Source organism: Carassius gibelio, chromosome A8 (assembly GCF_023724105.1).
Source record: "Carassius gibelio isolate Cgi1373 ecotype wild population from Czech Republic chromosome A8, carGib1.2-hapl.c, whole genome shotgun sequence".
In the NCBI taxonomy this organism is placed as follows: domain Eukaryota; kingdom Metazoa; phylum Chordata; class Actinopteri; order Cypriniformes; family Cyprinidae; genus Carassius; species Carassius gibelio.
This window is the reverse complement of record NC_068378.1, coordinates 6,261,783-6,550,140: the sequence shown is the minus strand read 5'-3', so window position 1 is coordinate 6,550,140 and position 288,358 is coordinate 6,261,783. Positions and strand designations below refer to the sequence as shown.

Genomic DNA, 288,358 nt, shown 5'->3' with positions numbered 1-288,358 from the left:
GGTCTTTTCTATGACATTCTAATTTATAGAGATGCACCTGTACATTTAGTTATGGATTTGGATTTAAATTCAAACATTCTCAAAGATAAGATAAAGGTTTAGATTTATTTAATGATAAATCTATTTGAGTGTTCAGTGTACTAATGATAAGAAATGACTGACAACATGGGCACTATTTTCTCTAATACATTAGAAACTGTTGCCCCCATCAAATTGAAAAAGGTTAGAGAAAAACGTACTGTGCCATGGTATAACACTAGTACTCACTCTCTCAAGAAAGAAACTCGTAGTCTTGAATGCAAATGAAGAAAAACCAACTTGGAAGTTTTTAGAATTGCATGGAAAAACAGTGTGTCCAGCTATAGACAGGCTCTAAAAACTGCTAGGGCAGAGCATATACACAAACTAATAGAAAATAACCAAAACAATCCAAGGTTTTTATTTAGCACAGTGGCTAAATTAACAAATTACCAGACACCACCTGATTCAAATATAGTTAAATAGTAATGACTTTATGAATTTCTTCACTGATAAAATAGATAACATTATAAATACAATAGTGAATGTAGATTCTACAGCGTCTAACACTTCAGTTTCATCCATCGCACCTAAAGATAAACTGCAGTGCTTTACAACTATAGGACAGGAAGGGCTAAATAAACTTATCACTGTATCTAAACCAACAATATGTTTATTAGATCCTGTACTAAATTACTGAAAGAGTTGTTACCTCTAGCCGAAGAACCCCTTCTCAATATCATTAACTCGTCGTTATCTTTAAGTCATGTTCCAAAACCATTCAAGCTGGCGGTTATCAAGCCTCTTATTAAGAAACCAAAACTAGATCCTAGTGTACTGGCAAATTATAGGCCTATTTCAAATCTTCCATTTATGTCTAAAATCAAATTATGTCTAAGATCAAGACTCCATCTCATTTCTAGTCTTACTTGATCTTAGTGCTGTGTTCGACACCATAGATCATGACATACTCATAGAGAGATTACAAAACTATACAGGTATTCAAGGGCAGGCTCTAAGATGGTTTAGATCCTACCTGTTCGATCGCTACCATTTTGTTTACTTAAATGGGCAGTCATCTCATTTATCATCAGTAAAATATGGAGTGCCACAAGGATCCGTCCTAGGTCACCTTCTATTTTCAATATACATGTTGCCCCTTGGTAATATTATTAGAAAATACGGAATTAGCTTCCACTGTTATGCTGATGATACTATATATCTCAACAAGATCAGATGAAACTTCTCAATTATCTAAGCTAACAGAGTGTGTTAAAAATTTAAAAGATTGGATGACAAATAATTTTATCCACACTGTAAAACCTGACAAGTAAACTTAACTCAAACCGTTTGAGTAAACAGATTGCCTTGATTTAAACCCTGTAAGTTTTAAAACTTTGCATTCAAATAATTAAGTGATTAACTAAGTGCTGATTGAGAATTAGTGATGAACAGCTGCTGCTAACAAACAGAATCACTGAAGAAAAGAGAAACACAAGAACTACTACAACTGACTTCAGACACAGACTTAGATGAAATCAACTGAAATAAAATACATGAAATCTCTCAAGATCTGATTAAACAACCCCACAAACAGCATCACCAGCTCCACTTATTAATAACCAGACTGACTTTATTTCTGTCAGACGTCTACAGAAGATCTTATTGAGAATGAACTAAGGTTTAGATGTTGATTTATTGTTTCATTTGAAGTAACCATGTTAGAGATCAGTGTTTGCTTTAGTTGTGCTCTTGACCCTTGACTTCTGTCTTAGTCTTTTCTCTGGCTGTTATAACCGTGTGTTTCTAAAACACATTTGTTGTAACTCAAAAGCCCAGAAGAAAGGCCATCAGGTGTTAACCTGTACCTAGATGTAGGTTGTTATACTTTATATTGGTGATGATAATCATCAATTATTGAACTGCTTGGAGTCTAATCTCTGATGAAATCGGTGTTGTGTAATTTGATTGGTTATAGTAAAAGTGATTCTAAGAGACAGTGCTTCTGTAATAATCAGTTAATACAAAGACTTTCCAAACAGTGTGGTCTTCTACGGTGTCAAGCAGTCACACACAGACATCAATAATCAGAATATGAACCTCAACAATGGTGACCATAAAAAAAAAAAAAAATGCTGCAGAGCATGCTGGGAGCCATGGATTAGTTTTGTACTACAATAGTACCCAGCATGCATTGCAGCATGTTTTTTTGTCACCATTGTTGAGGTTCATATTCTGATTATTGATGTCTGTGTTTGACCAACTACTGGGATGGAATACAAATGTATGTGTACAAAATGTTTATGAAGTCATTTTTATATTAACTGATTATCACAGACTCTTAGGGTCACTTGTATTAGATCCACTTCTACTAATTACACATTTGTTTCCTCAGAGATTAGACTCTGTACAGATCAATATTTGTGAATAATAATGAATAATTATCATCACCTATATGAAGTATAACAACCTACACCTAGGTACAGGTTAACACCTGATGGCATTTCTTCTGGGCTTTTGAGTTACAACAAATGTGTTTTAGAAACACACGGTTATAACAACCAGAGAAAAGATTAAGACAGAAATCAAGGGTCAAGAGCCCAACTAAAGCAAACACTGATCTCTAACATGGTTACTTCAAATGAAACAATAAATCAACATCTAAACCTTAGTTCATTCTCAATAAGATCTTCTGTAGACGTCTGACAGAAATAAAGCCAGTCTGGTTATTAATAAGTGGAGCTGGTGATGCTGTTTGTGGGGTTGTTTAATCAGATCTTGAGAGATTTCATGTATTTTATTTCAGTTGATTTCATCTAAGTCTGTGTCTGAAGTCAGTTGTAGTAGTTCTTGTGTTTCTCTTTTCTTCAGTGATTCTGTTTGTTAACAGCAGCTGTTCATCACTAATTCTCAATCAGCACTTAGCTAATCGCTTAATCACTTAATTGCAATATATATCTTCTTTCAGTGAACTCAACTGAATTAAGTTCAGAGTACTCATTACTGTTAGTTTTTTCAACTTAAATGGTTTAAGGCAATCAGTTTCCTCAAACGGTTTGAGTTAACATAACTTGTCAGGTTTGAGTGAGGCTGTGTCTGAAGTCAGCTGTTGTTCCTTTCTCTCTTTTCTTCAGTAATTATGTTTGTTAACAGCAGGTGTTCATCACTAAAGCTCAATTAATCACTTAATCACTTAATTGCAATGTATATCTTCTTTCAGGGAACTCAACTGAATTAAGTTCAGAGTACTCATAACTGTTAGTTTTTTCAACTTAAATGGTTTAAGGCAATCGGTTTCCTCAAACGGTTTGAGTTAACATAACTTAAGGATATCTGTTTACTCAAACCGTTTGAGTTAAGTTTACTTGTCAGGTATTACAGTCAAGGCAATCGGTTTACTCAAACGATTTGAGTTAAGTTAACTTGTCGGGTTTTACAGTGCAATTAAATTCGGATAAGACAGAGATATTAATTATTGGACCAAAAAACTCTACACAGAATCTTATAGATTACAATCTGCAACTAGACGGATGTACTGTTACTTCCTCTACAGTCAGAAATCTGGGTGTTATACTAGACAGCAATTTGTCTTTTGAAAATCATATTTCCAATGTTACAAAAACTGCATTCTTCCATCTTAGAAACATTGCCAAGCTACGAAACATGTTATCTGTTTCTGATGCAGAAAAGCTAGTTCATGCATTCATGTCCTCTAGACTGGACTATTGTAATGCACTTCTAGGTGGTTGTCCTGCTTCTTCTATAAACAAGCTACAGGTAGTCCAAAATGCAGTCCTTACCAGGTCAAGAAAATATGATCATATTACCCCAATTTTACAGTCTCTGCACTGGCTACCTATTAAGTTCCGTATCAGTTACAAATTATCATTACTTACCTATAAGGCCCTAAATGGTATAGCTCCTGCGTACCTTACTAGCCTTCTACCACGCTACAACCCATCACGCACCCTAAGGTCACAAAACACTGGACTTTTTGTAGTTCCTAGGATAGCAAAGTCCACTACAGGGGATAGAGCTTTTTCACATTTGGCTCCCAAACTCTAGAATACTTCCTGATAATGTTCGGGGTTCAGACACACTCTCTCTGTTTAAATCTAGATTAAAAATGCATCTCTTTTGCCAAGCATTCGAATAATGTAACTCTTAAATTGTGAGTGTAGTTGTATCAGATCAAATGTGCATTTTTATTCATTAGCTTGGGTTAAACTAATTTTACTTTGTTGGATCAGCAGCTATGCCAATGATGTCTCTATTTTGTTTCTATGTTTCTGATTTACATCCCATGGTAACTAGGATTTACACAAGTTCCAGTATGGATCCAAAACACCTGAGAAGAGATGATGCTGACCCTCAGAGGACCTCAGATGATGTATAATAATGTTCATCGTCTAGCTGACTACGTCTTGTATTAATTTTTTCAAACTGACAGTCACCACCATAAGCTACTACTAAATATTGTAGAAACATAATTTTCTGTAAAGTTGCTTTGTAACGATTGTATTGTAAGAAGCGCTATACAAATAAACTTGAATTGAATTGAAACTTGAATATTTATTATACTGTAAGACCGCGGCGGAGCATAACGTTTGTTCTGAACGTTGAGTAATTAAATACATCGGTATGGCGGTATATTAAAAATTAATATCATAAACGAAAATATACACTGGTTTTCGGTATGAACTGGTATACCGCCCAGCACTAGCATTTAGTATAAATTTGAAACATATTTCCAAAAGAAAACCAATTAGAGCTCTATCAAAAAGTTGTAACATGTCTCTAGAACAGACATAAGTCAAAATAAATAACTAAGTAAAGATGTAAAAAAAATGTATAAACATATGGCAAAAAAATAATAATAATAAAAAAAATTAAATAAAACTTCTCCGGGGATTTTCTTTTCTTTTTTGCCATGCATTGGTCATAGAGCTCACTATGGCGGTGCCTCAGTTGTTATATTTTTTGCCCAATATATTTATTGCCCAAGGTTCACACGTACTCCGTCTGCAGTGCGTATACAGTAAGTTATGTGTATGCGGTTCAAAACCAGCAATGAGAGCGCATTATTGTAACCCGAAAGCAAATTAAAATAATGCGCGAGCACAAATCTATCCGCAAGATATTAAATCTTTTAGCAACTTTCTATTTATAACCTTTCTGTTCTCATCTGTTACTGCGTGCAGTGTGAACGTTCTGATCCGTTAACATGGTTTAAAAAAAAGGCTACGCATCACAGACAGAGTGTGTGAACCTGGAGTTAGGCATATGCCCAGTCTGTTCTGTTCTCACTCTCCATTTAGGCGCTCTTCATTCTGATTGGTTCGGATAGCATACTGTTGGAGATCAGGCCGCGGAAAATCATGCTATAAAGTGATTTAGAAATTGCGCACACTCAAATCACGAATTCATTACGATTTTGATTAATCGCACAGCCCTACTCACAAGCACTTTTTTTGTTCAGTTAAATGTAAGAGCTGCTGTACAGTACCCGGCGCCTAGTACTTTTTTTTTAGTACCACCTCGGTTGAGGTTCTAAGTGAACCATACCTTTACCAATATGTGACTTGTAGACTCTGCTTTTCACGGATTGGCCGGAAAGAATCGTCACTGAACTTGCGACACAAACACAACAAAACCGATATATTTAAATCACAGCCAGCGAAGGACTGAACGTAACTGTTTTGAATGAGTTCACCTTTTTTAACAAACAAAAAGTGGCTGTATCATCATTTGTTGAGTAGATCGTGACAGTGTGTGCATGCAGACGAGGACGGAGCGAGTGCGGGCTTGGCTAGATTTGGAGGTTATTGCTCACGTCTCATTCAGCACAAATCCAACTGTTTCCATATTTGCAATGGTTTGAAAGTTAAATTATTATTTCTAATGTAAACTACTAGAATGTAAGATTAATCCTTATCAAGTAAAAATGTCCAGAGCTTATCATCTAGAGGTTGACCGATATATCGGGCCGATATTTGTCATTTTTTAATATATCGATATCCGTGTTTAGTAGCGCCGATTTAAAGTCAGGCACGTCGGCGGGCAGCCCCGTGTTATTGGTGCGGTGGAAAGTGCTGCTGCTGCTGCGCATGTGAAGCACCCCAAGCCAAAACTTTTGAAAGATTCAACAACAGTCCTGGGAGAAAAAAGGTAGTCAGAGAATTTCACTCTGTAAATGGGATGGAGAAGTTGGCAGCTCTAACAAACACTGCAGCGTGACGTTACCAAAGTAAATTGTCTCTGACGTGACCCACTCAAAGACAGCAGCAGCTGTCCTGGAGCTGCCCAGAACGGTGAATGACATTTGTTCGGAAGCATGGTTTGATGCAGACAATAACCAGTTTTCCATTCAACTCATTTGTGTTTAGGAATGTCAATAATCAATAATTTCCATGATCGATCGTCGTTTAAATCAATGATCAATTAATAGCCTTAAAGGTCCCATAACATTGATTATTTCCTTTTCTTTAAATGCTTTTTAATGTTTCCTTAGGTGTACTTATATTGTTAGTATGATTTTTAGATTTAAAATTTAGAAATAAAAAAGCATTTTTATATCCTGATATTAGCCCTCTGGCTTGAATGCTCTGTTTGAAGGGGCGTGTCTGCTTTGAGACTCCGAGTAAACCACAACTGAATCAAAATGCGTATTACATGTGGAACCCCTCTCAAATATATATATGGGCACCTATCAGCGTCGCCCTGGCAATGAGGGAGATTCACCTGCACGCAATCACAGCGGGCTGATCGGTCCCAGCTGAAGCGGATGAGGAGAGGACTATAAACGCTGCGGCTGAAGGTGACACAAGGAAGAGAGGATCTTCAGATGACTGAAACTAACGTTGTGTCTCTTGTCCCTCTAGAAACCTGAGGATCGACCAGCCCGCCACCCGAGCACCGGACACCAAGTTCCCTTGCACTCAGCCGGCCGGCAAACAGGATCACGTGGCACCGAGGACGAGCACTGGACACTACAGGATTCAGCACTACACAGAGCACCCTTCAATAAATACACCCTCCGGGGCTTCACTTTGCACTAAACCCTGTTGTGTGATTCTTCAGCCCGTTACACTGGTGGAGAATGCGGGCAGCTTACTGAAGGATCACCGACTCACCAAGTTGTTTTTTTCCCCCCTCTGCTTCCTCGTCAGGCGGTGACTCCCTCTCCAGCTATGGAAGAGCTTCTCAAGCACCTGATGGAAGTAAGCCTTCGCCAGCAGCAGATCGTCGAGCAAATGGCCGCCCGCCAAGGCGAAACGGAGCGTGAAGTCGCCGCTCTCTGCTTCACGGCCGCTCAGCGGGCCCCGCTGCCGGACCCGCGCACTCAAGCCACCCAGCTCCTGCCGAAGATGACCGTCCACGACGACATAGAGCATTATCTGGGTATGTTTGAATCCATCGCCGCACGAGAGGACTGGCCCCGTGAAGATTGGGCGTGGATACTGGCACCGTTGCTGGCCGGGGAACCCCAACAGGCCTACTTTTCCATGCCAGCCCACCAAAAGGAATCCTATGATGAACTACGGAAGGAAATTCTGGCGCGTGTGGGTTTGTCCCCCATCGCCGCGGCACAATTGTTCCGAGCCTGGGAGTATAATAGTCGGTTGCCAGCCCGCGCCCAAGCTGCCGAACTCAACCGCCTCGCCCATCACTGGTTGCTTGCCGGGAGCCCCAGCGCCGCCCAAGTGGCCGAACGTGTCGTCGTGGACCGGTATTTGTGGAGCACCCCAGACCGAGGTTACCATTAACGGCCGACCATATACAGCCCTGTTGGACTCTGGAAGTGCGGTGAGCCTGGTCCAGTCCTCCCTGTTTCCCCAGCGGATGGGAACCAAAGCGCGCCTCTTCATTATCTGGACACCCAGAACGTGCCCACCCGACGAGTAACACTCTCCACGAGGGCTGGCACCTGGCCATTGGAAGTGGGCGTAGTCAGGGACCTGCCCGTGCCCGTGCTGTTGGGGAGAGACTGGCCAGGCTTCGACCAACTGCTCACCAAAGTCACCCGGCCTGCCAGCCCTGCCTGGAACCGCCAGAAGAGGAAGAACAACAGCCGGGGTCCTCGACAGCACCCTGTCCTCCTGGCTTCGGACAGCGCCCGAGATGGTGAGTCCCCCCCCCCCCCCAAAGTGCTAACCTTTTCTATGATGTGTTCCAGCAGGTACGGGGTGGGGGAAGTTTTATGAAGGAGCAGCTCGGGGACGACCGGCTGAAGCACTGCTGGAAGCAGGTGAGAGTGGTTGAGGGAAAAGAGGTCCAACCACCACCACACCCAACCCCACACTTCGTGGTTCAGAACGGCCTGCTGTACTGTGTCGCACAGTGGAGAGGGGAGGAGGTCAAGCTGTTGGTAGTCCCACGCACGAAGACACAGACGATCATCGAGCTCGCCCATTCCCATCCTATGGCGGGCCACCTGGGGGCGCAAAACACCACTCACCGAGTCCGGGACTGGTTCCATTGGCCCGGCATGGAGGCGGAGATCAAGCGGTTTTGTCAGGCGTGTCCGGACTGTCAACGGACCTCCCCCCAAACTCCTCCCCCAGCTCCGCTAATCCCGCTGCCCATCATTGAGGTGCCCTTTGAGCGGATAGGAATGGACCTCGTAGGGCCGCTGCCGAAGTCCGCCCGGGGACACGAACACATCCTCATCATCGTGGATTATGCGACCCGGTACCCCGAAGCCATTCCACTGCACAAAGCCACGTCCAAGGCCATCGCCCAGGAGCTCTTCCTGCTGTGCAGCCGGGTCGGCATACCCCAGGAGATACTGACCGACCAGGGCACCCCCTTCATGTCCCGGATGATGGCTGACCCCTGCCACCTCCTAAAGGTCAAGCAGCTTCGGACCACCGTGTACCACCCGCAGACCGATGGGCTGGTCGAGAGGTTCAACAAAACCTTGAAACAGATGCTCCGCCGCGTGACTGCGGACGACCGACGGGATTGGGATCAAATGCTGCCGTACGTCCTCTTTGGCATCCGGGAAGTCCCCCAGGCCTCCACTGGATTCACACCATTCGAGCTCCTGTTTGGGCGGCAGCCCCGTGGCCTGCTCGATGTCGCCCGAGAGGCCTGGGAGCAGCAGCCGACCGCCCATCGAACCACGATCGAGCACGTGAGGGAGATGAGGAAGAGGATCGACCGCGTCATGCCCCGCGTCTGGGAGCACCTGGCGGCCTCCCAAGAAGCTCAACGTCGACGATACTACCGGGCGGCCCAACCACGGGAATTCCAGCGAGGGGATTACGTTCTAGTCCTCGTCCCCACAGCGGCATGTAAATTCCTCGCCAAGTGGCAAGGCCCGTACATCGTCGCGGAGAAGGTGGGGCCCGTGATTTACAGAGTACGCCAGCCGGGGCGCCGGAAGGAAAGCCAACTGTACCACATCAATCTCCTGAAGCGCTGGGAGGGGACGAGGACTCAGCTTGCGGCCCTAGCTGCCTCCTCACCCGTGGTTGTTGACGTCAGCCCCCACCTGTCGGCCACCCAGAAGACAGAGCTTCAACATTTGGTCGGTCAGTTCTCCGATGTGTTCTCCCCACGGCCCGGGCGGACCAACCTACTGCAGCATGATGTCCGCACACCACAAGGGACCATTGTGCGGCAGCGGCCCTATCGAATTCCGGAGGCCCGGCGACACGCGGTCGAAGGGGAGGTACAAGAGATGCTGAAGCTAGGGGTCATCGAGCCCTCCCGCAGTCCCTGGTCCAGTCCCATAGTCATGGTCCCAAAACCGGAGGCACCCTCCAGTTCTGTAACGACTTCCGCTGCCTAAACGAGGTCTCCGAGTTCGACGGATACCAGATGCCCCGTGAGGATGAGCTGCTGGAGCGGCTGGGGAGAGCCCGGTTCATATCCACGCTCGATCTCACCAAGGGCTATAGGCAGGTACCGTTAACAGAGACCGCCAAACCAAAGACCGCCTTCTCCACCCCTACTGGCCACTGGCAGTACCGGGTTCTCCCCTTCGGGCTGCACGCGGCTCCGGCTACCTTCCAGAGGATGATGGACATTGTGCTGAGACCCCATCAAGCCTACGCTGCAGCCTACATTGACGATGTCGTCATCCACTCGGAGACCTGGGAGGACCATCTGGAGCGGCTCCGGGCAGGGCTCACCGCCAACCCCAAGAAATGCCACCTCGCCCTACCTGAAGCACAGTACCTCGGTTTCCAGGTGGGCCGGGGCCTAATCCGTCCGCAACAGGGAAAAGTGACAGCCATTCTCTCGGCCCCGAGGCCCTCCACCAAGAAACAGGTACGGGCCTTCTTGGGGTTGGCTGGGTATTATCGATGTTTTATACCCAACTTCTCCTCCCTAGCGACAGCCCTGACAGACCTCACTAAGAAGGGACAGCCGGAGAAGGTAAAGTGGGGAACCCCGGAAGAGGAGGCATTCAGAAGGATAAAGGCAGCGCTCACATCTGAGCCAGTGTTGCGCGCTCCCGACTTTAACTGTCCCTTCTTATTGCAGACGGACGCATCCGACACCGGGTTGGGAGCCGTCCTGTCCCAGGTGCAAGACGGTGAGGAGCACCCGGTGGTCTACATCAGCCGAAAGCTGTCCACCACCGAGCAACGATACGCGACAGTGGAGAAGGAGGCGCTGGCCGTCAAGTGGGCAGTCCTGGAACTGAAATATTACCTACTGGGACGGAGATTCACCCTCTTCACCGATCATGCCCCATTACAGTGGATGGCCCGGGCTAAGGACACCAATGCCCGGGTGACGCGGTGGTTCCTAGCGCTCCAGGACTTCCACTTTGACGTGCGACATCGAGCTGGAACCGCCAACGCCAATGCGGATGGACTCTCCCGCCTGTGGACAGCTTTCGTAGGTCTGTCAGGTACTCTTCCCCCCTCCAGCCCCCACCTCCCCCCTCGCCCGAGGAACCAGAGCGATGCTTGGGGGGGGGGAGTGTGAGCCGTGTCCTGGGCACCTATCAGCGTCGCCCTGGCAATGAGGGAGATTCACCTGCACGCAATCACAGCGGACTGATCGGTCCCAGCTGAAGCGGATGAGGAGAGGACTATAAACGCTGCGGCTGAAGGTGACACAAGGAAGAGAGGATCTTCAGATGACTGAAACTAACGTTGTGTCTCTTGTCCCTCTAGAAAGCTGCGGATCGACCAGCCCGCCACCCGAGCACCGGACACCAAGTTCCCTTGCACTCAGCCGGCCGGCAAACAGGATCACGTGGCACCGAGGACGAGCACTGGACACTACAGGATTCAGCACTATACAGAGCACCCTTCAATAAATACACCCTCCGGGGCTTCACTTTGCACTAAACCCTGTTGTGTGATTCTTCAGCCCGTTACAATATATATATATATATTTACTATTACAGCTGTTGAGATTAACTAATCGTGGATTTGTTGATTATATAATTATTTTTGCGATCTTTTCCCATCACATGAAAAGCTGCAGTGATGAGCATTGAGTAGACAAAAGCCCTATTCGGACGGGACTAGTTTTACAGGGGTCGTTAGAGAAATCTGCGTTTCACAGACGTACTTGGTGATTTTAATCCGTCCGAATCTGCCACGTCTGTGTTTTTCTCTAGTTTTACAGGGGTCGTTAGAGAAATCTGCGTTTCACAGACGTACTTGGTGATTTTAATCCGTCCGAATCTGCCACGTCTGTGTTTTTCTCACACAACCTCTGTGATAATTCCAGAGCAAATTACCTACCGTTTTTCAGCAAACTCAGTGATCCTCTGAGAAAACTAATCCCGTCTGAATGCGAATGTCTGTGATTGCCGGTGATATTTTATTTCCCAACGCGTTTCCTTGTGTGTTTTGGCCAACGTGATTACCGTAGATGCTCTTACTGCGTGGATGTTTGATATATTTGCTTAGCGCAAATAAATAATAATAAAAAAATAATACAAATAATAAAATCAAGAGCAAGATCGCGTAAACTGTTAATACCGGCTATTGTAATATCAGCATCAGGAAAGATTACTCACGTTCATTTATGTACTCAGTTACATAATGTTTTAATTACATTTAATAAAATAAATAAATAAATAGGAAAACAAGTTAAACTAAAGGAACCACACATTAACATGGTTTTGCTATACTAGCCATTTAGTATTAATTGTGTAATAATACTAAGGCAATCATTCTGAACGAATGCAATGCACGCATACAGAGCGCGTGATCTCTGTGACGCCCAGATGCACAAATCAGACCCTCACACCTCTGTAATAAACACGGAGATACTAGTCCCGTCCGAATTGGTACATGAAAATCACAGAGGTCAGGTGGTAAGAATCGAAACTCAAACGTAGTTTAGAAAACTAGTCCCGTCCGAATAGTGCTAAAGTCTGTTTATCGCGTGAATGCAGTGATCTCGTCATTATTGCAACACGTTTTCTCTCACAAAATGCTTTCACCACAACTAACAGCAAACACGTGAATGCACCACATGAAAACAGTAAGAGCTTCGTTGTGCAGTTTAGGCAAGTGTGCAGATATACTCGTGATGTGTGACAGCTCCGAAAAAAGTACTCACTGTTTGTGGCGGTGCTGTCGAATCCATATCATAAAAGTTAGTTTGTAACGCCTGTGCTGATATTGCGACTTAATTATATGTAAATATTTGGGCGGGCAAAGCACAGAAAGGGGAGGTAACATTTCTCCTTACAACGTCACAACGAGGAGATTCAAGATCAGCCCGGTTGAGCTTCAATTTTCTCAAAGGCAGAGAAAGATAGCAAAATCTCGATTTTCATGTTAATGCTGCAAAATGCGTCTTCAGCGGTATTAATATTATGTGCAAAAGCCACTTGGAAAAAAGCTTTCTCACCCGAATTAAAGGGGTTTTAGTCTGAATAAAATGCTAGTAGCAGGACTGTAAAATGAATAGATGTGATTTATGATCATTTGATAAAATGAAGAGAGCGCGCCATACGTTGGAGATCATTTTACATTTTACCGCTGAATGCACCTCTTTAAATGGTTTTGTGGTGCTCGTTGTTGTATTTTAAAACGCAACTGCAATGTTTTCAAATTACACTATAGTAGTGGAGCAACGGATCATCATTGATCCGTGATCCGTTCGGATCAATATCTTCGGTTCGGCACACGTGACCCGCAGATTGATTTGTGAAAAATCAAAAAAAAAAAACTGTGCATGTTCAGTCCACACTCAGTGGTCATTGGTCATTCTGGCTTCCCTGTCAGATATAAGGATGAAGGAAAGAGGTTAGAGTGAAAAGATTGTGCCAGATCTTTATGAACAGGAGAAGAAAAAAGTTGTGGATGAACTATCCCGAGCATCCTCAGTTGCGCTTACGACATACGGGTGGACGTCCAGGGGGACGGAGAGCTCTGTGACGATAACTGCTCATTTCATTACAGCAGACTGGAAGATGAGAAGTCCGTCTGTTATGTTAAAAAGAAGATATATGTGCACTTTAAGTTGATTTCATATATTTTAATTTAATGTTAATTTAAAAAAAAAACTTATGTTTATTTGTCTTGGCCTTTTTTTTTTTTTTTTGCTGATCCGAAAAATGATCCGAGGAGGACGAGCGAGCGCGGGTTTGACTAGATGTATTTGGAGGTTATTGCTCAGGTCTCGTTCTGCACATATCCAAATGTTTCCATATTCGCAATGTATCTGAATGTTAAACTATAATATTTTTTATTTTTTTTTATGTAAACTAGACGGAAAAGATCACCCTCTTCACATGAGCATGAGTGGACCGGTATAGCTACGGTCTATTTAAACTGACCAGTGTAACCTTTTAAATGTTTGGTTGACTGTACTTTATTTTAATAATGAACAGACTGTGATGTAAGTTTGAAATTAGAATGCACTTTAGATGTTCTGTGTCATTTATACCAAACACAAATGTTGCTGGTTAGTGTGTTTGCAACACTACTGTTATTTATTATATATATATATATATATATATATATATATATATATATATATATATATATATATATATATATATATATATATATATATATATATATATATATTTCAGTTTAATTGATTTTTATTTCTAACATTTTATTTATTTAAATGTATATTTAAGTTTACATTTATGTTCCAAAAAACTTGAAAAATTCTACTTGATTTTTATGTAAATGAATGACACACACACACACACACACACACACATATATATATATATATATATATATATATATATATATATATATATATATCCTGTTTTATATATTTAATACTTGGCCAGTTTATTGATTTGTTTCGTTAACTTTGGATAATTTTTTTTTATTTTAATACCGTGCAGTGCACAAAATTAAGATTCGAGAGATGGTTCAAGTCAGTGCTTAATAAATGATGATAAGTTTAGAAATATTGTGCATCCACTTATTATTAGTGTGACATTTTAGCATGCAAATGAAGGGGAAAACTTCAAGATATCGGCCCATAAAAATCGGCAGCACATATCGGCCATCTGCTGACCCTGACCTCTAAACATCGGCATCGGCTATAGAAAAACCCATATCGGTCGATCTAAAAATTTTTATCGTGATCTCGATATGATTGTTTATCGCCCAGTCCTACCCATGGCAATTAATATCAGTTTCAGTTGGATATCAACAAACAAAAGATATGAGATGCATTGTTTATTTTTAAGAGTTGATCATCCTTTTTGTTAAGATATGCATGATTATTTTCTAAAATTAGATCTGCTTTTACCATTATTTATCCCTGATTTCGGAGCAGACCATAAACACAAAACCAAATAAGAAACCTCATGATGGTTGTTCTCATGCATAAGTCCTCTCTCTTACACTGTGTCTCTGCTCTTCACAGGCCTGTAAAGAACCTGTCTTACGCAGGAAAGCTATGGATAAATGTGCTCGTAAGGTCTGCCATGCTCTGGCCAGCATCAATTGGGACATAAAGCTGACACATTGGCTTCATAGTACACTTGTTGAGTCTTTGAGTCTTGCTATGCTGGCCGCTTACGTTGATGTACTGCAGACACTCAAAAGCAAGGTAGGATGTCTTATTATCATATTACCATGGTATAGAATCCTTAGGAAGAGGTTACACTGTTTCTTATTCATCTCTTATGACATCTCCACATTTACCCTTTTAGGTACCATCCCTGATCGACAGGATGTTGCTGTCATCCTCTGTTTAAACAGGAGCGGCAGGAGCTGAGGCTCTTTCTCTTTCTCACTTTATTTTGTTCTTTTAATATAATTGTAAAAATGTCCCCTTTCAGGTCGTGGGTCATGTCTTTTTGCTGTAAAATATTTCGAAATATTATTTTGCTGGGTCATATGATGCGATTTCAGTTTTTCCTTTCTCTTTGGAGTGTCACAAGCTCTTGGTACATGAAGAAGATCTGTAAAGTCTCAAATCCAAAGAGATATTCTTTATAAAAGTTAAGATTCTGCGTCGCAAAAAGTCGCATTCAGTGTGAGAACACTGTAATATAAAAGTCTTTAACAGGAAATGTCTGCTATCCCCCTGATAGATGTCTTGATTACTGTCTGTATCTGATTTGCGTACACATCTTTATTTATTTTTTTCAGAGTAAACTTCCTGGATCCCCCCTGATCCTGATAGCTCCATCAGGACCAACAAATCCCACCTTCTCTACCTCTCGACGAATGAGATTCTGGCAGTCTCAGCTCTCCTGTCTAGGGAAGGTATGCAAAATCACAGGCAAACACAGCTGTCTGAAACACTTTGATTTTGTGTTCACCATCATAACTTCAGATCTAGGCTTGGTTTCATTGAGATTAACATCATTTGTAAATAAAATATTGTGTTAATGTTATCATTCTTGCATTCATAGTCCTGTCAGATTCTGATTGAGATAAAACTGATGGAGCATTTTGTGTCTGTTTGTTTTGGTAATTAAGGTAATTCCCATTAACGTTCATGTGGGCAGTGGAGCCAACATCGGAATCACGCAATGTGTAGAGCACATGATCGGCACAGTCAGAGGAAAAGTCATTGAGGTACAAAACCGCACCGCTCTAGCTAGCCAATGCCACTTTCACTTTAGAGAAAAATATATAAATCAGCAATGGGATTTTTCTGTATTTTCTGATCTCAGGTGTATGATGCATGTGAAAGGTACAGTATTGTTCAAAATAATAGCAGTACAATGTGACTAACCAGAATAATCAAGGTTTTTAGTATATTTTTTATTGCTACGTGGCAAACAAGTTACCAGTAGGTTCAGTAGATTGTCAGAAAACAAACAAGACCCAGCATTCATGATATGCACGCTCTTAAGGCTGTGCAATTGGGCAATTAGTTGAAAGGGGTGTGTTCAAAAAAATAGCAGTGTCTACCTTTGACTGTACAAACTCAAAACTATTTTGTACAAACATTTTTTTTTTCTGGGATTTAGCAATCCTGTGAATCACTAAACTAATATTTAGTTGTATGACCACAGTTTTTTAAAACTGCTTGACATCTGTGTGGCATGGAGTCAACCAACTTGTGGCACCTCTCAGCTGTTATTCCACTCCATGATTCTTTAACAACATTCCACAATTCATTCACATTTCTTGTTTTTGCTTCAGAAACAGCATTTTTGATATCACCCCACAAGTTCTCAATTGGATTAAGGTCTGGAGATTGGGCTGGCCACTCCATAACATTAATTTTGTTGGTTTGGAACCAAGACTTTGCCCGTTTACTAGTGTGTTTTGGGTCATTGTCTTGTTGAAACAACCATTTCAAGGGCATGTCCTCTTCAGCATAGGGCAACATGACCTCTTCAAGTATTTTAACATATGCAAACTGATCCATGATCCCTGGTATGCGATAAATAGGCCCAACACCATAGTAGGAGAAACATGCCCATATCATGATGCTTGCACCTCCATGCTTCACTGTCTTCACTGTGTACTGTGGCTTGAATTCAGAGTTTGGGGGTCGTCTCACAAACTGCCTGTGGCCCTTGGACCCAAAAAGAACAATTTTACTCTCATCAGTCCACAAAATGTTCCTCCATTTCTCTTTAGGCCAGTTGATGTGTTCTTTGGCAAATTGTAACCTCTTCTGCACATGCCTTTTTTTTAACAGAGGGACTTTGCGGGGGATTCTTGAAAATAGATTAGCTTCACACAGACGTCTTCTAACTGTCACAGTACTTACAGGTAACTCCAGACTGTCTTTGATCATCCTGGAGGTGATCATTGGCTGAGCCTTTGCCATTCTGGTTATTCTTCTATCCATTTTGATGGTTGTCTTCCGTTTTCTTCCACGTCTCTCTGGTTTTGCTCTCCATTTTAAGGCATTGGAGATCATTTTAGCTGAACAGCCTATCATTTTTTGCACCTCTTTATAGGTTTTCCCCTCTCTAATCAACTTTTTAATCAAAGTACGCTGTTCTTCTGAACAATGGGTCTCATTCATGAAACACGAGCAGAACGAATTTTTGTGTAAGTCGCGTGTAAAGTGGTTTTGGCGTAAATTTTCGGATTCATTAAAACGTTCGTATTTTCCAAATGTTAGTTGGTACGAAAGAAATCTACACCTGCTCCCAGCCACGCGTAAATAGTGCGTTTAACTTCTGAATGTTTTGCTCATTAATACGGCTGCATTTTAATTAACCTTAATCGGGTACATATTTACACAGCATTTTGAAAAAAAAAATATATATATATTAATTACATACGGTTTTTCTTTTAACTTTTATTATGAGAGCCAGTAATAGGATCTGTAATATGCTGCCAAACTTCCTTTTTTAGGACCTGATACGCCACTAGTACGCTTGAAAATAAAATGTGGCATTTTGAACGAACTTCTGATAATAAAACTTCAATTTCTGCAGATGAGAAATGTTTCTTTTTCAGTCGCTTTTGAGAAGACATGTTGAAATCCTTCGTTTGGTGTCATAATATGATGCTCATATATAGTTGTCAGTCGGATTTAATGGGCGGGATTTATGGTAATTGAGAGTGAGCGTGCACGCGCGTCCCATTTACGACTGATTGGAATTCATTAACACACATACACATTTCACTATCACATCTGACGTTTACGAAGTTTTTGTGAATCAGGAGAAGAGTCTTCGGGAAGTTATCTTTACGCGCAAATCACTCAGATATTTACTCGTATATTTACGAATGTTTCATGAATGAGACCCAATGTCTTGAACGACCCATTTTCCTCAGCTTTCAAATGCATGTTCAACAAGTGTTGGCTTCATCCTTAAATAGGGGCCACCTGATTCACACCTGTTTCTTCACAAAATTGATGACCTCAGTGATTGAATGCCACACTGCTATTTTTTTGAACACACCCCTTTCAACTAATTCAACTAATTGCCCAATTGCACAGCCTTAAGAGCGTGCATATCATGAATGCTGGGTCTCATTTGTTTTCTGAGAATCTACTGAACCTACTGGTAACTTGTTTGCCACGTAGCAATAAAAAAATATACGAAAAACCTTGATTATTCTGGTTAGTCACATTGTACTGCTATTATTTTGAACAATACTGTATATTGTATGAGGAAAATTGGCTGCGTTTTCAGTAGGGATGCATGATCATGATTTTTCATTGCCGATTCGAATACCGATTTTCGTTTTTCTTCTTTAAGCAACAAACAAGAAAGAAGAAAAGTGTGCATCAACAAGATGTTTATTTGGTATTTAATAGACCAAACTGGCTTTTGGCTATTGAAAACAATAACTGCAACCGTCTGAAATTAACAGCAGTAACTGTACAGTGATTAGCCTACATTGAATACAAACATAAATGGTACAGACATCAGCATTTAGCTTTTGTTTTTGAATTGGGTTGAAACTACAGAGAACTGGCCTTAAATTAAAAGATTAACTGTAACCAAGTGAAATTAAAGGCAATAACTGCATAGTTCTACAATCCATCAACACAGTCAATACACATTCAATACGATGTTTCTTAATCAGCACTCAGTATTTGTTTTAGTTTTTAAATTTGGTTTTAACTTAAAAAAAGGTCTTTACCAGTAAGACTAAATAAAAGTATGCTATATAAATCTATTATTCAGAAATGTTAAAATCAAATAATGTTGGTGTGAATAAAACAAAGATGCAAAGTGTTTTATTCATCCAATAAAAAAAAAAAAAAAAATTAGGGTAATGATTGATATTTATATATATTTTTTTTTAACTTGAGCCAATGAGAAATAAATGACTTATTGTCTCAAGTAAAAAAAAAATATAGATGTGAATCATTACCCTAAAAAAAAAATTATTGGATGAATGAAACACTTTTTTTTCAGTGTGCTACAGCAGGTGATTTTTAAATCAAATTAAGTCTATGTAATTTTAAGGTAAAATAAAAATAATTATCCTATCAGAACTGACGTTTACTTCTGGCTTTTCAAACGTGTATGCAAGTTCTAATTTACAGAAAAAAAATAAAAAATTCAGTTTTGTCACAGTTTAGTCCAAAGACCCAGTACTTCGATACCAAGTCGGTTCTAAAAAAAATTTAATGTCACGGTACTAGGTTTCTGTAAGTACCGGTGGTACCGAGGACCCGTCCAAACCCGGTTCTTGACACATACAGTGCTATGATTTCCGCGAAGCAGAAAACGCAGACAGAATCTCAAAATCCAGTCATGACAATGAAACTTACATTTTAAAATGGGCAGTCACGGAATTTGTCAAAGTTTGCATAAATTAATCAAATCAAATCTCCATATGGACCAGTATCTGTAAATTTTAAGCCCCAAAAGTTGGTTGAAATCTGAATCATGAATGTTCTGCGTGTCTCTGTGTGAATGAATGAATGGCAGAGATGTGTGGGTTTGTTTACTACATAGACTGAAGCACATGACGCTTGCAGTAATTTCAGCATCTGTCATCTCAGCATGAGAACATTTAGCAGATGCTTTAAATATTGCTTGCTGAAGTATATTGTTTGGACTGTGTTTGTCAGGATGTTGATGATCCGCTGTTGAACATGAAGACACCAGTGCTGTTTGTGGTCGGTCAGAACACACTTCAGTGCAGTCCTGAGACTATGGAGGAGTTCAGCGAGAAGATTCAGGCTGATAACAGCATGGTAGTTGTCGGAGTTGCAGATGACAACTTGAACACTTACAGAACGCACAGAAATGAAAAGGGTATGTATGGACTTATCTAACTCTGGGGGATACTGTGAATAAGCTAAAGTCCCAAAAAGTCGGAGTGTTCCTTTAATGGTTCAATTAAATTGTAGTAATTTAAAATAATGTCTAATTAACTGAAATAATAAAACTTGTACAATTTACTATGTATATATATGACAGCTAAGGAAAATCCCAAATTCAGTATCTCAGAAAATGTAAATGTTGTATTGAAGACCCCTGATGCTACACTCTCATCAGCTAATTAACTCAAAACACCTGAAAAGGCCTTTAAATCGTCTCTCAGTCTAGTTCTGTAGGCTACACAATCATGGGGAAGACTGCTGACTCGACAGTTCTCCAAAAGATGACCATTGACACCTTGCACAAGGACGGCAATACACAAAAGGTCATTGCAAAAAAGGCGGGCTGTTCACAGAGCTCTTTGTCCAAGCATGGCATGGCAAGAGAGGCATGAGTTTTAGCTGTCGCATTACTTGTGTCAAGCCACTCTTGATCAACAGACAACATCAGAGGTGTCTATCCTGGGCTAAAGACAAAAAGGACTGGACTTCTGCTGAGTGGTCCAAAGTTATGTTCTCTTATGAAAGTAAATTTTGCATTTCCTTTGGAAATCAGGGGCCCAGAGTCTGGAGGAAGAGAGGAGAGGCACAAAATCCACGTTTCTTGAGGTCCAGTGTAAATTTTCCACAGTCAGTGATGGTTTGGGGTGCCATTTCATCTGCTGGTGTTGGTCCACTGTGTTTTCTGAGGTCCAAGGTCAACATAGCCTTATACCAGGAAGTTTTAGAGCACTTCATGCTTCCTGCTGCTAACCAACTTTATGGAGATGTAGATTTCATTTTCCAACAGGACTTGGCCCCAGCACACAGTGCCAAAGCTTCCAGTACCTGGTGTAAGGACCATGGTATCCCTGTTCTTAATTGGCCAGCAAATTCGCCTTAACCCCATAGAAAATCTTTGGGATATTGTGAAGAGGAAGATGGGATATGCTGAACAATACACATGTTCTGTAAGATGTAAACACACTATATATTATGCATAGTTTTTTGTATATAGTGCTTTACAGTATATAGAGTGAGTGATTTGTCAAAAGCTAGTTAGCTAGTAGTGTCAAACATCTAGATTTCTTTCACTTGAATGCACAATATTTCCCATTTGCAGATTTGGTTCTGATCTTATTGGGTTTGCTGTGGTGGAAAAGTTAGCGAGAAGAGAAGGCAGCAGAGGATCGGAAAGGACAGTAAAGAGGAGTGGAGAGGAGAGTGGAGGATTGAACAGAAGAGAAGAGAGGAGAAAATGAGGAAAAAAGAGTGAAAGAGGACAGGGTTGGACTGAACAAGAGAGAAGAATAGTGGAGGAAAACAGAGGAGTGAATTGACCAGGAAAGAAGAGTGGAGTAGAGAGGTAGGGAGAGGAGTTGATTGAATCAGAGAGAAGAAGAGGGAAGATGAGAATAGTGGAGAGGAGTAGAAGAGGAGAAGAGTGGAGAGGAGAGAAGAGTGGAGAGAAGCAGAGAGGATTGGAGAGGAGAATAGAGAGTGAAGAGTATAGGAGTATAGGAACACCTATAAAGAGGTGCAAAAATGATAGGCTGTTCAGCTAAAATGATCTCCAATGCCTTAAAATGGAGAGCAAAACCAGAGAGACGTGGAAGAAAACGGAAGACAACCATCAAAATGGATAGAAGAATAACCAGAATGGCAAAGGCTCAGCCAATGATCACCTCCAGGATGATCAAAGACAGTCTGGAGTTACCTGTAAGTACTGTGACAGTTAGAAGACGTCTGTGTGAAGCTAATCTATTTTCAAGAATCCCCCGCAAAGTCCCTCTGTTAAAAAAAAGGCATGTGCAGAAGAGGTTACAATTTGCCAAAGAACACATCAACTGGCCTAAAGAGAAATGGAGGAACATTTTGTGGACTGATGAGAGTAAAATTGTTCTTTTTGGGTCCAAGGGCCACAGGCAGTTTGTGAGACGACCCCCAAACTCTGAATTCAAGCCACAGTACACAGTGAAGACAGTGAAGCATGGAGGTGCAAGCATCATGATATGGGCATGTTTCTCCTACTATGGTGTTGGGCCTATTTATCGCATACCAGGGATCATGGATCAGTTTGCATATGTTAAAATACTTGAAGAGGTCATGTTGCCCTATGCTGAAGAGGACATGCCCTTGAAATGGTTGTTTCAACAAGACAATGACCCAAAACACACTAGTAAACGGGCAAAGTCTTGGTTCCAAACCAACAAAATTAATGTTATGGAGTGGCCAGCCCAATCTCCAGACCTTAATCCAATTGAGAACTTGTGGGGTGATATCAAAAATGCTGTTTCTGAAGCAAAAACAAGAAATGTGAATGAATTGTGGAATGTTGTTAAAGAATCATGGAGTGGAATAACAGCTGAGAGGTGCCACAAGTTGGTTGACTCCATGCCACACAGATGTCAAGCAGTTTTAAAAAACTGTGGTCATACAACTAAATATTAGTTTAGTGATTCACAGGATTGCTAAATCCCAGAAAAAAAAAATGTTTGTACAAAATAGTTTTGAGTTTGTACAGTCAAAGGTAGACACTGCTATTTTTTTGAACACACCCCTTTCAACTAATTGCCCAATTGCACAGCCTTAAGAGCGTGCATATCATGAATGCTGGGTCTTGTTTGTTTTCTGACAATCTACTGAACCTACTGGTAACTTGTTTGCCACGTAGCAATAAAAAATATACTAAAAACCTTGATTATTCTGGTTAGTCACATTGTACTGCTATTATTTTGAACAATACTGTAGGAGAGAATAGTGGAGAGGGGAGAAGAGTGAAGCGGAGAGGATTAAACAAGATAGTAGAAGTGTGGAGGAGAAAGGAAAGGAGGATTGGGGAGAGGAGTGAACTGAACAGGAGAGGATAAGAGTGATGAGGAGATAACAGGAGAGCAGTGATGTGAATTGGAGAAGAATAAAGGATGGACCCTGAGTTCTCAACTAAGCAGCTGGAGAGAAATCTGCTCAGTACCAACTATATTGCTTGCATAATATGTCAGAAAACAGACTGTGACACTGGTCCTCTTCAGAAACTGACAAATCAAGGGGTACCCTTCCCTCCTATATGCTGTAACCAACAGAAAGGATGATGTCTCATGCAGACTTGACAATCAGCTGAAAGCTCAATGTGACTTTCTGGGGAGGAATCCTTTGTGGCACATACAATGTTGTGCGAAAAAAAAGTTTAATAGCAAGAAGGCACTTCATTTGAAGCAGAACTTAATCCTGAGCCAGACAACAGCAGGCCTAATAAAAAAAAACATGGATGTCAATGCCACAGCCCATCAAACACAAGGAAAGTGCTTCATTTGTGGAAGAGCACGCACAACCAGGAGGAATAGATCCCTCATTTTGATTGCCACTTATGACAGACAGAATGCAGTATGGGAAAAAGCAAACAAACTTAAAGATGAAGAGATAATACACAAGATTCATGGTCCTGATGGAAACAGGTGTGTTGATATGATTGCTGAGGACTTCCGATACCACAAGGAATGCATGACCAACTATCTGACAAAGCGTCTTTGTTCACAGGAAAAGACTAGTACTGCCATCACTCCATATGATGCTGCACTCAACCAACTCATAGCTTGGATAGATGAGCTCCTTTTCAAAGAGAATGCCATATTCTTCGTAACAGCTTTGAGGGATGAATTCCATAAATACTTGGAAAGCCATGGAGTTCACAATGTTACCACATATAGATGTCAATACTTGATTGCCCACCTTAGAAGGCACTATAAAGTAGGTGGCAATTGTAAAATAATGGTTGTGCCACAGAAAGGATGTTCTAGTCTGATTTGCTCAGCAGAAATTAATGTTAGCTGCATGCTCTCAAAGTTGAAGGAACTCAAGGAGAAAATTGAAGAGGCAGAGTATGAAGAAGAAAGTGATGATGAGTTGACACCATAGTCTCTTCCTACAACACTGCAGGAAGAGACTATGGAAGGAACTCCAGGACCAACGTAAGTGATAACAAATGCATCTCCAGAGTTAGGTGAGGATGGCCGTGTGAAAATCAGTCCTAAGCAGAAAGAACAAGTTCTCAACCTTGCCCAGGATGTCTGCCAAGCAGTTGTCAAGATTCCCAAATGCGTTGGGACAGCTTTGCACATCCTTAAGGAAACCAGAAGCAAGTCGACTGTGTCACTCTTATATAGATTTGGGAACAGCATAAGCTACAAAGAAGCACAGATTTATATTACAACAATGGCAATGGCAGTTATAGAGCAGACAACTAGGGATGGTGCCTTCAAACTAAAGAACCGGAAGGTTGGACGATTCACACAGTTTGCATTTGATAACCTTGACTTCCAAGAGTACACAAAGGATGGACGAACACTGCATGGCACAACACATATCATATTTCAGTACAAGAATCGAGATGAAGACCCCACACCAATGGTTAGTTTACCTCTACTGAAAACCCGGCAACCAGCCCTGGAATCTTCTCAGCCTTTTCAGACCAAGGAAAGCCACCTCAGTCTAAAAGATCGTCAAAAGAGTCACTGTCTGGTTGGAGTTGAAACAGATCCTAAGCTTCCTGTGTGTCTAGCAGAACCTCTTGACCACATGAGCATCCTCTGGCATTTAGTGCATAGCTGCCCTATTGTACTATTGGAGGACCTGAAACCAAGTTGTGCTGCTCCAACAAAGAGTTCATTCCAATCATTTCTCATCCCATATACCATCCCTGCAACTGTGATCAGCTATGGTCCCGTCTTCCCCAAGTCACCAACGAACCCAGATGTGGTTGAACAGTCTGTTCAGTACTGCATGGATGTGTCGAGAAAACATTTTCAAGAGTACACTGTAAAAAGTGTTTCCCTATATTTATTCAGTAAAATTGTGTCAAAATTTTACAAGCAATATTATTAATTAAATTTAAAACATTTTAATTAAGTAGAAATAATCATTAAAAATAAGTAGAATAACATGAAAAAATAAGTAAAATTTACATAAAAATATTGATTTCATTGGACAAAAAACAAACAAACAAAAAAACACTATGCTAAAGAATACTATGTTATGCATGCCTGGCCAGTAGTTGGCGATCATGAAACATTATATGCATGCACATGACATCAGCCTTTTTACAAATTAACATTTTTGTTGCTTACATAGATATGATACAGGCATCATGTTCAAAAGGCTGTGTCTTAAGGCCCCCCAAACAGAGTTATTGAAGACACCTAAAGTTCACAAACAGAATCAAAGGGTAAATTGTTGGTTACCATTACAGTGGTCAGTGTTTGCTTTAGTTGTGTACTTGACCCTTGATATTTTAATATTACATTTTGCATTGCTGTTGTAACTCAGTTATAACAGCTAGACAAACTAAGAATAAAGATGATCGGGTAGTGTTGGTCATGCTATTACATAATCTTTGTTCTTCCTGAATATCTGAACTCATTCAGAGTCTGATCTCTGAGACAAGATAACATTCATTATGGCAGCCCTGTGATTCAGCAAAAAAAATTTCAGTGTATACCAGAGTTTGAGAATTCTGTTTAAAACCGAGAAAGGGGAACTTTCTTTTGACACACAGTCACATCAAGAACCAGCGTATGAATCTCAAGAATGGTGACACACAGCATATTCAGACGAACTGTAAGAATCACAAAACAAGCTACTATAGAATTGTTGCTCATTATTTATTCATGCCGCAAAGCATGATGGGAGCCATAAAATGAGTTTTGATTGGTGGCACCCAGAATGCAGTGCAACATGCTTTTTGATGGTCACCATTGTTGAGGTCCTCAGGCTGATTCTTGATGTCTGTGTGTCTAAATGAAAACACTTTTCTTTTTATAATAAGGTTTTGATCAGAGGTGCTTCTAAGAATTTCTCTGACAATGCTGAAAACACCAGAGCTTATATTGTTCAATCAAAGGACATATGTTAGTGATAAGACACACCCAACTCAGACCAAATGATGATGTAAAAACAAATAACACCACCTGGTCGCATTTCCTTCATGGCTTATCTAGCTGCTGTATCACAACTATCAATCAAAGAAAATCTGTTTAAAATTTTAAGGGTCAAGAGTCCAACTAAAGCAAACACTGACCACTACAATGGTAAGCAAATTATTATTATTATTTTTTTCATTCAGTGATTCGGTTTGTGAACTTTAGGTGTCTTCAATACCTGTTTTGGGGGCATTACAACCTTTTGAACATGATGCCTTTATCATATCTATGTAAGCAACACAAATGTTAATTTGTAAAAAGGCTGATGTCATGTGCATGCATATAATGTTTCATGATCGCCAACTACTGGCCTGGCATGCATAACATAGTATTCTTTAGCATAGTGTTTTTTTGTTTGTTTGATTTTTGTCCAATGAAATCAATATTTTTATGTAAATTTTACTTAATTTTTTCATGTTATTCTACTCATTTTTAATGATTATTTCTACTTAATTAAAATGTGTTTAATTAATAATATTGCTTGTAAATTTTTGACACAATTTTACTGAATAAATATAGGGAAACACTTTTTACAGTGTATGCCATCATCACATGTGATCAAGCAATCTATGAAGTGTTTCTGAGTATGCAAAAGAAGAACAAAGGGAAGTATGCCAAATTTATCTTGCACATGGGTGGCTTCCATATTGCTCAGAATTTTCTTGGAGCCATTGGCCATTTGATGCAGTCCACTGGAATCGAAGACATCTTGTTCGAAGCTGATGTCTGGCTCCGTGGAACAGCAAACAAAATCATCAGTCGGAAAGACTACTATGCAAGGCTGCATGCCCACACTATGGTGTATGCAGCCATGTTTGCCCTACACTGTACATGGATATGGTGATGATTCTTATACAGTTCATCCATACTGAGCGTGCAGGTCTGTGGGAGGAACACCTGGCTGAAGTGGAAAAGATGTTACCATATCTTGTAGCTGCTGGCCACTACAAGTATGTATCTTGCCTGCCCCACTACCTAGAAGGTAGTGCTCGTGAAAAAGGACTGGAGGCACTGGCTGCAGCAAGAACAGACAGTGAGAAAGTAGCCCAAATTAAACTTTCAAAATTTGCAGCAAACCCAAAGAAGTCAATGTCCATGACATTAAAAGCCAAAAAGGTATATGACTAGGAGAGTGCAGTTGTGCGGAACCTGTACTTTGTTCAGGATTTACAGGAAGACAGGAAGGTGGCAGTGTTTGGCCATGAATGGACAAGTTGCCCACCCTACCTTTTTGAGCCAGATCTGTCCCTTGACCAAAGTTATGCAATGCGTAAAGGAAACAAGGCAGACTACCTGGCTGCAATCAAGACAGCCCTTGGCAGATCATGGGGTGAAGTGGACAAACTACCGTCTGACAAGCCTGTTGTAATGGTAGTAGATATCATGGCATTCATTCAACGTTACCAACATCTTGGGAAAGTGAAAGTGAAAGTGACATTCAGCCAAGTATGGTGACCCATACTCAGAATTTGTGCTCTGCATTTAACCCATCCGAAATGCACACACACAGAGCAGTGAACACACACACTCACTGTGAGCACACACCCGGAGCAGTGGGCAGCCATGGGCGCACGGGGAGCAGTTGGGGGTTCGATGCCTTGCTCAAGGGCACCTAAGTCGTGGTATTGAAGGTGGAGAGAGAACTGTACATGCACTACCCCCACCCACAATTCCGTCCGGTCCGAGACTCGAACTCACAACCCTTTGTTTGGGAGTCCAACACTCTAACCATTAGGCCACGACTTCCCCAGAGAGTGAGCAGCACCTTCCATGAACTGCAAGGAAAGTACTCGAGGCAGCTCCTTGGACTCCTCCCAGACAAGTGTGACTGCATCCACTTTGTTGGTGATAGATATGATGTCTCTCCTGCTGAAAGTGTGAAAGGTGAGGAACGAGAGAAGAGGATGAAGACCTGCCCCAACAAAATGTAGGAGTACAAGCCACATGATACTCTCCTTATACCTGAATGGAAAGGCTTCATTCACAATCCACTGAATAAAGCTAATCTGTTGAACTACATGGGGGAAGCATGGGCAGCTCAGAACAAGTCACTTCCTGCAGGATGCACACTTATTCTTGGAGGAATCTTTTGTGATCCTGGTCACACTGTCCTCTTGTCAGCAGATTGTCAGGTTGAGCTTCCATAACTTTGCTGTGAGAAACATGAGGAGGCAGATACCAGGATGTTTGCTCACTTTGCATAATCAGTACAAATTATACACCACAAACAGGCTGTAGTGGTAGCAACTGACACAGATGTGATCATGATGTGTATGTACTACATCACACACATGGATGGGCTGCAGGAGCTGTGGGTGAAGATGATGGATATCTTTCTACCCATTCATGCCATTACAGAAGTTCTGGTAGGAAAGTATGATGTTGCAGCATCAGATCTTACATCCCTTCTCCTCAGCACCTACATACGGATGTGACACAGTGAGATATCTGTACAGAAGAGGAAAAAGGCAGACTTACACAGCTGCTATTAAACACCTGACAGACCTTCTGGCACTGTGCAGGTACAGTGACCCTGAGGAAAGCCTGGATGTTCAGGAAGAGGTTATAACAGCAGCACGGCGATACATGGTGTCATTCTATGACAAGAGTGACTTTGGTGGTACCTTTAGATGCACTGCGAGCCCATCTCTTTGTGAGCTTCAAAGGAGATGTGCGTTGCCTTCCACCAACTGAAGACACCTCCCTATTACACCTTCGCAGAGCCCTTCATCAGTTGGCTGTGTGTAAGCGGGCACACATGGTTCAGCCAACCTACCCAGCTGCCACTGATTTTGGGAGACAACTTGTCAGTGGCAAATTGGTGGCAACCATGATGCTGAAAGAGGCAAAACCTTCTGAACTCAAACACAGCCAATACTGCCACTGCAAGAAAAGCATGTGTGCCCGAGGATGCTCCTGTGCAAGAGCCAATGTGAAGTGTGGCATTGCATGTCTCTGCACTGGGGACCCCAACAGATGTTCAAGGTTTGAACTTGGGCTTGAAGACAGGGACACGTAAGCAGGCAGCATGTGTGTGTGTCTCCTCAGTGGTGAGGGTGAAGGTCTGTCCCCAAATCAGTATCTGCAGTGTGCCACCCTCCTGATTGTCCAATCTCACAGGGACCTAGTTCATTAAGTTATGTTAAATTATTTTTCCGTTAAAGTTGTAATAGTTGTCTTCGGAGGCAATAAAAGAATGAAAGTCATTTTGCTGTATTATATTTCTTGTGTGACTCATTTCCATTGGGAGAACAGGGTCGTGTTGAAATTAAAATGATGCCTAGGCCATGATGCTTAATAATGTGGACATTAAAAAAACATGTTAAATATCCAGTATGTCTTTCGGAATTTTGTTTTCTGTTTTCTGTGTCTGTTTTGTTTGTTTTCTGTTTTTCTCAAACAGTATTCTGTTTGGTGAAAAGAATGACATGTTGACTAATGTCATAACTTGGGGGAATAGTTGATTGCCAATGAAGTTAAGATGAACATATTGGAAAAAGTGAGAAAACACCAATTTTTATTATTTTTTTTCATTAAACTGATGCAAAATAATTTAGAAATGTGTTATAAGAGTAATTTTTTCAGTGGATGTTGTCAGCACATGGGTTCTGTGTATCTGGAATGCATTTATTGACAGCGTACCAAACCCACTTCAGGATTTGAGATAAAAATATTTTTTTCAAATTTTTCTGATAAAAAATAAAGGGGGCATACACTAAAATGGCCACAATTTTTTTTCGCAGTATTTCCGGCAGGGCAGAGCCTCCAATTATTGGTTCTTAGGGTCAAAGTTAACAGAAAAAGAACACAAATAAAAAGTATGGCAGACCATGTCAGGTTCAACCCATTTTTGAGACTTTGGCTCCCAGACTATTAGCAATTTATTCTTTTAACATGTAATCAAATACAAATCTTTGATTTTTTTGGCAAAGTTCTGCAACACAGATTTACTCTTTGAATTAAAACACAAATGTCTTAGTATTCCTTAAGAAAGTAATGAGGAAGATGATTATTACATTATCATTTATTTTAATTGAAGTGTAAAGTTATACTTTTGATTTATTCATCCAGAATTTGCCAAACTCTATGGTATACTGTAAATTAATTTTTTAGGAATTCCGTGTTTATGCTTTTTCCACACCACGCCCCTAACATTTACCGCAAAGTAACATGCATAAAATCAATCAGAACATTTAGTTAATATAAAGAGGCAATGGATCATGTGAAGTAATTCAGACCTCTGCAATGATGTTTCCCTTTCAGGATATGTCCAGTGTCTGCAGTAGTCCTACAGCCAGCCCCAAACCCAAGATGGTTGGACTTTCCCCAGCTCAGAAATCCAGTCTCATTACTGCCACACAGCTGCTGAAGACACACATGCAGCGCTCAGGAACTGTGCTCACACATAAACAAGCGCAAGGTGTGTAAATGCACAGATTGAGCCCCAGGACCCTGGACGTGTATACACACAGGATGTGTATTACACAGGCTGTTTTTGCCTGGTGGGACATAAATGCACAAAATATATGACTGGCAACCAATTTTATGCATTACTGGTAACAAAACCGGTAGTAATGTGTCTCTCGTCCCGTGTCTAACTTCTGTTTTTGTTTTTGAATGCAAAAGTGTATCCTGTGTGTATCTGAGTCATGTTAAGCCTGACACTGAGCTATTCTGCTGATGCCTGTGCATGTTTAATGACAAGGGCTACACAGTTTACTGTTGAAAAGTTACATTAACCCTCTGGGATTTACAGTCACATCCTCCCTATATTGAGGAGAGTCTCAGATCCCATCAAGCAGTAATGTTGTATGTAATTCCTGTCTTTTCTATGACCTCTTCTTTCCTTCTTCACTCTCTCCATCTTTGTCTTCTGTTCGCTAAAGCTCAGTTTGCTGCTTTGATTAAACATAATATGCTGGTGAGGAAAAGCATTCCTCCTGGCAGCCCTTCATGTCTCTTTGGTGAGTTTATCTCCTTTCCTTCTTTATTCTGTCTTCCATCAGTCTCCCCCACTTATTTGTCCTTCTTTACTAAAGGTTTTCTGTCCTGTCTGTGTCACTTATGTCCCTTTTACTGTTTCACCAGCTTGTGTTTGCTAAAGGGACTAACAATAGTAAATGCATAATAAAAAAAAAAAACTCTAGTCTTAGTTTTTTGTTATTTTCTCTAATAGGTGCACAGTTTGGCTTTTGATGCTTAAGCACATTTTAAAATAGTATTTGATTTACGAATCACCTAGGCATATATTCTTTTTTAATTATAATTATTTTGGCCATTGGCCAAAATGTTATTTCTCTTTGGCTGATAAGAGTCAGAAGTAGGACCCAGCTCCTATTCTCTGAGTTCATTAATGTCTTTGTTTAACAGATCTGTCTAATAATTGAAAGGCATGCAATATAATACTTTTTTCATATAATGTCGCCATTCTTAAGTCTTTGAATATATAATAAATACTTGGTTTAATCTGTGCTGCGATTATATACTTACCTCTGTCATATTATGTCAAAATCACTGTGTGCTGTATGTAAAATAGACTTACCAGGTAACCTAGTACATTTATTCATATTTAAAACAATTCATATTTTTGTGAAATAATTAATAAAGTTCAAATACTGCTAAATATGTGTAAAACTTTAGTAGATGTATGATTTAAAAAAAAGTACCTGTATAAAAATAACCTGTATTGCACCTTCTGAACGCTGGGTGAGCTCAAGAGGTTGTTGGAGATAACTCTTTGTGTGTTTCAGTGCCGGTGCCCAGTGAGCAGGTGGAGGGTTTGGACCGAGACGACCTGAGGCTCCACCTCAAGAGAAGACAGACTCCCAGTCCCACTCCCACCAAAGCCTCCAAAATAGCCAACATCAAAGTCACCATCGTCTCCCACGGAGACGCGGCGGGAAATATGACAGGCTCCACTTCTCAAGAAGGTAATGAAAACATTCAGGCCTCATTCAGCCTACTGAGTCGCTGGTTAAACTATAAGTGGAATATTGATGCATTTAGGCGGAATGAAGATTTATGAAGTTTTCAGGCAGATCGATGACTTTGTTAATCTGATTTCTGAGTTGATTAAAGTTGGCAGTACATTTTAAATGGATTGATCACCCAAAAGTATTCATTGTCATCATTAACTGGGGAAAAAAAATACTGTGGAAGTCAATCAGATACACACAACGTGCTACAATTTATCTCCTTTATGAAAGAATGACTTGCCACTGTTTACAACTTACTAGTTGTAGTTTTCTTACTAAATAGTTTTCTATATTGATATTATGGAAATAAACAAACAAAACTTAAATGTAGAAACAGTCATAAATGACAATTAAAACGGCCAAAAACAGCAATATTGAGAATATATATATATATATATATATATATATATATATATATATATATATATATATATATATATATATATATATATATATATATATATATATATTGAGAAAAAATATTTAGAATTTTCAACACCATTTCTCAAGTCTTCAGTGTCACATGAACCTTCAGAAATCATAATAATATGCTGATTATAGACATTTCTGATTATTATTAATGTTGAAAACTTACTGACCCCAAACCTTTGAATGTTAGTGTACTTCAGTAAAATGATGTAATGAATAGTCCCACATAAAATTAAAGATGTCTTGGACTGTATCTTTTACACTTACATTGGTGTTTTCTGTGCAGGAAAGCCCCTCGGACTGACAGTGGGCCAAACTGTGTCTGGGGCCAAAGAGCTGTGTGAGCTTCTCAGTGCACAAAGGTATCTTTATCTTTTCACACCAGGTACACCTTAATGATGTTTACACCAGCATAAATCTTCGGCACAAAAATGTAGTCTGGTATTCACATGCGATTTGTCTGTTCAATCAAATCTTTGAGATTTTAGTTTTTGCAAAAACAACACCAAGTACTACTTTTCACTCTCAACATTCATGATGTGTGAACAGGCCTTTAATCTTGCAGTAACAACCAATGCTGATTGTATTCTTATAGGGCTGTGTGATAAATAGCGATTAACATTAAATCTCAGGTAGTCGACCTGTCTAGTGTGATTATAATAAAGCAAAGGCCGTGATAGTTTTATGCGTAGCTTGTCTGTGAAGCACAGCTCTTTGATCAGAAGGTAGTAGATCTGCTCCGTCTGAAATAACTACGAGTTTGACTCGCTTATAATGCGCATTTGAAAACACAACACTCATCAACAATAATCATTATAAATATACATTATCATGAAAATACCTGAGAGGTTTGAAGAACAGTGATAGAAATAGGCATTTCCTGGAACTACAGTACAGACCAAAAGTTTGGACACACCTTCTCATTCCAAGAGTTTTCTTTATTTTCATGACTATGAAAATTGTAGAGTCACACTGAAGGGCTAACATCAAGGGCTATTTGACCAAGAAGGAGAGTGATGGGGTGCTGTCCCAGATGACCTGGCCTCCACAGTCACCGGACCTGAACCCAATCGAGATGGTTTAGGGGTGAGCTGGACCGCAGACAGAAGGCAAAAGGGCCAACAAGTGCTAAGCATCTCTCGGGGAACTCCTTCAAGACTGTTGAAGACCATTTCAGGTGACTACCTCTTGAAGCTCATCAAGAGAATGCCAAGAGTGTGCAAAGCACTAATCAAAGCAAAAGGTGGCTACTTTGAAGAACCTAGAATATGACATATTTTTGGTTGTTTCACACTTTTTTGTTATGTATATAATTCCACGTGTTAATTCATAGTTTTGATGCCTTCAGTGTGACTCTACAATTTTCATAGTCATGAAAATAAAGAAAACTCTTTGAATGAGAAGGTGTGTCCAAACTTTTGTTCTGTACTGTATGTATTATGAGACTACTTCTGCGGGACAAGAGCCCCCTCTGGCTTTGAGATGCAGCAGCATTCAACCATACTTCACTGACAAGCTGTGCATAGAAAAATAGCAGCCAATCGTTTATTTCCGATTTATCGTGCAGCATATTGTGTAATGATGATCTTCATCAGCTACAGCATACATATTACCCAATTATAAGATTCATATCAAAGTTTTTATTTCAACATTTGCATGATTTATACAATGCCGTGCCGTGTTGGATCAGATAATGTGCCAGCACTTGCATAACTCCATGACACTGCATCTGCACTGTATTTTGTAAGTTTCCACTTATACATAGAACTTGTTTAGAAAAAGATTTTTCAGTAACACTTTATTTTATGGTGTCCTTTTTACACCTTACATGAACTTACTCTTGTAAAAACAATTAATTATAAATAATTGCCTGCAAATAACCCTAAGCCAAACCATAATCTTAACCCAAATATTAACCCATGTATTTATTTAAAATTACTCAGGACTTAAATGTATAATTAGACTGTAACAAGGACACTTCAAAATAACAGTTTTTTCTTGTTATATACAGTTTTATGCGAAAGTTTGGGAACCCCTTGCAAAATCTGTGAAAATGTGAATCATTTAAAAAAAATAAAAATAAGAGAGATCATACAAAATGAATTTTATTTTTTATTTAGTACTGATATACATTTAGATATTTTACATAAAAGATATTTACATATAGTTCACAAGACAAAGCAATAGCTGAAGTTAATAGAAGTTTGGGAACCCTTGGTTCTTAATACTGTGTGTGGTTATCTGGACGATCCACAAAGTTTTTTATTTCATTTTATTTTGTGTTGGTTGTTCATGAGTCCCTTGTTTGTTATGAACAGTTAAACTGAGCTCTGTTCTTCAGAAAATCTTCCATGTCCTGCAGATTCTTTAGTCTTCCAGCATCTTTTGAGTTGGGGTAAAAACTTTTTGAATTTGAAGATCAAGGTAAATTTTACTTAATTAGTCTCCCGGGGAGTCTCCGAAGGGCAGAACTAAAAATTTCAGCTATTGCTTTGTCTTGTGGACTATATGTAAACATTTGATGTACAATATCTTACTCAGTACAGTACTAAATAAAAAAATAACATGCATTTTGTATGATCTATTTTATTTTGTTAAAATTATTCACATTTTCACAGATTCTGCAAGGGGTTCCCAAACTTTTGCATTAAAACTGTAGCAGCAGTGTGTGTGTGTTGATGGTGGTTTGATTCTGAGCTGGTGTCCTGTGCTCCTTTAGGTCAGGAGGTTTGGCAGACATGTCTGGAGCTTTGGGTTCCAGTGAAGGGCCTTTTCACAGCCTGCAGGGGAGTTTGATTTCGGGTTCTTCCTCTCCTGTCCAGGCTCAGGCCCCCGCCACTGCGCAAGGTACCAGCATCATTACGTTCTGCAGACAGGGTCATCTAAAAACTCTGTTTAAAGGGTCATGAAACCCTAAAACACAGTCTTGAGATGCTAGCATACATGTACAGCTTGCAGCAGTGAAAACAACAATAGCACTCATTTTGTCTATTATTAATGGAAAAGTTATTATTTTATTTTCATTTTTTGGGGCAATTTCATTCTTTCAGTTTAAAAAGCAACTTTTTCATACCGCCAACTTTTTTCTCGGCTGCCGTGGCTGGAGAGTACAAATCTATGTCATCAGTCTTCTGAGCTTTTCTTTGTATCATTCATGAGTATGTATTCTTATGATCCACTATGCACAAGGTCTTATGAAATCTTATGAAAGCGCTTCTGCACTCTCAGGTAAACATGACACATTTAATATGTAACCACATGTGGAGCACGCATGAGAGCAGTTTTCTGCACTAAACAACTGTGAGTTTTAACAACACATGCTGCGTGGATTGCAGTTCATATCTGGACTTGAGCAAGCGTGTTTCAAGTTTGTGTGAATATATGCCATAATCTCTCGTGCTGTAAACATGAACCAGCACCGTGTATGCAAACAGGAACATGTCTTCTTCAAATGAAATATGTGCAAATAAGGGAACTGATATAGCCGTACATCTGAACATGATAGCAATGACACGGCAGATTATTGTGATACACAGCAAACAATGATATAGACCAAAAATTCAAAGAATCCTTTTTTGACTCTGTTTGTGTGTGTTTAGCTCCTTCTGCCAGTAGTCTGCTGCAGGGTCTCAGCCTCAGTCTGCAGGAGATCAACACTAAATCCCCCAGGCGTCCCCTCCACCACAAAGGTGCCGGCCCATCTCTAATATCTCTATAGCTTCCTTTATAATAAAGCTGATGTATAACCCCCACTGAGCCACTCCTGTCTGTGTGTGGTGATCTTCAGGTGTGTCAGGGGCAGGTGTTGAGCACACTAGTGCGGGCGCTGCCGGTCGTGTCGACGGGATTCGGGATGACCAAAACCACAGCCATCCACCATCTCCTCACCAACGGCGGCCTGGCCAAACTAGCCCATAGTCTGCCAGGACTGGCCCACGTCTCCAGCCAGAGCACGGGTACGTCCTCGTCGCCACTGATGACACAGCGATCCAAACAGAGGCGTCCGTGTTGAGTAGGGACTAGAGTAGCTGTAAGGTCAAAGGTCGAGTCAATGAGAAGCATCTAAACTGATAAACGCTCTGACAAATCAACAAACATCTAGCTGAGCATGTAAATATGTTCCATAAACTTTGTATTTTGTATTTTTTTTATGCATGTAAAGAGCTTTATTGTGTCATCTTCTACAATATCGGGTTTGTCAAGTTTGTCAGCTCGCCCTTGAGATCGACCTTCAAACTGTCCAGAGGCCCAGAATATATATATGGCAGTGCTGTAAAAATGATCAATCAATTCCCACAACAGCAGCTTCATTCATGCTTAACGTGACCAACTGTTTTTGTTGGATGAGGAGTCTGTAAATCATAAGGCTTGCTCTACTCACAAAGACATCCATTAAAGCCAAAACACCAAACCGTTTTTCCTACCTCCTTGTGTCATTATTGTTTTGCTTTCTGTTTTCATCTCCCAACTGCATGCAGTGTTCTTTGCAGAAGTTTAAATTATGTAAATATATTCCAAATAAATAACAAAACCCAAAAACTAATTCTGAATTATGAATCCATAGTTGTTTGGTCAAATGCAATTGTAAGTTTAGACTGTTTATAGTATGCTAATACCCTGCTTTTTTTTTTTTGTTAAGCAGTGTATACTTTGCAGCAAGCAGAATTCTGATCTGAACAGCCAGGGATGGGCAGTATTTCAGATATATGTATTTAAAATACGTATTTGAAATACAAAATACTATTTTGTATTTTGTATTTTAAAGCCTTTGGAAAAAATCAGATGTAATTTGTATTTCAGTATATTTAAGACGAGTATTTTAGTATTTTCAAAATACTCAAAATACTCTGAGCCAGTCAACCTCTTTATCAGGGTGCTGTTTTCATGCATCAACTAGTTCAGACCAGACACGCCCCCTCCCCCCCAACATTCATCCACGTGAGCCGCAGCTGTACAACCCAGCCTTGGATCGGCAACTTTTCTGGAAAAAGTGAGGATGTGCTACTTGTTGATTAAAGTAGCTTGTCAAATATGTTTGAATCATTAATGTTTACTGCATGTTAGGGATGGGTGATAGCATATGACCATATTCGTAGCGATGGTATAAATTGTGAATCGAAGGAACTTTTTCTAAATCTTTTACACAGGACTTTCCGCTTTCTCTTTAGCTTTGTGCAGTTGAAGCCTTGTTTATACTTTCGCAATTCGTATGGCTCTACGCCATGAACCTGCTTACTGCGTGCGCTCCTCAGTAAACCTACAAGGCTTTTATGCTTGACGTGCTCTCCATTGTATAATTCTGTGAAACGACAGAAGGCGACTCTGAGTAATTGTTCTCCAAACCACGAAAAAGCAGCGATAAGAGTTTGCCGAATAATTTGTCAAACATCTCTTATACTGTCTAAGTCAAACACTCGTCTCGTGAGAAGTTTGTGAATAAATGGATTTCTAAAGAGTTTGAAATTCAGTTTTTGCTGTGGTATCAAAACTGATATTGATAATTGTGAAACCATGCCATATATTGTTACTGTAAATTAAAATTAAGATTTTGGTCATATCCCCCATCGAAATTCCATCAACTAGTTTAACTGGGCGGGTTAGGTCAGCAATATTGGATGGCAGATACTTTAAGATTGTGAAACAAACAGAACTGGGCCACATTGGAACGCCAGTCTGTCATATTGGCTTTTAATGAATGTGATAAAACATAATAAAAGTTAGTTTTTGTAGTTTTTTTTTTTTTATTATTTTTTTTTTAGTTTTTTTATTTCTTACACTGCAGGGGAAGGAAAGAGGTATATAAAATTAAAACAAAAGTTTCTAAGCAGTTGCACACATCTAAATGCTTTTTGGCATTCAGAATAGGCCCAGATAGATTTCAGCCTAATAGGGATACCTGCACTGAATCTTCAATCTCACATGTATTTTGTGTATTTTCAAAATACAAAACACTGTATTTGTATTTAAATACATTTTTCCACACAGTATTTTGTATTTGTATTTTAAATAAATTTCCATGTATTTATGCCCATCTCTGTGAACAGCTAGTGATGTACCTGATTGACAAGATGTAAGACAATCTAACTAAATTATACTTAGATGGACAGCATTATTGTAGCATATATATATATATATATATATATATATATATATATATATATATATATATATATATATATATATATAGAATACTGGGTATTTTTAATGATTTTGGTGATCGTACCGTTGTATATAATAGTATTGCTTTTCATACACTCATTATGTAGAAAGATCGTTTGCGCCCCCAGCTGGCAGTTCATAACAATGCCGTCACATCCCACAGACATTTGTATGTGACATTTGATTTTTGTCTACAAAATCCATTATAAACAGTGTACGGTGTAAAAAGATGGTATACACTGTGGTACCATCTTTTAATCGAATGCTGAAATGTGATGGACTAAATGCTTTAAAATAATTAAATCAGCAGAGATGAGTTTTTATTAGATAAGACTTTCAATATTCGAGGAACTAAAACAAACAAACAAAGTTATTAACATTTTAGCATTTTTAATTATTATTAGGTCATTTTAAAAAGGTCATTATTAAGCTCTTGACTTTGGCTCTGTAATGTGAAGACTGATAGCAGGCGGTTACAATTAATGCTATAATGAGAACAAAGCAGAGGTGGACAAAGTACATTTACTTGATTACCGTACTTAAGTACACTTTTTAAGTATCTGTACTTAAGTATATTTTTTCTAGAAACTTATGACTTTAACTTCACTACATCTGAAAGACAAATAACTTTCTTTTCACTTCCCTTCATTTCTATCAAGGTCCTAGAAGTAGAAAGTCGTTACTATGTATAGCAGCATTGAAAGTCAGTGGGTGATTTTTTCTTCTTCTCTATAACGTGGCATTTATTTATTTATTTATATTCGAAAGCCTATCAGTGATCACTCTTGTAGGGTTATGTGAAGTGATTTCCCAGCACACTGACCATGTGCTAATGTAATATTTATTCACAACAGTTCCATAATAAGAAGTTAACACTGTGGTATATGTTAGACACAATATTGTCTGATTTTGCAATATTGTGTAATGACAATATTACATATAAAGCCACAGAAGAACTGTTGTGCATCTCTTAACAAACACAAATAGGTGTTTGATTTGAAGCAGCACCGCACAGACCGTTCTGTGTGTGATATCAAAGTACTCTTTTTGAATGCTTGTTTTGATATCAAATAAATCTTGCTGGTTGGCTTTCTTTTAAAGCAGTGTTGCTGTTGTAAAGTTATACAGCTACAGTTGTGTTGATGGGTTTTTAAGCAGGTTTGGACAATTTCACTGTCCACTCTGTTCAAGTGTGGATGAATGGTTACACGTAGATGTGCTGGGAAGGGTTTGTTAAGGGAAGGGTTTGTTAAATATTTATTTATTTTTGGTCATCTGGTTTCGTTTCTATAGGTTCTATGGGTTTTTAACATTCTAAAAGCTCATCATTCCAAAGATACTATAAGCTAGTCAAGTGTGTTCAGTAGGTGCAATGTTTTGTAAGTTGATTCAGAGCCAAAAGGGTTTGCAAATATTAGATACAACAATAATAAAACAGTGCATTCAGATAAAAAAAAAAAGTACTTTTAAAAGCAAGTACTCCTGTACTTTTACTCAAATAAAAAATGTCTCTACAACTTTCATTTGTAATGGAGTAATATTTGACCAGCAGTATCTGTACCTTAATTCGTCCACCTCTGGAAAAATGTTGGTAGGAAAGTTGTTGTGTTGATTGAGAAGCAATACAGTTCATAGTAATTGCTAAGTATAACACATTAATGTGGAACTGCACCACTAGGGGCTCTAGTGAGGAATTGTGTTTGTAATGTGAAGAAGAAGAATAAAGGTGGGAAAAAGTAAAAGGTAAAAACACCACAAATTGGCGACGAGAATGAGCGTTTCAGTGCCGAGCCCGCCCCCGTTTCTTCCAGTTAGTGGGGAGCCACCGATTCCATTTGAAACGTGGCAGAAAATCTTTCATAATTACATGATAGTCATCCAGGCAAACGGAGATGCATGGCCAGAGGCACGCAGACGAGGGGTCTTGCTGCATTGCTTGGGGACGGAAGGCCGGTGCCTGTTTTATACTCTGCCAGACCAAGGTACTACTTTTGATGAGGCAATGGCTGCACTGCAGAAACACTTTGTGCCTAAAGTTAACGTAGTTGCATGCCGCCACATGTTCAGACAACGTGTGCAAAGAGCAGATGAAACTGTTACGCAATACGTTGCCGCTTTAAGAGCGTTAGCAGCCCCATGTGCGTTCGGGGAAATGGAGAGTCAAATGCTCCATGATCAGTTGATCGCAAATGCGTCGTTGACTGCAGTAAAGGACAAATTGCTGTTAGAGGATGACCTCACTCTAGAGAAAGCGATTACAATTGCATGTCAAGTGGAAGCTGCAGTTAAAAATTCGTCATTGCTCTGTAATTCCACTGCTTCTGCAATGAAGTCAGTACAAGCAATAAGTATGGATACTAAGTATGGAAGAGGGGGAAAGGGCGCAGGTGCTCAGAGACAGATCAGAGGAGCGAAAACAAACAACGACTGGTCAGCAACAGTGACAATGCTTCAGATGTGGATCGGACAAACATCTGGCAAATGATAAAAACTGCCCTGCTGCTAAAGGGACATGCAGACACTGCCGGAAAAGAGGGCACTTTGCTAGACTGTGTAAAGCAGCAGTGAGTGAAGTAAGAGAGGTGGTAGTTCCAGACGTGACTGTGCTCTGTGTGGAAAACATAAAAAAATCTGTCACAGCCAATGATAAGATCACCTGTGAAGTGAATATTGAAGCACCAAGAGGTCATAGACATAAGTTACAACTGGTTGTAGATACGGGCGCATCAGTTTCTATACTTCCAGAAGATCTGTATAAGAAACACTTCTCACAATACACCCTGAGTAAGCCCGAAATTAAACTAGTCACTTATGCAAAAGAGAACCTACCAGTTATCGGCTGCTTATCAGCATTAGTGGGTGTCTCAGAAAATGACAATGAAGTTCCAGCTACTTTTTATGTAGTGATGGCTGAACCTGAACATTGTAAGGGGGGAAGTAAAGAACATGGAAAATGAAGGTGAAATCTCAGCTGCACCTCTCCACATGACTCAGCAGTTCACAAGTCACTTGGGATGTGTGAAAGGATTCATCCACAAAGTGCAAGTTAATTCAACAGTGACACCAGTACGTCAAAAATTGAGACGCTTGCCTCTCAGCATCCGTAAGGAGGTGTCCACCGAGCTTAATCGTCTCCTTACAGCGGGCGTGATTGAACCAGTTGATGCTTCAGAATGGGTTAGCCCGTTGGTTGTAGTACGTAAGCGTGATGGACACATTAGACTTTGTGTGGACCTCCGTGAACCCAATAAGAGTGTGATTATGGATTGCTACCCATTACCTCACATGGATGATTTATTTACAGAACTCGCAGGTGCTTCACATTACAGTCAAATTGATCTGAGCTCTGCTTACCACCAGCTGCCTCTCCATCCTGACAGTCGTAACCTGACAGCATTCATAACGCACAAAGGCCTTTTCCGTTTCACTCAGGTTCCCTTTGGACTAGCTTCAGCGCCATCAGCCTTCCAAAAAATGATGCAAACGGTCCTAAAAGAGTTGGAAGGGGTAAAGAATTACTTGGACGACATTATAGTGTATGGTAATTCTCAGGAGGCCCATGATAAGCACCTCCAAACTACGCTACTGTGGTTGAGCCACTGAGGCAGATGCTGATGCAAAAACGCCACTACAGTGGAGTAAAGAGACTGTTGAAAGCTTTGAAGTGCTTAAAAGAATGCTGCTGGAGAGCCCTGTTCTTTCTATTTATGATCCTTCCCTTCCCACATTCATTACTACAGATGCCTCTGATTATGGCCTTGGTGCTGTTCTGACACAGCTACATCTTGATGGTGCCGAACGTGTGGTAGCTTTTGCATACAGGACGCTATCAAGGTCTGAGAGAAAATATTCTACTGTGGAGAAGGAGGCACTTGCGTGTGTTTGAGCAGTAGAAAAGTGGAGAACGTATGTGTGGGGACATCGTTTCACTCTAAGAACTGATTATCAGGCCCTGACTACTCTTCTCTCCACAAAGGGCATGAATAGAGCAGGCATGAGGGTAGCTCGTTGGTCTGCTAGACTCATGTGCTTCCAGTATGATATACAGTACCGTCCAGGTAGTAAAAACTGTGTGGTGGATTGTCTGTCCCGTATGCCATTGAGCCACACAGACACCACTGTATCCACTGAACAGGATTTAATTTCTGAAATTGCAGAAATTCAGCCCTTTCTGACTGCGTTGCCACTAGTGGAATTTAAAGCTGAATGTGAGGACTGTCCTGAACTGTCTCAGTTACGTCAGACAATTCAGACAGGTTGGCCTAAACTGCAAAAGTCTGTCTCCAGTGATTTACGTCCGTACTTCCCAATCAGACATGAACTGGCTGTTGAATGTCCATTGATTTTCAGGGGGAATCGTTTGATTGTTCCTATTGCATTATGGGAACGCCTCATCCACCTGGCGCACGAGGGACATCAGGGGCTGGTTCGAATCAAACAGCGCCTGAGAGAGCTGTATTGGTGGCCGCGGTGGACGATCTTGTTCACACGATCCTGTCTGCATGTGTAATCTGCCAGGCCAGTGATAAATTGGCCAAAACATTTACAGCTCCAATGCAGCCAGTGGAGTTCCCAAAAGGCCCATTTCAACATGTTGCTATTGATATAGTAGGACCTTTCGAAAAGGGAGCTACTGATTGTAAGTTTGCAATAACACTGATTGACTATTATAGCAAATGGCCAGAAGTTGGTTTTGCTTCATCGGTATCAACAGAGACGGTTCTGAAATTTCTGGCCACTATCTTTGCTCGAGAAGGAAACCCCTGCACCATCACGACAGACAATGGGCCACAGTTCACTTCGTCTGAATTTGCTGATTTTGTGAAAACACGGAGAATAAAGCACATAAAGACCAGTGTTTATCATCCTCAGGCTAATGGGGCCATCGAACGGTTCAACAGGGTGCTTAAAGAGTGTCTTCAGGCAGCTGAAGTGGCGCATAAGCCCTGGAAATCTGCAGTCCTGACCATGTTGGAGAGCTATCGAGCGATACCCCATGCTACAACAGGTGAGACCCCTTTTCTGCTTTTGAGAGGTCGACCTATAAGAACAAAGTTGAATGTTCTTCCACCTGAGGGGATCCCTGATCAATTTGCTCAGGTTAGAGCTCGTGTGACACAAAGACAGAACAAAAGCAAACAATACACTGATCGTAAAAGAGGATCTAAATTCCTTAATATTGCGGTTGGAGATAAAGTGAGGGTGAGAAAGCCTTTTCATGTGAAAAAAGGAGAAGCCCAGTTTACTGATCCGTTGTCAGTAGAACAACAAACAGGTCCGAGTTCTTTCATCTTAAGTGATGGGAAAAGATGGAATTCAGCACGTCTTTCACTATGTCCAAAAGGAGAGGAAAACTCTGCACAGGATGAAATACTTGAAAGAGGCTGTACAATGGAGAACACTGTTCTGAGTTCGGATAGGGGCGTGAGACAGAGACGCCCACCTTTGTGGACTAAAGACTATTTGTTGGAGTAATGTGTCTGAAGAGAAAGAAATAAGTCAGACCAAGAAGATATGTAAAGGGTGTAGGCGGATCGCTGCCCTATTAAAAAAAAAAAAAAAAAAAAATGTGAATATACACTGAATCCTGAAATGTTTGAATAATTCCTTTTATGTTATTCTGTTATGTTAAGAGAAAAAGTGCTAGAATCATTCATTATGCTTCGTTGAAATGCCTATTTTAAATAGACTGTTGCTTGAATGTATAAGAGGTCATTTGAACATGCTTATTTGAGATAAGTTGTTGTTTGAGTAAAAACTTGAATAAGGTAACAATCTTAAGAGTAGTAATTCTGTTTGAGTAACGGGGGAGATGTTGTGTTGAGAAGCAATACAGTTCATAGTAATTGCTAAGTATAAGACATTAATGTGGAACTGCACCACTAGGGGCTCTAGTGAGGAATTGTGTTTGTAATGTGAAGAAGAAGAATAAAGGTGGGAATGTGAGTAGTACATCGCGTGCAGTGTGTTCTGTTAAAAGGTAAAAACACCACAAAAGTGGAGGGAACCTTCTTGTTAAAGGTGCCATTGAATGCATCTACATTTTTGTTGTTGTTGTTGTTGTTCTTTGATGTCCCCAGAAAATGTATGTGAGGTTTTATCTCAAAATACCCCATAGATAATTTGTTATTTATTTTGGACATTGCCACTTTTAGGGTGTGAGCCAAAATGCCCCGTTAATGTGTGTGCCTCCTTTAAATGAAAATGAGCTGGTGCTTCCACCTCCCTTTTCAGCAGAGATTCAAGAGCTAATGCTCATACTCTGACTGTGTTACTGAGCTCACGTTGCTTCCAAATGCAATTTTTAATTTTACATTTTTACTACATTCCTATTCAAGATCTTTCTGGTAGCACATGAAGGTGCATTAGTTCATTAGTGAAAACAGGCATAGACAATGGTAGATTTAGCAACATTAGCCTTACAGAGAGCCAAGAAACTCTTTTGGAAAACAAAAGCTTACTTTGTCTGCAGTCTGGACATTTGCGCACAAAGCATTGGTATCGAACCCTCTTTCAAAAGCAATCTTTGCACAACTCCAGTGCTGAACTGACCCTCATTTGTGAGGCAGTCTGGCATAAAACAATTAGCTCAAAGCATAGGACTTTTCAGTTTTTTTGTCCAGGACATTTTCTTTGAAAATGAAAGTTAACCACCGTGTCCTCAGTGGTCTATGGAGACTCCTATATTCATTGGCGCATCCCAACACATGACACTTTTAATGGCTCTTTGGGGCTGACATTGTACCTCCAGCAGCTACAGCAGGAGAACAGTAATGGTGGACCACAGCTTCTCACTCTGGGCTGTGTTCTCTCTAGAAAATGCTGGGTTATTTTTTCAGACCAAATGCTGGGTTGAGACCATTTGGTAGGACATTTGGTTGAAAATTGGTCTTGATCATAAACCCAGTGGAGCTGGGTTGGGAAATTCGGACGTGAAAGAGAGCACGCATGTCGCGTTAACGTCGGACAAGGCCAGTGCGAGAAGCCGCCATTTTCTCAGTGTGAAATAAGCAAGAAGCGAGTGAAAGACATTTTGGTAAGTAAAGATTCAAAATTTAAAGTTATCATTCATAGTTTATGACTGGAAGTATTTTGAGGTTTCATGGAAAGTGGAAATAAAAGAGCTTATATTGAAAAATACGTGGATGCAGTTTTCGCCTCAGAAATGGAGGCCTCTTTTACTGAACGGAAGAGGAATTTTTAATATAACGTCTGTGAGTGTCTTATGCCATATTTATATAAGATGTTACAATATCTGCACTTTTTGGGGAATTAATAGACGGTTATTAACCCATTTTCATGTTAATTTATTTATATATTACCTATTTTTCAAAGTAAAACTAAATGTAGTTATCTAAATGAAATAGCGTTATGTAAGCACAATGGACTAGCATAATTATTTTGAGGCTGTTGAAGTGGTAATTGTCAAGAGTAATGTTTTGCATGTAATATTTTTTTAGCTTGTTGAGCTTGTGTCTTCATTGTGCCCATGCCGGAGTTAACAAACGTTACACAGAAGCCTGCTGGTATGAGGAGGAGGTGGTTTTCTGGCAGCTTCTTTAGAAGAGAGAGAGAAAAACGGTTTTAATGCAAGTAAACGTCATAATTCCATCATGTTATAATTATAATTTTTTTTAACTAAGACCATAAGCATGTTTGTGTCAGGGACCAGGCAGACCCGGTCCCAGCCAATTATCAACGCTCACACTCCCCTGAGTACTAATCACCTGCACCTGATCTCCATCACCATGGCACTATATAACCCTCACCCATGCAACCAGTTCACCGTCAAGCCTTCAAAAGGAATCGACCTCACAATCTTGTCTCCAGCTTACCTCGTCTTCGAAGAATCACCAGCAGTAACGTATACTTACCTTTTGAGAAGCTGTTTCCACCCCATTAACGATCTGTGTAACTCTGAGGATTAGCGATCTCATCATTTCGCCCACAGCCATCGTGGACACCGGATCGGCCGGCAACTTCATCTCGGGGAAACTCGTCACAGCCCACAACCTCCGAAAGACCAGAACCCAGAAACAATACTCCATCTACTCAGTGACAGGCAAGATGATTAACCAAGGGTATGTGACCTCACAAATCGCACCCGTCACTCTCAGTGTGCAGAATACCCATCACGAGCCATTCACCCCATTTATTCTTGCGAATAGCCAGGCTGATATAATCTTAGGATGTCCGTGGCACCAACGTTGACCCGGCACCAACCGTCACTAGACTGGGCCACCGGAGAGATTCTAAGCTGGGGCTGCAATTGCATTAAATTAGATTGTGTACATTCTCCTAGTGACAAACCTGATTCCATGGTGATTAACTCCACATCTATTGAAAGCCCAAAGGGAAATTTATCTACCAGTGTCCCTTCATGCTATGCCTCCTTTGCAGATGTCTTCAATCCGATTGCAGCATCCAAGCTACCACCGCATCGACCTTGGGATTGCGCTATAGACCTCATACCTGGAGAGCCCATTCCTAAAAGCAGTATACACTCCCTGTCCATCCCAGAACATACGGATATGCATGAGTATGTTGAAGAGACCTTGAAACAGGGGTACATTAGACTATCTACCTCATCAGCTGCAGCCATCTTTTTCTTTGTCCCTAAGAAAGATGGTGGGTTACGACCTTGCATAGATTACAGGGCTTTAAACAAAATAACTGTGAAATTTAGCTACCCACTTCCCTTGATTCCATCTTCCCTAGAACAACTTTGTGACGCTCGTATTTTCACCAAGTTAGATCTCAGGAGTGCTTATAACCTGATCAGAATACGAGAGGGAGATGAATGGAAAACAGCATTCATCACCCCAGCTGGGCACTACGAATACTTGGTGATGCCACATGGTCTTGTTAACGCCCATTCTGTATTTCAGAGTTTCATAGATGAGGTCCTTCAAGAGTTCCTGAACCAGTTCGCCCTTGTTTACATCGACGACATACTCATTTACTCTCACAATGAAAAGGAACATCAGCAGCACGTCGCCCAAGTGCTCCATCGACTCCAAGAATTCTCCTTTTTTGTAAGAGCAGAGAAATGTGTCTTTCAACAGACCACTGTGGAGTTCCTAGGCTATCAGATCAGTACAAGAGGGGTAAAGATGGATGACCATAACACAGAAGCTATTACTTCCTGGCCTACTCCCAAGTCAGTAAAATAACTTCAAAGGTTCTTGGGCTTCGCAAACTTCTATCGTCGGTTCATAGTCCAATACAGAATGATCACCACCCCATTGACATCATTACTCAAATCTAAAACCAAGATACTCCAGTGGACTCCGGAAGCAGAACAAGCCTTCCAAGCACTAAAGACCGCCTTCACAAGGGCCCCTTTACTACAGCACCCAGATCCGGAAAATAAGTTCATTGTGGAAGTGGATTACGGGACTACGGGAGTGGGAGCCATCCTATCCAAATATTCTGAGCAAGCTGCAAAACCCATGCCTTGCGCTTTCTTTTCCAAGAAACTATCCTCCGCCGAAAGAAACTATGACATTGGCAATCGAGAGTTACTGGCAGTGAAGCTGACCCTCGAGGAATGGAGGCACTGGCTGGAGGGAGCCCGGCAGCCTTTCCTTGTACTCACGGATCACAAGAACCTCCAGTACCTAAAAGAAGCTAAAACACTCAACCCTCGCCAGGCTAGGTGGGCTCTATTCTTTACCCGGTTCCATTTCCAAATATCCTACCATCCTGGTTCCAAGAACACAAGAGCCGACACCTTATCCCGCATACACACTCTAGAGGAATTTCTGGAGGAGTCAGAAACCATCTTGCCCACCAAACTATTTGTTAACCTGATTCAGTGGGATCTCGACGAATTACTCCATGAACAAGCCTGAAACCAACCCATTCAGCCAATGTGTCCAGTAGGGAAAATTTACGTGTCGGAGGATCACTTAGTGAACGGGTCTGGAATCAAGCACACCGCCACCTTCAACAAGCTGTCAATGGGCATCAACGCTTCGCAGACGGTCGCCGTAAGGAAAACCCTACCTACCAGCCTGGCCAATTGGTATGGTTGTCCACCCGGGACATCCGGTTGCAACAACCCTGTAGGAATATAATCCCGAAGTACATTGGACCATTCCCAATTGAATGACAGATTAACCCCTTCACCTACGGACTCCAACTTCTTGCTCAGTACCGGATTCAACCTACCTTTCACATCTCCTTGTTGAAACACCATCACTTACCTGTTTCTGTTCAGACCCGGTCCCTCACGACGAACCCCCATTGCCACCCATCGATGCTGAACCCATCTACACAGTTAAGGAGATCCTGGACTGCCAGCGTCATGGAGGACGTTTAGAGTACTTGATAGACTGGGAAGATTACGGACCAGAAGAGAAGTGTTGGGTGCCTCGCCAAGACATTCTTGGCCTAAGTCTGCTCACAGCATCAAATACAATTTGTATTAACTTTTCACTTTACAAAAGTGAAAGAAAAACTGTAATAAATAAAATAATCCAATGTATGAATAGTGTACAACTCACAAATAATAATAATATAATTTATTTATAATAGCCTTATATAATATATATATATATATATAATAGCCTTATTTATATAAATGCAGAATAACATTAATAATTCATAGAAATAAATACACAATTAATTAATTAATATAACTAATATAAATTTAATATAATTTCATTATATGTTTTTGTTTATTATCCACATCCCATTCAATTTGCATAGCAGCAGTTGCAGTAAATTTGCATTGATGAATAAACAAAATCTACTTATGTCAAGGCTAATTAATCTTGAGCATTTTGATTTAAAAATATCATATATCCATACTTTGTTAGAAAGCTACTTGTTCAAAAAGGTAGCTTTAATTTAACATGTAAAATATGTGGATCCTATAAAACAGTTTAGAATAGCTTAATTAGTCCAGTGTTATTTTAGTATTAGTTATTTATTTTGCTATTTTAATCATGCATTAAATAATTATGTATGATTTTTTTGAGAATGTTTCTGGGTGTCATCAAATGACGTTTTGTCAATAACTTCTGTGAAGGGAGGGAGAGAGAGCTAGAGAGAGAGCTTTCCAGGGTGCAGACAGCAATCGCGGAGCACCATGGTGATTTAGAACGCCAACTGAATTTATTAGGAATCTACAGACGCAAATAGACTAAAGGTGTAGAAAAATAAAGACCTATATGTGTATTTTGGACTTTTTTTTCACCACAAGTCTGAAAGAAGACATGTTACTGAAGACAAAAAGCCCCAAATCTCAAAATTAACCAGTAAAAAAAACGATGTTTTTGAGTGTGTCTCACCCATAGACTTAAAAAAAAAGTCTCAAGTGTGGAGCGTTAGATAAACACTACACTATTTGTTTCGTCACCTCACTTGAGTGAAAAAAGTCGCTAATCGACTGCATGATTCAATAATGACTTTATTAGAATTGCTATTATAGTTTTTTTTAAACCATTGCTTTAAATTGCATTGTTGCCTATATCGGCGCGTAAACCTTTTTTACATTCAGCATCAGAGGAGCATAGTAAATATAATGATGAGCATCTTGGTCTGCTCTAGGAGATAGAATCGTCATCGAACCTGGTCTGTCTAACACCGAAAGACGTTAACGTTAGTACCAAACACTTCTTGCACTCCAACAACTCGCTAATCGAAAAACATAAGCTATTTAAAATAGGTGCTTTTTTCGTTGGAAAACAGCAGCTCGCTATTCTTGGTCCTCGTTGAGAAGCATCGCGACGCAATCATGAGTTATTTACTAAACTGAAAGATTATAATTTGAATTTGTGAGTGACAGACAAGTAGAAGGGTGGGGGCACACTGGGGGGCCAATCAGTTTTCAGGAGGGGCCAGTGCCCCCATGGCCCCTCCCCTGGCTACGCCACTGAACAGTTCACCTTCAAGCCTCCAACAGGAATCGACCTCAGAATCTTGTCTCCAGCTCACCTTGTCTTTGAAAAATCACCAGCAGTAACGTTCACTTACATTTTGAGAAGCTAACCTGTGTGTCTTTGTTCTCCTGTCTCCAGAACGCTTATGGCATTTTCTGTGATCTGAATTCTCCTATGAACCTCGATTACTCCTGAGTGCCCATGTGATTCTCTGAGCATTGATCTACCACAGCAAGAAGAGGAGACAAGGATTGATATTCATGTATTGTGTGGCTTTGACGTCTCGCCACTTAACGAACTCACCTGGCTTTCATAGAAACGAACTCCACAGAACCCACACCAGAAATTACCCTCAACTTACCTCTCACAAACCCTTATCTCAATAAAGACTTTATAAATGGTAAATGGACTGCATTTATATAGCGCTTTCAACAGACCACATGGCCATCCAAAGCGCTTTAGAATTTGCCTCACATTCACCCATTCACACACCGACTGCAGTGTCTGCCATTCAAGAGAGCAGCTGGGGTTAGGTGTCTTGCTCAAGGACACCTCAACACTTGGTCAGGTGGAGCCCGGGATCGAACCACCAACCTTCTCGTTTGTAGATAACCTACATGAACCACTGAGCCACTGCCACCCCATAAAGTGTTTATGTTGAATTCAACCACCTCTGTCTCCCGAGTACTATCCGGACAGTTTGTTTTTGTAGATGTTGAAAGCCAGAGACGAGATAACATTCTTTTGAGACTGATGTGAGTTATTTTTAGAAAATAAATGTTTCTGTTGTGTCCTGCCTGTTTACTTCACATTTTGTTGCAACAACAGTATGATTACATATTCATATTTTATTTAAACCATTGATGTCTGTGTTTTTCTTTATAGAACTTTAACTTTGGAGTTAAGGACACAGAAGCCTGCTTTTGTGAGGATTTTCTCAGCTTCTTTGGAAGACAGGGAAAGACAGTTTTAGGCTAGTAAACTTCATAATTCCATGTTATCATTTTTTTTTATACTAAGAGTCAAATAATGTTTGTTTTTGTAGATGTTGAAAGCCAGAGACATAGGAGAGCATCATTCTTTTGTGATTTATGTAAATTATTTTTAGAAAGTAAATGTTTCTGTTGTCTCCTGACTGTTTACTTGACATTTTGATGCAACAACAGTATGATTGCATGTTCATATTTCATGAAAAACATTGATGTCTGTGTTTTTCATTGCAGAACTAAAACCAACTTTGGAGTTGTCCGATTTGGAGAGTCATCATTCTTGGTTTTCCTTTCCTAAAGGAATAGTTCACACACACACACACACACACACAAAAAACATTACTTATTTGCCCTTATGTCATTTCAAACCTATAAGACTTTTGTCTGTCTTTAGAAAGCAAATGAATATATTTTTAATTTTCTCATAATTTTGTTAATGTCAATTTTCATGATCTCTTCAGCATAACTGATGTAGTCATGAAGAAGCTCCATCAGCACAGCATGTGATATCTTTTACATCATCCAGGGCAGCTCCTCCTTTAAAACCACTGCTGAGTTGGTTTGAGTTCTGCAATGAAAAACAGACATCAACGTTTTTCATGAAATATGAGCATGTAATCATACTGTTGTTGCATCAAAATGTGAAGTAAACAGCCAGGAGACAACAGAAACATTTATTTTCTAAAAATAAATCTCAAAAGAATGATGCTCTCCTATGTCTCTGGCTTTTAACATCTACAAAAACAAAAAACAAACATTCTTTTAGTCTTAGTAAAAAAAAACAACTGATAACATGAAATTCATCTCGGTTACGTATGTAACCTTAGTTCCCTGAATGGGGAACGAGATGCTGCGGTGACGTCACTGTATGGGAACACCCCTTGGTGTGACGAATGTCTGAAGCCCTGTACCATCCCGCCAATTTTTATTGACCAAATAGCGCTTGGCACCGCCCTGCGCACGCAGGTTTACGCGGCCTATGGGGTGAGCCTAAGATCCTCATCTGCAAACACAACGGGTTCCACAAAGTTTTTGCCAATTTATTGGACTCGAGTCGGGGAGAGTGAGCGAAGTGTGGAAAAATCCAATGAAGTTATCGCCTCAGCACAGCAGGGGTTGGAAGTGGGGACCAGTGTTTGGAATAACGGCGTTTAAAAGAACGGCGTTAGGTAACGACGTTATTTTTTCAGTAACGCGGTAATCTAACTAATTATTTTTCCCGTCGTTACAATGCCGTTAACGTTACTGAACGTTAAATGCGGTGCGTTACTATGCATTGATTTAATAAACTTTGCCATCTGAACGCACCCCTGGCTCATACAGCGAGTGAGCAGGTGGGTTAATGACGAGATAGGCGGTTGTAATTGGCTAAGGCAGAGTCATGTGTTTCATGGTAGCCAATCAGAGCCAGTGTTTTTACACACATGCCGGCACACGCGGCTGCGCCAGCGGCGCCAAACACACACACACACACACACACGCAACAGCTAGACTGTGATTCGCAGCAGCAGCAGAAATGGCAAATCAGGAGCAATCCGATGAAAAGTTGGCATTTTCAAGGTGGAGATATAAGCACTACTTCAAATTAATTGTGGTCAAAGGCAAGAACGTACATGTAATGTGTACATGTAATGTGTGAAACGCATCTACAAAGCTAGTGGCCAAAGACACTTTTCTTATAAAGATAATACTTGAAGTGCAGGATAAAACTCTTGCTATCTGTTGACGTGCAATAAATATAGAAAGTTATTTACCTGTCTGTTCTACTCATTTCAACTGACTTGTGAAAACTGCAAAAAAAAAAAAAAGTACAAATTCTCTGACATGTAGCAACTCTTTTTTTTTTTTTTTTTTTTTTTTTTACAGTAACGCAAATAGTTACTTTCCCTGGTAACGAGTTACTTTTATTATAGAGTAATTCAGTTACTAACTCAGTTACTTTTTGGAACAAGTAGTGAGTAACTATAACTAATTACTTTTTTACAAGTAACGTTCCCAACACTGGTGGGGACACACTACCAAGCACACTGCGCACCTTTCAAGAGTACCCCCTCCCCATGATAAACCTGTTACATGGCTCATTGCACTTTCGATGACTCATCGCGTCCGCAAATAGGAGTTGAACGATGCTCATTGTAGATGTTGCTGAGAACACGAGATGCTTTCCTAGGGTATGGAAAATTGGCTTTCCTGAAGGAAATGAAATCCGAGCGAAACACAGGTATACTACGTGTGCACACGCATAGGGCAGTGCCAACTGCTATTTGGCCACTAAAATTGTTGGATAGTACAGGGCTTCAGACATTTGTTACACCAAGGGGTGTTCCCATACAGTGACGTCACCGCAGCATTGAGGTGACCTATGAAAGGGAAATGAAGTTTACTTGCCTTAAACTGTCTTTTCCTGTCTATCAAATCAGCTGAGAAAATCGCCTCCTCCTCACACAAGCAGGCTTCTGTGTCCTTAACTCCAAAGTTAGTTTGATTTCTGCAAAGAAAAAAGCGACATCGATGGTTTAAATAAAATATGAACATTTAATCATACTGTTGTTGCATCAAAATGTGAAGTAAACAGGTAAGACAAAGCAGAAACATTTTATTTTCTAAAATTAACTCACATCAGTCTCAAAAGCATTGTTATCTTGTCTCTGACTTTCAACATCTAAAAAACAAACATTCTTGTCTTAGTAAAAAAAAAAAAAAATTATAACATGATGGAATTATGACGTTTACTTGCCTTAAAACCGTCTTTCCCTCTCTTCTGAAGAAGCTGAGAAAACCACCTCCTTCTCACACAAGCAGCTTCTGTGTAACGTTAGTTAAATCCCACGTGGGCACAATGAAGACACAAGCTCAACAAGTTTTTACAAATATTACATGCAAAACATTACTTTTGACAATTAACACTTCAACTTCTTTATTACATAACGCCGTTTCCTTTAGTAAACTAATGTACAATCAGTTTCAATGCGAAACATAAGATAACAAATTAACATGATTGTAACCGTAACCATAACCGTCTATTAAAACCTCAAAAAGTTCAGATATTGTAAAATCTTATGTAAATATGACATGAGACACTCGCGGACCTTATATTAAAAGTAAATTACCTCTTCGGTTCAGTAAAAGAGGCCCCCGTGTCCGTGTATTTTTAAATATAAAGTATTTTATTTCTGCTTTACATGAAACTGCAACATACTCCCGGACATAAACAATGAATGATAACTTTACATTTTGAATCTTTTCTTACCATAATGTCTTTCACTCACTTCTCGCTTCTTTCACGCTGAGAAAATGGTGGCTTTTTGCACTGGAGATGTCCGATCTTACCTTAACGTGCATGCTCTCCTTCAAGTCTGCGTTCCTAGTAAGAATGTGAAAAAAAGTGGTTTTAATATGAAAAAGATTTGTAGGTTTAATGCCTAGCTCGATGTTAGTTCATTTTAGCCTAGCAATGTAGTAATTTTAACCATAAGAAAGCACCCCAGCATGCTGTGTTAAACATAATAACCCAACTTGTTGGGTTAAAATAACCCAGAGCTGGGTTCCTCCCTTTCTGACTTAGAGTAGCGCCAAATAAATGGGCAATTTAGAGTATATATGCTAATAGGGCAGAGAGCGTCACAAAGGGGCGGGACTTTCCCCAAATATGACATCATAGTCTGGACCTGCTCATGTGGAGAAACAATTTATGATTTTTTGGGATTAAACAATGAGTGAGTGGATTTTTACCATCATAGGCTGGTTGCTTTTTACACACTTAGTGCAAATAAAGTATGAGTATTGAGACTTGAGATTCCAACTCCTCCCACTTTACATATCCCTAAACCTACATATCTGCACCCCCTGGATCAAATGGTTCAAATTACTTTTATACATGTTATTGTTACAAAATTTTGTTATACAACTCCTGTTACACGAGTACTTAGTGAAGTGAAAATACCAATGTCCTTTTACACATTTGTACCTACACAAACCATTCAGTGTACTTGCACTGTGGTTACACACACATATAGTTACTATGTAAGTACACAGGTATTAAGGACACAATATATAGTGGGACCCTATTACATCACCTAATAATTGTGCTTTTTTTTCACATTCTTACAGATGTTTACAACTAATCTGTATTTATAAGATTTAGGAAAAATATATATTTTTTTTTAGATTTAAGATATTTCATAGTACAAAATTCCCGTAGTGTGTGTGTGTGTGTGTGGTCCTGGCATGAACCCAAACATTTTTAGGTCCCTATGAGGAAAACGGCTTATAAATTACACATGTATTTATTTATTTCAATTGCATTATTTATTTGTTTTATTGAAAATGTTTTTTTTCTTAATGTGAAAGTGTTTTCTGTAAGCACTGTGTTTAGGGTTAGGGTATAGAAAATACAGTTTGTACAGTTTAAAATCATTATGTCTATGGAAAGTCCCCATGAAACATAGAGGTGCGTGTGTTGTCTGCAGGACTCAAAGTTCCCACCACTATCGGTTACACTGCGTGGGCAGCCCAGCAGGATTCCTGCTCTCAGCCACATGGTGACACCAGCGCCTGCTCACAGCACACCGGACAACCAGGTGTGTGACCCACCATCATACACACGCTGAAGCATGGCTGTCTGTTACTTCTCTCCATCTGCTCTCTGAGAACCAAAGCCAAATAGGACAGTAGGTCATTTCACCGTGCTTTGACTCACGCTTGACAAATTAGAGGAGCTCATCGGAGTCATTTAGGATTTCCATTAGCAATTTCCATAAAACAATTATTTATTTGTTTAGTTTCCTCGCTTCAGCGCTCTGCAGTGTGTTGTCTGTGCGTTGCTGTAGTAACCGTCTCATTGAGCATGCTGAGAGATGAGGTGTAATTATTTGCTTAATCACTCTGAAGAGCATAATTATATGCTTGTCATTTTTGTTTTGGATCAGCTTAGGTATTCATAATGGTTTAGTTTATTTAAGATTGCTTGTGAGTCATAAAAGTACTATAACTTGACTTTGTAATTTGAACTCAGTAAATTTTGTATAGATGTTTCACTTGGTATTTTAGCAGTATCACATGAATAATAGTCACTGCTGAATGAGTAAATTATAAATCAATAAATGTATATGCAATTTTGAGTGTGGCATGGTTGTTGATGCCAGACGGGCCGGTCTGAGTTTTTCACAATCTGCTCAGTTAATTGGATTTTCACGCACAACCATTTCTAGGGTTTACAAGGAATGGTGTGAAAAGGGAAACACATCCAGTATGCGGCAGTCCTGTGGGTGAAAATGCCTTGTTGATGCTAGAGGTCAGGGGAGAATGGGCAGACTGATTCAAGCTGATAGAAGAATAACTTTGACTGAAATAACCACTCGTTACAACCGAGGTATGCAGCAAAGCATTTGTGAAGCTACAACATGCACAACCTTGAGGTGGATGGGCTACAACAGCAGAAGACCCCACCGGGCACCACTCATCTTCACTACAAATAGGAAAAAGAGGCTACAATTTGCACGAGCTCTCCAAAATTGGACAGTTGAAGACTGGAAAAATGTTGCCTGGTCTGATGAGTCTTGATTTCTGTTGAGACACTCAGATGGTAGAGTCAGAATTTGGTGTAAAAAGAATGAGAACATGGATCCATCATGCCTTGTTACCACTGTGCAGGCTGCTGGTGGTGGTATGGTGTGGGGGATGTTTTCTTGGCACACTTTATGCCCCTTAGTGCCAATTGGGCATCGTTTAAATGATACGGCCTACCTGAGCATTGTTTCTGACCATTTCCATCCCTTTATGACCACCATGTACCCATCCTCTGATGGCTACTTCCAGCAGGATAATGCACCATGTCACAAAGCTTGAATCATTTCAAATTGGTTTCTTGAACATGACGAGTTCACTGTACTAAAATGGTCCCCACAGTCACCAGATCTCAACCCAATAGAGCATCTTTGGGATGTGGTGGAACGGGAGCTTCGTGCCCTGGATGTGCATCCCACAAATCTCCATCAACTGCAAGATGCTATCCTATCAACATGGGCCAACATGGGCCAACATTTCTAATCAATGTTGAATCAATGCCATGTAGAATTAAGGCAGTTCTGAAGGCGAAAGGAGGTCAAACACAAATATATATATTTGTGTCAAGGTCGTACAGGGTTCTTTTTCTGTGATCAATTTCCAGGACTTCAAAGACTTTCCAGGACATTTTTTATTTAATTACAGTCAGAATAAAAGACAAGATTCATGCTCTAAAGTAATTCCTCTCTCCAAGTCTTTAAAAACATAGTTTATGGCCATGACTTGACTTACTTTTAATATGATCTCTTAAGTCAAAACTCTTAAACAAACGAGTGGCATGAGTGTGTAAATAAATAAAAAACGTCTTTTGAAACCCCTTTTTTGTGCAGAACTACTCCCTTCCACCAAAGATTAAAATCTCAGTTTGACAGTTTAACATCTGAGCTCAAGATCTGTTACTAATTTGAAAACCTTACTTTAGACTAGTAATGAAAGAACGCTAAGTTGCTTCATTGAAAGCTTACTGTTTTACTGTATTAAAAGCTCTCTGTTTTATATGTATAGTATTTTGATAGAGATATTGACTGAGTGAGTGTGATTACCTGCATCTGATACAGCATGCATTCTTCAGCTCAATCTAATATTCACAATAAAACATTATTACAAGTTTGAATGTCCGCTGAGGAAAAGCAATATCTTTGTCATACTGTCCTTTCATCTTTTAGGTTGATTTTTGATGACTGTAAAGGGTGAATCTGCATGGGGTAAAAACCCCACGTTATTGATAAAATTACTTCAGCAAGTTAATACTTGTCCAAAACAATCAAAACAAAATCAAAGTTTGTACAATTTTCTGCTTATTAAAAAAAAAAAAGTTTTTTTTTGTTGTTCAATACATATGCTGCCATTTAAAATGTTAATATAAAACAATATTTTAAAATACAGAAACAAAATCATTTTAATAAGATTCAAAAATTATTTAAAGAGATCTAATAATAAATGAATATATATTCACAGTAGTAACAACAAATTATATTTTATTATATGATATGATTAATGTCATGTATTTAAAATATGATGGTTTCATTCTGAACTGAAACAATGAGGGTTGAGAAGCAAGGTTGGATCCATTTGCAGCTTTTTATTCAAATAAAGAGCACAGTCAGACAGGCAAAGGTCATACACCAGCAAACAGTGTCCAGAGGGCAAAGCAAGAGAATAATCCAACACAGGCAATAGATAAAGACAAGCAGCAAATGATCAGAGGCGAGATAAACAGACTAGGGTCAGAACAACAAGACTAGAAAACAGAACACAAGCACTTGGTATGGTAGCTAGGCTAATCAATACTGAGCTCCTGTATGTGAGTGAGTACAACCTTTATAGCGTTCGGGTTATTGGAAACAGGTGAGTGTGTAATCATTACATTTACATTTAGTCATTTATCAGATGGCACAATCAAGTGACATTCACTTGCAGAACGCACACTTCTAGTGGGAACATAAGTCAGAAGTAATGAATTTAGGTAAAGGGTTGCCGAGCCACTGGTGGTTTTGTATGCAAACATCAATGCCTTGAATTTAATGAGAGCACCTGTTCGTAGCCAGTGTAAACTGATAAACAGAGGTATGACGTGTAATCTTTTCGGCTCATTAAAAATTTTTCAGAGGGGATCTTGGGAAATGGGGTCCCTGGTGAATGTCTGAGTGGCTTATGTGCCAACCTCTGGTGGTGAGCAGGGAATGGATCTTGACAGAGACCTCCCCCAAGTAGCAGCTTCCAGACATGCCAAACAGTATAATCCAGGAGGGAGAGCTGAGGTGAAACAGGGAGGGATTGAGGACCAGGTCTATGTGCAGGAACAGAACCTAGTTCCTGAGGAAGAGACGGCGAATCAGGGAGTCAGGGCAGGGCTGAAGACCACCAGAGCAGAGCAGAAGAGAACCAGGGTGGAGCCGGCATAACTGAGGATCACCAGGGTGGAGCTGATGGCCACAATAGCAGAGCAGACGGGTCCGAAAATCCCCACAATGGAACAGAAGACCACCAGAGCAGAGAAGACCACCAAGGCGGATGATGAAACCAGGACTGAGACTAATTGAATTGAAACATAGGAATCAAACAGTTATGGCCCCAAAGACAGAGGCAGAAGGCATCGTGAGTTCATTGAAAAACTCCCTGGCTGTGATAGACAGAACTGAATGTTCATTAACAGCCTCCATAGCCGTGACAGGACAGGCAGAGAGTTCACATACAGCATCCATGGGCGGGTTAGAACCAGACAATGATTCACAGGCTGGGAGGATATTGCTGGGCGCCACCACTGTGCAGGGAGCTGAAGCAGATGTCCCCATATCGTGAGGTTCTGCAGCATTAGCTGCCACCCTTAGAGACTCGGCAGTGGTGTTTTTAACCCAGATACACAATAAAACTATTCCCATTATGGGGAGGGTTGCAGATGGGGGAATCAGTTTAAAAACTGGAGGGTTAGGGTGACTTGCTTTAGGGATACGAGCAGAGTGTGCAGACACCAGCTGTGCATCCCTCACACTGGATACCATACTGGGATACCAAAGGACTAACCCTTAAAGATCTGGGTGCAACAGAAAGGACATGAAATAATTCTGGAGGATCGGCTGTGATTAGACTAGACTCTGGGAAATCACTTGAGATGTGGCTTGCCTCAGGAAGAGCAACTGTGACTTGACTTATATCCGAAAGAGCAGCTGTGATTTAATGTGGCAATATCTGGTGGTGAGCAGGGAATGGATCATGGCATAAACATGTTGATTATCTCTAATATGGACACCCAACATAATATATATTTACCATCTGAATCTAAGCATGTCATATGTCAACAAATGGAAAAGTCAGCCATCTATTAATTATCATATTAATTACTGTGCACCTTTAGCCCCAACAGTAGAGGTGCGCTTTACCCCCAAAATACCATACTTTTACATATTATTTTGTTTTTTAAAACTGTTGCTTTAATTATCTTAAACAAAACTGAAAATCATAAAGAAGACTTTTGTCTCAAAATATATATGCATTCATTTTATCGATTCTCATTTTCTACTTAAATCTACAACATTTAAAAAAACGTCAAATATTAGATCAAGCAAACACAAAATCAACTTTGTGCTGATGCACGATCGCATCAAGGATCAGACAATAATACATGTGCATCATGAAAACCCAATGTTTTGAAAATTTCTGTGCCGTGTTTTTGTGTCGTCTAGTTATTTAGATGAAAATAATGTCAAAGGCGCCTTTTACCCCAGGGCGCATTTAACCCTGTAGTACCCTACTTAACTTTATATTTGAAACACATTTTAACATTTAATTCTTATTCTGACAGTGTTACATGATCAATATGAACTTTTAACTTTCAATTTAACTAAATGTAACTGCACAAACTATAGGCCACAATTTAAATTAGTTTATTGTGAGATAGCTCAAACATCTTTGTTTTTTCTGTCCTGTGTTAAGCATTGTTCTGGGCTGCGTTTCCCAAAAGTATCAATGGTTTATTTTGATTCTTTTGGGAAACTTAGCCCTGTTTAAATGTACTCTCTGCAGTGAGTGAACGCTCTCTGTGATTGATTGGTTCTGTCTTGCATCATGTGCATGTGTTCAGATGAGCAGAATTATTCACAATAACAGGCTATTCATCCAATTCAATACATATTGTGTACATTATTAGTTTTTTGTTAAAAAATCACTGATAAAAAAACACAACTTAGTATCAATATTTTTTTATTTTTTTATGTTAGTGTAGATACATCAATATCTATATAACGATAGTTTAGGAACGATAAAAACTGTTCACTTGTGAACAGTTAAATTCTCATTAAATACTAAATCCAGCAGCCAACTTGAATTGGCCTTTAGACTGATTTCTGAAGGATCATGTGACACTGAAAACTGGAGTAATGATGCTGAAAATTCAGCTTCACATCAAATTAAATTGAAATAATGTTTCACAATATTACTCTTTTCAATTTATTAAATTAAATCAAATGCAGTCTTATTGGGCATTAGTCACAAAAACAAACAGCAAGATGCAATGTTATGACGGTAGATCCTACAGCTTACAAACAGCAACCTATCCACTGTATGTAATATTCCTGTTAAAAGCATGGTAAACTATTTGAGAATCAAAATCTCTATTAATAATGCTGCAATGGTCAACTCAAATTTTAAACTCGTTTTGGAAAAAAATGCAAAAGAGGTACAATTCATGGTTGGAGAGATCTTTCTATTCAAGGAAGAATTTTATTAAGTAAGACAGAAAGTCTTTCGAGAGTAGCATACCTCCTTTCTTCACTTCACGCCTCAAATGCTCATAAATAGATAAAATACTCTTTAATTTCATCTGGAAAAACAAACCTCATAAAAAAGTGTCCTTGTTATTAAACTATCTGATGGTGGGCTAAATTATCTTAATTTTAGGATTTTCAACCAAATAAAAAAATAAAAATAATAATAATTGGCTTAAAAAAAAAAAAAAAAAATCAAACGAGTATTTTCAGTATTGTCAAACATCATTTATTTGAAAAACTTGGGGGATTAAATCATTTTGGCCAATTATGAATATATATATATATATATATATTTTTTTTTTTTTTTACAAAACCTTTTTTTTTTTTTATAGCAGGTGTTTTATATGGAACAATGGTAATATGACTCATAATAACAAGTCATTATGCTGAACCCAATATGTGGAAAATTGGGTTCAGCATAAAATTTATTTTAAACCATCTTATTTACAAGAATGGGCAATTATACAGGTGCATCTAAAAAATTTAATATCATGAAAAAGTTCTTTATTTTTGTTATTTAATTTAAAAAAGCTAACTTTCTTGTATCATAGATTCATTGAACACAAACTGAAATATTTAAAAAAAAGTCAATTTTTTGTTTTAATTCTGATGGTTATGACTTTGAAATTAAAAATTCAGTATTTCAAAAATTTTTATATTCAATTTTGAGCTTGATTAGTTGTATTAATTTTTTAGTATAAATACTGGGCACTTCTTGGGCTAGTTTAGAACATGCAACCACAATTATTGGAAAGACTTGACAGTTGTCCAGAGGACAATCATCTTCACCCTCCACAAGGGGGGTAAGTCACAGAAGGTCATTGCTGAAAGGGCTGGCTGTTCACAGAGTGCTGTATCAAAATATATTTATAGAAAGTTGACTGGAAGGAAAAAGTGTGGTAGGAAAAGGTGCACAAGCAACAGGGATGACCACAGTCTTGGGAAGATTGTCAGGAAAAGCAGATTGAAGAACTTGAGAGAGCTTCACAAGGCATGAACTGAAGCTGGAGTCAGCACATCAATAGTCACCACACTCAGACAGCTTGAAGAAAAGGGCTACAGCTGTCACATTACTAGAACCAAGCCACTCCTGAACCAGAAAAAAAAATATCAGAAGAATTTCACCTGGGGTAAGGAGAAAAAGAACTGGACTGTTGCTCAGTGTTCCACAGTCCTCTTTTCAGATGAAAGTAAATTTAGCATTTCATTTGCAAATCAGGGTCTGGAGTCTGGAGGAAGACTGGAGAGGCACAGAATCAAAAGTCCAGTGTGAAGTTTCTGAAGTCAGTGATGATTGGGGGAGCCGTGACATCTGCTGGTGTTGGTCCATTGTGTTTTATCAAGTCTAAAGTCAAAGCAGCCATCTACCAGGAGATTTTGGAGCACTTTATGCTTTCATCTGCTGACAAACTTTATGGAGATGCTGATTTCATTTTGTAGCAGGACTTTATCACCTACCCACAGTGCCAAAACCACTTCCAAGTGATTTGCTGACCATGATATTACTGTGCTTGATTGGCCAGCCAACTCACCAGACCTGAAACTCACAGAGAATCTATGGGGTATTGTGAAGAGGAAGATAAGTCACGTCTGAAAAACAATACAGAGGAGCTGAAGGCTGCTATCAAAGCAACCTGGGCTTCAATAACGCCTCAGCAGTGGCACAGGCTGATCGGCTCCATGCCACTCTGAATTGAAGCCGTAATTTGTGCAAAAGGAGCTCCAACCAAGTATATTTTGTATCTTTATTTAATATTTTTTTTAAAACAGTGCAGTTCTTTATCTTTTGTAATTTTGTAGTTCAAAACTTTCATATATTCTAAATTCATTGCACACAAACTGAAATATCAGAATTAAAACAAAAAGTTCTTGAAATGGTTATGACTTACAGCTATTACAAAAATCAGTACCTCAAAAAAATCTATAGAGATATATATATATAGTGGCGAGGTGAGGAACTACACGACAACCGATAGACAGAGAAAATACCCGAAGGGTGGATTTATTGAAAACTTTGTGCTCTGAGTGAAGACGATGCTCTCCGTAGTGCTCCAACTCCCTCGTGCTCTCTGTGCCTTGAGTGGTGGATCCCGTGCTGTGCTCTCCTGGTTGGGGCTGACGGTCACACGCTGCTCTCTATAACAGAGGAGGAAAGAGTTAGTGTCTGCGTCGGGAGACATTGCTCACCATACTGCTTTCCTTCCCGGCTTAAGTAGACGCCGCTTAACGAGCTGCAGGTGCGGCCGCTCAGCCCGTGACGAGCTAGTGCCGGTGATTCCACTGTGTTGCCAGGGCGACGCTGACGAGCGCTCGGGACACACGTCACACTCCCCCCCCTAAGCGTCGGCCTGCGCCTGCGGAACAATGGGGAGATATGGGGAGGGTGGGGAGTGGAGCCTGACAGACCTGCGAAAGCTGCCCCTATCCTGGAGAGGCCGTCTGCGTTTGCGTTGGCTGTCCCCGCCCGGTGTTGTACGGTGAAGTGGAAGTCCTGGAGCGCAAGGAACCACCGGGTCACCCTGGGATTGGTGTCCTTTGCGCGGGCCATCCACTGCAGTGGCGCATGATCTGTCAGCAGGGTGAACCGGTGGCCGAGGAGGTAATAGCGAAGCTCCAGGACTGCCCACTTGACAGCCAACGCTTCCTTCTCCACGGCGGCATACCGTTGTTCGGTCGGGGTCAGCTTCCGGCTAATATAGATCACCGGGTGTTCCTCGCCGTCCTGGACCTGGGAGAGAACGGCTCCCAACCCGGTGTCTGAGGCGTCGGTTTGCACCAGGAAGGGGCAGTTGAAATCGGGGGCTCGCAGGACTGGCTCCGTGGTGAGGGCTGACTTCACCTGCTGGAATGCCTCTTCCGCTTCTGGACTCCAGGTTACCTTCTCGGGTTGCCCCTTCCTGGTCAGATCTGTCAGGGAAGAGGCTAAGGAGGAGAAGTTAGGGATAAAACAACGGTAGTATCCCGCCAACCCCAAAAAGGCTCGTACCTGGGTCTTGGTAGTGGGCCGCGGTGCCGAGAGGATAGCTGTCACCTTCTTTTCCTGGGGGCGGATGAGGCCGCGACCCACGCAGAAGCCCAGGTACTTGGCTTCGGAGAGAGCCAGGTGACATTTCCGGGGGTTGGCGGTGAGCCCCGCCCGGCGGAGTTCCAGCAGCACCCTCCGGAGCCGCTCTAAATGCTCCCCCCAGGTCTCGGAATGGATGACCACGTCGATGTAGGCCGCGGCGTAGGCCATATGGGGCCTCAGCAGGACATCCATGAGCCTCTGGAAGGTGGCGGGGGCCGAAGGGAAGGACCCGGTACTGATAATCCACGATAACTAGGATGTGTTCATGCCCCCGGGCGGACTTCGGCAGCGGCCCCACCAGGTCCATCCCGATGCGCTCGAAGGGCACCTCTATGATAGGCAGCGGGATCAGCGGGCTGGGGGGAGGAGTATGTGGCGATGTCCGTTGGCACGATTCCACTGTGTTGCCAGGGTGACGCTGACAAGCGCTCGGGACACACGTCACAATATATACACATATATATATATATATATATATATATTATATATATATATATATATATATTACAGAATATGTTTTTGTTTTGTTTTTGTAAACAAAAAAGAATTTAACAAAGCAAATAAGGCATAATCATTTTAATTATTATCCCAGTGGCATAATAATTTTAAGAAAACATTTCTGATGTAAATATTAATAATACAAGCCTACAAAATCCTCCAACTTTTTTGTAAATGGTGTCTTCTTTTTTGACAAACGAAATGACAAACATTTTTATAAGAAACTCATTTAATGTCGGATCCAATCCTCCAGGTAAATAAAAATGGCTTAAACCTCATTGTATATCTTGGCACAGAATTTGGAAGTTACCATATAAATATGTAATTTCTAATAAAGTAAAATAAATACTTTACAAAATTATTCACAAGATGTTATCCGGTAAATTCAGCAGATATGTAGTTTGTAGTAAATGCACCTTTTGTAATATATCTGTTGAAGATATTAAACATTTATTTTTCTATTGCCCTTTTTCTATTTCATGTTGGGTTGACTTTAAAATAGACATAAAAAAAGAATAAAGAATAATGAGATCACAAAATAAGAAACTCCTTAAAACAATTACAATTCTAAAGCTTTTCAAATGTATGTAACTGCAAACATTATATGTTTGTATTCATTTTGTGTTTTTTTTGTTGTTGCTGTTGTTCTGTTTTGCATGCTTTGAGATATGCAAGATCACTTTTCACTTTTAGACGTCACTCATCCAGAGCACTGTATTATTTATAGTTATGGTTATGTGTTCAATTAGTATTTTATCTTGCAGTGACCAGAAACTCTGAAATGGACGATATGAAGCTGAAATGGCCAGAGGTGAACAGAGGAGAGCCTGAGCTTTATTTCTTCACAACCATAAAGAGCCTGAGACAAATGGCTCATTGTCAAAATACTGATAATAAATTAAAGATATTTAAAAGACAACATGAGTTTTTTTAATTGATTATTTTCCCCCTGACATTTTGTATGTCCTCTGTCTTTTAGATTAATTATGCATCAGTCTTTCCTCACGACATCAGGACAGCTGTCCTTCAAATAACCCTTATGATTATGCCAACAGGGATAATAATGTGTCTGCCTGATTAAGTCACAATCGTTTTGATAGCTGGCTGTTTTTATTGCCCCTAATGAGGGAAACTAGTGAAAGTGACAAGCATGAAACAGAATGGTCGACACTGATGAATGCAGCAGTTTGTGTCCTCAAAACATAAATGTCCACTTCTTATACATAAAAATAATAATCTGTTTAAATAAAAATTTTATGGCAGCCATATAATTTCATGTGTAAAAAACTTATTTGGTGATTGTAATAAAATCATAATGCCTAATATTATGCGGACAGTAAAATTAAATATAAACTGTTATTAAAATATTCTAGATTTTAGATGTATGATTTTTTTATGTTTTACTATTAATAAAAAATTCTGTGTAAAATAGTTCTGATTAATCTTATGTCTAAAACTGGAATAATAAAAATATCAAATTTGATAAATTTATTAAAACATAATATGTGAAGTAATTCTGATAAGGCAATATATATATATATGTATGACACAAAAATGGTTTGATCTAAAAAATTATGCAGTTCATACACAATCTGTCGGCCACAGATTAAGGGAGCTTTCCAGACATGACATTTCCACCTGAAGGATAAAGATTAAACTTGAGTAAATAAAATCTTGAGGGGCAAAAGTGAGCAATGTAAAAATCTTTCAGAACAGTGATAAAAAAGAATTCCCTTGATTTAACCTCTCGCTCACATCAAACAGGATATAAATACTTGACTATAATCACAAAAAAATATATCTGTTTATGTCAAGTTGGGTTACTGTCCAAACATTGACTCATATTGGGAAGTCTCAGAAAACACTTTGTTTACAATCACTGTGTCTTCTTTCCACATCCTTGAAGTCACTGACACTTCTATTGCTCATTGAAATCATGATGAAATGTTTTCAAGACCTTGCATTCACTTTGTAACCACTATTTTCCCAGAAATCAAGCCCTTGTGTCAATATCAACAATCAGGACAGGCACTCAAAGGTTAAGGCTGATTTATACTTCTGCGTCAAAACTACGCCAACACTATAGGTTGTGTATAGTACGTGCAGGCTGCGGCGTTGCTGATGTGCTCCTCTCCAAAAATGTCACAGCATGTCAAATCTACGCGGACTGCAAGCACTGTGATTGGTCTACTCCCTCCATATGTATTTGAGTTTTGTGTGTTTTGCAATATATTTTCGTGTTACAAAACAAAACAAAGTATCACTTTGTTGTCCGTGACAAACAGTTGTTCTGCCAAGGTACAAGTCCTTGTTTACATTGAAAGAAATGCCTTCTTCTTCTGTTCCGTTGTCGAATATTTTTTTGTTGATATTTATTTGCAGCTGTCACATCTGTTTCTCTGACAAACCGGTTCTTCTTCAGCTTTTGCCGTGCCCGTGGACACTGCAGACTAGCGGTTTGCAAGTGTACTGCAAGTGACACGGACAACGACGCAAAAGTATAACTGAAAACTGATGCACATCCTGCAGCATAGAGGCTATTTTGCCAAGTAAGATATGTGTCTGGATCAACATCTTCTGATGATCCTGGATCAACATTATTGTCCAAAAATACAGACCAATCCCTACCCCTAAACCTAACCCTACCCATAATTTATTCCTAAAATCAGAGGGAAATCATAGCTGATTAACGAGGGTGTGGAAGGACCTAATCCTGATCATAAGCCTGTTGAAAAGTTATATCTCAATTCTGATTGGTTGATTGGAATGTTGTTCCAGGATCAACAAGGATGAAATCACACTCGCCTATGGCTGACGCATAAGTATAAATCAGCCTTCAACTGGAGATGCTCACTACTGTAATGGCTGTGGAAAAATGTCATTTTATATATATATATATTTATATATATATATATATATATATATATATATATATATATATATATATATATATATATACACATTTTATGAAATAAAGTTTGTTGAAAACCAGCACACACATATGTGTTATGTTAGGTTAATTCGTTTATTTATTTATTTAATATTGAAAACAGATTAATGAGTACCCTCTTTGTTGTCTCTTTCTTTTTTTTCTTTTTTTTTTTTTCTTTTTTACATTCAGGGGTAGAAAATTATGCTGACCAGGAGGGAACATGTTCGGTTCACTTAGTTTTTTTCACTTAGGAGTTTATTTCATAAATAATGAGTATAAGTTGATTTCATTTTAGACACAAAACAGCATGTTTAATTTTACTCCAAGCAAAGACATGCAGTGTGGTGTTTCATTCCTGAATCAGTCCAAGTACTTGAATGAATTGTTTAAATGATGACTCAATGACTCATTCATCAACACAATTGTTTCATTTTGTCCCTTGCTGTCCTTCTTATTCATTTTATTTATTTAAGACATTTTTAAGATCTGAGGTAAATTATAATTTGTCACTGTCATTATAGCTACTAAAGTCATGCAAAAATAATATATTAAACTCCAATTTAGCAACTTTCATTGGACACTGATATTGATTAGATGACATTGATTTGTTGGCCAATGACGATGCAGATATAAAATCTGTTGTTGTGTGTATGGTAACAAACATTAAATAAAAAAAATAAAAAAAACAGAAATTTGCCTACATTGACTGAAAAATTGCTACATTTTGAAACATATGCTACATTGTTTTTTTCTGTGTATTAGAGACATACTAAGTTATAAAAACCATGACCTTGATGTTATGAGCATTTATGTCTATGTAAAGTATATAACAAGATGAACGATAAACAGGGAGTGGAAGACTTGGATAATCTTGGATAACTTGAAGTTCACTCTTCTTGACATGGAGTTAGACGCAGGAGGGATTTTCCTTTGAGTATCATTATGATTAATTTGTTTATAGAAAGGAAGTGACTAAAGACTTATTTCATTTTTTGGCATCTTTAACAGTAATATGATGGGAACATAATGTCTTCTGGGATCTCATGTGTCACTTCAATACAAACTGTGATTCAGTGTAGGTCTGATGTTAAGCTGCACAGCATCATTACATACATAATAAAGGAACAACTAGTACCCCAACGGTACGCAGGAGAGGGGATTTCCACCATTCCACTCCACAGAGTGTTATAATGGCTCTTAGGGTGAAAACAAATGGAATTCCCCTTTGATAGAAAGAAAAGAAGCAGACAGAAATGTAGTATGCCATATTTCACTACAAAATGGACATAGAGTTATATCCATTTATCTGGATTATTATGGTTTCTGTATTTTATTTAAACCTTCCATTTTATCAGCTGATGGAATCAGAATAAAGAATATTATTCCCAGAGATGAATACTAGACAAATGAACCATGTAATTATCTGTACAACAAAACAACAAAATTATTTATTGCGAAACATTCCAAGTAATGGAGAACAATGTTCATCTTTAACAAATGAAATCCCTTCTCAGTATAAAATGCTATTTTAGTTTGAATGTTGACTTGAGATGAATGTGTGTTGACCAGTGCAAACGTCTGAAGATTCAAAGATCAAGATAGATTTGCTTGAGAAGCAAAATGACATCAGAGGAATTATTTTTTATGAGAAATTGATCAAACCGTTTTGATTATGATTCAAACAAGAACAATGGGCACAGAAAAATACCTACCTACTCCACTGACAGATGTTTGTTGCAGTAAAGATTTTCAGGATGCAATTTGAGATTTAATTATTGAGGGATATATTTAAAATGAAAGTAGATGTCACAATCATGGACTTTGGGGGTGTATTCACACCAGGAAATTCCGCTAGTTCGCCTGCTTTGGTCTGGACCGGTGTGGTTCACTTTCACACTGCTCTTTTTGCAAGTGAACCAGACATTGTAAACAAAACCACACGTGTGCTGAGGTTATCCATTCATTGGACAGAAATACTCAATTGACGACTGTTGAATTCACACCTGCTCAAAAGATCCGCACCAAGGGGGAAACTAACTTGAGTTCAATTCAATTGAACCAATATATTCTTCCAAACTGTTTACCAATCACGTTTCACAATCGGCAAAGCAAACTGTGGTAAACGCCACTACCAACACGTGATGGCTAACTCGGAAAGCACAATGTTCCTTCATATTTTCCAGCATGATACCATAGAAAGTACAATGTTTGAGAAGTAGAAGGCAGGCAACATTTAAAACATTCCCATATATTAAAATATTTCCAATTATTCTAAAAAATATCATTTTCTTGCAGCCAGTGTGCCTCCTTCCCAGTGTAGGCCCCTGGGCTTCAGCCATTAATGCACCCTTGGGTGTATCCAAAACAAAATGAGCAGAGGGCAAACGTGGAACAACAAGGAGGTAAAGTGCCGTTTTTGGGCTCTCCGTGAGTTTGCAGTACAAGTACACACAACAATGAACGTGCTAAGTCCAGCAGACGGCATTAGATGTGTTTGACTTGAAGTAGTCCTGAGCAGACTGATCATTGAATGGATACTTTGATGTCATACACTGATCAGTTAGCGCAGCGCCACTTTAAGTTAAACACAGCTTTTGTTTGGGGTGTTTGGTGAGTTTGGTCGCAAAATATTCATCATTCAACCTGACCAATCAGGTTGTGAACGTATCACACTATGCCTTAATGCCTTAATTGTGAGCCTCAATACCGTGTGCAGAGTGCAAATGTACGGGGGAGCTCCTAAAGGGGTCTTTGCCATGTTTGTGGAGTGGGTGCTCGTCAGCAATGGAACTCACCAGCCCCAGTCCAGACCCAGAGCCCAGTGAACTATCATCCCGCTGTGCAGAGCGTTTGCTAGAGCCCATCTCAGATGGAGAGCCAAAGCCTGCTGAGATTGCCACAGAGGCATCATTGATCATCTGACCAGGTGCAAGAGCCGGCAACAATGCACTCGACGGTGGATGTAACCGTGGAGAGTGAGGGCACAGAGGAAAGCCCCACCCTCTGCTCCACCACTGAGGGTGAACTGAGGCAGGACTCAGGAGATTTAACTGACTTTGATTTAGAACTACCCAGTCTTCTGTCATCATCTGAAATATCGGTCTGTCCTGTTGCAGCCAAGGAGGTCATTTTCAAACTGTTTGTCTGTCCTAAACTATCTGTCTGTCCTGTCTCCACCATGGAGGTTGTCCCCTATTTCTGGAGCTCCCAGTGCTGGGAGTGGCCATCTGGAGTGTATGGGCAGCACACACCATCCCTGATCCCCTGGAATGCTTAAAACTCCTACCCAACCTCCCTCTCCCACCACCTCTTCATCCGTCCTCGCCACTGCCTCTGCTGTCCCGTTAGCCCCTCATCTCACTATCTGTGATGTGGGTTTGCCGCTGGTCTGCCAGTCTCCATCTGCATCATGGCTGGAGGATCCCTTATCTCAGCCTTGGCACATCAACCCATCAGTTCAACCATAACTCTTAGCTCCCTCCGGCTCCGCCTTGGTAAGTTATTGACCCACCTTCACCTCTGTTATCCACTCATCTGGCTGTGCTTGTCGATCCATCCCACCGGCTCCTTTGGGCTCTTCCCTAACTCCAGCTCCACCTTGGTCCTATGTCGCTCTTGCTCCACCATGGCCTTCCAGATCCCCACCTACGCCTCGGTCACCTGGGCCCAGCCTCTGCTCTGCCTTGGCCCTTTGGATCCCCCTGTCGCCCTGGTCCTATGGCTCTCTATCTCCACCCCAGTCTCCTCTCACACCTGCTCTACCACTGTCAGTTGGCCCCCTGGAGTCTTCAGCCCTTCATCCACCATGGATCCTCCCTCCATCATGCTATGGCATGAGGGGCGAGCATGATTTCGTCAAGTACAACATGTTCCTGGATCAACATCCTTGTTGATCCTGGAACAACATTCCAATCAACCAATCAGCATTTTCAGGAAATATCTGTTTTTAGGCTTACAATCAGGGTTAGTTGTTTCTACTCCCTTGTTAATTAGCTATCATTTCCCATTGATTTTAGAAATAAATTATGGGTAGGGTTAGGTTTAGAGGTAGGGATTGGGTTAAGTCAATAATTTTGGAAAATAATGTTGATCCAGGATCATAAAAAAATGTTGATCCGGGAACATGTCTTACTTGGCAAAATCACGACGACCGCACCTTCCAGAAGAGGGGAGTATTGTCATGATCATGGACTTTTAATTTGTTTTCTTCCCTCATGTTTCACTTGACCTAGTTTCTGTTGTTCTTTGATTAGTTCATTCAGTTCACCTCTGTTTGATTAGTTATCATCCTCACATGTCTGTCCCTCGTTATCTCACCCTACTTAAGTTCCACTTTCAGTGCAGTTAGCTTTCAGTTATTAGTTGTGTATCCTGCATGTGTTACCTGTGTTTTGTATAAAATGTTATTTGCATTACCTTCTTCTTCATGCACCTTCATACAGGTGCTGGTCATATAATTAGAATATAATCAAAAAGTTTAACTAATTCCATTCAAAAAATGAAACTTGTATATTATATTCATTCATTACACATAGACTGATATATTTCAAATGTTTATTTCTTTTAATTTTGATGATTATAACTGACTACTAAGGAAAATCCCAAATTCATTATCTCAGAAAATTAGAATATTGTGAAAAGATTCAATATTGAAGACACCTGGTGCCACGCTCCTGGTGCCACACCTCCAAAGGCCTTTAAACGGTCTCTCAGTCTAATTTTTTAGGCTACACAATCATGGGGAAGACTGCTGACTTGATAGTTGTCCAAAAGATGACCATTGACACCTTGCACAAGGAGGGCAAGACACAAAAGGAAGGTCATTGCAAAAGAGGCTGGCTGTTCACAGAGCTCTGTGTCCAAGCACATGAATAGAGAGGTGAAGGGAAGGAAAGGATATGGTAGAAAAAAAGTGTACAAGCAATAGGGATAACCGCACCCTGGAGAGGATTGTGAAACATAACTCATTCAAAAATGTGGGAGAGAGTCACAAAGAGTGGACTGCCGCTGGAGTCAGTGCTTCAAGAACCACTACGCACAGAAGTATGCAAGACATGGGTTTCAGCTGTCGCATTCCATTCAAGTTATGTTCTCTGATGAAAGCAAATTTTGCTAGATTTCTAAAATTCCTTTCTTTGTATTGGTCTTTAGTAATATTCTTATTTTCTGAGATACTGAATTTGGGATTTTCCTTAGTTGTCAGTTATAATCATCAAAGTTAAAAGAAATACATATTTAAAATATATCAGTCTGTGTGTAATGAATGAATATAATATACAAGTTTCACTTTTTGAATGCAATTAGTGAAATAAATCAACTTTTTGATCATATTCTAATTATATGACCAGCACCTGTATAATATTCAACATAAAAAAGCATAGATTTTCAAAACTGGTGTGTTAGTCACATAATAAGGTCATTTCTGAACAAAGAAAAGATCGTAAATGAAAAATCCTTAAAAATAAATGCTGATGAGCACTAATACATAAATGTCATTTTGTGGAGAGCCAGATTAAGTGAAACATACACAATAATATGGATATATTTAGTTTAACCATTAAAGTGTTTTTCTTGTAGATGGCTTGATGAATAAACAAGGAGAACATATACATAGAAAACGTAGAAAGTATTCCAAATGTAATTTTACACATTAAAATGTCCATTTAGGACAATAAGGTACACTTTATCTTGCCTTTATAGAAATTGAAAGGTACAAGCTATCACTGGGGCGATATGCTTTCAAAAGGTACACCTTTGTACTTTACTTACCATATTAGTACCTAAAGTGTACATATGCAGTATGCCTACCTAATAATAGGTAGGCATACTGAACAGTTTTAGTTAGATCATCTGCTTGGAATAAATTGGACTTAAGAACAAGGCATATATCCAACATATGTAATTTCAAGAAGACTCTAGAACAGATTATTATTAATAGTATTACACCAGTTAATTTGTGACTGTTATAGGTACTGACATTTTCAGATGTTGTATGTGTGTGAATGTGTATATGTGGATAAATGTATACATGTGGTTATGTTATATGTAAGTTATATTTATGTATGTTACATTTGTGTATTTTAACTGTAGGCCTACATACATTTCAGCACTTCCATGGGCCCCAGGAAGACTAGCAACCACATTGTGGAAGCTAATGGGGATCCAAATAAAAAAATAAGTACTTACAGTCAGTGCTTGAAGTGGGCCAGTACGGTGTTGGGTGTTCAAGCACTGCCTACTGTCTAAATATTAGTACCCACTCAGGGTACTACCTGACTGACAGCTTGCCCTTGTCAAAAAATCCTAAAGGATTCCAATAAGAAAACTGTACAGGATTCTAATTGGATTTTCTATCATATTTTGGAACCGTTCCTATAGGATTCTGATAGGAATAGTCTTGTAGGACAAGACATAAATATCCTGTAGGATCAGTCCTATAGGATTTTAATGGGATCCAGTTGGGTGACTGTTTATATGGGATTTTTTTTTTTTTATTCTAAAAAGGTACACTTTCCATTGTATTTGTTTTATGGACAAATAGTACTTGCAGGTTGCCTAAACTCACCCTGATGTAGACATTGTTTATTGTATGTTGCATGACCTTCAGTAACATTGTAAAAAACATGAGCGGTGATTTGTGCAGCATACAGCATTAGTACGAAAAATTTCTAAGGCCCTGATAATGGATTGATCACACACACACACACACACACACGCACACAATATGTAGCACTTGTGCTTCCAATGTAAATATACACTAAACCAGTTCTAGACCCAAAGGGAGGAACATATCTAGAGTGAGGAGGAACATATAAAGTGTATACAAGAGACCAGAAGTTGAATATAAAAATAACACTTTACTGTAACAATAATAATAATAGCAAATACAATCACATCACAACACAGAACAATAAAACATAAAAAATATGTAGAATTTGATATTGTAAATCAGTATAATACACCTCAAAGGGAATTTAAACTGTTCATTTAATGTAATAAAGTACTATTTCTGTGAAATGTAAAAACAGAGAAAAAAAAACGAAAAGAAAAATATTGTATCAAATATATTCCAAAGCAATCACTAATGCTCTGTCAATTGAACATATGCACGATTACTTCCTGGTTTTAGATAAGCCAGCTCAGTCATTTACAGTCAGTTGTACTGTGCTTTAAGGGGGAGCCCTTTTCTCAGCTTCTCTAATAAAATCTATTCACAATTTGAAGAAAATCTTTGTTTATCTAAGAGGATGAAACGTCCACATTTACCATTAAATTTTTTTAGTGTTAAATATTACGCAGGTAAATCTGCTAAATTGTTCTGGACTCATTGCTTCGATTGACAGTAATAACGGAAGACAAGCCAAATTCAAATTCATTATGTGATTTGAACTAAATTCAGATTAACAAAACTACAACGGTAACAAGTCTTTGTTAACTGAATATATTTAGCAGCTTTTACATTTAAAGATAAAATAAAAAAAAAATTATTTACTAAATTAAATCTGCAAATATAAAAAAATATTTAATGCATTATTTAATTGTTATACCATTAATAATTAACTTATTTAATTTGTAGTTAACTAGTTAATTATTTAAATAATTCTCCCTTATACACTGTTAGCGTTGGGACATTTTTTTATTTTTATTAAATGATATGAGACTTTTTGATTCCTGCACTTTCTATAATTTATACTTCAGTACAAAAAAAAGTACACAAATTTGGAGTCAAAATCTTTAAAGTGAATTTTACTGCACAGCTACAGAGTTGAGTGGGCAAATATTATAAGGGTTTAAAAAATGTTCATGACTAAGTAAGAAGGTAATCAGAGCATTGTGATGTCATTTGGGAGATAGCATCACTAATGTTAGCCTACACCTAAACCAGTGGTTCTCAAAGTGTGCTACAAGACCCTCTAGCTGAATCACCAATTTAATTATAAATTAATGTTAAAGCACAATACTTTTGAACTTAAATGCAAAAATAACTAAACTCAAATAAAGATTAAGTCCAACACAGTTTTTATTTAACTTTTAGGTACAACACATTTAAATTTAATCATTATTTCAGTTTTTTTTTTATTTACCTGTTTGTAAGCACACCTTTTTTGTAAGTTTTTTTTTCTGACAAGAATTAGGCAGGAGATGTTTCTGTACCTGTATAAACCACAACATTAAATCAGCTTTACCGGAAGTTTACGAGTATTGGCTTATCTTTATGCGGAAGTACCATGCATATGATCAACTGGTTACTAGGCAATGTAACAGGTCCTTCAGCTGACTAAGGCTCGACATCTATTCTCTTGTCATGCGTGTCTTCATGTACACACACATATCACGGGAGAACTGTCTCATGTCAAACTTTTTAACTGGAACATAAAACCTGACCTGCACAACAGAACATATTAATCCATCAATACAAATAACGTTAAAGCGCTACACAAAACTGTAAAGCACAATTCAAAACGCTCAAAATGGTGGCAGAACAGGCATTCTGTACTCGCTACTTCAGTGTTTTATACAATTACATTTTATTATAAATGGCATACATTAATATTTAATTAATATCAGTTGTTAAATTAGCTTTTGCTATGTAACGTTAATGGCAGACTGCTGTACTAATCAGCAGATACAGTAACTAACGTTAGATCAACAACTCACCAACAGATATAATTACTTCAACCAGAATGGTTAGTTTGGGATGCAGCTCATATAAGTATCATATACGAGTCTTTCAATAAACTTTTAACAAGTTAAACAACGTTAATCACTCGATTTCACAACTTCCTCCCTGACCGTTACCGTTCAAATTATGCACGCTACAGTGTCACGCGCACTACGTTCGGATTTCTTAAAGGGGAAGCGTCACGACAAAACCATTATAGATGTTTGTGTTTCTATGAATTCTTAGTCAAATGTAATACATTTTAACTTATTTGGATATTATATCATTTAAAATATTTGCCTTACTGTATTATGAATGAAAAAAATATATATTTGTGTATATGTAGGCTGCATTTTTATGGGTTACAAGTACACACACACACAGTGCTAATCTAAACTAAGTAAAGTTACTCTTAAAAAGTAATTGACAGAATCAAATAAGATCCTACAGGACAAAGTGAATTTCCATTAAAAAAAAATCACAATGTCCAATACAAATCAATAAAAGATTACATGAAAAAATTAAATCCCATTCAATTAAACACAATGTCCAATAAGATTCTAAACATCAAATAAAATCCTACAGGACAAAGTGAAATTCCATTAAAATCAATCAGAATGTCCAATTGGATTCTAAGAATCAAGTAAGATCCTACAGGACAAAGTGATATTCCATTAAAATCAATCAGAATGTCCAATAGGATTCTAAGAATCCAGTAAGATCCTACAGGACAAAGTGAAATTCCATTAAAATCAATCAGAATGTCCAATAGGATTCTAAGAATCCAGTAAGATCCTACAGGACAAAGTGAAATTCCATTAAAATTAATCAGAATGTCCAATAGGATTCTAAGAATCCAGTAAGATCCTACAGGACAAAGTGAAATTCCATTAAAATCAATCAGAATGTCCAATAGGATTCTAAGAATCCAGTAGGATCCAATAGGACAAAGTGAAATTCCAATAGGATTTTTTGACAAGGGTTGTGTCTTTTTATTCTGAGTACTACTATACAGAGAGAGAGAGAGAGAGAGAGAGAGCACAACACTCACAGACAACATACACAGAAATACACAGTCGACTTAGCATACACTAGTACACATCACACAGAAACAACAACACAGATCACAAAATATACATATACAGAGGCATGTCACAAACCAGTGGAAGAAGCACCAACAACTCTCTGCTACAAAGTTTGTAACCCATGTTGGCACACAGCCCAGCTGCACAAATCACTTCACCGCTATGAGAACACAATGTGAGCGTGTCTCTCTTTGAGTGTGTGTGTGTGTGTGTGTGTGTGGAGGCAGAGCTGCGATTTTAAACCCGCCCTCGAGTGGGATCTAATTTCCCCTAAAACCTCCCATTTTTTTCCTCCATCCCACCCACTGCCGATCATCTCTCTCCGGCTGTACCTCTATTCCTGCTCCACTAGCCCAATCATGGACCTCGCAGCGAGGTGTGCGTTCCTGTTCTCCAGCTTCGCCCTGCTCGCAGCGCTCGATCTGGACGCGATTGATCCCGGCTACTATGTGGAGACCAGCAGCCCGTCAGATGTGATCGACTACAAAGATCCCTGCAAAGCTGGTGAGCCCGAGAGACATTTATTTCCCTGCCTTGATCCGATGCAAGCTTCCGCGCAAGCCACGTAAGGCTGCTGTGATACTGTGCGAACTATAAACTGTAGATGACAGCGCAGAATAAACAGCGATCCGCCGCGTTAAACACCAACATACTTTGCGCTAACTGTTGACACCACAATTTCTTAAAGATTGCGCGGTGTTTTGACACCAGATTCGAAAATATTTACCTGGTGGTGTCTTCTTTTGCCAAATCACTAGTTTTTATTCGTTTTCTTTACGAAAAGTTTCGCGAAAGTTTGCATTGGCCAACGGTGCGACAAAGATAGAAATTGTTTTTTGAAGTGTAAACTGCAGTTAAAAGTAGCCTGTGTGCAAAACTTTTCATTGTGATTATCAGATTGGGTTGCTATAGCAATGCAGTTTTATTCCCTTGATAGCGTTTTCGATTTTGTTGCTGGAACATCCCCCTTTTGCCATGACTTAATTTTCCTGCACAGGGTCTTCTTCATCACAGAAGTTGCCCTATGAAGTAGGATGATGTAATTTATCACTGAGAGTTATTATTGAATACTTTATTTTAAATATGTGAAACTGGATTTATGGTTTTAAATGCGAAAACACTCTTGGCAAACCAATGAAATGAGTAGCCTAATAGTAAAAATCATGGTTGATATTATATTACACAATTTAAAATTGTCATATTGCACACAGTGTACATGCTACAATACTGCATGCATAGTATAGATGTATGCTGTTTGGAACATAACTAAAGTTATAAAAAAAGTGCTTTGCCTGATGTCCCCAATTTCATGGCTAGACCAGACTTGTATCATATACCTACATCTTCCGGAGGATTACTTTATCTTGACCTGAATTCATACCAATTATGTTGTATATAATCACAGTTTAGTAGCTCTAGGGAAGTAATTAATTATTTGGGTTCCAAGAGAAGCAGCGTCTAGTTTCACATTTCGTGTTTCAGGGCAAGCGCCCTTATTTTGTCGCTCGCCAAGAAGAGGTTATTGAGGTTCACAGCTGAAAATGGTTACTAAGCAGGAATGGTCCCAAATATGGCATGCCATCTAACTAATGCTTGAGATTGCTTAAAGTCGCATGCCTAAACTTTATATTTAAGAGATTTTAAAGTAGCCTACTTTCTCCAATCCCATGTTAATATACAAAGGCAGCTTGGTAGATTGATTACCGTAAAGAGTGTAAATACTGTGACTTTGTGGTGCTACCAAAACATTGCAGTATGTTTGAACATGCTGACCCTCAATGGAGAAAAAGTTATTGGGGCGGCATTATCTTTTTGTCCAACCAATGACAGACAAGGGCATTTTTTTGCCCTTTATTTTGCAATTCTATGATGCTAGAAATAGTTGTTAAAATTATTCTGCGTTATGTGATCAATAATACAAATTGGAATGACTTGAAAGTGAATAAATCTATAATTCATAGATTTGAAGTATCACTTGAAGAGATCATGTGTTAACTGATCTGCTATGAAATTGAGAAATAGAACTTGAATGCAGTTTCTAGGGTCAAAAGCACCCCAACAGAACCATAATCTTGAGCTTATGGTGGGATGTCCTTTATTTTGCCAGCTGCGGGTTGACATTTGATTGGTTTTTGCTCTGTTAAGTGGATGGATTTGAGTCCAAGTTTCTTGAAGCTCACTCAGAGGTCACTCCGGAGAAGTGTAAAATCGCAGGGATCTTCGTCTATATTAACTTGTCTGCTACTCCTCTCCACCTCCTTCCTAACTCCCTCTCTTTCATCTTCCTCTATTTTACTCTTTCAGGCCTGGGGTTTTTTTTCTATGTCTTCATTTGCAGCTGAATAGGGCCCTTGGCTGTTCATTTTTACAATTTCACCCCTCTGAGAGACAGACCTTCCTCTTAACAAGCGACTATAGGACAATAAAGCAGCCCACCAGCTGGAATTGGTATTCCAGGCAGATTAGGCTGGTTGACCTGCAAAGGCTCAGGGGGCGTCGATCTCATACTAGGATTAACTTCCTGGATTGTTCTGTCACTCTGTGACTCAGGCTCTCCAGCGGCGTTAAGCCAAAGCGATTTTGTTTTGGTTGGTGACTTCTAGCTATCACATTTTAAGCATCATTCCAGTTAGCTCCGCTTAGAGAAGTGGCCATGTTGGCTTTTACTACAAATTTGTGTTTGTATAAATGGTGCATGAATTTTCGTAAAAAGGAAGCAATGTATTTACACGAGTTGTTGTGAGTCAGAGTTCACTGGCCGTTATGACACGATACACTGATTATCCGCTCATTTACAGCTGTTTTTCTTCTGCTTAAAGAGTGAAATCGCTGTGTCACCACAATTTCCGAGAGAAAAAAACCCCCGGGTTGTTATGAGGTGACAGCACTGTAGTAAGTAATGCGCTAACCACTGTGGAAGTAATGCCCTAAATTTTTGTGCTGGTCAGGAAAGAGTATTTGCCGATCCTTCATTACCCCTAATACCTTTACTATGATGTCAATACCCATAGTGCCTTGCTCTCTGGCCGGACTGGACTATTGTAAATGTGTCTATAACTTTGGAGAATGTTAGACTTTCTAAGCCACATGTGCAGATACCCTTCATCCCTCTCTAGATCTGAGTGGCAGAAGTGGGACGGGGTCTGAGATTGGTTCTGGATGGGGCCCAAATGGCCCAGCTGTAGAGATTATGTGAGATGAGTTGACTGCCTGCACGAGAAAGGAGTGGTGTGAATAGATGTGGTAGAAGGATCATGCTGTCAAACAGTTGCACATAAAATTTGCTAGATATTGATATGTTTATTGAATTATCTTACAACAACTCTAGCAAATATTAATTACTTGTTTATAAATCTGTTTTTAAGGAAACTGTTGCATTGAATTGATTGCAGATATGTAAGTTTTTCCAAAATGAAAATCCACCACCTCTTTTCATACATCAGCTGTCCTGTAGAGGGCTATGCACAGTAATGTTGTTTTTATATTCGAGTCATAGTCATGGCAACCAATCCAATCATTTAGTCCGCTTAAACCCCACCCTTCATCTGCCTCCACTTTTGAGTGTAACACCCACATCTCAACACCAATCAACAATTAAAGCATAGAACCCACTCTACCCACCTTGGTCCCACCCTACATTTACATTTGTCTATAATCTGTTTCACTTAGATGCATGTCATTGAAAAGATCTGTCGCTACATCCATTTCATTGTGACTTTAACCATGGGTAACCTGTTAAATTTAGACATTTTCCTCACACATACCTACTTTTTTTTTTTTTTTTACCTATAACATTGGAATACAGTGCACGAGATGGACCTCTTTATTTGCTTTTTTTCTAGTTTTGGTCATTTTGAAGTACCATTGTGTGAAGGTTCTTCCAAATATCACATCATTGTCCACAGAATTATTAGAGGTTTAGATCATTAATGATATTTTGAGTGACTTTTTGCTGAACTATTCCTTTAGGAAAGGCAATAGGATGAATTTTGATTTCATGCTGACTTAAAATGAAAGAATTTAGTCTTCTGAAGAGAATTCTCTCATATGTGTAAGTGCTTAGTTCATAAACTCTATGAAATACACCGGACAACAAATATTCATAGAGGTTGCAAAGCTCTGGCTGCTGGCTTGCACTCAGCTGTAGTTCTCACATGGCAAATGTTGTTCCCCTTCTCTTTCCCCAGCATGGTTTTAATAAAGCACTCTTTGACCTGATTCCCTGTTGCACCACTCACCAAGAAATGTGGGGCTTGAATTCCTTCTTTTTGCGTCTTCAGAGTCTGTCTCATAGCTCGGCTTGGAAAACCACAAGCACAGGCCGTTCAGCTGGAGCTGCTGGCCAAGCACAGAGACTGTCATACATGCACAGCTGGTGACATCATACTCCTATGGTTCATTTTTCTTTTGGAGAGGACTGGTGGCTATTTAATGACTTTTCAAGTGATTCTGCATAATTCCTATCAATTTCACAGTCAGAATATGTTGGATAAATGAGTGAAAGTATTAGTTTTAGGTAAATCTGTGGAACAGAGTCTCTCACACCAAAGTGTGCTTTATGATTCTAGGACCCTGGATTGCATCAAAATTCTTCAGAGAGTTGTAATCTCATTAATTTAAGATGTTGTAATATTTTCAGTGCCAAAATGTTCTTTCCTATCCTATTGTATAATATGCACAACTAAAAGTAATCTACTGGTAAAATGCTTGTGGCTCTGTGTTATGAAAACATGTGCTGTTTGTTTGAGCATCCTGACCAGTCCGGCATAGCAACACAAGCTCAACCAATGGTGTGAAGTTGAGTGCGGGGCAGTTTATTTGGCCAACCAATAGGAGAACATGGGAGTATTTGTGGAAACTTGTTTGAAGACAGTCATTATTTATGCAGGTCTGTTTGGTGATGCTAGTGTTGTGTGAAACATGCTTGTTTAGATTTAGATCAAAGCAAAAACCAAGGTTATGGTGAGGCATTAACAATTGAAGTAGAAAAGACACAGAAATGTAAAACGTAATATTTTATAAAAAGCACCTACATTATTGTGTTATTCGAGCTGTGAAGTTGTTGTTGTACTTTTTACAACTGTTTCAGAGTCTTACATTTTCATGGCAGTAAAACTGGATAAAACGGGTTACTAAGTATGTTTTTTTTTCACACTAACTTAAAGTCAAGTGTGGAAAAACTTCATATTGTTTAAAATCTTGCGGCAACTATTAAAGCATTTTAACGTTTATTGATTGGCTACATTCACTTCTATTGTGAGTGCCTCACTATAACCCAGATTTCAAACAGAATTAAAAATAAAATTGGAAATGAATTGTCTTAATTAGTTTGAATCAACATTAATGCAAAAGTGCCATTTGATTTGTGCATTTGCTAAAAGATTTAAAGTGCTTTGTGACAACGATTTAAAACCCCCGCATTAAATCCCAATAAAAGCATTGGGTCTTAATTATGGCTTTTACAGGACAACGTGACAAATGTACTTGGCCTGATTGTAATGGAAAATCTCTCTCAGTATTATAGGAATCTCAGGAACTTGAATAGTGAAGTTGTCTGCTTAAAAATATAAGACTGTATTTCTAACCTAAAACCCTCCTGGGAACTTTCGGTGCATTAATCTAGATAAATTCTCCCATTTATGGAATTAAAAATAAATGAGAAGCAGTCACGCACAATTACCATGCACCTTTCCAACTGCAATGTCTTTTTCCTGAAGGAATTGGAGAGCTGCATTGCATAACATTTGTCTGTCGGCATTATTTACATAATCCAGCCTCAGGAGAACAAATGAAAAAGTTTGGTTTGTTAGATCTCATTTTCATAAGCTTCAAGATTCACCAAAACTCTCTTAGTGCTGTTGTTTTCTGGCTGCACTCATTGGTTCATTGAGCCCGTCTCTGCTGTTGTGCAATGGACGTTTATAATTGTAACCGTGCCAAAGGTCTACTCTCTTTACTCCCTCTCTTGCCCTCTGGGTGAGGATCACAGAAAATGAGGGCTTAATATAGGAGAGTGAGCTGAGGTGAGGTGAGTGTGCCTGCAGACTGTAGGTCATTCAGTGCATGCCAGCATGGCCTGGTCCTGTGGGTTTCTGCGTCTGTCTGCAAGCTGATGTGACTGTGGCACATTCAGACCTCTCTGGCAGCTAAACCGTGAACCATACATCACCCCGTTGCACGTTTGAACCCATTTCTGATGATTTTTAAATTGATTAAGTTTAGAACTGATTTGAGACCTGCACACATTTTAATAAGACTCCCAGCCATATGCAGCATTGTGGAAGCTACTTTGATATTGTTAAAGCTATAAGCTGATTTTAAAGATCATTTCTTCACCTCTAAAATTATCAAATGGAATTGCTAAAATAATATATCTAACACTACCCCTGTCTTTCATTGATTGGCCAACAGATAGTCCTGCCCCAAACTCACACAATTGGCTGAATCAGTGTTACTGTGGACAATCAAACAAGCAAAGTAATGTTTCAAAAAGCACACCAGGACCACCAAATTTTAATTTACTTTACTTTACTTTACTTTTTTTTGTTTTTTTTTGAGGAAATTAACTAAGGGTGCTTCGATCAGGATTTTTGAGGCCGATCACAGAAAGCAATATCTGCCGATCCCATCACCGATACCAATCTTTTTAAAGCCTTCTTTTTATCACGTAGAATTATTTATATTGATGATCCAATCAAAACTTAGCTTGTCATGCCAGACTTCTCACGGCAGGTACGTCATTAGCTTGAGATCGGTTTTATGAGATCGGCCTTTTTAGAGACCGCCGATCAATTGGAGCACCCCTAAAATTAACCTACAAATGACTTAATAGAGACAAGTTTGTTTCTTCATCAGAACAGATTGGGAGAAATGTAGCATCCCATCACTTGCTCCTCAGTGAATCATCTGCAGTGAATGGGTGCCGTCAGAATGAGAGTCCAAACAGCTGATAAAAACATCACAATAATCCACATCACTCCAGTCCATCCTTTCTTTGTCATCATTTCACATCAAAATCAAGACAAGACAACTTATTTACTGGCCAGAAACATTGGTTTGAAGTAAAAAATGTCTTAATGATGGATTGTTTCTTACAAACAGGCAGCCTTTCACTTCACAAGTCATTAACTGTTGGACTGGAGTGGTGCGGTGTGGATTACTTGTAGATTATTGTGATGCTTTAATCAGTTGTTTGGACTCTCATTCTGTCGGCACCCATTCACTGCAGAGGATCCATTGCTGAGCAAGCGATGCAATGCTACATTTCTCCAAATCTGTTCAAACGGATAAACAAACTCATCTACGTCTTGACCTGAGGGTGAGTAAATATTATCTATTGCTAGATAATATATTTGAAACAATTATCAGATTATATAATTTCATTTTAAAGACCTGAAAAATATTTATCTCCAATTATCTCAAAGTTATCTAAAACTTTAACAACTTAGCTATTCTAGGTTCAATACTAAACTAGAATAACAGCAAAAATGTCCACATTATCTATTACACACAGTATTATAACATAACACCCATGATTGGAAAAAAAACCTACTGGTAAAATGCAGTTTGTCTGAAAAACTGTTTTCTAAAACAAACTGTTCAAATCAAGCGATTGGATAAAATGATTCAGGCCTCCCAGCTGAGACGGAGAGGAATCTTCTAGAAGATGTGTTTGATTATTGCCTCTGTTTGCTCAGTTGTAAGGCTCTGCAATTTAATGTGATATACAGTGTGTGACAGGTTATAATCTTTGTCACGCTACTCTGCTGCTTGTTACTGGAAAAGCTGTACCAATTTAAAAACAGCTGAACTGCTGGAACAAATGTAGTTCACCAAAATACAAACATTCTGTCTTCATTTACTCATGATTATATCATTACGAACTTCTTCAACTTTCTTTCTTTCTTGGAACACAAAAGGAGATATTTAGGTAACTGTTCATTCATTTACCGTGATGTTTTCCATGTTCAATAAGGACAAAAAAAAACATAAAGAGTGTGTGTGTCACTACTTTTAGATGGTAAACCTCCAGCATTTAAGCCATGGGTGTTTCATACCCAACGGACTCAGACTGTCAGCCGAATGTTAGCACACAGCTTGAGTTTGTACATTTGACTCAGATAAGAGGAGGTCAAGAGAGGTAAGAAAAGCATGGAAAAATCATGTGGAGGAGGACATCTGGTTTTCATACGTCTGCCATTCTAAGAAGCTATATGTTTTGATACTGGTTTTCAAGTCAGGAAGTAACTTCCTGTTTCTTTTCTATTTTTCCTAGTATGCTGCTTTCTGCTCAATGAGTTATAACAATCTAAATCCATTGCCCGGCAGCAGAAACTCCTCTGCCAAGTACAGTGAGGTCCAAAAGTCTGTGTCCTCTAGTTGAAATGCTTTATTTGGAACAATTTTTTTTAAGGTTATAAGGAATACTAAATTATATTAACAGCAAAACTAAAATATTCATTTCATAACAGAAGCACTAAAGCTGCATGTGCCCCACACGTTTGTCTAAAACCAGATGATCGTGTTCTCCAGCATGATTTGATTATGATCCAAAAAGAGCATCTTGTGCTTCAGTGGAATCAAGAACATCTGACCGTCTGTACAAAGTCACATGATCAGTGTCCTAGAAACGGTGCACATCATTTTTCATTTTTTAATCTTAGAAAAATTGTATTGGTGATAAATGCTAATATAAATATTACTGATGTTGTCTTGGACCATTTGACATAATAATCAGCATCATTTTTAATATCTTGACAAACATAAATCTAATCAGATACACTCTTAAAAATAAAGGTTCTGAAGTTTAATTTAAAACAATTTTGAGTTATTTCAAGGTCCAGTTATCACTATTAACAAACCATTGACGATGACTTTTGCCTCAGTAAGCTTCTAATTTTCTGCTTATTCATAGTGAGTAAGATAGTTAAGGTATTGGGTTGGAATAGGGATGTAGAATATGATCATACAGAATATGAGCTTTGTAAGTGATAATAAACAGCCAATATGTTAATAAAAGGCATGCTATTAAGCAACTAGTTTATAGTAAGAACTGGTCCCAAAACATTGTGAAAGAGAATGTGAAAGAGAGAAACTTCAGTCTCTAGACGCTCTTCGCATAATTCACTAGTATGAGCCTGTTTGCCACCTCCGGTATCGCACTCCGTTTGTTCAAATAATGACACAGCAGGATCTAAAAAACAACATGATCCCTGTCGATGTCTTCAGCATGTGTGTGTATAGAGTGAGCGGGTGAGCATGTACGGATGTTTATATATGTGTGAAGAGTGCTCTGTGAGCCGTACTAATGTGAGCAGGCAGTGAGTAATGAAGTGATCTGGAGAGTAAGGCATGTGTTCCTCGGGGAAGTGTTTAACAGGCTTGAGAGTGTTTCGCTGATGTGGGTGTTATATGTGTGGTTAGAGCATTTCATTCTGTGTTTATTGGCACAGCGTCACAGGTCAACTTTTATTTTGGTTTCGGGCAAATTTTTAGCTTTGAGCCAGTGGTTTACACTAGAGAAATCTTCCCCCACATTTATGCTGTTATATGCAAACATTATAATACGCTACTGTTGACATTTACTGTAATGTGCCCTTCATTTCTAGTTTCTAGTATTAGGATCTGCCCAGTGCTGTACTGTAGAGTAAGTCATTAAAGGAATAGTTCACCCAAAAATGGCAATTTAGCATCACGTCACTTGCTCACCAATGGATCCTCTGCAGTGAATGGGTGCCGTCAGAATGGGAGTCCAAACACAATATGGATTAATCACAATAATCCACACCACTCCAGTCCATCAATTAACATCTTGTGAAAAGTGAGAAGTTGTGTTTTTAAAAAACACATCCATCATTAAGAAATGGCCTTGATGGCCCGAGGGTTAGAACTCTCAGCACATTTTCTTTTTTAGGTGAAATACTTTAACTACTATCTTAAGCACATTTGGCATGACAGTTCAGATGTTTATAAGTCTAGAAGTTTTTTATTTTTTTACATTTCAACTTGCAGTGCTGCAACACAAGCAGACATAAACATGTACCGCCAAAGTAAAGGGCATGCTGTCTGAATTTCAGTTCATTTATAATAATAAAGTATGTTTAACTACTATTTGAGAGCTGTGTTTTAAAATGCTGTTCTAAATGCAAAATGTGAGCTCAGTGCATCCATCAAGTGCATGTTTACATAGAACAACAATGGAATTGCTCAACATCATTAGCACTTTAGTAGGGTTTTAAGTTAAAGTAGTTAATAAGTTGCTAACCACATCGAATTTATTTGTAGCTTTATAGTGATAGTTTCAAAGTAGCTTCCCAACTAAATTAAATGTTTAAAAACATATTGCCCCTTAACTGCTTCAATGCAGTTAGCACGTTTTTGTTAACAACTGCTAGCATTTTTTACTTAAAGTAGCTAGCAACTGCAACTACTACTAGGTTACAGTTTCAGAGTAGCTTCCCCAATGGGTTCTAGTGGCTCCTGTCCATGAAGTCTGTCTACATTATCTGAAGGTTTCAGCTAATTAGCCTCACAAGAGCGTGCGCATTGTCTTCTATATAAAGATGAACCCTACGTGATGCATTACAGGGAACAATATGCTTTGTTGTTGGTGTGAAACAATCACAAAAACCTTGGGAGTCCTCTGCCCAATCATCTCGTTCACACCTAATTAGCCACAATAATGAGAATGCAAACTGACCATGAAAAGCGAGTGTTCGTTTGCTCACAATGCTAGCGACACATCTGCCACAGCTCTGAATAATTGATCCCGTCATTCTAGCAGTGACTTTGGAGAGTAAAAATATAGTGTGACCTTTCTCTGATAGCACACGTGCATCACAGAGAAGTCTATTTGACGTCTATCTCTATCTGCAAGATGTATTTTTAGTGTGTTTGCTCATCTGCATTTTGTCTATAGGGTTTTTTCAATTAAATGTTTAGAAGATGTTTTTAAGATTTAAATATATATGTAAAACTGATTTCTTAAAGAGGTTTTTTCAGATATTGGTACACAGCGGATGCTTTCCAGATGAAGCGATCTTTAACAGATGTCTTGCAGACAGATGTGTGCTATCTGGGTTGGCATGTATTTAAACTACAGTTCAGTCAACTCTAGGTGCTTTTTTACATGCATACGACTGTTTGTAGAGCACAAAGGCTTACTAAGGATTAAAAATGCAAATGTAATGAGTGATTAAGTGTTTGGATGGTTGGAGGAACCATTATTCACACATTCAGATCTCAGCTATAGCATATACAATGAAAAGGAAAATTTGGTCGTATACCTCTTGACATTAATTGCTCTTTCCGCTCATCGGGTGTCATTAATATTGGTGTGTAAAACAAGGACGGTCTGGCCGATGTTTGGATCAATAGCTCTTTGTGGACAGTAATTGGTTTGTTATGGTTAGACGGGCCGCAGCCACTGTTCTGACCCCCTGCTACAGCAACTGTTTCCATTTAACACAGAAATACATGCGTGTGTGTTTAATTGTGTACGTGCAGTCGCACAGAACCTACATGGTGAAAATACGTAAACCTTTTACAAATATTTACTCAAAAGAATCATAGATAATTGTTCTAATGTTCATAGATAATTTTTCTTTTTTCCACTGTATATCAGTGGAATGGGGGTGGTGTTAGTGCAGTGGATAAGACACATGGCTTTGGTGTGAGAGACCCGGGTTTGAATCCATTGTGAGACACCAAAGCCCCTTTCACACTGCCATTCCGGCAAATACACAGGTAAAGTGTTCCTGCAATTGTTCCCGGGTCACTAGATTTTGCACTTTTACACTGCCAGTGATGTCCCGGTATATGTGCATGCTTTCACACACAACCCTTGAAGATCCCGTAACGACACGTGACATCAGCGCGTGATGTGTAATGTATGAGTCGAAAACGCTAGGCACGTTATACTGTTATATGAAGCAAGCAAACGATATCTGCATCAGCGCGGAAAGCGAGGAACTAACTTATCTCTGCTTCATTACAGTTTGCACATATGTTTTCGTCGCGAACGTTGATCTTCCTTCAAAATAGCTGGTAAAAGAGTCGCGCGATAACACGCGTCATCACTTCGACACGGAATTAGATCTGGCTTTTGTTCACACAGCGCTCGTCCCGGGTCGAACCCCGCAATGTTACTATGTCCCCGACCCAGGTTCAATGCGGTAATCAATCCCGGGACGTGGTTGCTTTCACACAGAAGGCGACCCGGCAATGTTCCGGCAATATTGCTGGTCCGACGTGCAGTGTGAAAGGGGCTCAATGTGTCTGGAGCAAGACACTTAACCCCTAGTTGCTCCAGAGGCGTGTGACACTCTGACATATATAGCAATTGAAAGTTGCTTTGGATAAAAGTGTCAGCTAAATGAATAAATGAAAATGTAAATATCAGACACACAGTTTGCATGGTATGTTTTTTTTAGTAATTGGTATAGGTAGATATTGGGTACTGAGAAACATATCTAATAACTGAGTAAAATCCTATTTAACATGTAAAAGTTGCTTGTAGCTTGACTACATACAGTTTGAAAGTATCTTTCCACATTGTTTTTTTTTTAATTTTTATAAATTGTATAGTTAAATGTTTTATTTGACAGTGACAGTGACGTGACCCATACTCAGAATTTGTGCTCTGCATTTAACCCATCCAAAGTGCACACACACAGAGCAGTGAACACACACACACACTGTGAACACACACCCGGAGCAGTGGGCAGCCATTTTTTTTTTTTTTAGCTAACCACATTAAAGATGTTGTATGCTCAACTCCTGATTTAGATTTGTAAAATTTACTTGTAGCTGTTAGCTAGACTAGATGCAGTCAAAAGCTTTAATGTTGTGTGTGTGTGTGTGTCTATATATATATATATATATATATATATATATATATATATATATTCAGACACCTTCAACATTTCTCACATAATTACAGTTTTGCTATATATATCAAAAATTATATCTGGTGTCTGAATAATTTTTGGTTTGACTGTTAAAAGTACAAAGTAATTCAGTCAAGAGCAGTGAGTGATTTTTATTCTCATTTTCTTGGATTAACATTACAGCAGCCAGTCGCTAAATTAGGCGCTGTCACTTTAAGAGACGATGAACGCATCCAGTATAATTCACATCCCATTATTTTCCTCAACTGTTTACTTTCACTTAAGAAATAACTGACAGTTTTTTCGAGCATAATTTCCAAGGTGGATATTTTGACATATTTTGTATGTATTTGTCGGCACAAGAGCAAAAATCTTATATATATATACATAAAACATTTTTTTTTTTTTTATCTCACGAGACAGCGAAAATGTTTATGCAGTCCGGTTTGCAGATTTCCTGATACTAGTCAAGTCAAGTCACCTTCATTTATAAAGCGTTTTTAACAGTATAGATTGTAACTAAGCAACTGAACAGCATTAAATATGAAAATAGTGTGTCAATAAAGCAAAAAGGCAGTTCATCATTGAATTCAATGATGTCATCATCCAGCTCAGTTCAGTTTAAATAGGATCTGTACAATCAAGTCACTGGTAAATCACTTTTTAATACAGTGTCCCCAACCAGGCAAAGCTAGAGGCGACAGTGGCAAGGAACCAAAACTCAATCGGAGACAGATTGGAGAAAAAACAGCAGTTCAACTCCAGGCTGTAGCAAAGTCAGATTGTGCAGAAGAATCATCTGTTTCCTGTGGTCTTGTCCCAGTGGCCGTCTATGAGACAAGCTCTTGACTGTGGATCTGTCTCTGGAGCTCATCTACAGTAGTTGTCCTGGGGCCCATTTCAGAAAGGAGGTTAAGTGAAAACTCTGAGCATGTTAACCATGAAATGAGAGAAACTCTAGGTTTTCTGTTTCAGAATGGCAGGGTAAGTCAAGCCCGTTTCTGAAAGAGAGCTATCTTATACTCAGAGTCAGTTACCATGGTAACTTACTCTATGAACCTAACCTGGTCAGGAGCAGGTATTCTTCGATAAACCCAGAGTTTCTTTTGGTCTCCTCCCCCTCAGCTCCCCCAAAGCTGAATTTTCAGCATCATTACTCCTTCAGACTTCAGTCTCTCATGATCCTTCAGAAGTCATTCAAGAAACATGTCTGATTATTATCAGTGTTGAAAACAGTTCTGCTGCTTCATGTTTTTGTGGAAAACGTGGGGCTTTTTTTCAGGATTCTTTGATGGATAGGAAGTACAAAAGAGCCGAATTTATTTGAAATGTAATTTTATAATGATGTAGGCTACTGTGCTTTTTAAATCAGTCTTTACCCTCATTTTTATAACTTTTATTTAGTAAGGATGCTTTACTGACCCCAAATTTCTGAAAGGTAGACTGTTCTTTACAAAGTGACGGGCCGATTAAGAACGACTGAGCACGAAGAACGACCTGTTTGTTTTCCAAATGGCTGGCATCTCTTTGGTCATGTGCCTTCAGAAGTCAACGATCATTCCCACGGGCCGTCTGAGAGTCTAGCCGTCTGAAAGCAGTCACCTCCTTCTTTCGCACTTTCTTCATCCTCGGCCTCCCTCTGACAATCCCTGACCCCCGACACATAAAGCCCATTCCTAAGTCCGTGGCTGGAGTCTGGTCTGGGACACTGAATGTGATTAGGCCTTTCAAAAGCAGTGGCCACGTGGGCTTCTGTCACTTGATGTCCAAACTGCAGTGTCAAAAAATGTCAAGGTAAGCATTTGCTAAGAACAGCTGGAAATGTTTTTACAGGAGAGATGATTGAAAGGACTGTAGTGTTAACAAGATTCCATCGTCCCTGCGGTCCTAACACGAATGCTGAGCACCATCTGCGTCTGTCCAGAGAAGAAATGTGTTTGACTTACATGAAAAGAGATTTCCATTTCCTCCAGGGAATGTCAGTTTATTATTGAATTTGCACATATTGTAAATATTTCCTCGACACTCTAAATCAACAAAATTTCTCTGAAAGTTTGATTATCTAGATGAATCTCACTAGTCTAAATCTAGGTTATAATTCACCACAAAATCTAATAATAAAATATTTTAGAAATTAGGCCTATTTAGAACAGTTAATTATTTTTGAAAAACAACATTATGCTATCTAAAAATGTTACTTCTGCATTTTTATTTATTTATTATAGGTAGTCAAGTATTTAACTTAATTTTCACTAATATATAATCACCAAAAATATTTTTGTTGTAACTATTATTTCCACAGAAATTAATTTATTATTAATTTGAATACTTATAATATAACAACATAATTAATATAACATATTGTATTATATTTTATGGATGTTATATGGTATTAAAATAATATGATAAAATAATAGAATACAAAAAAAAAATATAATAATAATAAAATATATTTATAAAAGTAATAAAATAGTTGTAGCTTGAAGGAACATTCCACTTTTTTTAAGTAGGCTCATTTTCCAACTCCCTTAGAGTTAAACCATTGAGTTTTACTGCTTTCGAATCCATTCAGCTGATTTCCAGGTCTGGCAATAGTACTTTAGGCTTAGCTTAGCATAGATCATTGAATCTGATTAGACCGATAGCATCTTTCATATATGTATCTGCAAATCCATATTTGCAAAATAAGTTGACATGATAATAACAGTATGTTTTCACAGCGTTTTAAATCATGGCGTGTGAGGGTGTTTTCGTACGCGTTTGGCAAATCAATGTGTACTTACGACACAGGTAGTACTAGTTGTGCTGGTAAGATCCTGCTCCGGAGTAGGAGCTAATTTGGTTCTCGAAAAAGGCAGTGTGGTACTAAAATCGCACACAGTTCAGGTGGTGCGAAATCACCAAAAAGTGGGTAGAAGTGTCTACAGAAGTGTCAAGTTTTAAATAGGAAAATATAGAAACTCTTTGTTCATTTTTGAGCGAGATGCTAACAGTCTAATCAGATTCAATGATCTATGCTAAGCTAAGCTAAAATTGCTACCACCAGACCCAGAGATCAACTGTTTAACTCTAGGGGAGTTGTAAAAGGAGCTTAAAAAAATGGAGTGTCCCTTTAAGCATTTCTTTATATATATACTAGTTCATGGGCGACTACATTGTTTGACTACTTGATTTTACACCTACTGATGACATTAAGTGAAACTGGCATTGTGACCTGCCAAATAGCTGAGGTCTTAATGAATGTGAATAGTGCATTTACATTTGAGGAGGTGTGACACTAGTAGCCATGACAGGCATTCTCATGCACAACAGGCTTGTAGTCTAACGCACATCTGCATTACGACCCCCAGGCCAGACGCTCCCACTGTTCACCTCAAATATGCTGAAGGCCTGAAATCTCTGATATTGTGGGTGGTAACTTCAAGACTTGTCTAGACCTCACATGTGATCCCCTCGGGGCTTTGAATAGAAACCAAACTGTCTTTTGTTCATGAAAGTGCTGTTATGTTTGGAACCAAGGTGATCGTTCAGAGGAGCCAGGCATTGAAATATGCATGAGAGAAAGGGGTTTTAGCCAGCTGGACCACAATTACAAATCCTCTTTAAAGTATCAAATCAAGGCGTTTAAACCAAATCCATCTATGGGAGAGCTTCTGTTGTCCTCTTTTGATTGCTTTTGCTGGCGAGTGTGATTTCACCAAGTACAACATGTTTCCTGGATCAACATCGTTGTTGATCCTGGAACAACATTCCAATCAACCAATCAGAATTGAGATTTAACTTTTCATGAAATATCTGTTTTAGGCATACCCTTTATAATCAGGTATAATTTCCCACTGATTTTAGAAATAAATTAGGGTAGGGTTAGGTTTAGGGGTAGGGAATGGTTTTAGTCTATATTTTTGGACTATAATGTCGATCCAGGATCATCAAAAGATGTTGATCCAGGAACATGTCTTTGGCAAAATCAAATCGGCATTTAACACCACAGTTTTACAAGTTCACTTTTTTTTTTTTTTTTGCTGTCCATATACCAATATTGACTTGTAGCCTAACTGATTAACTAACAATCTGGTCAACATAAAGTTCTTTATTTGAAGCACAATTCTTCAAGAAAGGTAACTTACTGAAAAAGTGTTGCTGCATAAAGTGTTTCACTGAGTTGAAATTTAAACTTAAAACATCACACAGTGTCTTATGGACTATCCTCGATTGCAGTCACATGCCCCTCGGATGGCCATCTCCTGTAGTTTGGCCGTCTTGATCTTTGTCCTTGGCTAAACCAGCTGGCCACACTCTCTCTAGCAGCACAATCTTCCAGACTTGGCTCCTCTACACTGTTTCTGATCAGATCTTCACTGTGTCTGAATGAAGGATGCTCTAGTGTCTGATTTGAACAGCTAAACAGTCCCTAAACAGCTTAAAGGCTACTACTGTTTCAGCTATTAAAATAGATCAGTTTTGTATGTAATAGTAAAGTGATTATATTTTGTTTCGTTTTTTATTAAGTTAATTTAAAAAAACGTTTGGAGCTCTCTTGTTTGTTAAATATAAGTTTTCATTTTTTTTTATGACCAAGCGGTCAGCGGCAGACATTGAGCCTATGTTTGATCAATTAAGCCTTCTCGAATCATTACAACTTACCTAAAAATAATCAAGCATATAACAATGTTTAAACGTTAAACCCAGTTAAAGCTGCGGTAGGGAACTTTTGACGGTCTAGCGGTTAATAAACAGAACTGCTTGCGTCTTGCGCAAGAACATCGTAGCCAGAGCTACTTCTCTCTGTTTATGTCTATGAAGAATCACAAAGGTACTGGGTTACTCCGCCGCGGGACCCCCGAAGCAATCTGAAATAGTCCCAATATAAACACTTATTATAGGTGCACCCTAGTGATTCAGGACAAGCCAAAAACACGGTTTTGAAAATGGATTCATGGTGTACTCGCTTATTATATAAATTTTTCTACATTTTGAACACAAACAAAGTTATGCACTGCAGCTCTGATTGGTTGTTTCTTACCGGGAGCCGATGAATTTCTGCAAATGGCAATAAAAAAAGTTTGGGGTCAGCAACATGTTTTGTTTGAAAGAAATTAATACTTTCATTTAGCATTAAACTGATCAAAAGTGACAGTATTATTTCAAATAAATGGTGTTTCTTTGTATTATGGGAACAATGTATTTAATAAAATTATGAAGCAGTTTTCAACATTGATAGCAATAAGAAATGTTTTTCGAGTGTGAAATCAGCATATCAGAATGATTTCTGAAGGATCATGAGACTGAGACAAATTCAGATTTGATCACAGGAATAAATAACATTAGAAAACATATAATAGAAAATGGGTATTTGAAATTAAAATAACATAACAGTTTTTACTGTATTTTCTATCATATAAATGCAGCTTTGGTGAGCAGAAGATTCTTCTTTTAATAGCATTACAAAAACTTACAGACCCCTAACTTTTGAACAACAGTCTATTATATATGTGTGTGTGTATATATATATGTATGTGTGTGTGTGTGTGTGTGTGCGCACATTTGAATTTACATTATGCATCATTCACACCATTAGGTGTCAGTATAGTTCAAGATGATTGACATATCAGCTGGTGCAACATAAACAAAAATGACTGACTACACCTACGAAGGCCAAAACTAAAATGAAACTGACACATCCTGATGAAGTCCAGTAGTTTAAACCCTAAAAATTGTCAGGCGCGGGATTAAATTCTTTCTCATTGTCTTTTTTTAGGTTGAAACGTTAAATCAAGGGCATGCAGTGGCGTCTAAGGTTCTGCTGCAGCTGTTGAGCGTCTCTGTAATAAATGTGTCCAGCGGCAAACCCCAATCTGCCACCGCACTCCTTTATCCCACTTCATCAAATACATCCCATCTTTTCTCGTGCCATTTATAGATCCTCTTTATGGTGCATTCGCTGAAGTTCGTTAGTTCATAGCCATTGTGCTCCAGATTTGTAACGTGAAGCCTTTTAGGCCTCGTGTGATGAGATTCTTTCTCCGTCTAGGATAAGCTCTTTTTCATTTGGGTGCATAGAAAGCATGAGGAGGATTGGGATTTCATTGGGGAGGATTTTGAGCTAGAAAGACAGAGATGATTAAAACAGGAATCCCCCGAGGAAATGCAGATAAAATGTGTCGCCGAAACAACTGGACCGAGAAATGAAAGACGGGAGGCTGGGCTGGTGTTCGTGCACTTGTTCTCGCTAGTCTTGGAATCTGATGGAGCAGAATTGCACACTAGATTAAGGAGAGGATTGCATCTCTCAGGATCTCTAGGGGACTGCTGGCAGTGTGTTTGTGCCATGTGTCGCTGGCTCTGACACGGCTGCTGATGCTCAGGTTTGTGAGATCAGACACGGGCTGGTGGCCTAGCAACCATTTGTTTGGGTTTTCAGTTGTGGTAATGAAGGGGCTTTTACTTTTATGATTGTTTTGGGTTCCTTTATAAACCCTATGCACTTGAATACTCTTATCATTTGACATATATATATTCTCTGTATGGATCATATATCATATCTCTATACACAGTACAGTTCAAAAGTTTGGTTGACTTTTCTGATGATGTCTTTCATACTTTTCTGGACCTTGACACTGTTATTTACTTGGCAGTATATGGGACAGTCACAAGCCTCCCGGTTTTCATCCAAAATATCTGAAATAGTGTTCTGAAGACAAATTAAGCTTTCATGGGGTTGGAACGACATGGGGGTCAGTGATTAATGACTAAATGTTCATTTTGGGGATGGAGTATCCCTTTACTGCCACACTGTATAGCGTCATCAGTCGCTGTCAGCTCCTTCTCTTTCATGCGCACTCTTTTATCTGTGTGTTTGCAAGGGACTTCAGGGTCCTGGCATGTTTCTTCTGAGCTTGTCTGGTCTTGTCAGAGAGCATTTACAGCTTTGTTTTGGTCAGCATTAGAACGCAGCCTCATATAAACTCATTTACTGCAGTTAATCCCTTATAATAGACACTGAGAGTCATGGTCAAAAAAATATATTTTTTTAATTCATAGCATTTTCAAGTTTTTCGGTGAAATATTTCATATCATCGCAATTGTATAAGATATTGAGATTTTTTTTTTTCTCTCAGAGAATATAACTTAAGATTTGTTTATTTTTATTGAATGTATTCCTGCCTTATAATTCGTTTTAATTATATTTGAATTATATCCATTGAAACAAATATTTCTATATTAAAGTAATTGTACTTTTAGCAAAAGAAAAACATCTATTTGTCAGTAAGGTAAGATTTGAACCCTGCCATTTGACTTGTTTTCGTTTTTTTATTATTATTTTTTTTAAGTGAAATAGTTGGCATGAAAACATGTTTAGCATGATTTTAAAAAAGATACATTATAAATATAAATAAATATTTATTTATATTTATAATTATTTTAAGATCCTGTTCATAAGAGTTTTTTTCCCCCATGTAATAACACAGGTTATGCTGTCTATGGAGCTAGTGAGGAGAAAATAAATAAATAAATAACTTTAAGTAAGAAAGTATAATAAATTTAGTCAATACAAATAGTTTGAACCTGGTAGAATTTCCACTGTGTTCCCAAATGAAAGTGTTATTCATTTATTTATTCAGCATGTAAATGTGTTTGGCAGGAATTAAAATGGCAGGAATCTGTAAAAAAATAAAATAAAAATAAAATAAAAATAATAATAATACAAAAACCTAATAGTTAAAACTAACTAATTTCCTCATGACATAACAGGTTATGCTGTATGTTTATGAGAACATCGATCTAAGAAGATTTGGTCTGTTTTGCCTGTTTGGTTTGTTCATCCAGTTCAAATCATCCAATTTAGAAAAGTAAAAAAACAGTCCAGTTAATGCAACACTATTATGATATAATCAAACTATTCTTGTCGCAGCTGTTTTCTTTGAAACTTCATCGGCGTGTCTTCTCGTTGCCTGTGGTTGTCTATGGATGTGCTTTGAGAAGTAAAACCCTTTCATTTTTAGTTCTGTTTTTAGACAGAAGTTTGTCTGCAGACCTCGAGAGCTGCACGGACACTGATCTCCATCATATTAGAAGTCGTTCTAACCGCTAAGAGAATAGATTAGCATAATGCCTCTCTGTTGTTTGTGACATGTTGTTTTACACTCAGCTGCTCTAATGGTTTACACTAACACTGTTTTGTGAAGACACAACAAATGCATGTCATTTATTTCTCTGTGGATTTAAGGAAATTGAGTTGAGATGAGTGTCAGAGTGATAAAAGAAAGTTGCGCACAGTTGAATTTTAATGCGCTGTTATGTCAGAATTTATTTATTGTGGGAATTTTTTATTTTTATTTTTACTTTACATACTGCTGTTTATTTGTTATGCTGCTTTCTTCTTTATTCTATGTATTTTTTGTCGTTATCATTCATTGACTCATCAGTTTTGTAGCCTACACTGATTTTTTTTAATATGTAATATGTAGCTCCAAACGAATATCCCACAGGCTGTATTTACTATAAAAAATACAGTAAAAGCAGTAAGAATGTGAAATATTATTACAATTTAAAATAACTATTTGAATATACTGTATACTCAAATGTAATTTATTCCAGTGATCAAAGCTTTATATTTTTTGCTTAATAGTGTTACATGTGTGCCACCAATAAATAAAGTATCAAAATAGTCTGACACAACCCGGCGGCAGCAGACTGTTGCGCTAAAGAATAATTGGCTTGATTGTGCAGGTCTCTGCCCCACTGCCCCACTGCCTCAGGCTGGACGTCCCGTTTGATCCGGCTCGCTCTCTCACACACACACGCACACACGGGCACACACGCACACACGGGCACACACACACACACACACCTCTGTGCTCACTGCCTCCTGCAATAAATCTAGTAAACATGCTAATGTTCATTGGCTTTTAAAAAAACACTAGCCTCGGGCCTTACACACACACACACACACACACACACACACACACACACACTGCCACAGCACTGATCATATAGAAACAAATACCCTGTGTCACGAGTCTTGTAAAGTTTTTTTATTTTTTTTTCAAACCTAATTAAAAAAAGAATGTATGCTACTTTCCAGGTGTTGGGTAACTAAACAATGTCTAGCTTTTTCTTGCCCAAACAAGATACAGTACACAGACGTATTTGAATGACTGCGTTTATGACTAAGAAAGTTTTGGACTTTCAAGCCTGGATACGGCACATTATTGTTGATGTTTTAAAACTAATAACTTGTTTTTTGCCAAAAAATAAATAAAAAAATGGCTGTGAAAACATAGGGTATTTGGAGGAAATGAGAGTGTTTGTGATTATGGTTTTACGTTAGTAACAATAACTAGTATGGTTTTTGGCAGAAACATTTCCTTTTTTTTATTAATTATTTTTTTTTTAATAAAGGTTAGCCTAGCAGTCAGATTTTGTGCATGATGTGCACATGTGTGTTTGTTCTGAAAAAAAAAAAGAAAGAAATCTTGAGCATTTCTGGAAAAGCATATATATATATATATATATATATATATATATATATATATATATATATATATATATATATATATATATATATATATATATATATATATATATATATATATATATATATATATATATATATATATATATATATATATATATATATATATATATATATATATTTTTTTTTTTTTTTTTTTTTTTAAATATATTTTAATCATTAAAAAAATAAATACTTTTTTATATAATTGTTATATTAGAATTACTAAACTAATGTATTTCTTTCTTAATTGTATATATTTATAGCTTTATAAATATTCAACATTCCTAATATCCATCCATCCATCATCCATCTGTCATCCATCTATATTTTCCATCCATCCACAAACATTACAATTACTCAAACGCAATATTACTGTTTTTCTCAGAAACAGACTCCGGTTTGAAAGCATGTTAAAAGTGAACTCCAGGGATAACCAAAAAGAAATGTCACAAATGTGAAGAATATGCTTCCATTGAACTATAATTCATTTATTCATAGTTGCACACTCATGTTAAATAGCTGCCTTCAAAACTGACAACTCAGAGTGGCAAAGCTTCTAAAGATGCAATTAGTCCCTGACAAGCTAGTGAATCTCTACCAACACATCCATCCCCATGCAGGTCAGCAGTGTCCTGTTGTGTAGCTCATTAGAGGCGTGCAGTCGCTCACATAGCTTCCCAATTCTAATCAGCTTCCCTCTTTTGATGGATGATTTATTTATCATGGCACGAGTGATGACCCAAGCTATAAATGGCATCGCAGATGACCATTAAAAATTGATGAGGTGTCTATCAGCTCGCTGGACCCTGAAAGCTTGTTGTTTGAAGATACTGATAGATGTGCGCCCCTCTTTAAAAAACCTACACAAGGAATTAGACTTCACGCCATCCGCTACAAACCTCATGAATTAGCTTGTATAAACAAATGCACAAATAATGTAAATGATGTGAAAAGGCTTACAATTATTTTGAAGTACAAATTATTGAATTAATTTTAAGCAAGTAAATGCGGTATATATTTGATATAAATGCAGTAATATTGTGAAATTGTATTACAATTTTAAAATGTAATTTATTCCTTTGATTCAAAGCTGAATTTTCTTCACAGTCTATATCTGTATATATGTATATATATGTATAGGTATGTATGTATGTATGTATATATATTTATATATGTATATTTGTATATACATACATACATACATACATATAAATATATAATTTTTACAACAGGACAGCATTTATTTGAAATATAATTTTTGTAACATTATCTTTTTCCCCACTTTTGATCAGTTTAATGCTTGCTGAATGAACGTTTAAATTTCTAAATAAATAAATATTCTTACTGCCCCTTTAAATTGGTAGGGTATATGATGCATATGACACATTTTTGATTCATTTGTTTGTTTTAAAACCAATTTTCTGTTATTTCAAATTTCTGAAATGAATTGTTATATAACCATTGCATGAGAAATTAAAAGCACTCTCCTTTATGTTGGTTTCAGTTGCTTATCTCGGAGACATCGCGCTGGATGAGGAAGATATGCGCATGTTTAAAGTGGACCGCATTGTGAATTTAGCAGAGAGAACGGTCACAATTCTGAATCACACAGATACGGGTGAGTGTGAGTGCCTGCTTTATATCCACTTTGTGCCAGGCTTAATTGGCAGTCAGAAACTCAGGAGGAGAACTTGAAGCCATACATTTTTAAACCAACAGAGAAAAGCCTGTCGAGAAACAGTTGCACTTGCCACATTCCCAAACACAACAACACATTACAATTGGGATTTGACAAAATGAAAGCGAGTTTCCTCATAATTAGCCATTAGTTTCATGATATTTTCACCCCAGAATAAAGTAAAGTTTACAGAGGAGGGGAAAAACATGAGAAGATAAAGACACGGGAACAAGGGACAGAATTCAACGTCAGATAAGACAAGTCTGTTTTGCTATATATATAGTAGAGTCCAGTCTGTGTGTAGGAGTTAGCATTCAAAACAATAGAAAAAACATGCTGTGTTATAACAGAATATGAACAGATTTGAGTTAGTGGTTACCGTTGAGCTCAATAGATAATTTAAACTCTCATATATGTCAATGGCATATTCGTTGGCCACAAAAATGTATTTGGACTCTTTTGTATTTGGATCAAACATTTCATTTTAAAGAAATGATCCAGTTTTAAATAATAAAACAGTAGTTTAAAATGAACACAAATTATTCAGACTGATTCTGGTTGCCAGATGTTAGTGGAAAAGGCTCTTACAATTTTGGGTTATGTATTTAAATGTAAATGTAAGATGTAGAAGATGATGTGTAATCTCTCTTTCTCTGGAGCTTGTGATGATGAGGTTCCAGACTGACCGTTTTGGTTTCTCTTCATTTGGTGTTGGTAATGGTAGGTTCACTTAACAATGAGACGAATACAAACGATACGGCGTCCAATCGGGGAACCCATCGCAGGAAGAGGGCAGCGACGTCCAGACCTGAGAGGGTGTGGCCCGAGGGCGTCATTCCTTACGTCATCAGCGGGAACTTCAGCGGTAAGTCATGCACACATGCACAGCTGTTCATGTTTCAGTTTGAGCAGCATGTGATCGATTACATCTGTTTGGTTATTAAGTTGCATGATTATATATTGTTGAAAAAACATGTTTGTGGAAGAAATCACACATTCATGTGTCTGAAATCGGTCAGTCTAACCTCGTGTCACTCCATTTGTTTGACTTTGTGGAACTCAAAATAAGTTGTTTGTGGAACTCCGCTATAAATGAACTGCTTTACTTTTAAAGTAATACAAAGGTGAAAAGGTCTTGAATAAGGCAGCAAAAGGTGCATGACATTACTGGTGCAACTCTACACAACACTGCAGAATTTTTAAATATCTATTTAAATTATTATTCCCAATTCAGTCAAAACTATGTGAATGTGCAAATATAATATAAACTATAAATGTGCAAGTTTGATATGCTAAACCTTATGATCGTGGTTTTCCGGCATGATTCACATGATGAGAGTCACGTGTTGAGAGTCACATGATGAGTCACGTGATGAGAGTCAAATGATGAGTCACATGATGTCAATAGCTGCATCCCAAATGATGTACTACTATTCGCACTTATGCAGTATGTCTCAACTGTGTAGTGTGTAAAATATATAAGAGTTTATTTTGTCATTCATCATCAGTCTGATAGCCCCTCCCCCTCATGCTATATAAATAAGGTTTTGACAGTGTCTGACTTTCCACACCTTTTTGTTTTTTTTTTGTTAATTAAATGCATCATTCGGTATTTAAAGTGCACTTTTTTGTTTTTGAGTTTTCAGTGTGTGAACACACTACTCACAATATTTATACGACAAAACGACAATAAAAAGTGCATGAGTAAGCTAATTGGGACACAACTAATGTTTCAAAATTATTTAATTAGTGACCTACAATTAGTATAGTTTTATTTATTTATTTATTTGTTTGTTTTTTTGCCATTTTATTCATAGCTTTTCTTTGTTTTAAATGAATTCTAAAATGTTCTGTTTATTTTCTAGGTTTAAGTTAGATTTTGAATCTAAGTGATTTGAATACAAAACATTTTTTGGTTGACTTTGTGAAGAAAACCACAATATTATGATTTATATTATAATATTGTTATTTAACTTTTTCCCCACCAGCCTTAAAAAAAAAAAAAGTAGTTGCCAGTCACTACCTGCATTTTTGATCATTTTCACAAAAATGTTATGGCCTCCAGAAAATTCTTTTTGTATGAATATCTGAACATGAAATGCTTTTAAACATCAACAACAAAAATCACCATTGTTTTAGTCTTTATGCAGTCTTTTTTTTAATCAACTCTTGAATATGGTTAAGTTTCATAAAAAACAAAAAACAAAGCAATGTTTTGAGCAAAAAAACTGAGAAAATGATGATCAAAAGATAGATGGAGCTTTCATCAACGCCCTCAAAGCTTCACAGTCCTAAACCACTACCTGGATTGTCATTGAATTCAATAACGTAAGACAGTTTTGATTTATATGCTGTTTAATGTTTCATGATTGCATTATTTTACATATTCTTCTGCTTACATATGTATTACATACATTTATCAAAAGATGTTATAGCACCTCCTACAGTATAACAGTGGAAACGCGGAAAGTGTAAAAAATCCAGTCAATATCTGGGAAGTTTAGTCTGGTAAATAATGGCAGGGAAATAGTTAAAATAACTCATGCTGTGATTTAAAGGGGCAGTTGCATTTACTATTGTTTGGCAAATTGTTACAGGCTAAATTAAGTCGTTTTAAGATTTATCCACGCAACCGATTTAAGTTGGTCATGCAAATTTGCCGCAGTGACCATTAGAAAGTGGTTTATTTTCAAAGAGGCTTCTGTGCTTCAGACATCACTACAATACTGACAATAGACAAAGGTCAATTTGCCTGTTCAAAAATCACCAAAATATGTCACCAGTGCCTTTGGTCACCCTCTTGTGTGTGTGTGTGTGTGTGTGTGTGTGTGTGCTGTACAGGAAGCCAGAGAGCCATATTCAGACAGGCCATGAGACACTGGGAAAAACACACATGTGTGACATTCATCGAGAGAACAACAGAGGAGAGCTACATCGTCTTCACCTACCGGCCGTGTGGGTAAGTGTGTGTGTTAGCGGATCGCTTCACTGGGAGGTGTGTGTGTGTCCATGTCAGTGTGAGAGAGAGTTTCCACAGCAGGACGACCAAACCTTTGACTCTTCCAGGAAGGAATCAAGCTCATGTGGAGCCTGTGCTTTTCACTCTTTTCTTTCACTCTCTCCTCTTTCTTTTCGGTCTCGTCCTGATTTATCGCTCAAGTGGTTTTCCATCCGATCCGTTCCTCTGTTCCCCTTATCTGCTTTGTGTGCCAGCAGACGGATTTGTGTGTTTATGTGTGTGTAGGCTCTCGTGTCTTGACCGAGCGATTACTCTATGCTTTGCTGAGGAAATACCAGCCGTCTGTGTGACACTGTTCTCCACGGGACTGTCACCTGAACATGTGTGTTTTATCCGGACACAATGGCTCCCTGTAGATGCTTCAGTAGCGTGGCAGAAGTTCAGAGCCCAGCTTGATGGTCACATCTGTTGGAGACCAATCATACCCTGGGATGCCGTGTTGGCACGTCGGTTTTGCTGCTTCTGTCTGCTGGAAAGCAGGATTTATTTTGCTCTTTTGAAACGTGCGGTTGACGAACTTTCACCACTCGAAGCTCGTACACAGACCTCACAGAATATTTAGCGAAAGTTGTGCGGAAATCATCATGAATGACAATAAACGTCTGGCTTGGAATATCAACACATATTCAGCGTTCAGCATCTCGGCCTGTCGTGATGAATGATTATACAATATGTTTATTCACATGTATGATTGTACATATGTTGGTCATTTATAAAATTGTTTCCATATGAAAGTCTTAGAATGGAAAAAGTCTGTTAATTTGTGAGGTGCACAGAGAGGATGGAGGGTCATGAAAAACAAAGTGTTTTTTGGTGCAAGAAACCTTAATTGAGAGTATAATAGACCAAAAAAAAAAAGAGAATATGAACTCTTTTAATAACAGTTATGCTACAAACAGTTAAACTAAAACATCCACCTTGAAAAAATAAAATATTGTTTGAAGCGTATAGTCACACAATCTTTTACTTAAAAGTAAATTGTTATTATGGCATGGTAGAATACCCAGGAGGTGGGAAGATTATTGAAAATATTGCAGGTTTTTCTTCTTTATTTTCTTGAAGTCATAAAAAAAAGAGTAATTTTACTAAAGCTTGATGTCCTAATCTCCAGAAATAAACATGCTTAAACATAAACATAGAACAAAAAAATACCACTGATTCAATAGACAATAAACAAATGCCTAATGATTTTTTTTTAAGAAGAAATGTTAAGTGTCTCTAAATGTACCCAAATTCACTAAAATATGCTACAAAATTCTAAATAATATTAAAAATAAGTAGAATAGAATAGAATGAGCTTTTATTGGCAGGCATGTTTACAAGTACAAGGAATTCGTTTTCATGACAGAGGCTTCCACAGTGTAACAAAATGACAGTAAAAAAAATATGTGTGTGTGTGTGTGTATGTTTGTGTGTGTATATATATAGGAATTAAAATATACAAATTGACAATTGTATGTACAGGCACTGTTGGGAACGTTACTTTAAAAAAGTAATTAGTTATAGTTACTCACTACCTGTTCCAAAAAGTAACTGAGTTAGTAACTGAATTACTCTATAATAAAAGTAACTCGCTACCAGGGAAAGTAACTATTTGAGTTACTGTATAAAAAAAAATTGCTATATGTCAAAGAATTTGTATTTTTTGAGCAGCTTTAACAAGTCAGTTGTTAAATGTATAGAATAGACAGGTGTCCGTACATAACTTTCAATATTTATTGCACGTCAACAGACAGCAAGAGTTTTATCCTGCACTTCAAGTATTATATTTGTAAGAAAAGTGTTTTTGCCCACTAGCTTTGTAGATGCGTGTGTCGTTGTGAGATGCTTCATTAAATTAGAGTTGCTTACAACGGATGTCGACAAAGTCTTCGCTCCTGGACATAATATACACATTACATGCACATTCTTGCCTTTGACCACAATGAATTTGAAGTAGTGCTTATATTTGAAAGTGAAAATGCCAACTTTTTATCGGATTGCTCCTGACTCACCATCTCTGCTGCTGCTGCGAATCTGTTTAGCTGTTGCGTGTGTGTGTGAGGCGCCGCTGGCGCGTGTGCTGGCATGTGCGTAAAAACACTGGCTCTGATTGGCTACCATGAAACACATGACTCTGCCTTATAATCGCTGATCTCGTTATCAACCCACCTCCTCACTAACTGTGTGAGCCAGGGGTGCGTTCGGATTATACAGTTTATTCAATTAATGCATAGTAACGCACCGCATTTAACGTCCAGTAATGTTAACGGCTTATAACGACAGGAAAAGTAATTAATTAGATTACCCCGTTACTGAAAAAATATGTCGTTACCTGACGCCGTTCTTTTAAACGCCCTTATTCCAAACACTGTGTACAGGTATATTATATGCAAATTAGAATGTAGATGAAATATGTGTGTTAGATAAATAAGTGTATAAGTGTATAAATAGTGTGTGTTCCACATGTATTGTTAATTGTTCATAAGATGGATTGCCCGGGGAAGAAACTGTTCCTGTGTCTGGTCGTTCTGGTGCTCAGTGCTCTGTAGCGTCGACCAGATGGCAACAGTTCAAAGAGGGGGTGTGCTGGATGTGAGGGGTCCAGGCCCTTCTGCTCACTCTGGATAAGTACAGTTCTTGAATAGAAGAGAGGGTTGTACCAATGATTCTCTCAGCAGCCCGGACTACCCTCTGTAGTCTTCTGAGGTCCGATTTAGAAGCTGAGCTGAAGTGCAGAGGATGGATTCGATGATGGTGGAGTAGAACTTTATCAACAGCTACTGTGGCAGGTTAAACTTCCTCAGCTGGCGGAGGAAGTACAACCTCTGCTGGGCCTTTTTTACGATGGAGTCAATGTGATTGTCCCACTTCAGGTCCTGAGAGATAGTGGTGCCCAGGAACCTGAATGACTCCACTGCAGTCACAGTGCTGTTCATGATAGTGAGTGGGTAAAGTGCAGGGGGGTTTCTCCTGAAGTCCACAATCATGTCCACTGTTTTGAGCGTGTTCAGCTCCAGGTTGTAAAGACTGCACCAGACGGCCAGCTCCTTAACCTCCTGAAATACTAAAAGCTAAAAAAGAAATAAAAATATGTGTAAAACAATTTACTAAATTACTAAAACTTGAACTAAACTTAAAATGAAAATGAACGGAAACTAATTAAAATGATTACAGACTATTCTGTAATAGTATCTCAAAAGATAATTGATAAAAGATAACAATGCTACTGTCATAAAACAAAATCAATGTCATAAAACAATTAATGGACACAAAAGCAAATTATCAATATACAGTTAATACTGTAACAATCTTATAATGCACACTTTTATTATATTAATACAAGTTTAAACTAATTATATTACTTATACTACTACTATAGTAGAGAGCTGTGCCATTTATATTCTATTAGTCTAGATGTAATAATACTAAACTATCGGCTCTACACTGTCACACTTAAGTCTAGTGACTTTCACGAGAAACAAAGGCGATACCTGAAATGAAACGTCTATTAAAGAGCAATAAATAGCATCTGGCTTCTGAGCAATGAAAGTTTCCTTTGGGAAATTATCCAGAGCATATACAATATCTCATACTGCCCAAATTTATACGTGAGACGAATACAAAACTAAACCAATGATTTCCTTGTTTACAAACGGGAGAAAGAAAGTCAGAGAGAGAGACAAATGTAACAGACTGTCTGGTTTCTCACTGTTTGAGCAGACGTGTCGCTGCGGTCGGGCAGCGAGTGGAAACTTCTGAAAATACAGCGCTCTGCAGGCTTTGCCAGGCTTTTCAGTTGTGTGGAAGTACAGGGGGCCTTTATGTCCCACTGCAGGCTATGACGGGCACACAAACACTCAGTCTGTGTGTGGAGGTGATGAAACATTAGGATTTATTCCTCTTTACATGCAGCAGTAGTTGCCAATGGGTAAGCCATGCTCTGATGAGTCCCTCTGTGTGTGTGTGTGTGTGTGTGTGTGTTCAGGCGATTCCTGTTGTTCTGTGCAAAGTTCAAGGCAGAGTTTCTGAAGCGAGCCGCTGGCTGCCTCGTAATTAAAGCCTGATCTTCTGCTCCACACAGGCTGCACATGTGGGTTCGGATGTGTGCGCGGATCTCAGGCCAGCGAGCTCTCAGCAGTTTTCTCCCACATATCCCAGCGCTTTGAGAAAGGGATCGTTTGATTGTGTGTTTAGTGTGTTGGTGTGTGTCTTACCGCTGCGACTCCGCGCACAGACTCCTGTTTCTCTGTGGATTTTGCTGTGGATGTAGCTCTAAGCAAACTTGCAACACAGACGTGTTTCGTTTCAGATTGGGACTTCGCTTGCTTGTGCATTGTTGAGTAGAGAAAAAAGGCCAGTTTTTACATAAACATATTACTTGATACAAGAGAAGAACAGTGTTTGACTCAAGTTTAAAAAGGTTTGGGATAAAGAAAACAAAGCTATTTTTGAGTTAGGTTTTTCGTTGTTTTACAGGATTTAATTTTATTTTTGTTTGTGTGTGTGTGTGTGTGTGGAGAACATGCTTAATTTACATGAAAAATATAATGTATATAAATATAATGCAAAAATATGAATGGTCCCAAAAATTGGTTCAATAGTTAATTACATTTATAATCAAAATTTGTCCTTGTCTGTGACTTTAGAAATTCATGGTATAGCCTATAAAATAGTATTTGTAACAATGTTTTACCCTCTTTATTATATTAAATATTTTAAGCACATTGCAGTGTCATTTATAAAATGTATCCATATTTGTGTCTCTCTGTGTGCGTGTGTGTGTGTGTGTGTGTGTGTGTGTGTGTGTGTGTGTGTGAAATAAATAAATATAATTAAATAAATGCAAAATATCATTAGTCCTAAAAATATGTTTCATTTTCTTTATGATATATATATATATATATATAATTTCTTTTTTTTAATTTATCTTTTTAAGCGTTCATTAATAAAATAAATAAAAATAAATATGTATTAAATCAAATAATTAATTATACATGATTACTATGAGTACTATATAATTATAATGTAGCTAAAATGTTTTAAAATTAATTAAGGTTTTTGATGAATACATATGAATTAATATAATAAATATATAATCATTAATAACATGTGCAAATTATAATACATATTTCTGGGGTGAAATATAACCCAGACATTTCTTTGTGATATTTATCCAGTCATCTTAATACACAAAATACACATCTTGAAAACTATGACAAAAAATGACTGACAGATAATGACAGTGATTTCAACCACATATTTATTTTATTTTTTTCATATTTTTGTGGTCAGTGGAATGCTGAGATATTAATCAAGCGTTACTGGTAATATGAACTGTGCAGGTGCTGCTCGTATGTGGGCCGGAGAGGAGGGGGTCCACAGGCCATATCCATCGGAAAGAACTGTGATAAGTTTGGGATTGTGGTGCACGAGCTCGGTCACGTGATCGGATTCTGGCATGAGCACACGCGACCCGACAGAGACGATCATGTCAGCATCATACGGGACAACATCCAGCCAGGTAGGAAAACAACAGCAGCAAAATGTTACTCACAATGTGTGTGAAGTGATTTGATTCAAGATCCAGATACGATATCAAAGGTGTCTGCACAGATTAACATGACATGTATTACTAACTGAAAGCTCATGATACTGCATAGAAAAGTGAGATCAACAACAAGCATAAAATATCCTTTTGTGCCGTCTTCATGGAAGTAGCAGTTACCGCATTTGCTTGGAACGACACGGCCCACTTTATAAAACAAATTCTTGACTGCTGAGCTCAGCACCAATCCACCGCTGCACTCATTTCTGATCAATGCTGGGCAACATTTGCTACTTTCACCTTAAAACTCCTAACCCCTGACTCCCGGTTGCAACAGTGTGATTAAAATACATATTGACTCTTAAGACAATCATAAATGTGCTTTTGATAGCAAAATGTCACACCACATAGTTCATTATTTACTCACTCTCTTCCCAAACCTGTTTGCTTCAATATTCATGTCATGGAAGTATAACTTTAGAAGAATATTTCTGCAACTTTTGCAATATTACAACAGTTCACAGTGAACTAGAACCAGAGCTTCAGAAAGAATATTTAATCACTATGTTATCAGTGTTTAGTTAACTGAATTTCCCTCTGTCCTATAATGTGAGCGCAGGAATATAGCAAGATTTGCATGAGCTATTGTATTTAGCTTTATTGGTGTATTTTTGTCTTTTTTGAAGATTGACAGTTCCTAATCGCTATTATAACTAATGCTGTCAATTATATGGAAATAGCTGCATAACATTCTTTAAAAATGTCATTTTTTGTATCGCAGTAATTAATAATAATAATAACAACAACAGCACACAGATTTGAAACAGTGAAGGCTAATAACTAAAATGATTTTAACTTTTGACAGGAAAATATCACAGTAAATGGCATTTATTTTAACGAAACATACCACATGATAACTCGTTACTTAACGCCTTTATGTGTAATGCATTATAAAGCTATTCATAATCCAGGTTGTAATGCATTACAAAATCTTTTCCTAAATAATTGTACCCAAGGTAAAATTAATATTTGAAGGTTTGTTTGTCATGTGTTTTAATGCATAGTGCTTTTAGATGTGTAACGATGAATAAATGAGTATTATATTGTATTATATATGTGGTTACATGTATTGTATAAATCAGTATAAGGTGCATAAATAATGCATTAAAACTAATTTCATAATGCATTATATTTAAAGGCTTTAAGTGAAGTGTTACTGAACACACTGTCCTGTTTTATATGATACATACAACACAATGAAATCTTGTGCCACTTTACGATTCTGAAGCATTAGTTGATGGTGTTGATAGAGGATGTGATTCGCTGTGGTTCCTCTCAAAGAACTGATGTCATACATCCACAAAAAAATCACCAAACACCAGCTTATGAAAAGCCTTCAAGGTGAAACCCTAGCGTTTGTTTGCCAAAACCATTTGTTTTATGGTATTTTAGATCCAATGCAGCAAGGTTCATCCGTTTTAAGTGTGAATGAAGTGTCCAAATATTTGCGAGGCCCCTGTGCTTCTAGAAATATCTCAACCGTGGCATATTTTGACTTCCGACCAGCTGTGCCTCCAAGATCCGTCTAATGAAGAGCCCGACATTTTTCACACCTTTTAGGCAGCATTAATGAACAAGATATGCTGAAATAATGATTGTCGTTAGACGTCTGTACAAATGGAGCTCATTACAGACTCATTATATAGCACAGAATAATTCTCGGCAGAGAGGGAAGATTCATAAATAACATCTGCAAAATTCACTTATGAGAGACGCTATACAAATATTATTTGTATGTGTTTTGCCCTTTCTGTTAAGTTAAATATTTTGAAGCACATTATTGGGATGTCTTTCATAATAATAATTGCCAGCAAACAGGAAATGTGCTTGAGAGCTTGAGAGCTTCCATGAAAACCACCCAGGAATACTTGGGGAATTTTCCCAATGCATGCTGGGCACACAAAGCTCTGATTTACTGAACATACTCTCTGAGATAATGACAAATACGAAGTATGATAGTGACATAGTAATGAAATAACCCTCACAGTGATAATGTAGTGATTGATCTTTTGTCTGGGTGGGCTCTTACTGTTCAGATCACTTCCTGTCTGAGTCTCATTCTCGGTTTGGTCTCATAGGACAGGAGTACAACTTCCTGAAGATGGAGCCTGCTGATGTGGACTCACTCGGAGAGGGCTATGACTTCGACAGCATCATGCACTATGCAAGAAACACCTTTTCCAGGTAAGAACCTCAAAGTATTGTGTTATTTTTAATAATATCCTTCCTTATACCAAAATGTTAACCCTTTAGTTAAATCATATTTAATATAAATCACATACACACATACATGCTTACATAAAGACATATAGACAGATATCTCATCATGTATGTGTGTGTGTGTGTGTGTGTGTGTGTATATATATATACACGAAAGCCCTGTACCGAAACGGTCCGGTACGAATACCCGTACCGTTACACCCCTAATATATATATATTTATGAGATATATCCATATTTATTTAAAATATATAATTTAGTTCTGTCGAATGGTTAATTGTGATTATCATTATCACATTCATTTGACCGCACTAATATAATTTTTTTTTTTTATTTAATGATAAAAAAATATTATTAATTACACTATAATTAAGTAAATTATCACACTTAAAAAGTGTTACACTTTGATTTAAAAAAACATAATTAAATAAATTACATGAATTTATATCCATAGCGAATTATATATATTATATATACATTAAAAGTATATGCATAAATACATAAAATACATAATTATATAAAATATGAAATGAATGTAAACAATATAACACACTTAGCAAACAGTTTTTTTGACAGATGATAAAACAGACAAAAGTCTCACTGACTTGCATCAAAGGAAAAAAGAATAACAATAATTAAAAGAATAATTAATCAATCTTTTATTGTTTTCTTTTTTTCTTTTTTCTTTTTTTAAATAGGCCTTTATTTAGTTATTCTTATTCTAAACATGCTTGCTTATATTTCCTTATATTGAGCTTAATATAAATATAAATATGGGTTTTGAAGAAGTACCTTGCTATACAACAACAGTTCCTAGGGAACAAGATAAGGACTAGGACTAGACATGAGCTTCAAAGGAAGCAGAATCATCAGTGTTTAATCAGTTCGATTTCAGTTTTTTTCCAGTTTGTGAGATCAGAAGGCAAGAGCTGCGCAACAGTTCTTCAAAACATAAATATAAAAATAACATTACACAGGTTTGAAGCAACGAGGATGAATAAATAACAAAATGATTTTCATTTTTAGGCGAACTGTTCCTTTAAGAAAACACAGCTCTAATTGTTTCTAATTGCCTTCATTTACTCTTGTAATATTCATAATTCAAACAGCTCAGCTATTCATATGGTTTGATTGCTGCTCATTTTTGTAGAGGATTCCTCTTGGCAGTGTTTTATGCTGAGTGATGTTTTAATGGCGTAGTCTCTCCAGCACTTCTTCTCATTAGTCTCAGGGTGACCTCTGAATGAGGCATCAGCAGTTCTGCGGTGGGACGGCTATCTGAGCATCTCTCTCCACTTACACTCTTTCTGCTGAGCTTTCACAACGCCACTTTTGTGCTTCTCAGTGCCTGTCAGTTGTTCATAGAGCAGTCGGAGCCAGTCAGTTTCCCTGTGTGGAAAGGATCGGTTCAGAGATCATCTAGCTTCAGTTCTGTTTGATGAGCCGATCTCTCAATCTCAGATTCATTTAATTAACTTCTTGCTTCTCCTCATGCCTCTCGGCACTGGGTGGGCAGTAGGACAAAACCTTGTGGAAGGATTTTGGATCGGAATAACTGTATACACAAGTTTGCATTTGACAATAATTAAAATATTTTTTAAAGAAGTTTCTTCTGCTCGCTAGGCTGCATTTATTTGTATTATTTATTATAAAAAACTGTAAATATAGATGGATAACAGAAAAGATGAATACAGTTTCTGCTGAAAAGATGAAGCAGTTCTCTTTATGTATGACAGGAACAAATGAGCACTGATTTGGTGGGAAATGCTAGGCATTGATCTTAAGACATTAACTGAATTGTGATGTTGTTTATGTGGCATTTATTTGCCTAAAAGTCACTAAAGCCAGTTGTTTTATCATCATAAGTTTTTCATTCAGTGGATTGACTGACCTCTTTTCCATCATTAGTTGAACACAAGCTTGCACACACACTAAAACAATTCATTTCTGTTGATGACGTTTGTGTAACCACAGTGACTTATCCTGTCATTTACCAAAGTGTACTCTACTATCACCATGGCTCTAGAGTAGAGCAAGAAAATGCGCTAGCTTTATGCTAAACTCTGTTTGAGACACTTTCATTTAGTCTTTCTGCAACAACTTGGACATATTTTGATTAAATAGTGCAATTTTGGAGGGATGCGCCTCATAGGCTCCACAGCGCCCCCTAGTCCATAAACTCATATACCTATAAACTGAGCAGCAATTCTGTGGTCATTTGATTTTGGGTGTGGCCATGGGGCTCCTTAGCACCCTCTACAATTTCAAACTTTATATACGGTTGCCAAAGACTTTGTCTGATCGTAACGAAATTTCATAGGGACATTGCCATCTTCATGACAAATAAATTCCCTATTAACTGTTTTAGCTCTACCCAACAGGAAGTTGGCCATTTTGGTTGGTTTGAAAATGGCATGCTGTTGCTTTCGAAAAGACCCTTCTAGGGGATTCATGTAAATGGCACCAAATTTCAGCACAATCATGCCAAGTCACTGAAGATGTTAAATTGTAGAGGATTTTCTCGAACGGTGTTGCGAAGGTGATGCAATAAATAAGCATCAAAATCATGAAGCAGGAAGTGACCTTTATCTTCTGTGTGCATCATGTGATTTACTGCAAATTGGAAACACATGCTGATTTGTGTGCTTTTCACTTTGATGTGGATAGTGTGGGTAACAGTTGTAGTGCCACCGACTGGTGGAGGGAATAAAGAACTTTTAGCAATCTTTTTTCTAAATTATTTCAGATGTTTTCGTAATGACAACAACAAACTACTGATTCAAAATATTAATGGATTTTTGACAACACATTAAACACTAATATCCTTTTCATGTTTGATCATGTCTTTTGAGGTACTTGTCATGCTCCATGATCCTTTACACACCTTTATAAGAGTTATCTCTTTTAATGGCTTGGCAAAGGTTCATAGATGTTTGTGAACAGTGAACTCAATAGCGCCACCTAGAATATGGGCATATTCAGGGAAGTCTATTGGGCATACGTTTTCAGCTATGTTCACTAAGCTTTAAACATATATAGGTCTCATCAAGTCGGACAACTTTCACACCACAGACATTAGCTCCACCCAACAAGTCAGACATTTTTTACTTATAAACAGGCAGTGTCTCATATGTTCTACATTCATTGGGTCTCATTCATGAAACATTCGTAAATATACGAGTAAATATCTGAGTGATTTGCGCGTAAAGAGAACTTCCCGAAAACTCTTCTCCTGATTCACAAAAACTTCGTAAACGTCAGATGTGATAGTGAAATGTGTGTGTGTGTTAATGAATTCCAATCAGTCGTAAATGGGACGCGCGTGCACGCTCACTCTCAATTACCATAAATCCCTCCCATTAAATCCGACTGACAACTATATATGAGCATCATATTATGACACCAAACGAAGGATTTCAACATGTCTTCTCAAAAGCGACTGAAAAACAAACATTTCTCAGCTGCAGAAATTGAAGTTTTATTATCAGAAGTTCATTCAAAACGCCATTTAATTTTCAAGCGTACATAGTGGCGTATCAGGTCCTGAAAAAGGAAGTTTGGCAGCATATTACAGATCCTATTACTGGCTCTCATAATGTTATAAATTATGAGATATAATAAAAGTTAAGTGGCTGGGAGCAGGTGTAGATTTCTTTCATACCAACTATCATTTGGAAAATACGTTTTAATGAATCCGAAAATTTACGCCAAAACCACTTTACACGCGATTTACACAAAAATTCGTTCTGCTCGTGTTTCATGAATGAGACCCATTGTGTGTATCACATTAAACTACACCCAATTGTTTGGCCTTTTCGGCTGATCACATTGATGTAGCTGTTATGGGTCATGGAAGTTCAGTAGCACCACCAACTGAAAGAAGAAAGTCTTGTATTTTCAACAGTCTTGGAAAAAATTTATTTATGTTCATACAAACAGCAAAAACAGTTATACTGTATGGCAAACAAGAGCCGCACGAATAATCATTTGAGGATAACAGTTTAAACACCCATTCAGGCTCATTCTTAATTAACAAAGAGTCTGCAGACATGCAGACCCCTACACGTTTTTTTTTTTTTTTTTTACCAGAATGGTTTGCTTTCTCATATAACAAACTATAGCATGTGTTGAAGCAACATAAGAAATAAATATAGCTATGTGTTGTATAATCTAGTGTAGGGGTGTGTGTAGCCGTTGTTAGCTGACTAGCTGCGCAAATAAACGCTCATAATGAATGTGGATTTGCGCAGCTAGTCAGTTAACAACGGCTCCATGAAGTAACAGCTGCTCTATGTGAAATGACGCACCTGATGGAATTTACTGCTGATTAGAGAACCGGCTTTACTGACGAGATTCGCATTAATTATCGTACGATATTTGTCGCGCACCCCTAATCTAGTGTTAGCTGTAGACTGAGACGTCTTCGACTTGTTATCTCCATCTCCCTTTACAGGAACTTTTGGAGTGTCCTCAAAAGAATTTGCTGAAGGGACTAAAAAATTTTATTCTCATTTCATGTATTTATCAAAAGTTTTTCATGACTAGTTTTGACAACCTACAGCCAGCGTTCCCCAGAGCGAGCGTAACATGAGTCGAGGCACACGCAAACACACATCTATATAAGAACCATCTGTTTCCTCTCCTTTTGTTCTTATTGTCCTCCTCTGCTCTCTTCTATTCTCTTTTGGCGTACATATCGCCTTTTTCTTTTTTGGAACAAATTGCAGTTTATTCATGTAGGGTTCTAGGAAGAATAGAAATGTCTTCATAATACCGGAGTTGCAGTGTTGTGAGGGTGAGATTTATCTCTGTGTGTCTGTTTGAGTGTGGTTTTACTTTTGTCAAACTTAAGTTCATGCTCCAGTTTTTGCTCCAGTTTTTCTAGGTTATTAAGCAGAATATTTTACCTTATTTAGCATATTATTTATTAAAACAAGTGACATTTATAAATTTATTTATTGCTAAACTGTAATAATGCATTTATGAAAATATAATTGCAATTTAAAATCATTTTAATATGCTGATTTGTTATCTGTGTGTGTGTGTGTGTGTGTGTGTGTGTGTGTGTGTGTGTTTATTTATTTTTTTGGAATTTAAAAATTAAAAGGTAAGTTACATGGATTTATGCATCTTGACTTTGCCAGAAGGACATCAGAAAGCTAGCATCACCTTGAGAGAAGCTAACAATCTCTTCTTTCTGTGTTTGTCCACTGTCCTTTATTCCCATCGTCCCTGCTGTGTTTGAAGAGTACTCGTACTGTAAATCTCCGTGGGATTTCATGGCCTTCCCTCAGGTTTTTTCTCCCTAAACTTTTCTCCCCGAGAAGCGGGTGAGCCTCGTAGCTTTTTGTCTGGGGCATGTTTTCCGACCCCCTACTTTTGTCTCCTGGCACCCATTCCACCCACCCTGCTCACAGAACTTGTTCTTCATGAAATTGGTACTGGCAAGTTGAGCCAAAAGCAAATAAAGTGCTTGCAGTATGTCTTGAGTGTGAGATGACACCAGTGAGTGCTAATGCTAGCACTCACCCACACATCTACTGTTCAGCCCTTACTCGCAGACCCACAATAAGGCTAATGCTTACAAAAACATGCCTAGGTCACATTTCATCACAAAATCAAAAGATAAAAATATTATTTTAAATAAATCTAAATAAAATGAAGCTTATTGAAGAATATTAAGTTAATTTCCATTATAACATTTTTATGACATGATTATAATTCTTAATATTTATTATTATTAAACATAATATTTTTATGTTGACAGAAATAGATAAAAATCATCTTGGTTACATACGTAACCCTCGTTTCCTAATGGAGGAAATGGAGACGTTATGTTGAACGACATATGAGGTCTCTCTTTGGAGGCCAATCATCTCTGAGTTTAAGAGAAAACAGCTATGAAAATTGGCTAGTGGATTTTGCATGCTGAGCCACTTCTCGTGCCTACAGGTATTTAAGGTGACAGCATGCATCCACTCATTCAGGTTTTACGCTGTGGAGCCGAGAATGTGTCCCGGCAACAGCAAATGGTTCAAGGTTGTGGCATGGGGACATAACGTCTACATACCCTCCATCAGGTACGTAACAGAGACTTTCCCTATCTGTCGGTCACTACGAGCTATGTCGAACGACATATGGGGTCCATGAAAAACACCACAACCTGAACACTTGTCACAAACCTGTATTGCTGCAATTGTTGACAAGTCAAGGCTTGCCACAAAAGCTACACTAAGATCATAACCTTCCCAAAGCCCCGGCAGAATTCACTGACAATGGTACCAAACAGGGGCCAACGGTGAGTACATTGCTGCTGGAGAAGGCTTTTCCATCCACAAAAAAAAAGTTTAAAATATTTCCCATTTGTTCTTTCAGCCTGGCAGAAAAATGGGGAAACAAGCCTTAAGGAAAAAGTTTGCTATGGAGACCACATCCTATCCGAAGGGAGGTGACATGTGGAAATACTGATATGGACTGACCCATGGGGCAGTACTGCATATGGAATGGGTCTCTGAGGCAGGTCCTACCTTAGAGTAGAGATGGAACAACTGCCATCTCTCATCTCCTTCGGATGAGACGTTAAACCGAGGTCCTGACTCTCTGTGGTCATTAAAAATCCCTCTTTCGTAAAGAGTAGAGGTGTGACCTCGGCATCCTGGCTAAATTTGCCCATTGGCCTCCGACCATCATGGCCTCCTAACAATCCCCATATCTGCTGATTGGCTTCATCACTCCGTCTCCTCTCCATCAGTAAGCTGGTGTGTGGTGGGCGTTCTGGCATACTATGGCTGCCTTCGCATCATCCAGGTGGATGCTGCACACTGGTGGTGGATGAGGACATACCCCCTGACTATGTAAGAGCTTTGAGTGCCTAGAAAAGCGCTATATAAATGTAATGAATTATTATTATTAAGAGACTGACAGAGCAGGTCTGTCAAGGGAAGGCCGAGGTTTACAGAGAGGGAAATCTTACTGTGGAAGAATTCACATGTGGGATTACCCGTAGGGAATCAAGACAAATGGACACCTAGGCCAGTACAGGGGCTGACCGTGACTCCCGGCATGCTAACACTGGGCCTGGCGTTAGAGTGCTCCACTAAGTCTTACTGCCGAGGGTGCTGGAGGATGCTTGACCAGGATTCGCCAGCCAGGGAAATCTACTAAGAGGAGAAAGGCGCTCACATCCCCATGTGAGGGGGAATGGCGCGGCAAGCATGACACTGAGCCAGTCCTTCTGACCACTTACCTGTTACCCAAAACATTGGAAGAAATCAGCTCTACACGAATGTTGTAAAAACTCACAAAGGGTTTAGGTGTTGCCCAGCCTACAGCTTGACAGATGTCTGCCAGAGAGGTGCCGTGCGCCAACACCCAGGAGGAGGCAACACTCCGGAGCTGGAGGATGCAGGAGGGTGCTCAGGGCAACAAGCAGGCTGATGCATGGCCCACAACGGAACGGTGGCAGGATCACTACCGGGGCAAGATGTGCTGAATGGCCTCAATCTGCTTTTGAACTGGAGAGAATTGCTGGGCAAAGACGTCGACAGTGTTGCCAAACAGGCCAGCCTGAGAGATGGGAGAGTCAAGAAACCATACTTTGTCAGTGTCTCTCATCTCGGCCTGGTTAAGCCAGAGTTGGCACTCCTTGACCTCCAAAGCTGACTTTTGTTGCCCATGAGGCAAAGTTAGTCGCTGTATGCAGCTTCTGCATCAACCTTGGGTGGGAAATACCCACGTGCATTTGTTTTAGTTCATTTGCTTGTTCTACCTGCAGGATAGCCATGGCATGCAGGGCAGAGACAGTTTAGCCCATGGCATTGTAAGCTTTAGCAGCGATAGCCTCCGACAGCTTACATGCTTTAGACGGGAGACGCGGACAATTCCTCCGAATGGCGGCATTTTGCGGGCAAAAGTTCACTGCAACCGCTCTCTCCACCTGGGCAATGTATACATACCCCATGGCTGCCCTGCCATTGAGGGTAGTGAGGACAGAAGATGGAGATGTGTGGTTTCCACGACTTTGACACCTCTTCATGCACCTCTGGCAAGAAAGGAGCAGGAGCAGAACGCGGTCGTGAGCCACACTCTGTGCCGAGAAACCAATCATCGTCGATTTCACAACTTTGTAGATAGTTTATGTTCATGACACTGCCTGAAAGGTAATATTCGAAAAGGCGTAATAGAGGCACTTTAATGTCTTCCCTTCCCCCACAAAAAAACTAAATGTTGTAAAGCCAAAACTTAAATTTATAAGTGATGCACCAAAAAGTTGGCAATTGAAAAATAAATAAACAAATTAAAATAAATAAATAAATGTTTTTATATATATATATATATATATATATATATATATATATATATATATATATATATATATATATATATATATATATATATATATATATAACATTCACTTTTTTTTTTCATTCAATATCACCTTCAGATTCACAGATATTGTAGTATTTATCTTTTGATTAAAATGATGTTGTCTCTTGTAGCTTTAAGTGTCTTTGAGTTTGGTTTGAACCAGCAGATAGTACATATTTAAATCACAGCTCTGTTTATTTATTTGAAATGTGGGTTGCATTTCTCTGCTGATTTCTCTAATATTAAGGTTGTAATTGAGCTCTGGAAAGGCCATCCTTCCCTATTTGAACATGCCTGCTGTTGTCTGGAAGGTTCCCATGGGAACAAACAAATGAACAGACCCTCGCTGGCCACCACCAAGTGAAAAGCACGACGATAAACTAGCAAAGAGTGTCAAAGTACGAAAAGAAGGCAGAGAAAACAGACAGGATTTGATACTGAATCACTCTTTGTTGAATTGAGCAAATGTTTTTTCAGTCAGAGTTGGTAGGACTAGGGAACGTAATGTCATGGAAAGATCAAATCCCTTCCATATTTACTCACCATTTCTTTTGTTTAGAGCTTATTTACAGACACATGCTCTCATGATGTCATGACGTTTAAGGAAGCATCAGGCCTGGAGCATCCAATCCAATCCAATTGCTCCATGGGAGGTTGACAAGTAGAACATGAATTCAGGTCTTTTTTCGGCTGCTAGTTTAGTGGTCACTATCTTTCTCAGGTCTGCTGGATTTAGTGAAGTCGTCATTGTTTTTCTGTCAGTGCTGTAGAGTTATCAGACCATTTTGGGTTTTAATTATATTTGAGTCATCATCATCCGGACTACTGTTGATTGGTTTGATATGACACAGTTGTAGTCTTCCAGGGTTGGAAAAAAATGTATGATCATCTTCCTTAATCCACAATCAGAGGTGGTTCGGGGGTCTTGCAACAGATTTGTAACGTAGCAAGTAATCTGAAACAAAACAAGTAGTTTTGGAAATGTTTGTAAAAGGCCAAACATATACCTGAAACATTTGTGGTCACAGTCTCATTTGAGACATTACAATCATTGAATCAATTATTCAGTGAATGAATGAATCAATCAATCAATCAATCAATCAATCAATCAATCAAGCAATCAATGTTAGTAACCAAAGGAAACCACAAGTTCTGTATGCATGTTATAATGTCTTCACTTACACAGAAAACTGATTGGAGAATTTGTAATGCCAGAACATAAATTTTACGCTACAAAATTTTATTTTCATTTCCAATTTTTGACTAAATTAAAACTTTCGTTGCATATAAATTTTTTTGGGGCACCAAATTTTGTACTTTACAGTTTTGTATTCAATAACAAATGTGAGCATTATAAACAATGTCAAATCTCTATAAGACAACTGAACATGTCACAGGAAGTGCTTGTGTTGTTAAATTCCATATGCAGTGTTGAGTCTTGTGCATTTCTAGGTAATGAATTACTGTAAATCAATTACTATTATCTTTTTTTTTTTTTTTTAAGTTACCTTTAATGTAATTACAGTTACTTCTGGAGTAACTGAATTAAATACTGTGGTGAATGATGGACAATTCAGTATACAACAATAGTGGATTTAACATCAAAATATATAATGTTATTTTAATGTTAATTTACTTTGTATTTAATTTTCCTTGTATTGTTCAACTGGTCACTGTTGGTATGGGATTTAGAAAGTAATTACTGGTAAGCAATTCAATAAATTAATTAGTCAAGTAATCTAATTACACTCTTTCTTTTAGAGTAACTTACCCAAAACTGTCCTTATACACTGTAGTTGACTTATGTACATATGGATCAGATCTGTCTGTATTTTTGCCTTATAAAACACTGTCAGATTATGTAGTGCTGGATTTAAATAATACATGCTAATGCTGAATCTGAGGCATTCTTGCAGACCAATGTAAAGCTTTCAATATTGAGACTCAAGATTGTAGTGTTACAATGAAACAACAACAGGAAAACAGATAAGCCACAGGCTGCAACTTTCATTACTGCTTTCACGGATAACACGGCTTGGCTCGAATTTCCTTTGATTTGTTGTCTGCTCCACAGATGACTTTACAGCCTATCGAGTCCTAGCCATCACATTCTGTACTTCTGCTGAAACTTGCCACTGCAGTATTTTAAAGATACTGAGTTAATAGAGATAGCGTTTGAGTTAATACAAGTACCAATGAATCTTTGTGCAGGTGTGGAGAGTTTTGTTAGACACTCCTGGAAACAAGAGAAAGTGACTGGTTATTAACAGAACAAGAAAGATTAGATGTGTCTATTCATTTCGATTTAAGTGATTTTTATTAATTTTTTTTCCTGACAGAGGGATATTTTTGGACACCATTCTGCCACGATATGATGTGAATGGAGTTCGGCCGCCCATCGGTCAGAGGACCAGATTGAGTAAAGGAGACATCACACAGGCACGCAAACTTTACAAGTGTCCAAGTAAGAAAATTACAAATATAAACCGTATAGAATTACAAGTAGGCTTAACTGTCACATCATCTTCCTTGTGTATAAATAAGGAGAATCTCCTGTCAGACTTAACAAGAGTAAAAGAGGATGAAGATAGAAAATCTGGGTCATTGGAAACTGTAAACTCATCATGAAAACATGTCTTACTGCAAACTTCACAAGTATTTAGGTCTGGACAGCAAAATCATGCAAAAAAAAATAACATAAATCGAACAAACTATTTAAAAATAGAAGGTTACATTATAAACATACTTTTTATCATTAAATATAAAATTTGGATGATAAATTCTATATTATTAACTGTAACTACATTACAGTTAACAATAAATAGTATTAATTAGTAATTGATTGTTACTGTAAATTACAGAAAATAAATCTAAAGAAAAGTAGTTAAATTATAGTAATTAATCACTTAGTAATGCATTATTCCCATCTCTTTTTGTTGAACAAATACATTTTGAAGTAAACACTTCAAGTGAATTTGCCTTGTTAGAAGGATGTTTAGATTTTTATTTTTTTTTATTTTTTTTTTAATGGAAAGCAAGACAAAAATGCTCATACTCATAAAACAGTTTTAGTGTCATTCACTGGCATTTGCTCCCATTTCAGAGTTCTTTGGTGCGATTATGTTGAGATTACGCTGTCTGGAAATAATGTGGCATCCACAATTGATGTGGTGCCGTATATTGAGCTCAGGAGTAAACACTGGTCAAGCACAGGAAGTTTGTAATTTGTCTTCTTTCCCTGATAAAACAGAGGAGAGAACACTTGCTTTCTAGTATACAACAACTAAACACTGTACAAGGGGGTCAAGACATTTTCCATGTAAATTTGGAGATGTAGAGTTGTTCAAAAAGATAGTACCATAGAGTGAATGAGTTTAAACCTTCAAGCAATCACATGTCTAAACCAGCAGCAATTAAAAACTCTTCAAATATCTTACATTTGTTTTTGTTTTTTATAACATTTAAGGTTTTATAAAATTTATTTTGTGGTGTGTACTTTGATCAAGTGTAAATTCTAAGCATTTCAAATATTTACAACTTACAACTTACTCCTTTATGTTATGTTCTTACTCAGTCTTAAAACACTATACTTCAAAACCTTGATAGGCAGTTTTGTAATCAATAAAATTGGTAACACTGTAGTATAGGGTCCAATTCACACTAATAACTAGTTGCTTATTAGCATGTCTATTATTAACATATTGGCTGTTTATTAGTGCTTATAAAGTACATATAACGCGTGACATCCCTAATCCTACCCAATACCCTAAACTTAACAACTACCTTATAAACTATTAATAAGCAGCAAATAAGGAGTTAATTGAGGCAAAAGTCATAGTTAATGGTTAGTTAATAGTGAGAATTGGACCCTAAAATAAAGTGTGACCACAAAATGTATTCCAATTAGTTGTTTCTTTTTATAATAAACAAAAATATAAAGGCAAATAATACTCAGCCACTAAGGTATAAAATACAATAAGCACAGTTTCAATCAAAGGTTTAGTCCGCTTCTTGTCTCCAGCTTTTGGTTTCTTGTCTTGTCCTAGTCAGTGCCTCTGGTCAACGGGTGTACTGACAGTATCAGTAACCGAAGCAGAAATGTGCTCATCAGTGTTTTATACTCCTGTAGTCAAATCGATGTAAGCTGGAATTTTCCCCAAATTTCCAAAATCCTCCTTGATGCTGCATAGTCTCCTCATGTCCTTGAACTCCAGTAAATTTGACTAAGATGGCTAAAATTATTCAAGGTTCTAGCAACAGAACTACACACACATAAATACACATTCTTCTGTTTATTGGTAGTCGCCTGCTTCTCCTTCTCATGAGTACCACACATTGTGTGCCCACAGGAAACTAGGGTGGCCATAAGAAAGTATTGTATGCCCACGATAAAATATTGCATACCCACGAGAAAGTATTCTGTGTCCACAAGAAGCTATTGTGGTCACAAGAAGCTATTGGATGGTCACAAGAAACTGTTGCTTGCACACGAGAAACTTTTGCTTGCCCATGAGAAACTTTTGCTTGTCCACGAGAAACCTTTGCTTGCCAACGAGAAACTGTTGCGTGCCAACGAGAAACTTTTGCTTGCCCACGAGATACTGTTGCATGCCCAGAAGAAACCGTTGCGTGCCCACGATAAACTTTTGCATGCCCCACGAGAAACTATTGTGTGCCTACTAGAAACTATTGCATGCTCATGAGAAAGTATTGCGTGCCCACGAGAAACTTGCGTATACACAAAAAAACTACTGTGTGCTCAAAAGAAAGTGTTGCATGCTCACAAAAAACTTAAGTGTGAACAAAAGACTTGCAAATATGAGCATTTGCCGAGTTATGTTCAACCTGATTCCAGTTAATTTGTTTTTAGAACTGTGCATTATTAATATCTTGTTGTAATTTGTTTTGTTTTATCAAAGTATACACAAGAAGCTATTGTGTGGACACGAAAAACTGTTGCCTGCCCATAAGAAACTTTTGCATGCCCACTAGAAACTGTTGCATGTCCACGAGAAACTGTTGCATGTCCACGAGAAACTGTTGCATGTCCACGAGAAACTGTTGCATGTCCACGAGAAACTGTTGCATGCCAACGAGAAACTTTTGCGTGCCCACGAGAAACTGTTGCTTGCCAACGAGAAACTTTTGCGTGCCCACGAGAAACTGTTGCATGCCCACTAGAAACTGTTGCATGTCCATGAGAAACTTTTGCTTGCCCACAAGAAACTGTTGCGTGCCCACGAGAAACTGTTGCATGCCCACTAGAAACTGTTGCATGTCCACGAGAAACTTTTGCTTGCCAACGAGAAACTGTTGCGTGCCCACGGGAAACTGTTGCATGTCCACTAGAAACTGTTGCATGTCCACGAGAAACTGTTGCATGTCCACGAGAAACTGTTGCTTGCCAACGAGAAACTTTTGCGTGCCCACGAGAAACTGTTGCATGCCCACTAGAAACTGTTGCATGTCCACGAGAAACTTTTGCTTGCCCACAAGAAACTGTTGCGTGCCCACGAGAAACTGTTGCATGCCCACTAGAAACTGTTGCTTGCCCACAAGAAACTTTTGCTTGCCAACGAGAAACTGTTGCTTGCACACGAGAAACTGTTACTTGTCCACGAAAAACTTTTGCGTGCTCATGAGAAACGTTTGCTTGCCAATGAGGAAACTGTTGCGTGCCCACGAGAAACTGTTGCATGCCCATGAGAAAAGTTTGCTTGCCTATGAGAAACTTTTGGGTGCCCACGAGAAACGTTTGCTTGCCAATGAGAAAAGTTTGCTGTCCCAAGAGAAACTTTTGCGTGCCCACGAGAAACTGTAGCGTGTGCACGAGAAACTTTTGCTTGCCCACGAGAAACTATTTTGTGCCCACTAGAAACTATTGTGTGCCCACTAGAAACTATTGCATGCCCATGAGAAACTTGTGTATACACAAAAAAACTACTGTGTGCCCACGAGAAAGTATTGCATGCTCACAAAAAACTGAGCAAATATGAGTATTATCCATTACTTGCTACGTTTAATGAATATGTTAAGAAAGTGCTGGCATTTTTGCATTTAATGAGGCAATTCATTTAATGCAATATGCAGCCCAGTTTCATTTTATTTGCATGCTGAATATAAATCAAATAATTTAATAAAAAATATATAATAAACAAAACCGAAAACACAATATGGCTTAACATGATTATTTATCTTCAAAATGCTATGATTGAATGTTTTTTTTTTTTCTATTTCATTAAAACTATTAAAACATTAAAATTAAAATGAATTCAAAGTAAAACAGCAGCCTTGTTGTACTGGCTTGTGCAGTTCTCAATCATTGAATACTGTCATTTATGCTAAACTGATCGCAATGTTTATATTATGGCGTTCACATTTGTAATTTGTTGTAAATGGTTGCATGTGTGAATGCTTCATTGTTTTGAATGAGCACCTGTAAGCAGTAATTATTTTAGTTTAGTTTAGTTTACATTAGTTTTTATTTTATTTTATTTTATTTTAATTAGGGTAGTCTGGTCCTATGTATCTGATGTTATCTTTTGACTGTTTATTGTATCAATATTTTTTTATTTTGTGTGTGTGTGTTTTTATTTTTTTATTATAGATAATTACACTACATCAGACTAATGTTTCCTGTCTGTTTATTTATTTAGTATTTTTGTAATGAACAGAATAAAGTACTGTACCATCATCTGTTCATTATCACAAAATAACAAGCTGAAAGGATTATCATGATCCCAGCATAAAGCAGGCTGTACATTATCCATTACATGTTATGTTTTATAAATACAAAACTGCTGATATTTAATGAAGCAATGCTGCTTTGCCATGTATTTCCACAGTCACCACCAGAGCGTTTAATTACCCAACACATTTAATACAGTATGCTGCCTTTGAACTGTTTCATTAATTCAACGCAGTACCACATGAATGAAAACTCTTTTAGTTTGAATTTTGCTTCTTTTATTTTCTTCCCTTGCTCTTTGCTGTGAATATTAGGCAGTTGTGTAACATTAGAAGCAGATGCGCAAAAGGCACACACTGTGAAAGACAATCCAGACTTTTTTTATGGTCTTTTGTGTTTATGTTCTGTGTCACACAACAATGTTTTATGTCTCTGTGGACCATCGTGTAACTGATCGCATCTTGTTTATGATGATGAACCATTCACTTTTTAACTCTTCTTGAACACCAACAGCTCATGACCTTTCTTTCTGTCTGTCTTTCTTAGGATGTGGAGACAGTTTGCAGGAGAGCAGTGGGAACTTGTCTTCTCCTGGTTTTCCGAATGGTTATTCAGCCTATATGCACTGCATATGGAGAATCTCAGTCACACCTGGAGAAAAGGTGAAGACAGAGCAGCTTGGATGAATCAATCTGATTAGCTGTTTTGAGAGACTATTTAAGGACTATAAAATGTAATTTATTAAATTGTGATATTGTTCCCACATAGAGTTGGGAAGTCCAGTTAATTTTTGTCACTCAGTTTTTCCAGTTCTTTTCAATGAACCAGTTTTAAAAAACTGATTCACTGATTCTTTGAGTCATTACTGAAAACTGTTTAAAAAAATAATAAATAAAATAAATTACTATTATTTCACATACATTACCAAATTTCACAGTTTCAGATTAAAGTGAAAGAAACTGATATTGAAAATGTTTTACTCAGAAATTGCTAGTAAATTTCACAATTAAAAACAGTGTTGGGGGTAATGCATTAAAAGTAACGTGAGTTGCATAATCAGATTACTTTATGTAACAAGTAAAGTAACGCATTACTTTTAAATTTACAGCAAAATATCGGAGTGACCTTTTGTAATAACCTCTTATTAATTCCCCTTTTGGTGTGAAAGGGTCTTTACAGTTTCCAAAAATATAACTTTTATTATTATTAAAAAAACAAATTACCCAAATGACCAAAAGTAACACAAAATTAACATAACACAAGATTATACAATTTCTAAGTAATAACTAAGTAATAAAACGTTTTTTTTTTTTTTTTTTTTTCTGTAATTCATTACTTTCCATGAAAAGTAACTAAGTAATACAAATAGTTACATTTTTATAATACTGCAAATAACATGTTAAATTAAACATGACATTTTTGACGTAGAAAGACAAATTTGTATTCTCTTGTAAAAAACAAAATGCTCCAATAATATGTTTTACTTACAGGAAAACTATATATATATATAAATATATATATATATTCATACATACTTCTTAACAAATCTGAAAATAACATTTTCTTTTTGAATTACCAAGTAGATTGTCTAAAATGAGGATTTAAGAATTGAAATCTGGTTTGGAGTCATTGCATTTGCACAGTTATTAAAAGGATGCTCCTCCACAAAATAAAAATGTTGTCATTAATCACTTAACCCATGTAGTCCAAACTCGTAAAAGCTTTGTTCATCTTTGAACACAATTTAAGATATTTTGGATGAAAACCGAGAGGCTTTTCATTACACAGGCAAGGTCCAGAAAAGTATGAAAGACGTCATCAGAAATGTCCATCTGCCATCAGTGGTTCAACCGTAACATTATGAAGCGACGAAAATGCTTTTTGTACGTGAAGAAAACAAAAATAATGACTGTATTTAACCGTAGTGCCATTTTGGTGAATATCCGCTGGACGCAAGCAGCATACGCTCTTCTGTGTCAGCCACAGAGAGACACAGAGGAGACAAATTGTTGCATAAAGTCGTTATTTTTGTTTTCTTTGTGTACAAAAATATTCTCGTCGCTTGATGATTAATGACAACATTTTAATTTTGAGGATGAAGTAACCCTTTAAGACATTCACAGATTCCAACTTCACTCCAGTAACAATACTACATTTTCTTCCCTAAGATCATTCTGAACTTTACATCAATGGATTTATACCGGAGTCATCTGTGCTGGTATGATCATGTGGAGATCAGAGATGGATATTGGAGGAAAGCCCCATTGAAAGGTTTGAGATGAACACCTGACATTTCAGAAGAACAATGTGAACAAGTCAAGGTGAAGATGAATTAATTAATGTTGAATTATCTGCTTGTATCTCTGTATACAGGTCGATTTTGTGGGGATAAATTACCGGAGCCGATCATCTCTACTGACAGTCGCCTGTGGATTGAGTTTCGCAGCAGCAGCAACTGGGTGGGAAAGGGCTTCTCTGCTGTTTATGAAGGTACCAGCAAACAGCCAAATCAGCCATTATTAAATGTTTAAACATTTATAACCAAACATTTGTGTACATATAAGGTCAAACAATTGTGCCTTTAGCTAATTGGCATTTTAGATGAGCATTCATGTATTTAATATTTTGCAACTGCGACTTTGGCCTTGCATTTCTTATGTCGATAGAGCTGAAAGTAGTTATGAGCAAAATTAGCCCAAAACAACCAGCTATTTTCTGGCTACAGTCTTTAGCAAATACATACAAAATACAACAGAATACATTGTCAAATTCATTTGTAATGAGTGTTTTTCCCCACAGACCTAAATCCAACCGTAGTTGACCTATGAATTACTAAGAGTTTCCATTAGGGGAACACCTAACGTTATCTGTTTCCAGCAGTTTTCATTTGTGAAAGAGTAATTGTCATGCTTTACTCATGTTTGTGTTGTAATCTTTAATCTTGCAGCCATTTGCGGTGGGGAGGTGAAGAGAGACAATGGTCAAATTCAGTCTCCGAATTACCCAGATGACTACAGACCTAACAAAGTGTGCGTGTGGAAGATCACTGTGACTCAGGGTTACCATGTAGGCCTTACCTTCCAGTCTTTTGAGGTATGATTAAAACAGTTGTTATTACTGTGCTATAAGCATTTAATTAATTGCTTATGCACACTGTTATAACGTTTAAATAAATAATAATACATAATAAATTAATTACATTTTACTTTGTGTGAGAAAATGTTATATTCCCGAGGCTCAGTGGTAGAGCATTGCGTTAGCAGTGCAAAAGGTTGTGGGTTCAATTCCCAGGGAACACGTTAGGTAAAAAAATTAAATAAAATCGAAAGCCTGAATGCACTGTAAGTCGCTTTGTATAAATAAATACATTCTGTAAATATAATAATGTGTGCAGTTTGATTTAGAAAAACAGCTCACTTGAAATATCAACATGTGAGCAAGGGAAAAAAAATGATGTGGTCATGTTCAGGTACTTCAGAGCATGCATGTAAATCAAATGTAGTGAACATTGACTTTAATGGGATTGCTAAAATGTAAAAAGAAGCCCATTATATAATTTTAACATTCTTAAACCGAGTATACATAAACTGCTGAGTTTTTTTGTTCTTTTTTACATTTTTTTAATGTTGCTGGAAACATTTGTCTGGATGACTCTGATTTTGTTGAGTCATTGCATTGGCTCTGGGTTTGGTATAGATCGTCTCTAACCAGCTGGTGTAAATAAACCCAAAACTCCCCATGATCTATTTTATTTGGAAAGAAGGGATGTTGTAGAACTGTAAAAGTAAAGGGGAAAAACATTCAGCATTGTTTCCAGTTGATTTTTAGTTTTAAGTTGATGAAAGGGTTGGTTGCAGTCACAGCTGGTTGCTTTCAAATTTTAATGGCATATCTTGCATTGAAAGAAAATAAAACCATTCCAGGTCTTTCAGGTATAAATTTAGTTTTTCCATTTCCTTTTTTCTGCATTATCTTTCGCCTTTTTATTCCAAGATCGAGAGGCATGATAACTGTGCATACGACTACCTGGAGGTTCGAGATGGGAACTCAGAAAGCAGCCCACTGTTGGGCAGATTCTGTGGTTATGACAAACCTGACGATATTAAATCCAGTACCAACCAGCTCTGGATGAAATTTGTGTCTGATGGGTCTGTCAACAAAGCTGGATTTGCTGCTAATTTCTTCAAAGGTGAAGTGTACTATTTTGCTTTATGGCTGGTCTATTTGGTCTTTGAAAATTTCATAGGTGTGATGTTTGGCGAAATAGCTCCGAATTTTGTTATAGCTTGACATTTTCGAAATTCAGGAATGCACATAAAATATTTGACCAGTAACCAACATGATGAAAAAGTTAAAAAGGAAAGAAAAAGATTAGACCTGCTATTATGATTTCATAATATAGCCGATAATGCCAATGCTACAATATTAGCGCTAAATATCTCCTCAGATATTAGCATCGCTCCTTCAAGATACCGTAAATGATTAAGCTCTGATGTTCTTGTTGTTTGCAGAAATGGACGAGTGCTCCAGACCTGACAACGGTCGCTGTGAGCAGCGCTGTGTCAACACGCTCGGTAGTTACAAGTGCGCCTGTGACCCTGGGTATGAGCTGGCTGCGGACAAACGGAGCTGTGAGGGTCAGTATGTGAACAGTTCAGTGCTGGATACAGGCCAATGCCATATTTAAATGGTTTATGGCAGCATGGTAGCTCAAAAATAGGGCCTAATGTTCTAATATAAATTAATTTTTTCATAATAATTTTTTAAAGGTGTTTTACCCATATTTTTAAATATGCATTGGAAATTTACCAGTACATTTTCTGTATTTAGATAGATTTGTCTTACAGTACACAAACAAATAATGCTAACTCGGTGTATAGTGATAGTTTTAGGGCAAAGTTTTAAAGATCATAATTAATTCACAAAAATCTTCTTAAAAGGAGATAAGAATTTATTTGTTTTTGATAGAAACTAAAGTTAAAATCCTGAAAAAGTCCTAAGAATTTCTCAAACATTTTCCTAGGAGCGTTTTTTTTATTTATTTTTTTAAAGAGGTAAATGGCAGGCTTTTGTGTTTTCTGATCTGCAGAAGACTTGCTAATCATCTCAAAGGCCAAGATGTGCTGCATGCAGATTACCATAATAATCATATTCCTGATGAAAATTGTTATAATTATAAAATTAACAACAAGGTCCGTTTCATTATTGATCAGTGGTCTTCAGAGTATTTGTGCAGATTCCGAGTAATAGTAATAGGTATTATATGTAGGTAATGTTACGTTATTTTCTGTTTACCTTAAACTATTAAAGGTGAAGTGGAAATCTTTATGCCACTAATGTCAACACTCGGAATTAAAACAGTATGTAGATGTACAGTATGTGGAAAATAATGTTTTTTTTTAAAAAACCTTAACCACATAAACATATTTCATTACACCAAAAACACAAAATAATGTTATTTTTAGCAACATCATATGACCCCTTTAAATGCAACACTCCCCTTGTCTCCTTATTGGATAATCAAACAGATGCCCTGCCCTACATTCTCACCATTGGTTGATCCAGTGTCTATTCTCAAACAAACAGGAAGATAGTTTTATAATACTTTTTGAGGGAATCAACCTACAACGTTTAGGCTTAGTAATCAGAGATAAGTATTTTAACACATAAAATTTGCACTTTCCCTTTAAGAAACCTTTTTGAAGCAATAATTACTGAGTGCATGTTTTGAGCAGCCAGCAGCACTGACCTCATTCTGCCTCTAGTGGACAGTGTGTGCTACTGCATCCTCTTAATCACTACTCCTGCTTGCGCTGTTGACATACCGCCGACATCTGTTTTGTGCTATTGGCCTAGTGCTGCCAGCAAGTTAAGAGCACCTTCCTCACATTGACAGCAGGCCTGTCTGGCTTTCTTTACCCTCCTCCGCACGACACTTACAAAGTGCTGCTCTGTTCTCTGAGCAGCTGGAAATGATGCTGAAGGTTGGATCTGCTTATATCATTTTCTTCCCGAACAAAGCACTAAAATGCAGATTGGGTTAAGGTTCAAATCATTCTTATGTAAAGTGTTTTCTAACAACTAATGTCTCTTATTATATCGTCAGCTAATGTCTGGATACGTGAGGCAGTTGCTAGGACAGAACGTACCCTGTGGCTGCTATATTGAGCAAAAATCTGTTCAGACATGCACTGAGATGACTCAACGGCTCGATCATGACAGACTGGAGCAATCGGAAAATTATTCTCCATTAGATAAAAGAAAGATTGGCCCAGCACAGCCTCCTGGTCTATCATCAGCTAACATCATATCAGCAATAAATCCAACATTATCATAAAGACTGTGCCGCTCTTTCTCGCAGAACAGGCGATGCAGAGGGTTTATTGCACGCTGGTCCTGTGGGAATAGAGACTGATAGGGCTTAAATGTACACAAAGCTAAAACTTTAATGCAAAGGCTGTCCAAAGGCTTCTCAATGGCATGCTGGTAGCCATAGAAACATCTCTCCTCGAACCCATGTGTTTGATGGAAATGGCTGTAGGGCATCCGTTCTGTAATTTGGATCATACCGGACTAAAGTAAACTACTCCATCTTTCTGCTCATGTTTGATGAGATACAAAGCCTGGAGTTGTTCTCTTGTGTATTTTAATTAAAACAGTACCGTTCTTGTTATTTTATATGTAGCATGCGCCAGGTTTTGACAAATCACAAGCTGGTCAGCTTGATTAATTGAAAGCTTAAGAGTGCTGTGTAACCTAGACGTGTTGTGCATTAAATATGTAAGCATACTTTAAAAAAAAAAAAAAAATGTTTTCCCATATATTACACTCTTTTAGGGGCTGTGTTTTTTACACCAAAGTTATACCTGTATGGGTGCAAAAGCTTGGGACAGTATCCTCAAAGGGACACTTTTGAACCCAAAAGAGTGCATAATAGTACCATAAGAGGACAGATTACTAATGTAAGGGTATATATCACTACTCTAAAGTGCTAATATTCTCCTTATATGAGTAAAGAATGTACATGGGTACCCCCAAATTCCACAATTTATTAGTTTTTTTTTCTGACAGTGATAGTCAGGGACGGAATTATTCCTGAATAATCCAGGTTGTTTTTGCTAACTTTATTAGACATCTGTATGTAGATGAGCTCTGTTATGTTTGTATAATTGTTTTGCATGTGGGAAAAAAAGTGATAGCTCACTCAAAAATAAAACTTCTTTGATCATTTAAGGCCATTCCAAACCTGTAGGAGTTGAGAAATGTTTCAGTGTTGTTTTGCACATACTACGATAAAAAGTCAATAGGGTTTGATGTTGTTTAGACAGCAACATCCTTCATGACATCATATTTTGATGGTAAACTTTTGCAGAACTATCCCTTTAAATATATAAACATAGTGGTAGAGATCAGAGGGGAACATTTGTTGATGCACCGTGATTCTTTTTCAAAAGGTTCTTGAACGATCCACAAAGTCTCTAAATAAACACACGAGTGCCTTCAAATGAAGTTGTAAGCCAAGGATAAAAAGACTTTGTAAAGAAAACAACCAGACAATATTCTACATAATAAACACTGTGTATAAAGAGAATGTGAAGGGAATTTCACAACAAGCTTTCTTAAAAGGAAATTCACCCTATCTGTTTTCTAAATATATGTTGTTTGAGGTTATTGTTTATGATTCATCCATGCACAATTGCACATGATTTCTTTTTTTGACCTTGTACTGATCAAAATGTCATAAATTGATCTTCCGGTGAAAAATTACAGAACTTACTCTTGTGATTTGCTGTATCTTCTCTGATTGTTTAATCATTTAAAGCTTGTTTCTTTCTTACAATCGACTGCAAGCTCACATTCAGACCTGCCTCTTTCCAATCACATCCAATAGTTAGAAACAATAGATATTGTGTTCCAACATCACAGAAGAAAATATCTGTTGATTCTTCCTTTACATTTCTTTAACTTTACAAAGATTTGTGCCCATGGTTTGGGAATCAGATCATTTCAATAAATGTTGTGTGTGAAGTATTTCTCCAGATTGCATTAGTATAATTTGTCTTACGGTTCTTTTCTGTTGTCTTTTTCTCCAGCTGCCTGTGGTGGTTTCATCACCAAGCTGAATGGGTCCATCACCAGTCCAGGCTGGCCCAGAGAGTATCCACCCAACAAGAACTGCATCTGGCAGCTGGTGGCGCCTACGCAGTACCGCATCACGCTGCTCTTCGACGTCTTCGAGACGGAGGGGAACGATGTGAGCACTAGGTTTTTGCCTCAGCGTGGGGTGGGTTTGTCTGGTTCATTTCAGCTCGATTGGTGTGAATCACCACAAGGCTTTAGGGACTGACTTCTCCAATTTTCCTTCATGTTTTCTCACTTGTTCATTGTTTATAGCTTAGGGCAGTTTTGCCCGGTGCAGCTAACATGACGAATGCATTTATGATTTGTTTTCTTAAGATGAAGGGTAGTTTTTTGGTTTTATGCATGCTTATCACAAACACTCAGGTAGTTTATAACAAAACTGTTCTGTTAGAGAGTTGGCATCTGGCTCTCATTATGTTACATTTTACAGACTTTAATAGAAGCTGGTTTTATTGCTTTAATATAACAGCATCTCCTTAACATTAGTGCTAAATAATGATTTTGAGAAAGTGAAAAATGAGGTTGCTGGCTCAGGCCTGTTTTTTATTTTTACAATAGCTAAAAAAAAAAAGAGCTATATAAGCTAAATGTGTTTAAAGCAGCTGTGAGTGTTCCTGAACAGTTTATAGCTTCACGTTAATAGCGTACTATGTAATTGCTGGATAAGTTAAAGCTAGGAATGTTTTGGGTTCAGTGACATATTGCCAGTTACCACAGAAAGTTATTATGACCACAAAAAAGAATCAGTTTACAATAATGGACTTCCACTGAAAGTCTATAGGGCATGAACCTGCACAGAAATAACCTTTGCACAATATGTGAAAGGATACTAAAAACGAACATTATCTGCAAAGTGCTGTTTACATGGAGCAAACTCCATCCACAGGAGATACGTCGGTAACTTTTAACCAAATATTCCTCCACTTACAGTAGTTGGCCCACCATTAAAAGCATGATATGCATGCTTAAATAACACATTTTGTATGCAAGTGCTTCTTTTAATCTTTAAGCCGCCCAGGCCTGCTTTTAATCCCTCTTGAATGTCTTGCTCCATTGTAAGTATGTTACTGTGAATATGATTTGTGTTTGTTTTGTTGATATTGTCTGTGTTAATGCTGTCAGTAGAGCTTAACACGGATTGAACCTGAAACATTCCTTAAGTATACTGGCACTGGTTTAATAGAGGGAGGTGAGAATGGCCTTAGGTTTATTGATTGCCAAAAACAACATTTGTTCCAGATAACTAGTGTACAGCTTGTGAACTGTTATTGGCCAAAGATGTCAAGCACTAAAGTGTTGCGATCAAAATGGAAAGCTGGGATTATCAGTGGAGCATTTGGAGCATTTTTCTGAAACATAAATGAAGAATCCATCCAGTTTCTCACCAAAGCAAATGAGACAGTCTTTTCCCCTCTTTATTTTTGAGTCAAACGATTACATTTATCAGATGATTTGATCAAAAGTGACTAATAAAACTTGCTAAAGAGAAAGTAATGTCATTAGTATTTTTCCTTGCTGAAAAGAGCATCATATGCTGTGTTTTGGGAGAAGAAAGATGCTGAAAGATGCTGACCAGGTTGAAAGGTCTCTGTAGATGTTGACCCGTGACTCATGTCTGCTCTCTGCTGTGCAGGTGTGTAAGTATGACTTCGTTGAGGTGAGGAGTGGTCTGTCCGCCGACTCCAGACTGCACGGGAAATTCTGCGGAGCTGAGAAACCAGAGGCCATCACCTCTCAGTACAACAACATGCGCATTGAGTTTAAATCTGACAACACGGTCTCTAAAAAAGGCTTCAAGGCCCAGTTCTTCTCAGGTGAGTGTGTGCTTTGAAATGATACAAAAAAATGTAAACCAATTTTTATAACATATATAATTTGTATTATGTTATTTATTTTTTTGTCTTGTGCAATAAATGTTAACATATTTTATTTCATTTTTATTTACATGACTAAATAAAAAATAGCATGCATTTTGTATTCTCTCTCTTATTTCAAAATGACTCACATTTTTACATATTTTGCAAGGGGGTCACAAACTTTTAAGTGGCACTGTCTATATATTAAATCATCCTAGGGGACAATAAATAAATAAATAAAAAAGTGTGTTTGACTGACATCTGGTGTTTGGTTCTCACAGATAAAGACGAGTGCTCTAAGGAGAACGGCGGATGTCAGCATGAATGTGTGAACACCTTTGGCAGCTACAGTTGTCAGTGCAGAAGCGGCTTCGTTCTGCATGAGAACAAACATGACTGCAAGGAAGGTGAGGAACACATGCTTACAGTATATGTGAATATACTACACTGTTCCTTCAAAGCAGTAAGTCATGACAGGCCATGTAAACTCCCTTAAAACAAAAATAGCAAATATACCAATCCTCAAGTGATGAAATATGTCATTACCAAAGGGATAGTTCATCCAAAAATGACATTTTCTAAGCATTTTACCCTAATGTTGTTCTAAACCTGTATGACATTTCTCTTCTGTGAAATACAAAATGAGATATAATGAAGAATGTACATGCTGCTCTTTTCCATAATATGATAGTTCAAGGTGATCAAAGCTATTAAGATTCAAAAAAAAAAAATAAGCATAATAATTGATAATAGATGTGTGGTCATGGGTGTCCATATATACTCACCCGCCACTTTATTAGGTACACGTTCAATTTCTTGGTAACACAAATTGCTAATCATCATACGGCAGCAACTCAATGCATTTAGACATCTAGATGTGGTGAAGACAACTTGCTGAAGTTCAAAACGAGCATCAGAATGGAGAAGAAAGGGGATTTAAGTGACTTTGAACGTGGAATGGCTGTTGGTGCCAGACGGGCTGGTCTGAGGATTTCAAAAACTGCTGATCTACTGGGATTTTCACACACAACCATCTCTGGGATTTACAGAGAATGCTCCGAAAAAGAGCAAATATCCAGGGAGCAGCAGTTGCGTGGACCAAAATGCCTTGTTGATGTCAGAGGTCAGAGGAGAATGGGCAGACTGGTTAGAGATGATAGAAAGGCAACAGTAACTCAAATAACCACTCGTTACAACCAAGGTATGCAGAATACCATCTCTGAACCCAAAACACATCGAACCCTGAAGCAGATGGGATAAAGGATCAGAAGACCACACCAGTTAATGCTCCTGTCAGCTAAGAACCAGAAACAGAGGCTACGATTCACACAGGATCACCAAAATTGGACTATAGAAGATTGGAAAAATGTTGTTTGGTCTGATGAGTCTCGACTTCTGCTGTGACATTCAGATGGCAGGGTCAGAATTTGGTGCAAAGAACATGAAAGCATGGATCTATCCTGCCTTGTCTCAACTGTTCAGGCTGCTGATGTTGGTGTAATGGTGTGGGGGATATTTTCTTGCCAAACTTTGGGCCTCTTAGTAACAATTGAGCATCATTTAAACGCCACATCCTACCTGAGTAGTGTTGCTCACCATGTCCATCCCTTTATGACTACAGTGTACCCATCTTCTAATGGCTACTTCCAACAGGATAATGCACCATGCCACAAAGCTCAAATCATCTCAGACTGGTTTCTTGAACATGACAACAAGTTCACTTTACTCAAATGGCCTCCACAGTCACCAGATCTCAATCCAGTAGAGCATCTTTGGGATGTGGTGGAACAGGAGATTCCCATCATGTGCAGCCGACAAATCTGCAGCAACTGCGTGATGTTATCATGTCAATATGGACCAAAATCTCTAAGGAATGTCTCCAACACCTTGTTGAATCTGTGCCACGAAGAATGAAGGCAGTTCTGAAGGCAAAAGATGGTCCAACCCAGTACTAGCAAGGTGGACCTAATAAAGTGGCCAGTGAGTGTATATAATAAAAGACAATCTACCACCCTAGATTAGTTAGCCTATGTTAACAAAATTTCTCTGTAAATTGCTTTTAAGTTTTCCCAAATCTAGCAGAATTATGTGCTGTATGCCTGGAGTGTCGCTGTGTTTTCTGTCTAAGAAACTATTCATATTATTTTCCCTATTAATGCATGACTGCTCAGAAACCTTCACCATCGATTTCAGCTCACTGACACTAACTAGCGTCTGGATATTTTTAGAGGACTCGTTCCTCTTGCAGGCAGGAATAGAAAGAGAGTGGCAGTGATTGGGAGGAAAGAAAGAAAATGTTGTCTGAGAAGGTTAAAAAATGCATGGATCTGCGTGACAAAAACAGCACTGATTCTCGTCGTCTGGAGTTTGAACGTTGCTCATGTGATGAGCATAGGATGAGGCTGTTTGTGAGTGTATTCGAGTGTTAGATGTCACATTATCGGTATCTCTTACAGCCGGCTGCGATCACGTTGTGAACAGCGTGAGTGGGACCATCACCAGCCCTAACTGGCCAGATAAATACCCCAGCAAGAAGGCCTGCACCTGGGCCCTCTCCACCACCCCGGGACATCGGATCAAAATAGTATGTAATAGTACAACCTTTCTCCATCCTTATTTACCATGGTTGGGTAATGTACAGCCCAGACGGCCATTAGTTCAAAGAAATCCCAGAGTGAAGCAGGAGGACCTTGTGTCACCCTGAAACGGTTTATTTAGAAAGACCAAGTGACTGTACATCATTCACTTATTACATGTTACATTGGTATGAGACGTGAAACTAGCACAGATACTGTATGTAGGAAACTGGGTTGTTTGGCACATTTATACAAAATAGCATACATTTGACTCTAGAAGAGCAATGAATTAAAAATTGTGTACATGTTTGTGTACAAATATGTCTTTCTCAACAAATAGAATAGATAATCACTAGATTCGTCCTGATAGCACTATTGGTCTGTTTTGCCTCCAGGATTTAAAGGGGTAGTTCACCCAAAATGAAAATTCTGTCATCATTTACTCCTCTCAAGTCGTTCCAGACCTGTATGATTTCTTTCTCCTGTTGAGCACAAAAGATATTTTGAAGAATATTGATAAGCAAACAGTTGACGGTAGCCATTGACTCCCACAGTATTTCATAATATGGAAGTTAGTGGATATGTCCACTGTTTGGTTTGCTTACCAACATCCTTCAAAATGTCTTTTTGTGTGTGTGTGCTCAACAGAAGAAAGAAAACATACAGGTTTGGAACAAGTTAAGTGTGAGTAAATAAAATGCGAAAACAAGTTCTGTGTGAATGGCCCTTTAGTTTTTGCCTTCCACTTTGCTCCTTTTCCATTGTTTTTCTATCTGAACATCCATTGAATGGACATGTTTGATTTCAAGTTTTAAAAACATCTCTAGACATTCCACGTCACTCTGTCTCATGTTTTTAAACCCAAAAACACATTCATGATCGGCCACTTAGAAGATAGCTGTCCTATTTCATAAGAAGTCTTGTTTCCCTGTTCATTATAATGATATTCTGAGTGTCTGTATATGAACTGTATATTTCAGGCTTTTAATGAACTTGACATGGAGCCTCATCTGGAATGTGCTTATGACCACATTGAGATTTACGACGGTCGGGATGGGAAAGCACCAAGCCTCGGCCGCTACTGCGGCACCAAGAAACCTCAACCAATCATATCCACCAGCAACAAGATGTTCATCCGCTTCTTCTCTGATAACTCTGTGCAGAAGAAAGGCTTTGAGGCTTCCCATACTGCAGGTGAGCACATCCATCTGAATGAAATGTACAGTACCACTAAATACTGGAATTACATGTGGTCTCATATAATACAAACTAATAAATCAATGAGCTATAAGAGACCATGCAGTGCTCCACTTTGTGTTATTAACAACAGGTCATGGTAAAATCCCTGATGCACATGGTTCGAATGACTTATTGCTTTTAGAATATGACACCAAAGTTCAATAAATAATGACAATTATTATATCTGGAATGGTTTATGATGGTTATATAAACCAGTTCAGAAAAAAAAAAAAAAAAAAAAAAAATTATATTCAGGATATATTTAATATATAGCAGCGGCTATTTGCACTAAGTGTTAATCGCAAAAGAGGCTAAGGCTTAGTTGCACTAAGTGTAAATAGCAATTAGATGCTATTTAAATAATGTCAAAATAGCATATTTTCTTAGCGATAGATGCTATTTACACTGTTAAAATTTTACTAATTGCAAATAGGGGCAATTATCTGCAACTAAATATTGTAGTACATTGTAAAACAATATGTATTATTAACTTATTGAGTGTAATTTGAATTAAAATTAATCAATGGATGCCACCTTATTGGGACAATAAAGCCCTCCCCAAACCAATCCTAACCCTACCCGATACTTTATTTTCAACTCTTTGATGATATTCTTTTCTGATGGGATTTGAAATTTGAAAAAAGAGAAAAAAAGTTCTCCAGAAGGTGGATTCGATCCCAGGTCGATCGCGTCAAAATGAACATCACACATTTGACCATCTTTTGTGGTCTCGACTAGCCGAATCACACGTTGGTGGATGGAGCTAGTGTAAATAGCTTCAGCCAACAAGGCAGGCTATTTGCCCTTAGTGTAAATAGACACTCCGTTAATATATTCATACACTATATTTAAGAGATAGGCCTATACATTCTATATTTTACCTTATACCCAATACCTTATACCCAATTATGACTATTAGCCAATATTAGAGAACTGTGAGCATGTGGATGTCTTGTAAAATTGTAGAATCTTTTACCAAAATTTAGGGTGAACTAATATTTAAATCAGTTAAGTTTGTGAATCCCAAATGTATAGCATGTATTTTTAGCATAATATTGCAACAAAATTGCAAGTAAGCTACAGCAACTCTAATGTTTAAATCAATGAGTGCTATACTCAGTCACACTTCTGGCTACAAGAGACTATTGTAATTCACCTGAATTCACAGGTGAATTACTTTCTCACGTTTTCATTTTCTAATCTTCTCCAGAGTGCGGAGGCCGTCTGAAAGCAGAGGTGAAAACTAAAGACCTCTACTCTCATGCCCAGTTTGGTGATAATAACTACCCCGGGGCGTCAGACTGTCAGTGGGTGATCACAGCAGAGAAGGGCTACGGCGTGGAGCTCATCTTCCAGACCTTCGAGATCGAGGAGGAGGCCGACTGTGGCTATGATTACATGGAGCTGTTTGATGGGGCGGACACCAAATCACCCAGACTTGGCCGCTACTGTGGATCAGGGGTAAAGCACAGATTTAGATTTGCTGCATAAAATCATGCATTTCATGTTAAAAGTTGTTGTAAAGCTTGTTTTAAAAGTGATCGTTATAGCTATAGTTCACCGAAAAATGTTATTTAGTCATCAGTTATTCACCCTCATGTCATTTCAAACCCATAAGACATGCATCATCTTTGAAACCTAGATCGCAATATCATGAGAGATTTCTGTCCTTCCATTCAAAGTCAGTTCCACCAAAATGTTGACGCTCCAGATAGTTCATAAAGAGATCGTAAAAGTCATCCGTATGAATCAAGTGCATTAATCCAAGTTTTCTAAAGAAACAGTCACTTGATTTTTCAACAGATTTAATTTAAGATTTTATTCGCATATAAAAATGGATCACAGTAGAGAACATGCTTGAGTGACACATAAGAACAAACCTTGGGCTGTCAGTGTGTGCGTAAATTAGATCAGCTCTATAGGTCTCAGAACAGAATTATTACAGTTTCTTCAGTTCAATGAGAATGGCTGATGCAGAGTTTAGACAAGGTATATCAGAGGATATTCTAAAACTGCCAGTGGCATTGGACGCAACCTGCTTATTGACAGAGAGATTTGTTTAAACTGAACCAAGAGGATGTTAGACCGTGCACATTTTTCACAATCAAGTTTTGGTAGCTTGCCATTTAGAGCATGCTTTTAATCCAAAGCAACTGACAATTTTTCGAACAGCGGGGAATATGTCCCTCGAGCAACATGAGCTTAAGTGTGCTGCCACATTGGGCTGTCGCAGCCCAAAATAACCCATTTAAGCTTGGCCAGAAAAGAGCCACTGCACAATGGAAACCACTCTGAAACCATATCAAATGCTTTGAGGCTTAGGTTCTTATGTGAAGTCCTATAGGCACTTTTCACTGTCTACAAATAGGCAGCTACCTTCTAAAGCTTAATGTGTACATGGTTTTTGACGCAAACACTAGAGTATGCTTACAGTATGCACAATGTACATTTTATCATCAGCATAGTACAGAGATACTGGGTGGTGACACTTACCCAGCCTGTGTTTCATAATAATAATAAATAAAAAAACACATTAGACCAAACTCTAGTTTAAATGAATGCAAAGATACTTTTATTGGTCAGAGAATTAGCACGTACACTGGAAACTTTCCAGTGCGCATGTGGCTATTGCCTGTGTTTTTCACGTTATCAAATGTCCATAATATTTGTTTTCCAGTGTATATACTAAGCATTCGAATCAAAACAGAGGTGTACTCTGGAAACATCCAATAAAATAGCCCACAAAATATAAACTAGAGCTCATGGTTCCTAAGCATGTAATCATTTTGCTAAGCTAAACACTCTACTTTTGGGTAGCACAGATATCGGATGAATTAGTTCATTTTAATTACACAGAACTACTGTTATGCTTTTCAGTACTCAAACTATTGCTGTATATGTTTTGCTGTATTTAATTGTATTCAAATATAGATATTGGTAGAAGCTTAATTTTCATGCCTGATTTTTGGTACAGTTTTTGGTACTAAGTCACGTTGTGTTGACTATGTAGGTAGTACTTTAGAACTCTAAGGTGAGATACAATAGTTAAGTCTGGAATACACAACTTTTAAATTTCACAACTTAATGCACAACTTTCCATTCTAAAGGACCCATCCAGATGCCCTAATCCCTTTGTACAGTTTACCCTCTAGAGTAGGAGCTTTGAAGGGTGTAGGGGACCAAAAAGCCATTCTTCAGAACACTCCTCTACGTTGACTTGCAAAGTCAATTAAGGAGGTGCTGTTGTTGCACAGTCAACCTGCGTAAATGGGAATAATGGGAGCGTAGTGTCCTTTAGTTGTACCTTTTGTAATACTTCATTCTCAAGGGACCTTTGAAGTGACCAGTTCTGAGCACTTCAGTTCGAGAAATCCTTCATTATGGTGGCCATGATTGTTCAAGCTCTGTGTCCTTCAGATGCAATTTATCCCATCAGATTTACCCCATGAAGCACAGGTGTGATACCCTTGCTGACTGAGATGGTTGCAGAGAAAAACTGGGCATCATACTCTAAACAACAGTGGATAAGTCATTCTAAAGCAAAATTATGCAGAAACATGCACGTCATAGCTAGGAAGTGCATGACAAAATGAAAACAATGATGATGGCCGAACTTGAGTTCCAGCTTGTGGTCTTTCGGACTCCTGTTAACTCAGTGTCGACTCACTCTACACCAGGGGTGTCCAATCCTACTCCTGGAGGGCCACCGTCCTACAGATTTAAGCTCAACCCAGCTCCAACACACTTGCCTGGAAGTTTTAGCGAGTCTGAAAACCTTGATTAGATGGTTCAGGTGAGTTAAATTAAGGTTGGAGCTAAACTCTGCAGGACCCTCAAGGAACAGGTTTGGACCCCCCTGATCGAGACACTGAAGTGCACAAAAACAGTGGTTCCCAATCCTGGTCCTAGAGAACCCCCAATACTGTTCATTTAAGATGTCTCCCTATTCAAACACACCTGATTCAATTCATCAGCTCATTGGTGAAGATTCCAAGACCTCAAATGTGTGTGTCAGATAAGAGAGACACCAAAAACATGCAGTGTTGGGGGTTCTCCAGGACCAGGATTGGGAACCACTGCACTGAAATTTCAATCATTAGGATTGATGATGTTGGTTTGATGTGATGAAAGGGGATTAGTTCCATCCAATGTGCTCACATCTGCCTCCATCTTTGTGTTTTCAGCCTCCAGAAGAGATCTACTCCGCCGGTGACTCCATCGTCATCAAATTCCGCTCAGACGACACCATCAATAAGAAGGGCTTCCATGTGCGTTACACCAGCACCAAGTTTCAGGATACACTCCACTCCCGTAAGAAGTGACCTCTAGTGGCCGGGAGGGGCCGTGCAGGGCCTAGGGGGAAGCGAAAGGGCCCCAAGGGGAGGGCCCAGCCCATCGCTCAGAGCCCCCCGGCCGCCAAGAACACCCAGACTCAACGAACCAGCCGCAAGAACGCCAACGACACCTCAGTAGTTCACAGGGGTTCTGGCATCCCCTACTGACTGTGAGGAGTAAAGCCATTCCGCAGTAGACCTTGTTTTTACCTTTTTTTTATTATTACTTTCGGGGCAAGATGTGGAGGGGGGAGGGGGTGGAATGTATTCAGTTGCTGGATACCAGATATAGGGGTGAAATCAAATGTGGGAAGGGTGGGTGTAGCTGATCAGATACTGGAACCCCCTCCTTTTTTCACCTTTCATGAGCCGAGAGTGCATTGAAAAACACAAATACACTGAGGAATTCCTGCAGGAGAACCGAGCAGTCAACCAAACTCACCAAACCAGTCGTCTGTGCAACAGTGGGATAGAGGAAGTGAGAAATGAGTGAAGCAGGGGCATTGACGATGATGTCCCTCGCATGTTTTCCAACCTTGAAACGTAAGATTTACCGATACACTGTGGGGAAACAACTGTCTCTTTTTGACATTATTGCCATTGCTTGTTCATAAAGAGTCTCCTTGGCCATTGTGGGCCAGTTTCTTTGTCATTACTTGAGCAAATGACACTGTATGTCAAAGAGATGCATGTGGTACAGCTAGAAGGAAATGTGGACGTAATGGCACCAGCATTTGTAATTACTCGTTTTTTCTTGGCCAGTAATCCAGACGGTTCCCTGCCCGAAATTATCACTCTCTCTCGTTTTTCAGAATCATCAGAATCGTTATTCAGGTTTTACAGAATCAGTTATCATATTAAAAGACTAATAAACAAAATGTGGCCCATGTCTGATGGCTGTTAATTGCTTTTGCATAAAAACAGGATGATATTTAGTTTTCGTTAGTTTAAGCACACACGCTTTCAAGATTCTGTTAATTTACTGCTGTCCTCTTAACACTCACTCTGTGCTTCGCCAATCATGAACAAATTAGGCACAATCGCTTGAAAATTGGTGGGCGCTCTTGTGTCTGGTAATCCAACCGCTGTTTTTTAATCTTATTTTTCCTTTTTTCAGGCTCTTTCCTCACAGTACATGACCAACAGTTGCTTTCAAAATTAGCATCATCGTATGATAGCTGTTTGTGTGGACCATAGTCAGGATAGACATCATTAAAAAAATTTAATTAGACACGACCTATGAACTTAAAGATTTAGTTCAGTCAAAGAGTCTGTCATCATTTACTCCAAGACCTGACACCTATTGAACAAACCATAGTGTTGCATTTTAATTCAGATCAGATTACATATGGTTTCTACTCTGACTGTTGATCTGTTGTCTCTGCACCCAATACAATTATGAGTTAACAGCAGTCCTCCGGTGGCCTATTGCAAGATAAATGTTGCTCTTACACCGCTGACTATGGGGAAACTGTTATTTTTTTTTTACATTTTTAACAATAACGTACCTCACCATGTGGGAGAGTGTTGGGATGGTGCTATTTCAAATGAGCCCTGCGCCCCAGTCATTGCGGCCACTTGAAATCGCTCTTTCTCCATTGATGTGCAATGTCATTTGGGAAAAGAGGATGTTTGATGTCAAATCTGTGTGGAATAGTGCTGAATAGTGTGATCCCCAGGGTTGCTCGTTTGATCTGAAGTGTTTGCGCACTCCATTTCCTGGATCATCCCTGTGAAGTATGCAGTCTGCATTGCTGCTCCCTACCTCTCTCTCTCTCCTTCTGGCTCTTGCAGAACTCCTTCAAAGGCTGTTGACTCTGTCTCCTCTGTTTCAACTGCTCTTTTCATCATATGATATCATTTCACACCTGTTTGCCTTTGTGGATTTACCTAAAGCTCTTTTCAATCTCAGGTTCAGGATATCTGATTGTTGTTACCCACTGAATCATTTCAAGAAGCTAGATTTTAATTGTTGCAGGACTTGGTTACTGTTTGAAATCCAGGCAGGCAAATGACGAGGATTATGGTTTTTAGAGGACACATTTTGGGGTTTTAAAAGGTTTTAGACGTGTCTGCAATGCCTTCCATCTGAACCTTCAAGCCACATGTGCTGGGACCAAACAAGTTGCTTGATAAAAGTTCTTGCAAGCTTACCCTAATGCTCAAGATCAACTAACTTCTATCCTAGTTTTTCAAATGGATTTTATTTTGTGTGTCTAAGAGAACGTCTATACCCAATTTAGCATCTCTTTATTGAATATGCTACCTAGCATAGCTTTTTAGAGTAGTGGAGCACTTGTACATTTAGCTAATCAAAGCACATCCTCCTAAGCATTATTAATGTTTTTAATGCCCAGGTTATTTCTTGTTAGAAATAGTGTTATGTGGGCAAATGTGGAATTCAAATGATCTGTTTTAGCACATTTTTGAAATGTTACCTCAGCATAATAGTGTATGCTTGATTTATTCACCCTGACCGGCCTTCCCACGCAAGACTTGGTACATGTTTATGCATTTTATCATATGTATGTATGTAAATATGTATTAATGTATTCAAAGTACACTAAACCATAGATAACTTGATGAGAACTAAGGCTATGTGTAATTGCAGACAAAAAGATGCAATTTATTTATATTGTATAGCTAATTTTCACCTATGTATTGCACATAGTGTTAACAAGTGCATCTATTTCATAAAATGTTATTTTCATTTTGAAATGCTTCATGTCACATTTTGTCTTGTAGACTCAGGAATTATGGACTGACCATTTGATTAATTGAATTAAAGCTCAAATATACCAATTAAGTTTCAGTAATTAACACTATGTAAGAGCAAATGGAAGGAAAACACAAGGCTAAGTGCTCTATCTTGTAATTTTGAATGCTTTCAATAATTTTTTCCTGACATAACTGGTGTTTTTCAACTATAAGAAAAAGTACTACATGTTTTAAAAGCGTTCCATTATTTTTCCGACGGTTTCAAGGTCTTGAGCTCACATTGAGGATGTAGTTTGTCTCTCCTGCTCTTCTTGATGACTGTGGATTTCTAAATAAACCATATATCAGTATTGAATTTGCTATATAACAGATCATCAATTATGAATGCTCACCACAGTGCATTATTAATGCCTATCTACCGTTTCCAACATTAAATATTAAGCAGAATTGATGGGAAAGTCAAGTAAGTTAAGTTTTAAGTTGCTTAGAAAACTCTTACCAATGATAATGTGCACAATAAATAGTTCAAATGTAGTGGAAAACTATTATGGTGATTGTTGATTATAGTCTAAGTCTAAATCTTTGAGTTTTTGATTTTACTGTTGTAATGTGAATATGATATTTTACCTATGATATACCCATAAATAATCATGTTAGCTCAATCATGAGACATTTTTGGGTGAATCTTACTAAAACTGTCAAGAAATGCCAGGGACATATTTAACCCCAAAACTGACTGGATCAAATTTGATAATATGTTGTGCATGAAGACAATAAAGCACATTTAACCCACAACCCATTCATTATCAGTGGCATATAACATATTAATGTCCTATATTAATTACAAGTTTGTCATCATATTGTAGTAAAATTCAAATCACCTTTAAACCATATTTTGTAAAGAATTTGGTTGACAAAAAATAAATACAAATTTTGATGCATAACACATAAAGATGATCTGTGCATTTCTCTGTGAGATTCACCCATTGATGCCAGCATGTATTCTGTGTAACTGTGTGAGTATGTCTCTAAATCATTTCCAGTCAGTCCTTAACATGAATATCAGAGAAAACCATCCCGAGCTGTGAAGGTGAGCTGAATTCCTGCATGCAGAGGGCATCAGAGTGCAGCGGAGAGCTTTTAGGAGAACAGCGTTTTTCAATGGCTAAAAGTGGATTGCTGCTGAAGTGCTTCATTATTTCCAGACTGCTGGTGAAAGGGTCAAAATGATCAAGCTGAATAAAGGTCGTCTGTGATCCTTGTAACTTTTTGTGTATATATGATTTGAAAGACATAAATGGCACCAGTCAAAAAAGATAAAGACACTTCGGGATAAGTGGACCCGTTTGGTGAGCAGAAACACGAATGTAAAGAGTGTTTTCACTGGGAATCTTAACAAACCACATCACACAACTGTCATTAGAATCTTACAAAAGCCAGAAAGAAATTCACCATGATTTTTACACTTTTATCTTATAAAAGTCCAGACAATATCCTTAACATTTCACTGGCAAAAAATATATATATATATTTTTTTCTATTTCTATGTATACGGCAACCATCCTCATCGGTCTTAGACTAAAACAAAACAATGCACCGTAACCTCTTACACTGATGCAGAAAAATGTTGGATGTTGTGTTCCTTAAAGTCAACATGAACTCAGAAATAGATCCCATTTTTCTAGTTTCTCGTCTTTTTTTAACTTTATTACAAAGAACACATTCTCATGGCAATTTGTAATTATTTTATGTTTTAACACATTTCTAGAATGTTCTCATACATAAGTTTTCATATTACGTTCCTCTGAAGGTAAGGTTAGGGGTGAACCTTTATGTTTTGTTTAGTTCTTTTTAAATATGACACATTTTCATACAAATCAAAGAAGTCAACAAATTCAACAACAATTCACCAAAATGTAAAATAGTTGTCTCATGAGATCAAAACAACAACAACAAAAAAAAACAAAATCCTTCAAGTGTTAAGCTTGGTTATTTTATAGTATTAATATAATACTGTTATATACATTATTATAGTATTTATTAATATTTTGAATATTTTATTTTTATACTTAAAGGTTTTACAATAATCCTTTTGATATTTTGTCAATTTTATTAGTTTTTTTTTTTTGTTTGTTTGTTTAGGTTTAATTTTTACTTCTAGTTATTTTTTTATTTTTGTAATTTTAGTTTTTTCACATTTTCAGTGAGTTGCCAATGAAACCTTTTAAGTTTTATTATGTAATACCTTTTTTTATTTCAGCTTTATTTTATTAAGTAAAACTATGTAATTGATAACACTAATTTCTGTCTCTTACTTTTTCATCTGTAACCAAGGCTGTGTGAACTACTGGGTAATGTTAAACAATAGACATTTTGTTAATTAGTTTTGTTTTGTTCTTGTACTGTACAGGTTTTTAAAAATTGTTCAATCTGACACATTAAAATAATCTGGATGGTGAACCTGAGTTTTTACCAACCTATCAAATCGTGATAGATAAAATGATATGGCAATAAGCTACATATATATTAGGGCGGGTCATTTAACGTGTTAATTAGATGAATTAATTATGGAGAAAAAATAACGCATTAAAATTATTAACGCATTTAACGCACTTGCCCCGGCCCAGACCGATGTGGATCATCTGCCATTTAATACAGCCGACTGATGAGTAATATGAGACACGGCAACAACTTACTGCGTGATGGAGCCTAGAGAATGTCTCTAAAATATTTTAAAAAAATTCTCATATTTAAATCACATAGTAAAGAAATATCACACGAGAAGTACGCTAAGTGCAAATGTGATACTCAACTCATTAAGAAGTAAATATTGTGTTATTTTAGACACAATATTGTCTATTTTGCTCATTTTTGCAAACCAGAAGATAAAGACAAAGCAGACTGTTCATCTCCGATCAACCCACAGCAGCATTTTGAATTAATTTGGTGAACCATTTGGCGCGTTGAACCATCGACCATAGTCGTGCTGGCTTTGAAGCGGCGCTGCACAGACCGATTGGTGTATGACATCAAAGTACCGCGAGAGTCATTTCAAAAGCAAAAGGAGTCGTCGGCTCTCTAAAGCAGTTCTTTGATGTCACACACCGATCGGTCTGATGGTGATGACCCGAACAAAAACCACATGAACAAGCCTTAATGATTCAATGAACCATTCATAAAGAACCATTTACTTCACTCCTGAATGAATCAGCCAAGAACGAATCAAACGAATGAATAAATGACTTAATCATTAAGACATTTACCACCACCTACTGGCAGTTTTAGTTAATTTAGAGTGTCGTTTCATTAAATAAATAATTGAATATTTTTATAGTAATAATAATAAAATTAAGAAAATAAATTATTAAAGTTATAGTTCACCCAACCAAAAATGACAATTCTGTCATCATTTACTCACATGGTCCAAAAGAGTAATACATTTTATCAAATAAAATATTTCTTGCTGAACCTACTTTTTGTAATCTCTGTTTGATGCTAAATTATGTTTTCAGAGTAATTTCTCCAAATTTGATGTGCGATTAATTAGATTAATTAATCATCACATCATGTAATTAATTAGATAAAACATTGCAATTGTAAATCGCTTACCAGCCCTAATATATACATATATACAGTATATACATTTTTGTACATTTTGGTAAACTGGATCTCATTCATAATGGAGAATTAGCTCTTAGATCTTTTTTTCTTTGTCTTTTTTTTTTTTTGTACAATCTACTTATCAGAGAAGGTCTTATTTGGGGTGAACCATCATGCCTTTTTATCCATTCCTTTTTTTCTTTTTCTTTTTCTAAAAATCACATTGTATTGATTTTTACAAAATCGCCACCTCTTAAAATAGCTATGTTTTCTAATGAGATTGGCTTTGCTAAAACTTTTGTTCCTAATATCCTGTTTCACTCGGAATTTGCTAAAGTAAACTGGACTGTGAATGTCATTTCATGTTGACTTCAACCAAACTTGACCATCAAGGGCGACGAGTAAGTAGCTTCATCTTACACTTTCTTTCTCCTTCGGTGTTGTCCTGCCTCAGACGAGATGAATTCACAGAATTCATGTTCTTCTTTTCTGAGACTTCAGGGCCTTGTCTCACTTGAACCAAAATAAGACACATGCTCACTCGTGTCCCCAACTTCAGTCCAGGTTGTGAATAAAATACAAACCAATGAGGAATAGTCGGCTCTCTGACAGCGATTCTTGCTAGCACAGACACTTATTCACCTAAATGTGTCTGACATCATTTCCCATGTCTGTCAGGACTCGCTACCTTCATGCAGACTGGGTTTCCTAATTTCTAACAGTGTTCCACATGTGTCAAATACTTCACTTCCCAAAGAGTTCACATATGTCATCTCAACAGTACAAATGACCACAGTTGCTCACTTGAAATCCACCTGGTCGGTGAAGGATGTGTGATTCAGACCAGTGTGTCCGGAGCGAACTGTGACCCGGTCCACCACAGCAGACCTCCACAGACCCCCACGATCAGGACCACCAGAGTGGCTTTGAGCACGGCTCTGGGAGGACGGGTGAAGTCGGCGGGACCCATCGTGGCCAGCAGTGCGGTCGTGACGGTGAGCGTGAAGGCGATGGAAATGGCCGTGTTGATGGCCACAATCTGACCGAACTTGGCGAAAGGCATGATGACACAAAAAAAGAGCGGAATGGTTGAAATCACCGTAGTGACGGCACTGGAAACTATAGCAACGCCCACGTGATTGGCTGCATCGAGGGTCCGTGTCTGCCTTTTGATGGAGGACTCCTGTAAGAAGCAAGAGGGAATTACATAAATCTCATATTAACATTCACCTCACATGAGGAAAAAAACACTCTAACTTTGCCTTTTTCTGCTTCAGCACTCTTACTTTGGCGTCTTGTTTTTAAATCGACTTGCTTGCCTGGCCCTGCTTTCGTTTAAATGAACTGTGAATTGCCATCATGTTTACAGATCATCCATGGTGAGTTTTGATCTGTTCTGCAACTAAATTCACGACGACATAGAGATATATTCTGCATTCTGATTCCTCTCCTCCAGCTTCATGAGGATCAGACGTGATTTCTTTCTGTTTCGTTTTTATTATTGGTGTTTAGTAGATTTTTAGGGAGTTCATCCACAGCCTGGCATTGCTCAAGTTCGCTTGTGCATTTGTGGGATTTTGTGCAGAAGCAAGTTGTGATATAATGTTCATGTTGTGGATGTTTTTAATGAATCTGTTAATATACAGAATGTGTTTGGGTGAGTTTATTAACCCGCTGGTAAAAGCACTGGGGTTCATTCATTGTTCAGCGACGCCTCACACAGCTCAAGTGGGTCAGTCCCCAACATTATTAACCATTGTTGTTTTATTTTTCTTCTTCACTTGGTGCATTCGTGCCATGTCACAATAACTGTTATGATGAGATTCTGAGTTTGTCATCGTATTTTCCAAAAGCTCAGACTTTTTACAGTTTTATCTGAATACAGATACGGATACAAATAATTTTTTAGATTATTAAAGATACAGATATTGACTCTGCTGCACACCCCTACTGCCTCATAAGGCAAACTAAATATTTAGTAATAAATATATAAGAATTGTTATATAATATAAAAAATATTTTTTTGTGATCGTGATTGTTTGAACCTTCAGTAATAGTTGCATACAAGCCCCTCAGTTGTCCTCAGTGTGAAAAATCATACAGTCATATTTGGAAAGGGCCCTGAAGGATTTTTCTGAAGCACAGTGGGCAGTTCAGGACAAACAAGGGACTTATAAACACATAGTTTCTCTTGCGGACTCTATATACCCCTTTCACACTGCACGTCGGACCCGCAATATTGCCGGAACATTGCCGGGTCGCCTTCTGTGTGAAAGCAACCACGTCCCGGGATTGATTACCGCATTGAACCCGGGTCGGGGACCTAGGAACATTGGGGGGTTCGACCCGGGACGAGCGCTGTGTGAACAAAAGCCAGATCTAATTCTGTGTCGAAGTGATGACGCGCGTTATTGCGCGACTCTTTTACCGGCTGTTTTGAAGGAAGATCAACGTTCGCGATGAAAACATATGTGCAAACTGTAATGAAGCAGACATCAGTTAGTTTCTCACTTTCCGCGCTGACGCAGAGATCGTTTGCTTGCTTCAGTGAAAGTATAACGTGCCAAGCGTTGTCGACTCGTACATTACACGTCACGCACTGATGTCACGTGTCGTTACTTCAAGGGTTGTGTGTGAAAGCACGCACATATACCGGGTCATCACTGGCAGTGTGAAAGTGCCAAATCTAGCGACCAGGGACCAATTGCAGGAACACTTTACCCCTGTATTTGCCGGAATGGCAGTGTGAAAGGGGCTTATGTAACTTATTTTATGTGAAATATCTTATTAGGTCAGTGCTAAATAAAAAATAACTTGCATTTTGCATGCTCCCTCATATTTTGGTATAACAATTGACATTTTATAGATACTGCAAAGTGTATGTAAACTTTTGAATACAGCTGTATATAATACATATAAAATAAATAAACTTTTTTATTAATAATGCATCTGCATTACTGTTATCTGGATTGTTTTCTATTGTGTACCCAATAACAACCCGATGAATTCTGGCATTGCTAATGTTGCAACAGAAAAACAATTCCGAATCCAAGGATGTGAAGGTCTCCAAGTAAAATATCCAGGTAGTCATATAGTAATAACAGTAATTATGACATAACTAAAGTTATTATCTAGCAGTGTTGTCATATTTCCTTTAAAATGGTTTAATTATCAGAAAGAACTGCATTTTTCATCTCATCTTCATTATCACTGACATTATCAAAACACTCTTCACTGACAACCATTTTCATGAGTAATATTGCTGATGACATTATAGAGTGTATGGGTTAAACACATAACACTTATAACTATAGATCTAATAATTATGAATGTATTATCAATGTGTTACAATGCATCAAGAAAACCATTATAATTCCTTATTACACGCACCTTAAGTTAGTAGTGTTGTTGTTTCTTTCTCATCATATTTCCCTCAACAGTTTTAATTAAAATGTCTTAATTATAGCCATGAATTCCATTATTTGAATGTATAATTAATGTGTTATAACATAATGCATCAAGAATGTCATTATAAAAAAATATTTATATAGGGCTTCATTACAGTTTCCCTGTCTATTATGCATGTTATATATGCATCTGACTGCGAGCATGAACTTGTTTTGGGTTTTATTTAGGAGATGCTGTTTTATGCAGTGCAGCTTACAGTCTGCTGGTGTAAATGAGTTCCCCGTAGAGTCCCAGCGCTCAGTGCCTTGCTCTAGGGCACAAAGCTGGAAGAAAATCCCAGCGTCTGAAGAGCTTAAATGATGACCCTACCTGGGATCCCTCAAATCTTCAGTGTTACACGCCCAGAACACTATGAGAGCGTATAATGAAAGCAGTCGGGAACAAACTTTTCGTTTCAAGATCACAGGAGACTTCAACGCTAATGGTTAGATGTAAATCATACCGAACTGTGACTGGCCAGTCCTGAGCTGTCAGCCTCCCCTGCCAGTAAATATCCCTCTACTAGATGAAGGCAATAGTCCACCGAAGAGCCCACCAGTATTGAGAGAGAGATGGCTTCGACTGCACCCATCTCCCATCCCAGCCAATACATCACCGCCACCACCAGACACACCATACCTGCAACATTACGCAAAGAGTTCCTGATTATTTAAAACTTTTCAGGGTCCTGTTTCAGGGCCACACACTGTTCAAAAACACTCCGTTTTGTCCCTTTCTTTTTACCATTATTATTATTATTATTCCGTCCCCTACTTGAATTCAAGCATCATTGCACATTTTTGAAATCTATTTCCTTGTTTAGTTGGACACGTAGGAGTGGGATGATTTTCGGAGTCTCTTTTCATTTCGCATAATTTGTATATTCGTTCAGTCTGAGTAATCACACTTGTAGAGATAATATTCCCGGTTGAAAGCGAGTTAAATTACAGTCATGTCTGGCATATTGTATTAACATATAAATGAGATGGGAATAGAGCTGCACATTTCAAAAGGCAATGATTTTCACCGTCAGTACATATTACACAAGTCAATTAAATTCAACAGAATGGCAGAAACAGGCATTTGATGGCACTGTCCAAAGGGAGATACTGCATTTAAGTATCCTCAATGAAAATGACTAATAAATGGTGGTAAACTATTTCAAGGGGTCACAGTAAATTAAAGAGTGAATCTTACACACGCATATCCAGGTCATATTTCATGCAAAAATAAAATAAAATAATTATTGAACCATTTTAGGACAGTTGTACATTATTTTGCATTGCACACCTGACCTCCAAATGTTTATTGATTTAATGTAAATGCATGATTTCCATTTGATCTTTGTTGTTGTTATTCTCATTATTCTTAATGATAATGATTCTCATTAGTTTGCATAATCAGTGTTATATTATTTATACACTATTACAGTATTTATGAATATTTAGAATTAACTTGTATCACATAATTTTGTTATGTGCTTTTGTAATTTAAACTTTTAAAATGTTTAAATAAAAATTTAAACTGCCTAAAATGTTTGGTTACACTTTATTTTAAGTTGTCCTTGTTACGGTGCAATTATGGATTTAAGTTATATTAATAAGAGTAATATTAATTAACTACATGTACGTGGGTTTGGCTTAGGGTTGCTTTAATGTAATTATGCATAATTAATTATTATCAAAATCCTTATTACATGTAACATTTAACAAGGACACCTTAAAATAAAGTGCCACCAATATTTCTATCGATCTTTCATTTATTTTTATTTTAGTTATTCAATTAGTCATTTTAGTTTGTCAATTTAAACTTATTTTATTTGACCTAGTTGCTAAGGCTACATCTGTCATTTTATTTGAGTTTTTTTCTAGTTCATTTAAGTTTGTTTTAATATTTTGTATTTTTTTAATATATAATAAATTCTTATTATTATTATCAATCATTAACACCACTGTTATACATTATAAATTATGCATCATGTATAAATATTTTAAATATAAATAATACACACATTTTTTGGCACCACTATAATTAAAATTTTGGGATAAACATCATTTTAATTGACAATAATATCACTATGTGAAAAAGTAGTGTAAATGATGAATAAATACAAATAGGCTTAAACTTATTTGTGCATAATAGCATTTTCATTGTGCACTTTTTTTTTCTTTTAGGCTGAAATTAACATCTGTTGTTCACTAAAATTAAAATAACTACACAAATATTTAACATTTATAATAATTTGTACAGCTATGACATACCCAGAATGCTCAGCAGAATTGGCAGCAGCAGAAGCGGATGAGCAGTAAACACAGCTACCGATGCGATGCAAATGGCAAGTGACAGCAGGAGACTGTAGAGGGCGCTCTCCACACCTACAGTCAAGGGGCGGTGCATAGAGAGCAGTTCAGAGAGGTTAAATGCTATATAAATAGAGAATCTGACTGCTGATTGATTCAGAGTGAAGTTAATGAGCACTCATGCTAATGATGTCTGCGCCTCAGACTAATCGCTCTTAAATTGCTCATTTATTTAATCAGAGGCATTTTTATCAAAGCTCGTTTCTGTCTTTGCCACGTTCTATTTTTGCTCTCTTGCCTATAATTTCCATGAAGATCTGTTTCCAGTGTTGGCAGGTCTGAAAGCCTCGTCTCAGGGCCGAGGATGCTGGGAGTGACATGAGCTGCTTCTGCAGGAAACTCTCCCATTGAAGGAAATCAGAGTGAGTCTGAAACGAAGACTTTCCCTTGTAGGTGGTCTGAAACAACGAGAATTAGAGATGTCAAGCGATTTGGCTTAGCTGAGAAGCCAACCCCAACCAAATTCGTTTAAACGGCTGATTCATTCAGAAACAAAGCAATTGACTTCTTAATGTACGGGTCACTGAATCATTGGCCCTCTTGAACAGCACTGAGTGCAGCTCGGAGATGCACAACAGTTTTGGCGAAATTGAGCAGAATAGATCATGCAGAACTTTTTGTGTCTAAAAGATAATAATAATGACATTAACCTCTTTATTGTATTGTTGAATGAAATCAATATAACATTTGCAATCATGCAGATAGTCAGGGGAAATGAATGCACTCTTGCTTGTGTGATATTGCTGAAAGTCAAAAACCCATTTTTCCCCTTATTTCTTGAAACTTAGAAACAAATAACTGCATTCAAGCTCAATCACACATTCAGTTGTCCTGCGTCATGTTCATCAGCAACTGTAGGTGCTTTAAATGCATTCATAATTTTAACATTATTATTATTTGTCAGCAAATTAATACATTAAAATGACAGCCAGCTAAAAATGCTTAATAACCTGGAGTATAAAGCCAAACAATGAAGCTATTTTTGGTGCTGTCACACTCTCACCAAGGGCAAAAAGCATCATAAGAGTATTTCATATGACTCAGCATTTTTGTAAAAACTATTGAAATGCGGCAATGAACTCACGGATTCAAAAGCCATGGAGATCCAGTGCACTCTACCCCCCTGCATGCCCACTGCACCATGGGATAGCTGGCCAGGCAAGAGGTTGGGCTCAGGAAGAGAGTGACACTCAGGATGGAGCAATGGCAGAATGGATGTGAGGCTGTTACCTGCAGGAGAGAAACACATAAAACAGAAAAAAATAATTAGTTTTAATGTTGTCATATCATCAATTCATCAATATTGTTGACTTTTTCCAGTTGTAAATTGTCATTATCCAGCTCAATTCAGTTATGTTTTCTTCTGATCTGATGTTGTCAGTGTAGATAAACCAATAATATTACTGATCATTCATTGTTTTTTAAAGGATTACGCAAGCAAGCGTTACAGATTATTCCTCCTCACCTGATGGCAAACACTGAGCTCCACCAGGCTTCACCAGCTTGGTATTGGCACTGATGGCTTTGCACAGCTTGCACAAGTGCCCGATCTCATTAAAAACATCAAAGTCTGGATCAAAGATCACACTACCCTTTGAGGAGGAGGAACATCAATAATCATTCAATTAATAATTCATAAATCAGCTTCAAAGGGAAACAATCAATATATAGTGTACAGACTAAGACCAGATAATAAATAAGTAGTTCTCTTTCAAGGGAACTTCGAACTGTGTCCTCTAGGGGTCGCTATGGGGAACGCCTCGTCATAACCCATGTCTGAAGCATACATTGAAAAACACCAACAACATGGTGGCCGATGACAGCCCATGACGTCACTGCCGTTGCAACTATAGTATAAATAGGCACTAGGAGAACACCTCATCCTCTTCCTCGTTTTCATTGACTGTTTTGTTTGAAGTGTGCATTCGGTGGTAAGAGTGATCTTTTTTTCCTTCATTTTTGACGAGCACTAGCAAGACATTTAGAGAATGTGTGCATCTGTGTCATTGTTATTTGAGTCCTGATGACACACATTATCTTTGCATCTGTTGTTTGGGCAAAGAGCATGCACGAGATGTCCTCGAGGGGGCAATCTGCAATCACTGCAAGCATTTTTTCAATGAAAAGCTCCGCTCTCATTTGTGTCTCTTTTTGAGGAAGGAGGGGCAGCCATCTGCTCCCCGTGGTTCAGAATCTGCCACTGCCGAGACACTGAGGAGAATGAGCATATGGGGATCACGGGTGGATCTGGCCGATAAGTTTTAAGAGGGGTTTTCCTTCTCGTGATCGTTGGCTATGAATGAGAGTGGGCCGCTGGAGGATTATGTTATTTCACCAACATAGTCTGATCCTGGGGACAGTGCTCTGCTGGGTTTTGCCCAGGAAGAACAGGAGATTTCTGAAGAGAGCGAAGAAGCTGAGGCTGAGCCTTCTCAATTCTCCTGCCTTGCGTATGATGAGCTGTTGGGGTTATGGATCACACACTTCCCATGGAAGAAAGTAATTTTGCATTCAAAGAGTGTTATCTTTCTTACCATGTACCTCCAGCTCAGCTGAGCCTTCCTTTTATTCCTGATCTCCATTCAGAGATCAAGAGGGAATGGAAGAGGCCGTTTTTCTTATGCATCCATCGGTCAGCATATAAGTAATGTCAACATTGAGGGGAATGCGTGAAAGCGGCTATGAGAAGATGGCCCTGTGGTAGCTAGCTCTCTATGGGTGAGATATTCTTGCTTAAAACTCCCTCCTTGCCATCTTGTTTAAATGGCAGGGCATATGCTCTCTGTGCTACAAAGGTCCAGGTCTGAGCCTGAACAAAGCCAGGGGACTGGCCCCGCCTCAATCTGAGGATCAAAAATAGACAGAAGGCTAGTATCGCAGCTCAGGCTCCTCCCCTGCCTGCGGGTAGGGATAGGAGGAATCGTGGATCAAAAGGAGGTAGGCAAGATAAGAGATATGATCCAAATGAGGTGTCAGCGCTTTCATCTTGATTAGAGTCATACTTGAGTATCTACTCATTTCCCTCTGGTGGTTAAACATCTGTGCTTATCTTTTCCTTCCTAATCCCCCTGTAACCACCATCTCTCCACCTGACCAAGGTTAAGTAGGAGCTTCCTGCATTAGTCTCCTATCTCTTAGTTTTCCGGGACCTGTGTGTTGTGTCTGTCCTGTTCTAGGGTAGGTCCCCGGTATGATAGCCCTGGTTCCGGCTTCATGCTTCCTGGTTCCTGTCGGCCAGAGTGCATACGCTAAGCTTTGTGCACTTTCTGTAATCCACATGGTGGTAAGTGTGCATGCTGACCACTTTGCACACTTTCTTAAAGTCCTCAAAAGTGGTAAGTGTGCACACTACTCTTTATGCACTTTCTGAAATCCTGTACGCTAAGGGTTACACGTTATTAGCTTTGTTCTCTTTCTCTGAGTTGGTTAGACCCTGGTACCTTGGGCTCCACTCAACCAGTGTGTCTCTAGGACACACATTTAAAGCATCACTCCCCTCACCACTGAGGGTTATTGTAAGCATGGTGCTTTCTTTCGTGCAATCAAGTTCTCTCCCCTTCTGAGGAGTTGAATTCCTCACTCCGTGGAACATGCTGTAGGTTAAGCGCCTTCTCTTGTTGAGAACTGGGTGTGTTTTGCTCCCTCAGCTAAGAAAATTACTGCTAGCTGTTCCAGCACTGGAACATGCGGTATGTTGAGCTCCGCTCTCATTTGAGAGCTGGGTGTTTGCCCCTCCCCTCATCTAGATATTTACTGCTAGCCACTCCAGCATTATACCATAGATTGAGTTGATGACTCTCAAACATATTGATTTTGGGATCCACCATTCCATCTATGAGCTGTTCTTTCAGAGTGCCAGGAGAGCCCCTTAGAACGGTATCCTAAAATCCATGTTATTATAGTACTCTGCATTCTTTTCTAAAATCCTATATGGTGAGGGCTTGGTAGAGTTGGTACTTAGTGCTCACCATGGTTCTGGCCTGCACTCCTCTCAGCATGGTTGCATGGGTATACCCTTCCCCATAGTGACCCCTAGAGGATGCAGTTCAAAGTTCCCTTGAAAGGGAATGTCTCAGGTTACTTATGTAACCATTGTTCCCTGAGTAGGGAACGAGACACTGCGAAGTAAAGTAAAATAATAACCCTGTAAAGTATAATATATGAAATAATAGTCAGAAAAAAAGGGGGAAAAAAATCTTGATATAAGAGAATATGGAGCTCATAATTGAGGTGCTATATATATATATATATATATATATATATATATATATATATATGTACAGAGTATATATATATATATATATATATATATATATATATATATATATATGTACAGAGTATATATATATATATATATATATACAGAGTATATATACAGAGGCTCAAACTGAGCAAAAATGTGCAATTTAGTGCAGATGCTGATATTTATATGGCTGACAAGTAAAATGAAATTCTGATACCTTGTACTGTAAATCAATGAGATCTCTTTAACAGTATAGCAGACTACTTAATTAAAATGATATATTTACCAGTAGTATGTCTTTAGTGAGATTATATTTAAATGCTTAGTTTTATGATCAAAGTTCTGTAGCTCCAATCATGTAGTATAATGCAATATACATTGATGACTGACAAATAAAAAAAATAAAAGTTCCACAAAAGCCTGATAATCATATTTGATACTCATAATTTAACTTTATTATTATTATTATTATTATTATTATTATTATTATTATTATTATTATTATTATTATTATTATTATTAATATTATTATGGATAAATCATAACAGTAATCCTAACAGTCCGGTATGTGTTCATTTTGAAATATTATTGACAATATTACATTTATCTTTATTTTCATCAGAAGCCACGGGTATTATCAATTTTGTGTTGCTTTTTATTTGACTCCCAAAGTGACAGTAACAATAGACTTGTTCTATTTTTAAATTCACAGCAAATTTTCATTTTGTGAACCATCCCTTTAAGTTACTAAGTTAAAAGTTAATTCCGCACTCAGTGTAAACAGTTGTATTCTGTCTCACCAGGTCTCCAATAACATGGTTGTCTGAACGCTGAGTGCGGTTGATGCCCAGTATGCCGAACACCACAAACACCATGGCTCCAGTGTCCACTAGAGGACGCACGGCTGGTTTCCCACACTGACCTCCACGACAGGGGTTAAAGCCGGATGTCCTGGAGATCTTATTCTGGGTGGGAGCTGATCAGATATACAATAAATATATGACACTTATGAAATAAATAAAAGTATTTTAAAAAGAAAGCATTTAGCATCTAAATGAGAAAGATTGCACATGGGTATGTTGTTAAACTGCTTTAGTAACGGGATAGCAAATGGAAATCTTTAAAGCCTGGGACACACCAAGCTGACGATCGGGCCGTTTGCCATCATCGGGTCGATGGCGAGCGACGGTCGGGATAGTTTGTTTGGTGTGTTCCACTCGTCGCCTCTAATGAATGGTAAGCAAGTAAAATGGTAAGCAAGCGCTGTTTTGTTTACATTACATATATCTGCGTTTATTGTATATCTTTGTTACGTTTTTTTCATTTTGAATGACGAATATATATATACACTATTAATAGCTGCTGATATGAAAGGCTCGTTCCTCTCACGCATGCGCAGAACGAACATGTTAGTTTTCCGTCGGCTGTAGTCTGTGCAGTGTGTTCCAGCACAGCTTTTTGGTCTGACGCTGCCGACATGAGGTGTCAACACCATTGGCTTTCATCGCCGCTAGTTCTTTGAAGTCGCTTGGTGTGTCCAGGCCTTAAAGCAGGGACAGCTGTCAATCATGTTAGACTAACAAAAAAAAAAAAAAAAAAAACATTTAATGCGTAATTCATGAAATATTAAGGCATCAAATTAACACTTTGTTTCTTATTTGAAACTAGAAACTTGGGGCATATCGCATGAATATTGATTACGTCCCAGCCATCAACCTACTATTCCAAGAACTTAATATGTTTTAGCAAGAAACACTGTATATTATAAATGTTTATATATCTGCTCAAAACTATACTACTGTTCAAAAGTTTAGAGTATGTAAGTTCATAAATTCATAAATTCATTATACATTCATTTGCAATTTATCCTGAAATATTGATGTTTCCCAGCTATCCATTGCCCACACAACATAAACAGATCTCTACAGGTAAACTTCAGTTGTAGATACTTTTAAGTCACTCACAAGATCACTCATGTGTAGACCCTCATGAAAAAGAAGTGCACATAAGCAGACAAAAAAAAAAGTACAAAAATAGCATACATACAAAAAAAAGTACATTAAAAGAATATACTTAAGTGTGAACTTAATGTCGTGTTTAGACACGTCATTGCACAATCAAAAGTACATATAATTCAATTTAAGTTTCCTAATTGTAATTACAATTTATTAGATTTAAAATATATTAACCCCCCCCCCCCCCCATATAAAAAGTCTATGGCTACCAGCAAATGTTTTGTTACCAAAATTCTTCAAAATAACTTTTTTTTGTTCAGCAGAAGAAAGAAACGCACACAGGTTTGGAACAATTTGATGACATCATTTTTGGATGGACTATCTCTTTAAATTATACTCAACTTCAAATACGTTAAAACCCATGCCTGTACCTGCAGGTAGCGGGGCGTAGAAGCTGCCCTGAGTGGGTCCATCAGGTCCAGAGCTGAACACACACCCTGGCGGCCCCTCACACACACGACTAGGATACGGGCTGATCGTGTGCTGGGCAAAATAGAGCTTCCTGTCCATAATATAGACAATTACCAGATTATTATCATCCCAGCTCATTTTCAGACACTTTGATATGCTGAAATGGAGCACTAAGTCACAAAGGGTTAAACGTTGCACGGTGGAGGAACAATAAAAAAGATGTCAATCCATTGTGGATCATCAGTGAACATGACATGTTTTTGCACACTCGCCTGCTGTGCCGCTGCTCCACCGACGCCACGTAGAAGTCAAACTCTGATCTCCAGCGCCGGCCGGAGTCACACGAGTGCAGAGTCAGCATCCAGCGAGGGCGCGGGTGATACGCGTGAGACACACACACGCTCACCCGCGTGCTGAAGTTGCTATGGGGACTGCTGTAGGCCTGTTACCGTGACAACACATCGATCAGTGTTTGTCAGCTCAGATGGAATGGGATGTCAGGGCAATTGACGCATGCTGAGGTGATACCAACACTGCCACAGACAGGATGATGGAATTCTGAGGGCTCGCTATAGATTCTGTACACTGGAAGCTTTGTTTTTCACTGAAGCATTAGCTAACGGGCGATAATGGCTTTTGTCTGTGTACAGAAGGTATTTAAGCGATGTGAAAAACATATTTTCTGGCCGTAATTATGTTTTCAAGAAAATAGCTTATCACAGCTGTCTCTCGACATGACTGTTTGTGCTCATACAGGCCATTGTTTCTTTTCTTTGCTTATTGGAGAATATTCAACTGCTAGCTGTGTGTGTGTGTGTGTGTGTGTGTGTGTGTGTGTGTGTGTGTATGTTCGCCAGGGTTAGGAAAAACAAAGAATTAGCTTCTTTTATTTTTTATTAATAAGTGTAAATCCAAATTGAATTGACCACGGCTCACAGCATGTTGAATTGTAATGATTGCAAGAGTAATTTACTGAAGTGCAGTTCAAAGACATTCAAAGGTTACACACAGAGAATTCATTAGTTCAACACTAGTCAAAATATTATTTATAAACATTATTTTCATTACTTATTCACTCTATATGTAAATTTTGTTATTTTTTTTTCAACAGAGCAGACATTTCAACACGGTCTAAATATTTAATAAAATCACAAACACATTTTGTTTTTCCAAACAGCCCCACAAAATATTCACAAAATTATTTTCATATTAAAATTATATATATATATATAAAAAAAAAAAAATCAGAATCTTAGTTTATAATGTAAATAAGAGTATCCTGGGAAATTAATAAAAACTATGAATATTCTATGAAGAAAAAACTTGTTGCAAAATGTTGCCTTGAAATTAAACAAATTAAAGTGGAATAGAAAAAAATTATATTAGAAATGTCAAAAGCACATAAAAATTAACAAAACTAAAATGAAATTGAATATATAGAAATATTAATACATAGTGTAATAGTATATAAATATACTAAAACAACACTGCTATGATGTTTAAATTCATAGTGAAAAATCAGCAATATACATTATAGCCATAACTGAATTTCTTTGAATATCAGTGCTCTCTAAATAAATAAATAAATAAAATAAAATTCCATGTCTTATTTGTCTTCTTAATTCAAATTCAACTCAAATTTCGGAAAACATAACTAGCACTTAAAAGGCATTCTCAATTGATTTGAACTGATGGCACACAGTCTTGGCGTTTATGTGTGTGTTCAGGTACTGTGTGAATATGCGTGGCCATACAAACCTGAAAGAAGGGCACATCCCCGTGTGCAGACGATGATGCCTGCCACGGTGCAGGTACGCTGGCACTTAGTGAATAACGGTATACAGGGACAACAGAGCCCATGTCCAGTTTAAACACATAGATAGTAAGGAGACCACCTGCAGAGATTCACAGAAACAGTGGTTTTATACATCAGTGCCTCAGACCTTTACAATATTACTGTATCTTCTTTTTTAAAATTAAATCAAATAGATGAAAAAAAAAAAAATTTGAAATTGCATGTCAGTGAATGGTCAGTAATCAGTAATGGGATGCCTTTGTTCACATTTTGTGATTTCACAGGAGCAGAGTTCAGGAGTATGTGTGAGAGCTGTGTGTTTCACATAAAATAGTGATGATTTATATGAATATGTTGCCTATAATAGGGTCCTATCATTTCTTTTTACAGCTGGTGAGGGGAGGATTCAGAGTGAAATATTCTCAGTTAGCTCCTGCAGTCCCTCTTCAGTTTCACTGCAGTTTACTGTGGGAATTAAGCCAGGATTTTAGTTAACTGCACTTTGCAATTGTTAAGCAGATGGTTTTTAAATATACTGTCAAACTTAAACCAGATTCCAACAGGATTATCATGGTTTCTAGCAGGTTATTAGCTATGAGAACTATAGAAAAGCTGTAGTACAGTAGCTAAATAATGACACTTTTTTCTTCTGTAGAGCTGCTTTCATACCTGAATCAAACTGGTTTATAGTTGAGGGACACTGCACTGTTATTGAACTGAACCGAATCAACATCTTCTGTGTTAAGATCTTGTTTCATAATTTGATAGACTTTATAACTGTGGATAAATAGAGACAATATATAATTTCCATAGCAATGACTTTTTACTTTCGGTGCTTTTTGTCTGCTTTTTGTTGCACAGCTGTTGAACTTTCTGTGACAGCATCTTAGCTTCTAGCATCCAGACACAATATCAAAACTGATATGGCTGATAATATATAAACAGAGCTGGGTAGAAACTGATTACATGTAATCTGGATTACAAAATCAGACTGTAATATCTGGATGTGTAATTAGTTTAAATTCCATTTTAAAATGCTCATAATCAGATTACAGTTACTTCTTTATAGATTACATGATTGCTTATTATTCACACAATGGCATCAACCATTCATAATTTGATAAATAAGATTTAGATTTAGATTTTCACCAACTCACAAAATTCATCTAAAAGTAATGCAAAATAAGTCAGAATACATTACTTAATATGTGTAATCCAACTATAAACTATAATTGTATAATCTTTGATGGAGTAAATCTGTAAGTATTCTACCCAGCACTGCATATAAATAGTTTGGATCATTCAGATTTCATCTGTGCTTTTGATTCTTAAAAAAGATGCATTTATTTGATCAAAAATACATTAAAACAATCATGTTATGGACTATTATTATGTAATGCTATCTATGTAACATATGTTAAACGTTTTCTATTTGAAAACATCTGAATATTGCATCTTCCGTGATCATTCAGAAAGTGACAGATAGGAAGTTTACCAGCCTGACAACCTTCCACTGCTATGACCTTGTTTTCCAGCAGGGACTGGATTGCATCAGAGACTGATTAAGCTTTGAGAAAACGGTGTCAGTGTTTTTCCACCCTTTCCTCCCTGCAGAGCAGAGAAACAAACCTGTGAGTGTCTGCGCGCTGTTGTTGGATGCTGGCTCGGTCTGGTTTGAGGGGATTGTGGGATGGTTCCCTGAGGTAGAGCTTGTGGAGTCAGCAGTGCTGTGTAGATTATGAGGTCGCTCCATAAAAACACCTGTGTGAGACACGTCAGTCTGTACAACTTTAGCTAACACTTTATTTTAAGGACCAATTCTCACTTTTAACTAGTTGCTTATTAGCATGCATATTACTAGCATGTCAGTTGATTATTAGTGCATTTATTCATTTCATTTGTTCATTAGCTGACACTTTTATCCAAAGCAACTTACACCACCCCTTAGTACTTATAAAGCAGTTATTAATGCATTATTCTGAATTTTTAGGCATGCACCATTGTAGAATAAAGATTAATATTACAGTACAATATTACTACAAGTATCTGGATGTACTGTACTATTTAAATGCCACGGTATACAATTATGGTAATCGTTTAGTATCATGGTATTTATCATAGCACTGTGCTATCACTCTTATTTAATATCATCATTGTATCATGGAAGGCCAATACTTTTTGTGAAATATTATGTATAAAGCTGTATAAAGCTGAATTTCCAGCATCATTACTGGAGTCTTTAGTGTCACATGATCCTTCAGAAATCATTCTAATATGCTGATTTGATGCTTAAGAAACATGATTATTATCAATGTTGAAAACAGTTGTGCTGCTTAATATATTTTGCGGAAACTGGGATTTTTTTTCTTCTTTTCTTTTGTGTATCTTAAATATATTTTTGTTACAGAGTCAGTCACTTTTAATCACTTCAACAGTAGTGTACAATCAAATAGTTTTGAAAAGGTTTTCAGTCTGGTGTCAAACACTTATACAGTTTTTTATATATATGGTGACACTAGACATTATATTATACTATTATTTCACTTATCCCTCATGTAATGGCTTATTGTTGAAAGTTGCCTGACAACCAAATATTGGCATTCCTCAAAAGCAAATTTTTCGTCTCATTGCTTGCTGCCTTCATCTACTGTATGTTTCCCTATAAGCAGAAAATCTGTGAGCTAATTAAATAAGGCAGTGCAAATGAGTCAAGCAATTGTTTTCAATGAGCCACTAGTGTATACCCTCAAGCAGCACCCATCTGTGATATTCAGAAGACCCACCCGAGCACATATGGCAGGCGATGCCCTGGGCGCTCAGGTTGCTGCGCAGGTCCAGCAGTCTCTGTAAGTTGGTGTCTCTGTGGAAGAGCACAGGCGCGTGACTGGCCGGCCGCAGGAGACAACAGCACCACACCGAGCCCAGCAGAACCAGAGCATACACACCTGAAACACAAGACAGGACTGCTTATATACATTCAGAAAGACCAGTCACTAGTCAGCTGGCTACAATTACACAGAAAACTGAATGGCCACACAGCATTTGACCACCGGATTTACAAAAAAAAAAAAAAAATTTTAAGAATTGGTTTCCCAACATCTCAACACTGCATCAACTGCTGATGAACACATGAATTAATTCAAACACATCTTCTCGCCCAACATCACTCTACTGGATGAATGGGCAACAATTCCGACAGAAACACTCCTAAATCATGTGGAGAAACTTCCCAGAAGAGTGTAAGCTGTTATAGTTGCAAAGATGGGACCAATTCCATATTAATGTCTATATATGTACAATGCAATGCCATGCCATTAAAGTCCCTGTTGGTGTGATGGTCAGGTGTCCCAATACTTTTGTCCATATAGTGTACAGATCAATGAGACCTATGATCAATCAGTTCCAAAAAGTAATACAAAACCCTTGCTGTTTGGGAAAGAAGACACGTTAATAAAAAAGGCTGAATCCAGTGTTTGGTGATGATGACACAGCATATAATGAGATTTACAAGCAATTTTTAAAAGGCAGGTCATTTTTGCACAGCACAAGAGTTAACCTTGTTAACTTGTTCATCCTGCTACATTATTCATGACTGTACTGTTTCCGTCTCTACATCTATACTTATAGCACCATTGCCTCAACACTGCTCAGACTGCTCAACTACTAAGAGAAAATAACAGCCTGGGAGAAACCTGGCTCTAATTTAGCTTATTGACATGCATACAGCTGTATAAATATGCATGTACAGTAAACAATAGGCGTTTGTGGAAATGTCTTGCAACGCTCTACCATGCTAAAACAAGCTTAATTGCATTGTTGCAGGCACCTAAGGGATGTGGTTCAAAGCTCCTTTGATTAGACTGTGAATAGACTGACCTTGAGACTAAGAAACTAAATACAGAGAGACTGAAACAAAACAGCCAGGAAATGTTCATTTTACTCATGCATACATTGTGTGTACATTAGCAGAAAAAAAAAACAAATCTGACTTGCATGAGTTCACTATTGTACTCTTTTTTTTCCAGATAATTATTTATCCATACCTTTGTGAAAATGATTTTGTCAACAATTTTTAGTTCTTATGATGTTATAAAGGTATTTTTTAAAAATGAATTGCAGTGCAATTATTTAAACACAATCATGATTAGGTTAAATGATAAATTCTGGTAATTTGGTAAGGTACTCATATACTATTATTTTATTTATTAATATTATAAATAATAATGTATCCATTTTAATTCGATTTTATTTTTATATTTTCATTTTATTATTCTATATTATTATTATTATTATTATTGTTGTTGTTGTTGTTATTTGGTTACCAAGGCAACATTTCGAAGTTTCATGTTTTAAAGTTTTTCATCTAGCATTTATATTTTATTTCATCTCAACTTTAGTTTAATTACCAAATAAATATATATATATATATATTTAATAGTGTAATAATATACATTTTTAATAGCTTTAATCTTAGTTCTTGTTTTTTTTTACTGGTCGCATTATTTTTTCATAGTATGTATAGAATATCTGGATACGGAATGTTGGTAGTTTGTTCCAAACAAATCTTTAGACTGTGAGGAGAATTACACATTACAATACGCTATGTACTGTATACTGCATACCACTTACTTATTACTATAAAATACCAAGCAACTCATTATAGGAGTTATTTCATATAAACATGTCAAACAATAGAACACAATACTGTTGACGTGACCTCATCACGTTGTATTTTTAATTCAATGTGTGCTGTCCAGATATTTTGCACTCATTTTGTGTGAAAATGTCTCCACACTTGGCAGTCTTATCATTGTCTGCAGCTGAGAGAAAATGAATAAAAATGTTTAACTTATGTGAGCATTATGAATGCACATCCTATATTTTGAGAAAAACCTCTAAACACTCCTAATCATGACAAGCATTGCTCACCTATAATGGTTTTCCGTTTCTCCACCACTGGCTCTGCCACCCAGTGTCTCAGAAGCCTCTGAAGGTGCGCGCTGACCACCCCTACACTGCCCTCAGAGGACACCGTCAAAGGAGCTTCGGCTGAGAGCGACAGCAGCGCCGCATCCGATTCAGACTGGTACTCACCTGCACAGAAATCAACAATACAAGGAGTGACTCAGAAGCCAGATGTGATGATCTGAGATAATGCACCAAGGTTTTCATTTTCAAATCAACATGAAATCAAAACAGATCCTATTTACTTCCTTGGTTCATAGCCATGGCCTTATCATTCCAAATGTTCCAATATTCCAAACTGTCCTTGTAAACTTTTACCAAAATGAAACAGCTTTCATGGTGATGACATCATCATTACCTGGTTCCATTTCTACCGTTATTAGAGCAACATCATCATCATCTGAGAGGGGACTGGGACTGGCGGACAGTTTAGTTAGAGTGCTCCACCTGTTAGGGTTAAAGGGATCATTCAGACAGAAATGCATGTAAATGTCATTGTAAATGAATGGAAAGGAGTGACCAGTGGCCAATCCATTCAAAAGATTGAACTCAAAATAAGGATTCACGAGTCATATCTAGGGTTGGGTATCGATTGGGTTTTATTCGATACCGGTGCCATTTTGATACTTTTAAAACGGTACCGGTGCCTAAATGGTGCCTGAACGGATACTTATATTAAAAAGCATTCACACACTCCTTGGATGCTCTCATTTCCCAAGCTTCCCTTACTCTAAGGCTAATACATGTATTTCATGATCTGGGTCGTTGTTTAATACAAAACCACACATAAAGTTTCTACTGTGTCTCTGTCACTCGCTCTGATATTTAGTTATGAGTGCTGTCTGTCACAGTCTTAAATCAGTCGATACAGTGATGGTCATTCTTTATGAAGAAGCACCAATGTCGTTTGTAAAGTACAGTCTTAGGCACATTAGTATTTTCACCCCCCAAAAAAAGGGTTTTAAGCCAGAAAAACTCCCTCGTGACCTTTTGTAAACTGTATTTATGACAAAGAACTGCACAGATACAGATAATTCTAACAACCTATTGATAATCACACACCTTGTGTCCTCCGTTTCTGTTTGAGTCCGCTCGAGGCCTGCGGATTGAAGATCGCGCTGAAAGACGGGGAGGAGACAGATCTGACGCTGTTTTCATATGAAATTTAAGCAGACTGACTCGGAGGCGATCGTGAATTTGTCTACAGTTTATGGAGCTAAATGCTATAGTCATTAAAAAATTACATTCCGGGGAACCAGGACAAACATCTCAATCGATCGCACAGGCATTTAAGAGGCACCGAAATGAAGCACTGAAATCTGCATCCTTATTCGGTTTGGTGCATACCGGTTCCATAGGTATATTTCCATATTCCATATTGGCAGTGTTGGGCAAGCTACTTGGAAAATGTAGTGAGCTAAGCTACCAGTTACTCTACAGTAAACCAAGCTACTGAGAAATGTAGTTAAACTAGTAGCTTCGCTGCTTGTAGCGACGCTACTGCCCAACACTGCATATTGTCCCCCGGTTTCGGTACCCAACTCTAGTCATATCTGGACTGTTTTTATGACACAATTATGGTCCTTTTGCAATACTTTTGAATCTTGAGAAGTCCCATCTGCGTTCAGTGTAATTGCATCAAATTGCATTTGAAGGGCACGATGTTTCATGACAGAATTTGTATATGTAAAAAAAAGTTCCATCACCATTTACTCACTTTCATGTCATTCAAAACCTGTATGACTTGACCTAATGTCTTCATTGGAGCACAAAAAAGATGTTTTGAAGACTGTGCTCTTCACTCTTTTCTGTGTCGTTACAATGAGGGGACTGAAGCATTCAAGCATTAAAGCAATGCAAAACAACCATAAAAGTGGTCCATCTGACTTCTGCAATAGCTTTAGCTGAGAAACAGACCATTTTAACAGGTAACACTTTAAGGAACAAAGTGGAAAAAAGTGACCACATACTACTTTGGAACAACATGACGACATTAATGATGACAGAATTAGTATTTCTTGGCAAACTATTATTTTAAATGGATAGTTTGCCCAAAAATTACTTTTCTTCTTCTGTGAAACACAAACATATCAACACAATCTCAAAATCAACAATTCATACACAATGGCAATTCATAACTCTTTTACATTTTATCTTATTGGTGGCTAGTTTGTCTGAATTTCAACAATCTCATTTGCATTTGCTTATCCCCCACTTATTCACACTTACCCTTTCTCAAAAAAAATAACCTTTCATATGATTCACATCGTATAAATTAATATGAAATTGACACATTTTAAAATAACTGCATTTTCCCATGAAAGCAGGTTGAGATATTTTGAAAAATGTTGGTAACCAAACAGTTTTGGTGGCTATTAACTTCTATTGTATGAAAAGAAAAAACTTTTTCAAAATATCTTCTTTTGTATCCACAGAACAAATTAAGTTTTTCAGCTACTATCCATTTAATGAATTAACAATATGACAGAAAAAGAAAGAAAGAACATGCACATTTCTCAAAAAAAAAAAAACATTTTGGAAGAAATAACACAATCTACCATTTGGGACAGGTGTTGGCACGGTCAGCTCCACACTGACTCCAGATGCAAAGGGCAGCAGGCATGAGAATGGACACCCAAAGCCAGCAGCAGCTCACAATGAGAGACATGAACAGACCGAAGTCATGAACCGCTGGGATCTAATGATGCATACAAAACAGATAAAGGTCACACGTCAGGTGTTGTCAGAATTTTTTCACTCCTTTGCATGTTTTAAAATAAATTTACAGGCGGGATTCTCATTACGCCATTATACGCTGCTGAATAAACATGAGTCGGTGACAGAAACATAAAAGCCCCATGGGTACAAAAAACAAACGTGAATAAAATAAGACCCCTCTTTAAAAATAAAGCAATGTTTGGCTGTCTACTCTACATGTTCTTGCGGCGTATTTCATCATTTTGTGCTCATGGTGTTTATTTTTTGATTGATGTTAGATCCTGAGCTTCAAAGTAGGAGTTCACATACAAATCCTCAAGTTCAATTAGAACTTTATCTCGTTTTACCACAGCACTTAAAGCTTTATTGACAGGCAAATTACAGAATCTACCGGGCACAGGTCATGGATGAAAGCAGAAGTTTTATAGAGTAAAATTGACCATCCTAGCAAAAATCATCAGGGAGATTGATGTAATGACCATGAGCACACTGACATATGCATATGTAGTATTTAGTAAACAACAAAGTGAATTACTGTATTTTTCGGACTATAAGTTGCACCTGAGTATAAGTCGCATCAGTCCAAAAATACGTCATGATGAGGAAAAAAACATATATAAGTCGCACTGGACTATAAGTCGCATTTATTTAGAACCAAGCACCAAGAGAAAACATTACCGTCTACAGCCGCGAGAGGGCGCTCTATGTTCTCAGTGTAGACTACAGCAGCAGCAAAGAGCGCCCTCTCGCGGCTGTAGACGGTAATGTTTTCTCTTGGTTCATGTCTCTTAGTTCATTTCTCTCGGTTCATGTCAAATTAATTTAGATAAATAAGTCGCACCTGACTATAAGTCACAGGACCAGCCAAACTATGAAAGAAAGTGCGACTTATAGCGCGGAAAATACGGTACATTATCATCAGTGTTGATAATGTCACAGCTCTCCCATGGAATTGGGCTACTTTTACAATGCTGCCCCAGGATGTTCTTTTAGCCTGCAAGTTGAAACGAAATCCCCGCCCCCCTGGAATTCGACTGTGACTGAAGTTGAGGTTTTGACACCCTGGAGCACACATTTTGATACCCACTTTCCCCAGAAGACGGCTGAGCTAGTTTTGAGCGCCAATTAAGCTGTTTTTTGTCACGCAGACCTGGCAGCCCTGATTAATATGTTGAGGTTAGCCAATCATAACAGAGCTAATTTACTTTACACTTACTGGACTGAAGCAGCTTAGGTTTACTTGATTATCCATACATCCATTATCCAAAAATCTTACTGATTTACATTAAAGGTTACCAGAATTTATACTTTTGATACCAGAAACTTCAGCTAATTGTATATTTTACTAATTTTAGGCCTCTGAATAAAATTAAGGTGTCATTTCCCTCTCGATTTTGAGCTCCATATTCTGTATGATCCATAAAACATAAAACCCTGATGTATGCTGGGTATTTTACACTTAATATTAAGTTTTTTTATTTATTTATTTATTTTATTCAAGGTTCAATTCACTGTTCCACTGTTCTGACTAAAATTGAATGTGAAGCTTTACAGGTACAGCAGCAAAACCAGCCTGTAGAAAACAATTCAGAAACTTAAATCCTTGACTAGCATTGTAAGTGAGCTTAACTAAATCCTCCCTAAGTGTAAATTTAGCCCTAGTATTTCACTTAAAACGCACCCTTCCAAATGGTCAAAATGTTAGCACAACTGTTTTGAGGATTGATTTTCTGGACATATTTATTCTTCTGCTTGGCCGACTGCACCTGTGAGAAGGTGTTTGCAGCATATGCAGCTGCTGTTGTGAAGGACGTGAGGAACGTGGCTCGGCCTGCTGTCTTTATTGTGTAAATCATACGCTGCATTGAAGAGGTCAGGTGGGTTGACTGTCTGAACGTACTGATGAACACAAACACGTCATCCACACCTGGGAGGAAAGAAAGAGGAAGATCAAACTGATGTTCATTTGCAAGGCTCATAGGTTGATGTTTTATTATTCTCACCAATGCCTATGATGACGAAAGCTGCCACTCCATTGAGAATGCCCAGATATTTGACTCCAAACACCACATGATACAAGAAGAGCGCCACGAGACAGCTCAGACCAATACTGGCCAAGCCGAAGAACGTCTGAAACACTGCAGAGAAATGAAATGGATCCTGTATGAAGCATAATGTCAAATCAATGTCAGACTTTCAGTGCTGGATAAACTATTATAAGAGTGTAACTTACTGCAGTTCCATAAATGTGCATGCAGTCATTAAACATTATTTATCAAGAACTGAAATAATTTAGATATCAACTTTTTAGATATCAAAGTATAACTTGCTTTTATTAGTACTAAATTAACACTATATACAGTGGGTAAAGAAAAGAATCACCTCCCTTTAAAAATAATCCGATTTTGTTGCTTTGCAGCCTGAAATGAAGACGGACACAGATATATGCAGTATATATGTTTTAAGATATAACTTATTCCTGTGATCAGAGCTGAATTGTCTTCAGTGTCACATGATCCTTCAGAAATCATTCTAATTCAACAGCATTTATTTGAAAGTATTAACTTTCTGTGACAATATAAAAGTCTTTACTGTCACTTTCGATTCATTTAATGTGTCTTTGCTGAATAAAAGTAAATCTTAATGACTTCAAACATTTCAATGATGTGATTTTAAACTAATAATTTGACAAAATATTTTGCTTTAGATGCTGCACAGGAACTCTCTTTTGAACACGTTTATTTAATTAATCGTCCAAATTGAACGATTCACTAAAATGAATGACTGTGCACACAATAAACTGCAAGCAAACGTAGCATTACAACAATAGCCTTTTTATAAAACCACATTATTTTGATGGCTGAGCTATAGTCATGGTATTTAAAAATGTAAGTTTGCATCAGTATTTCAAGCTAATTGCTCCAACACGGAGTTCACCAAGGATTTACTGAAATATGTCACCATTACAAACTGCAGTTTTCAATTTACCATTAGCCAAGATATTTTTGACCTGCATGCTTTACAGCACAAGTAGATGTTTTCTGTTTTCAAGCTTTTATCCCTGAATTAACTGAATGTGCTGGGGTGAACAGAGAGTGCTAACGGTTTCGTAACAAACGTTTACAAATTGGTGCACAAGCTGAGGGGAACGACGGAGTTTCGAGAGCTCTCTAATGTTTCTTTAATAATGCAGCGCATTGCAAATGCATCTGACGTAAATGAATTATAAAGGTTCAGGAAAGGTTATGTGATACACAGATAAAGCACTGAGGTCAAGTTACGTAATGTGAAAAAGCATTATTGAGCTTTTCCTAAAAATGTCAAATGGAAAAGTGGTGCTCCACAGGAATGTTCTGACAAAGATAGTATAATGACATGAATATACCAAGAAAAGCAGCCGTGGAGCTGAGAGACTGCCAGATCAATAAGATTGTCTTGATGAATCGCACAACAACCAAAGTCACAGTTCGTGCACCTTCAAGTCTGCTTCATCAACAAGTCTTGCTTTTATTAGAAAATACATGTTTACTGCTGTGAATAATTAAGTCATACGGCACAAAGTTGTAAGCTCCTGCTGCTGCATGTGGGGTGAGTTTGTGCAGGTTCAAGACATCAGTCAGATTTCATTTCAGAAATCATTTTTCAGCTTATCTGTTGACACATATGTTGTTACAAAGCATACCGAGGCCTTTCTGTAGACGAGAAAATGAAATCCCGTCGCAATTTTAATGAAAAACAAGTCATGGAAACAACGTTAAAACTTAAATCATATCTGCTATGATACTTTAACAAACCAAAATTCATGTATTGACCAGTCAATATCCATCTGATCTTTGAAATTAAATTAAATCAGCATTTTTTTTTATTTTGATAAATAGGTAACACTTTGCAATACAATCTGTTAACACTATTAACACATTTGATCATGAATTAACCATTCTGACAGCATGTATTAATGTATATTAATGTTAATTTATCAATGTAATATTTAGTTTTTTCAGAAATGCATTAGCTTTTGTTAATTAATACGACTTGAAATTAACCAAGAGAAAATAAATAGTCTATGAAGCAGTATTGTCAACTGTAAGTTCATGATAAATAAAATACATTAGAAATATTACAAATGAAAAAAAATGGCAACACTTTATTTTAAGGACCATTTCTCATTATTAACTGATTGCTTATTATCATGCATATATATTATAGCATGCTGGCTGTTTATTAGTACTTATACAGCAGATATTAGTGCATGAGTCTTTGTGACCATATTTTAGATCCCTGAATCTTAAACTTTACAATTACCTCACTAACTATTATCAGCAATCTACTATCAGCAAATTAGGAGATTATTGAGGCAAAAAATCATAGTTAATAGTTAGTTACTAGTGAGGATTGGACGTTTAAAATAAAATGTGACCTAAAAAGAAAACATTTTTTAATCTTAGTTATTAATCCATGTTATTTTCAACATTAACGCATATATTATTTAAATAAACTGTTATGCAAAATTATCTGTTTATATTATTGAATGGACTTTTTTTAACTAAGCTTGATGAAGATTAATACATACTGTAGCAAATAAATTGCTCACTGCTAGTTAACTGTAGTTAACACAATAACTAACGTTAACTAATGGGACCTCCTTCGCCGTGCACTTGCTTAAATAGCACACATTACACAAACCATGCATCTGATTGTAATAAATTACAATAAATTTGAAAGCGATCAATTAAAATGGATGATTATAATAAATGAAAATATCATGATAACATACAAGCAGCATAAAGGACTGTTTTTATACACTATATGAAAACACTCAGTCAAAAAACAGATAATGGCTTGGCAAAATTACCAGAATATAAGTGTACAGACATTTCCTTTAACCCTTAAATGCAATCCAATGCAATTTGTAATTCAAAATATGGGTAAAACACATCTGAAAAATCAATATAAATATTCATTCATATTAAAACAACACATTAAGCCTTGTATTATGGAGTGTACAGCGAAAATAACTCAAAGAAGCTTAAAAGCCTTGCACATTCAAGCTAAAAATGTCTGTGCCAGCTCTTACATTAAAAATAAGGTCGATAAATGTAACTCGCAGAAAGGCTCACTGAAAAATACCCCCCCCCCCCTCGCCACCACTGCACAGACTGACAGCAATCGCAGACAAACACTAAATGCAATGAATATCAGTGCTCAGTCAATCAAAACAATGAATTCCCTGCAACACGTTTCTCTGTTGCCTGCTAAATGTAACCAACATAGAGTTAATCAACTAATAACTTGAAAGAATTGAAATAGAATTTTAAATATACTTATATATTGAACATTTGCATCTTTACTTTGTATTGACTGCACAACAAAAGCCTTAACTCACTGTAAAGCATGGTGTCTGCGGGTTTATTTGATTGGAAGGCTTGGTCGGTGTCTTACCAGAAAATGAAGTGAGAACGTACACAAGGACAGTAATGCATCCCCCACTGAACAACGCCAGCAACATGTCACTGTGGAAGGTCTTCCGCACCTCATCATCAAATAACTCCGTACCCCCGTACAACACCTTCACTTTACTGAAGAGAGAGAATAAAAAAGGGATGAGACAGAAGGATAGTCGAGATGGGTTATGGTTGACTTCAGTCAATGTTTTACAAAAGGAGGACCGGATGAGGGGGATTAGAGAGAGAAAATGGGCACACATTAGTGTTTGGAAAAGATTATCTTAATTACATCGGGGGGCTCTTAAAGGAGTTATTACAGTATCAGAGAAACAATGAGGGTCTATTCTGAGACAGGCCACTAGATCATCTCTAGGCCTCCTACCACTGTCATGCTGGCAGTAATGACTGTCATTTGAAGAGCATCTGCTGAAATTCACTGTCTTGACAGCTGTAAGTATATTAGGGGTGTTTTGCAGATGTAATAAAGCTTTGAGTCATTGTCTCTGATTCATGGCTGGTTTTGTTTGGTTTCAAAGTCTGTGATCGTCCTTCTGGGGCTTCATTTGCAAAGATGACTGCAGCCTGACTTTTGTTATTGACACTAAGGAATACTTAGTGACTTAATAGACTCCCATTGTGTGTTTAATCATTTATATATAACTCGTTAGTTTTGTGTTATTAAAGTGAACAGTATCCCCAGCTGCTGCACAGAAGAGCAGGAGGACGGAGCCGTGATTCATCACTATTGTGCCATTGAGATTGTCCTCATAAGTTCATGGCGCCGTTATAGATGTCAAATTTATGAAAGCAAATTCTGCCTTATGACAATTCTCACACACACTTTAATTTTAATTTACAGTCAATCACTTTTAGAATAAAAATGACATCTTATTGAATAGAGGTGAGCACTGAAAGCAGTTCATTCATTTTGCACAACTGATTGCAATTGGAAAACATTTTCCATGGCAGGGAAGGTCCATGTTTAAAAAATGTTTTTTATTATTTACTTTGTGTGCGTGTGTGCGTGTGTGTGTGTGTGTGTGTGTGTGTGTGTGTGTGTGTGTGTGTGTTCTGAACTGCATGAATGCATTTTCCAAAGAAAAACAGACAAATGGGTTACCAGTCAAACCAAACTGTAGCCCTAATTGCAATTAAAATTGTATTTTTTTATTATTATTATTTAATACATTTGTTGTATTTCCATAAAAATAATTAAATGTTCTATATACAATAAAGTAACCTGAGAAACAAAACTGCAAAAGTTATACTTGGTTTAAGGTTTAAACAAGACAAAGGATATTCAAAATACTGTATTTCTCTGAAAACATGTCCCAATGTCTTGTAATCGTATCTTTAAGGATGTTTAGAAATGTTTATAAATAAAAAAACAAAAAGTATTTTTAGCAGTCTAATATCTCACTTACCAACTTGGCAATTTTCAAGTGGAAATTATATGCAGGTAAGGATATGCATAAGAAAAAAGACAAGTTACATGAATTGGAGAAGACAGGGTGGGAATAAAGCTTCCACCAACTAGGACCTAAATAAATTTTGCATATTTTTATTCTTTATGGTCTATATTCTAATCTTCAGCGACTGAGTAAATTTAGAAAGATAGCTTCATTTATTAAAAATAAATAATTAACTAAATGTTTGCATCAAGGCACAATCTATGATCCAAGCACCATGTTTAATGCCCCATAATCAATCATGAATCTCCTGCTGAATTCCTGGTTTATATGTTTGTTAAACTGATTTTGCATTTCCTAAGCATGCATGGTATTAGACCAGACAAATAAACAATACGTCTTCTTGTTTAAATCATCCCAGCACCAGCTGTGATCTCAACACCCACCTGGTGGATTGTTGTGACAGGATGTCCGCATACTGCACCACAAAATCTCTGTAGAGATGTCTCTGTTCTAGAGGTCTGTCTTGGAGAGAGTAGAAGGAGGGGAGAGGAGCTCCAAAATGGATCTCACTGCGAAGAAGAGAGGACTGAAGCTTGTCTGGTGTGAGTGTCTCATCCACGTACCAGTAAAACTGCGGATGAGTGATCGCCAGGCTCAGGGCCCCTGAGAATAGAGGATACTACAATCAGTTTTATCAACAACAAAAAAATATATATCTTAATTTGGACGAAATTATGAAGAGGCACTGAACATAAAAAAAAAACACCATTTGTGGTTACTCTATCTCCACCCCTGCTCCTGAAGAGCTACCATCCTGCAGACTTCAGTTCCAACCCTGCTTCAACACACCTGTCTGTAAGCCCTTAACACCTTGATTAGCTGGTACAGGTGTGTTTGATTGAAGTTGGAGCTGAAATCTGTAGGACAGTAGGTGTTTCTCAATGTCAAGGAAGGATCCTCGGAAGCCAGTATTTCGAGGATGCTACGTCATCGACATCCTTCGAAGGACTGTTCCAATATCGAGGATCCTCGGAATTTCAACCAAGGACTGAGTCCTTCGTTCGAAGTATATCCCATACACAGGAAGGATGCATATGTGTATCCTTCGGGCTCTTCGCGCTCTCAAATCACCCACAATCCTATGTGCGCACTCGCGCAGCTTTGCTATCTTGTTCTTAAATTCAAAAATGTTGAACGTTAGCGGAGTCGGAGTGTTAACGGTTTTTATTTACGTTACCAAACATTTGTTATAACTGTAGTAAATATAAGTAAAGTTTAACGTTTAAATGCCAGTGCAAATTACTACCGTATTGATATTGTAAATTATATAAATACAAATGGTTAACTGAACCGGACCTGTCATTTAACAAATGTTAACTTGGTTGCGTCATCGGCATTTATTTTATAAATAACTAGTAAAGTTGTCCAAAGTAATTTAACGATACCATTCAAACGGACCTTTTCACTGACGTAATGACGCAATTATGTGCACTTGCTAGCCTGTTCCATTTACGTGTTCTCCAAATGCTAAAGAGGAGTCTCGCTTAGCCTCTGAAGGAAGTGACTTGGAAGGATCAGTCCTGCCAAGGAAGTATCCTTGACATTGAGAAACGCCTCGTAGCTCTCCAGGAGCAAGGTTGGAGACCCCTGCTTGATACATTATATTTGTCCAGGGGTGTCCAGTCCTGCTCCAAGTGGGCCGCTTTCCTGAAGAGTTTAACTCAAAACCTAATTGGACACATCTGGACCAGGGTCTTTAGGATCACTGGAAACTTCCAAGCCAATGTGTTGGGAGCAGTTCAGAACTAAACTCTATCAACCTTATTTTTCCTGTAAAAGTCAAGTCAAGTCAAGTCTACTTTATTGTCAGTTCTTCCACATGTACAGTACATACAGAGAATCGAAATTACGTTACTCTCAGACCCTCGGTGCATACAGATAACACTAACAGTAAAGCCTAAACATCTAGATCAAATATAAAATATAAGGTACAGCTATACAATAAGGGAATGTAAAAAAGACATATGATAAAATTAATAATAAAGTTAAATAAAGCAGTGCAAAAAAAGTGGGCACAGCCATTTGTAAATTTAATGTGTCTGGCTTCCGGTCTTCTAGCTATTGTTTTGCTGCTCGATATTGCAAACTGGTATTTTTTGCCATATTATTTTTATTTATTATCTTAATTATGAACACAACAGTTTTACCATTTACTGCACTTTGTTATTCTTCTTGTTCTTTCCCTATGGCTAATGAACCAGAGAAAATGGCTTTCTTCCACATTGGAAAATAAGGTGGATACGATATTGGCCTTCCAGAAGCAGAACTGGACACCCCTGATATATGTTAACCAGGACTAACTCTTCTGGAAAACCAGGCCATTCAAGTTTAACACGGTCAAGCTGGCATGTTTCTGATCCAAGGTGGTCTTACAGATCAGCCAGATCTTTACCAACTTGTAGTCCGACTGGTCAACCTTCTTAACCAACATGAAACAGCTAAGAACCAGCTAGAGGTACAAGCTGGTCACCAGTGAATCAAATAAAGCACACTACTGTTTTAGTGAGTTTAGCTGAGCTTATTTGCTGTAATTGAGCTTCATTATACTCAATATACAGCATTCAAAAGTATTAAAGTTAAAAATAAATAAGGATTTCTGAATTGTTTGTGGAGAGTGGGATAGTGTGCCCCCCTCCCCATGACTCACCATGTATGTCAGCTAGATCGGGACCCATTCCATCATAGTAGATCTTCCCCCTTCGCTCACTGGGAAAGAGGTAGGACAGAAGGGAGCTTGGAGGGGAGCAGAAGGAAGGTCCCAGTGGCAAGTCTCGCAATGCCTCCAATGGCTTCCAACAGAACTGCTGAAACTGAGGGTGCTGCATTAGAAGTCTCTCTACATGGTGTATGGTGTGAAGGCGTTCGGGGGTGAAGATGTTATTATCCTTGTCGCCCTGGGCCACAAACACTAGCTCGATCCTCCAGAGGGCCTGGGTCTGGAGGTAGGAGTAACCAGCAAATCTTCGCTTCCTCGTTAAGAGTGAGTCTGGTTTCCTGTGATCTTCGGTATCACTTGAATTGAGCTTTACTGCTATGTTTGGCTTGACAGAGTCTGTCTTTTCCTCTTCCATCTTGTTGTTTTTCTCATTTCCAAACTGTCTGGTGTCATTGTGTGCCTCCATCTCAGTCTGTCCCAAGATCTCTGCGGATTCTGTCACATTCATCTGTGTAGAGTAATCCTTCCCTTTTCGGTTTACCATGAGCAACAAAAGGTCCCTCAGAGCATTGGCTTCAAGGTCAAATCCCTCGGCGTCCCGCCTGTGCCTGTCCCAAGACCCTAACTGGCTTTTCAGTGCAATGGTAAGAGCGTCAAAATGTTCTGCTGATGCATGACTCCTGACCTCGAATGCGCTGTAAGAAAGGTCGATGTCTAGTGGTTCACAGTGAAGGAACATATAAGCAGAGAGGGCAAAGGGTACCAGAAATCCCACGGCCAGAACCAGCCCGCTCGCCCAGGGTTGTGTGTACACCCAGCCCAAAGCCCACCAAAACCCTTTACAGACCTGTTCCTCTCCATTTACTAGTTCTGTTTCTCCATCTCTTTCCTCTTCCTCTTCCTCCTCCTCTTGCTCCTCAAACTCACTTAGGTTCCAGGTACCTTGGAGCAACAAGGGTTCATCTTCCGAATCCATGGATGACACTACAACAAAAGACACAAAACACTTAGTGTACATTAACGCCTTTTGGCCTTCTGGGTGCTCCTGTTTGCTTCTGGACAGGTGAATACAACAATAAAGTGTACTTGATTTACTGAGCATCCTTAAGAGAGTGGCAGGTTATTCTCGGCTGGCTGCTGCTAAAACAAGGACACAGACGATAAGTCTGTCATTCTTTAAATGTAATCGTGGAAGGTTTTGGCCTCTGGGTAGTGAGTGCTGAAAAGAAATGAAGGAAACAGTGAACCGAGTCTCACAGGCCAGCGATCAGGCTGGCAGATGGTTTGGCCTTTGGTATGAGATGCTGAACCCAGAGGAAGTACGTGCATGTGTCCGATAATATGTTCTTCTCACCGAACTGTGAGGAGATTTCATAGTAGCAGAGCATTTTGAATACTAAATGGCTTTATCTGCAGAACTCTTTTTGAGGAGCATTACTATTTATTTTTATTTTATTTATTTTTTGCATTGTGAAATATTTTAATCATAATTTAGGAAATGTAAACATTCCTCCCACAATTGTCAGTATTTTACTGTGAACAAAAAAATAAAAAAAATAATCTAATTCTCATTCCTCTAAAAATAATAAATGCATTCACTAAGAATCACCTTGACACCAGGTAGTTATTGCAAAAAGTCATGGTAGTTTTGAGAAGAGATCTAGCAGCATTTGAGTACAGATGTCTTCCTGATATTTGTTATCTAATGCAGTGGACTCGAATGCTCCCCACTGTCCAACAAAAAAAGCCAACTTTGCTATAGAACATTTTTAAACTTATATACACTCACTTAAAAAGAGCCAGAGTGAACTAGTGAGAGAGCGAGAGAACAGGGACAGAGAGCCAGAGATAACATGCTATCAGCAGCTGACACACAGTTGGCAGCGTCACTGAAAATTAAATCATTCAACACGTCTAAGCCTGCCTAATTGCTGACAGAGAGAGAGACAGGAGTCCAATGTAAGACCTGCCTAATGTACAATAAAGTCAGAGGCAGCGTGGAACTGAGCTTGTACCATTTCATTTTCAACACAGATTGCCCCCAGAGCCCAGTGTGCAAGCACAAGGCAGGAAGTCATTGACTTTCAGCAGAGTGTGGAGCCCAGGGGCCGAGAGAGAGAGAGAGAGAGAGAGAGAGAGAGAGAGAAGGGAGGCAGACAGGTACGAATGTTTCATCCCTGTATCTCTGCCCCACAGAGATTCTGAAGATTTTCCTCCTGGGATCAGATGGTCTGTGGTGGATCGATGCTTGATTTAGCCATTAAATAAACCCTCCTGGAAAACTGATAAGCTGTTGAGGTAGTAATTAGCATTCTGAGATAGAAGCCACTTAAAAGTCACCTTTCAATGCACAAACACCGTAGGCTAAGCTCAGGTGTACATCTAGTGTAAGCTCTATGGGCTCGTATGAGATGAATGATTCATTTGAAATATTTGTTTGTTGTCTAAAAAGACTTTTACAGCTCATTTTCAACTAAATTTCATAGTTCACTACAAAAGTAGAATTCTGTCATCATTTACTCATCTATGTTATTCAACAAAACCACACACATCAACACTGACTGATTGATTGATTGATTGATTGATATTTGGTAGGTAGTGATGGGAAAATATGGGAAGTAATGTGAAGAGACTGAAAGAAAGCAGACCTTCTTTCCCTCTATGATGACTAAACATTTAGCTAAATGAAATATTCATCTGCGATTCATTCTGAATGTGAAATAATCTTCTGGTGATTGCAAGTCTGTCAATAACCATTTGCTTACACTCAGCTGATCAGCTTTCTATGTATGGAAAATAAGTCTTTCAATACCATCAGAAACCCACCACAAAATAAATAAAGAACTATGATGACAGGATTGAGATATAATTAAATATTCATCAGTGATATATGAGCTGTTTTACATTCATCAAAGTAAAACCATTCAAAAAGTTTTAATTGGTTTTTGTCTTCAGTTCCATTTTCAATTCAGTCATGATGACAGCATATTGTGTTTCTCCACAGGAGATGATGGTTATTTTGAGCAGGATATTTGGTTGGTGGCATCTCAAGAGGATGGGGACCAACATCTGTCTTCACAGTATGTCGAGAGCTTAACATCTGCCTCAGCAGAGGACAAATTCATTAGGCTCAGAATGAATTTTTGAAAAGAGCGAAAGAGACAGATAAAGGAAGAGACTGATTTTTGAGGTTAACAGAACAATTTCATTCGAATGTAATAACAATAACAAAAATGTAACACCAATACACACTAAATTCACGTAGTCATGCAATGTGGATGTTGTTAACAAAGAGAACAAAGTACGTACAACAATAATAATGATTAGCATTGTTTAACGTGACCTGACCGCCACACATACTCCTCAAAAATTAGATTTATTCGCGCTGAGGAGCCGTGCAAATGGACATCACACATAAAGAAGATCATTCCGCATGCAGGTTTCAAACAGAGATGGCGACAAAGGGGCAAAAGTTACAAACAGCAGTTTTAATATATTGTTCTCAAGACTTAGGCCTATGTTCTTTTATGTTTTATTTTTTCTAATCTCAGATTAAAATGGTCACATGATATGACTGCTTTTTTCAGCATAGGTGTGGACTATATTATGGGTGATTACAGGTCCTCAAAAGCTAATGATGGTCACTGTTTCCTAGTCTTTTACTGTCAAACTACAGGTTGATACTGTTACTTACAGCAATACAAAGCACTATGACCATCTACAACACAAAACACTGAGCAACTGCAATTTTTATTTTATTTTTTTGCTTTATGTATGTGCCACAAACCCTGCCCTGCTTTGAAAATCCCACTTCCTATTCCAGATCTGTCACAAAATGATTTGTGGATCTTTCCTGCCATGTAAAATGTGATTGCACCATTTTCTGAGATATATTGCTGTAGGCTGTTGAGGAAATCCTAGAGAACGAGAGTAGTCATGACTAATTCAGTGCTCTGTGATGACCTGCAATCCATTTGTTGTAACAGCCGTGATACTAAACAGCTTAAGAGACAGTGTAAGATGTTGCATTCTGACATCTCTGGTAATGAGGCCCATTATTTACATCACAGCACCATTATGCATACTTTGCACATTTGCTATATCGCTTAAATAAACATTAGTTGTCCCCAGATCAGAGTGGGGTAATGCCTCTTATGACGTCAAATACACCAATTTATCATTTACACCAAATGCACATCTCTAGTACTGACCAGAGGCAGCTTTGCACAATCCGGGTTCATGTCAATTTTCACAGTTGAGAGTCACAATCTCTTAAAGATGCATTTTGTATTTGTATCAAAAGTCATAAAGGAACTTTAGTGTAATGAAAATATTCTATGGATGTTATTTTTCATAGAACCATCAATGCCAATCAAGGGCCTTTATTTTTTAAGTGTAGAACAAAATAGGTGTCCATGAATGTGTATAAAGACATTTAATCATATGTGACCGAAGCCGATTACTTTATTCAGAAAGGCAAGGATAATGACTATTTTGTCAAATAATAGAAAAAAAAAAATATCTATAAAATCAGTCACTCCTTGTTTATACTGGATAAAAGATCCATGTGACAGCCTGTTATTTAAGATAAGCATTTCAAATTAAGAGAATGGGTGTAAACTCTATGAATGAAAATGAGCATGTTGCAGTTTCTGTATATTGTGAATTCTTTCAGAATTCAGAGCTTGTCATGAATGACATCAAATAAGATACCACATCATAAACATTTTCTTCAATTTGATATGTGTATTTAAATACATAAAACCTTCCAAGAGAAAAATACAGTGTAATGCTTTTATGTTTTACTCACTCCTGCAGACGTGTGATGTAACACCGACTCTACAACGAGTGTGTCACAACGGCTCGAGGCTGTCTATACCAGACGTGTCTTAGAAATAGATCAGGAAAATTCATTTATTAACTCGTTTCAGTTTTTATAAGTTTGTAGTCTATGACCAGCTGGAGCGTTTTCTTATTAAAGTAGTGCTGTTGATGATGGACAGCAATCTACAGTACCACTTTTTAATTTATGCGCAAGGCTTATTTGCTATGTGTAAACTATGAAATTAACAAAATTACATTGACTGTATACTGTTATTTTCTTGTATTTTAGACAAACTTCCACTTGAGGCCTCATCACAGAAAGTGTAGGGGGAAACACAACACAAACACAGGTAACGCATGTTAAGTAATCAGATTAATTTCTTTAAGTATCTAGTAATGCGTTACTTTTTAATTTTTAACACAGAAATAAAGAAAATATCTGAATTACTTTCAGGAGTAAATTCAGAGTTTTTGTGTTTGCTGTGTGAACATGATGATTACTGTAGTTCTACACTAAATGTGAACATGCATTTGCTCATCTCATCTCAAATAATATTCAGGATTCCTCAAAATAAACAAAAACAGTGGAATGCACACCAGCAATAATTCAATGTTAAAAATACCCGTTATGTATTTAATCCCATTTTCTTAACCAATAACTTTGCAGTTACACTTTATAATAAAGTTCACTTGTAAATCATTTATAATTGATTAGTTAATGATAAACTAATCATTTACAAACCATGCAAGAATGATAAATAAGTGATATGCTAACAATGTATGTATGTTTTGTTAATTCAGCTAAACGTTATTTGCAAGTGATTAGATAATGATGAACTATTAATTTACACAATTATTATTACACAAATTATTATTATGTAATATGCTAATGATTTACAAATCTGTCATAAGTTTAATCTTAAAGCTATTTATTTATTATTATTTTTTAAGAATAATAAATTGTGTTTTCAAGTGAATGTAAATGACTTACAGTCAGGGGATTCCAGTGGGTTGTATTAAATCCTTTCTCTCATCAGCACAGACTTGTTCTGCATGGAGTCTGTGGGATCTAGTGATGAAGTGAACCATTTTAACCTTCCACTGAAGATCGCACAGCGTTAAAATACTCTACGTGTGTCAAAGAAAACATCTGTCTATACCCTCACCAGTCAGCACTTACTCTGCAGTGCATACTACTAAGTGTTCAACACCTGTTATAGATGTTGTGTTAATGCATGAATAAATCAATTACAAAAGAATGCAACCATTGTAACAGGTGAGGAATAGCAGAAATACATTTTCACAGTACATTTGTTACAGAAATTAATGGATGCTGAAAGTGTTATAAATGTCTTGTATACAACTACAGATCATTTGTAATGGTTAAGAAAGTTCTACAAATGATGTGCAACTCAAGTGAGGAATAGTTCACACTTTAGTTTAGGGGATGCAAGCTTATTCATTTCAAAAATTTCATTTCAAATTCATTTTCCCCTCCTTGGCCGATTTTTTTTTACAAAAATAGAACTTATTTATATTAAGACTAACTAAAACAATTAGTTACCTTTTTAGGGAATAAATATTGTAATGCATTCCTTTTAAAAGTAACTTTTCCCAACACTGGTTATAGATATAAACCCCCACTTTACAGTCTGTTTATTTTAAAAACTCCCTTGCTATACTGCCATGTCTACTGTGAGCGTGGCTGGTTAAAAGGGTTAATAGCTTAATTCTTTTCCCTGAAGCAGGTGGAAAGATGTCCCAGAGATGGGGACTCGAGTTTGAGACTCGGACTCGAGTGCGACTTAAGTCGCACAAACAGTGACTTCAGACTCGACTTGAGACTCGTCCTCGAAAGACTTCAGACTCGACTCGGACTCGAGCTCCGGGACTCGTGAACAATGTTAATTTTTAGTAAACGTCAGATGAGCTCGCTGTTAGAGTTGTGACGTTCGCGAACGAACCGATTCTTTTGAACGGCTCATAAACATGATGGATGAGAGCCGAGTCACGGCTGGAGGGGAGCCGTTCTTTCTGTCGCTCTTTTTTCCTATGCGTGTTTCAGAGCGCGTGTTTCACACAGATGCACACAAATGAGCTCCTCCGCGAGACAGAACAGTTATAGGGGGAGGGGCGCACCCAGCGCAGGCCAACCCTTTATAGCGTGATGATATTAGTTATTAGTTGTGCACGCATCCTTCACGTGAGTACTCCAGTGGAAAAAAAACCTGCGTGCCTCTGTCATTGTAGGAGCGGAGCCATGACGTTTTGCACAGATATTCATTGCAGCCCACTTTGTTATTGTTCATTGACTTGAAGGGGCTGATGTCCTATTTGCAAAGTTTACAGTAGTAATAGTATGTAGACATTTCCATTTTATTTATTCTAATTTTATCTACTTTAAATATTTTTGGTTCTCTATCAAAATGTTCTTGTGTGATAACAATGTTCTTGTGTTGAAGTGTTTGTAGTAAAAGCTGTTTTGCACAGAAATTAATTGCAGCCGGCTTTGTTTTTGATGTTTATTTGTGAGTAGGTATTGTATGAATAACATAAGTCAGCGTAGCTTTGTTCATTCTTAAGCCAGACAAGAGGTGTGCAGCTATACAGCCAGGACAAACAGAAGGCCATTACTGAATCCATAAATGCAAAATACAGATATTAACTTAAAAGTAAAGCATTCTTGGTGTTTTTGTCATGTTGCAATAGCCTGTTTACACTGATTATATACCAAAATCAAAGTTGATATTGTATGCTAATAAATAGAGTTGTCATAATAACATATTAGATGCTTTGAATTCCTTATATATAGCTATGCAGTGTTCTAAGCAGCTTGGATGGGTCGCTGTACGTGATGCAACATTTATTATAACCAGAGACTTAATATAATAAAGAGACTTGAGACTTGACTTGGACTCTAGCTCAGAGACTTGAGACTTGACTTGGACTCTAGCTCAGAGACTTGAGACTTGACTTGGACTCTAGCTCAGAGACTTGAGACTTGACTTGGACTCTAGCTCAGAGACTTGTGAGCATCTCTGAGATGTCCCCAGTAATATCGCCTGAGACTTCATCCGTTTACTGTAAGCATGCATGCTTGGAGAATTGAAACACTGGCAGATATAGCATATCATGAGCACATTAATTATGGCTGCTCTTGTTGTGTTGCTGTGCTGTCATTGCTGGTCCCCATGCGTGAAAGACACTGGGATTCTGTACTCACAGCTGAGAAATGGGCCAGACCTGCTTGGTTTTCCCCTCTCTCCCCCTGACTCGTGAAGATGAAAGAGAGAAAATTGGGGAGATCGCTGTCTTTTTCTTCTTTTTTTTTTCTATTTTTCTGTATTTTAATGTTTTTTTTAATAAATATACAGCTCATTTAATGTTACCTTCAGCAATGTTAATTTAGGTTTAATTTTTATTTTATGGACATACAGTATTGTTCAAAATAATAGCAGTACAATGTGACTAACCAGAATAATCAAGGTTTTTCGTATATTTTTTTATTGCTACGTGGCAAACAAGTTACCAGTAGGTTCAGTAGATTCTCAGAAAACAAACAAGACCCAGCATTCATGATATGCACGCTCTTAAGGCTGTGCAATTGGGCAATTAGTTGAATTAGTTGAAAGGGGTGTGTTCAAAAAAATAGCAGTGTGGCATTCAATCACTGAGGTCATCAATTTTGTGAAGAAACAGGTGTGAATCAGGTGGCCCCTATTTAAGGATGAAGCCAACACTTGTTGAACATGCATTTGAAAGCTGAGGAAAATGGGTCGTTCAAGACATTGTTCAGAAGAACAGCGTACTTTGATTAAAAAGTTGATTAGAGAGGGGAAAACCTATAAAGAGGTGCAAAAAATGATAGGCTGTTCAGCTAAAATGATCTCCAATGCCTTAAAATGGAGAGCAAAACCAGAGAGACGTGGAAGAAAACGGAAGACAACCATCAAAATGGATAGAAGAATAACCAGAATGGCAAAGGCTCAGCCAATGATCACCTCCAGGATGATCAAAGACAGTCTGGAGTTACCTGTAAGTACTGTGACAGTTAGAAGACGTCTGTGTGAAGCTAATCTATTTTCAAGAATTCCCCGCAAAGTCCCTCTGTTAAAAAAAAGGCATGTGCAGAAGAGGTTACAATTTGCCAAAGAACACATCAACTGGCCTAAAGAGAAATGGAGGAACATTTTGTGGACTGATGAGAGTAAAATTGTTCTTTTTGGGTCCAAGGGCCACAGGCAGTTTGTGAGACGACCCCCAAACTCTGAATTCAAGCCACAGTACACAGTGAAGACAGTGAAGCATGGAGGTGCAAGCATCATGATATGGGCATGTTTCTCCTACTATGGTGTTGGGCCTATTTATCGCATACCAGGGATCATGGATCAGTTTGCATATGTTAAAATACTTGAAGAGGTCATGTTGCCCTATGCTGAAGAGGACATGCCCTTGAAATGGTTGTTTCAACAAGACAATGACCCAAAACACACTAGTAAACGGGCAAAGTCTTGGTTCCAAACCAACAAAATTAATGTTATGGAGTGGCCAGCCCAATCTCCAGACCTTAATCCAATTGAGAACTTGTGGGGTGATATCAAAAATGCTGTTTCTGAAGCAAAACCAAGAAATGTGAATGAATTGTGGAATGTTGTTAAAGAATCATGGAGTGGAATAACAGCTGAGAGGTGCCACAAGTTGGTTGACTCCATGCCACACAGATGTCAAGCAGTTTTAAAAAACTGTGGTCATACAACTAAATAGTAGTTTAGTGATTCACAGGATTGCTAAATCCCAGAAAAAAAAATGTTTGTACAAAATAGTTTTGAGTTTGTACAGTCAAAGGTAGACACTGCTATTTTTTTGAACACACCCCTTTCAACTAATTGCCCAATTGCACAGCCTTAAGAGCGTGCATATCATGAATGCTGGGTCTTGTTTGTTTTCTGACAATCTACTGAACCTACTGGTAACTTGTTTGCCACGTAGCAATAAAAAATATACTAAAAACCTTGATTATTCTGGTTAGTCACATTGTGCTGCTATTATTTTGAACAATACTGTATTTATACAAGTTATTACTTGTTCATTTTAATTTTTTTTTATTATTATTATTATTATTATTTATTAATTTGTTTGTTTTAATTTTTTAAAATATTGATTTTCTTTTTCTTTTTTATTCAATAAATATTTGGTTGATCCACCTCATAATACAAAGTTGAGGTGCATTTCCCAAAAGCATCTTTAACCAACTATGGTTAAAAGTTACCAACATAGTTTACATAAAAAGCTGGTGACTGAATTAACAATAAAAAAATGAATGCCCTTCTGTTGTTTATGTACATGAACTATAATAATATCATTAATTGTGATCATTTAACTAGCAGAGGTTATTACTCCACCACTGTGCGTGACTCCATTAACAACAGTCCAACAGTGTTGAATCAAGTAACAGAAGCATGAGTATGTTACTGAGGCTTTGGGAAAAAAGTCGTGATTAGCTAGTTAAAGGGAAAGTTTATTTTGGATAAATTAGTAAAGAAGTCAATGACTACTGTCAACTGTTTGGTTACCAATATTCTTCAAAATATCTTTTGTGCTCAACAGAAGAAAGAAACTCGTACAGGTTGGAAACATTTTGAGGGTGAATAAATGATAACTTTTGAGAATTTTCAGTTTTTGGAGAACTATCCCTTTAATTTTGAGTTGACAACAATGCATCATACTATGAAAGTTCAGCAGTGAGTTATGTCATTGTATGGGTAACATTGTAACATTTAAAAATAATATACTCATAATGATGACAAAATGATGAAATTGAATGTTCCCCTAACCTGCACAACCAAGAAAAAAAGGTTTCTAAACCATGTTAAAAACTGGACATATGGAACATTCAGAGAAAGTACTGTAACCATTAGCAAAATGTTTTAGAATATTTTGTTAGCTGGGTAGTGTAAAAATTAACAGAAATTCAATAATTATTTTAAAATAAAATAAGCAAGACCTTAAACTTTAGCCTAGTATTAGTATAATTCTGCTCAACTGTGTCTGCTGTGAACTACGAGTTCAGCACACTCTCAGAAGCTTTGTGTGTTGGCGAGATGGCACTTCAGCGGCGGTTGTTCCTGTGTTGAGTGGATTACACACTTCAGGCTGCACTACCTCCTGTGATGTTGCAAGCGGTCAATTCCCCTGTATACCTCAGCACTAAAAGATCACTTCCTAAAGAGCAAATTTCTCTAAAAGAGCTTCACGGGTGTATCTTTATAAAGATGACAGATCATCCTAAAAGGATGCCGTTTCACCCGTGCGATTCTGGGTGCGGTGATGGTCATGATCACTGCCTCACATGTCTTGGCGTCGAGCACGCTGAGTTGGCCTTTGTGGATGTGTCATGTTCCCACTGCAGGAAGATGACCATCTCGGAGCTGCGAACTAGGCTCCGCTACCTTCAGGGGGACGGAGTCCTGTTGCCGCTGCCACCCTCCGTGACCGTGGCAAACCTGAGTCGGATCCAGAGATAGCAGCTATGCTTTCCTGGGTCGGCGAGATGGTAGGGCTCCAGATCGCCAGGCATGCTGTGGTTTACACAGATGCCTCCACTACCGGCTGGGGGACCACGTACAATGAGCATGCAGTCTCAGGTATTTAGACAGGCCCGCAGTGGCAGTGGTACATCAATTGCCTAGAGTTGTTAGCAGTGCACCTCGCATCGAACCGTCTCAATGGTCACTTACAAGGCAAGCATGTGCCGGTCCAAACAGACAACACAGTGACCGTTGCGTACATCAACCGACAAGGTGGTCTGCGCTCCAGTCGCATGTCGGAACTCGTCCGCCACCTTCTCCTTTGGAGTCGGTAGGTTTTGAGGTCATTTCGTGCCGTTCACATTCCAGGCCGGCTCAATTGTACAGCCGACGAGCTGTACCGAGCAATGCTCAAGGGAGAATGGTGACTCCATACCCTAATGGTCCAGCTGATTTAGAGATGTTTCGGAGCTGCTCATGTAGACCTGTTTGCTTCTCCAGAGACCTCTCACTGCCAGTTGTTCTACTCCCTGACTGAAGGAACTCTCGGCATGGACCACAGGGCCTACTCAAATATGCATTTCCCCAAGTGAGCCTTCTCACACAGACACTGTGCAAAGTCTGGGAGAACAGGAGCAAGTCTTGCTAGTGGCGCCGTATTGGCCCACTCGGACCTGGTTCCCGGAACTAGCTCTCCTTGCGACAGCCCCTCCTTGGCTGATTCATCTGAGTAAGGATCTACTGACTCAGAGATGGGGCACTGTTTGGCTTTGGAAACTCCATGTCTGATCCGTGGATGGGACACGGAGGTTCAAGGTGACCTACCCCAGGAGGTAGTGGACACCAACACTTCAGCAAGAGCACTGTCTACGAGACACGCCTATGCCTTGAAGTGGAACCTGTTCGTCAAGTGGTGTTCTTCTCACCGAGAGGACCCCTGTAGATGCCCGATTGTGGTCATGCTTTCCTTTCTTCAGCAAGGGCTGGAGCGAAGGCTGTCTCCGTCCACCCTCAAAGTCCAAGTTTCCGCAATTGCTGGGTATAATGACCATGTGAATGGGAAGTCTTTAGGTAAGCATGATTTCATCATCAGGTTCCTCTATACCCTCTTGGGACCTGACTCTAGTGCTGTAATCACTACAGCAGGGCCAATTTGAGCCTTTGCATTGAGGTGAGCTAAAGTTTCTTACATTGAAAACTCTGCTCCTGCTTGCACTGGCCTCCATCAAGAGGATAGGGGACCTGCATGCATTTTCTGTCAACAATTTGTGCCTAGAGTTTGGGCCGGCTGACTCTCAAGTAATCCTGAGGCCCCGGCCTGGCTGCGTGCCCAAGGTTCCCACAACACCGTTCAAAGACCAAGTGTTGAACCTGCCAGCACTGCCCCTGGAGGAGGTAGACCCAGCCCTGGCTTTGCTCTGTCTCATCCGAGCATTGAGATGCTACAATCAACCGAACACAAAGTTTCAGGACCTCAGACCAGCTCTTTGTCTGTTACGGTGGCTGGCAGAAGGGGAATGCCGTCTCTAAGCAGAGGATGGCCCACTGGATTGTGGATGGCATAACCCTGGCTTATCAGGCACAGGGTTTGCCCTGCCCATTCAGGTTGCGAGCTCACTCAACTAGAAGTGTTGCATCCTCCTGGGCGCTGGCTCATGGTGCCTCGCTGACAGATATTTGTAGAGCTGTGGGCTGGGCGACCCCTAACACATTCGCTAGGTTCTATAGCCTTTGTCTCACCTCAAACGGGTAGTGGCACTGAGAGGCCCTGGTTACTTTTGGCTTGCTAAAACAGCTCTAGAGTGTCCGTACTGTAGACCCTGTTGAGATGCTTCATCACCCTAGGCAGCTGGACGCGGCGGAACATCCGCTGCCAGGCCTTCATTATGAATCCTTGAGAACCATGGAAGGCTGGGTTCCATACTGAGACCTAAGCGGTACTTGTATGTGTATAGTCCACGGTATAGCCTTAGACCCTGTGTTTCACCGGCAGACCTCTGCCTTTCATAAGAGGGTTTTAATCACCTCAAATTTCTCCATATACTGTACACCTAAATGGATGCTATATGTGTATTTTTTCCCGAGACCTCATTTGGGAAGGATGGGGCTTCCGCAGCATCCCTGTTTCAAGCGTTATTCAGTCTCACCAGTGAACACTGTTGGGAACGTTACTTTAAAAAAGTAATTAGTTATAGTTACTCACTACTAGTTCCAAAAAGTAACTGAGTTAGTAACTGAATTACTCTATAATAGAAGTAACTCGTTACCAGGGAAAGTAACTATTTGCGTTAATGTAAAATAAAAAGTTGCTATATGTCAAAGAATTTGTATTTTTTGAGCTGTTTTAACAAGTCAGTTGAAATGTATAGAATAAACAGGTGTTTGTACATAACTTTCTATATTTATTGCACGTCAACAGACAGCAAGAGTTTTTTCATGCACTTCAAGTATTATCTTTGTAAGAAAAGTGTTTTTGGCCACTAGCTTTGTAGATGCGTGTGTCGTTGTGAGATGCTTCATTAAATTAGAGTTGCTTACAACGGATGTCGACAAAGTCTTCACTCCTGGACATAATATACACATTACATGCAAGTTCTTGCCTTTGATCACAATGAATTTGAAGTAGTGCTTATATCTCCACCTTGAAAATGCCAACTTTTTTATCGGATTGCTCCTGACTCACCATCTCTGCTGCTGCTGCGAATCTGTTTAGCTGTTGCGTGTGTGTGTGAGGCGCCGCTGGCGCATGTGCTGGGATGTGCGTAAAAACACTGGCTCTGATTGGCTACCATGAAACACATGACTCTGCCTTATAATCGCTGATCTCGTTATCAACCCACCTCCTCACTAACTGTCTGAGCCAGGGGTGCTTTTGGATTATACAGTTTATTCAATTAATGCATAGTAACGCACCGCATTTAACGTCCAGTAATGTTGACGGCTTATAACGACAGGAAAAGTAATTAATTAGATTACCCCGTTACTGAAAAAATAACGTCGTTACCTGACGCCGTTCTTTTAAACGGCGTTATTCCGAACACTGCCAGTGAGGTAGTGCTTTGACAAAGGTGAGGGGAACTGATATGGGTGCAGGCGGCTCACACTGAGCACTGTCGTTGAGAATGACTGACTGAAAAGGAATGTCTCGGTTACGTATGGTAACCCTCATTCCCTGAAGGAGGGAACGGAGATGCCACGTCCCGTCACCATGGTTGCTGTAGTGCCACTGAGCTGCCGGGTCTCCAGCTTGGTTCCTCAGCGAAAACCTGGTATGCATTGCACCTGCTGCCTTCTTATACTCATGCTGTGATCAGCGGCAGCTGGATGCAATAATTGCATGCCAATGTGCATTGGCTTGTTTAGTTTACACTCAAAGTAGATATCTATCAAAGTGATATCCCATATTCGTCAGTCACCGACGTGGCGTCTCCGTTCCCTCCTTCAGGGAACCAGGGTTACCATATGTAACCGAGAGGTTATTTATAGTCAAATTAATTTCTTAAGAGGACCATCAAATTAAGTGTAACCTTTTCTTTTTGATGTTTTTATTTTATTTCAGCTAACTTTTCCACAATTATTTGTAATTTCATCCATTTAGCTTGTTAATTATTTGATGGTCTAAAAAGTAAACACTGCAAGTGGTTTACTTTTCTACTTCAGTTCTATGATCTGAGATTTCTCCAGCAAAACCGAAGTGAAGATTTAAAGCCACTGTTCAATTTTACGCTATTTTCCTTGACGCTGCAGTCAATATCCACTTTATTGAGCTATGAAAATACTCAGCTGACCTAAATTGACCCAAAAACGCCATTGCCAAACTATTACTATAATCTGCAGACTCTGTTATTTGCACTGTCCATGGTTTCATCCAGAACTCTTTTATATGTGTTTTAATATCTTTCTCTATCTAAGAAATAAAGTGAATGCATTATTTATGGTGAAGTAGCTTACAGATGTAATTCAATACAGTGATAAAAAAGCCTTCATACAAAGCGAGGTGGGATTCCAGTCATTTCTTTTTCCCTGGGAGGCGAGCAAGTGGTGATATCTAAATAGATTCAGCTGTTGATTGACAGTGCAGGGATGAGCTGTTATCGGCTGGACCACAGTGTTGTATTTGCTGAGGTTGTGAGGTACAGTCTCCTGTGGTATTGTGATTTTTCTACACTGTGGAAGCCCAGCATGCTCTCTGCCTGTCACAAAGAACTACATTAGCACCCATGAATGACAGAGGAGGAAAGAGACTTGGCAGATTTCAAGGTGGTTTTGTAACATAATTAACCTAGATATTTTAAAGTAACAGCCGCTCCCTAAAAGTGTGAAGTAAACAGTCCTACATGTCTGTCATATTTTGTTGCATCTTTCAGTATGCCATGTGGTATGGGATAATGAATCTTTGGTAGATCACAGAAATGGTGACAGGTCTGTGAGAGTAAAAGAATGTTGACCGTAAAAGAAACTATGCAAAATGTAATCAATAAAATACTATAGAGTTCATCCATGCTTTTTTTTTTGTAATTTTGTGAAACAAGGCCATAGAATGTGTTCTTGCAAAACACAAGAAACATTTTTATATGTTGAACTTCTTTTACTTTGACAGGAGAAAACTGCCCCTATTATGTCATTTGGTTCATTATATTGTTTTGGGAGTCTCCTACAATAGTTTTACATGCATGCAAGGTCGAAAAATGCTTTTGCATTTAATTTCATTTTCCAACGATTCTCAAACAACTTCTTTTTTAGCAGTTCTAAGATTCAGTCTCTCTAAACCCCTCCTTTCCATGAGCCTACTCTGTTCTGATTGGTCAGATGGCCCAGTCTGTTGTGATTGGTCTACCACATAATTTACTTGTGTGTTATAAGTTACTAATTATGAATAATGTCTTTGTACTCATTTCAACTAGATGCATGTATCTTACAAGCCCCTCAAACAAGAGCTCGACAACGAGGAAGTCTATACTGTTTCTATACCATTTCCAATATAGATTCTTGTTGTTCTGCTTATATTTATACTTTGAAACTATGGACTGGGCCAAAGTCCAATAAAATGCAAAAAATTGACCATACAGTGTACACAAGGTTGTAACATGTGCATTATGCAAATGATGAAATTTATGTCACATGCATGGTATGCTCACCATAGCGTACATGTAAAAACTAAAATATACATTGGTTTGACAGAGAGAAAGTTCACCCAAAAATGAAAATGATCAGAATCAGAATATAAAAGGCCCTATAATACAACCGGTGCAATGCGCAAGTGTGTTTGCTAGTTTCAGTCCGGCGCCGTTCACATTTTCCCATCCAGCGCCACGTCGTTTAATAAACAAATGCATTTGCACCTATTTGTGCGCCCATGTTTTTTCTTTGTTATTTAAAGAGCGTGTTAGTATAGGTGGGTCCACAACACACGTACACGCTGCTTATTAAACACAGGGACGCACAGCAGCACACAATTTTTGTAGGCTAATTAAATATATATATAAATGCCTACATGTCATAATGGATAGTCATCGCATGTATCAGAATTAGGCTATCTATTTGCTCGCACACAAGCAGCTCGGTTTCATCTCGGAGACGCGTTCTGTCTTTGGACTTGCCAAATTCCACCGTCTAAATAGCAAATCTGTCATGGCACGAGTGCAACTGGCTCTTAAAGGGAATGGAAGATGAGACTCTGATTGGTTTATTGCAACTGATAAACATCTGTGAAGAGAAACTCAGCCAGTCAGATCAGAGCAAGTCATTTTGAGATTATATTGTATCAAGGTTGTGATTTTTGAATATGCATTAGACACTACGTGTGCGTGCCCCCTCAGGACGTGACTTGCAATGCTGTAACAGCTCTCTGTCCAGGCTGGAGAATCTCAGGCTGTTTTCAGAGGAACTTGCTCGAGTGTCCCACTGCATCAGATCTGAGCGCTCTAGTCGTTTCTCCAAAAGGTTAAAATGAAACTTTCAGCATTAGAGAGAAACCTCAGGCCATAGCAGATTGATGGATGGTGTGGAATCAAATCTCTGTCAAGGCTTTGGCCCTGTGGAGAGCCCTACTCTGACAGACTGAGCATATTTTTTCTTTCACATGACAGAAGTTCTGCTTTTGAAGAGGTTTTTTTTCTTTTCTTTTCTTTTTTACACGTGATAAAAGGCTCTGAAATAACTAAGGTTATCTGGGAGTTCACTGCTCACTGCTGCAGTGTTTTAAATAATTAAAGCAAAGCAAAGATAACAGAGACACAGCCAGAGCTGCTGAATCAAACACTGTGAGAGGGTAAACATGATGGATGTCTGACAAAAATGTAGACTGAATTTTGTCTGCTATGTAAAATACAGTTTGTGAAACAGAATACATTATGCAACGATACACGTTTCAAACAATAGTGTGCTACACATGTTGCTTGTTTAATTCACTAATACAGTTGTTTCTTTTGACATAAAAAGACATTTTGAATTCTGAATACATTTTTTTGTGTAAAAACAACTATTTGAAATCTAAAAATTTGTCAAGAAAAATGTTACAATTGCAGCAAAGTTCAAGTCAGCAGCATCAATATTGTTATTATAATTAAAATCACTTCACTTCACAAGGTGGAAAATTTATAACATTTGGATTAATTTTTATAATTATAGATCCCTTATCTCGTGTATCTTTTTTTTTCTTTTCTTTTTTCCTTTTTTCTTTTCTATTAAATGTGATCAGTCTAAAGGAAGCAGAATTCTTTCTTCTTTTGTTTTGGTCTAATGTCCTGCAGAATGGTCATCGATAACCAGCTAAACTTATCACCCGAAGCAGGATCACTTCTCTTTAATTCGCTATCAGAGTTGAAGGCCAAGAACACAGCTGAACCACCCTTAGAAATTAAAATAACAAACATGCAGATATTTAGATTAGGTGTAACTATTATAGTCTGCAAACAAATATTAACTGGGGCTCTTGTTGGCATTTTCCAAACAGAGGTGGGATTACTTCCTGGAATTGCTGTTAGCTCAGGGTATTGAAACACCGTGATTGTGTACTTTTAATTTATAATGCTTATCCACATTAGCATAATTCTTTTATTTAAACATCTTTATATTGCAGAATGCATTTATAATTCTGTTCATGCAGAAATGTATTAATGTGTTCAAAATTCTCAAAGGGCCACATAAAGAGGTTTAGAATCAATTACTCACCATCATGTCGCTCCAAACCTGACTTTATTTTTCAGTAAAGCACGGTAGATATTTTGTAGAAAGTACAAGTTGCCATTTTCCATACAAGGGGAATCCCCCAAAAAAGAAATGTGCATTCTCCCAAAAATGAAAAGCATGACTTAATGCTATTTAAAATGATATTCATCCCCCAAAAATGAAATTCACTCAAAGCATGGAACACAAAAGAAAAATTAGATGGTCCATTTATGTGACCTCTGATTTCAATTGCATGGACAAAAAAAAACAACAAAAAAAAAAACACATAAATTCTTCAAATATCTTCTTTTATGTTCCACAGAAAAAAGAAAGTGGAAGACTGAGCAGGGGCATTGCTTGATTTTACTCGACCATAAACCCCAGGGAAATATACCGCTGCTCTAATAAAATGTTACTGATAAATCATTTTGTGTCATGTTGTTTGACACACACTGTACCGACCTGAGAATATTTTTCTCTGACAATATTTCATCAACCAAGTCATGTGTTTTTGATTAGTTGGTTTAGAATCAGAACCAGCGATGGCAGATCGACAAATGAATCACTCTTTTTGATCTAATCGTTCAAATGGGTTCGCAAAAAGATCGGAAATTAGTCGGGATTCAGTTGGATCCTTTAAGACAGTTCGCTCATGCTCTGAATCGTTTGCAGGGGTTTCTCACACCAAAATAATAACTATATATTTTATTAGACAGAGAGCAAAAAATATGGCTGTTTATCCATTGTAAGAAACAAAACGTGCAAATGCCATATCACTTGACAATGATAAAGTAGCTCTTAATTGTGTATTCGGGTTAGTAAAATACTCTTTTTTTATATCCTCACACACAAAACAAAAGAGGTTTGGAATGATATTGTAAATCCTTGTCGATCATTGTCACTTTTGGGTGAAGTATCCTTTAAAGGGCACACTACAGTCCAGGCGGATGCAAATGGATGGGTCTTTTCTTCCCAAGGTAGATCAAACTGTGCCATTGTGGCCATTAATAATACAATTGCAGTCAAAGTTTCAACGTGTGGATTTTCACAGGGTCAAATGTCCCATCAATCCATCTGAACATGCATAACACAGATATCAGAAATGACCCTCACAGGGATGCATACTGAACATGTTCGGTGTTAAAAGAATCAGTTTGCAAAACTACCTGAACATTTGCCACACTGGCTCTGGAGTTTATGGATGCTGATGTTTTAAACATGGATTTTTTTTGGCACTGTGAAGTCCCTTCATAAAGGAAATTCAATAAAGCAGCGTCGGCGATCAATATCAATATAATAAGACTCATGCAAAACCCTCTTGGTTTTGAATTATTCTAAATTTTTCAAGCATTTCCAAGGCATTGTGTTTGTATGTGCGCATAAACCCAGGCTCTGGTTTATGTGGCAGACTATATAACCTTCTCATCAGATGGAAGCTAAAAATAGTCGAGCCCCCCTCCCCTTCCTCGTTTCTTTCTTTCTTTCTTCACCTGCTTCTGCTCACCTTTTTTCCTCATCCTCCCTCCCAACCTCATGGTGTGAATCCCACCCTCCATTCCTCCACACAAGTGTGCGACTCCACAGTTTAAAACGAGCATCCATCTCGAAGATGAGCGTCGTTTATGACTGAACAGCAGTGAATCATTCCAGTAGTCGCTCTCCAAATCAGTAAAGTTCACAAGTATTAATAACCTCCTGTGTGCTTCCCAGACACGCCACGACAGAAATGCACTGGAGGCATCGGAAAAATCGGTCTCCTATAGGTTTATTAAATGTTATCGAAGGCAGTGTGAGAGTGTGAGTGTGCGTGTGGCAGGGGAATAAGAGATAAAGCGATTGGAGCGCACGCAGTGCCAGCGCGTGCTCGTGGATGTTTCCACTAGTAGCCGCGTCTCCCGGTTCGCACGGGGAGGATGATGCGAGTGCGCGAGAGCTTGCAGATCTGTGTGCTTTTGAAGACTTCAGGTGTCCACACAAAGATATAACCAGAAATCACCTGCATGCATTATGAAGGCCAGTCGATGAAAACGGCTGTCAAAAAAGGCTGAGTAGCCTAAACATTCTAAATAACGTGTTTATGGGAAGATATAAAATATACAAAGTTTCTTTAAAAAGATCAGCTAATTTATATAAGTCAGTGTAAAGTGATGGGAAAACAAACGTGTGCGTGTATTTTGTATGAGAAGCAGCTCTGGAGATGTTGAATGAGATGACAGCATGACACCTTGGTAAACACTTTTTTAGACTATTTCCCATGGCATAATTTCAGTGCTTTAGCTGATTTATCTGCAGTCAACCAAACCATCTTTCGAACGGATAATGTTGAAGTGAATTCTAAAGAGTCTTACCTGAGCGCACGTGAAGGTTTGCGCTTCCTCGATGAGAGCGAGTCAGTCAGCGCTGCAGTCAAAGCACTTGTCTTGGTTTCTTACTGTAAACAGCACAAACTACTTCGAGAAATCTTACTGTAACACAAGACTCCTCGTGTTTCAGTCACTGCGGGATTTCTGGGCTCGCTTTGCGTTGTGTTGGCAGCTGTTTGTTTGCACTGCTTCTGTTGTGTCCCTGTACTGAGTGTTCAGAGCGCGCGCTTCCACTCTCCTCAGTAATACGCGTCAGCTCGCGCGCTCGGCTTTGTTCATTCCTCCATCCAAGACGATTTATCAGCGCGAGACAGAGAGGGGGGCAGGAGAGACGTTTGGGTGCAATGGGGTTGGAGTGGGTGGGACAAACTGACAAAATATGGTTGATGTTAGTAATTTGGATGTGTTATGAAACATTAATGAATATTCAGAAGCAAAAAAAAAAAAGTGGTTATGTGATGCTGATGTATTAAGACGACACGTGTACCCCTGTACAGATGATGATGGTTTATTCTTACCTTGAGAGAGAGAGAGAGAGAGAGAGAGAGGCACACATTGGAGATCTATAAGATAATGAATTACGACAAAAGCGCTATCAAGTAATAATGAAGTAATAATTGGACTAGCTACAACAGAGAGCTCTTGAAACTCAATGAGAACACATTCAAATAGCAAGAGAGTGAATCTTACAAAGCCTGAACACGCAGGTCATAATGCACTCAAAACAAAAGAAAGATATTAGAAAATTAATCCTGTATGAGGACCATGAGGGAAGTCATTGTGATATCATATTCATGGCATTTGAAAAGATCACATATGTGTGTGTGTGTGTGTGTGTGTGTGTGTGTCATAATTAGTCACCTTCATAGTTTCATATCCATATGAATTTATTCTGTGGAACAATGGAGAACTGAAGCATGTGGATTTTGGAATATCGAAAAAAAGAAGAGGAAAGAAGATAAAAAAAGGTCTGTAACAAAAGGATGGGTTTGAAATGATTTTCAGAGATTTTCATCCCATTAAGTGAATTATCTTAGAATGTTCAAAAGTTTACTTTTTTTTTAATTATCACACTGATTATATATACGTGGCCTAATGGTTAGAGGGTTGGACTCCCAATTGAAGGGTTGTGGGTTCTAGTCTCGGGCCGGATGGAATTGTGGGTGGGGGGAGTGCATTTACAGTTCTCTCTCCACCTTCAATACCACGACTTAGGTGCCCTTGAGCAAGGCATCGAACCCCCAACTGCTCCCCGTGCGCCCATGGCTGCCCACTGCTCCGGGTGTGTGCTCACAGTGTGTGTGTGTGTTCACTGCTCTGTGTGTGTGCATTTCGGATGGGTTAAATGCAGAGCACAAATTCTGAGTATGGGTCACCATACTTGGCTGAATGTCACTTCACTTTTTTTTTCACTTTCAAAAGCTACTTAAGTATACTTAAACAGACTTAAGAATTTGTAATAATAATTAAATGTTTAACTTGAAAGTACATTTTAAATCATTTTGTTTTAAAACTTATTCAGTATTTCATAATATTAGTTCATATATTTTAAATTAAGTAAATTGCTACTTCATCATTATAAACGTGTAGTTACAATATATTTAAATACCAGCTGATTCACAAGTTTCAATAGAAGTGGTATTAAATTTTAATTTGGTTTACCATAAATGCTTGTCAGTACATTAAACATATTTCAAAGACAATAAAAATAATTGCTTTTTAAAGGTAAACTAGAGTCTTTAAGTGAGTCATAAATCACTCTTTAATATAAAAGTAAACTATAATAAATTTTCAGTTATTTTTAAAAACTGTTTAGTGTCTGAAAATACTAGTTTCAGTTCACACTTAAGTGAATTATTTAACAATACATTATTTCTATAATAAGTACTCTTTTTAAATGTGTTACAGTGTGCTTTTTTCACAAGGGACAACATGAAAGTGAGTAAATGATGACAGAATTTCCAACCTGGATCATTTCATATATATGTCTTCACGTACTTACTAACCTCGTCTCTGTGAGGTTATAGCTAATGTAACTCCTGTCACCACCATGTCAAGCCACTAAACCTACTGGCTTTCATCTGATACACAGAAGGATTTCTGAAAGAGGCTGTTTACACAGAAGACAATCCACCCACAGGAATTACATCAGTCTCACATAACCAGGAGCTCATCCACCAAGAACAGTCGTCCCATCTCTAAAAGGACGATTTAAATGCACCTTTTTAGGTAAGAATATTAGCACTTTAATAAAAACACAAGGTGCATATTACTGCTTTTAACCCCCCTGGGATAACCTGTCTCAGCTGTAAATGCATTATCATAAACACAAATCTTTGCATTTATACAGCTTATTTTCAACAGAAAGCACGTATATCAGAGAAGCACACCCACATGCAGACACGCGGTATCCATCACGATGCTAAACAGCAGTATTTGGATGACATTTAGATCCCGGCTGGATTTTAAATTAAAGAAACTGTCATTGTGTTCAGGAGGGAACGCTGCACAAATAAAGGCATTTCTTTTTTTATAAAGAACTGCGGACCTTCATCTCACAATTAAACTTCACATTTACCAGCTAATTATAAGTTTGAATTATGCCTTTTGGTTTTTGGAAACACATGATTGATAAGTCAAGTACAAAAGACTGTTGTGTAACAAAACGCCAGTGGCCGTACGTTTATGTATTATGATACATAACACTATGAAATGTTTCCATGCTGCACCAACAGTGTGATATTTGGAGACACTTGCAAGGAAAAGGGTAAAAAGTGACAAGCTCCATTATGACACTTAAGACACATGTTATTTTAGAGATGCTGCATGTGTAAACACCTCCTCTGCTTGTTCACTGCCTCAACAAGCACAAACGTCTCGTCTCTCTGGGTTTCATCATGTTTTAAGTCCTGGAGTGTGTGAGACTCGGATGATGATGGAATTGCTATTAGGCCTGCGATATTGCATAGAGAGTGGAAACTTGTTAGTGGGACAGAAAGTGTAGAACTAGAATAGAGAAAAACCGAACAGTTACTCTATTGTGTGATTGGGTGGTGTTATAGGATAATAGCATCTTTCCATCGCTGATATGATGAGAAATGGAATCAGTTTGTATAGTAATGCACCGATATATCATCCAGGCTGATTACTTTATGAATGAAACACATTTGTTGATAACTGTGATCCATTGGTCAGTTAAGACTGTATCTTTGCTTTCTACCACCAGCCTTGTGAATGGATAGTTTTTTTGTTGTTGGTGGTGGTGTTGTTTTTTAAATACACTTTTTTTTTTTTTCAATATGAAAACATTAAATATTCAGAATGTAAAAAAAAAAAAAAAAAAAAAAGGCTAACTGAATCAAATGTTTTCGGTGGCCTAACTGCACGCTAATTGTAATTAAATGGAAATGTATTGTAGTTTATATTTATATTTAATGCAATAAATGAAATTAAGAATGTTTTTGTCTCACTCAGTACATCTTTTTATGTAATTTCATTATTCGTTTGTCTATGAAATGTGTTTAAAGTGTACTGCTGAATGTATTTAATGTCTTACTTTCTTTTATTTTGATCTAAATCCAAACTTGTATTTTAATCCAATTGTATTTACACATTTGTAATGCGAAGTTGCAATTGAAGTATTGTAACACTAGTAGTGCACTTTCATTTATTTAGTTATTGGATAAAAGTTGCAAAAACTGTACATTTTTTTTTTTTTTTGGAAGATAAAACAACGATTATTGGAGTAAGTTTTACAAGAGCCTAATTTCTGTCTTTTTCCTTCAAAATGTCTCTGTTTCACATGAAAATTACAACCACTAATAAATTCAACATTATTTTTTATATAGTATAGCCTTTTATTTTACAAATAATAAAGAAAGAAAGAAAGAAAGAAAGAAAGAAAGAAAGAAAGAAAGAAAGAAAGAAAGAAAGTATGAATATGAAAGAAGTAAAATATGAGTTCACAAAAAAAAGTCTTAACAAAACATTTTTACTCACCCCATGTTGTTCCAAACCCATAATGTTTGCAGAGAGTTCCTGGGTGCAGGGGCTCAGATGTAAAAGGGGGCATTATATACCAAATAATTCCAATTTGACAATTACTAAAGTTAAATGATATTATATATATTTCTATTGTGAGAACTCTCTGAAGATTTTAGCGTAATGGATATGAAAATGTGAATATATTATTAGGCGGAATAGATCTGCTACACTGCTCCTGTTGATCATTGCTGTATTTGTAGATTGTTGCTGTTGCTGCACGCTAGTACAGGTACGTATTTCACACAATAGACCCATTGGTGGCACTTGGGCTTCTTTTAACCAACAGTGATAGTTGTAGGATATCGCTCCACTTCACATTAAAATAATAAAACTTGAGCTTATTTAAGATCCACACAATCTATACAACGTGATGGTAACAACATCTCAGACTGACAGATATAGCCTATAAGTAAAAATACAAAAAACAGGGATTTTCCCAGTTTTTAGCCATTCTTTACTGTTTTCTACAGGTTGTCATAATTCAAATGCATTTCGTTTTATTGACCACAGTATTATTGTTGATAATTGTTGAGAGAGGGGCACTTTTGGTTAATTTTGGGGAAAAGGCAGGGGCTTGAGTCTCCAAAGAACCCCGTTTGCATGTCCCCACTACTGAGCCAACATACAGCTGAAGGTGAAATCCAGGTCTGTTTGTGTACCACACCAAGCTGCTTTTACTTTGTCTGCCAAAACACACTCTGTCTGCATTTTCCTCCCCATGTGTGATTATGGAGACGCTGTGTACAGATGTCACCTCCAGAACTCAGCACTGTGACTTTTATTCTGTTATAAACTGACTGATATATCTTTGCATATAAGACAAGAACTTTATTGGCTTACTGGACCCTGTTCTGGTCTGAGATCAGACTTCAATGCTTCAGTGTCTCTCCTACCTGCATCCTCCACAATGTCCCTAAAAACACTGGCTTTGGCTGATATGCCTTCAGATCTGACCTGGTCACAGGGACCAACTAAAAACTATAATTGGGATAATTTTTTGAAGTATACTACTTCTATTTATTAATAACTGTAAATGCTTGAGACAGAATGTGGTAAACTTGAACTACTATTATTATGTTTAGGTTTTTAATGTATCTTTGTGTGTATATATATATATATATATATATATATATATATATATATATATATATATTACCTACTGATGTAATTTGAGCAATATTAAGTTTAATATAATGTATCATATTTAATTTGTAAATTTGCATTTATATATATAAATAATTTATATATAAATAATAATTATTATTATTATTATTATTTAATTATAAATTTTTCTTTTATGCCAAAAATCATTAGGATATTAAGTAAAGATCCTGTTCCATGAAGATATTTAGTAAATTTCCTACCGTAAATATATCAAATCATAATGTTCATTTAGTAATATGCATTGCTAAGAATTCATTTATATTATATATATCAATATATATCAATATATATCAATATATATATATATATATATATATATATCAATATATATATATATATATATATATATATATATATATATATATATATATATATATATATATATTATCCAACTTTCATATGATGTATAAATCTCAATTTCGAAAAAATTACTTTTAAGGATTTGTGGTACAGGGTCACATATTTCTTAAAGTGTTTCATGTTACTCTGTTTTTAAGTGCCTGCATGAAATTAATTTACCTTAATTTTAGACATGGATTTTTAGTTAAACTAAATATTTTTAGTTGCACTTTTTGTTGAGATAAATCATTTTCAATTATATCAGCTCAGTTATATTGTAAAAGCTCTTCAGCACAACGGTAACCATAAAAACGTAAAATATACAGAAACTCTTTTAAATGTCAAACATGAACTAAAATTAAACAATAATGTATTGTCCTTTATTCAAAAAATGCATAAATAATACAACATTTAATCATTTACTCACCCAATTAATTACTATGCAAAGCATGCTGGGAAATGCAAAATACAATGCACAGTTTCATTTAATGCAAAAAACAAAAGAAGAGAAAGAGAGAGATTCATGCAGCCCCAACACAAATGGATTAAGTAAACTCTAGTTTTATTTATCAGTTATTGAATGCAATGGAATTAAGTTAAGGAATTAAGAGAAAAATGTTCAACAACCATGTTTTAATTAACTGAGCTGAACAAGCAGTAAAAAACATTATTTAGGTGATATTGTAGGCAAGGAAAGGGGGTGTGTGTATTTGAGAGAGAGCACAAACTGGCTGAAATGGGACATGTGGGAGAGTGTGTAGATGAAAGATTCTAGATGTTTGGCAAAAGAAAATGCTAAAGTTTCCAGCCTGCAGTTTTACTGAGATTGCCTTTAAATCTCTCTTCTCAGAATCTGTCATCTGCTCTAATCGCTAATACCTGGAATCCATTGCGACTCAGAGCTGATAGATGGAGGTAATTTAAACAGACCCATATGTGACCTCACCTTCATGTGGCTGTGTGTGCATTTACAGAAGAGCAAATTACCACCAGCCTGGGTAAAAAAAAGTTAGCTGCATCAATGCATCTCAGAAATAATTGCCTTTTACTGACAGAAATAAGTCATTTAACTACATCAAGCAGCATATATTGATGCTACATTGATTTGTTGCCACAGGATTCAGCTTCATCTACAACAATTAAGCTGTTATGTAATTACTGTTTAGAACTCTCAGCATGTTTTAGAGAGTTGTATTTTTATAACAATGTCTTATTAATTCTATTATTCCTAGAGAGACATAAATACAGCCTGCATAAAACTGATGTTGACTCTGAAGGCAAATGTGACAGCAAAGCTCCAGATCTCAAAAATAATTTACATTTGAGCATTGTCTGAAGTAAACGGGAGCATTGTTTGCCTCTGCCCCAATGATAGTTTCTGTTCAGTTTCAATTTATCTGCATAGTGCTTTTGAAAAAAATACACATTGCCAAAGAAGCTTTGTAAAGATTAGTGCTTTATACTGCAGAAAATCTGAAAGAGGTTTTCTTTCCATAAACTTAAACTGATAGTTGATGCAAAAATTAACCATTTACTCATTATATCATTCCAAAGAGACAGTTTTTATGTCCATACAGTAGAAGCCAATGGTCACAATCTGTTGGTGTTGTTGCCAGAGCACCGCTAGGTGGTTTCCTACTGGCTCCCCTCCACGCTACCAAATTTTAATAAGGTATAGCTCAATAAAAATTTAGTTCATGGAAGTCAATGGGATCCAAAGCAACATTTGACTGCACTGTACAAACAAAACAAAACGAAAAGAAGAAAAGCAAAACAAAAAACAAAATCAAGGAAAGCAAAACAAAACAAAACAAAGACTAAATAAAACCAAAAACAAAATCAAGGAAAGCAAGACAAAACAAAGAAAGACGAAATAAAACAAAAAACCAAGTCATTGGGGTCCAAAACAAACATAAACAAAACAAGAAGGAAAGTACAACAAACTAACTATAAACTAAATCAAGGAAACCAAAGCAAAACAAAAAACAAAGAAAGAAAAAGCAAAACAAATTTAAGGAAAGCAAAAAAAAAAAAAAAAGGCAAGGGGAAAAAAAGTTAAACAAAACACACACAAAAAAAAATCAAAAGGAAGGCAAAGCAAAACAAAACACTTTGACATTAGTTAAAATTTATTATTTTATCTTCCGCAGAAAATGTCATATATGTGTAGCTTTGAAACGAAATGAGTGTGATTAAAAGATGGCAGAACTCATTTTTGAGTGAACAGTCCCTTTAGTAGCGAATGTGTCCACAGGTTTTCATGTTCAGCTATGACAGTGAATAGTTGACAACAGCTTAATGATGATAATAATGTTAACAGGATTTCCTGCGCTGGTGTTCTTATGACACACATTGTTAAAACACTCAAACCCTCCAAACCAGGATCTTCTCAGGTAATACAAGTGTTTTACACTTATAGACCCCCAGTGGGCAAAGCCAAAGGCAATCTTAAGATGCTGAAATAGATTCTTCTTCTTAGGATGGCATATTTAAACACATGTTAGAATACTGTACATTCCGATGTGTTACGTAATTATATTGCATTACATCAAAATAAGTGGTCTTCTAGAGCACAACAAAAGATTACATGTTGACTGTAATAAAGTGTATTTTAAAATAAAGATTTGTATAATTTCTGCCATGTTCCAGCTTCTTACATATAACATAAGATTTACTGAGTAATATTGTGTGTATACCTTCATGCTTCCCTCAGTGAACGGAAAAGTTTTACACAATTTTATGTCTTTAACTGTGATGTTCCTTAACATTACACCAGTTAACACTTGAATGAAAATATAATGCCATACCAGAATATACAGTAATATAAGCTGACTTCTGATCTCATTAGTATTTAATGCTTTGTTTAGTGAACATGAGGCAGAGGTTTAAAGATCAGTAATGAGGTTTGATGTTGTCATGCAGGGTCTTTTCAGTCCAATTACTGTACATCTTCACTGTTTCATCCTGCAGCATAAAACATTTGTTTTCTGGAAATAAATGGAAGATAAATATGGGACTGACATTTACTGGCATATTACTGATGTCAGTTGTCACAATGGGTGCCTCCCAACTCCCAGTAGAGCCTGCAGAGCTGAAATAACAGCTACTCTCATATTCCCATTCTATCAGAAATGAGGTCACTGTCAGGATTTACTGTCACAAACACAAACAAATGCCTGCCTGCTCAAATACACTTTTACAAAACACAGTCTATCTATCTATCTATCTATCTATCTATCTATCTATCTATCTATCTATCTATCTATCTATCTATCTATCTATCTATCTATCTATCTATCTATCTATCTATGATCCGTTCATCATTCATCCATTCCTTCATCCATCTATCCAACACCCAACCCTGCATCTGTCATCCATCCAACCATCATCCATCACCCATCCAGACATCATCCATCCATACGTCCAACTATCCATCAATCCATCCACCCATTCACCCATCCTTACATCAATTATCCACCATCCATCCATCTAGCCATCCATCAATGCATCCATCATCCATTCATCTGACCATCAACAATTATTCCATCACCATCCATTCATCCATCCATCATCCAAGCCATCCATCCATTAATCAATCCATCCATCATCCCTCCATCCATCCATCATCCAAGCCATCCATCCATTAATCAAGACATCCATCATCCATCCACTCATCCATCATCCAACCATCCATTAATCCATCTATTCATCCATCCATTAATAATCCATCCATCCATCCATCATCCATACATTCACCCATCCACCCACCCATCCATCAATCATCCATCATCTGTCCATAATTCATCCATTCCCTCACCCATCCATCCAACATCCAACCCTCCATTAATCCATCTATCATCCATCCTTTCATCCATCAATACATGCATCATCCAACCATCCATCAATCCATCAATCATCCACCATCTATCCATCCAGCCATCATCAATGCATCCATCATTCATCCATCCATCTTCCAACATCACCAATTAATCCATCCATCCATCATCCATTCATCTATCAATCAATCCACCCATCATCCAACCATCCATCCAATCAAACCATCATCATCCATCCATTCATCAATCAATACATCCACCACTCCATACATCCATTAATCCATCCATCCATCATACATTCATTCACACATCCATCCATCCATCCATCATCCATCCAGACATTCATCAAGCCATCATCCATCCATCATCCAACCATTCATCAGTCCATCCATCATCCAACCATCCATAAATCATCCAACCATCTTTCAACCCATCCAACCATCCATCAATCAATCATCCATCCATGCATCCCTCAATCTATCCGTCCATCCATCCATCCATCCATCATAGCAAGCATTTCAAAGCAATCTTATATATTTATTTCTTTACATATTTGGCTATTATACTGTATATTCTGTATACATTAGAGTTGTTATCTTCTTAAATATAAAGCCAATCTCCTCACTATCTGTGCTGACACTGTCTGCTCTGTAGATTCAATATGTAACATAAATGTTGTATACAATAAACAACACTATAGGTTAATGTTTAATTAAGCAATATTACATAAGCAGTGAACCATTCTGTTGCAAGGAGATATAGTTTAAATAAAATATAGATATAAAGTTTAATAAATATAGATCACTGCTGAAAATGCATTTACTCATCTCCCTTGCACAAAAACAGATTCAGTATTCCTCAAAATAAAATAAAAAAACACAATGATCCATTATGTGTTTGATCCCATTTTATTACCCAAGGTCTTTGCTGCTGATATTCCATGATCCAATTCAACTAGTAATAAGCAAAAATGACTTTAGATAAAAATAACATTTGTGTCCATTTTTTTTATTTTATTTATTTTTTTATTGCTGAAGAGTGAACTTTCTTCTCCTGCGTCCTATTCTTCATGTAATTCTATGGAAGCCCATTACTGCCGCTGAATAAAAAATAAAACAAGGTCATTGCGACTTTTTATCTCAAAATTCTTAAATTAAACACGCAATTGCGAGTTATAAAGTCAAAATTGCAAGTTATAAAGTAAGAACTGTGAATTATAAACTCACAATCGCGAGAAAAAAACTCAGAATTGCGACTTAGCAAGTCTGACTTTATGACTCGCAATTCTGAGAAATAAAGTCAGAATTGAGAGATATAAAGTCGCAATTCTGAGTATTTTTCTCACAATAGCGAGTACATGTCTCATAGTTCTGACATTTTTTCACAGAATTGCGAGTCATAAATTAGAGATATGAGCTCACAATTATGTTGTTTTATTAAGTGGTGGAAACAGGCTTCCATATAATCCAGAATGGAGGCACAGCTGAAAGGTTTATTTGAGCTACTCCCTCTACTGTACAGAAATGAAGTTACATTTCCTTCAACCTGAGGCATTTTCATTACACTTCTGGTGTGAAGGGCTTTAAAAAATAACCTTTTTTTTTTTTTTACTGTATATTAAAACAAACAAACTAGCAAGGCCAGCCTAGATGTGAAACATTACCACATATTGGTACAAAAGTAACGCAATATTGTAATGCATTACATACAGAATACAAAAATGTACAAATAAGATTGTAGCAATTCAAAATCGCCGTGCGATTGTGTTGTAAAGAGTCTAATAAATTCCCAGCACTATACAGACAAACAGAGTAGCACAAATAGATTCATGAATTCAAGTTCTATGCTACACCAGACAAATCCAAATATCTGTCAACAGCGCAGATGCTGCTTGACTGTTTTTCAGTATTTCTTTGAGTGTTTTTGTGTCGAGACTGCAAAAAGTCACCGGTTTTCTGATGATGGGTTAAAAAAAGGCCTGCGTGCCCACGGCCTTGACATGAGTGCTGCTGACTGAGTGATTTCTGTTGTGTTTGGATGCTTGCACAACTCCTCAGGGAAAGATCCGTGATCCAGAGCGTCTCCCTCCGAGGAAGAAAACCGCCACAGAACCAGCTCTGCTTTCTCCTTGATTTCTAATCTTATTTTAGCTGCTAAATACTTCAGCACACATCGAGGAGAAGATGACCTTTAATACTGGCATATCAAATGGCCATTCTTCAGTATAAGCAGAGCTGGGCTTTTACCTTTTTTTTTTGCCTCAAGGGAAGCTGCCAGCTCTCTGCGTGAAGCCCATCTGACTGCAGCCTCGCGTTTGTGAGAAGTAACTTCAGTGTCCTGAGGCAAACTGAGCTATTACTGCATTCATTAGCTCTGTTTTACCCGCAGGCTCTCTGGACTCATGGACTACCTTCATTCTCAAAGTTTTCTGTGTTTTGAAGTGTCTTTGTTTGTATCTGAAGTGCAACACAAGGATTGTCTCATTTATTAGGGTTATTTACCATACGCAGGTATCGAGAATAATTTAGTGTATATATTTCATGAGTCTGTGTGTTTCCTGGGAATTGAACCCATGACCTGTTAAGCTACATCAAGGCAATTGAGAAAAACAAATTACGCACTCCAATATGAATTAAAATGAGATTATGTTTACCAAGGGATAACGTAGGTGTTAGGTTGTTTTTAAAGGATCTGCTTTCTGCAGCACATTAACTTTTTTCCTCATAGGTCTACTTATAATTTTAGTCGAGCTTTCTTGTAGCTGAACATTTGTAATTTAGTCTGACATGTCTCTCTGGGTTGTAGAACTAAACAGCCTATTTTCTGCTGTACCTTTAAAGATGGCATGAAATTGAAGTTGCAACCAGCTTCGGTGTTGTAATGTATTTCTGTTTTTCTGAAATAAAAAATGCAGAAATAAAATTTCTGCATTTTTTTTTAAGTTGCTCCAGTCTGAACTTTTAAATGCAACATTTAATTGTATATTTAATATATTTTGCAAAAGAAAAAAAATACACAAATATCATAAGTGGGCTAAAATACTTTAAATTCTTAAACTTAAGAGTGTTATGCAATAGAAATTAAAAATGTATTTGTCACCCACAACATGCACTTAAATGCTTATTTTGTCTCTGCACATAGAATAAAAATATATATTCTGCAATAAAAACATAGAAAACCATCTAAAATGTACACAAGTACATGTGAAAAACATGTACTTATAATAATCTGTGAAAAACTGTCATTAAACTTTGCACGTTTATAATTTAATGGTCAACAATTATAATTGATTTTAAAAGAAACATTTTTGTCCAAGAAGGCAGTATTTTTCTCCATTCTGTCACTGAATTTGTTATTCTGAAAGCATATACATGTAAAAAGATCTGAGAATCTGAATGAGCCAAACCTTGTTTCTATAAAAGTGACCTTGAAAACAAATATGTTTAATATTCATCGCAGTCTCCAAATAACAACGAGGCACTTTTTAATGGAGCAGAAACTTAAAGTCAAGTAACTCAAGTTTGCCACATCAAAATAAAACCATCTTTGGATTTGTAAAGTATGAATAAGAAATGCATCTGAATTGTTGCATGCTTTAGCGGGATGAAACATCATACGTACTTTACGAGAAAAAAACACCCTCAGTTTATCATAATTCATGACAGCTTTCCAACATATTTGCTTTGTCACAATTACTTCTGCGTAACAGCTTCTGGAAAGTGATAGTGATTAATTGCTGCTGTCTTTCCAGACGTGTCGGAGCATTACATTTACCTGGATTGACACCAGCTCTATAAGAAAACGTCTCCAAGTTACCTGATTTCGATACACGAGTGGTGAATGAATGTTATCTCATTTGAATGTTCAGTTTAATATGTTTCTTCTGAAAGGCAAGTGGTGTCATCCACGTTAACCCTTGAACGCCTGCCTCAGGTCTTTAGTGACCCAGGTAAAAAGGTCATTTAATGTCGAAAACTGTCTTAGAATTGTGAGTTTATCTTGCAGTCCGACTTTATATCATGCAATTCCAACATTATAACCCTTAACGAGTTTATATCACCACAATTATGACTTTTTAACTTGCCATTGCATCTTTATATCACAATTTTGACTTTGTAACACAATTGCAAGTTTATATCTTGGAATTTGTAGATTTTTTTTTTTTAGAATTGTGAGATAAATAGTAGCAATTAACTTTAAAAAAATTTAATCAGTGGCGGAAATGGGCTTTCATAAATGTTTGTTTTCTAGTAATTTTTTTGTTTGTATGTTTAAAAAAAGTAGTTTAATATTTATCCATATCTAAAAGTGAATATATGCTGTATATATATATATATATATATATATATATATATATATATATATATATATATATATATATATATATATATATATATATATATAGTCATTAAAATCTCAGGACTGTTTTATAATATTGGGGCACTTCAGAGATCTACAGTTTCTGTTAGATATGTAATAATGATATTTAAATGTTAATGCAAACTTTAGTGTCTTGATGTTTGCGTCCCAACCTGATAAATAAAGACGGGCATTTACAAGCCATTATTGAAGTTATATTGTTGTATTTTTAACTTCAGTAATGTCATTTCGACGTGAAACGGATTACTCATATAGAAGAAGTAAAAGTGTTTTCGAGTCTCTCACACCTCAAACAGAACATGCAGCTTCAAAAAGACAGTTTTTACTACACATAATGCATTTGGTTTGATTGCCTGTAGGCACTCAGCTGAAAGAAAACCAGAGCAAGATGGGAAAATTGGTGACTTTGTAGAAAGAAATGACTTGTTCCTTTTTCATTTCAGCACAGATACGCACATTTATTCTTTGACTGTAACAGGAATAATGTGAGATCTGCACGATATTGAAAAATCTGTTCCATTGCTGCTTTCAATAAGGGGAAAGGAGAGCTTTTCATTTAATTTTAATGATGATCTGAACAGTGAACTCTACATCAACATGTATCACAAAAATAAAATGGCAGGCAAGTGCTTAAAGGCATTTGTCAAGAAATGGCAGGTTATTTAAAATGCTTCACAGCAAACCTCTCAACTTCCTCTGCTTCTCACATGTACAGTATGAATGTGGACACATGCTCAACAGGAAGGCTACATGAGTTATATAGATAAAACACACTGGAAGACAACTAAAGAACGCTAGACACACAGGGACTGGAGACTGACAGTGTTTTATAGCCTATCCTGGTCATATTTCACCAACACGTACAGAACGAAATTAATAATGATTTTTTTGGTTAAAGAAAATTAAACCTATTTTGGACTTAATCATAATAATTAAGCACATTTCCCCCCAAACTGCCAGTACTGTGATGTGAAATTATTATTCTTTTTTTATTGTAAAGAATTTATACGAATTCAAGGTAGGGTGGTTTAAATTTATGGTGTTTAAATGTTTTGTTTTAAACATTTTATTAATGTAACAACAATTTACTGTATCAGAGTAATAAAAAATTATCATATTTATCAATTTATCAATTGGGTGATAATGAGAATATTTAAAATAGTTCCATAATTCAGAGTAGAACAACCATCATAATGCTAATCACACTGCTTTGGGTTAGTAAGAAAGACATTTTTATCATTTTTTGTTTCTTGTTTTTGTATTGTGGGAGTAAGATTTTTGTTGTTGTTGTTGTTGTTGTTGTTTTTTGCTATGGTAATGAGGATTCGATTTTTCTTCCTTCATTACAAAAATAAAAATGTGATTTTCTTAACTTCAAAATGCATTATAGTAATGTTAGCAGTATTCTTTTGTGAATATGTGAATAAGATTATTTCTTCAATTTATATAATGGTAATTTGGGGAATTGTGCTAAATTTTTACAGCGCAAATGTTTTAACGTAGTAATATGCTTTCATGATGAAAAATATGATTTTCATATTTTCTAAAAATTTTAGTGTGAAATATGCCCTGAATATGTTAGTGACAGAATCCATGAGATTCACCACAACGCCAGTAACTATTTAGGACCAGACTGTAGTGCAGATTTCATATATATGTATAATATTATTCAACAGTATAAAGTTTAAGGTCAACGAGAAATACATGCTTATTACTTTTGACGATGTATATAAATATGTTTGTTAATAATTCCCCTTCTCTCTGTCTTCATCTATTTTTATGATTAACTGGTTGCTAGAGAAGCATAATGTGTCCCATCACAAGAAATAAATTAAAAACATTTGCAACATTGTCCCCCACATAAACCCCCACACACTTTAACACTGGTTTTAGCAGGCAATACAACAAATTCTAGCAAATTCTCCACAGCCCCTCTGGCCACATTTGCGCTGGCTGTACATTTCGCACAGTTGGTATCTGCCACTAAACACCGTTCACTCTTAGTGTTCACTGCTTTAAACTGCCATTGTTTTCAGATCTTTGTTCTGTCTCATGTGACCTTCTTTGACACAGGCGTACTCACTCTCACAATAAATATTCATACAAGCATAAATATTACATGCCAGTCAAGTCTCCGGCACATCCAAGCGCGGTCTGAAGTGTTTCAGAGCACAACCAAACACAACAGCTCTTTGTTCTGTGGCTCTTCGCATTGCACTACCATTTATTTGCACCATATCTAGACACGTATTACATCATTAATTATTTTAAATGTAATATAACTGATTTTCATTTGTCTAATCTCATTCACATTATCAATATATTATCACTGCTTTTGTTTTTAGCCCATATTGGCTGTAATAAACTTAAGCTTATATGTAGCATACAACTGTGCCGACATGCACAAATTTGACCGAATCTAATAAAGGGGCGGGCCTTTGTTTCTTATATTTACTGTAGACCTGGACACTACATTTTTTACATGACATTTACAGCACAAGAATGGAATAGTTCACTCAAATCTGTCACACCGTCATGTCATTTCACTTTCAGTCTGTTCCCGACATAAAACTACAGTAAATGAATGAGTCGCATCGACTACATTTATGATGATTTATGGTACATTTATGACGCTTTTTAGTCCATTTCATTTCACAGCTTGAAAGCCTTTGATGTTTTCACTGAATGGAAAAACAAAGCAGTGTGAACATTTTCTATAGTAGCAGACGGTTCGGAATAACATTGTGTAAATGATGAAAAAATACAAATGTTCATTGTTGTGTGATTCCTGTTATCAACCATGTGAGACTATGAGAGCTCGATTGTCCTTGGGAAACTCAGTAGCATTTGAGACTCTACTTAATTCGTATAATGCTAAATAAAAGAGTATTTGTCATGATGGCGAAAAACCATTACGAGACGTTTAGGACTGATAAGCATGAAGATAACGACACAGACTTGATATGTTCACTATGTCTGAGTACACACACACTTTTGACCTCAAACATGAATTCAGTGCATATATAGTAGAAACAAGGAGCATTTGTAAAACTGTACACATTTTGTTGATTGTTCATGCTGGCAGAGGCATTGCATTTCTTCAGATGGAGTATTTGATTTATATCACACACTCACACATACAGCACGCACAAACATGTAAACACTTTCCTGGACTGAATGTTAATGAGGACGTTTGGCTACCAAAGATGAGTCTCCCGGATCTCTGAGATAATGTTACTGGCTTTCTTGAGCGCCTAAAGGAGAAGACATAGAGAGCAGAATTAGTAACATAAAGCAAAAATTAGTGCAACCTACTCGTGAATCATGATTTCTGCATGAAGCCTTTCAGTCACACTTTAGTTTAGGGACCAGTTCTCATTATTAACTATTAACTATGAGTAGTAGTTGACAATAGTAGTTGTTAAGTGTAGATATGGGGTAGTCTAATAACTACTAATAGCCTAATAACTACTTATTTAATTAATAGTCTAATAAGTACAAATGAACAGCCAATATGTTAGTAATATGCTTGCTAATAAGCAACTATTTAAAAGTGAGAATTGGTCCTTAAAATAAAGTGTCATACTTTCGTATGCAATTTTTACACAAACACAAAGTTAGTGTAGTGTATGAGACGCATTGTCTGCTAAAATAGTTTCTCTATAGAGATATATTTTTATTAGCTTTCTAACTACTTGTGTACAAATTATTTAAATACTTTAAAATATGGTCCATTAATTATGAGAAGCTTGTAGCCTGACAATTTCAAAGAAGCTCCCCAACACTGACAGTCCATATGGTTGAATGTTTGTTGAAGACATACTGTGCACACACAGAACACATTACTGTGCCCAAAGACAGCCAGATGTAGCATAAGAGAAAAGAATTAGATGATGTACATTAGCTGACATTAGATGATGATGTGGCGTTAGCTATAGTGTGTCAGAACGCCGACCACAAAACCAACTATCCAGTGCTAAAGTAGTTGGAATACTTTAGGGTGCTTTCACACTTGGTTCACTTGCCTGGTCCGAACCCGAGTTCTGTTGCTCCCCCCTCCCCCTGCCCCCGCTGGACTGTGTTCATATTATAATATTTGAGTCCGAACCGCGGTTCGCTTGCGTCATCAAGCCAGCAGCTGTTTACCCCCCGTTGCTTGGTAACGACAGCGCAGGAGAAGGCGGCAAATGCATAACATTACTCTCTGCAATTTTATGTATTACATTTTTTGAACTATTCGTTTTGTTGATAAAGCTTCGGTACATAACGACACTTGCGTCTGTCTTACGAATTTACTGAAAATGCTCTAAAGAATGTTGAAGAACATAAATGAGATGTACAGCTCTCTGCTTGCAGCGCGTCAGTCACGCTCATCAGGAAAGTGAGTGAAACACACACACAAACACACATTTTCATCAAATAATTTGTCATTAAAAGCGGTTCACTTCTGCGATTTGGTACGATTGCATTCACATGAGCAGAGTTCACATGAAGTGTACCCCAGACCACCGTTTTTAAGTGGACTCAGGTACGGTTCGCGGGTGCGCATCCGAGTACAGAAGCCAGCGTTCACATCATCCAAACGAACTAAGTTTTCTGACGTCAATCGACCCCGGGTGCGCACCAAAAGTGCTAGTGTGAAAGCACCTTTAAACTTGCCATGGCATATGAAACTGCCTCGATGTGTATGGCTGTTGAGGCGGTGCTTTAGATGGGATGGTTTTAAAGACAACTTTTACGAGAGTACAAATGGCCTAGCGACTAAAGCACAGCAGACTCAGAATAGTTTTGACACGAAGAAGGTTGGAACTTAGCTCTGGTTGTGATGGAAGTAGATGACAGAATTGGAAGGTGGCACAGAGGAACTGACGAGGAAGGAACAATGGGTATCCAGGGCAACAACAATGGTAGCGAGGGTTCAGGTAAGTACATATGGGTCAATGCTAGATCAGACGAGGAGTGAGGGGAAGTGATAGTCCTTATATGAGAGCCTGGTGATGATGGACAGGTGCTCAGAATTCTGGTGATTGTGAACGAGTAGGCATGGCATGTGGAGAGGGTGTAGGCTGTGACTCCATGACAGTACCCCCTCCTTCACGGGCAGCTCCCGACGACAGGACGGGATGTTGACGACGGTGCCACGACCACGAGGAGCTGGATGATCTGGGTGTTCCTGATGGAATTGGGTAAGTAGAGTAGGTTCCAGGATGTCGTTGCGGTTCACCCAGCATTGTTCCTCGGGGCCGTAGTCTTCCCAGTCCACAAGGTATTCCAGCTGTGGACCCCATAGTCTGGAGTCGAGGATGGCCTGTACCCGGTAGATGTTTTGAGTCTCATTGATGGCAGGAAGAGGAGGTACCACATCATCACTAGACTCTGTGGAGAGAGGAGATAAAGGGTCAGTGTGAGGTTTCATTAATGAGACATGGAATGAAGGTGAGATACAGTAGTGAGCAGGGAGGTTAAGTCTGTAGGTTACTTCTTTCAGTTGCCTCTCGATGGTAAATGGACCAATATACTGGGGACTCAGCTTACGGCAAGGCAGCCAGAGACGGATGTCCCGAGTGGATAGCCAAACCTTCTGGCCAGGCTGGTATTGTGGAGTGGGACCTCTTCGGGCATCGGCTTGTTCCTTATGACTCCGGACTGCCTGTTGGAGATGCACATGAGCCGAGTCCCAGACCCTCTCACTTTGCTGGAACCAGTTGTTGACAGCTGGAACCTCGGAGGGCTCACCTGACCAGGGGAAGAGGGGTGGCTGATAGCCCAGGACACATTGAAACGGGGTGAGCCCAGTGGTGGTTTGACGGAGTGAATTTTGTGCGTATTCAGCCCAGGGTAGATATTGGCACCAGCTGTCCTGGTAGCAATACAGTCTCAGGAATCTCTCGACTTCCTGGATCTTACGCTCAGTCTGGCCATTGGTTTGAGGATGGTATCCGGAGGAGAGACCAATGGACACCCCTAGGAGACAGAAGAAGTCCTCTGGGAGTCCAAAGTGGCAGAAAACTTGATGGAAGAGTGCTTCTGCCGTCTGTAGAGCAGTAGGTAGACCCTTGAGGGGAATAGTTTCCAAGATTTAGAGAATCGATCAACCACGGCCAGGATGCTTGTGTAACCTTGGGATGGAGGAAGATCGGTCATAAAGTCTACTCCAATGTGCGTGCAGGGTCGCTCGGGATGGGCAGAGGCACAAGTTTCCCTTCTGGTAGCTTCCTAGGGGTGTCAGTAACGGCAGAGACTGAGCATCCTTGCACATATCGATAGATGTCCTGAGACATGGAGGGCCACCAGTAGCGCTGTTTCAGGAGCGAGAGGGTCCTTCTTCTGCCTGGGACTCCAGAGCCCGGGGATGTATGAGTTAAGTCCAAGAAGGGCTGGCGATGGGTTGGGGGAATGTAGAGACGCCCCTCTGGACCTCAGAGCGGAGCTGGGTTTTGTAGATTCTCATTAGTAATCTGTTGATTGATGGTCCACTGAATCGGGTTAACAAGCACGGCTGGAAGGAGAATGGGTTCAGGAACGGATGGTTCAGGATCAGCTTGGTAAAGGCGAGAAAGGGCATCCGCTCTACAGTTCTTGTCACCTGATCTATAGGTGACCTGGAAATTAAATCGGGTGAAGAAGAGAGCCCATCGGGCCTGGCAATGATTCAAGTGTTTGGCTTCTCTGAGATACTCAAGATTGCGATGATCTGTAATGACTTGGAAAGGTTGCTTGGCTCCCTCTAGCCAGTGTTTCCATTCCTCGAGAGCTGATTTTATGGCTAGGAGCTCCCGGTTTCCCAAGTCGTAATTCTGCTCCACCTGGGATACATTTTTTGAATAGAAGGCACATGGATGGAGCCGCTGAGAGAGGACCGCTCTGATCCCGGTTGCTGAGGCATCAACCTCCACTATGAAGGGCAGATCTGGATTGGGGTGAACGAGGACCGGAGCCGATAGGAAGTCCTGTTGCAGTAGGGAGAAGGTTTCTCGAGCAGGTGTTGTCCATGAGAGAGACTTGGGCCGGTTCTTTAGCATAGAAGTGAGAGGAGCACTAAGCATACTGTACTGGTTATGAAGCGTCGGTAGAAATTGGCAAATCCCAAGAAGCGTTGAAGTTCTTTCACGGTGTTGGGTAATGGCCACTGCTGGATGGTTTCCACCTTCCTCTGGTCCATCTTGATACCATGTTGGTTGATGATGTAGCCTAAGAATTGCACGGTGGAGGTATGGAACTCACAATTCTCTAATTTTAGAAACAGTAGATGTTCTCATAGTTTTTGAAGGATTTGGAGTACATGTTTATCATGTTCTTTCAGGTAAACGTGTAGCCAACCGCTTGCTGAATACATCCTGGAACGCCCGGTACGCTGGTGGGATTTCCATTATCACATTAGTCGCCGGGCTCTCCACAGAGGTGGACAGGACAGGAAGATGATCAGGAGTTGTGGGAGATTTCGGTTGGGGCTTTCTTGGGCGATTAATACACTTCTCAAAACTTTCATCATTCCATTCGAGAATCTCACCGGTTGCCCATTGGATTTGTGGCTGGGGGCGTTTAACCAGGGGCGTCCCAGGATGATGTCCGCTGTTGACTCCTCCAGCACCATGAAAGTGATTTCTTCCATATGAAGGCTGCCAACGCGGAGGAATAGTGTGAGGGAAAAACGGTGGACACGACCTCTACCCAGCGGCTTTCCTTGGATGGTGAGTATTATCAGGTCGACTGGGCATTTCTTCTGACGAACATTTAATTCTTGGAGGATTTGGGTGCTAATGAAGTTCCCAGCCGACCCAGAATCGATGAGGGCTTGCGCTGAAATGAGAATTACCGACATGGACCAGAGTCTTAATGAGTTGAGAGGTTTGAGGTGGAAATTGGAGTGTAATCATCGCTGGGTGTGGAGGTCGGACCGGGCAGTTGGAAATCACACGTCCGTCTCCCGCACAATAAAGACACAGGCAATTATTCATCCGTCGAAGACGCTAAGCATTGGTCAGATGGTTAGAATCAACCTGCATTGGTTCATGTGCTGGGGCGGCGACAGATGTTGAAGCAGGAAGAGGATTGACAGCGGGAGTAATCATGTGGGAGGCGTATAAATGTTGTGACACTCTGATAGTCTTCTGAATAAGATTCTCAAGTCCCATGGTATTGTCGTAGACGACTATTAGCTGCTGAACCTCCCTTCGCAGACCATGACAAAAAGCAGTTATCAAAGCAGTTTCGTTCCAACCACTCGTTGAAGCCAGAGTGCGAAATCGGAGAGCATACATGCTGACGGACTCCTCTCCTTGATGAATATGATATAACTGATCATGAACGGACAGTTCAGTGGTATGATGACCAAAAACATCTTTCATGTGAGCAAAGAAGGTGGAAAGTGAAGTCGTTACCGGAGTATTTGTTTTCCCAGAGGGGTTGAGCCCATTGTAGTGCACGTCCAGAGAGAAGCAAGATGACGAATGCAACGCGACCGCGTTCATTCTGGAACAGGTGAGTCTTGGCCTCGATGTAGAGCGAGCACTGAAGCAAAAACCTGCTGCAATCTCCTCCGCCGCGCCGCTGTATGTTGCTGGTCGGGCCGCGCGACTGGCAGAGGCAGCTGACAAAGCAGTCATTGTTGTAGGTGGCCGCTGGAGTGCTTGCTGTACGGACGTGATGATCTCGGGAGAAACATGGGTTAGGCTCATCGTGGGTTGTGGTAGTGAGGACCGTACAGCGTGAACCAGTGCAGCAAATGGATCCGCGGTGCGGTCCCCGCCTGTGTCCACAGAGCTCTGCATAAGGTCTGATCTTCTGTCAGACACAAGACGGGAACACAGAGGTAGGTGAACGTGTAGCAGTATTTATTGTGATTTATTGTTTTAGACACAGTTGAACAAACAGGAATCGTCTTGACATGAAGAAGGTTGGAACTTAGCTCTGGTTGTGATGGAAGTAGATGACAGAATCGGAAGGCGGCACAGAGGAACTGACGAGGAAGGAACAACGGGTATCCAGGGGAACAACAATGGTAGCGAGGGTTCAGGTAAGTACATATGGGTCAATGCTAGATCAGACGAGGAGTGAGGGGAAGTGATAGTCCTTATATAAGAGCCTGGTGATGATGGACAGGTGCTCAGAATTCTGGTGATTGTGAACAAGTAGGCGTGGCATGTGGAGAGGGTGTAATTTTTGACTCTGAAATATTTTTGAGAAATGTAACTTATGTAAAAAAAGGAAAGAAAAAAAGTGTAACATCAGCTGTAAAGCCTCTGCAGATACGCAAGCCAAAATGACTACACACAAAAAAAAAAAAAACTTTTTAAAAATTGTTATATCTTAATAAAAAATAAATGAATAATGATTAATGTTCATTTTGATATTCTTGGCTATAAAAGTCCTACCTTGCACACCTTATCGGCCGATACTGATATTTGAAAAAAATGTACATATCGTCCGAAATCTCGGCCTTGGCGATACTTGTTGACCACTAATCTTGAGTTAATTTCGTTGTTTTTCCAATAAAATAATGGGTTTCTCAGCCGCAACTTCGAAAAGCCCTGGAGAAACCAAGGCAGAACATCGTATAACACCAGTTTTTTTTTTTTTTTTACGGTCCATTAAAGTGTTTTGCATTTTAATTGCTCCCTGGGTGCTGGAAAAAATAGCTGCCCACTGCTCCAGGTGTGTGTTCACGGTCTGTGTGTGTTTTTCCCTACACACTGCTGTGTGTATGCACTTGGATGGGTTAAATGCAGAGCACCAATTCCGAGTATGAGATACCATATTTGGCAAATGTCACGACTTTCATTAATTACGGTGTAGACAAACAAATTAGATAGATCGCAATATACCAAACAGCTCCATATAACAAAGCACTGCAAAGACTGGATACCTTGGCAGCAATACGTAATTTTGAATAACCGCTAAAGATTTTTTTTTATTGCAGATTATTCACCAGACTGTCACTTAGTTGGACATGTGTGGACTGGAATGCTGTAGCTGTAGCTAGCATTATATTTTTTCCTCAGTTTCACACTCTTGCGAGTTAACGTATTTTGCTTTTGTAGGGCAGAACTTTGAGGATGGTGAATTGTTTTATAACTCATCAAGTTCTGCATAATTAAGGGAGTGGCCACTTGAGTGACAGGCTGATTGCCTCTATGGTCACCGCCGTTGAGCTAGGTGGGCATGTCTTCAGCCTCTTAGCCCCATTTTCTATTATCTGGGAGTGACTCGCGGTGACGCGCTGCCAAGATAGTGACGTCCCACTCTGCCCACTTTGAGCTTCAAACATGCTCTCCAGAATCCTACGGGTGACATCACGGATACTAGGTCCATGTTTTTTATACAGTCTATGGTGTGAATGCATCTAAATACCACTTCAGATGCAGAATCTCTGCCACCTCAACAAATTTTGTTGATACTGATTTCATTTGATTGGTAAAAGCCCTATAGTGTCTTAATGTTTGAATGTATTGATATAATTTAAGAATTTGACACAAAAGACTAAGCATACATTTAATTAGGTTAGGGAAAAAATATAAAGTATAAAAAGAAAAATCTTTTTAAACCTATTGGAAAAGTTCATTTCTGTTACTCTAAACTATTAAACTAATCACTGCACAGAATATAAAGAACATCAAAAGCTTTGGAAATCAGCTGTCCACTGCAGTCCTAAACCAGCCAAAGTACCAGCACGATAACACGCTCAGCAAAATATCATCTAATTATCGTAACTGACAAAATCGTACACATATATATATATATATATATATATATATATATATATATATATATATATATATATTTTTTTTTTTTTTTGTCATTATTGCACACCCCTAATTTTTTTTAAATGTTTCATTATCTGGGTCTAAATTGACCCCAATGCATTAAGAGGTTTAAATGTCCTTTAAACACACACAGCCGTACCTCCAGCATCTGTGCAACCTCTGTGCGCTGCTGAGCAGTTTCCTGAGACTCGATGAGTAGCTCCTGCAGCAGACGCTGTTTGTAGAGCTGACCCACCAGCTCACTCTGCAAATGCTCTTTCACAAAGTTCACCAGGAAGTGCATCACCGTCTTTGGCACACTATAAAAAGCAGAAAAAAATCCCATCAGATGTGAAGTCCAGTTATTTGGCTCCTATGGAGAGGCACTATGAATCTGACCTGTCCTGGATGATCTTGCGCACGATCAGGAAGTAGCACTTGATGAGCCGCTGGATGACCTCACAGTCCCTCTGCTCTCGAGTGCTCAGCTTGCGGGACACTGGCACGGCCTACAGAAACATTTTCAGAAGTCGTTTTCTTTTGAATGTGCAGGTATTGTTGACTTCTGCAGTTATGAGATAGCAAAGACGTACCGTGTCCAGCAGGTTGATGGCTTTATTGGGACTCCCAAACCCCAGCACAGGGCCTTTCTCCTCTGAAGGCATCTTCTCATTCTTCCATAGCTTACCTCCATCCCCAGCCTCCGCCTGCGAAAGAGATGATAAAACAAAAACTACTCCCATTTGGATTCGGAGAGAATGAGAGAGAGAGAGAGAGAGAGAGAGAGAGAGAGTTTCAGTACCTGCTGGCTGTTGACAGATGCAGACACTTGGGCAGCGTCTGTGAAATCAGGATGCTTGGTGTTTATATAGGCCAACTCAATTGCAACTAGATTATGAACCTGAGAAGAAGAAACATGAGATAACATGATGATGTGTTGTGCACTCAGGATCTTTGATGTATGATATGTGTTGTGTGCGTTTGGGATGAAGCAAATAAAAATTCTGTCCGATAATAGTAAGACTATCAGTATCGATAATTATTTTAATGTTACCACCAATATCGATAAATTAGACAATATTACATAATACAAATAATAATAATAAAACACCAAAAATTTAATGTTATGTGATTTTCGAATATTTGAAATCAGATTTTTGGTGATTTCGAGTTGGTCAGTGAAAATTTTGCCAAAATGACAGCACTTTAAAATAGATGTTCATTTTTATTATGATTTCATGAAAATTATAATTAATGGTGTTTTTAAAGATTACTTGTCAGTGAGTATTGGATGAAGTCAAAATTTAATTAAATGTAACAATAGGGGAAATGAGCATGCACAATTACATACCCAATACTAACAAGATACCAATAAATGAAAAATACTAATAATACTGGGTGATATCAATAAGCCGATAATTATTGTAATGTTACTACTGATAACCAAAATCCAATAAATGGTCGATATTAACATTATACATTCATTTATCTTAATACATTTAGAGTACAACCCTAAAAATCAGTTAGGACGTGGTCTCATTCACCGTTGTTTGGTGAATTTTTCGAATTTTTGAATTCGATTTTTGGTGAAATTAAGTTATTTCAATAGAAATCCATGCAATCAGAGTGAATTATTTCTCCACACAGATTAGTGTTTTCACCTCAGTTTTAACTCAAAATGTGAATTTAGGCATCACAACATTAAAATGCATTGTGTGAAAAATGCATATTTATTTTATTATGATTTGCTAAAGATTATAAAAAATGTACTGTACAAATAAGGAGCATACACAATATCCAAACATATCCAATATTAACACTGATAACAATTAATGCATACAGTATATATGAATGTAAAGACAATTCAGATGTCTAAATACAGATCTGTGCATTAGGTATTGCATTGTAAAACTTAACAACACTTGGACATAATTTGACTACATTATGATTGAATAAAGGCATTTATGTGTCTTGAACTCAGAAACTGTTAAAACACTGATTGTTTAACTTCAAATTGGAGAACTCTGACCACTCATTTCATATTTTAATTAATATATGTTATTATACAGTCTGGTCTTTTATCATTTTGATGTAACTACTGTTTTATAAAAGATTGCTTTCTTTCCAAGAACAGCCCTCGGGGCAAGTGTAAGTGTCTGGTGTGTTTCTTTGCAGCTACAGGCATGTGTCCCTACCATCTCATTGGTAATGGGCAGGCGTTTCCTGAGTAAGCTGGTAACAACCTCCACTATTGAGTCATGCAGTTTGGGAAACCGCAAAAGCTCCTTCGGACATAAACAAACACACATACATATGGTAGGTTAGCTGTCAATTATTAAAAGCAATTTTACATTTCCTGTGTAAAAGAGTGAAAGCATAATATTCACCTAACGCAAAATACTTCCAAGTATTATGAGCATCAAATCTGTTCCCCGTGTTCCCTCAAGCACTCATTCTGAAGTTACATTTATGTATATAATAGAGGAAACCAAATTTTTTTTTAATGTAAAACAAATGTACACAGTGAAGGAAGGCAGCAGGACAGAGAAGATAAGAGCAGAATGAGGAGCAGAATCCTAATGCAGGCTGTTCTGAGTCTTTGTGTGTCAATCTGTTGTGCCTGTAAAAAGCTTTCACTCTCCTCTTCACAGAAATGGGAAACTTGCTTGTTTGAAATGGCAGAGTTTGATGTACTATGCAGATTTGTTTCTCACAATCACACAGCTTTTCACTTTACATGGCATTAACTGATGGACTGCAGTGGTGTGGGTTACTTATGATGTTTTAATTAGCTGTTTGGACTCTTATTCTGATGGCACCCATTGACTGCAGAGCATCCGTGGGTGAGCAAGTGATGTAATGCTACATTTCTCCAAATCTGTTCCCATGAAGAAGCAAACTCACCTACATCTTGGATGGACTGAAGGGGAATCCATTTGGAAGAATTTTAACTTTTTTTGAGTGAACTTCTCCTCTAACATCTAACTACACAAGTTACAATACAAGCATGCCCGTTCTGCATCAAATATTAATAATCAGTGAAGCACCTGTGTGCTGTAGGCAGAGCAGTGCTGGATGATTCTCTGAAGCTCCTCGTGTACGAGCTCCACACAGCGCAGGCTGGGCTCCTCCAGTCTCTTGATCTGTTTCTTCACCAGCAGCTCAAAACTGATCTCAGGAACAAACAGCGCAGGCCGAGGACCCTACATCCATCACAACAGCCAAATTCAATCAACCCACATTCTGTCTGCATCTGTTATACAAGTGTTATAGTGGGTCCACAAATTCTGACCAATGATTTTTCCATTGCTTTTATGATTGCACTCATGGAGAAAAACTTGGACCAGTAGAAATATGTTAGACATTATATATATACATATAGGGAGAGAGAGAGAGAGAGAGAGAGAGAGAGAGAGAGAGAGAGAGAGAGAGAGAGAGAGAGAGAGTACCAGTCAAAAGAATAATTAATAGGAGATGCACATCAATTATCAGCTGATATTTATAGTGCACCCCTAAACATTAAAGGGTTAGTTCACCCAAAAAGGAAAATTGTGTCATTAACGACTCACCCTCATGTCGTTTCAAACCCATAAGACCTCCATTCATCTTCAAAACACAGTTTAAGATATTTTAGATTTAGTCCGAGAGCTCTCAGTCCCTCCATTGAAGCTGTGCGTATGGTATACTGTCCATGTCCAGAAAGGTAAGAAAAACATAATCAAAGTAGTACGTGACATCAGAGGGTCAGTTAGAATTTGTTGAAGCATCGAAAATACATTTTGGTCCAAAAAAAAAAAAAAAAAAAACGACAACTTTATTTAGCATTGTCTTCTCTTCCGTGTCTGTTGTGAGCGCGTTCACTTCAGTGTATGATATCCGGTTCGCGAACGAATCATTCGATGTAACCGGATCTTCTTGAACCAGTTCACCAAATCGAACTGAATCGTTTGAAACGGTTCATGTCTCCAATACACATTAATCCACAAATGACTTAAGCTGTTAACTTTTTTAATGTGGCTGACACTCCCTCGGAGTTAAAACAAACCAATATCCCGGTGTAATTAATTTACTCAAACAGCACACTGACTGAACTGCTGTGAAGTGGATTAATGGTTATTGGAGACGAGAACCGTTTCAAACGATTCAGTTCGATTTGGTGAACTGTTTCAAGAAGATCCGGTTACATCGAGTGATTCGTTCGCGAACCGGATATCACAGTGAACGCACTCACAACCAACCGGAAGAGAAGACAATGCTAAATAAAGTCATAGTTTTTGCTATTTTTGGACCAAAATGTAATTGCGATGCTTCAACAAATTCTAACTGACTCTCTGATGTCACATGGACTACTTTGATGATGTTTTTCTTACCTTTCTGGACATGGACAGTATACCGTACACACAGTTTCAATGGAGGGACTGAAAGCTCTCGGACTAAATCTAAAATATCTTAAACTGTGTTCCGAAGATGAACGGAGGTCTTACGGGTTTGGAACGACATGAGGGTGAGTCATTCATGACATAGTTTTCCTTTTTGGGTGAACTAACCCTTTAAGCTTTAAGATTTAAATATGTTTATTTTCAGCACTTATTTGATCAAAAATACAGTAAAATCAGGAGTATTGTGAAATATTAATAAATACAATTTGAAGAACTTTTAATTTGAATATATTTAAAAATGTATTCTTGTGATTGTAAAGCTGAATTATCAGCATCATTACTCCAGTCTTCAGTGTCACATGATCCTTCAGAAATCATAATAATATGCTGATTTGCTGCTCAGTTGTTATCTTATTTTTTGTATTCGATTATTGATAACAGTTATTATTATTAATGTTGAAAACGGTTTAAATTTTTTGTGGAATTCAGGATACAAATGAATAGCGCTTGTTTCAAATATATATCCTTTGCAACATTCTAAATGTCTTAACTGTCATTTTTTATCAATTTAATCAATTCATTTCAGCTTTTTTTGGTAGTGTTTTCACAAAAAAATATTAAGGTGCAAATCTGTTTTCAACACTGATAATAATCATCAGATATGTTTCTTGAGCAGCCAATCAGCATATTAGAATGATTTCTGAAGGCTCATTTTACACTGAAGAGTAATGATGATGAAAATTCAGCTATGTTTATACACCAAACTTTTGGACATTAGTGTAGTTATACAATACATACATGCCCATGAATTTTGCTTTTAAAGATTTTATTTAAGAAATTATTATATTAACATCAAGATTTGTTAAATTTTTTGAAGGCCTGGAAATCATAATTTTAAAATTCTAGATTTTCCACGGGAACCACATTCTGATCCAGCATTTATTTTAAGTTTCCAAAACTTTTCAAGTTGAGGACATGAATATGATGCAATGTACCATCCATAACACTGCATCCGAAAAAAACTTGTCATTATATTCTTGCAATTAGGTTTGGTGACACTTCTGGTGCATAAAATGCACACTTTACTTTTAAAGGGGTCATGAAATGAGAAACCAAATTTGCCTTGATCTTTTGGAATATAAGAGGTCTTTGTACCATTAAAACGTCCTGCAAGTTTCATAGCTTAAGACGTCCTCCCCATTATAAACGAGCCATTTATTTAATCAAGCTCTAAATACAGCTCGTTCTGGATCCATGGTAAGAAGTGACGTCACGGTGCGAAGTGACGTTCCAACCATTTGCATATGACCGCCTCCAGCACAAGACAACTACGCTCATTTCGGATCGTTGTCGCGCTGCGCGCCTCACAAGTGTTCAGTCGACGGACAGCGAGTGGGTCTGTGTACAGGAAAATTACAATGCCACGCAGATGTGCTGTTCCTGGCTGTGGACAAACAACATCTTTGAATACGCTGCCGAAAGATCCTGACGTCAGGGAAAAATGGATGCAGTTTATTTGTATAAGAGAATCTTGAAAATATGTCGCCTTTCTAGTAGGCCTACATGTAATAGAAGATTAAAAATGTTGCCTTATCAATGCTGCATCTTCAAATATGGCCTGTGCATGCATTTTTGTCCGCAGTACACCCTATCATTTCATTGAAATTAGGTAAATAATGTTGAACTGTTAGCATATTAAACTATAGAATAATTATGCAACAATAAACCGTTTTCAAGTGTCTCGGGTTACAATTTTTTTATTAATTCAAAATAGTTTCACTTTCCATGTGGACACGGGCTGATCCAGTCTTCGTTGTTGTGGTGATGGTTCATTTTCCTCTGATTCCTCATCTGATTCCGGCTCAAACATATAAGGTTTTATCATTGCAAGAGCCATCGCTTCGAATGCATCACTCGCTACTAAACAGTTACGCTCAATCCGCAAATGTTCCGTCAAATGTCGTTAGCCAATCATAACAGTGGGCGTTAACACTGAACTCTTAAAGGGGAAACAACCCAAAACAGACTGTTTGAATCAAAGGATGAGAAACAGGGTGGGAAAATGTCATAATTCACTACATTTTAAAAGTTTTTTTTTTTTTTAACTATAGTAATACTATAATTGCACCTAGGGGACCATAATAATAAAATAAAAAAACCCATGTCATGACCCCTTTAAGAAAGTGAGAAAAGGAAGTTGAGAAGATCCACAAAGGTTTTCAAAAAGTACTGTATATGCTTATCTGTACAAACACACACACATGCATGTATAAACATGTAAATATTATACCGTAGCGTTTCGAATAGCTGTGAGAATGTCTAGCTCAGTGAGTCCTCCAAGTGGGTCAATAGACTGCAGAGTTCTTCCAAACGTCTCGTGGAATATGTAACAGATACGAGCTCCTCCACACCTACAATTAACAAATGCACACACAGTCAGTCAGTCAATCCACAAAATGTTTAAATCATGTAGTACTTTTGGGATTCACAGGCACATTGGCACATTCACACAGGCCTGCAGTCGTACCCAACCGTCCAGCCAGAAAATGTCAATACGAGGCACTTAATTAATCGATAGCAGCTGTGGGCTTAGCCAGATATGAGAGATGAACAGCATTTCATCCAGCAGTGAACAGGGTGTGAATAAGGAGCTGGGCAGACTCGCCGATTCTCTGCCTGTCAGATTCAGCCAAGCAGACAAAGTAAACATGGTGTTGCTTGATATCTGTCATGAGTTTCGGTGTGAAAATGACAGACTGAGACGCTGCTGAAGTCACAGAAAAAACGATTTAGCAGGAATGTAGTCTTGGTAATGACAGGATGTCAAACTCAATAGCATGGTGAAAGAAGGCAGACTTTAGTAAGTGGGTCCACAAATAACCGTTATGACCCGTTCTTTGACTGTTTAATGATTATTGTGCTCAAAAATGGCAAGAGCTTTCTAAGTTCACAAGTTCAAACCTAATTGGCTGGCTTTACTAAACTTTTAATTAGAGCTGTGTGATATTGAAGAAAAATGCGAAAGAATGCAAAATAATGCGATATTCAAGATGCGATAAAATATTTACTTGATCAAATTATTATCAAACTAAATTGTATTAAATTATATCCAAAAATGTATATAACTAACATATCTTTCACATTATTTCAGTAAAAAGAAAGCATCATTACAACTTCTGATAATGAACTGCTCTGTTTTATTGTTACAAATCAGACATTGTTAAAGCCTTAAGCTATGGATTAGGTTCGGGAACAGGGACTGATTCACCTGTGTCTGAAGATTCACTCATAAAAATCACTCATTTATCGCAAACCATTGCGATACCATAACACTGCTTTTAATTGGGATTCCTGCTTTCTGAAATCAAGTTTAAAGGGATAGTTCACCTAAATAATCTGCCATTGTTTACTCACCGTCCATTTGATCTAATCCTGTATGTTTTTTCTTTTGCTGAAAACAAAAGAAGATATTCTGAAGAATGTTGGTATCCAAAGAGTTGACCGTAGCCACTGATTTCCAATGTAGGGAAAAAAATACTATGGAAATCAATGGCTACCAACAGCTTTTCGGTGGAGGGTGAGTAGAGGTATGATGAAGATATGAAAGACCTTTTTTTTCTGCTGTGTGAAGCATTACATAAATGGGCAAAAACTAATTTGTGGGGGTATTTTTATTCAGATTGAATATACTCCATGTTAGCTTGTTTATTGTCCACATGTCATACTCACAAAAGACCAGTGGGCCGATACGCATTGGTGTTTTATGCTTTAGCCCTTTTAAACAATAAAGGCTTTTTAACTTTGCATCCTACTGAGTGCCTGGACCTGGATATTTTCCAAATTCTTTTTCATGAACAGTTTACCCTTTCATGAGCACCAGAGGATACAAGGGATACCAGCAGCGCTCCAGTTCCCCTATGTTCAATCTAATGAGGATCATTTAGGGTGACTCTGGACAGAAGCAGCTCCGTTTTACTTTTGAACGTGGAGGACCAGCTATAAGATCAACATGGCCACAATCTTTCTCCTACACCAAGGACGAGGGTGAAGCTATCATTGTAGAAGACACTCTTCTAGCAGTGGATTTTGATCAGGAACATGTACAAGGGACAGATACACGTAAGCTGTACATTGATCTTCAAACACTTTCTGAAAAAGAGGTAAAGCTGAATCTTCATATTATCACCTTATCTGACTGTTGGAGGCAGGACATGATTCCAAGAGGTTTGAGACTTAATACATTTCCCTCATTTGGTTATGATAATGTGGATTTCAAAGATAAAGTGGTAGACACCATTCTCGACCACCACCAATCACAAGGAGCCAGTTGAAGTATCGGCAGTAATCAATATTTCAGACCTCCCCCTCTCTAATGACTGCGTCTCTGTCTTGTCCAAGGGTCTCTCATTTTCTCCTACAAATTCAGGTAGACCATTTGACACCAAAGTGGACCTCTATCGATTTTACAGGAGTTTACATTTGAAGGTCGCAGAACGCACTGGGTACAGCAACCTTCTCAACCACCACGGTAAACTCTTCATTTCGGCCTAAGTCTACCTCTTCACCTTGTACTAAAATTTCCCACATTGACTACCTTCACTAAAAGAGTGTCCTATGAAGTTGAAAAGCTTTACAGTAAACAAAAAAAGGTCACACAGCATTATCTAGATAAAACTCAGTACTACTCAAAGCCCTCATCCAATCCAATGGACACTGTGAGAAGAGAGCTGGAGCAATTGCTAAATGAGGCAAAATCACATAATCGGATTACTATGAATGAATATACGTTTTTGCTCTGTCAACACCCACATTTTTCTTCTTTTTATATGCTCCCCAAAGTCCATAAGGATCTGGAAAATCCACCTGGTAGAACGATAATAACTGAACCTGCATCTAAGTATGTGGATTATTTCATCAAGCCATTTGTTACAGATTTGCCCTCCTATATTCAGGATACTACACCGGTTTTAAAGAAAATTTAGCAAATATGTAACATAGGCTCCTGTATCATGGCCACAATGGATGTGGAGTCTTTGTATAGCAATATTGTACATGGCGAGGGTCTAGAGGCTTTAAAACACTATCTGTCATCCAGACCTGAACATGTGATGCCTCCCAGTGACTTTAGTGTGACTTATTGAGTGGACTTTAAAGAACAACATATTTCTCTTTCAAGATAAACTGTATAGACAAGAAAAGGGGACTGCAATGGGTGCATGTTTTGCTCCCAATTATGCCAATTTGTTTTTAGGCTTGTGGGAGGAACGCTATTTATTTTCCCAAGATGACCCTTTTAAGGATAAAATATTGTGGTGGGGTAGATATATTGATGATGTTACTCTGATGTTCTCAGGTTCAAAAAAAGAACTTGTAGACTGGCCAAACATTATATAGACACAAAACATGAAAGGGATTTGAACTTACGAGTAGTGGGTATTGAGGCTATTCGTCTTGATGCCAGGGGTGGGGATATAATCAAACGCCTTAAACAGAGGGAGACATTGGATTTATTCCTTGAAGGCCACTAATCATCCAGGTCTCAATGAAGATTTCAACCTTTCGCCATTTTTATAATTCTTATAATTGTTTTGTCTCTATAGGGACAGTATATTGTTTTTTGAATACGACAGACCCATTTTGCTATTTTTGTACACTATTCATGTTGTTTTATAACCATCTTAATTGACAATTATGATGTTTATCTGGTTTATTTACCTTTGGAGTATATTGTGTGGAGTACACTGGATATTTTCAGTAGTGTCATTCCTGTTCTTCCACTTGGAGATGTCTCACTGGGTCCTGTTCGGTTTAACCTTAGGTATCAGACATGATCTGAACTATTGCCTCTAGTGGCAAAGAAATTGTGTTGCAAGTGCCAGAGTGGCACACCTGAAATCAATGCAACTATAAGTATGGCTTGATTCTGTTTGTTTGTTACCAACACCCTGATGAAGGCCAGTGGGCCGATACGCATTGGTGTTTTATGCTTTATACCTTTTAAACAATAAAGGCTTTTTAACTTTTGCATCCTACTGAGTGCCTGGACCTGGATTTTTTCCAAATTCTTTTTCATGAACAGTTTACCCTTCCATGAGCACCAGAGGATACAAGGTATACCAGCAGCGCTCCAGTTCCCCTTTGTACACAAAAGACCATGTTTGTAATGACAGATCAAGAGCTGTAGTTCTGACTATCTGAGTTTGCGATCCTGATTGCCAATGTTAGTTTGAACTGTGGCTGAAATGATTACTCAACATTATTGACAACATTGTCAATAAAAAATTTCAACAAATATTTTTGTTGTTGAATAGTCACTGCGATAATGCAGTTTGACAAGTGTCATTCAGTGTAATTATGTAATTCAGCCCTCCTGCCTGTAATCCAAAAGAAGACAAGCCAGTAGAGTGCAGGAAAGCTTTACAAAATTACAAACAAATGATGATGTCATGTGTAAAGACCCCAACAGACTCAAGACGATGTTCTTTTTTGTTTTTTTGCTCAGGGGTAAAAAGAAGTTTGATATACACAAGCAGCAGTTTACTGTTAGAGAACATCCTGTCGCTGCTGAGAGCGATGTTAAGAATATGGAAATACTGAATGTGCTAGGCATTTGCCTCTCAATAACAAAATAAACACACGAAAAGCATGGACCTGTGGGAAAACAGCAGTTAAGAAAGCATCTGATCATAGCGATGTGGATGATTGTCTTTCAAGCATTATGTAAATATATATACACATTTTTATTTATACGACTGTACAGTAAATAATGCATAAATCTGTTATTATGTCTGTTCTCGGGTCATATATGTATGTATGAATGTACCAATAGCTGCTAAAAAAAAAAAACACACACTAATATAGCAAATTCTGATTAAACATGAAATACAGCATCAGTGTCACTTTCAGTTAGAATTACAACTTAATTTCCTGCTATAAAACAGCTCTCTATGAATATGTATAGAATATCCATCACTCAATATTTTAACAAACTGCAAAAGCTAAATAATCGATCAAAGCCTAAGCAATAACCAGCAAAATAATCAATGATTAGTCAATTAATCACTCTAATAACTGTTTGATTAATCGATTTTCAAAATAATTTTTTGAAATAGATTGAATTATGGTTTTGGAAAATCATTGAAACTGTGTTGGTACCAATGGAATTTGATGCTTTTGGGAAATGCACAGGTTATTAATTCTGCATACTGTTTGAGAACTATCCCTTTAATGTGAAAAGACCTTTAGAGGAAATTAGAAAAACAATATTTTGCAGAAAAACGTCCTACAGCATTTCGGTTTAGTTACTCACAATTCAGAGGTCTGGATGTGCCGGGCAGTGCCTTCGATGGTGTTGCAGTAGTCACTGGCAAACTTGGTAACGATCTGCAGTAAGGTGGCGCTGTGATCTTCCACAGGCTGGCCGTAGCTGTTGAGTCGGGACTGGTACTGCGCCGTGAGCACTGTGACTCGCGTCTTGAGCTCTGGGAGACAGTCTCTGATGTGATGCATGAGCAGTCGGCTCAGGGTGCGAGCCAGGTAGCGGGAGCCGCAGCGGGAGGCTAATGACGGGTAATAGCGCTGCAGGAATGCCTGCTCGTCTTTGCAGGAGTCGGAAAGACTCTTTTGGGTGTTCAAGTCATGTTGGCTCCTGGTGGAGTAGAAAAAAGCGATTATAGGATTGGAGAGTAAAAAGTGGATCAAAGCCTGAGAAGAAGTAGGAAGGCACCAGAGCCCATCCAAATTCACTGTCTGCACAACATCATGTCTGATAGGAGGCTTTCATCTAGTAGGTTTTAGGCACTATCTATTGCTTCTTATAATATCCCATAATCCTCTGTGTGTGATTCAGTTAAACATAAAAATGGCATCTTTTTACTAGGTTATCTCTAAAGCTGCTTTCAATTTGTTCTAGGTCATTAAACTTGATGTTATGCAGCCTTGGTCTCTTCCTTTGAAGAAACAGGAACATTTCAAAGGAATCTTTCAAGAAATAAAAAAATAAATAAAAGATAAATTATTGTATATAAAATAGAAAATAGAAAAACACAATGACTGTGAAATTATTGACTGGGCAGCAATGCTTTTGTATAGTTTTTGAGTCTCTTATGCTCATTGAAGCTGCATTTATTTAATCAAATTTACAGTAAAACAGTAATACTGTGGAAAAATGTTTTCTATTGCATTATTTATTCCAGTTTTCAGCATCATTCCTCCAGTCTTCAGTGTCACATGATCCTTCAGAAATCATTCTTATATGCAGATTTGCTGGTCAAGAAACATTTCAGATTTTTATCGATCTTGAAACAGTTGCGCTGCTTCATATTTTTGTGCAAACTGTGATTGCCATTTTTTCAGAATTTTTTGTGATGAATAGTAAGTTCAAAGCAAAATTTAAAACATAAATCTTTTATCAAATTTTGAATGTCTTTAATGCCACTTTTGGTCAATTTAATGCATCCATGTTGAATAAAAGTAGTAAATTATTTTAAAAAACCTTACTGACCTCAAACTTTTGAATGGCAGTGTATATGAATGGCGGTTGAAGGGGTCAAAAAAGAGGCAATTTTAGAGGCAGCAAGTTATTACTTTTTTTTCTTTGGAAAAAAGTCCACATGGTCATTCATAATAAGACCAAGCAGGCTCAGTAAGCCAGAAAATCGAGTTACTATTGATTTTATGTTGACTTTAAATATAGAGATTGCTGAAATCATTAGGCATGAATTGTTAATTGAAAAAAGGGCTTCACTCTGACAAAAGTGTCTTTAGCTCTTTCATTAGAGTCGCAGAGAATTTCTAAATTATTCTGCAGTGCATGCTTTTACAGGACAGAGCTAAACTGAAAATTGTTAGTTTACTGCCCACTACTGGAAAAAAGCAGCTTCTACCTTTGCTTCTGTCAACAAAGTCTCAAGCATGCGCACATGCTAACTAGGAATGAAAACCACATTTATACATTTTCTAAAGAAAACGTGTTGTGAATGGTTGCTGGGACATTGCTAGGTGGTTGCTAGGGTGTTTCGGGTGGGTTTGGTGTATTTGCTTATGGCAGGGTTTCTACAAATTTTCCATTTCAAAATGGAAACACCAAACTCAAGTTCAATCCACAGCATTTTATTACAATTGCAATGCTAAACTATTAATTTAATGGATTACGTTTGATATGGCTTTTACACTCACTACTACATACACTGAAAATATAAAAAATTCATAATACTGTCATTTCATTATAATAATGTTTGTTACACTATTTATTTCATGATAAAGAGCAGACAGTAACCTCACTCGTAAAGTATTGCCTATATAAAAATATTTTACATTCTTTTCAGCATTACATAGTAGTCATCTGTAATCAATAAGGCAGTCATCTGTATGTATATTAGCTTTCTCAAAGTGATAATGTGCTTACGTGTAGAGAAGAAACCAAAACGCCATGACCTGTATATAAACATAGTATATAAACCGTTTGATACTGTAATCATGGTTTGTTGTTGCATGAAAACCAAACAGCACTAGGGATGGGTACCGAAACCCGGTATTAAACTGGCCCCGGGGCTAAATTATGAAAGACCGTAGTATCAGTAAGATCTGACGGTATCGGTTCTGCTGTCGGTACTGGAGGAAAAAAATAATGTACTATGCATTTTTGCTTAATAATGTTGTCGTGCACATTTAATCTCGCCAAACATGTGCGATCATATTAAGACGTTTGTCCGTGAGATCTGCGTGAACTCTCATGCGCGCTGCAGAGGCTGCCTGTCGGTCACACACACACACACACACACCACAACGAGCGCACGTACATGCATTAACTGTACGTAAACTTCTGCTTAATAATAAAGAGTGACGATGGCGAAAAGATTTGCTTAATGTTATCGTGCACATTTTATCTTACCAAACATTTCTAATTTGCGATATTATTAAGACGTTTGTCTGTGAGATCTGCAAGAACTCGCATGCGCGCCACGGAGGCTGTCTGTCAGACACACACACAAACAACGAGAACGAGCGCGGTACACGCATAACAGTACGAGAACTCCCGCTTAGTGACGAACGCGGAGAGAGCAAAACGTTCCAAAGTGTGGTTATACTTCACTAGAGTTAATGCTGAAAACCCTCGTTGTCATAAGCGCAAAACAATATTTGCATGTAAGGGCGGAAACACAAGCAATCTGTCAAAGCATCTTTCAAAAGTGCATTATGTGTATCGACTGCCTAGCTAGCTCGTCTCTGGTAGTTGCCCCATCTACGTCAGGTATGTATGCTAAAATCATGTTGAATTTTTGGGGAAAATGAGAATGAAATCAACATATTTTCTTGATTTCTCTTGATTTTCTTGTTTTTAAAATTCCAAATAAGGAAAAATCAGTATGTAAATGTAAACATTTATTTGGCTAACTTAAATGCACAGCACCTCAAGTTAGTTTACAAAATAGCCAATTGCCACATTTTGCAACCTTTTTATTATTATATATATATATATATACACACACACACACACACAAAACACAAAGTACCGATAAGAATACTGTTACAGTACCGGACCGTTAAGCAGTACCGGTAAGAGTAGTAATACCGTTAAAACCTTAACGATACCCATTCTTAAACAGCACAGAGGGAACTTGTTTACAGACTGGTTAAAAAAGATCACACACTCACTTTATCTGTTGTTGGTTTAAGGTACTCACACTCGTTCATTTAATAAAGTTGAAGAAAAACTGTTTTGAGCAGGGCAGAGAAACACCTTGAACTCACTCAGGAATGTTACAGGAATAGTTCACTCAAAAACGAACATTTGCAGAATACTTACACACCCTCAGGTCATCCAAGATGCAGATGAGCTTGTTTGTTCACTGTTACAGATTTGGAGAAATGTAGCATTACATCACTTGCTCACCAGTGGATGCTCTGCAGTGAATGGGTGCCGTCAGAATGAGAGTCCATACAGCTGATAAAAACATCACAATAACTATAATCCAATGACTTGTGAAGTGAAAAGCTGCATGTTTGTAAGAAACTAATCCATCATTAAGAGGTTTTTAATATAATACCATTGCTTCTGAATAAAATGTGAGTCCATAATCCATAACAAAGCTTCCTCCAGCATAAAAAGTACATCCTCTGTTGTCCTTTTACATAAAAATCCACCCACATCTTTGTTTAGGATTTTATTTTTTATTTTATTTTTTGGACTGTGCTTGACTTGTGCATATTTCTCTCCTGATTCAGAAAAGAAGATTTTTTTACACTGGGAGAAAGCAATTTTATGGATTGAGAGAATTTGTTTTAGTTTGGAACTCACAGTTTAAAGTTAAAACATCTCCTATAAAAAACTTCATAAGATTACTTGATGGACTGAAGTCATGTAGATTACATGTGGATTTTTGTGATGTTTTATCTGTTTCATTTTTGGGTGAACTATTCCTTTAAACGATCCCTAAAAAAATCCCAAAACTTGGCTGCCAGATCCAAATGCCATGATCAACACTCAGTCCCTCCAGAAAAACGCGATTATGCGATCGCCTGATTTAATGCATAATCAGCCAAAGGCCGCATATTTATGCGGGGTCGCATTTTTTCAAATATGCCGCTCTTTTTCCACATAAATTGCCGATTTCAGAAAGCAAAATATGCGGGGCTAGCATGATTTCATAATCCCTGTATTTTCGTTGCAAAAAACTCACATATGTATTAGCAGAAAGTTGAAAAATGTTGTGTTTACTTCACACAAGTAAAGCGCCATTTTCCCCCTATTGCCATGGGAACCTTATGAAGTGACGTAATTACGTGACGTGAACATCATCTGCAAACCCCGCGGTGAAACCAGTGAAACTTGAAGCACGCAAATCATTCTTATTTGCCAACAAAAATAAGTGCAAAAAAATGCACGAAGCAGTTTCCCGATTTGTTACATGAACTTACGAAAACTGCAACACTCCAACACTCCATTCCATTGCATTTTTTTAAAAAACATGCCGCAAAATCAAGGTTTTTTGCCCGCAACAATCACAAAAAAAAAAATCTGTGTTTTTCTGGAGGGACTGAACACTCTGCTTGTATGTTTTTCTTTTTTATTTTTTAGAAATTTTAGAGTGTACATTTTAGAACCCAGAATACAGGCAGTAGTCCATATCCATACTCCTCTCCATATCCTAGAATATCCAGAATTTTTCATACACGAAACTCTGTAACTGGCCCGAGTATTAATGATATTGCAGTCTCTAGATACGGCACAGGTTTTTCCTTCAGTCTGAGTTATGCCTGATTCATCCACCAGTCAAGTCAGATCTCTCTTCAATAACACATGATTTGAGGAATCATTTATGTCCGTTGCACAAATGGTGCTGGGCTAGATCCATGCTACATTTAATATTTAAGGTTAGGGATTAGTTTGAGCTACTACTGATAAAACGACTGACCAATATATTTCACCGAACATGTCTTATATTTGCTGCCTGTGCTTGTTTTCCATAAACTCTCTCATAGGAAATCTTCTGTTGGACGACTCATTGTTGAATCCTCAAAGCGAGCGTAGGTTAAAACTGAAGAGACGATGGCCCACAGCTATGTCTGATTAACTTAACGAGAGTCAAGAAATGAAAAGTGTCACTGCAGTTCTTCTCCCCAATTAAACAGCCTCCTGTATTTGTACAGGCCCTAAAGGACATGCTTAAGCCAAAGCTGAATAAACCAGTGATTTATCTCAAACGCGGCTCTGCGTTAGCTGATAGTGGGAAGACATGGTACCCTTGGGTGCTAGTGCTTGAATAGACGGCGGGAGAAGAGAGGATAACAGCGTAGGGAATATTACAGTCACTGCTGCTTAGGGTTATGATAGAGGAACTCGAAATGTACAAAAATTATACTGGGGCTTTTTCACATAGTTGATTAAGTTTCTACCGTATTCAAAAGGGCAGTGTGCAGCACTTCTGTAGCACTTTATTTTTTCCCTGAAGTCCACTTAAAATTTTATTCAAGGTTTCATGTGCTTGTTGTGATGTAGTTTTACATGGTCATTTTCCACCCTCTCACTGAACCTTATGCTTAAACAGGCTGTTTTTGCTGCTGTGCCTCTAAGCATTTCATATGTAAATGAGTTCTGTAATGATCTATTCTGCCTCATGAGAAAAAAAAGAAAAAAACAGACTCTGCACTTTTGCAAAATGTGAATTACTTTGCTGCAGGTCAAAATCGGTGCAGTTTCGAGGTGAAATGACCACCTGCTTTGCTAAAAGAGCTAGAGGAGATCTATGATTTTTGCTTTACGAGCACTTACACCATCAAGTTGCACAGAAAAACTTAGCAAAGTCAAAGTTCAGAGGTATTTCATTATTTAAATTGAAAAATATATATATTATTAATTTTTTTTTTTTTTTTTAGGTAGGACATTTTTTAAGAACGTTTTAAGCAAGGACACATTAAATTGATTTAAAAGTGACAGTAAAAACAAATATTGTAAATTTCCAATAAATACTGTTATTTTGTTAGTTATATACTGTTATTTTATGTTAGTTTCATTAGTTACATACTGTATTTTTTTATTAATGCAGCTTTGGTAAGAATAAAAAACTTTCAAAAATATTAGTAAATATTAAATAAATGTAATTGTTAATAATAACGACCTCAAACTTTTGAACAATTGTTTTTTCTGTATCTGACTTTTCTATAAATATTATTATTAACAGTAATAATTTAATAATATATTAAATTCATATTAAACAGCTGAAATATATTAAAATACAGTGGACTGAAAATACAAATACTCCCATTTCTTGAGGATATTTAAATCACAATTTTAAAGTAGGAAACACGTACATGATATAAAGTGTCCCCTTTCAGTCGGTCACTCTAGACGTCTCGTCAGTGACCGACAAACTGAGATCTTGCTTCGACAATTGCTGCAGCTGAACACAGCATGAGCATAAAAAGGCAGCAGGTGCGATGCATACCATCTTTTCATTTCAGAGCCAACGACAACATAGTTCTGCTCCATCCAAGTCTCTTCAGTGAGCTAAGAGTTCAATACGCTCTTCAAAGCTTCTGGTTTTGGTGGTAGAGCGCTTCAGGGTTGCACATTTCAGGCTGCACTACCCCCTGCTTTGGTGCAAGCGGCCATTCCCATGCACCTCAGCACTAAAAGAGCATTTCCCTGAAAGAGTAATTTCTCTGAAAGAGCTCACACAGGTGTGTCTTTATATAAAGACAACAGATTGTCTTTTTAAAGATGCCATTTCACCATGTGTTTCTGGATGCGGTCGTTACCTGGCAACGGGTGATGGATCGCTGCCTTATGTGTCTGGGCATTAATCACGCTAAGATGGCATTTGTGAATGAGTCATGTTCCCATTGAAGGAAGATGACCATCTCAGAGCTGCGGGCCAGGCTCTGTTTCCTCAAAAAAAGAGGGCAGAGCTCCGTTGCCTCTGCCACGATCTAGTGCTTGCAGAGGGCTATTTCCAGCAGTAGCCCAAGTGGTATGAGGATTACAGTGGTGGCAAACCCCTCAGGGAACCAACCCTCGGGGGACCATCGCTCCTCTAGCCCTTCGAAACCAGCCCTCTTCAAAGAGTGTTCCAGTGGTATCCTCCAGACGACCGGATGTCGATCACTGCATCGGAGGGAGAGCTATCTGGAGAGAAAGGTTTGGCTGCGCTGCCACCCTCCAGGGTGGTGGCAAGGTGTGAATCGGATCCAGAAATTTTGGCTATGCTTTTCCGGGCCACTGAGAGGGTAGGGAGGTGCAATAGCAGCTCACCAGGTCATGGGTGGCACCTTTTACTGCTGGAAACCGATATCCTGGTTCCAGAGGAGGAGATTATGTGACCTCATGTGATCATGTGGCAGTGCACAGAAAGTCCTTCGCTCTGCTCACTCTGTCAAATATTCTACAATCCTGATAGTGAATTTCGAACTACTCTCTTATCTATTCCATCATGAGTACTTCAAAGGTCAAGGACAATCAGAAAAGAGTGATTAAACATCACCAATAAAGGAAAAATTCAAAGATTCCGCCATCACCAAAGAGGATCTTGACAGCACCATTGCTAATGGTATCAAGCTAGCACTTAGTGCAGTAAAGTACTTTGGATTCAGTTGTGGCCTCGACAGTAAGAGATGCGATAAGACTCTGTACTGACCCCAGCATTGCATGACCTACCTATGGATACAAACAGTCAACAACTCTGTAAAAAAGCGAAAAGCAAAAGTTGAAAAACTAGCCGTCACCGCGAAACAGACACACGACCGGTCGATTCCGTTCAAGCAGCTACACGCGGGAGGATAGGAGGACAATCGGAAACCTGGGAAAGCAGCTAGAACAACTTACAGATGAAGTAACAAACATGAAAGATAGGAGCAGGAGAAAAAATGTGCGATTGATGGAGTTGCCAGAGGGGGCCAGAGGGGGCATCTTTCCAAGTGGATTCCTGCATTGAAAGTATGTGATACTGAGATTGTGTTTATGATGGAAAAAAAGTAACTCTGAGCAGCTGCGTACTCTTATCTTTTGTGCTGAGATGGCAATCCTGAAGGGTGCATGACAGGCATACCCGTTAAAATATATGCAGGATAATGTCATGCTGCTGTTTTTTCCTGACTTCAGTTCAGCCACATCTGCCAGGAGAAGGAACCTCAACCAAGTCCTTAGCACTGGGTCTGAAGACGTTTATCACCTATCCGGCAATAACTGAACTATGTGTCTGCCATTTTCAATTGGGTTACAATGACCTCCAATTGTCCATATGCAGCTAAACGGATGTTCATATGTGTATTTGTTCCCGAGACCTCCTCCGGAAAGGATGGGGCTTCTGCATCCCTGTTCTAAGTGGAATGGGTAAATTTTTCCAGTGTTATCTAATCTCGCTAAGTGTTTTTAGTGCTATGACAACAGTGATTGGTCTTCTTTTTGCGAGCCCTGGTCTCGCACAGGGCACTGGAAGGGGCAGCATCCATAACACTTTGGCAGAGGATCCCAATTCGTCAGTCACCAATGTAATTTCGAGAGTTACCGGCTGAAAGAGAACGTCTCAGTTACGTATGTAACCCTTGTTCCCTGAATGGGGGAACGGTGACATCAAGTCCCGTCGCAGCTATTGTACCACCTCTGAACGGCCGGGTCACCAGCTTGACTCCTCAGCAAAAACCTGGCATGCATTGCACCTGCTGCCTTTTAATGCTCAAGCTGTGATCAGCTGCAGCTGGATGCAACAATTGCATGCCAATGTGCATTGGTTCGTTTAGTTAACACTAGAAGTAGATCGGTCTCTCAAAGCGAGATTCCAATTCATCGATCGATAACGTGACGTTTCTGTCCCCTCCTTCAGGGAACAAGGGTTACATATGTAACCGAGACGTTCTCCATATGTTCTTTTACAGCATTATCATTACCATTAAATGTAATGACAATATACAATTGGTATGAAAATATGCTGAAAATTTGAGACTAAATAAATAAATCCCATGCTGGAAATCCCCAATCCCATTTACGTAAAAAGCTGTTGAGTAACAAATCTGCATTTTGGTGGATAATAAAAGACACGGAGTGTGTGCCTGCAATTATGTGTTAAAGCAGTGGGTTAGTTTATTTGCTTTATAAACTTTGTGTGATTGTGTTGACAACTTGTTTACAGCGCATTATTTTTAATGTGTTTACTGCCCTTATGAATAGAAGGTTGAGTGAGAATTTGTAGCTTTACTGCCGAATAGCTAAAATGTTTTAAAAAGTGAGACTGGCTTGGTTTGGCTTTCTAATGCTCAAGTGTCAAGCTACACCCGTGTTATGACATTTAAAATCCAGATAGGGTAAGAGGTAATATGGTAACTGACCTGTTAACCACACCAATAATGCCCAGTCTCACGGGTATAACCCGCCCCAACAGCACCTCCAGAGCATCTGTCCCCGCGTCCATCAAATCAAGCTTACTGACCACCAGCAGCGTCCTGCGACCTGAGGGTACACAGTCAATGAATACACTCCCTTCCCACAGTCCCAATCGAAATGTACTAATGACATCTGGACAATCTCTGCATGTCGCTCACCATCTGGGTCCACATCTCGTGCCAGTTTAAGGGCATCCGATGTGGCGAGGTCAGAGTTTGCAGGAGAAACACACAGGATGAGGGAGTTGGGGTTGGAGATGTATGACAGAATCATCTCTTGGACTTGAGTCTCAATATCTTCAGGCTGATCACCAACCGGGACCTACTCAAGAAAAGATCACATCAAATTGAGCACACCTTCTGATGTTCATTCATGTTTATTTCACGCTATAACCAGCTGCGACATTTATTGCTTGAATTTTGTGATAAAATATTAAAGATTTGAAAGATGAGGCATCGTTTCTTATCAGAAGTAACAAAAGCATGTGAATGTGAATGTATTTTCTTGAGATTAAATATATAGGGCAAAATAATCTTTTTAAAAATATATTTTTAAACTATGTTTTCAAAACATATCTAAATATAATATTTTTGAAAATATATATCCTTTGCTGTGTAGTGTGCTCTGTCTGTTTGAAGTGCATGCATACATTTTCAGCGAAGTCTGTAAAGGTTACAGAGATTCGCTAGATTTCAGGGCTAGCCTTTATGTTAAATGAACATAATAGCATGACTTTCTAAGATCTCCAGATAAGGAGAAAACTGTGACATGCAAGTTATGCACCGAAGAAAACATGTCTCAAATACTTTGCATAGTACACATAATTGTCAAGTCAAGCTTGCTGTTAGAGCATCTTCCCCACACAGATTTCACAACAGGTTTTTAGTTTTTCACAACAAGTTTGTCACACAAATTCACTGCTGAACCATAGAAAGATGCTTAGTTTGAATGTGAATGTGTGTGGGCTGGTGACAAGACAACAGACCTATTATCGCTATTGCATTGAACTTACCCAATCAGAGAGTCATTAAATAATCTCCTTTTGTGTTCCAAAAGATAAGTGTAATTCTAGTTTGGAGTTAACGACAAGAGAACATTCATTTTTGTGTTACTTAATCCCTGAACTAGACATACATAATTGAAGAAGTGATAAATAATTCACAAGTGAATAATACAATCAATTCTCTGATGGAATATATTTGAAACAATTGGCCACATTATTAAGCTTTTGCTATAATCGCTGCTACAAGTTAGGAGTGTTTTCATCACATCCTGTGTTTTTCAGCACTTCGTTTAATTTCATTTCATATTAGGAAAAAAAAGACATTGGACTTGACTTTTGAAGTTCAACAAGATGCATTGCTCAAAATCTTGAAAAGATATTTAATATATACCTAGCACAATGTAAATCAGTTTAATTAAATCTCTAAATCTCATGTAAAACCTGTGCTTAGTCACTTCAATCAGTTAGATGCTGTATTTCTGTCTGTGAGTGGTTTTTTTATCATAATAATAATTTTTTATCCTCAAGAAAATGAGTTTGTTTGTATTACATGTTAAAAGAATAGGTCCAGTCATTGTGGGTACCTTAGTGATGCCAGGCAGGTCAACTAATGTCAGACTGAGTACATTAGGGGAAAAGATCTTCAGGTAAATGGGCTCACGACTGATGCCCTGGGGAGGAAAAAGATCAATTAAAACACAGCCTTAAGATGGAAGCTCAAACTGTATGAAGTGCCATGCTTCCACTGCACCTTATTATTGGTGCTGCGATCCATTTCCTCCTCGATCTCTTTCCGGATTTCACTGAAATCTGTGAAAGTCTGAGCGACGGGAAAACAGCATCCAGGTTAACAAGCTATGAAGTGTTCAGAATGACCTGTTTTTTCTGCAACTTTTTCATTACCTGGTTTTTGCAGTGAAGGAAGGTGCCCCATTCCTCTGCTTTGATACCTTTAGAAGATCGAGAGAGCGAAACACAAGACAACACAAGTCAATATTTATGATAAAGAGCCTAGCAGAAAATTCAGCAGAAACCCTCTTCCCATAAAAGACCTGAACAGAAACGAAAGCTTTTACAGGCTTTGACTGCAAAGTGAACAAAATGTGAAATCAATATTCAACCAGAAATGTTGCAGTGGCCAGATACATTAGTACACAACTGAGAGAGTGAAGCTCAAACGTGCATTTGCTCTGGTCTCAAAGTGCAGGAAGCAGTACCGGACAGATTTAGAAATGAAAACACAACATTTTTGGAAATGGCGTTTGCGAAACGGAAGACGAAGCAAGGGCTGTGGGATGAGAAGCACACCAGAAGAGTGAAATGGACAGATGAATGTTCATGCAGACAAACATTTGTTGAAGAGCAGAGACCTGGATAATTGTTTTGGGTGTTTTGTTTGGCTCCATTTCCTGAGAAAGCGGGAGAACAGCCGAGAGAGCGTTAGGAAGAAACTACTGTAAGTGGATTAGAAACAAATCCACAGAGAGATCAGGATACATCAACAGTGTCAGAGAGCGGATGTTAGAAGGAACATTCCAGGCTCAATATAAGTTAAGCTCTATGTGTGGAAACATTAACCAATAATCACATTTACAGTAATGCACTTACATTAAAAATATGAAACCCAAATTGAAATGGAACATTAATGACATTTATAATGCTATGTTAAGATTTTTGTTTCAAATGAATGCTGTTCTTTCAAACTTTCTTTCTTTTAAAAATGAATCAGCACAACTGTTTTCAACATTGATGATAATAATATGTTTCTTGAGTAGTAAATCAGCATTATTGAATGATTTCTGATGCTGAAAATTCAGCTTTGATTACAAGAATAAATAAATGTTTCAAAAAATATTAAAGTAGAAAAGGTTTCAGCTGTCTTTACTGAATCTTTGCTGAAATAAAATAGTACCAACTTCAAACGTGAGCTTTACTTTAACTAGTAAGCTTTTAACACATGAAATCTTTATGTATTGTGGAGATATTTTTTTGAGATGTTTTTGCATGGAATGTACTAAACCAGAACATTTCTTAAAGATTTTTTACTTGAAGAACACTGAAAAAAATTATTCGTCATACTTCTATTTTAAGGGATGCAAAGCAAGCACTTGTGTGCTGTGTCTTCGGCTGTGTCATAAAGCCTAGTAAGCTGCCTAGATAGTATTTCCTGGCATCACAGTCATTTCAGTGACATCAAAAAATGCTGTTTGGGTTGGAAGACCATCTATTTGTATCTATGTCTGCTGTCGACAGAGTACAGATGTGATAAACCCTTAGAAGAGACACATATGTTACCATTTTCAGGTTTGCGCCTCTCCTCCAGCGGAGGCACGTTCACCAGCTGCAGCACTAGAGGGCGACGAGTCACTATTCCTGAACCTCGGGGAAGAAAGTCTCGTCCAACCAAACTCTCCAGTACTGAACTCTTCCCACTGCTCTGTGGATTCATTTGACCACATGCTTGACTTCACAGAGAAAATACTTGCACTCTGTTTACATGTACACCTGCTTCATGACGTGCATGATGTATTATCACAAAACAAAAGTAAAAATGCATTGCCCTGCATGAAGTCTCAAGTTCAAACCTTGCATATGGTTCACGACTCACCTGTGATCCCACGACTATGATCTGAGGCAGCTGGATGATCTCGGCTCCAAGTGTGAGGAAAACCTCCTGCAGCCTGTTAATGATGGGGATCAGAGTTTCCATCTTTGAAGAGAAAGAAAGATGGAAGCACTGGTTGTGAAGCTGCTATACAGCACTCAAACAACAGATCATAGCTTCATCAACAGAGATGCTTCACACATTATAACAGTGAGATATATATATATATATATATATATATATATATATACAACACATTTTTACAATTGTTTTACAGAAAGAGGTTTTTAATCACTTAACTATAAGTGCATTTTGTATGATCTATTTTATATATTTTAAGAAGTACAGGTCTAAATAAGTATGTTGCTTCTTTTTTGTTACTCTGAATGACAATGGGACATTATTCACCCATATTTTTTATAAAAGTTGATACAAACACACACACACACACACACACACACACACACACACATACACATATATATATATATATATATATATATATATATATATATATATATATATATATATATATAATAAAAGTCTTGATTCACACTTCCATCTGAGCAGAAAGTCTTAAATTCATAAAATTGTGGCAAAGTTTATTCTTAATTCAAGAACATATATCTGCCAATGACAAGATTTGTTAATGTTTAAATCATAAACTCATAAACATATTACATTTATATCAAATACATCTTACGTTTCACATGTAAAAAACACAAGTCTGAAGAACAAACGACCCTGAAAGACACTGATTAGATGTGATTCATTTGTAGTACAAACACACACACACACACACACAAACACACACACACACACACACACGTTCATACGCATAGCTAGTAATTATAAGACCATTTAATTTGATAAAATGAGAATAATTTGGTATTTAATGTTATAGTCATGTTGAATATTTCACTACAGACATCAGCCCTGCAGTGTGACGATACTGACAGCAGAACAAGGTTAACGTTACATGACAGCAGAAACCATAAAACGGGCTACATACCTTACTGTAATGCGATGTGTGTAGCCTTCTACAGAATTACACAATCAGAGGTTTATTACGCTAACTGTCATGCTGGAAATATGGAAAACATAACGTATAGTCAAGGGAAGACCGACATGTTTCGAGGTTTTGATTTTCTGCTCCTCTACAGCACAAGCTGTCAAACTAGACGGATCCGGCGTCAGCTACGATAAATCTGATTGGCTAATGCAGTAATGACGCAAGAGTTTATTTTCATCTTATTGGATAACATACCTATCAATCATAACATGTCATGCCTGGTTTTCCACTCCCCTTTCCAACATCAGGACCCCTTCAATATTATTTCGTCCGTGGACTTCAATCACAGGAGCATATTTGGATTTAGACTTACGAGAAGAAGAAAAAACTAATATTTTAATAACATTTTAAAACATTCGAAGTGTGTCGAAGGATGTTTGTGTAAAATCATGTGACAGATGAAAAAGATAGGAGTTAGGCTTGGTGAGGAATTGAGGAAGTGTGAATGAGTCAGGTGCCTTGTCCAAATACCCACACTTGTGGCCATCTGAAAGCGCGTGCGCGTCATGAAGTAAGTTCGCAAGACTGTCCCAGATCTTAAAATCTCAGATGTTATCTTGACTCGCTGAAAGCTTAAAGAGGTCATATGATAAGATTTAAAGGTTTCATTTCTCTTTGGAGGTTACAAACCTGTTCGTGAATAGATAAGATCATTAAAGTTGCAAAGACTAAAGTCTCAAACCCAAAGAGATATTCTTTATAAAAGTTAAAACTCGACCACGCCCTCCTAAAATGCCTAATTTAAACACACCCCCACATGCCTTCGTCAGGATGTGGCAAGATTTGCATAATGCTGCCCAAATGTTCATGCAAAGAAAGAAGGCTTAACTTTTTTTCTCACTGTAGTATTGTTGCCACCAGCGCCATGTCGTGGAGACGCTGTGTGTTTCATTTCAAAAGCAAAGATACTTTGTTTGGCCTTCCGAAAGAGGACACAACTAGAAATCAAAAAAAAAAAAAAATCTAAGATTACGAGATTAAGTTTGTAATATTTCGAGGATAAAGTTGAAATATTACGAGAATAAAGTCGAAATGTTTCGAGAATGAAGTCAAAATGTTTTGAGAATAAAGTCGTAATATTACGAGAATAAAGTCAAAATGTTTTGAGGATTTAAATAGTAGAAATTAAAGTTAGATTATTTTGAAAGTAGGCCTTTATTGCCCATGAAAATATTCCTGATTGAGAGCACTGGGAGAAGTTGCAGGCCTCCGGGATTGACTTGAATATTGTTGCGTCCGAGCGGCTGCAGCATCTTACCGGGATGAGGAAGAGTCCATTTTAAGGACTCGCGGAAACCGCTTAATATCAAGAATATGATATTAATTAACAGACTGAACAGGAACAACTGTTTATTTTAACATCAGCTCACACAGCCAATCGACTTTCCTTTGGGGGGAGCTGTAGCTCTCTTATTTAACCTTATTTAATTTTTTTTAACACACTACAAATATATATGTGGGATTATTAGCAGAAATCATACCATGTGTCATACTAGCGGGGTTTTGAAATAATATTTCCAGTTCCATTGCATTTGTTGTTTGCAGTGTAACAGCCACCGAATAGCAATAAGATTTGTGCTTTTGAACAACCTACTTTTAATGTCTCAGATTTCAAAATCAGTTTTATAGCGAAACACATATTATGTGTCTTACAATAATGTGTTTTTCAAGCTTTTTGATTCTCAGATCGCTGTATTTATGTGAAACAATTCATTAAATTTTTTCTTTGTGAAAATTCCAAATATGTAAAAATTTATTTATTTTAATATTTCGACTTTAATCTCGTTTAATTTCGACTTTATTCTCGAAACATTTCAACTTTATTCTCATAATATTTTGACTTTATTCTCATAATTTCAACTTTAATCTCGTAATCTTCTACTTATTTTAACGTGGCACTAAAACGCTGTAGTATTTCTAGAACAAATCAACCCAAATGTTCAGATGTGTGCAGTGCATTTTATGGAGGACTGTTTCCTGATCTGCCGGCTGTTCTGATTCACAGTCTGTAAATATGTTTTCATATTTTAAAGGATTTGCCACTGATGATTCAAACGTGAGTTTTGAGCAGTGTAGAGTAGAGCTTGATGTTTGTCGTTTCTCCGATCACAAATGCAGACATGGTTTTATGTTTACGCGGCATGATGCAACACAATGTGTAAAAAGACAGTATAAGTCATTATAATCAGTAATTATGTCCCAACTGGATGCAACAAATGCCTTGTTTATATAGGGTTTTAATGTTTTTTTCTCTGCGCTCGGGAGACATCATCACAGTATGTGAACAGGCGTAACATTTCCGTCACATGCTTGAGGTATTCGGCCAATCACAACGCACTGGATAGCTGGCCAATCAGAACACAGCTCGCTTTTCAGACTGATAAGCTTTGTAAAAATCTATGTGTTTCAGAAGGCGGGGCATAAAGGAGGAACAATAATGTACAGTATGTGGAAAATTATGTTTTTTTTTTTTTTTTTTTTACCTTAAACTGCACAAACACATTTCATTACATCAAAGACACAAAATAATGTTATTTTTAGCAACCTCATATTATGAGCCCTTTAACACTCCAGAGCAGTATTCAAGGCTTAGTGTATCCCATCATGCATCATGTTCTAGAAATAAATCGTGAGACCTTTTGTCAAGATCGCATGAGAGGTCATAGCAACCTTTGCAATGTAAGTTAAATAATAATAACAAGATATTACATACATTTGGTATTAAATCATACATGTTTTATGGCTGCAACGATTAGTACATTTATTTTGTACAACATTTTGAACTCCTTTTTATCATTTAATTAGAAGCACCAAATATTTAACTGTGTCATCAGGGACTGCTGAAAAGACATTTAGAAGTTCATTTTAAAATGCAAAGTATTGAAAATTAAAATAAAACTCTGTAAACACTTGCATTTTTACAACACTATGTGTCCCTTCAGGAAATGAAAAGTTCTACACAAACTTGTGGTCTTCATGCTCACTTGAACATTTGGACCAAATACATGAAATACGTCATAGAAGTAGTCAAGTTTTGAGTTGCATAACAATTACAATGAGTTTACTCGTTTTATCCCTTAATTCATAGTTCTGCATATGACGCATACTGATAGCTACAATATGTGTATAAAAAGTTTGGCTTGCATGTATCATCAAAAAAGCGAAACTGAAAATAAAATGTAGAATACTGAATAAATTAACTGCTATAAAGTGAGTTATTCGTTCAATTCATTTCTTCCTGCTCGCCAGAAAACAAGGGAGGGCTTTTTTTCAGCTGAGATGGTAATGAGAAGTCAGATTCATTTTGGCGAATCGGTTCTTCCGAACGAAACATTTAATTTGATTCACTCAACTTTGCGTCGCATTACATTTAAGTCAAATACTGTTGTCATTATTGTTCATAGCTATGTTTGTTGTGTTGTCAAACACTCTACCGTGTGACCCTCCTCACTGTTTTGTTTCCTCCCTAAGGCCTCTCATACTGAATACCAATTTGAATCTCCTTGCGAGTCGGTTCGAATGAATCACTCAATAGAACCGGTTGAAACACAACGCGCTCGTGATTCGAACGTCACTTTTTTTTTTGCGTCAGTCCCTTGTGACTCTACAGTCATGTCCTGTTCTGCTAGGAAGAAACACATAATGCCCTACAACAGCTGATGTGCATCTGGATCATAAGGAACATTGGATGATTTTTGTAGAAGATTCGGAAAGGGCACCGATTATCAAAACAGCAGCGACGGTAAACGTGAAGAGGTGAAGGTAAATTGTCTGACGGTTTGTTTTTCGCGCAAAATCTGTTAAGCTGATTGGTGCATAGAATATTACACCATTTTAGACCCGAGCGCTCTTTTATGTTTTTGCACCTATTAATTTCATAATGTGGATTATGTGTATACTTCTATTGATTGGTTCGGTATAACCATGCCATAAAATATCTGTCCTCGCCAGGACAGAGTTCCTGGTCACACAGAACAAAGACTTAGTGGGTTTCACTTCTGTAATATTGTCTGAACGCGTTTTAGTAATGCGCTTGTTACAATGTAACTGCATGTTTTGACCACAGTGACGTCACATGACTCGATGAATCACGTGAACGCTGCAGTTTGATTACTGCCTATCTCCTTCGCTTCAGAATATAGTTTACTGATCACAATATAGTTGTTAAACTACCTAGTTAAACTAACCAGCTAAACCAGAGATCAAGTAATCCGATCATTTGATCTGATAATATTCCATAATTGTTGCGCCGTGCTCCCATTCAAACATTTCAAGGCTATAAAAAATATGTAATAAATAATAATAAAAAGTTGTAAATATGAAGCTAATAATATAAAAACACATCCTGTTCATAATGATATTTATTACCAAAATTGTCATTATAGATTTAAACCTTCAATTGTATATATATATATATATATATATATATATATATATATATATATATATATATATATATATATATATAATACAAAACAGTTTTATACAAATACAACTTTATTATGCAAAATATTTTACTTAAACCTTTCTGTTTTTCATAAAGACAACAAAAATATGGCTAAAAAATATTTTAGATACATTTGACATTTTAACTAAGTTTAACTAGCTGAACTAAAAGAAGTAAAACTACAGCTTGATTAAAATATGGCAAAGCCACGCAATTAAATAAAACTAAAATGACGAATTCTCTCAGACGACAAAACTAGAAAATATAAAAATAAAACGGTTTCTTAATATTGATCAAAAAACCTATAATAGTATCTCAATTATGCTAAATTATTACTGATACATATTAATGTACATAATATAGAAATATAATTTGTACTTATGAAAAAATTCATGAACCGGCACAGGCCTGTATTTTGATATAAATATGAATCTGTTTAGATGATAAACATCTGACTTTGTGAAGGCCAGTACATCATTGACCTCATGCCAATTCATTTTACTCATTTAAAGTCAAACATCAAATATAATATCCCTAAAATATTGCGAAACAAATGTGCAGTTTCATCTTTTCAGTGTAAGTTTACCTGTCAAGCATCTGTCTTCTGCTTCTGTCTAATATCCTCCTCTGCTTCACAGCTTACTCCTACACATCATGTCCTCCCGAAAGAAGGTGCTGCTCAAAGTGATCATCCTAGGGGATTCTGGGTAAGTGTTTCTGCAACACCTTTGTGCTTTCAGTGATGTTTCGCTTGCTATAATCAGTCGGCTCTGCCATATTCAGCAGTGACATGTGCTATTCAATGCATATCTAAAGCAGCTGTACATACTGTATGTAAACATCATTGACTGTCTGTGAAACTCTGAGTGCAGTCCGTCATGATGGCATTATTATTTCTAGATTGCCTGTTGAATGGATTTTTCTTGTTTGTCTTTGACAGAGTCGGGAAGACCTCTCTGATGAACCAGTATGTGAATAACAAGTTCAGTAATCAGTATAAGGCCACTATTGGAGCCGACTTCCTGACGAAGGAGGTGATGGTGGACGACAGACTGGTCACCATGCAGGTCTGCATTCATTTAGATTTAACTGGAGTACATTTCAGTCACACAACCGCAGTCAGAAGAGTCTGGGGTTAAGACATCAGTACTTTCATTCAGCAGGAATGCATTCAATTGATCAAAAGTTACAGTGAAGACATTTATGACATATATAAAGGATTTTTTTTTTTAATAAATGTCACTATTTTGAACTTTTTATGCATCAAAGTATCCTGAAAATAAAATGTTTCAGTGTCCACTGAAATATGAAGCCGCACAATAATAAGAAATGTTTCTTCAGCATCAAATCAGGATACGAGAATGATTTCTGAAGATCACGTGACACTAAAGACTGGAGTAGTGATGCTGGAAATTCAGCTTTGATCACAGAAATGCATTTTATTTTAAAATATATTCACATAGAAAACATAGATTAGAATTCACACAGAATTACTGTTTCTACTGTATCCTTGATCAAATAAATGCAGCCTTGGTGAGCGGAAGAAAAAAAAACATGACAAAATCTGAAACCTCAAAACATTTGAATGAAAGTGCAATTCATGTATGAATGAATAAAATAAAGGAATTTCTGGGACATAATTCACCCCAAAAATATAGAAGAAAAATAAAGTGTATTTTTTAGAAGGATAAAATACAATTTTTTGCATAGTTTTTATTTATTTTTTAATTTAATTTCTATAGTTTAATTTGTATGGTTTAAAGCACCTTTATGGAAAATATGAAAAATAAAAAAAAAATGAGAGAAAAATCAACACTTAAATGAAAGAAAAATGGCAAAGCCAAAAGTGACATCATGGTATTATTTATGGTCTTTTTTATTTAATTAAATTCAATTCAAGTTTATTTGTATAGCGCTTTTCATATTACAATTCATTACAAAGCAGCTGTACAATATATGTTTCTACAATATATTTAGTAGTTTTATGTCGAGCATTATGAGATTTACTGTCATATGCCTATAATAGCGGTGATTTATCATTGAAATGAATTGTTTGGAAACTGCTGAGGAATGAATAAGAGGTCAATGTGCTCTGAAGATGATGCCATTATTTTGTGCCCAGTTCCTCACAGCTGTAATCATCAGACAATCATCCGCTTCATACAGTCCTCTCACTAATGTGAAGCCTCTGTAGTTACTCGTAGCTAATGGCTGGGATCTCGTCTCAGTGTTTGACCCTCTTCTGAAGCAAAGTGCTGATCATGTGAAAGAAAGAAGTCACATGTCTGCTAATCCTCTGCTATTTTCCAAGTCAGCACAGATTCCTGTTGTGTTTACTTGTAGCCATGTTGTAACCTGTATGACTGGTCATGTGACGTGGATCCCACATGCCCAGACCAGCAGTGCTTGGGATATTTGTTACATAAAAACAAGTATTCTGTAATATAATACTGTAGTGGTTCTGTCTGAGCAGTTACTCATGATTACTTTACTTATGAATCTCATATTAGCCATTGCAAACTGGACAACACAAGAATAGACACAAGGAATTGTGTATGTTTATTAGTGTTATAATAAGGTACAAGAGGCTGAGCTACATTGTTAAAGGGACAGGTCCCCCCAAAATAATAATTTACTCATCCTCTAGGTGTTTCAAACCTGTATGTGTTTCTTTTCTGTTGAACACGAAAGAAGATATTTTGAAGAATGTTGGTAAACGAACAGTTGCTGGTAGCCATTGACTTCCATAGTAGTGTTGTTTTTGGCGGCCTGTTTTAATTTTAGTTTTAGTCTAGTCTTTGTGTGAAAGTGTCATTTCAGTTTTTATTAGTTTTAGTCACGTTCATACTCTTTTTAGTCTAGTCAAGTTTCAGTCAACTAAAAGTCTGAGCTTTTTAGTCTTATTTTAGTCCGAATTATCCATTCATATTTTCGTCTAGTTTTAGTCGATGAAAAACTGATGACATTTAGTGTAGTTTTAGTCAATGAAAATCATATTTTAGTCTCTTTTGTTAGCAATGCAATTCTATTTAACCCAGTCAATATAGAATAAGTTCCTAGTAGCATAGAAGAAACCAAAATTTTATTTTAGCCAAACCCATTTCAAACAAGGTTATCTTATTGTTACCTTATAGACTCAAGAATGAATTCATTCCAGACACTAAAGACTCTCTGATTTGAATTTACAACATTTATTTAACCAACCGAACATGTTAGAAGTACACACATCGGTCCCTTTCTTTATGTTTGTTGTCTTTTTCTAAAACATGTCGTGAGTGGGGTTTGAGGAAGTGATGTCGCCTGCGTCTGCGGTGTGACCTGATGAAGCCCCTGAAGTGAGACACAGGAAACAGAAATACGGCAAAATAATAATAATAACGCGACTAAACGAGACAAAATAACGTTATAATATTTCGTTCTGGTCAACGAACCTGAAGAGACATTTTAGCATAATTTTAATTTTGTAAACCATATTTAGTCTCGTTTTTATTCGTCAACAATATTGCATTATACATTTAATTATAGTCATCTTCACATGACTAGTATTTACGTTGCGTTTCGTCTCGTTTTCGTCACGTGATAAAGGTTAGTTGACGACGATATTTAGTCATAATTTTCGTTGACGAAAGCAACACTATTCCATAGTATGGAAAGAAGTACTATAGAAGTCAATGAGGATTAGTGACTGTTACACACAGGGTGACTAAAATATGACAAAATAAAAATTTTTGGGTGAAATATCGCTTTAATAAAGGCAAATAATATAGTGTCAAAAATGAACTGTTGTTAAGCACCTTGTTGTTATGTACCGTCAGTAATTGGGTTTTGTTCTTCTAGATTTGGGACACGGCGGGACAGGAGCGCTTTCAGTCTCTGGGCGTGGCGTTCTACCGAGGGGCGGACTGCTGCGTGCTGGTGTACGACGTCACCGCACCAACTACATTCAAGACCATGGACAGCTGGAGGGACGAGTTCCTCATTCAGGCCAGTCCTCGTGACCCGGAGAACTTCCCCTTTGTTGTGCTGGGCAATAAAATCGACCTGGAGAACCGGCAGGTGGGTGTTCAGACCGGAGCTGGTACGCTTTAAAGAGTCACAAATGAGTCAACGGATGTGTTTTGAATGGCTGGTATGGATAATATAATGAGATGTGCACTAAAGTTAAAAAATTTGGGGTCAATAACTTCTTTTAAAATCATTCAAGTAAATAAATGAGTGAATACTTCCAGCTTTTTAATGGATTTTTACACCAAAATTCAAAAGATAATATGATCTTTTGCATTGTTTTGTATTATTATTTTTTTATTTAATTGTTTAGTGCCGAATAACATCTTAATGTTTAAATCAGATTTACTGACTATGATTTTATTTTTTTATAAATTAATATTCTATTCTGTTCTATTCATTAATATGCTTCTGTTTAGCATGGATTATTAGAATTCTTCAAAAGTGACGATAAAGACTATTTCAAATAAATACTGTTCTAGTCATCGAAGAATCCTTTAAAAAAAGTACAATTTCAAATAATAATGTTCAATTTAAATAGATTTTAAAATGTCTTTTATTCCTGTGATGTATAAAGCTGTATTTTCAGCATCATTACTCCAGTCTTCAGTTTCACATCATCCATCAGAAATCACAATAATACGCCGATTTGCCTAAACTTAATGGTAGTCTATGTGAAAGGACTATTATTGGCCAATAATCTAAAAAATAGGCAAATAGCCAAAATTAGAACAGGGAACATTGTGTCTATCAAGAGAATGTTAAGTGACTTAGTAAAATAATATATAAGCCATTTTTTATTTTATTGCCAGTCTTTTAGACATAATTCATAATTTCATCACTAAATCCTTTCTGTTTTGAACAGGTAACGACAAAGCGAGCTCAAGCATGGTGTCAGAGTAAGAACAACATCCCCTATTTTGAGACCAGTGCCAAAGAAGCCATTAATGTGGACCAGGCCTTCCAAACCATCGCTCGCAATGCACTTAAACAGGTACAGGAAGTTGTGAATACCTGTCTTCAGATCAATTTCAGAAATACGATTCAGCAAAATCTGATTGTCCCATATATCTATCTCACTTTCAGCAAGATCATGTTTGATAGCAGATGAGAAAAGACAATAATCAGTAATCTATCACCCTGTTAAAAAGATGAACATCGTGTATTGAAACCATTTACTCCCCAAAGCTATAACTTTGTTACATAGAACAAAAAATGAGACGTTTAGCAGAATGTTCACGCAGCTCTTTTCAATACAGAAAGCTTTGTACAAGTAGCTTGTGCTACAATCCTCATCTTCTCCAATCCAAAGTGAAGTCACCTTTGTGAAATTATTGCTCTCTGCCTTTAAAATCTAATTTGCAAATATTCTCATTTGCTGTATGAAATGGATTTAACGTCCGTGATTTTGGACATTCATAAATGTGAACGAAATTTTAATATTAGACTTAAACATTGGTGTTTTTTACACACACAGTTATTTTATGACTCCAGAAGAAATGGAATATAGTAACGTAGTAATATGTAACTACTAGTAATATGTAAATCAGTCACATGAACAATTTTTTCTGCCGCTTGTCGTTTCTTGACTCTTTTCGCTGCAGCTTTCCTTGTATGGAGAAGTGCAGCATGAACATGCTGCAAAATTTCTCCTTTTTTGTTCTACGCAAGAAAGACGATTTTCGAACCTTTCGGCGAACAATAGGGATGTAACGATTATACACAAGTTGGTTGAAAATAGATTTAAATATGTGACGATTCAGATCTGTTGAGATGTTAAACAAATCGCGATTCAGTTAGTAGTAGTAGTTTATATGAATGCATGTCTGAAGGGAACTTACTGTCTTCAGAAGAGTTTAGATGGTCTTTTTTCTTCTCATCTTGTCTCTGTGTGATGCATATTAAAGTTAATAAATGCAGCGCTGCTTTGTTTACAGCGGTAACCAAGGAAACACTTGAAGCTCCCCCTGCTGGCAGAGAGTGAATCTGCGTCTCGTTCAGCTCGTCTGCTGTTTCTGATTCATGCTGATATTTTTATGTATAGTTTCACAAAACTGAAGTCAAATCATTCTGTTTTTGCTTCAAAATTTCTAAATATTACAATCTAATTTAGATTAAACACTGCTTGTGTTGCATGTATACAGCATCTGTTTCGATCATGATTAAAATGCAGTGGTTGCCTCTAATTTAAAATGGAAAGAGCACAGACAAAGCATTATTTTATTATATGAAGTGATTTATTTGATTTGGAGCTTGTTTTAAAATATCAATTTAGTTTTGTTATTTACATTTACATTATATAAAAAGTGTGTTATTTAGCAGACGCTTTTAACCAAAGTGACTTACAAATAAAAACCAACAAAAGAACAATAATATGCAATTGCTATATTAGTATATTATTATAGTGTTATATTTCAGTTTCACAAAGAAACGTGCAACATTTTGTCCAATCAATAATAAAAGGACACATTTAATTTTCATAAAAAGTGAATCGCCTCAAATCGTGAGTTGAGTGAATCGTTACTTTTTTTACATTACACCCTTTTTTTAATTCTAAATAAACTTTTCCACTATTAAGAAACTTTTGTAGAATGAAAAGATTCTACACTCTTAAAAAAAACAAAAAAACTATTTGGAACCTTTTTTCTTTGTCTGAAGGACATTTTAACAAACTTTTTATTTTTTCCACCATAAAGAACCTTTTCAATGGATTTTACAGTAAGGTTCTTCATGGAAGGTACCATCAATGCCAATAAGCAACCTTTATTTTTAGGAATGTATTTAACTGGCTGGGATCTGTCATCAAGTAAACACTAAATCTGAAATGAATTGAACTTTCAGGAGTCGGTGGAGACGTATGACTTCCCTGACCAGATTAAACTGAGAGATGACAGACCGGTGTCTAGCAGTGATGGCTGTAGCTGCTGAAGGAAACACCAAACCGGGGACGGCAAGAGAAAGAGCCAACATGGGAAAGGGAGGAAGCGAGATGGAAAAGATCCAGGCGCCCGTCCTCCCCTTATTTCTCTTTTAAAACCTTCAGGGTATCAGATGCCGCTGCGAGTGAAAGCTGAACATCCATTTTCTTGCTGAACTCCAAGTACACGTGTGGTATGATGAACCGTTGAGGAACAGGAAGACCAATGTGTTGCATTTATTACAAGTTCTGCTATCACTACAGCTGTCCGAGATTTTCCATGTGGCTACTCCTGCTGTCTGTGCAATTTTCTTTTCTTTTCTCAGAAATGACCTTTGCTCTGCTAGTTCAATGTGCCTTTTTAATTTGTACTATTGTACTGTTATTGTTCTCAATGCCTGTTTCACTCCTAGGCTGAATGAAGATTCAGTTAAAAACATTACATATGTAATAGGGCTGGGAAATAGACCAATATTAATAAAATATTTTATCTGAAATTTAAAAGGAATCAACTTTTGTTTGCACCATAGCTTCTCAGTAAAATAAACATGCAGAAATGGCTTGGGAGCTCTTCAGATCAGTTCATGTGTTTTCATTTATCAATCACAAGTCCCAGTTTCACATAATTTCAAATGTTTAAAAAAAAAAAAAATTATTTTATTAGTGTCTGTTTAAATATATTTACCCGTTAAAATGTATGGAAAACATGCAATGATAACAAGATTTTAAACTCCATTTTTTACTTTAAATCCACTTCACAAAAATGCTGTTTGTTTGAAATGATAATTCCTCTACATGAATAAATCAGGACAAATGACTATTGTCAAAAGATAAAAAATGTTCCCTCATGTCCCAGCCCTACTAGTATGTAATGAATAAGCGAGTAAAGATGTGCAAACAGTGTATTAACTTGGACACAAGGGTACTGGGATCTTCTAGGTTGACTTCAGCATTCAATATTTTAGTCTTAGTTGTACTGTAAGGACTAATGAACGTGTTTTAAGCCACTTGATTGTTTCTGTAACATATTTCAACCATGCCAGTTGTAATGGTTTACAAAACATGTACGTTTTTGCACGTGTAGCTGTCAAATATGTAAATGTGATTCATGAGGAGGTGATGTATTCAGTAATCACGCACACTGATGACGGTTATGTCATGCTTAACTCAGTGTTTTGATTTGCCATTGGATATAGTTAAATATTATGCTTATATTCATGAATATATACCCATACTCAACCTAGGAGCTCCTCAATTTTATATGCTGAAATACACACAAAAAAAAAAAAAAAAAGAGAGAGAGAAATTCAGGCATCATTTTTATTTGGACCAAATGTAAAAATGGCACCAAAACCAAAAAAAATAAAGATGCATTTACAACCAAGCTGGCTGTTAATTATAAAAAAAATGATAAAGAACACTTTTTATTGTAATTTAATAATATGCATACAATATTTACAAAGTTGCACTAAAAGCACCACTGGTTTCCTCTGACGGGAGAGCAACTTGAAGATCACATCGGTCTCCCCGAGCGCGGCTTCAGTCCATGTATGAGGTATCCATGCCCTCGATCTCTGGATGCAGCAGACGGCTGGCCAGACGCTCGATGTCGTCCAGACTCAGCTGTCTGAGAGAGCGCTCATAATCCTGACAACAAGAAAAACAACACATCAACCTCCGCTTCTATTACCTATTATTCATTACGTGCACAAATATCTTCCACTATTCTAATCATGACCAATGATTTGATCATTTTTTACATATCTAACAAATTTAATATTGTTATCGTATTTGATTCTGCTTTCTTAATCATAAGCAGTGTTGCTATTGTTCACAAAAACTATTAAAAATCCTTTCCGTTACTTGAAATAAAGCTGAAAATATAAACATTAAAACTAAATTTACATGAAAACTAGAAATGTTGCTTTTGGCAACTAACTGAAAAAAAATAATAAAGCAGAACATATATACATATATACATACATACATACATACATATACATACATACATATATATATATATATATATATATATATATATATATATATATATATATAAATCACAAATGCACAAAATTACTAAAACGAAAAAATATGAAAAAAGATCTTTTAAAATTTGTACAATGATATATTATAACAGTATAAATAATTCTAATAACATAATAACAAATTTATTTTTAATAAAATTATATTGAAAGAAATCAAGTGATATAGAATTAAAACCAAATATGCTCCAAGTTATTGTTGCCACTGTAACCTTTATCTTGCTTACTACAATATTATATATATATATATATATATATATATATATATATATTTCTCTACAAAATATGCTGTCAACTATATATGTAAGTCAATAGAAGTAAATATTTTTCAGATAATATTTTTGTGCTTCTTTTTGCTTCAGTATAAAATAAAATCCAGTTATTTTCCAAACATTTTATTGTACAGATAATATTTGTATTGTTTCTCTGCAATTACAATAAAATCATTTTATTATACTTAAGTTGCCTTTATAATATAGATTTTTTTTTTTTTTTTTGTACACGACCTTCATAATTAAACATATAGCCTTCATATTTTAGGATCCCGATCATTTGAGGTCCTTGACATTCAAATGACAACAAAAGGTAATAAAAAGAACTTTTGAAACAGAACTTTGTTTTGGCGCGACCGTACCTTAATGAGCTGCTCCTGCACTTTTGCTGCATCGGCTGGGCTGAAGTGTTTGGCCAGGACCGTGGACAATAACTGCCACACTCCACTGCCTGCTTTCTCAGGAGCACCGCTGCTGTTTCCGCTCCTCTCGCACGCCGGACGCACCACCAGATTCAGCTTGGCCTCCGGGCCGATGGAGTAATCGCTCAACCGGTGTTCATCTGAAAACAGCACATCAAGCGTCACAGTGACGAACACAACACACCTCGTGCAATGACAGGAATGCTGCCAGTCAAAGTCTCAGAAAAACACTGCACGAGGAGATCAATATCAGACAAAAAAGAAAAGCTTTTACCTGCAAGTGCTTTTCCTTTATACAGTAGTCTCTGCTGACTGGGAGGGATGTTTAAACGCTCGGATACCAGCTCTTTCACTGTGGACACCTTTTCATTTTCTGTCACCTGTGCATGAAAACACAACTGTTAACAGAACTCCATATTTCACTGGCACAGTTCATTCAAATATCTATCTATCTATCTATCTATCTATCTATCTATCCTATATTTGAACTGATATACACACTTCTTTCTGTGTATCAGTGGAACTGGGGTTATACCCAAGTTATGAGTTATTGTAGTTAACCAAATAAAAATAAATAAATAAATAAAAATCAACTTTGCATAACAGGAATAAATTATTTTCAAACAGAAAACAAATGGCAAATTTTTATATTATTATAATAATTGATCAAATTAAATCAATTATCAAAAATGTATTAAAAAAAATATTATTATTCTTAAACTTTTTTTAAACTATTATTCTAATTGCTGTTAATCTTTATTTTATTTCAAGTAAGTTACCCATTTCCTATAATTTTAGATTTAATAAAAAAATAAAAATAAATCAAGGTTTTCATAAAGAGGTCATCAAGGTAAGCAACTCGATAGGTTTGGGGTCACAGCTAACGTTACTGTCGCGGACCAAACAGCTGCCTTGAGAGTGTAAATCGTGTCTAATGAGCGACCGTAATAATAAGTGCATTCATCATTATTTATGGATATAATAATCATAACACACAACAAACGAGACAGCGCTATGCTAAGAAAGCTAACAGCTAATTAGCGCCTCAAAACACCTCACGACACTCACGCTTACCTGAACATTACACTCTTTTCCTTGAAGCGGCTTAACTGTAAGAATCATATTTACATTGATCAAACTAAATACTAAATAAAGAAGAGATAATTATCTCGCTAAACATTCGTGGACTACCAGCCGACGTTTCCCACGGACATGACGTCATTAAACTGATCTGCGCATGCGCGGGTAATGTTGCGCGTCACCAAGACCAATGAGCAGGCCGTTATAATGACTTATCAAATAAAATAATTATTTTATATAAACATAACAAATATTTTTTATAAAGAATATTAACATTTTTATTGTCAATAAAATAATATTTACTCTGACAATATTTTTACATATACAGAAAACCAAAAGACACCAAAGAGGACAGAAGACCTCCAGCGTGGGGTCATGGAGAAAGAAACGAACAAACAAAACAAAAAAACCTTGTAACAGAATTAAGTTTGTCTGAAAACATAAAACTCAGATTCTGAATTAAATTTTAATTTGAGATTCAAAATTAAATTTTAAAACGGTGTTGAATAAAGACACATGATTAATAAGGAAAATTGTTTTATTGAACTGAATTATGAGACACAATGAATCATAGAGTCAGTGATGTTCACACACACTCGGCCTTACATTTCAAATTTTTAATCTTTTGTCACTGATTTTTACAGTAAAACTCTGATTTGTTTACGGGGACATAATTATTATTTTTTTTTTCAAAAGCATTGTCTGCCAGAAGCTATAGGCTCCTAAACACTAAACACATGCATGAACCCGTGAGTGCAAAAATGATGCCCCTTAAATCGAGAAGTCACCTCTCCTCAATCTACAGATTAATTTTAAACACATTTATACATAATAAGCACATACAACAACATTAATAAGTACTATGCAAAGCCATTAATATGTCAAAGTGCTGAAGTTGGGAAGACTAAATCAAGGCAAGAAATTCCACACCCAAGCTTTTAGAAATGTGCTCATATTTACTGCAGGCAGAGAGTGAATATTCTTCATTTGTCACACTGACACAGAAACTGAAATAGATCAAAGTTAGAGGCTTCTCTTCACCCTGTATAAGAAAACATATTGCAGTCTATACAACAAGGGCAGCATATCCTAAAGCAGAGGTGTCCAATCCTGGGTCAGGAGGGCTAACTGTCCTGCAGAGTTTAGCTTCAATTAAACACACCTGAGCCAGCTAATCAAGGTCTTCAGAGTTACCAGAAACTGAACTCTGCAGGACTGGACACCCCTAAATGACATGATGAAAACAAAGCAGGTTGGAAGTTTTGGAGAATAGCTGGAGAGAATGAACTGTTGTTCACATGTCCGGTTCTACGAGAGAGAGAGAGAGAGAGAGAGAGAGAAAACAAACAAACATTAGTTTCATCTATAGATCATCTGAGCTGATTTCATTAACAAATAATCATTTCATTGGAAACATGTGCTTTGTGAAGGGAATTATTGGCACTTGAGAAGAGCATGAAAACCTCAAGATTCAAGAGGCATCAGGAAACCAAAATTCAAACAATAAAGAACTTATGTGCATGTAAACTCACTTTTGTACATTTCATTTGATGCAGACACAAAAATGGGACGTCTTTATGTATATATTTATTTATAACCAAAATTCAAACTATATATATAGAGAGAAAGAGTGTATAAGTATATTAAATCCAGGTAAAGTGTCTTTAATGTTGCATATATTTTTGTGAAAATGCAAAACATATGGGTCAAATAATGGTCAGTCATAACATAACATATATATTTATGTCAAAATGAAACAATATAATTCTTCTGACCCATACTTTAAATAACATGAAAGAGAGAAATTCATCTCCATGAGCCAATGGACAGATGTCTAAGAAAGGGAGAATTACTCAAACGGCTCCTAAATAAAGCAACTTCTCTGATCAAGATAAAGACTTTAGATGTGTTCTCACCCCAAGTGTAAGTTTTCTCTGGGCTGGTCATGTGACGGACGCGGCAGGTGTACTCCTCTCCCGACTGGGGGGTGAAGTCCACGTACTTGGTGAGGTGGAACTGCCAGCCCTGCTCGAAGGCCAGGTCGGTCTGGTGGCTGTCCGGGATCTCCACCCCGTTCCTCATGAGCTTGATGGTGATGTCAGGGGGGTGAAAGCCACTGACGTAGCAGATCAGCACGTTCTTCTTCCCATACTCTCCAGGGTTACGGCTGTACACCTGCACTTTGGGGTCAGCTAGAACAATACAAATTAAAAAAAAAAAAATGTTTTACCTGTGAATACTGTTCATTCTTAAAAATTGTATTTAGTTTAATTTATTTTATTTTTTTTCAGAGAAAAACAAAAGACTAGCATACATTATTACCATTATTTACTGAAGACACCCACTAAAGTGTCATTCAGTGTAACCATAGGTCATATAATGTATATTTAAAACAAGAATCATTAGATGGCATTAAAAGACTGTATTTAAGAATCACAGTGTAGCCCCAAAAACAATATATTTTTGCTTTGTCATGTTAAATTTGTACTAATCTTTCTCACTATCCATCAAACTACTAGGTTTTACCCTTTTGCCAACAACAAGTTATTATTCTTATATAAATATAATAAAACTTAGTATAATCATGATATATTTTTTATATATATATTTTTTTTGTAATAAGTACAGGTCAGAATAAGTATGTTGTTTAATTTTTAAAGAAATATATCTGTAACGCTGAATGACGGTGGAGCATTAGCCTATGTCCCCCATATTTTGACACTTTATTTTCACAAAAATAGCCACTTTACTTGGATTTAATATGCTTTCTCTGTATACTTTTTTTCATTTTTAATTTGACGCAGGCACCAAGATGGGACTTCGACGTGTCCCATGTACGGGAGGCCTAGTAGGCTATTTAGGCCTGGTTGTTTATTTTTCCTTTCATTTTAACACAAGAATAATTTTTTAAGGAAACTAAAAACTGATTAAATAGCATGTTATCATGTGTCATATAAATGTGACTTTATAACTACCAACCATTAATATCCAGTAAAACTAGTTATTCGGTATCTCGAGGGGTTTCCCTTGCAAACTGAAAGTGAAAGTAAACTGTTCTGGGGATTTCAGACAAAGAAACATGTCTAAAACCTGCTTGAATTCTCCTGGACAGATTTTCACAAGCTTTTTAAAATTACATATATACTTTTTTCCAACGTTTTGGTGTGTTTTCAACAGTTTAAGGGATTGTATCCTTCGTGTTCTCCAGTAGCTGAAAGTACGTCATACACTATTAAGGTTGAAAAAATAAAACGTATATATATTTTTTTTAAAATACTGAGGATTTGATAAAGACTGTATAAACCATGGAAATATTAAATATTTTCAAAAATAAAATGAATAACAATGAGGCTACTAAACATAAAAAGCATAACACGAAGAGTAGAGAAGAACGCCCGCGTCAGAAAACAGACGCTTTACACTTACATTGTTTGGCAAAACAGCTTGCGCTGAGAAGCACAAGAGCCACTGCAGCGAGTTTAAACATGATGTCCACCGTGAGGGTCTCTCTCTGTTTTCTGTCCGTCCGTCGAGATCACGTCTGGTCTCCTAACAGCCTTCTCTCGGTCTGAACACAAAACACTGCTACACGGAAGAGGACTGACATACGGGACAACAGATTAGACCCCGCCCTCAAATATATTCATAACAAATCATATATTTCCTTTTTCTGTTGCTGGGTGATTATGGTGCTCTGATGGTTGATGGTAATTTGTGGTATTTAGTAAGTGATTTATAACAACACATTCACACTGCATCTTATGCAGCAAACTGATTTTGCTATAATTGCACTTAATGCTTATGTTGTTGTTGTTGTTGTTTATGTAGTGCTGATGCACTCATGTGGTGCAGAATCATGCAGAAGTCTTAATTTCTGTACACGGTGGCCTCCATGAGATGACATGTCCCTCCTAAAATGGCTGTCATTCATTTTCCTGTCATTTTATTTTCCTGATGTGCAAACCGTGCCCGCATCCGACTTTCACTGAAAGATTTCAGTGCTCATATTAATCACAGTGCTGACTGCCAACATAAAACTGAAACAAATCACCCTTTTTACTATGCATTTAAAAAGGAAAGAGAAAAATGGCTGCGAGGGCAGACGAACGTGTGGATAACTAAGATAAAATCAAGTAAGTTTGGTGACATCATTAATCAAGACTGAAGTATAGGCTACGCGCACCTGTTACGGCCGGACCTGTTGCACATGTGAACTGATGGCAAGTCTCGCGATGTGTGCTGAATGAGACTTCTTGAACGTGATTTCATAGTGATAAACCATAGACAGTAAGTGATAAACTATGAATAAGCGATAAGCGAGAATGGGTTGTAAGAAAACGGTTAAACTGCTTGCACGCGCCTTGGAGCGTTGTTAAACTCACCTTTTAATGCCGTTTTTCCTGCATTTGAGCGTTGCTTTGGTCAAACTCACCGCTGAATGCTGTTTTACATCCAGTTGAGTGTTGTTAAACTCACCACTGATGAACGCGCTAAGCCTTTGCACAGAGAGCACTGTGATGTCAGATTGCGAGGATTTTTAAACCTCAAAAACAAGTTGGAGGGACAGATAAAAATGATCTGGCGGCCGCCATTTGACTCGCCGTCATATATCATTTTTGTAGCCTATTCTTTTTTTTTATTTTTATTAAAAAACGACCCAAGACGTCAAATTTAAACGCTGTTGAATCAACATGGACACGAATAAATATATTCATTTTGAGTAGCCTATCGAATATAAAGCAATACAAAAAGGCTTAATTTCCTGATTAAATGTTGGGTAGTGTAGCCCTTAAAGTTTGCAAAATGAATAACAATGAGAAAAAACAATACTGTGTTTTCGAAAGAAAAACGAGGTGCATCCGCGGAAAAAAAAAAAAACGGTCACATTGAAATACATTAGATTGAAGGTCGTTCTGTATGACACGAAAAAAAGGGAAATTCGTGTCCATAAAGACGATTCAATAGATTAAATTTCGTGTCCTCAATGACGAACTGCCGTGAGACTGGGTTGGTCTGTCTCTGTATGTCTGTTCTCAGGTGAAAGTATTAGAGAAATACTCAGCCAGTGAGGAGAGTATGCTGGCTTCTGTCCTCACCAGAGGGGATTGTTTTGGAGAGAGAGGGTAAGATTCAACCCTCACCAGCATGGGGCGCCACTCTTTGAGATGTACATCGCAGCTTACTACCCATGCTGATCTAACACAACAACCATGTTTATTAACAAAAGAGTATCACATATATTTTTAGATCACTTATGTAATGTACTGTAGGTTGTGAAGTTTGTGAGCCGTTGTTCTAACTTCCGTAGAAGCTCTAAACAAGATAACTGCACTCTTGTGCATGATGAATGCTTTTTGGCTTTACTGAAGACCTTTTGAAATTCAAGTCAGAAGGTATCATGTAACATTAACATCTCAGACCTGTTCCTTTGCTCTCCAGAGATGACGAGATGTCGATGAGCGCTCTTGCCACAGGCGATGTGACATGTTTGGTCATAGACAAAGAGTAAGTGTGAGCCGTGAGGTATAAATGGATATCCATGCTATGGAAACAGCATAATGAGTGAAAAAAAAAAACACTTACGAATTCAAACAAATGCTGTAAAGCTGACCTTGGCTGCATTCTATCTTCTATATCCAGGGTTTTCAAAAAAGTAACTGAAGGTTTGGACGATGCATTGAAAATCTTTCCAAGGCCAAGTCAAAGTAAGTTCTGTTAATATGACTTGAAAGTCTGCATGCTTTACGTGAACCATTGAGTGTGATGGTTAATGAAGGACATCTTGATCCCTATATAATAAACAGGGTAGATGAAGATGGGTCTGCGTTTGGTGAATCGTCTCTCTGCAGTTTTCAGGTGCTGTGTAATCTGGGGGAAGGACAGTATGGTCACACTCAGCTCGTGAGTTTTCAATGAGCATTGTACCATGTGTACTGTATCATAAACTAGCTCTGCAGTTTAAGCTTATTTTAAGTTACAAAAAAGTTCCATGGAGTAATTATAATTCAGCCAATGTTTTTGTTACTAGGTCCATTTGAAGAGTGACTCCAGCTGTAAGTTTGCATTGAAGACCATAAGAAAACAGGTGATACAGAGCCCAGGACAAAGAGAGAGGATACTTGCAGAGAAACACATCCTGATGGATCTCCAAAGTCCATTTATTGTAAGGTCAGACCATCAGGACACCACAGGACAGGGGTATCAAATCCTGCTCCTGGAGGGCCAACGTCCTGCAGAGCTTAACTCCAACACACTTATTTGTGTGTTTACAGTTTTTCTCAACCACAGTCAGGCATTTCTCAAATCAGAAGTGAAATTCTCAAAACTGTAACCTACACATCATCTAGTCATTTATACACATCATAAAACCAGTTTCTCATTCTTTTGAATAAGTTGTGATTGCTTTTGTACATTAATGCAATTTATTATGTACATTTATCTGCGGTTTCCTACATTATCAGTTGCTAATGTCATGTTGCTCAGAATGTATTATATAGTTTTCTGTGCAATAGTCTTACCCCTCAAAACATCTAGTCTTTAGTTCATCGTATAAGTCATTAAATGCAAAATGGTTAATCTAGTTGTCATAAAATGCCAAGCACATTTTTTTTTACACATTATTAGACTTTTTGTACATTTGGTATGAATTGTGCAAGTGAATATTGACTAATGCAGAGAATGTAGATGATAAACCAATGATAAACCATTTCTCTGAGATAGTTCAAAGGTTCATCTCATGAGTCTTCAGTTAGAAAGCATATAATATGTATAGACAGAGGACAACACAAGTGTTACACATTTTTAAAATGGACTTATTTTCATCTTTGTGCCCATATTTCTTTTATCCTTTTCTATATCACAATGACATTGTAAAGTTTTTTTTTTTTTCAATTGCTAACATCATTTTGTCCAATCTGTAGTCACATTTTCAAAACACTATACACAATTAGCACAATATCAGTCTGTTGTGACCATACTTTTTACCTTTATTTCTTTTCACATAATCTTACCCCATACCAAAATCATAGATCTTTCTTATCTTTTTTACCAATGCTTAAACACAGCATGACAGAAATGAAGACCTAATGTTCCAGACTTTAAATATAGTGTAAAGCATCTACTTCTGCAACAACTCAAAAGTAATGAAAAATACCTCTAAATACAAAATTGTAACAAACGATAAGCATTTTTAAGTAACAGATCACTAAAATATTTAGAAATAGCTGATTCCAGTCTCATTTGGAGGAATAGTCAAGTCTGAATTGCAAGATGTAAACTCACAATTCCAAGAACAGAAGTCCAAATTGTGAGATAAAAGGTTTACAATTACCGTTTTTTTTTTTAAATCCCGTGACAGAAACAAGCTTGCATAGTAACTAAAGGCCATGTATGTTGTAATCTTTGTTGATCTCTGGCATCAGCTACCATCCACATCCAACCCCGACCCATTGAAGAGCAATTTCCTCCAAGGTTCCAATTGAACTTCTGCATAGACGACCCCATTTCTTTCTATTGTACATTCTATAAAGTAATGACTCATTCAGTTTTAGACAGTGTGTTGCCAAGAATGAACACATTCAACACTTAAAAATGTTAAATTTAGTTGAAGGTAACTACATTAAAAAAAACAATGGAATTTTTGAACAATGAACAATTTTTCTATTGTCTATGCAAGTAGAACTGAAACGTCTATGTGAAACATGTAGAATAAAGTAATGCAGTTTTTGTAAAGCCATTAACTGTTAGTAGACAATGTTCTATGATTGACTATATGTTCCTATTGGATAGAAAGTAGTGTTAATGTTTTGTCCAAATGAATGACTTGATTTTGAATTGTGTTTGCTGTGTTTTGATAGAGTTAGTATATGTAGAAAAAGGTATTCAGCATTTTGAAATGTAGAGTTTGCATATATTTAACAAAATGTGGTTTTGGCCAGAAAATTAACTATTTGGCTAAGTGGGTGATGTAGTTGTGTTGCTGTGTTAAGAGTTTAGAAAAAGTACTTGAAGTATTGGTAAATGCTTGTTAGCAACTGTATTTATTTTTTTTTTGGTCAGACCACTAGTAAAAGTGTAACTGGGAATTCTATCCAGTCACTTTCAATCAATATCCCAAATACTTTAGAAATAAATATGTCATACATAAGCATATGGGATACTGTTCAATACAGTAGTTAACATCAGAACATCCCTCCGTCATTCTGATTGCACTTACATGTTCATTGACACAAATATTTATTTTTGAGAGATGAACTAAGGATTTTGTCTCTCACTCCTTTTCTTGAGAGAGTTAAATATCAAAGACAGACAGATAGATGGACGGACGGACAGAAAGAAAACGATACAATATTGCCAAAGCTTAGTATACATGTACATACAAAGTAAAAATAGAATAATAATAATATTCTAATAGTTAAATGAACATCACAGTAATAGAGTTGATTATTCTAACATCTTAGAAATATCAACCTGTAACAAATTATAATCTGTGGACATTCGATACCACAGTCTTTAACTTATCATCATCTGTCACCCATTTGCCAGGCTGAACCCCTCCGAGAGGAACGGGGTCAAGGACATCTGCAAACACATGTGAGACCTGCTCGTATGTGCTCACTTTTACTCAGGCCATGCTAGCTGGCAACAAAGGATTCCATTCATTGTGCTAAGCTAAGCTAACGCCGACCCAGTCAAACTAAAACAATGCATGCACTGACACAAAAATGCATTTGCCCACCTATCTAAATGTAGGAAATAATGTGAATAAGCCCTATTTCAAAAAACGGTGGAGTGTTCCTTTAAGTTGACAGTAAAATTGCATTAACTGGGTTGTACATACTTGAACAAACTGGAATCGCAACTACTTCATTCTAACGGAGTTCCTCTCAAAGGGCACTTTGTATACTTGCTTCATTCGGATAGCATTTCTTCTTAGAACACAGTCAATTGTGGGGACTGCATTGGTGGATATTGTGGAACAGTCGATTGTCCGGTGTTATTCTTTGCTGAATTTCTTTAGCCCCTTTCACACTGCCATTCCGGCAAATACAGGGGTAAGGTGTTCCTGCAATTGGTCCCTGGTCGCTAGATTTTGCACTTTCACACTGCCAGTGATGACCCGGTATATGTGCGTGCTTTCACACACAACCCTTGAAGATCCCGTAATGACACGTGACATCAGCGCGTTACGTGTAATGTACGAGTCGACAACGCTAGGCACGTTATACTTTCATTGAAGCAAGCAAACGATATCTGCGTCAGCGCGGAAAGTCAGGAACTAACTGATCTCTGCTTCATTACAGTTTGCACATATGTTTTCCTATCGAACGTTGATCTTCCTTCAAAACAGCCGGTAAAAGAGTCGCGCGATAACACGCGTCATCACTTCGACACGGAATTAGATCTGGCTTTTGTTCACACAGCTCCCGGGTCGAACCCCGCAATGTTACTAGGTCCCTGACCCGGGTTCAATTCGGTAATCAATCCCGGGACGTGGTTGCTTTCACACAGAAGGCGACCCGGCAATGTTCCGGAAATATTGCGGGTCCAACGTGCAGTGTGAAAGGGGTAGAGTTGGGTCCGAGTCCACCTTTGTCGAGTACGAGTCAAGACCAAGTCCACAAACATCGAGTCCAAGTCCGAGTCCGAGTCCAAAAGGGGCCGAGTTGGACTCAAGTCAGAGTTCTTAAAGGCCGAGTCCGAGTCGAGTCCGCCCGAGTCCAGAAAGTAATTAAATTAAAAAAGATTATAAATTGGTATTGTACATTATAACATTCTATTAATATTTTAACCTTTCAACCCATTAAACCAATGGCAATATAAAAATGTAATAAAAAAAATACCACTGTTACATCTAGTCATTGCCATTGAACATTTTTATTTTATGTCAACAGAACTAGTTTCCTATCAAAAAAGGTTTCAAAGGTTTTATTGTATTACAAGTGCATGAAAATACAAATGAACCTATTTTATTATTGTATCACACTATATTGTCCTCCAGTTAAAGATGACATTTCAGTTATTTAATGCCTCTCCCCCACATTTGACAGAGGTAAAGTGCAGCCAATGAGGACATCCTTAATGATGACATTATGAATTTCTTGTTGTCTTGGAGAACTTGCATCATAGAGTTGCACTGCTTGTTTGGTCAGTTCTGGTCTTGCAAATCCTGCAATGCTGAGCTGTGCAGCATCTGTTGGTTGCTGCTACTGTCTTTGGTAGTCGGTTGCATTGGTTTTCGGATCACCAGTACACTGAACCGAAAACCGTTTCTTTCGGAGGCGTCTGATTTGAGAACCAATGAACTGATGATACTGCGCATGCGTGTAATTTTTCAAGTATTTTGTTAAACATCGGAAAGTGTGATAAAACTATATATAAAAAAAAAAAAATATATATATATATATATATATATATATATATATATATATATATATATATATATATATATATATATATATATATATATATATATACGTTTTTAAGATAGGGGCTACATGTTTCTGATCTGTATATTGTAAATTATGTATGGACCAAAGGGGTTTTCAGGGAAGTTGGACAATAATTAAGTCTCTAAAGACTCCATGTTTAATATGAATGAGGGATGATTTATGAAATATCTGTACTGTATTTATAGTTAATGATGACAGATTCACAAACTGAGTTTGTAGTAAACAGAACATGAACAGAGTAGAGCAGCTGATGATACTGAACTGCAGCATGTGCCGGTGTCCTGACATTTTATCCTACCCTGTCAGATTTTCCTACCCGGGTTTTGAGCGATTCTCGTTCTCGAGTCAAGAACCGGTTGTATCAGTTTTCAGATCATCAGTAAACTGAACCGAAAACCGTTTCTTTCGGACGCGTCCGATTCGAGAACCGAGGAGCGGATGATACTGCGCATTCGTGATTCAGCATGAAGCCGAATGACTCACAGCGCGTCTGAACCGAACTGATTCTTTTGGTGATTGATTCTGAACTGATTTTGTGCTAATGTAATGAGTGCGGGTAAACCGAGGGCTTGAATGAAGGGCAATCTGACGAAACGTAAGTTCATTTAATAACAAATACATCGCAATGGATTATGTATCCGGTGAACTGTTTTTTTTTTCAACCGGTTTATTGAATCAAACCGTCCGAAAGAACCGGTTCGCGGAAAAGAATCGAACTTCCCATCACTAATCCACATTGATATCCAGTGAGTGGTGCGTGTGTTTCGTCTGCAAGCATGAGACTTCTGCCTGCCGGTGTGGTGCAGTAAAATCTAGGGGCAAGGAACTCGACCGGAAGTTGAAGTCGGGTGGGGGCTGCCATCTTTTAGCAGAACTTCACTTGTGTTAGCATTCCCATTGACTCCCATTCATTTTGGCGTCACTTTGACAGCGAATAACTTTACATCTGAGGCGTTTAAAGACTCTGTTTGTCCATTATTTATTTCTAAAGATACACGACAATGTATAAAGGGCTCCATTACCTTCTATGTTACATTATGGCCCAGTATAAACAGTTTTTGTAAAAAATAGGCTAACGATTGCGTCATAACCACTCGGCTCTCTGTCGCATTACCGTACAGACAGGTGGAGAAGCTCGCAGGCAATTAACTTAATATGGCGTACTGCCGTTACATTTTAAAATACTACACAAAATAATTAATCAGAATACTTACTTCTGCTCACTCACGACAAAGAACCCCCCGCTCAAGCTCGCCGTCTCTGCAAGATTAACGATGGCAGTTTGCACGCACAGCCACTTAGAAGATTTACATCTGTCAGACAGGTTGCTGACGTCGTCAAGCTTCGTTTGAGTCTGCGCGTCAGAAACGGAAGTGCTAAAAACCGCTAAAACTGGGCTTCATTTGTCTCAATTGAGTTCCAATGGGGTTGCTGTGTCCATTTCTTTTACTGTCTATGAGTAAAATGACAGAAGGGGAGACATTCATTAATTTATCATTTCAATTTTATGCTGGTTTTATTGTTACACATGACGTGGACTCGACTGTACTCGGAATATTTTCCGAGTCCAAAATGTTCAAGTCCGTGTCAAGTCCGAGTACAAATTCACCCGAGTGCGTGACAAGTCCGAGTTCATTCAAAATTGGACTCGAGTCCGGACTCGAGTCCGAGTCCAAGTTCGAGTACCCCAACTCTAGAAAGGGGCTTTTGAGGCGAAGGGTGTTGTTCTGGATGTCAACAGTGGCATGCTCTCGTTCAACTGGAAAAAAGTCTTGTTCGTCCATCTGAATGTTCTCTAACTTCAATTCTGAAAAAGGTTTGGACAAGCAGAAACATTTACTGTAGTGATCTAGACCGATGTCAAACAAGACTACATGGACTCTCATTGTAAAAGTAGAATGATATAGTTACTTACTGGTTTTCTCTCTGAAATGTTTGGATAATTGAAGCCACTGTGGATCTGTAAATATTGGGCTGAACTCTCTGGCCAGCTTCTCTCAGTGAGAGAACATGATTTATGACATGGTCAATAAGTGTGACTCTGATTTCATTTGAAACACGCGTGTACCCTACCCTCATTCTACCCCTCCTCCCTCTTCTTACACCTTGGCCTCCTCTTTGCCCTCCTCTTCCTCCCTGTCCACCTCTTATGTTTTCTCTTTCCACTATACCATTGCCCTCCAATCTATACATCTCTCCAATCTCTTCTCTTCCTACATTGTCAGCTTTTCTCACTCTTCCTCCTACATCTTCAGCTGTTCTTTCTCCATCTCCTCTTCCTCTTTTCCCTCTACCCTGGCCACCACCTCTCACTCTTGAACCACTTCAGTTTCCACTGCTCATACGTCTTTTTTTTGTCTTACTGTATCTCCTCATTTGTCTTCTTTGTTCTTCTTCTCTTCTCCTTTTGTAGTTGTTGTAATTACGTAAGACAGTTGTTTGAACAATTATGAAATTATCTTTTTCTGTGTTGAGTGGATTACTAACTCATCAGATAACAATTTGGCGTTCATTGAAGACAAGGTGTGCAACTGACTATTTTACAATTCACAGAGTTTTGTTTGTTGTGTTTTGAAAATGGTACAAAATTGCTTGTGATCTTTGTGAAGAGCAATGAAAAAGTTACAAATGTTTTTCCTGATATTTTGGTTGGCTGTATGAACTGCTGTGATAAAATTATGTATTTTTTTTGTGCACAGTGTTTTGAGAAAATTATGCTTTTGATTTGTGATTTGTATAAAATGAAGGAGTATTTACTATCTGTTTAGGACAATTGCACAGTGTACGGATCACTGTGTTTACTGTTTTGAGAGCTTTTACCTGAGTTTGGAGAAATGTACCAAATCCTTTGAGAAAAACTGTAACTTTGCAGATGGTTATTTAATTTTTTTTATTTTATTTTTTTATTTTCATTTGAAAACCAGGACTTAATACTCAACCCTGGAGCTACATTGCACTTTAAATGTATCTCTAAAAATTGCAGAAATTGTATTTGATTACTATTGAATTTTGTTCTGTGGAAGCTTATAAAATTGGTATATATTTTTTACTTTTTTTCAGGATTGTGATAAATACTTGGAATTCTGAGTTCTGAGACACAAACTCAAATAAAGTCAGATTTGAGAGATAAAAAAAAACTATTACCTTTTAATTCTGACTTTTTCTTGCAGTTGAATGTTTTATAAAGTCGCAATTACTGTTTTTATACATTTTTCATTCTCTAGCACAAATAAGCTTTAGTATCTTTATGTCTAACATTGAAAACATTTAAAATTATCCTTTTTAAGACTTTAAGGACACATACTGTATTTCTTAACATCCGTTTACTTCGTTTACATCCGATGCCAGTGGTGCGGTCGAGATGCGCATTATAATCCGTGATATAAACCCATGCATGTTCCGTTTTTAACAAATGCAATTCTGGTATCAATTTGTAGCATTTTATTTCTTAAAAAAATTATTTTTATAATTTCTGTCATGGAAGCGGGCACATGAAAAAATAATAAATGACTCAAACCCGAAGACTTGAGAGGTGAACTAATCAATTTTGTTTCCGATGTAGACTGCATTATAACCTATGGGGCTGTGATGAGATGAACCAGGGGATTGGGTCTTATCAGGTCCATTAGGAAAAAGCACATTAATTTTAAATTACCTGAGACCTGAGTCAACTAATACCGAACCCAACCTGTGTCCGAGGCACTCTTCGAAGGTTTGGACCCAAACCCTCTCGGGTTGGACCTTGGGTTTTCAGATCCAATTGGAACCATTACTACATAGCCTCAATGAATTAATTGTTTCTTTTTCTCATAATATGGCATTGGTTGCATTATAGTTTATGTGATCACGTCGTGTGATTAGATGTATTGGGGAATTTGGCTATTAACATTTAACATTTTAATTATCTTCTGCTGAAATGAATGAAAAGAAATGACTTGAAAAAAGTCTGTTTGAAGGCTCATTTTGGATTTCATGAGAGCTACACATTCTAAAAAAAGTTTGGACAGGTAGCAATAAGAGGCCGGAAGAGTTAAACGTACATATAAGGAACAGCTGGAGGACCAATTTGCAACTTATTAGGTCAATTAGCAACATGATTGGGTATAAAAAAGAGCCTCTCAGTGGCAGTGTCTCTCAGAAGTTAAGATGGGCAGAGGATCACCAATTCCCCCAATGCTGTGGTGAAAAATAGTGGAGCAATATCAGAAAGGAGTTTCTCAGAGAAAAATTGCAAAGAGTTTAAAGATATCATCATCTACAGTGCATAATATCATCCAAAGATTCAGAGAATCTGGAACAATCTCTGTGCGTAAGGGTCAAGGCTGGAAAATCATACTGGATGCCCGTGATCTTTGGGCCCTTAGACGGCACTGCATCACATAGAGGAATGATAATGTAATGGAAATCACAACATGGGCTCAGGAATACTTCCAGAAAACATTGTCAGTGAACACAATCCTACGTGCCATTCGCTATTGCTGGCTAAAAGTCTATAGGTCAAAAAAGCCATATCTAAACATGATCCAGAAGCTCAGGCATTTCTCTGGGCCAAGGCTCTTTTAAAATGGACTGTGGCAAAGTGGAAAACTGCTCTGTGGTCACACAAATCAAAATTTGAAGTTCTTTTTGGAAAACTGGGATGCCATGTCATCCGGACTAAAGTGGACTAGGACAACCCAAGTTGTAATCAACACTCAGTTCAGAAGCCTGCATCTCTGATGGTATGGGGTTACATGAGTGAGTGTGGCTTGGGCAGCTTACACATCTGGAAAGGCACCATCAATGCTGAAAGATATATCCAAGTTCTAGAACAGCATATGCTCCCATTCAGACGTCGTCTCTTTCAGGGAAGACCTTGCATTCTCCAACATGACAATGCCAGACCACATGCTGCATCAATTACAACATAATGGCTGTGTAGAATAAGGATCCGGGTACTGAAATGGCCAGCCTGCAGTCCAGATCTTTTACCCATAGAAAACATTTGGCGCACCATAAAGAGGAATATGTGACAAAGACGACCTAAGACAGTTGAGCAACTAGAAGCCTGTAATAGACAAGAATGGTACAACATCCTATTCCTGAACTTTAACCTTGTCCCATCTTTTTTGAGATGTGTTGATGCCATGAAATTTAAAATCAACTTATTTTCTCCTTAAAATGATACATTTTCTCAGTTTAAACATTTGATATGTCATCTATGTTGTATTCTGAATAAAATATTGAAATTTGTAACTTCCACATCATTGCATTCTGTTTTTACACACAATTTGTAAAGTGTCCCAATTTTTCTGGAATCGGGTTTGTAGTTATGCTCCAGCACAAACTTACTTTGCTCTGGAATATAGCAGTCTGCTGGCAAATGTGTTTTTGCCTTGCTTCTATAACTAGGTTGGGCTCCTCTGGGCACACGCTCTCTTTTAAGTAAGCTCTGAATTCTTTGTCTATTAATCTGCTAATCGAGGATAGTTGTGTTCCAGCTCATAGACTGATCCCCTTGTTTTTAAGTAGTGGTCTCCTTGAGCCCCTTGCCTAGTCGGTGTTGTGTCCCATTTGTGTTTTAGGTAGATGGCCCACTTCCATGGCCTGGGCTCGCACTGGATACATACAGCTTTTAGCTTTTCCTGGTCTGGGTCCCAAAAGGGAGGAGGACAGAGGTTTTCCGCACAACTGGCTGTGGAACCAGGGAAGGGAACCTTAGGAACATACCCTGGCATGCCCTATGGTATAGGAAAGCTCTGGCCATGCCATGTGCAGATTCAAGACAAGAAGGGTCCATAGATAGGGCCTGAAGGTCACCCACTCTCTTAAAAGAAGAGATGGCTAACAAGAATACATTCTTGACTGCAAGGTACTACCAAAAGGAGGTCTACAGAGAGCATCTAGAACCATGGCCAAATCCCATGGCAGGACTCTTGAGCATGCCAGCGGCCTCAACATCAGGGTACCATGGAGGAAACGGGTAACCAGCAGGTCTCTCTCCAATGACTGGCCATCAAGAGGGGTGTGGTAAGCAGCTAATGCCACCATGTATACCTTCAAAGTGGAGGGGGATAACCTTGTGGAGGACCGTTCCTACAGGAACTCCAGCACTGAAACAACTGGGAAGTTAACTGGGTCCAACTGATGGTTGCTGCACCAAGAAGGGAAAAGACACCACTTTGTTACATATATTTTCCTCATGGAGGGAGCTCTGGACTGGAGTACTGTCTCAACAACCTCGGTGGAGAGGTTTTTTACATACATGTACTCTTAGGACGCTCGCTCTTCTGCCAATTGATTTTAAGCTTGTCTACTGCCCGAGTCACCACCTCCAACAGCTCTTTGTACTGGATGAAATTGGGTGGCAAGTCCGCAGTCTCTACCTCTTTGATGACCTCCACATCATCCTCCTTGGAGGAAGCCATGCAGAGCGTCAAGCCCTCTCTCGGGGTGGGGTGTGTGTGTGCTTCCGATTGCCAAGAGAGGACACTAAATTTGGTGGGTGAGGGACAATAAAGGGACCTGCCACTCTCCATCCCCTCCTTCAAATCCATTTGCTATCCCCATGACTGCAGTCGCCCCTTTGCCTTGGCAGAAGCGGGAGCAGTGGCTCGTGGAGCGCTTGTGAAGGTGTCCTCCTCAAAGAGCGCCCTCTCCGAGCGGAGTGGAAACTTTGGCCACTCAGAGTTTAAGCCCTCTCCACAGATTTTCTATAGGACTAAGGTATGGAGACTGGCTAGGCCACTGCCACTCCTTTGTTGCCTTGACGGTATAGGGTCTTTTGGTGCACTCTGAATTGGAACGGACAGTGTCAAAACCACCTCAGCACAAACATGCTATTGTGGCCTTGCCATCAATTTGCTACCATGCCTCTTCACAGACATAATGTAAATAAGACATTCATTGTGTGGCAGAAATATGGCAAAATGGCCACCTGAGTAGTCACATAAACCAGTGGTTTTCAATCTGGGGACCCACTGCTCTGCACGTTTTGAATGTCTCTCTAATCAGACACACTCAGTGCACTTCGTGGACCTCTCTTCTGATGACCTGATGATTTGAATCAGGTGTGTTAAATAAAGGAGACATACAAAATGTGCAGAGCAGCTGTTTCCCAGAACCAAGATTAGCATAAACGCACTCACATGCACAACTCTGAAGAGGATTTATGCTCCTCAAGTGGTACCTCAACCTCACAGTGAAAGCCCTGAGCAGTTTATTACATTTTATTTATTGTTTTCATTTGTAAACATCAACAAAAAAACCTATTACAAACAGCTATAAAAATATTATATATTTTTTTACTG

At 37.9% G+C, this 288,358-nt stretch overlaps 7 protein-coding genes and 1 long non-coding RNA gene across 13 annotated transcripts; 4 read left to right on the top strand and 4 right to left on the bottom strand.

Moving 5' to 3' along the window:
• The first annotated feature begins 14,324 nt into the window (after positions 1–14,324).
• On the top strand, positions 14,325–37,052 carry LOC128018264 (KAT8 regulatory NSL complex subunit 3-like). The gene is made up of 10 exons (XM_052603681.1): positions 14,325–15,027; positions 15,131–15,689; positions 15,906–16,004; positions 19,933–20,119; positions 30,402–30,558; positions 31,889–32,068; positions 32,829–32,904; positions 35,262–35,389; positions 36,142–36,231; positions 36,330–37,052. Exons 4-10 carry the CDS (start codon positions 20,111–20,113, stop codon positions 36,458–36,460), a joined length of 771 nt encoding a protein of 256 aa, XP_052459641.1. The 5' UTR covers positions 14,325–15,027; positions 15,131–15,689; positions 15,906–16,004; positions 19,933–20,110; the 3' UTR covers positions 36,461–37,052.
• Positions 37,053–78,461: 41,409 nt separating this feature from the next.
• On the top strand, positions 78,462–149,064 carry LOC128018254 (bone morphogenetic protein 1). Its single transcript, XM_052603657.1, has 20 exons — positions 78,462–78,657; positions 102,062–102,175; positions 102,960–103,100; positions 105,077–105,194; positions 110,579–110,757; positions 112,920–113,025; positions 123,767–123,891; positions 128,662–128,777; positions 130,284–130,386; positions 130,489–130,605; positions 131,063–131,208; positions 132,109–132,304; positions 132,627–132,752; positions 136,209–136,369; positions 137,891–138,071; positions 138,395–138,520; positions 140,570–140,697; positions 141,670–141,883; positions 143,139–143,389; positions 146,113–149,064. The coding sequence occupies exons 1-20, from the start codon at positions 78,513–78,515 to the stop codon at positions 146,248–146,250; spliced, it is 2,931 nt and encodes a 976-aa protein (XP_052459617.1). The 5' UTR covers positions 78,462–78,512; the 3' UTR covers positions 146,251–149,064.
• A 2,066-nt stretch (positions 149,065–151,130) lies between these two features.
• On the bottom strand, positions 151,131–205,212 carry LOC128018252 (protein dispatched homolog 3). Its single transcript, XM_052603645.1, has 21 exons — positions 204,976–205,212; positions 184,098–185,090; positions 181,834–182,053; positions 179,974–180,110; positions 176,538–176,672; positions 176,301–176,461; positions 174,375–174,514; positions 172,175–172,263; positions 171,781–171,945; positions 169,635–169,796; positions 168,481–168,612; positions 166,815–166,951; positions 165,325–165,498; positions 165,017–165,143; positions 163,431–163,606; positions 159,853–159,979; positions 159,472–159,617; positions 158,626–158,785; positions 158,289–158,402; positions 156,491–156,666; positions 151,131–153,763 (listed from the first exon to the last, which is right to left on the bottom strand). Exons 2-21 carry the CDS (start codon positions 185,080–185,082, stop codon positions 153,419–153,421), a joined length of 4,008 nt encoding a protein of 1,335 aa, XP_052459605.1. The 5' UTR covers positions 185,083–185,090; positions 204,976–205,212; the 3' UTR covers positions 151,131–153,418.
• Positions 205,213–219,299: 14,087 nt separating this feature from the next.
• LOC128018258 (dynamin-1-like protein) lies at positions 219,300–255,536 on the bottom strand. 4 transcript variants are annotated; one of them, XM_052603663.1, is made up of 18 exons: positions 255,371–255,536; positions 254,362–254,463; positions 254,049–254,190; positions 253,124–253,162; positions 252,657–252,703; positions 252,505–252,573; positions 252,338–252,424; positions 250,909–251,071; positions 250,696–250,816; positions 241,184–241,522; positions 236,165–236,285; positions 232,543–232,698; positions 231,691–231,780; positions 230,298–230,396; positions 230,089–230,202; positions 229,895–230,004; positions 229,656–229,815; positions 219,300–222,007 (listed from the first exon to the last, which is right to left on the bottom strand). In XM_052603663.1, the coding sequence occupies exons 2-18, from the start codon at positions 254,461–254,463 to the stop codon at positions 221,951–221,953; spliced, it is 2,016 nt and encodes a 671-aa protein (XP_052459623.1). In that variant the 5' UTR covers positions 255,371–255,536; the 3' UTR covers positions 219,300–221,950. The 4 variants fall into 4 exon arrangements, with proteins under 4 accessions (XP_052459623.1, XP_052459624.1, XP_052459620.1 ...); XM_052603660.1 differs by lacking the exon at positions 219,300–222,007 and adding an exon at positions 222,020–224,129; XM_052603664.1 differs by lacking the exon at positions 253,124–253,162.
• Positions 255,537–259,027: 3,491 nt separating this feature from the next.
• On the top strand, positions 259,028–267,724 carry LOC128018266 (ras-related protein rab7-like). 3 transcript variants are annotated; one of them, XM_052603687.1, is made up of 6 exons: positions 259,028–259,172; positions 260,516–260,584; positions 260,818–260,944; positions 263,715–263,933; positions 264,748–264,876; positions 266,724–267,724. In XM_052603687.1, exons 2-6 carry the CDS (start codon positions 260,532–260,534, stop codon positions 266,808–266,810), a joined length of 615 nt encoding a protein of 204 aa, XP_052459647.1. In that variant the 5' UTR covers positions 259,028–259,172; positions 260,516–260,531; the 3' UTR covers positions 266,811–267,724. The 3 variants fall into 3 exon arrangements, with proteins under 3 accessions (XP_052459647.1, XP_052459645.1, XP_052459646.1); XM_052603685.1 differs by having other exon boundaries at positions 259,033–259,186; XM_052603686.1 differs by having other exon boundaries at positions 259,044–259,192.
• A 381-nt stretch (positions 267,725–268,105) lies between these two features.
• LOC128018269 (ubiquitin-like protein 4A) lies at positions 268,106–270,780 on the bottom strand. The gene is made up of 4 exons (XM_052603692.1): positions 270,613–270,780; positions 269,813–269,918; positions 269,479–269,678; positions 268,106–268,446 (listed from the first exon to the last, which is right to left on the bottom strand). The coding sequence occupies exons 1-4, from the start codon at positions 270,658–270,660 to the stop codon at positions 268,339–268,341; spliced, it is 462 nt and encodes a 153-aa protein (XP_052459652.1). The 5' UTR covers positions 270,661–270,780; the 3' UTR covers positions 268,106–268,338.
• A 358-nt stretch (positions 270,781–271,138) lies between these two features.
• On the bottom strand, positions 271,139–274,213 carry LOC128018273 (beta-2-microglobulin-like). Its single transcript, XM_052603698.1, has 3 exons — positions 274,045–274,213; positions 272,535–272,810; positions 271,139–271,926 (listed from the first exon to the last, which is right to left on the bottom strand). The coding sequence occupies exons 1-3, from the start codon at positions 274,103–274,105 to the stop codon at positions 271,913–271,915; spliced, it is 351 nt and encodes a 116-aa protein (XP_052459658.1). The 5' UTR covers positions 274,106–274,213; the 3' UTR covers positions 271,139–271,912.
• A 590-nt stretch (positions 274,214–274,803) lies between these two features.
• On the top strand, positions 274,804–276,311 carry LOC128018280 (uncharacterized). Its single transcript, XR_008184800.1, has 3 exons — positions 274,804–275,741; positions 276,058–276,123; positions 276,259–276,311. It is a non-coding gene; the product is annotated as an uncharacterized LOC128018280 (long non-coding RNA).
• The last annotated feature ends 12,047 nt before the right edge of the window (positions 276,312–288,358 follow it).

Coding starts and splice junctions, on each gene's coding strand:
- LOC128018264 (XM_052603681.1), top strand. Junction 30,559..31,888: donor CACACATAAACAAGCGCAAG/GTGTGTAAATGC, acceptor TGTGTGTTTCAG/TGCCGGTGCCCAGTGAGCAG. Junction 32,905..35,261: donor GAGCTTCTCAGTGCACAAAG/GTATCTTTATCT, acceptor GTGCTCCTTTAG/GTCAGGAGGTTTGGCAGACA.
- LOC128018254 (XM_052603657.1), top strand. CDS start 78,513: ATGGACCTCGCAGCGAGGTGTGCGTTCCTGTTCTCCAGCTTCGCCCTG. Junction 123,892..128,661: donor CAAACTTTACAAGTGTCCAA/GTAAGAAAATTA, acceptor TGTCTTTCTTAG/GATGTGGAGACAGTTTGCAG. Junction 131,209..132,108: donor TTACCTTCCAGTCTTTTGAG/GTATGATTAAAA, acceptor TTTTATTCCAAG/ATCGAGAGGCATGATAACTG.
- LOC128018252 (XM_052603645.1), bottom strand. CDS start 185,082: ATGGATTCGGAAGATGAACCCTTGTTGCTCCAAGGTACCTGGAACCTA. Junction 168,613..169,634: donor CGCCTGCCATATGTGCTCGG/GTGGGTCTTCTG, acceptor TGTCTCACACAG/GTGTTTTTATGGAGCGACCT. Junction 158,403..158,625: donor GATCTTCATGGAAATTATAG/GCAAGAGAGCAA, acceptor CCTTGACTGTAG/GTGTGGAGAGCGCCCTCTAC.
- LOC128018258 (XM_052603660.1), bottom strand. CDS start 254,463: ATGGAAACTCTGATCCCCATCATTAACAGGCTGCAGGAGGTTTTCCTC. Junction 231,781..232,542: donor GCTCTGCCTACAGCACACAG/GTGCTTCACTGA, acceptor TTATGTCCGAAG/GAGCTTTTGCGGTTTCCCAA. Junction 230,203..230,297: donor CATCTGTCAACAGCCAGCAG/GTACTGAAACTC, acceptor TCTCTTTCGCAG/GCGGAGGCTGGGGATGGAGG.
- LOC128018266 (XM_052603685.1), top strand. CDS start 259,119: ATGATTTTTGTAGAAGATTCGGAAAGGGCACCGATTATCAAAACAGCA. Junction 263,934..264,747: donor TCGACCTGGAGAACCGGCAG/GTGGGTGTTCAG, acceptor TGTTTTGAACAG/GTAACGACAAAGCGAGCTCA. Junction 264,877..266,723: donor CTCGCAATGCACTTAAACAG/GTACAGGAAGTT, acceptor TTGAACTTTCAG/GAGTCGGTGGAGACGTATGA.
- LOC128018269 (XM_052603692.1), bottom strand. CDS start 270,660: ATGATTCTTACAGTTAAGCCGCTTCAAGGAAAAGAGTGTAATGTTCAG. Junction 269,679..269,812: donor TAAAGGAAAAGCACTTGCAG/GTAAAAGCTTTT, acceptor TGCTGTTTTCAG/ATGAACACCGGTTGAGCGAT. Junction 268,447..269,478: donor TGCAGGAGCAGCTCATTAAG/GTACGGTCGCGC, acceptor TCTTGTTGTCAG/GATTATGAGCGCTCTCTCAG.
- LOC128018273 (XM_052603698.1), bottom strand. CDS start 274,105: ATGTTTAAACTCGCTGCAGTGGCTCTTGTGCTTCTCAGCGCAAGCTGT. Junction 272,811..274,044: donor AAGCTGTTTTGCCAAACAAT/GTAAGTGTAAAG, acceptor GTATTGTTCTAG/CTGACCCCAAAGTGCAGGTG.